The sequence below is a fragment of the Rhipicephalus sanguineus genome, chromosome 1 (assembly GCF_013339695.2).
Source record: "Rhipicephalus sanguineus isolate Rsan-2018 chromosome 1, BIME_Rsan_1.4, whole genome shotgun sequence".
Taxonomy (NCBI): Eukaryota; Metazoa; Arthropoda; class Arachnida; order Ixodida; family Ixodidae; genus Rhipicephalus; species Rhipicephalus sanguineus.
The window spans coordinates 162144846-162433203 of record NC_051176.1 but is presented as its reverse complement, the minus strand read 5'-3'; the positions used below and the strand labels follow the sequence as shown (position 1 = coordinate 162433203).

At 46.9% G+C, this 288358-nt stretch overlaps 1 long non-coding RNA gene across 1 annotated transcript; it reads left to right on the top strand.

Annotated features, from left to right (window-relative positions):
* Positions 1–63858: 63858 nt before the first annotated feature.
* On the top strand, positions 63859–259820 carry LOC119401411 (uncharacterized). Its single transcript, XR_005185429.2, has 3 exons — positions 63859–64926; positions 257887–257973; positions 259775–259820. It is a non-coding gene; the product is annotated as an uncharacterized LOC119401411 (long non-coding RNA).
* The last annotated feature ends 28538 nt before the right edge of the window (positions 259821–288358 follow it).

Sequence of the window (288358 nt, the reverse complement as noted above, 5' to 3'; positions counted from 1 at the left end):
TAAAGAACACTTCTAATAAGAAATATTACTTCACCATTTCTAGAAACGAGCACAGAACATTCTCTTTGTAGTTCGTATAGTTCGTCTTCTTAGATATGAAAAGTCTTCTTTTATGACAACACGTACCTCTTCATGCAGGTCCATCCAGCATCATTTTTATCTTACACAATTTTCTTCGCATGTTCATACGGACGAGCGCATCGTAGAAATTGTACACCTTTTAAGGCCAAAGCCTTAGATGCCTCACCAAACGCAAAAATTGTCCGCGTCGGCGTCCTCCGTCAACACGAGTGATGGAAGAAATTATCATCACGTGATATTATCACCGCATGACGTCAACATGACGTCACTGTAACGTTAGATAACGTGAAGTCATATGGTCCCGCCATCCACATGACATACTTGCTTGACCAAAAGTAGGCCAATCCCGGAGGCAGTGCAAAACAAGGTGAGGTGCCGAAAGCATACAATGCCTCCGATCTCGGAGGCACTACGAAACCACGTCAGTTGCAGAAAGCTTTCGAAGGGGTCGCGGGAGGTGCAATACATCGACTTAGAAGAAAAAAAAGCAGATAGCTTTCGCCTTCGAGTCGAGTGAGGCGGATGCATAAGGGACACTGGGTTTTTTTTTTGTTTTATTGGTATTGTTTGTTCGTGTCACTAATTCGTCAGCACATAAATAAATATCCCCCAGTCGCTGCACTTCTTCCATAGGTCGGCACTGTAAGAGAATACTCACTCACACTCACTCACCCCAATTTTTTCAGCCTTCGCACTCACTCACGTTCATATTCACGCCTGCTCACACTCATAGGCACTCACTCACGTTCATACTGATGGCTACTCACACTCATAGGCACTCACTCACGTTCATACTCACGCCCACTCACACTCATAGGCACTCACTCAGGTTCATACTCACGCCCATTCACACTCATAAGCATTCACTCACGTTCATACTCACGCCTACTCACACCCATAGGCTCTCACTCACGTTCATACTCACGCCTAGTCACACTCATAGGCTCTCACTCACGTTCATACTCACGCCCACTCACACTCATAGGCACTCACTCACGTTCATACTCACGCCTACTCACACTCATAGGCACTCACTCACCTTCATACGCCTACTCACACTCATTGGCATTCACTCACGTTCATACTCACACCTACTCACACTCATAAGCATTCACTCACGTTCATACTCACACCTACTCACACTCATAGGCACTCACTCACCTTCATACTCACGCCTACTCACACTCATAGGCATTCACTCACGTTCATACTCACACCTACTCACACTCATAAGCATTCACTCACGTTCATACTCACACCTACAAACACTCATAGGCATTCACTCACGTTCATACTCACACCTACTCACACTCATAGACACTCACTCACGTTCATACTCACGCCTACTCACACTCATAGACACTCATTCACGTTCATACTCAAGCCTGCTCACACTCATAGGCGCTCACTCACGTTCATACTCACGCCTACTCACACTCATAGGCACTCACTCACATTCATACTCACACTTACAGGCACTCACTCACGTTCATACTCACGCCTACTCACACTCATAGGCACTCACTCACGTTCATACTTACGCTTACTTACACTCATAGACACTCACTCACGCTCATACTCATGCCTACTCACACTCATAGACACTCACTCACGTTCATATTCACGCCTACTCACACCTATAGGCACTCACTCACTTTCATACTCACGCCTACTCACAGTCATACGTACTCAATCACGTTCATACTCACACCTACTCCTACTCATAGGCGCTCACTCACGTTCATACTCACGCCCACCAACACCAACTGATGGGCATACTCACGCCCATACTCGCGCCCACTCACACCCACTGAAGTTCATACTCACGCTTCCTCACACTCATAGGCACTCACTCACGTTCATGCTCACACGTCACGACCATTGGTAGTCACTCGTGTTCATACTCACGCCCGCTCACACTCATAAGTGTTCACTCACTTTCAGTAACGCCTCTCACACTCATTGGTACTCCCGCACGTTCATACTCACGTGCACTGACTATCATACCTACTCACTCACGTTCACACTCACACGTACACACACTCATAGCACTTGCTCACGCTCTTACTCACATCTACTCGTACTCACTCACATTCACACTCACGCCATCTCACACTCATAGGCACTCACTCATGTTCATACTCACACCCACTTACGTTCACACTCAAGTACTCACGTTCACACTCAAGGGTACTCACACTTATGGGCACTCGCTCACGTTTATACTCATACCTGCTCATACCCATCGGTACTCACCGACCCATTCACACTGGTAAGTACTGACTCACACCTATTCACACCGGTGCTCACGTTCATACTCACACCTACTCACAGCCATTTGTACTCACGTTCACTCATGTCTACTCACTCCCATGGGTACTCACTCACATTCATACTCACACCTATTACACTCGTATGTTGCCTTCATACTCATGCCTTCTCATATCCCTCGTCACTCACTCATACTCACACTCACACCTTTGAAATGAGTCTCCTCATGAATGAACATGCCATGCTTTCCGCTCTACTCACACTCACATGCGGCCCCTGATGTCCATATTGAAGTACACTCCCGTTCACAGATACTCGCGTTTACACGTCCAATAGCTCCCATCTTCGATCATTACCACTCCCACCTAAAGTCCCTAGAACAGGGAAAAATCTAGGGACTTTACTCACACCTACTCAACCTCGCCGGGTCTCATTCACATCTCTCTGTCACACTGGACAAAAGTTTTGCATGCATTCGCATCTAAGATGATCATCTCTCATATATTCTCGTTATATCCGAACGTGCAGATTTGTAAGTTTGTAATGGATAGTCTCAGAAACAAACCGCGGATGTTAACACTGGTTCAAGGGAAATGTGCTATGTATATGTATTATTTTTTTATTGCGATAGCAATTATATGGACAGTCTCGGCTGATTTTTGCCGTCGCCGTCGCCGCCGTCATGCACCGTATATGTATATGTCTATAAATATATATCAAAGCCACAAAGAAAAATAATTCAGAAAAACTTTCCGACGCGCGGAATTGAACGGGCGACCTCCCGCTTTTCAGCGTGCGGCGTTAGACGGTTAGGCCACGAAGAGCCCCGTCTTTCAGCCGGCTAACGGCGAGCTATTTATATACACCACTTACATCAGTATGCTTTCTGACTTACCGCGTAGATGGCGCGATGTCCGCGCGTGGCGCGCTTTAAAGATCGTGGCCCCGTTCCTGCGAACGTGGTCGCCTTCGTGCGCTTATCTCGAGGAAAGAAGGGGCCGGCTGGCGGGAGAGCGGGGGGTTGTATGTCTTGTGCTTTCCCCGCGATGTCTGCGCTGAAGTGACAGAGCGTACGAAGGTCGCTTCGACGCTGCAGCGGCCGCGTTTGCGAAAGGGGCGCGCTGTTCAAACTGAAATGAGTAACGACTAGGACAGTAAGTTCGCGCTCGGCCTGTGTGTACCTGTTCGTTCGTTTCGTGCGTCCTGCTTTATGTTTGAGCAGTGCGCTTCCAGTGTCGAGCTGTGACGTATGATAGTTCGCGCTCGTACTGTGTGCGTTCTTTTCGTGCGTCCTTTTGGCTCGAGCGACGCGCTGGCAATTTGGAGCTGATTTCCGTTCTTCGCGTTACATTCCAATTTATTGCTATCGCATTCATTGCTTTTTTTATTTGAACTTTATTCAGACAGACATTGTCTGGGATGAAGGGGCTAAAAGCAGATGCAACTCCCTGACGAAGGCCCCTCTACCCATACAATGCTCAGGGGATGTCATATGGGATGTCGGGACCGCGGAAAATTTGTTCGAATTAACCAAATGCCCAATTATCGAAAGTATCAAGGAAACAATAAACAAGTGTCTATTACATCAATGCATTCGCATTTTCTTGATGATCACTTAAATTCATGGTACATATCTGGCATAAAAGCAATGCAAATGCCGCAAATTTCTTCATTCGCAACTCCGTTCACAATGTGACCGCGGCTCAAGACAGCCGTGTCTTAACGCTAAACGTGATCTGCCCCCCTCCCTTATTACGTACCGTCACCGCCACCACGCGCACGTGAAGATAACTTCTGCGCCGGAGAAATGATCGACAAATTATCGTTCGTTCATCGTAATGTCGCAACCTTATTTTATACCAGCATGCGCACTGCGGCTGAATCTCTTCACCTTCAACAGCTTCCACTATGTTCGGGTTGCGTGACATTGCGCGTGCATTGCCCGAAGTCAAAACGAGGCTACTGAGTGCCGCATCCGCTGTGAACGAAAGTGCGGTTGCTAAATTAAGACACGATCATAGCGACCACGCAGTTCCGAAGTCGCGTGCGCGGTCTGCGCCCACAGTCGAAACGAAACTGCTCGGCAGAGCATCCGCTGCTGAATAAACCTGGCTCGCTAATGCACAATAATGAATGGCTACTACACAGTTCTGAAGCGACGCGGCGAAAACGAAACTACTGCTTGTCGACGTTTTGACCCGCAGTCGCCGCTGGCGCTATGGACGCGATCATAGATATATCACCCACGCAGTTCGCGTGCGCCGAGCAAAATCGAAGACAAAGCAAGTGGGCCGCAGCCGTCGAAGTCTTTGTCGCCAACAACGTGATTATGGCTAGATCGTGGACGGCGACCACGCCTTTATGAAGGACCGCAGCCGTTTGAGTTGTTCGCGAATGCCGTTTTTCCTCCTGTGAGTCGAACTCCGAGTCGAACCTCGGATTGCTTGGTGCGCTCCGAGGATCGTCCGAATTAACCGGGTTGCGGGCAAATATGACCGAATTAACAAGAGTTTCATACCATTAAACAATGCATAAGCTTGCGGCGACCAGCGAACACGTCCGAATTATCCGATTTTCCGAATTAACGAACAGTGAATAACGACCTTTTAGCGCATAACTTTTCATTTTCGTCGACTGACCAAACAGCAAATGTACGGGGCGCTTATTTGCTTACTCCACTTTCACTACTTATGCCAGGGGTTTAAAACTCACGTCAGCTAACGAGCCGCAGCCACGAAAATTTATTCCCGCAAGGGCCAGGACACAATGACGAAGGTAAGAGCGGGGGGCGGGTAGGAATAGCTTGTACAAAATGTCAAGCCATGCATAAGCATGCTCCGCCGCTATGTCAGGGACAATTTTCTCCCCCCCCCCCCTTCTCGCCCCTGAAGTGCGTTGTGCTTGCACGCTGCTCGACCAATATAGCATTGAATGCTTAGGTTTGTTTTGTCGGCGAACACAGTGAAAATCCAGCGCACAATCACGACGTCGAGGAAGAAGCACACAACCACAGCGCTGATCGGCCTTGTCCCACATTGTGATTTCTGTGCGCCACACCAGCGGCCGCGTTAATCCTTGGATTACGCCGCTTTTGAGACATGGCGAGTTGACGACGCAGTATGGACGTCTGCATTACGCCATAAAAATGTGTATCTAGTACATTGAATCGGTGTACTTCATATAAAGTTATTCGTATTAAGGCGAAAGTCGTATATGCCTCATCAAGCGGGAAAAGTGACCTGTAATGCCATGTGACGCTCCCTCCTAGTCCTTTTCCTTCGTCCATGTACAAGCCCTATCATTAAACACACACACACACACACACACACACACACACACACACACACACACACACACACACACACACACACACACACACACACACACACACACACACACACACACACACACACACACACACACACACACACACACACACACACACACACACACACACACACACACACACACCACACGAGATCACGGGAAATACATCATCTCATTATGCGCTCCTGTCGACCACCGCCACGGGACCGGCGAGGCTGCCATCGTCCGAGGCGGCAGAAGAAATGGCCATAGCCCTAGCAATACTCCATAGTGGCAACGAGGACACACTTGTCGTGAGTGACGCCAAGACGGTGGTGCGAAACTTTACCAAGGGATGGGTCTCCGTCGAGGCGGCGCACATGCTGAACGCCAGAGTCGTGGACTTTAAGTCCTGCGCTATCACCACCAAATCTCTCAAGTGGTTCCCCACGCATGTGGGAGAGCTTGGCAACGAACAAAGACCCGACCTCCCGTCGAACCACAACAAGCGCGCCCACCGCGTCGCGAGACCGCTAACCCGCCGCGACGCGGACGAAAGGGCCACCGCTGTGCGAGACATCGTCGATGGCGAGGCACCCAAGGTTGGAGGACATTCTTCTGCGACGATGATAACAGACCCCGAAGCCTTACAGGACTGCAAAGACATCATGTTCACGTACCACGAGATCTTCAGCCACTACAGGAAAACGCCACCCCACAAGCAGCTAGAGAGGTCTCAGGCGTCTGACCTGAGACGTCTGCAAATTGACACATTCGAATATCCCCGGCATCTGAACAGGCTGTGTCCGTCGCTCCACCCGTCCCGAGGCTGTACGTGGTGCGGGCACGAGACAGCCGACATGGCGCACATACTTTGGCAGTGCGAGTGCGGTATTCGCCGCCACTACCCGGACGAGGGAGTGTGTACCCCATGACGACTGGCTGAGCGGTGGCGAGCCGCCCTTCTCAGCCCACATCTAGTGGATCAAATCTGGGCTGTCCAGCGACCCAGGGCTATCGCCGAGGACGTCGCACGATGTTCCCCGGACGACGGCTCCTGGAGGCCTAGCCCGGGTCAGTGATTCCTCGTTGGACTCTAAATATTTTAAAGTTCATTACCTACCTACCTCATTATGCGCAAGGATCAAAAGGTCATCACAAACTCATAATTTATGAAGGAAGCCTTTTATGTCTCACGCGAAGCACGAAAGGCTGGCTCAAAAAACCTAGTGACCGCTAAAGCGCGGAACTGTGCGCTACCTTTGCCTTTGCGGCCTTCGTGTGAAAAAGAAAAAGCAAAGCGGCGCTTGTGCGATATAAATTGCAATGTAAAATAGTCGCATCCGATGGCTTTGGTATTCAAGCCGTCTTAGGAGAATGCATCAGGGGCACTGTGAATCTTTTTCCGGGTTTCTAGGATATTCACGATCCCTCGGTTCCTTCAAAGCCATCGTGCTTAGGTAGCCAAAACTTCTTTATCATATTGTCGCGACGTCAAGACAGATGCCGTAACGCACGGAATGATCGCGTCTTTTTTTTTCTACAATTTTCGCTTTTAAGTACATGTGAGAAGTCTGGGATGCGTGAGAAAGTATTATGAAAGAAATAAACTTACGGATTAGCTCGACCTCTACGGACTACGAACTGGCACAGATACAGGTTGCCCTGTGATGTCATTTTCGCCTTTTAGTTTTCGCACTTTGCGGAGTATCAACGTGAAATATTTTCCCTATAGCCAAAGTAAAATGTAGTGATTAGTGATGCCGAAAATTGCGCTCAATCTGAAGAGAAATAAAGTCAAGTAAACCGGTAAGAGACAGGCCAAGATGGATATAGTCAGGACAAAAAAAAAATTAGGATTTTTCCTGACAAATCACACGATGCTTTAGAACAAGAAGAAAATATGGACGTGGAATGATGAACAATACCTTAACCACACTGATTTACGAAACAGCAATTTGAAGGTAAATCATGAAGGCAAGCACTAAGTGAATTATCCAAAACTACAAAAAAATAATAAAGAAACGACAACGCGTCAGTATTACCAACTCCAGTGATCAAGTAGAATTAGTAGACTGTAAAAACTGGAACACCACTATGTTAGTTGGCGAAATCATTTACTGTTGCTGAGCGCTCACTTATTTTCTCTGGTAATAATATCTGGGTTTAACGCGCCAAAACCACGATATGATTATGAGGCGTGCCGCAGTGGAGGGCTCCGGAAATTTTGACCAGCTGGTGTTTAACGTGCACTGACATCGCACAGTACACGGGCATCTACCACCACGCCTCCATCGAAATGCGACCGCCGCGGCCGGGGTCGTACACGCGACCTTCGGGTCAGCAGCCGAGCACCGTCTGCTACACCACCGCGGCGGACTCTTAATTTCTCTAGTATTAGCAAAAAGGTTGCTCGTGGTGGTGTTGCACACGTCACCGGTCTCAGGAAAATTAATAGTCGAAACAGTGCTACACTTTAAGAAAAAAAAAAAGGTCAAAAGGGGGTCACGGCAACCAGGGCCGTACCCAGGAATTTTTTTCGGGGGGGGTTTGCGTGTAGAACGGCTGCCATTTTTTAAGATTTATACTGGCTTATTTTTGTGAATAAATCAAGTACATCGCTTACTTGTAATAATTCGATGGTACTTTTCAATTATTTGTACCCAAATAAAGAAATTGGTATTGGATTGGAAAAACTTTATTTACGTCCTGCAGAACGCGCTCAGCGCGTAGCGGGCGTCTCCCACGTAGGGACCGACAGAGAATACCTGGCGGCCGCCTCGTGGGCCTGCTGGACAGCCCATTGCTGGTCGGCGAGAAGCGAGCTTCTGAGGGACGTCTCCCACTTGTGTGAGGTAGAGCCGGGATGAGCGTTTCTACACTCCCAGAGCATGTGTGTGAGTGTCGCCGTGTGTCCGCACGAGGGGCACGTGTCGCTGGGGTACGCGTCGGGATAGAAAACATGAAGCTTGGCGAGGTTTGGATATGTGTGCGTTTGCAGTAAGCGTAGGGTTAGCGCCTGCGGCCTGTTAAGTTTCGGATGCGGGGGCGGAAAAATGCGGCGTCCAAGGTAAAAGTGTTTTGTGATGTCGTTATACGTAATGGGTGCGTCCCGGTTGGCTTCTAACTCGGCGAGATGAGGTTTCCCTGTGACGGCGCGGTCGGTAAGCGCGCGCGCTGCGTCGTGGGCGATCTCGTTGAGGTTGGACGGGGCGCCCGGCACCCGGCCGAGATGGGCAGGGAACCAGATGACGGTGTGATGCTTGAGAGTACTCGGATCCACGCTGCGGAGGATGCGTAACGCCTGATCGGAGACGACGCCACGTTCGAAGGCTTTCATGGCCGCTCTAGAGTCGCTGTAGATGACTTCTCGTTTGCTGTCGAGCACACTTAAGGCTATGGCTACTTGCTCAGCTACTTCGGGGTCTCGGGTGAGGATAGTGGCGGAGTTTAGGATCCGCTGCGTGGATGAAACCGCGACCGCGGCGAAGGCTCGGTTGTTGCGATAGGCAGCGGCGTCCACGAACGAGACGTCGTCCGCTTTCACGTCTATGCGCTTGAGAAAGGCGGTCGCCCGCGCAAGGCGCCTGCCTCTGTTGTAGTCGGGGTGTACATTTCGCGGAATGGGATTGATCGTGATGAGATCTCGGATTTCACGGGGAACCGGCGTCCACTCTGGGGGGTCCCCGGCCGTCGAGGAGAAGCCAAGCTCGTGCAGAATATGGCGGCCCGCCTTGGTGGTCCTGAGTCGGAGCAACTGCGCCCGTTCCTGAGCCTCGGCGATCTCTTCAAGCGTGTTGTGCACGCCGAGCTCGAGGAGTTTCTCCGTGGAAGTGCTCATAGGGAGGCCGAGGGCTCTTTTAACGACCTTTCTAGTAAGGGCGTTCAGTTTATTGCGCTCAGTACGTAGCCATCTGTGCATGGCAGCGACGTACGTGAAATGGCACAGAACAAACGCGTGTACGAGACGCATCAAGTTGTCTTCTTTCAGGCCGTGGTACCGGTTGGCCACTCTACGTACTAGCCGTATGGCGTTATCAGTCCTAGTCTTGAGCTTCTGCACCGTTTGGGTATTGGTTCCGCGGCACTCGATGATCATGCCCAGGACCCGAATGGAGTCTACCCTGGGGACTGCACGACCATCTCTGGTGTGGAGGATTGTCAACCTCAAATTCTGGTTAAAGCAAGAAATAAGTTTGGACAATAGCACCACCAAAGCCGGGGACACCGCGACCAACGGCTCCTGATGAAGTAACACAATGTAACCACGGTACAAAAACGGTATGTATGTGTTACAAGCTGCCACTCTAGCGTCGCCAGCGCGAAGTCGGCGACGGGAATGGCAGCAGGTTAGGTCGTTCCGTACGTAAGCAGAGACAGTGAAGAGATCAGAGACGTGTGTGGGGAAAAACAAAACTCTAGTGATATTGCAGCACGAGGAATCTAGTACAACACTTAATACCAACTAACAAAATACATATAAAATCAATAAATCAGCTTACAAGAGAGAAGTATTACAAACTACACAAAACTAACCAACAATAAAACTACAGATGAGAAAGTCCGAAGGTATAAGCAGGTGAAGGGATACCTGTGATGACCGGCAGCTTCGAGTCCACGACGATCGGATGCAAGAAGTCAGAGAGAGTTCTGGCACAACTGCGATGTCGGCGGTGTTGCAGCGCTGGTGTTTCCGGTAGGCTAGTGCTTGAAGCCGATCTCGGGCAGGTTGAACTTACTCGAGATTCAAGTACCGATGCCTACGTTACAGACGTTAATTTCGCGTCACAACTAGACGAATGGCTAAGTTTAGGTGGCCAGCCGATACGGAGCCACAACCACTTAAGGGATACTTCTTGATCTCCTTCTACACCATGTTGGTCAGCAACTAGACTGCTTAGCAAGGCGAAATCCTGCGCTTAAATCGACCTCCGTGTCCCCTCATTCTCGTCCTGGGGGAAAAGAGACCTCTACATGGGTCCAATCATGCACGTTTCATTGTTAGAAACTCCACCCTAAAAATATATTGACCGCGTCCCTTTTTAATTAGGAGAGGGTCCTCAACTGAGCGAGAGTGACAACCTGTTGGGGTTCTCTCATACGGCTTGTCCACAAGCAGTTTTGCCCGTGGGAATGGTCAGTTTCCTTGGTTTCAGCCGGTGCGTCTTGCAGTCTACAGCTGGTTCGGGGTGCATCGCGGCCTTTGACGACCCTGCCGACGCCGCCGTAGGTACAAAGGATCAAACATCGGCGACTAACGTTTGAAGAAGAACACCCCATTCAGTACTTCCCTGCACTAAAGACCAGTCTTTTCATGAGCGAACGGTTCCACCGGTCAGCGGGGGAGTGCGGCGCCCGTTAATTTGCCGTTACGCCGGGTCGCAAAAATGGCAGTCCGTGACAGTATGTATGCAAGCAAACAAACAAGTCGCCCGACATTCCGATCTTCTTGTTACCGTTCGCACATTCTGCTTGCTGGATAGTTTCCTCGTAATTGCGAAAGAATAGAAGGGTTGAAGCTTGGGCTAGCTGGGTTTAGCTTTTAATCGACTCTTGAAACATAGAGGGAAGTTTAAACGAGGAAGTTTTTCCTTCTCGGCAACTTGCAAAATTCTGTGAGGACTTGTTCTGGGGTCACTTGAAGTTCTCGATGGATGCTGAGCAGTGCTAGTCCGGTCAATCTGTCGTTGTTCATATGATTTCGAAGGTAGCTCTTCAGCCTTCTCAGTGTGGAAAAAGTCCGTTCCGGGGTCGACGTCGACACGGGTAAAGTCGCCAGGATAGAAAGTAGGCTGTGGATGTTCGGAAAAAAGTCGCGGTTGCACATCTCTAAGGCCTGTAAAGCACAAGCTGGGCGATTCTTTTCTTCGATCTGGCAGCATTTGTTCACCCACAGTGTGAACTCTGCTTCGATGACATTAGCGGAAGGAATGTCGCCAAGGTAAAACTGCACTGCATCATCAATATCAGAAAGGCTAGCCGATGCGCAGAATTTCGGCAGCAGCATGTTAAGGCCAACCACGACCTTCTTATGGGCATCGAACCGGTCTCTTAATTGATTTTCGAAGTCAGCCAGCAAAGGCAAATACACATTCCTCCGGTAGTACTCTTCGGGAGTAGCAGAAGGTACGTTGCTTCTTTGCATCTGACTTCCAGTGATGCGTGGTAGGGCCATCTCAACATTTGTGATCTTCAGCAAAGAGAGCGACTTCAGAAAAATCTTATTAAATTCCGTTTCCGCACTAGCCCTTTTTGTGGAAAGAACGTCTATAACATTCTTTACGTGATCGCACGCTTGAGCCAAGTCACAGTCAATTTTTTGAAGAAACTTGCAAAGTGGCAGTGTCAAAGAGAAGAGGTCGCTACAGATCTGAAGCGAAACGACAAACTCGGGCTTCGTAATGGCATTGAGCAGTTGAGAAGCTTTTGATGAAGTATCAGATGACGCGGCCTCTTCTTCCAAATATTCGAGGAATTGTACAATAGGCACGTACAGTTCAAGGAAACGCTGAAGTGCATCGTGACACTCTACCCACCTTGTTTGGCAAAAGGAGAGAACTGATTTTCTTTTTTCTTGTGTTAAATCTTCTACTTTGTCTCGCAGTTGGTTCGTCCTCTGTGGCGAAGCTCTCACAAACGTACAGGTTGAGGATACAGTTCCCAAACAGTTGCGGATGCTGGGGAGTTTGCATGCGTGAAGCAGAGCAAGGTTCAACGAGTGGGCGCTACAATGCACGTACAACGCTTTGGGCGCTGTTTGACGAATGAAGGCTTGAACACCGTTAAGGTGGCCGCTCATTGATGCCGCGCCGTCGTATCCTTGCCCGCAAAGTAGGTTCAGGTCAAAGCCATGACCTCTAAGGCTGTTCAGGATTGTGCTCGCCAGCGCCTTGCCAGTGAGATCGTACACGGGAACGAAATCTACAAAATCTTCTTTAAGTATGGGCACTCCCGACGTGTCGTGTCCAACGTACCTTACACATAGGGAAATGTGGGCGGTGCGAGATATATCAGTGGCCTCGTCAGCTAGAACTGAAAAACACGAACCTGAGTTGACGTTTTCAACTATCTTTCTTTGTATATATGATTTTACCACAGAGGGTGATCAACTCATTTTGAATTTTTGGGCTCGTGTACAGCGCATTCGCCGGAGATGTTTCCATGTGAGCTCTCAAGGCGGCATCTCCACATTTTGCTCTCATCCTAAGCAGTGCGCGGAAATTTCCATCATTTTTCAATGGCAGCACTTCAGACATATTTATCGGACCAGAGTCGTCTGTGCCGCGAAGCGGTACTTCTTGCCTGCCACAGAAAAGGATTGTTTCTATTATTGGCAGCAAGTTCTTGCGGTTTTCTTCCGCCTGCTTTTTAAGACCGTGGTCAAGTTGTGTTAAGATGTCATGCTGTGAGCGGGACCGGACTGCTAAAAAGTTCTCCGATAGCGTTGTTGACATGGCGTGATAACTGCTGGATGCGTGGCTCTTAAAGGCGTCCATGGCTTTCTTGTAATTGGTGAACTCCTTAGTTACAAAACAGCCCAAGCGCTGGTGCTCCCCTTTTCCTGCACACTCGCTTGCGAAGACTACGCAATATTTGCATAATGCTCCTTGAAGCTTCTCTGAATAAACAAGCCATGGGTAACGATCTACCCAGTGAGGTTGGAACTTCAGATTCCTTTTCCCTGTGGCTGGATAATCATAGTTAGCCGGAGGGGTCCACGGATTGAGCAGCAGCTTCTCCGTCGTCTCTGGATCATTTACATTATTGCTTTTCGAGACAAACAGTCCCAAGTCCAAAATATTCGCACTCGTCGCACAGAGGGGAGGCGAACCAGAATGTATAGGTGCCATGCCACTCACCTTCCTTGGGCATTGCCCAGTGGTAAAGGCGTCACTTTGCCCAGCGTTGACTGTAGAACAAAGGTCACTTGGAGTTGCACTGCGGCCACCATCATTTTCCGGCGGCGCATGGGTGTCCTGCTTGTGTTCGTTCTCAGGTGATTCACATAAACCGGTGCATTCTCCTGAGTCGCTACAGAAGTTCCGACGCGCTTGGCTTTCCACCAGTGCTGAGGAGGGCGAAGTTTTATCCTTCGAAGGAGGCGGTTCTTCTCCGTCCGCTTCATCGGTTCGAACTTTCTTGAAGTAAGACGCAAGACTCCTTTGCTTCGTTGTTGCAGAGTGTCTTTTCATTTTGCTGCCGCAATCCTGTGCACGCACACAGAAGTGGCCAGTGGCTCCAAAAAGACGTTTGCGACTGCTTCGACTGCCTGGCGTGAACGGCGGGCGATGTTTTCTTCCTCTCTTATCCACTTTACAGTGGCTAGAATGTAGAAGTGTGATGAACGCGCCGGCTCCCGCGTGGCGCATGTGTTTTCTGAACGCCGCTACAGCTGGTGTGCATGCAGGACCATTATTGTACTCCCGCTGCAGCAAACTGGATTAACGCTACTTAAAGACCTTTTCACAGAAGACTCCATGGGCACTCCATACTCCCCTTAATATACGTGAACCCCCCAAGAATGCACTGCCGAGACATTTGCACTCCCGTGGTACAGTCCAGAAAGCAGGTGTTGCTCCGTTCCTGTGAAAAAGTCACCTTTTCACAGACGGCTCCCTGAGCGCCTGCATAATTCTCTCTGGGCTGCGCTAATTAAATAGCCGTGACCCCCCAAAAATGCACTTTGTAGGCTGTGACGTCAGCCTCTGTACTCCCGCGCGCAGCCCAGCTTGGCGGCGTTTTTTCTCTCCTGTGAAAGTTGACCGCTGGTGCCGGATTGTGTGCCGGCTGTATCCTCGCTTTGTGTGCTTTGTAGGGAGGCGCATATACCTTGTGTGTACAGAAGAGGTAGATTTCCTTGCGTGTGGTTAAGGTTGTTCGAAGTTGCTCGGATATGCCAGTCTTTCAGTAGATGTCATCTTCGATGATTCGTTTCGGTGGCGAAGACTACAGTTTGAGAAAAGTTTACCCTGCAGCCTGCGTCCTCGGAATGCGCCGCTGAGTTTTTCCGCTTAGGGGTTTCGTTCCCTGGCAAATTTGCGCACGTCGTGTTGGTGTTGCCGTTGCTGTCGAACTGTTTACTTTCACAGAAGGAGACGCGCTTTTCGTAGAAACCCAAAGCCGACACGTGCGGTCCGCACAGACGGATAACTTCTCCAGCGGCAATGCACAAGGAAAGCATCTGGAATCAATAAAGGAGCTGCTACGGGGTGAAAGACGAAAAAGAAAAGACTCGAAGGAACGCGAGGGCGAAGTGCAAAGCTGTACAAATAGGGCAGGTGCGCGTGCGGGGGAGGGAGCGCTGAGGTGTTCTGGTAGGTTTGAAGAAAGGAAGAAGAGGGAAGCAATGCCAGGAAAGTTGCAGTGTAACTTTGGCAGCTGGGGGTCGCTGTGAAGGCGTGTAAATATTTTAGTATCACCCGAAAAGTTAAAGCATCAAAAAAATTTCGGGGGGGGTCAGAACCCCCTCAACCCCCCCCTAGTTACGGGCCTGACGGCAACCGACTCTCTTCGGTTCATATTCACGTTCATACTCACATCTACTCACACTCATGAGTACTCACTCATGTTCACACTCACGTCAACTCACACTCATCAGCACTCCCTCACGTTCATACTCACATCTACTCACACTCATGAGTACTCACTCACGTTCACACTCACGCCTACTCACCTTCATGAGTGCTCACTCACGTTCACACTCACGTCCACTCACACTCATGAGCCCTCACTCACGTTCATACTCACATCTACTCGCACTCATGAGCACTCACTCACGTTCATACTCACGACTACTCACACTCATGAGTGCTCACTCACGTTCACACTCACGTCCACTCACACTCATGAGCCCTCACTCACGTTCATACTCACATCTACTCGCACTCATGAGTACTCACTCACGTTCACACTCACGCCTACTCACCCTCATGAGTGCTCACTCACGTTCACACTCACCCCTACTCACCCTCATGAGTGCTCACTCACGTTCACACTCACGTCCATTCACACTCATGAGCACTCACTCACGTTCATACTCACGACTACTCACACTCATGAGTGATCACTCACGTTCACACTCACGTCCACTCACACTCATGAGTGCTCACTCACGTTTATACTCACGACTACTCACACTCATGAGTGCTCACTCACGTTCACACTCACGTCCACTCACACTCATGAGTGCTCACTCACGTTCACACTCACATCTACTCACACTCATGAGTACTCACTCACGTTCACACTCACGCGTACTCACCTTCATGAGTGCTCACTCACGTTCACACTCACGTCCACTCACACTCATGAGCCCTCACTCACGTTCATACTCACATCTACTCGCACTCATGAGCACTCACTCACGTTCACACTCACGCCTACTCACCTTCATGAGCCCTCACTCACGTTCATACTCACATCTACTCGCACTCATGAGTACTCACTCACGTTCACACTCACGCCTACTCACCCTCATCAGTGCTCACTCACGTTCACACTCACATCCATTCACACTCATGAGCACTCACTCACGTTCATACTCACGACTACTCACACTCATGAGCACTCACTCACGTTCATACTCACATCTACTCACACTCATGAGTACTCACTCACGTTCACACTCACGTCCACTCACACTCATCAGCACTCCCTCACGTTCATACTCACATCTACTCACACTCATGAGCACTCACTCACGTTCACACTCACGCCTACTCACCTTCATGAGTGCTCACTCACGTTCACACTCACGTCCACTCACACTCATGAGCCCTCACTCACGTTCATACTCACATCTACTCGCACTCATGAGTACTCACTCACGTTCACACTCACGCCTACTCACCCTCATGAGTGCTCACTCACGTTCACACTCACGTCCATTCACACTCATGAGTGCTCACTCACGTTCATACTCACGACTACTCACACTCATGAGTGCTCACTCACGTTCACACTCACGTCCACTCACACTCATGAGTGCTCACTCACGTTCACACTCACGACTACTCACACTCATGAGTGCTCACTCACGTTCATACTCACGACTACTCACACTCATGAGTGCTCACTCACGTTCACACTCACGTCCACTCACACTCATGAGTGCTCACTCACGTTCACACTCACGACTACTCACACTCATGAGTGCTCACTCACGTTCACACTCACGTCCACTCACACTCATGAGTACTCACTCATACTCACACTCACGTCCACTCACACTCATGAGTACTCACTCATACTCACACTCACAACGTTCAAATGAGTGTGAGTGAGTGTGAGTGAGTGCACTCATGAGTGAGTGTGCCGAGCTATGCCCACCGCCAAGTCACCGAATGGGCACAAGCCTATAGTGCCACGATGGTACACTTTACGCTGGAAAAAAGAGAGAGAGAGAGAGAGAAGCTTAGTTATCGACTTTACCGTGATGTCGGTTTTACATACCGATGTCTTGTGAGTTCTGAGAATGGCAATGAAAGCTGATTCGCTGCCGAAAGGCATCCTCTTTATCTCTCTGAAACATGTGAGCTAATTTATGCGGTTGTACGAAGAAACGTACATTTCTCTTTACACTTTTACCAAAGTGGTAGATGTTCTCTGCTATTACTTTGGCTCTTGAAGTAGTTACGTTACCAATAGCAGAAGGTGAGGTTCGCGGTTCAGCGAATATTGTCTTTAGGCCGATTTAATGAAAGCCCAGGAAAGACGCCCAAGCCAACGCCATAGGAGCATTGCTAGCTTTACAGGCGTGCCCATAGCTTTCGGTGCCCTACCAGCAATTGTTCCGCTCGAGCGTGCAATTACCAAATGTTAGTAGTCTCCGAGCACTCGGTGAACATGGCCCTCTAAGCCATAATATCGTCATATAATTCCTTACGAAGACATTGGCCAGTATAATGTACTGTATTGATTTCCTGAGGTCGATTCTGTTTATTTCTGAACATCCATCCCTCAGAACCGGTGGATGATGGTGATAACGGACCCACGACGAAGGGTTAAAAGGAAAAGAATTGGAATAGAACCATTACGTTTTCTGGGACAGGCAGACAAGATTAATGGAAAGGACGGAGACGGGCTTGAACAGGCCCTCAAGAGACTGCAACCCATCCATCTTTCCACGCCCCGCAGGTCCGGTCCTATATGCCTGAATATTCCCTCTCTATAGCTGTGAATTACTGAAGAACTCGGGGAGGAGCCGAAACGCCTCGGCTTAATATTACGTGCCTTCGAGGGAACACACCGTTACTTGCGCTTGTGAATGGAGCCGCTGCGCACTTCAGCCTATCTACCAGCATGTCACATTGCGGTATATATACTGGGCACTCGACAAGAAATGACGATCAGTTTCGCCAACCGCAGTACACGAACACGACGATGCCGCTTTAAGTCCTGTCTTAGGACTTGTTGAATCAGTTCGTACACTATTGCCTGGTAGAATTCCAACAAATGGGAAGGAAACCAGAAAGAAACAACAAATAATAAAGAGATAAAGTACACGAATGGCTCTTTTCTTGCACCGCCACGCCAGTGTTTTCCCTAATCCCGTACGGGTGGCGTAGGAGGGCGGTTTAAAATCCATGAAGTTATGTAAGGTTACCATAGGAAGTATCTTGACGAACGAAAGTGACTTAAGACAGCCCATTTTAGTGTCATTTTTTACGTCCTGAAGACCATATACGTTAGTCCTAACTATGGTTGGTTGGTTTATAGGGTTTAACGTCCCAAAGCGAACAAGGTATGCGATACACCGTAATTGAGGGCTCCGTATACAGTAAACTCTCACTTCTACGAACGTCGGTTTAACGAATATTTCAGAATAACGAACTTTTAGAAAGTCCCCAGCGATTTTCTTATGCATTCTATGCAAGACTCTTTCAGTTAAACGAATTTCAGAACAGTGAATTTTCAGTTGAATGAACTTGATCCGCGGACCCAGGCTCATTTTTAAAATCAATTCAACGAAGTTTTGTGCACTGCAGCACTGGCATAGCCGATGCGAGCCGCCACTAAATCGCCCATCCATCGGCGGCGGCGCGACACAGCTGGACGCTGACAGTGGTGCTTCATTTGAGGACTATGTGCAGTGTGACAGTGATCATGTCACTTGTGCAGAACTATCTGATTTGGAAATTGTTTCGAGTGTTCGTCCGGAACCAGAAGAAGAAGAGTGCGACGAGGAAGTCGTAACGGCTGAGGCAGGTTCAAATCCTGTAACTCTAGCCGAGGCGGTACAGTATGTTAGAAAGTTGCGAGACTTCGTGTCTCAGCAACAAGCTGTGCCAGAGGCAGTGCACAGAAACGTAGACTCTCTGGAAAGCTTTGTCTCTTCTTGCGCTTTAAGGGCACCAGTCCAAATGAAAATTACAGATTTCTTTTCAAAATAAATTGCATTTCACACTTTTGACTCTAATGTCTGCTATGCCCAATGCTGTTCCATATTCCAGTGAATATTCAGTTTAATGAACTTTCAGTTAAGTGAACTATTTCCTTGGGTCCCTTGAAGTTCACTCAATTGAGAGTTCACTGTAATTGCGACCGCTTGGGATTTTTTAACACGCACCAACATCGCACAGAACACAGGCCTCTAGGATTTCGCGTCCATCCAAATGCGACCGCTACGTCCGTGATAGAACCCGCGTGTCTTTCGGGTCAGCGGACGAGCACCGTAACTACTATGGGTCACTGCGGCGTCTGGTCTTAGATATTGTTACGGGGAGAGAGAACACAACAGCACCGTAACCACTATGAGTCACCGCGGCGTCTGGTCTTAGATATTGTTACGGGGAGAGAGAACACAACAGGACCGTAACCACTATGGGTCACCGCGGCGTCTGGTCTTAGATATTGTTACGGGGAGAGAGAACACAACAGTACCGCAACCACTATGGGTCACCGCGGCGTCTGGTCTTAGATATTGTTACGGGGACAGAGGACACAACAGCACCGTAACCACTATGGGTCACCGCGGCGTCTGGTCTTAGATATTGTTACGGGGAGAGAGAACACAACTTAATGGTCGTCAGTCTTTATGGAGGTCGGTGATACTCGAGGTGATCCACTCCCTCACCCCTCAGGTGAGGCAGTGGCCGGGAGATTGGGGGAGGGGGGTCTTTCCTGCAGTCATAGAGAATGTTGTTAAGGGTGGCTATTGCTCCACAATGCGAGCAATGCGAGTCGATCGTGTCGGGGCATATATGTGCATAAATGTATGGGCGTGGGAATGAATGTGTTTGCAGTCGGCACCTAACTACCTCCTGGTGCTTGGTCAACTTGTGGTGCGGGGGTGGTTTTAACTGCCTGAATAGGCGGTAATACCATGCAATATCATGGTATGACGTCAGGGATTCACCAGGGTACGGCGGATCAGAGGTGGGTCCCCCCACTCGCCTGACGAATCCTCGGGCATATTGGGGGGCCGCCTCGTTCTCCGAGTACCCCGCGTGAGCTGGGACCCATATCAGCTCAATGGAGCACAGTGTTTCTTCCTCATCATCTGTAAGGAGAGTGGGGAAGAGTAAACGCAGCGTTGTGGGGGACACAATACCCCGTACGAAGTCGAAAATGGAGGCCTTTGAGTCGCTTAGTATAATGGTGAATCCGGCTGCTACTGCCAGAGCTATGGCCTCTTCCTCGGCTTCTGTCGTGTTAAGGGCACGGACGGAACCAGCCGCGATTACTCGGGACGAATCTGTGTTGTTGCCGGGGAGGGTGATCACGTTTATTGCGTATGCACTGGTTACGTCTCGGAATTGGGCGGCGTCCACGTACGCCGCTTCGGGGTTGGGCGCGTACGTTCTGTGCAAGGATCGGGCCCTCGCTTTCGTTCTGCCGTCGTGGTGGTTGGCCAACGTGTTCTTTGGCAGCGGCTAAATGAGTGATCGTTCCAAGATATTGGGGGGGGGGGGGGTGATGGCAGGATCGTTGGCCGTTGGAGATACCTCGAGCCCAATTCTATCTAGGATCCAACGGCCCGTCCTGCTTCCTTGTAATCGGCGAATTTTGCGCCGTACTCGTTACAGGGAAGAAGCTATGTACTGTACTCACGGATTGAAACAGGGCAATTTAGGGCTCAGTAATGAACATGTTTTCGTTTCTACCGTCTTCAATTTGGGCCATATAGGCGGGATTTCGACTCGAACGCGTAGATCAGAGCCAGCATTATCTTTATAGACCAGATTCGTCGCGACATAACGTGGTTATCTCGAGCAGTTGTGCATACAAGTCGTTATACTAAATTATTTGATGTCGCGTACACAGGGTATACTTAAAAGGAAAGGCGTACAATGCTACCGCAGTCCAAGCGCGTTCCGCTGTGCACTTCGTTGCCGTCATTCTGTACCACTTCCGCCCGTGACTTCACCCGCCGGCGACAGAAGCACCGCCCCGATGCAATCAGTTCTCGGGGCGAGAGTGGTAAGATTTAAGTCGCGAGGTATGAACTGTATTGCTTCGTGATTGTGGCTGTCGCTGACCAAGGATTGAGCGGAACGATCCCATAGGTCACGTTAGTGACCTTTCGTATGACGCGGTAGGGGCCAACATAACGGGACATCAGTTTTTCGCAGAGACCAACACGACACGATGGTAACCACAGCATATTTGAAGTTTTAAGGCGCGAATGAGACACGGACGAAGAATAGGAACACACACACGGAGCGCCACTTCCAACATAGATTTATTTCGAAAGAGCACAGAACATATTTATACACCACGCGCGCCGTCAACGTGCCTCAGTGCGCAGTCGTATTCAAGTAGCGTAACTCTTTTGGCGATAATGAAATGGAGGCAACGCTGACGCATAGATAACCTGATTCGATTATTTTCTTAGCCTCAATAGTTTGTCGTACTGATTTATCAGGACTTCGGCCGACTACCGCGCAGGCGCTAAAGTTCGGAACGCAATGACAATCCCGGCAGTGTATCGCGAGGTGGCCCTCTCTGCCATTTCTGACGTTATTATTATGCTGTCTTAGCCTGTCATTCAGGCACTGTTCGGTCTGGCCAACGTAACTTCTACCACACGACAAGGGGATCTCGTAGACCACGCCCTTCTGACAGCTTACATACTTGTTCTTGTGGTTGATAGTGCAGGCCGGAGCTTTCCTGAGGAAAGGGTTAGTCATCTTGCAGAGCCTGGAGAGTTTTAACGGGGCAGAGAAGACCACCTTTACATCAACATGATCGGCAATCTTTTTCAAATTATGGGATACGCGGTGTACATAAGGAATCACAGCAAGTTTGACATTGCTCTGGGGCCGCTCCTCACTTACGTGGCGGTTCCGCGACTTCCTCAACATCTTCTCCGCCACAGACACCAGAATGTGCTGTGGGTAGCCTGCCTCCTCAAGATGGTCAACCTGCTTGAGGAAACTGTCAGCTGCTCTGTGTGGTCAGGATTTCTTTAAAGCATTCAGCAGCAGGAAGTCGCGGAACCGCCACGTAAGTGAGGAGCAGCCCCAGAGCAACGTCAAACTTGCTGTGATTCCTTATGTACACAGCGTATCCCATAATTTGAAAAAGATTACTGATCATGTTGATGTAAAGGTGGTCTTCTCTGCCCCGTTAAAACTCTCCAGGCTCTGCAAGATGACTAACCCTTTCCTCAGGAAAGCTCCGGCCTGCACTATCAACCACAAGAACAAGTATGTAAGCTGTCAGAAGGGCGTGGTCTACGAGATCCCCTTGTCGTGTGGTAGAAGTTACGTTGGCCAGACCGAACAGTGCCTGAATGACAGGCTAAGACAGCATAATAATAACGTCAGAAATGGCAGAGAGGGCCACCTCGCGATACACTGCCGGGATTGTCATTGCGTTCCGAACTTTAGCGCCTGCGCGGTAGTCGGCCGAAGTCCTGATAAATCAGTACGACAAATTATTGAGGCTAAGAAAATAATCGAATCAGGTGATCTATGCGTCAGCGTTGCCTCCATTTCATTATCGCCAAAAGAGTTACGCTACTTGAATACGACTGCGCATTGAGGCACGTTGACGGCGCGCGTGGTGTATAATTATGTTCTGTGCTCTTTCGAAATAAATCTATGTTGGAAGTGGCGCTCCGTGTGTGTGTTCCTATTCTTCGTCCGTGTCTTATTCGCGCCTTAAAACTTCAAATATGTTAAACCAGCGCCTCCTCTATTTTTCTGTGCCTGGGCGAAGGAGCGGAGCGCAATGGGAACTGATCGTCGGCGTTAGTGCGACTTTTAGCCGCCGGGCGCCGCCACCGTAGTAGACCAACCGTCGCGTCGTCGCTCGCGGAAACGAATGCCGTGGCTGCATTCGAAGCTGCTATATGGTTCAGTTTTCGGCTGTATTCGCGTTGTTTAAATTATAATGAAAACTTGTAAACTGGAATCATGAAGAACTTGTCGTTCTGGGCAACCAGCCAATTTTGAAGGCATGTGTCTTTCGCGGCTATTTGATCGAGACGCTCGCGCGTCATCTGCTAGCCCGATTCCAGAGAGCGCATGCCAGTTATGCGCGGAAAATCGTTTTGTCACTGTTACGTTCGCTTGACTGAGAGTCGGTTATTGACTCTCTGAAAGTCGGTTTTCGAAAGCAGCATTTGCCAACCCTATTGAAAATCGTGGGTTGGTGGATGCTGGAAATCTTGGTGGACATGGTGGAAACAATAGTGGACAAGGTGGAAAGAATAGTGGATGTGGTGGAAGCTGTGGTGGTCATAATGGCTGATGATGGCGAGAGTGGAAAAAATGGTGGCAGATGGTGGTGGTGGTGGCGAGCTTCTTTTGGTGTTAAGTGGAAAATGCTGGCTGATGGTGGCGAGAGTGGAAAAAATTGTGGCAGATGGTGGTGGTGGTGGCGAGCTTCTTTTGGTGTTAAGTGGAAACTGCTGGCTGATGGTGGCGAGCAAAACATGTTTTGGTAGATGGCTTGGTGAACAAGCCGGATGACGGTGGCAGGATGGAAACATGGTGGATGACAGTGGCATGATGGAAGTGAACGTGACATTATGTGAATTCGCTGTCAGTTCTAATGTTTTCCTCTTGAATGTGCAGAAATATATGCAGTTCAAAGAAGCCAAGACCGATCATTAAGTTTTCCAGCACTATTTTTTTTTATTCATGCGGCGCCAATAACCGCCACAAGTTTTCTGGAGCACAGCAGCCGTGAATGTTTACATTTTACGCACGTACTTATCAGGTTTACATCCGCGATGTGTTGCTTTATAGTCATGTTTGCAAGTATAGAGGTGTCGGTGTGAACAGCGACAGTAACTGTGTTACATCGCCGCGCATTCGCCGAGAAGTAAACGAGTCCTTCCAGCGGGCCCGGGAGACCAGAAAACAGCTTCCGCTTGATACCGCCACGCTTGAAACGCAACTCTGGCAATTCTTGCACACTCACTTACCTCAGCGGCACTTTAAGGTACTAGTGAAAATGCATGCAAAGCTAAAATGCACAAACTTTTACCTTCGGCCTGCGTCGAGATAACCTCCACCAAGTATGACTTCCACCATCATATTCTACCACCATGATTGCCACCAAAGGTTAGGCATAGCGTAGCGACCGAGTCCGTCTACGTGTTATCGGCGCTTCTGGGTTTCAGTATACATGATTCCGATGAGTGCGAATGACTTTACAGCACACCTGTGGCATTGGCTAACCTAAATGAAGCATTTTTTTCTTGTGTACGGTGTCCGCACAAGAAGCGATGAGCATAGATGCGACGCGCTTCCAGCAAACGCCTCCGGTCACCAACCGCCGCCGGTCGCACTCGCCGGCGCTTCTCTGACACGTATACGAGAACATAGACTTGTCAATTCGCACGCCTTACTGAGCCAATATGATGGCGTATTTTTCCCGCGCACTGCACTTGCTTTGGCCCAGCTGTTATGCAGTTGTAGCTAATGATACAGCGTCAGATCAGTGCGTTGGCACGGCTGCGCTGTACGTTGCGCGAAAAAAAAAAATAAACATCACAATACTCAATCAATTGTACGCGCGTATTTATCGAACGAGATTAGAGTCGACAGAAAGCCTCTGCACATGTCGCACTTTGGAAAAAGCGAGAAACGGCTATTAAAACTTCGCAGTAACACCCGGTTGACTATACTCGCGCTCCTCGCTCCACTTGACATATTTCTTTGGAGTTACGTTGTCAATTCTAAAAGAAAGTTAGCGCTGTTGCCATTATTGACGTGCCATTCGTTACCGGCAGCAGTTTGTTTGCGTTTAATATAATAACTACGCAAATTTTAGTAGGATGTGAAGATCGCGTCTGTCTCCAATATGAGACATACAAAGCTGAAGCCAAACGGTGTATTAGTATGTTGACTAGTCATTTTGCAAGTCGCTGAGCAAGTGTCAGCGTGGCGTAGTGGTAAAGTACTCGGCTCGGGATCCGCAGGTCGGACGTTCGACTCCCGGTGGCGGAAGTCTTTTTTTTTTTGCATACGGGTTTTTTTTTTCTTTTTTTTGTACTGGTGTTTTCTACATTGCCTTCTATACATTTATTTATGTTTTTACGGCTAGGCACGATGGTGCCGACACTGTAGAGCCGTTTTACGCTCCGTCATTCTCCAGCATCCATCATACGCCAGCATCCAGCATACACCACGTGCCACCATCTTCCAGCACCATAATCCACCATAATGGTGGATGGTGGAATCCACCATTCCTCATGGTGGATGAATTTTCAGAGCTAATACTAAAAGCTTGGGCGCTTAAAGTTCCCCGATGCGTGCTACCGTCTACTGGTGTAGCACACTATACGCAAGCCATGAGTTCATGCGCTAAATAGCATGAAATGTCACTAAGCTGCTTCCAGTGACAATGTACATAATGATTGTCGGTTGTTTCGCCGGTAGCGCATGTAGTGTCCATGGGCTCCGATTCTTCAGCTTCGGGACCTAATGTCAGCGCTGCATGCACATGGCGGCGATCGCGAGGCAGCGTTGCTACTGGTACTAGATGCATTCGTTGACCGTTCGGACGCAACACGGTCACGTTTAGGGATACTTGCCATGCTTGATTCAGTTGTTACATCGGTCTGCAAACGTGAAGGGTAGTCTGCAAAGAGTGACGCTACTGCATCCTTCGTAAGCCGCCTGTCTTATATTCTATGAAATCTTCGCGTCGTAAACGACGGATGCATATTCTAGTGTAGTTTGAAGATGTATTAGGAGACCGATTATCCCGCCTAATTACTGCAAGCCACCTGTACCGAACACCAGCGGCAGCTGGAATTTCATGGAACGACAGCCGAACATGTATTAAGGCGAAAGCTTAGGTGCCTCATCAAACGCGAAAATTGACCGTCGGTGGCGTCAGCACGAGTGATGCAAAAAATAATTACGTGATTACGTCATCATATGACGTCACAGATCATAAAATTTTGTGACATCATCGTGACGTCGTCACATTACATCTTCGCTTGGCCAAAATGGTTCGATCACGGAGGCAGTGCATCCCTCCGCTGATGTGCAGAAAGCTTGCACTGCCTCCGATCCTTGAGGCTGTAAGAAAACCACGTTAGGCGCAGAAATATCTCGGAGGGCGGCAGGGAATGTTCAGCACATTGACTGGAAGAAAAAGAAGAAGATGGCTTTCGCCTTTCAGTCGCCTTAGATGAATGCATAAGGGACCCCGTGAGATTTTTTTCTTTATCAATACAGGGAAATAAAAAAAAAGAGAATCGTGATTTGTTTCAGTTCCATTTGCAGAATGGAACACAACAGTATGACATAATAAGGCATTGGGGCAGTTGCAATAGATTGAAATGGAAAATAAAATGCGAATACTATCAAACTCGAGTGCAAGTATCGAACCGGCAGCACGGCCTGATAGTCTGTCTCCGGAATACTTACAGCGGGGATGGAAAGACACGCGAACATGCGGCATCTGCATTCTTTGCTGTTTCGCATCTATTTTCAAGTGGTTATAGCCTCGATGATTCATCAGAACACGACGTAATCCATATGACACAATAAAATACCATCTAGCATCTTTTTATTGCCACCACGGTTAGAGTGTGATGAAAACAGCGCGCCGCTATGTTCGCGTTTCTTTCCATCCCCCTGTACCTGTGAAAGCCTGCAAGAAGCACAAATGCAATTAAACTCGGATGCATACACGAATTCGCGAGCTTCGTGACACGCGCGGCCGTTCAGCGCCAGCTTCCCGTAGTCTACTTGCACAGCTCCACCACGCGGCAGCGGCGAGCGGACGCGGAGTGCGCGCTCGACGGCCCGAGGAGGGCGTCCGCCCAGGCACTGAAAAATAGAGGAGGCATTGGTTAAACCAACAAGCCCAGTCTGCCATTCTCACATAACCACAGCAAGACCAGAGACAGGGGAGAGAACTGCACCTCGCGGTTTCAGCGGTCGTAACCACATTTTTTTATTAACCCTCAAGGCCAATAAGAGATCCCTGGCGACCTGGCGGGCAATGTCAGCACGGGCAAGTGCATCACGAGCATAGGCAGTCGATGAGTCGGCGTCAGCATGCAGCATGGTGTCCATGGGTAACAGCGGATCATAGCCAAACTAGGTAAAAAAAGTAAAAAAAATCGGCAGATCCTACGCACTGTGGGAATCGATGTAATGCGAAGCAGCCAGCAAAGAGCTGCATACATCGCCTTGTTTGTCTTTGAGCCAAATGAAATCATTCATGCCATGACATCTATTCCACCATATATCGCATGTTTGCCATGCACGCATGCATGCACAATTTAGTGTACACCAAGCCAATGAAACGCATATTCTGGTATATAAATGCATGACTTGTCGTTTATGTTCATCACGCACTCGTGTCATGCCATACCAATTTTGGTATATATCACGTTAACAAAACGGCTGGAAGCGCACCATGACAGTGGCATGTAAATCATACCGTACATGACATGCATAACACGATTCGCATGTTACCACCTCTAATATACGTTCGTCATACAGTCGCGTCGTGCAATATCAATTTTGGTGTATATCAAGCCCTCGAAACGGCCGCGAATACACCATGAGCGTGGCATGTAGGTCATGACATACATGACATGCATGTCATGGTTTTCATGTTACCACCTGTTATTCATGTTCTTCATACAGTCACATCGCGCAATACCAGTTTTGGTGTATATCAAGCTATCGAAACGGCCGCGAATGCACCATGAGCGTGGCATGTAAGTCATGACATACATGGCATGCATGTCATAGTTTTCATGTTACCACCTGTTATTCATGTTCTTCATACAGTCACATCGCGCAATACCAATTTTGGTGCATATCAATCTAGCGAAACGGTCACGAGTGCGCCATGAGCATGGCATGTAAATCATGACGTACATTTCATGCATGTCATGATTATCATGTTACCACCTTTCATTTACGTTCGTCATACAGTGGCGTCGCGCAATACCAATTTTGGTGTATATCAAGCTAGCGAAACGGCCGGGAATGCACAATGAGCGCGGCATGTAAATCATGACATACATAACCTGCATGTCATGATTTCCATGTTACCACCTCTCATTTACGTTCGCATTGCAGTCGCGTCGCGCAATACCAATTTTGGTGTCTCAAGCAAGCGAAACGGCACGAGTGCGTCATGAGCATGACATGTAAATCATGTCGTGCATGTCATGCATGTCATGATTTTCATGTTACCACGTCTCATTTACCGTCGTCGTACAGTCGCTTCGCGCAATAGCAATTTTGGTGTACATCGAGCTAGCGAAGCGGCCGCGAATGCATCATGAGCGTGGCAATTAAATCATGACATACATGACGTGCATGTCATGGTTTTCATATTACCAACTGTCATTCATGTTCTTCATACAGTCACATCGCGCAATACCAATTTTGGTCTATATAAATCTACTGAAACTGCCGCTAGCGCATCATGAGCGTGGCATGTAAATCAGGTCATAAACGAATTGCATGTCATGATTTTTATGTTACCACGTCTCATTTACGTTCGTCATACAGTCGTGTCGCGTAACACCAATTTTGGTGTATATCACGGAAGCGAAACAGACGCGAATGCACCAGGAGCGTGGCATGTAAATCATGACATGCATGACATGCATGTCATGGTTTTCATCTTACCAACTGTCATTCATATTCTTCACACAGTCACATCGCGCAATTTCCATTTTGGTGTATATCAATCTACTGAAACTGCCGCTAGCGCATCATGAGCGTGGCATGTAAATCAGGTCTTACATGACTTGCATGTCATGATTTTCATGTTACCACGTCTCACTTCCGTTTATCATACAGTCGTGTCGCGTAACACCAATTTTGGTGTATATCACGCAAGCGAAACGGACGCGAATGCACCATGAACGTGGCATGTAAATCATGACATACCTGTCATGGATGTCATGGTTTTCGTGCTACCACCTGTTATTCATGTTCTTCATAAAGTCACATCGCAGAATACCAATTTTGGTGTATATGAATCTAGCGAAATGGCCGCGAGTGCGCCATGAGCGTGGCATGTAAATCATGTCATACATGACATGCATATCATGATTTTCATGTTACCACATGTCAGTTATGTTCGTCATACAGAAATGTCTCGTCATACCAGTTTTCGTATGTATGCCTTCATTTAAACGGCCGCGAGCGCCCCGAGACCATGTCATGTAAAACATGCTGCACATGACATGCGCGTCATGATTTGCATGTTAGGACCTGTCATTTTGTTCGTCATGAACTCTTGTCACGCCGTAGAAATTTTGGTATATATGAAATTAACGGAACGGCCGCAAGAGCCAAAAGGCCGTGGAATGTAAATCGTGCTGTTCATGACATGCGTGTCATGATTTTCATGGTATGACCTGTCATTTATGTTCGTGATAAGGCCATGTTATGACACACCAATTTTGGTATACATCCGATTAACGGAACGGCCAGGGAGCCCAAAGGCCGTGGAATGTAAATCATGCTGTTCATGACATGCGTGTCATGTTTTTCATGATATGACCTGTCATTTATGTTTGTAATAAGGCCATGTTATGACACACCGATTTTGGTATACATCCGATTAACGAAACGGCCAGGAGAGCACAAAGTCGTAGGCGGCTAGATAGATAGATAGATAGATAGATAGATAGATAGATAGATAGATAGATAGATAGATAGATAGATAGATAGATAGATAGATAGATAGATAGATAGATAGATAGATAGATAGATACGCTCAAAGTCGCAGAAGTTCGCTAAGAAATGCTTCGCATTTAAAAGCCAGCTGTGTCGTGACGCGAAGAGTTGCAAAGAAATGTTACAAAAGGTAGGTTGATGTCCCAACCTCCGTTGTCCTCAGAGACGTACATTGCAAGCATATCTGTCAGGGTACAGTGGAGGCGTTCGGTGAGGCCGTTCGTTTGTGGATGGTACGCTGTAGTAAACTTGTGGTAGGTCGAGCAGTAACGAAGAAGGTCGTTGACTACATTAGATAGGAAACAGCGGCCGCGGTCTGCGATTAACTTACGAGGAGCACCATGACGCCGCATGACGTCATGAATAATGAAATCGGCTACATCAGTATATAGCGCAGCTGGGGAGAAGTGCTCGTGTGATGGCATACCGTGTTGCGTAGTCGGTAGCGACGGCAATCCATCTGTTACCGATCGTCTACGAAAAATGGCTCATCCCGTATTTCAATGGGCTGAAGGCTGCCAGCAGGTAATATAGGAGGGGTCTTGCGCCTCTGACAGAGGTCATACGACGCAACGTACTGTCACACAGAATGGTACAGGCCAGGCCCAAAGAATCGCCGACGAATGCGGTCATACGTACGTGACAGCCCTAGGTGTCCGGCGGTGGGTGCATCATGAAGCTGGGCCAAAACGACAAGCAGAGATGCGCAGGAACGAGCAAAAGCTCAGCACCTCCAGGCCGGACGATGTAGCGGTGCAAGATGTCGTTGTGAAGGACGAACATCTGTAAGAAAGGGACAGGTTGTGGCGATTGCAGACCACATATAATAGGACGCAAAGATGAGTCGTGTCGTTGTTCAGCAGCTATGTTGACGAAGTCTGTAATGGAGAGAACGAGGGCTTCATGCCCACCTTCCATCGTTTCAGGGGGATGGACTGAGTTCCGAGACAAGCAGACGGCATGCCTGTGAAGTTGTCCAGACTTATAAGATACAGAAAATGTGCATTTTTGCAAGCGCAGCGCCCAGCGGCCGACACGTCTCGTGGGGTCCTTAACTGGGAAAGCCAGAAAAGCGAATGGCGGTCTGTAATAACCGAGAAGTGTCTGCCGTACAGGTTCGGTCGGAATTTCGCGATGGCGCAGATGACAGCTAAGCACTCGCGTTCTGTTAGAGAGTAATTTTGTGCATGCGGTGTATGCCCTGTTGCTGTTGTGCAAGCACTGCGCCTATGCCATGGCCACTAACCTCGGTATGAACATCCGTAGTGGCAGACTGGTCGAAGTGTGCCAGAACTGGCAGATTGGCCAGTATGGGAACGAGCGATGAGAAGGCGATTGCCTGTGGATGACGCCAGGTGAATGCGACGTCCCTTTTGAGAAGACAGGTCAGAGGACGGGCTATTTCTGCGAAATTCCCGACAAAACGACGTAAGTGGAAGCAGAGGCCAAGAAAACAGCGGACGTCTTTGACCAAGCGGGGTGTGGGGAAATCTCGATCAGCACGGACTTTGCCAGGGTCTGTTTGTACGCCCGCAGCATCTACAAGATGGCCGAGTATATGCAGATTTGGCGTTGTGAAAAGCGACATTTCGACGAGTTCAAGGTCAGCGCGTCGGAACACATAAAGCACGGTGAACAGGCGAGTAAGGTGGTTTTTCAAAAGTAGTGGGAAAAACAATAACTTCCTCCAGATGGCAAAGACAGATGATCCTTCAAGCCTCGAAGGAGAGAGTCCGCCCGTGACACCTCTGCCCGTGACACCACCTCCATCCGTGACAATATACTGCGGAGCGCACAGCAACTTTGTTGCCTGCGAATATGTGAGGCTGTGCACATTGAAATGTGATGATGAAACGGATGCATGTTTGGTTACCTGGGCGTAATAAGCGCTGAGCGCGCTTGTAATAACTTCAACGCAGTCTGATGCGTTGAATGTAGAACATGTAGACTGTTGCATGCGCAAGGCTGATTTGAAGGCAACGCTCACGTACGAAGTGGAAGACACGACGCGGTGAAGCCTGCCAGCCCAGGTTCCACACGCCGTGCAATGTAGAGTGCATTAATAACGAGCAAGGATGACTTCCTAAGCGTGAACGAGCCATTCCTGACACCGTGTTGAAGCGCGGTGTCAGGAATGGCGACAGAACACCACTACATCCTGGAATCAAGCACTAAAGAAATCATAGGTGATTAGCCTCATCATTTGATGCGCTCTTCATCCATGTCGCTCCTCGAAGCAATTCGGGAAATAGCCCAAACAAGTATACTTCACTGTCGAAAGGGTTAAACATATGAGGCCTCAAGGCGGGTTTACTAAATCCGCCAACCTATCACTGCTTGGTGATTGTGCTAGCATTTGGACAGCACAAGCGAGATGTGATCTGCATATACCGACACGCCTATTAAATAGTATATAGGTGCCTACTGGCGAATGGATGCCGTTGGTGAGCAGTGACACTTTTGCTCATACCACTTCAAGTTTCTGTACAGCACGTCCAAATGAATCCAACATATATTAAGGCCAAGAAAAGCATAGCGGACATCAACTGTTCTCTTTAATTATAGTGCAGTAATTAATATCCTTATGGAATACACCAAGTTACACACGAATGCACCGACTGGGTCCGTCTCGTCGACTTTGGCCCCGTCCGGACTCTCTCGACTCGTGAAAACGGTGCTTTGCCGACTGTGGCTTGGTGTCGCTTTCACCAAATCCTTTGCCTACCGAATCGGCATAGAAGACAGTGCTGCTTGCAACCAATGCACTGAGAAGAAACGATAGAACACGTTCTTTGTCGCTGTCCTCGCTACAGCGCGCATAGACTGCCGCTAGCGGCTGTGTTGGCCCGCTTTGACGACAGGCCCCTGTCGGAACAGTTAGTACTAGAATATCGATCGGAACAATCGTCGCAGTGGAAGTCTATGAAAGCCTTATTGAACTTTTTGCGTGGTAGTGGCCTATTGAATAGGTTATAGTGCTCCCGCTCCGCATCTTCCTTTTTTTTGTTGGTTTTCGTGCGCCTGCACTTCTCTCGCTCTTCCTTTCGTCTTTCTTTTCCATTTCATCCTTCCCCCTAGCGTAGGGTAGCAAACCGGGTGTCGTAGACCCCGCTGCCTTTGCCTCTTTTTTATCTCTCTATGAACCACAACTTTCGAACCCACAACCTTCGAACCCACAACCGACGGAAAGGCCGTTGCTACGTCCACCTTAATTCATTGCAATTTGCGCCATAATTGCTATACTACAGTTAAAGACAACAACTAATGTCCCCTAAACACACACACACACACACACACACACACACACACACACACACACACACACACACACACACACACACACACACACACACACACACACACACACACACACACACACACACACACACACACACAGAAATACGCACACACGCACACACACAGCATGTCGCGCTGTGGGAACACGGGATGCTTGTTTGGTTGGTAACAACTTTATTGATGGTCCTGCAGAGCTTTCGCCGACCGGGCTTTAGGTCTCCCACGTGGAGACGTCGAGGCCTTGCCTCACCGCCGCCTCGCGGGCCTGCTGGACAGCCCAAAGTTGGTCGCCGAGGCTGAATGCGTCCTGAATGCAACATGGAGCCCGGACAAGCACGAGATCAAGGGCTCTAGAATGAATTATCACTCAAGCACCACGAAGAAGACATCAGATACTCCAACGCGGCAAAATATACTAGTTATCGTAACAAATACGCAGAGAGCGTGGTTGATGAAGAAGGACGGGAATTTATCGCAGCATCCACACGTCCAACGGAGTCAACACGCAACGGCTGCAGCGGAATTTGCCATTTCGCTATTACAACACGTAACAAGACATCAATCACCATCAAGGAGTTCCGAGAAGCCTGCAAAACACTGGCGTATTTCGGGGTGGGGTTAGGGGTGGTCACCCCCCTCCCCCCAACATATTTTATTTCGCACGTGTGTATATACACACACAAGTACAAACGCACGCACGAGCACACACAATGTATAGTTGAACCCCCGAAAAAAAGATGTCTGGCTACGCTACTGCTGCAGTGGATACAATATAGGAAGAATTAGCCGCTCTATACTTCTGTTCTGAGGCAAGCACATCCAAGCAATACAACTCATCTGCACAATGGCGTACCAACTCGTTCGCGAGTGGGGGGGCTGGCGTTGCTCACTCTGTCCGCTGTGTATGTATATATATTAATATATATATATATATATATATATATATATATATATATATATATATATATATATATATATATATATATATATATATATATATGTATATATATATATATATATATAATATGAATATTCATGTGATTTTTTATATTCATAGAGCTGATCAGATGACTTGCTTTTCAAATCTGTTTGTTTTAAATCAAGGAAGAATCTGCACAAACAGATTGTGCAGGCTGGGCCGCCCTATACCGCGACAACACAGCAGTGTTTATTAACACTTTGGAAATATTGCTGCGAAGTTTAAAAAGTACACCCAAATTTCATCTGATCATCTGAGCATTCCATCAGCTAACTTCCCAGTCTTAGTGCTGAGGTTTCTCCGCTCAGCCGCCCTCGCTAAACGACTATGATGCTTCCGTGCTTGAGTGTGTGTGCGCTTCTTTTTCTTTTTTTAACTCTTTTTTCCTTCCCTACCTTTCTATCCCCCCTTACCCCTTCCCCAGTGCAGGGTAGCGAATCCCAAAACTTCTGGTTAACCTCCCTGCCTTTCACTTAACCTGTCTCTCTCTCTTGGCGCTGTGGATACGATGAGTATGAAGAACCTGCTATGACTCTAGTACCTTATTCTCACTTATTAAACAAAACATGTGGCTGACAAAGCAAGGTACTTCGCAGAAGTCTTCAGGATAAGCCGAGTGCCAATTTCTTTACTGTTAGAGCCCTCTAATTAAAGTCTTTCTTAAGAAGAAGACCAAGTTCAGGCGATTAATACTTAAGGAAACCATGCATTGAGCTGGTTGTGTATAGTTATAAGATTATAAATGACTGCAAATTTATATACTAGTTGTCGTTCCTTGCCCTTCTACTTTTCCCAGCTTGGGTGGAGGGTGGAGGGAAAAGCAGTGAAGTGGCTCTTTACTCCTCCCCTCCGGTTCCTACAAGTAAACAGCCTACGTAAACTGTGTAAGCTTGAATTTTCCTTGAAAAAGTGTGGGCGATTACAACGTCAAGCTACCCCGCATTGCTTCCTTCCGTATAGGTCGTTAGCTGTTAAGGGGACTGACAACCAATTTTTAGGCCACCTATTTTCTTTAGCGCAAAGGAAAGCTAACTGGTCAGAGTGTCTAACCACGACATGGTAACGTGAAAAACACCGTCAGACATTTTTAACGAGAATTTTTCTATCTGCGGCGAATATGAAGTCTTATACACAGTTGACAACACATGCTGCAAACAGTGAGCGCGAGAGCGGCTCGTGTTCAAGCGCGGCGGTTTAATGCGTCGCGGCTGGACATGGGCCACTGGCGGCCGCGAAGGCAGTGCCGCTTCTCACCGTGCAACGTCTTTTACCTCGTAGGCAGCACAGAACAAAGCGGGTATACATAATAATATACATACTCTAACTTTGAGGACCAATTATGGCGCGCATGACAGCATCAGACTACGTGCAGCAATGTGACCGGCTTCATAATCCAGCCTCAAGGCTCTTCCGCTAGGCTGCGCGACATACCGGTTTTCGTTACTTTTAAGCACGATTTAAAAATATAAATCCTATTCACAACGCGAAAAGGATGCTGGAATGTGTCACTATATTTTATGGTCATTTCTACCAGGATCTAATCACACGTTCTGCCCAGTTGTCAGTCCCTTTAATGATTGTTCGAAATTTTCTGGGTCATGCTCACAGCACAGGCCTGCTCGGGGGGGGGGGGTTAAGAAGAGAAAAATAAATACTATTAGAAACAGACACATTCCTTTGCAGGTAGGCAGCCTTCTTAGTCCAGGAACCCGTGGACGCCGATCATCTCCCTGGTGAGGTATAGATCAAGTAATGGAGCAAACTTGAAAGCTGGGCTTCTCAATGTGCTCGAGCCCACTGCTTCGTTACAAGCCGCCACGATCGCTGCAGGCTACCATGTCATAAACCAAGTGAAGCAGGCTAATCGGAGACTAAAGTGGGAATCTATTTTAGCTGTCCTGGCTAGGCACAACTAAAATACTGGACACTTCTGCACACTCATCAACTCACAGCAGGTTGAATATGGAGCAGCGGCGATGCTATTCGTTTTCAAAGAAACTGAATTTCCTGAAAAAGGAGAGCGTTTGATCGGGTTATAAAACGTTTACTTGCTCCCACCCATATTTGCGTCGCGGATTACTTAAATTTCAGGCCAGGCAGGACAAAATAAAATCATGACAGATTGCTGTAATGTTATAGAGCCCCTGCTGAGCAATAGCCTCCACTGCAATGCTCGAGCGCAAGACGCACGAGCGTGGAATAGGCAGCCCGCACCGCAGGTAGCCTACAGTGATTGGTCATGACACACAGAGGACAGTCGTCACAGCAGAATCGTAGGACAAATTTTATTACAAAATTACGTTATTGCTGCGTTCAAGAAAAACTTTGCGTGACTTGTTAGTTTCCCAGTCTGCAGCCGACAATAACCACTGCCGAAAGTGGGAGGGGGGGGGGGGGGGCTGGCGCCCCCCTTGCCTCCCTGGTAGATACGCCTATGCATCTGCACTCCGGGACATACGTCCGTTTGGGGTACCAGGCGTCGTATGCAGCAGCCCGTATAGCGGTTAGCCCCACGTGGACAATGCTATTATGATGACATGGACGGAAGAATTCCTGGCAGGTACAGTACAACGATACATTAAAGAAATCAGGTACTACGGATGAACACACAGAAGGCTGACAAAGGAAGAAGCAGTTATATGGACGAGATTATAAGGTCAGGTACGTGAAACTCTATTACACGTAATGTACAGGATACACACAAAAAACTTCAAGTACTACATAGGCACGCCCAACACTCTCTGTCACATGGCATGGAGATGCACAATCAGCCCGAAGGCATAAACTACAGCAATAATCAGAAGACCTAGGCATTACCGTGAGGACCAGCTTTGGCTGGTGTACGGGGCTGAGCTGTCGGGACAGAGCCACGGTTTTCTAAAATAAGGAGAAGACTCACCGAGGGCAACCCGCCTGGTTGCCACTATACAAGGCTTACTCATCCTTTGCACGCCTAGTACACGTTGTCTGATTCGATTCGGCCCGAAATTCCCGCGAACCCGTATTAATTCCATAGACTCATAGCTAGCCTCTAAATTAAAGTGAACGTTTGATGCATACTGTGATTGGGGGTGGCGTTCACGGACCTCTATGCATCTCACATGGTTACGCGCGGCCAACACTGCATCGTGGGACCACTGCGGCAAACTATGAATGAGCGACATTGTGTTAGTGCACGCAGTACCGTGTTCACAGATGAGCATGCACTACCGTGCTCAACAAGTTGTACGACTGACCGCCATGGTCAGAAATGCTAATTCTTCAAGATAGGAGGGAATTGTCACCGCATCACAAGATCTTGGAACCATTATTCTGACCTTCGCGATCCCTTTGACTCTGCAGAAGCCTATATTAGTTGCTTATCATATAAATGCGTCTCTTTCTGACTCCTCATTTCTTGCCTCCATTTCTCAACGTGAAGTATCGCAAACCAGAAACTTGCATCTAATTCATCTCGTCTCCTTTGCAGCATTTTGCTCTTACGAGTATTTGACGAGTATTTCAGTATGAGGTTGACTTCAACCAAGTAGTTGCCATTGCGTCAATGCGGCACTGAGTTTTCTGTTGAAATGCATCGCAGGAAGCTTTCGCAACCTTCGTGTAAACGTGTGTAGCCAGAAGGGACTTCTCGCTCAGGCAGTCGCACAGTGCTACCATTACTTTTCATGGTATGGTAATTGAAATAAGTTCATCGCTTAAGTAATTGCTTAATTAGCTTTGTCCTTTGGGCATACAAAAGCTTGCTTATATATTTAATAGCTGTTAAGGAAGGATAAAAACAGTGCAAGTAATTGGACGGGGAGCAAGACTAGCTCTATGTTGAGCAATTTTTTCCCCTTGACAATGCCACGCAAGCTTACCTCTATTTATATATACAACGCCAGCATGTCGCGCAGCGTTGGCATTGTCGTCCTGCATTAATATGCTCGGCCTATATAATGCCCCTTTTGTCAAGGATGTCCTCTAGAAATTTGATCCTCTCAACGCCGATGGCGCATTTTTTCAGAGCTAACGTTAAATCTGCGCGCTCAGCCAAGCCTAACACTGTACTGAGGCACTACTCGCATTCCTTTTTTGAGGAGGCCAAGTCTAGAATGCCGTCGGCATATTGTTATGCTCCGACGTCTCAGGAAAGTCGCTTTTAACATTATCTGAAACCCTTTCGAGACAGACACGTCTAGGGGCAGCCGTCGAAATCGATAGCGGCTGAGTGGTGTTGCAGAAGAATAAATAAGCGACGTATGCCGTTACGGGTGAATATATCCCATAAGGGTGAATCGATGCCTGAAGTCGATTATTTCTTAGCCATTCTTCAGCGGCCAGCCGTGCACGCGACCCCGCACCCAAGGTGTTGTCCGCTCAGGGTCGATTGCCAGCGCTTCAATTAAATTATATTAAATATTACTTCACATTAGGTGCATAATATAATTATGACGTCTATTTGTACGCATAGCTGGCGTCTACTAATGAGTTAAGGACAGAAGCGTGTATTTATTAACGCTTTCAGTGCGTGTAAGCAAATCGTCAGGAAGGCTTGCATTAAGCTTGCAATGTTGATCTTGATTAAAGACGCTAAAAAATGAGCATATAACACCGCATTAAAGAGGCACCGCTGTTTAAAAAAAAAAGAAGCAAATCAGCCAATAAATAATAATAAAAAAAAACTCACAGGTTCCCTTATGCATTCGTCTAAGACGACTCGAAGGCGAAAGCCATCTGCTTTTTTCTTCTCACTCAATGTACTGATGTTCCTCCGCCCCCCTGGGAAAGCTTTCTGCAACTAACGTAGTTTTGCACTGCCTCCAGGATCGGAGGCAGTGCAAGCCTACTGCACATCCCCTGGCTTTGCATTGCCCCCGTGATCGAACCACCTTTGACCAGGGTGTCGGAACGAAATGTTTTTCGTTTCGGTTTTAGTTTCATTCCACCGCAAAAAGTTCTGTTTCGTTTCTGTTCCGGAACGAAAAAAAAATGTTCCGTAACGGTTCGTAAGGTTCGTAACGGTTTTTTAACGCAAAAATTTGAAGTTAAAGTAATCATAAAAAAAAACATTGGATTTGTGATGTAGTTACTTGCCCTCCTCTTTGGAAAGTGGGACAAGGGTAAAACACGTTCTTCAGAGGGGCGGTAGTAACTCTACCACGAATTCCTACCAACTTTCACAAAGCAGTATTAATTTCAAAGTCATAGTACTTATTTATTTTCTGAAAAGAAAAATACGATTTTTTTAGTGGGCTCAGTGCTTTGTGTCAAGGGAGTGAGCACAATCTCAAAAGCAGCACGTCACTGAGTGTACTCTCTGATGCCCGAGACCGCTGTTCTGATAAAAGTATCGCCATGGCCTGCGCGGAACACGCAGTACAGTTGCAGCGAAAGCTGGAAGAGCGGACTTTGTAGAGGCCGTTGTAGATTCTCTTGGGGCAACCAATACGTACACATGCAAGGTACCCATTACGCCATAAATCATCGTAATTTTTTTCAAGTAGCGAAGTTGCCACTGTGCAATGTTTCGTCATTTTTTGGAGAAGCGTGGTACCCGCTACACATCTGTAAGGCTTTGTGCTGTGGCTGATTACGATGCGGAATTATGGCTGAGCACTTCGCAGTGGGTGGGAAGCAGTGATGCGGAATGGGAGCCTCCACACTACTCCAGTTCCATTCCGGGGAATGAGGACTTTCCTCTATTCCATTCCTTTCAATTCCTCGGAATGAAAAAACTTAGCCCATTCCCACTCCGGGAATGCCGGGCAGTTCAATTCCATTCCTGTAATTCCTAAAAGCAGGAAAGGCATCTCGATAGTTTTATCGAGTTAAGAATGAATGCCCCATAAAGCTGGTGCCATCAGATTCATTAAGAACTGCAAAAGTACGCAAAACACGTTACCAAGGTCGAGGGATAGTAGCTTGGTGACATCTTGTGCAGTACAACCACCGTACTAATTCCCACAGGGGCAGTTCTTCCGCTACCTATAGTATTTGCATGGTCAGCATGTCTTAACGAATGGTGATGTTTGAATAATGTTTAAGCTTAAATGTGTTAATGCTAAAATGACGACATAGCGTATTTTTATGCTGAAAAAAGTAGTATTCAAGAAGACTAAGCAGTTTTACCACGCGTCTGGATCGGTCGTGAATATGGAGAAAACTAAGATTTGGTTAATGGGGAACAAAGCCCTCTAGATCTGCTGGTATTAGTTGTAACAGTGCACCGCTCGGGCACCTTGTGCCTTTGCATCGAATACGAAACACTCACTGGGCCGCACTGTTCCTCAGCACTGATGGTTGTCAAGCGCGCCTCGCAAACATGGATGGGGCGAGGAGAACTTTCTGTGTTCGCCTGTGCGCAGGTATGCAGTGACTTCCTTGTCGCAAAGGTTATTTACGTGTGTCAGGTACTAAACTGCTCGTGAGATAAAGATCAGGCTGTGCATATAGTATTCGCCACTTTTGTGTGGGGATATCAATGCGAACCAACGCGCAGGGGTAGTTTGTTTGTCCCTTCAGTATATGCTGGAATAATGCATTTGTTTGTACACTAACATATGCCTCTGTTTGTAGTAGGCGGGTTGCTTATAAATGTACCGTGCTTGTAATCAGCCAAGCCATTTTAAAAATACTGCTTTATCGTTAAATTCGAGGCTGACTTACTAATGTTTGCAGTTTGAAGAACAGCACGTAGACGAAAACGTGCTCTATTTTCGGAAAAAGACGTAATTCCATTCCCATTCCATTGCGAGCAAAAGGCGCTTCCTTCCATTCCCATTCCATTCCAGGGTCGCGAAAATGTGGAATATTTTCGGAGTCATTTCACTTCTGGAGTGCCAACTCCGCAACACTGGCGGGAAGCACTGAACCACACACTTTGCGCTATTAGCATTGTGTGATGACTGGTTGTTATTTTACTCTTCTGCCACGCTATATTATATATTTAACACGAGTCCTTGCCCGACATGACGCCTGTATACAGTATTTTTGCGAAGGAGTTACAAGCACCAGCGTGGCACTGTGGTGGGATACTCGACTGCCACGCAGAGGCCGCTGGTCAAAATCCCACCGACCCTAGAAATTTGTTAGTCATTAATTTTTTTCTTATTTCACACGATAGCAGTCACAGACACCGGCGGCGGCGGACAACTGTGGCGCCCAAATCAGCTGTTGTGATCTCATAAGAGCTTTCGCCGTAACAAACTTCAGCGCCGACAAAGCCCTTTCCACTTTGGCCTGCGTGGCAGGTGCGCAAAAGTCCACTTGCGTTAATATAAACATTTCTGGTTGCCACTGTTTTCATTTTTCGCACAATTTCAACATACCTTTGCTTCGGAATTCTTGCTTGAGGTACGCGCTAATACTGTACCTTGAGATATTCTCACATTGCACGAGGTCAGTTGTTCCGGATCGCGAAGCTTTCTCGTGAACCAAAAAATGATTGAAAAAATTTCGGTTTCACTCCGGAACGAAATAGTATATAAAGTTTCGGTTACGTTTTCGTTCCGGTCAAAAATATCGGTTTTTTTTTTCGTTTTTCGTTTTCGGTTTTCGTTCCGTTCCGACACCCTGCCTTTGACCAATCGACGATGTCAGGTGATGACGTCATCAGGTGACGTCACATTATGCGACGTCATTATGACGCCACAAATTTCGGCCATCTGTGACGTCATCGCGTGATGATTCTAACCACGGAGTGATGACGTCACCTCGCGTTGCCTAGCAACCCCTGGCGCACCTGTGCATGGCTTCGCGCTCGCTTCGCTATCTCGCTATCTAGCCCTTGCGTGGCAAGGCTGGCTACTTGGCTCAAAAAGGCTGTGCGTAGCTTGCACTAGAGGCGCAAGGCTAGAGACACACCGGAACTGATCGGCACCTAGCTGGTGCTGGCTCGAAGCTGAGCACTACTGGCGACCACCCGGCAGCGCTGCGCTCGTCTCTGATGCGGGGGCACCTACCGAGACTGAAGGCTGGCTTAGAGTGATAGAGTGGGACTTGGCGAGTCTGGGCATCGCCTTGCAACACTTGGCAACACGTAGCAAAAACCAAGCAATGCCTAGCAAAGCTTGGCAATGCCTAGCAACAATTAGCATAGCCTCGCAACACTTAGCAATGCTTGGCAATGCCTAGCAGCACTTAGCATAACCTCGCAATACTTAGCAAAACTTACCATAAACTCGCAAAACTTAGCAAAACCTAGCATAACCTTGCACAACTTAGCAAAAACTTGGCAAAATCTTTAAAGGCCAGGACCAGCTAGGTGCCGATGAGCTCCGCTGTGTCTCTAGCCTTACGCCACTAGTGCAAGCTGCGCCCAGATTTTTCTGCATCACTCGTGTTTACGCCGACACCGATGGTCAATTTTCGCGTTTGATGAGGCATCTAAAGCTTTCGCTTTAAAAACGACGTTGCGAAGACGGAACGGCCTTGACGCCCTTGCTAATCACGTAAAAGCCGTGCGTGCACGCGCTTGCGCGTGCGTGCCTTTGTGTGTGTGTGTGTGTGCGTGCGTGCGTGTGTGTGTGTGTGTGTGTGTGTGTGTGTGTGGTGCGTGCGTGCGTGCGTGCGTGCGTGCGTGCGTGCGTGTGTACGGCTACTCTTCGGGCATTTGTAAGACTCAAGCTGTTGTCATTACTTGCTTGAGCTCATCTTGTTGACCGCACCTACATGGTTTTTTTTAAGTGCGTGGCACTTTAGGGGCCCGGCTTGTCGTCCACCCACTGTCTCATGTCGCATGGTCACGCAGTGTTCAACACAGGCCTAAAGCAAGGCTAACAATGCTCAAAACCAGTGCAAGATAAACTAACAAGGTCTAAAATAATATAAACTACAGAAATAACCAACAATTACTCCCAACAAGTTGCCTAAAATCTCGAAGAGCGCTTCTGAAACATCCGGCTGATACCCGCGTAGTGCGAGAGAGGGCGCCACCTCCTCGGCAAGCACGCGATTGTCAAGGGAATCGCTGGGTTGCCCGTGCTACGCACTTCCTCAGGTTTCACGGTAGTGGAACTTCAATAAAGGGACACTAAAGAGCAAAATGATTTTTTTCATATGAGTAAAGTACTGTTTCACGATACCAAAAACACCACGCTTGCTGCGAGAAGACCCTTAGTAAACGAGAAAACACGCAAAAACAAAATGTGGGGGGCGACACCACCTTGAAGTTTCCGCACCATTCGCCGTGACGTCACATGTTTTGACGGCGCCGACTAGGGACTACGTAGTTCCTAATTGGTAAAAATGAAGTACATTGTCCTCTGAGGGGGCCATAGACTTAACATACCAAGTTTGAGGTAATTTTGTTGAGCCAATGGCGCCGAAATACGATAAATACACTTTGAAATCCGTGACGTCACGCGGGGAAATTTCAGGGCGAAATTTAAAAATGAAACTTTGAACTTGATTTTCTCCTATTATTAATAAACCTATGATGGCGAAATTAACGACATTAGAGTTCTCAGAGCACAATTTATCGATCTAAACCGATTCATTGTTTCTCTTCCAATTCAGTGTCACTTTAAGCGCAGGATCTAGAACTACACGAAGACCGACACAATAACGTCATTAGCGCAGGATTTCTTCACGAGTCCATTTCTTGTGGTATAGGGAACCAGCGCTGGAGTTTCTGTGCCGCCCTGGCGGTCAAAGCGCGCACTTCTCAGCCGCTCCCGCGGACGACACGCACAAGGATGGCTACTAGCGAAGGCGGTGCGGGCACTGAACGCCGAACAAAAAAAAAAGGAGGTCGACGGTTACTGCAGCGTATATAAGTGTCATAACTACGTAGGAATGAGAGGTGATATATCTTTCTACGTATTTCCTGCGAAACCATACGAGCAAGAGCGGAGGCAATGTTAGATACAAGCTGTCAGGCGAGCGGGGTAAGTTCGGTCCTCTCTGGCGGCGTCGAGCTGGGGTCTAAAGCGAATTTCGCGTGTTTCATTGTTTTATACAACAGTGAAGACGGCCAGCTATGGGAGCACTTGAGGCACGTCAGTTGACGACGTTGCATCGGCTAAGTTATTGAGCTCGAGTGCTACCGCTGCGACGTGCTTGCAGGCACCGTCGCTGCCGGCCTTGCAGGAACAGGTGGCCCCACTTATCAGGCGCTGAGACGAGAGGCGAACACATAAAAACTGCATTAAGTAAACGTGCACAAGTTTTCGTTCGAAATGAAAACATGCAGTGCCAGCGTTGCGATCACGCACGCAAGTCAACTCGCTGTACGATTAAACCAACTGTGCGATTTACTGCGTACAGCTTCGCGCTTATTTTACACAACTACACGCGCCGTAAAGAAACAGGACAGGAACACGCGGTAATAACCGAGCTAGCACCAAATGCTCGCTTACATGAAGTGTGACATCGTAGCTGGCTTGGTGTACTTGCGAGTGGCATTTCGCTGCAACTTGAGAATCGCTGTCACGGCACGACACCGTCTCTTCCACATCGTACACGTATTTCGCCTTGCACAGCTTCGCCCCGTTTTCAAGTGCCTTTCTGCAGAAGTGGTCCTCAGGCCATGTTATTTTACTAAAACCATAGCGGAGCACAACTGGCGCCATAGCTGACGACAACTTAAACAAGCACGGGACAGCGAACCCGGGAACCACGCTAGCGGGTTTACGCAGGCGCGCTCGCCGCGGCACACTGCGAAAAAATATATAAAGCTTTGCAAATTTTCTTCAGTATTCTTTCGCTTGATGGCGCTAGCTGAATGAGCATTCGCAGAACCTTGTTAATGTTTTATTTTCTCTCTCTCAGAAGCTTGAACCGAAGCGAAACGACGCGCACAGCCGTAACATATGCGAGCTGCAACCAATGTCGTCGGATCGAGCGGCGGACTTATGCCGCGACTTCCCGCCAGGCGCACTTTTTCGGCGCGCCACCTATCCAGCGCTGGTCTCCCATACCACCAGCCTCTCTGCGGCCTTGCAAACCAGTCTAACTTTCTACACGGATGACTTGTGATCCCTAAGGAACTAGCGCTTCAACAGTTGAGCTGTTCGGGCTCTTCGTTCCGCCGGTTCGCGTGACTAGAAAACTAAGCTGCACCTAGCGCGTGCAAGGCAATAACTAGGCCGCCGCGCGCTCTCTTCGTCCTCTTCTTCATCTTAGGATTGACTATAAATAAAGACAGTTTGCTCTTGACGACGAACATTCGTGAAATGAGGATAGTTATAGTGCATTTTTTTCTGTATCGCCTAGTGATTTGGCGGATAATAAGGCCTGCGACAAGCACACCCAATGAGGTTGACAAGATGGATGTGCAATGTAGGCGTTGCTTGAATGCGTGTGCCAGTCATGTGCCAGTGCCTTCTGAAGTGTTTGAAAGAGAAGCTTAGAGCAGATAAAGAGGAGATAAAGAAACAGACAGGAACAGAGAGACAGATGACCTTGCTAAATAAGACCATGCTAGTTAGGATCAGGCTAATGAAGACCTTGCTAGTTACGACCATGCTAATTAGGGCTATGGTATTTAAGACCTTGCTAATAATCTAGGTCGGCCACAAGCTCCGCTGTTAGTCCAGCCTCGCATCACTAGTGCAAGCTGCTCACATTAAAAAAAAAAATCTTTCATTCACAGGAGGCTTGGTTGCGGACCACAAATAGCGAGGAATACAGATGGGGCAGTCGTTTGTTGTTTAGACTCATCTACACCACCTGCAGATAAAGCCCTAAGAGACAGTTAATTGTTTGCAGGTAATTCCAAACGTACACCTACTCAATATTCTTATTATACTCACCCGTGAACCGCTTCATATAGGCTTCCCAAGCAACGCTTAGCGGCGCTGCTGCTCTTGACAGGCAGCGCCATCTCTGGCAGAAAAAGAGAAACTGGGGCGTGATCAGCGAGCGCTTTCCCTTCTCGCCACCGCGTTGCCGCTCGCTTCCGTGCACGTGCAGAGCTCTCGCGGTGCACTTGCGGCGTCTCACAATGTACCGCGTGCAGTGCGGCTTCAAAAGGATCTTCAAGCTTGACTGGCACTTCCGCAAAGCGAACTTGATAAAATGAGGAAAGCTCGTCAATCACGTTAACGGTGAAGAGCAGACGATCGACGACAACCACGCCCGACTCAAAGCGAAATGCATTTCCCAAGTCGCGATTACACCGTGTAGGACGTATACCTCGAGGTAAGTCTCATTCTGTCACGTTAAAGATGAATAATGGTCCACATGCACTCCGAAATGAAGCCGTACACGCTATCGATGTTCTGCGGCGTGGACTACGAATCATATGATTGTTGTTTTGATATGGCATGCTTACAGTAGCAGCCGTGTACTTTCGTTAACAAACGTTTGCGGCGTGCGAAAAAAAGATTATACGGCCATGGCACTGCTTCCTGAGAAGGTTAGAGTCAAGTCCGCCGTGCCGCTGGAGAATCACCCGCCGATTAAGACGCGAGGCAGCTAGCTGAGCTTCAACCACTGTGAAGCAAGATGAACTGCTCGCCTCGTTTTTTCGGCTCTCGCGTCATGCTTGCAGTCTCTTTTTATGATACCGACTTGACAGGCGTATAAAACCTGTTGCGTGAACGCGGCTAGAAAATCGCACAAAGTCAGAAGGTGGTTAATTCAAGGTTGCAATTGCAAAACATGTATGAAGTGCCAGTTATATTTAGCGGCTTAAATATATATATCACCCCAATAAAGTGACAAAAACAAAGCAAACCTGCAGAACGATGTGAAAGCTTGCTGAAAATGCACAGACGTCCGTTCCGGCGTGATAAAGCAGCCTTCCCGACGCGTGAAATGCAGGCGCCGAACTTCTGACAATGTGCGGAGTTCAGTTGAATTCAACCAACCGCGCAACGCTAACGGTATAACGCGAATGTGAACGTTCAACAACGACGGGTAGGTCTCACGAGCACGGGGAATCAAAACACAAAGTTGCTTCACCTACAACCGTAACTGGACTTTAACAATGCGAGAAGACAGCGAGTAATCATTACTGTAGTCGCTGCGTGCATGCGCCCCGTTACTTACCGATTCAGGTAGTCGGAACGAACGAAAGCGATGAACTCAGACAGCCAAAATAGAAGGCGAGACAGCGCTGTCAGCTATCCACGCTTGCCGCCTTTATTTCTCGTGCGACACGCCCGGGAACCGATACAGTTTAACACGTGAATCGTGTGCCTTGTCTGCACTGTTGTGGCTGGCCACTAAACCGCAATACTTCGGACCACGCTTGCGCTTCCGCGGGGTCGCTTCTGCCATCGTGGAAATGCGCAGCTTCGCACAGCAAGCCTCTCGGTTCAACGTGCCGAGCTGACGGCCCCACAGTTACCCGCAACGAGAGAAGAACGCGAGCGCACGTGCGCTACCGCTACCGTGAAAGGGGCTGAGTCGGCCGCGCGACGGTTCAGTGTTTTCTGACAGAGCCGCAGCGCGGCTGGCGCGGCGCTGTCGTCGCGCCGCAAACTTGAGCTTGGGTTCCCTATACTCAAGCTGCTGTAAACACTGTCTTGAAGCACGAGCACACCTCTATCACATTTTATGGAGTTGCCCTCACATGCTCTCAGACAGCAATAGTCGGGGCTTGCAAATCACTACTCCTCAGCAGCGGTAGGCCACGCTCAGACAATCGTGTGCAAGTGTAGGTCAAGCACGTGGCAGAGGCAGCCGCCGGAATCTAATGACCTCTGGTATCCTGACCAGAAGTAGAACCCCCGGCGACTGACATTGCAGTTCCATTTTGATGTGGCCCTGAACAAAATTTTCCTCCTTCTCCTCTTTTGAAAAAACCGTACGAGCCAAATAGCCGTGGTGTCTCGTACCAGCGGGTTAAGTAATCGGCTGCATCTGCACGTGATGGTGGTATCACATGTGCGCTTTCTTTAAGAAATGGCTGTTCGATCGCGTTATCGGAGTGCTCGTTACCCGTGAAGCAGCAGTGGCTTGAAAGCCCCTGAAGCGTAATGAGGTGCGTCATTTTTCTGTCAAGGCATGGATGAGCTCTCGAACACCGGTGGACCATGCCGAAAGGCTGAAAGTCAGCAGCGACCTTTTCGAATACATATTAACTTTCAGGTTCTTCTCTGATGACAAGGTGAAGTGCAGCGCGAAGAGCTGGATGTTACGCAACCATCGATGTCGTCGGATGGAAAGTCTTATGGCTCTCACCTGGAAAACGACGGCTCTTGCAAAATCCTTCAGAGTGAACGACCCATCAATATAAATTTGGTTGATTTATACCTACCCTCCTGCAATAGCAGCAGACGCAGATGTTTAAAAAGAGGAGATTACAGCTTGGATCCTTTTTTTATTCTAGAATTTATGGTTTGGTATCCTCCAAACTTGTAGGCAAATAATCTTTCAAACCTTGCGAAACACTAAATATTTATATTGATGACCTCTTCACCTTTAATACTTAGAGGAGCCGCTTTCGTCGATTTCGCTTGATGCTTCTGAGATACGGCTGTCGCGACCCAGTAAATTTTTCTCTGGTGGCCTCACGATATAAATTATGACGTTCCGGTTGTGTCTGTAGGTTTTTGCTCAAATGGCACGGCCTCGTTGCGCCACGCTTCTGACATGATGCAGTCACACGTGTGACGTGAAGAGGCGGGTGTACGAGAGGAACTTCCTTGTTTATTAAGAGGCATTCATTTCCGTACAGAAGTAGGGCGAATGCGATAACGCCATTCGTTGACACTTGGCATCTGCGGTACAAGATATTCCCCAATAATAAAGTAAAATATTTACGTCTGGCAATAAATGCAATGTCTAACATCGGCTCCTGCAGTGAGTGCAATGGGCATTTCTCTAGGAGGCAGAAAAATCATTGTCATACATCTAGTTGTTTTAAAGTATTGCTCGGAGATGAACTCGGTGTATTACGTAAAAAATTATGAGGTCTTGGAATCTCTGCGACCCATTCTTGACGTATACAGGTGACTGCTTGTCTTCTTCACAGCTGTTGCTATTCGAAAGCCCGGGAAGCCAACTTGCGCTTCCATTTATCGCAGCCTCGTTACTATGGTCGCCTAGCGATGTGGTTTATGCTATCGTGATGTAGCTTTCTGCCTTCGTTTCCGCAACCGTGTGGTGACACAAAGGCATCAACGAAGCACGACCACCCGCAGGCGCTAGCGGATGCACAAACAATCCAGCTATGTTGAATCGAGACGCTTCTTTTGTTCATAACGTTCCTCTTTTCGTTTTAGTGCTTCTGACGCCTCCTGGCTGCAATGTGACCCGGATGATCGGGGACACCACATCGCTTTCCCGTTGGCAGACTCAAGAACTCTCTTTGGCTAAGTTTGGCAACCGCACAGGCGCCTTTATGTTGGCACATAGGCACGGGTCATTATCTCGATAAGCCTGGAGTTCCTAGTTCATAAGCAATGAAAAAATCCGTAAACAGGGGGTGGGTGCTCGAGCCGACGTTTCGAGAAGTGGACTTGTCTTCTTCAAGGCTGGAACAAGGCCAGCCTTGAAGAAGACAAGTCCACTTCTCGAAACGTCGGCTCGAGCAGCCACCCCATGTTTACGGATTTTTTTCATCGCAAGCTTCCATCTTCCACTTCCTGCCGTTTTTTTTTTTTATTTCGTAAGCAAGACATTTCGTAGTCGCATCATCGGCTACCTACCCTCTCTACGGTAATGCAATATGCGTGACAGGTACGTGTGATATGCGCGAGACTTCAGCTGCTCAGATTGTAGGGGCTGTCGATTGCAGACCCACATGCTTAGTACTTTCTTAAAACTGCTCATCCACATTAGTATTATATGTGCCGGGAAGCGTATATTAGACATTTGTGCAAGATAGAGGACCTAGCATCCGCTATTTACGGTGCTTGCGTACCTTGCTGTAAGCATTTATGAAAAGCTTTTGGTGTAGCGCGAAAGGAAACACGGACACGAGTACGCACAAAAGGACACCACACAGCGCTACTAGCAACAACATGTTTATTTTCAAGAACCAGACCGCTTATATACCTGCACTGCTGTAATTCCCTATGTTGTCACATAATCTCAAGAAGGTGGCACTTCGCGATAATATTAGGGTAGTCTTTTCAGTGCCCGATAAGCTCGGGAAACTGTGCGCCATGACAAATCCAGTTAGGGCAGAAAAAGTTGGTTGCACAAAAAAAGCACGCGAACAAATTTGTTGACTGCAAGAGTATTGTAATCTATCGTGTTCCGCTCTCTTGTGGAAAGCAATACGTCGGCCAATCCAGCAGATGTGTCAATGAGCGATTAAGAGAGCACCATTATAACTCGAATAGACTGGCGCCTGAGGGGTTTCTGGCACTCCACGTTCATGTATGCGGTTGCCGACCAGTGTTTCATAACACCGTCATTGTTGGTCAACATAAAGAAGAGATCACCCGTCTTATAGTTGAAGCCGAGCTTATCGATGCGCTTGGTGAGTTGTGTGTGAGCAAGCCATCGATAACATTGTCACCTAAAGAGTTGGGGTTCTTGCGCAAGCGGTGATTTACAGTTTTATCCTGTCATGATTTTGCTTAGGTGAAGTGGTTTTTTTACGTATTATCTGACTGATCCCACGTGTTCAGCTGTCTGCCTGATTTTGATGGTATATAAGCGCTGGTTCTTGAAAATAAACATGCTGTTGCTAGTAGCGCTGTGTGGTGTCCCTTTGTGCCTTCTCGTGTCCGTGTTTCACGCTACACCAAAAGCTTTTCATATGAGTAACCAAAAAGCCCACGTTACAACCCTCATCTTGCAGTAAGGACGCTCTGTCGCGATCCCATTGAAATGCCGCCATCGTAAACGCCGTCGAAGCGGCAGTTTTACAGCGAAAGCTGTTATGAGATCACAACAAGGGCTGTTTTTGGCGCCCTAGTTGTCCGCCGCGCCGCCGCCGCTGCCGCCGGTGTCCGTAACCACTATCGCTCGAAATAAGAAAAAAAAACGAAGAAAAAGTTTCTAGGATGGAACGAGGTTCGAACCAGGGTCCTCTGCGTGTGAGCCCAGCATCCTACCTCGGAGCCATGCCGGTGCTTGAAACTGCTTTGCAAAGATACCCTATATGCAGGCTTCATGTCGGGAAGGAACCACATTAACATATGTAATGTAGCGTGGTAGAAGAGTAAAATAACAACCAGGCGTCACACAAACGCGAATTCTGTAACCGGGCGTCACACAATGCAAATTGCGCAACGAGTGGGTTGTTGAGTGCTTGCAAGGCATAACAAAGGCCTCTACGATAATTCTTCATCGTCACCAGCCACAGCATCAACAAAGTGTGCACACATAATGCCTTACAGGTGTTTAGCAGGTACCACGGTTCTGACGAAAAATTGCGTAGTGGCTGCTTCCTTACTTCACAAAAATTATGATTTATAGCGTAGTGGGTTTCTCGCAAGTGCACCTCTATTGGTTGCCAAGGAAGCCCATAAGGCTCCCATGATCCATTTCCTCAGGGTCTCAATAAAGTTAATTCCCCTCTCTCTATCTCTTTCTCACGTTAGCGTATGTTATAAAGCGTGGTGGGAGAGTGAAATAACGACCGGGCGTCATACAATGCGAATTACGTAACTAGTGGGTCATTTAAAGCTTCCAGCCCATTACAAAAGGCTCAGTCATAATTTTTCATCGTCATCAGCCGTCGCATCAAGAAACTGCACATAATGCCTTACAGATGGTACCTCGCTTCTCCGCAGAATAACGAGTAATGTCGTGGTGGGTGCTTCCCAACTTCACAAAAATTATGATTTGCGGCATAGTGGTTACGTTGCTAGTGTAGTTGTATTAGTAGCCACAAGAGAGTTTATAACGGGCTCTAGAAATGCCGCTCTTCGAGCTTTCGCTGTGACTGTGCTGCGCTTTCCGCGCAGGCCTGGCGTTTTTTTTTTTTTGTCCTAAGTGGTTGGAAAGTCTATTGTAAACAGTGATTTGGTAACACTATCATATTCTTATGCGCATCTAGCAAATAGGAATGTAAACGTAAATGTGACTGCATATTGATATTCTGAATTTGATTACGGCAGGGAGAAACGATAGAATTCATGAAGCTCTTAATCGAGGTTCCTAATCATCGATACGATAATACAAACTATCACTTTTATCAGTTATTTGAGTTTTTATTTTCATTTCTTAATTTTTAGCTGTAGAACATATCAATGGCACCAGCCGAGCATCTTAAGCCATTGCACTGCAAGCATTTTAAACTGAAGGTGACAGAAACACGACGATCCTATCTGATATGTGGAGCCCACGACAAATGCGTGTCCCCTTGGTGACGTAAGCAGAGCGCCGCTCGCATCGCCCTGTATGAAGTGCTAAGAAGTATACTCCGGATACGTTATCCCCAAGTAAGTAAGAAGGCTTCCAAGTAGCTTTCAGGCCACATTTAGAAACCACATCGCCGAGGGGTCCTTACTAAAGGAACCTTTCAGAGTTCTCACGCAGCGGCCTTAGGCAGTCTCAAGGCTACTTTATTATTTAGGGGGCAATTCAGATTTATGCCTTAAGCTCTTATCAACGATCTTAGGCGTTCATCACTTTAGGTCGCTGGTTCAGAAGCAAAGAGGATAAAAAGGTAGTATTGTGGCCAGCAGTCGCGTAAACGACTACAGAAAAAACTGGGGCAGCTACGCCCTAGTGGTGTGAAGACTGAGGAAAGAGCGTAGCTCATGGCGATCCCCTTCTTTTTCCCTCCTCTTCACCCTCACTTCCCTTTCCAACCACCTTGCTATACTATACTCGCGGACAACTTTTCTTGGCAATGAAGGGAAGGCTACAAGAGCCGAACTACGCTTGTGCTACCGCTGAAGAATGTAGTCCCACAATTGCGTGCGTGTTTTCTGCGTGAGAATAAAAAACAACAACAACATTACTTTATTTTCTACGGGACGCTGTTTGAAGAGAGAGTCAGCGCGCACCAAGAAGATATTTATATTTGTTTTACTTTATGCAGTTTCATTTCGCGTTTTCGCGCCTGTGAAAACGTCGCACCTTTTACGTGCACCTCACAGTGAAAATGGCGTCTTCGTCTTCCGGTGAGCGCTCGTCACCCTCCAGCTTTTCCAACAACTCGCCGAAGGAGCTTGTGATGAATTTCACTAACAAATGGATGTCTAAGCCTCTGACGGCCAGTCGAATAATCAAACGACCGTCACAGGAGTGATGGAAGGTTCACAAAACAAAACTAAATTCGAAACGCGCGCCGAACTGGACTACTTCGCGGAGCAGTACATGTGCAGTATAGCCCCGCCCCCGTACCCTTTCTTTCATTGCCAAGAAAAGCTGCCCGCGAGTATATACTGTACAAGGCTATGCTATGCTTGACTCTTTCCCTTCACCTTTTTTCTCCCCCCCCCCCCCTTCAGGTACTTTACTATACAAGGATATTCTCTGATTTACCCTCGCCCCTACTCACCCTCACATCCCTTTCGGACCTCTTGCTGTACTATACTATACATGGATATGCTATGCTTCACTCTTTTTCCTCCTCCTCACCCTCACTTCCTTCTCCCACCAGCAACGCATTCATGAATATAGTTCCCATGAATGCAAGTACTCTGTATAGTGCCGCTTGCCCAATTCCTGTGGAGCAAACCGGCCAAATGGTTTTTCCAGTCCACGGAATTGCACCTGACGCCCGGCTTTAACAGCTCCGCTGTTAAAAATAAAAGCGTCTCGTAAGTGCACATATTAAGTCGAGTCGCGCATCGATGCAAGGTTCAGGTAGCATTTTCAAGCCCCTGAACCTGTTCTGGCTCAGAAAGTCAAGAAATCCCTGCAACCGAAATCTCTCGACCGGGCAGTTTTCACCCTGAGCCATGATAAGAAATTTGTTTGCTATATAAATAGAAATTCGTTATCTATAGATACAACGCAGTTTTCCTTTAAGTAATAATGTTCTTTTGTATTTTATGTTATATTAGTGAATAATTTATTGATTCGTTGTACTTGGTAAATGTCTCTCGGCAACGGAAAGGAACCAGAAACAATCTTGAGGCAAGAAGCAGAGAAAGGAACGAGGTTTTCCTCAGAAAAAAAAGTTCGTTTCTGTTCCTAGCTTATTCTTACCAAGTACCATGTGCGAATTCGCTCAACGAACTACCCTTATGAATCCGTAATTCAATAGAATAAAAAGCCCACTTATTTTCTGCGTATCCTGCAGATACTGCCCGGAGACTGCTAACACCCTTTACCACATGGTATGGGGGTGCCAAAATAACCCAAGTATCCCGCCCATAGACGAACAGAGCATCCATCCAAGAAAATCCGGAAGACCAGTGGGAGGCGTTGCTGACGTCACTAAACCCTGAGAACCAGCTCCGACTGGTGTACAGGGCTCGGACATCAGCCACAAGTCATGGCTCCCTGGAATAAGGAAGTGACCCACCTCTGGGCGAAGAGAACGCGCGCCTGGTCGTACAGTAAAGTTTAATTCTCTCTCTCTAACTCTTCTAATGCTGAGCCGTAAGTTACGCTGTTTACTATTTGGACCTTATGCCATTGATTTCGTGTTTTGTTTCCAGAAGAGATGCTAAGCAGGTGCTCTTTTTAATACCTATGCTGCATAGTGCAGATGACATGCAGACTGCGCGACGCCCCTGTTCAAGACAAAAATGCTCTTGCTACTCGCTCAAGTAGGAAATGCGTCCCTTCTATTGATATTGGAGACGACTGACAGACAGCGGTTGTCGAACGATTAGTACATTCTCCCCCGCGGTCGCTTCCATTTTCTGCCGGGAAGCCAATGTGCTCAAATATGAAGATGAGTAAAACAACACTGTACGGAGAAGTTCCTTCAGCGGAGCAGTCTCCGGAAATTTTGCTCTTACACGAAATATAGAAAAACTAAACCAGCACTTCGAGTAGTATTTCTGTAATGACTTTACATTGTCTAAGACAAACCTCTCTAACGCTTCAATGCCGGAATGTTTGAGCTTCCAACCATAAAGCGACGAAGGCACTGCTGAAGATGCTGTAGCCAACCAGCCTCGATGAACGACTATGACCCTCCCGTGCTTTAGTGCGTGCGCGCGCGCGCGCGCGCGTGTGTGTGTGTGTGTGTGTGTGTGTGTGTGTGTGTGTGTGTGTGTGTGTGTGTGTGTGTGTGTGTGTGTGTGTGTGTGTGTGTGTGTGTGTGTGTGTTTTCCTTCATATTTTTTGCTCTTTCTCTGATTCTTTCCTTCCTTACCTTTCTGTCCCACCTTACCCCTTCCCCAGTCTAAGGTAGCAAACCTGATAATTTCCTTCTGGTTAACCTCCCTGCCATCCACTTAACCTTTCTCCCTCCCTCCCTCTCTCTGTCTCTTGTGTTGATCAGCAAGTGACTTAGAATAGAAAATTGAGCGAGTTGGTATTGATTCATACTTAGGGCTGTGCAGCGCTCACAAAAAGGGACAAGTCTGGAGTACAAGACACGTGACTCGATTATTTCTTCTTGTTTACTTTTTTTGTGTTTTCCGGAATAAAAATTCAGTTGAGAGTCAGCGCTTGTCCCGTGTGCTTCTTCTGTCCCTCGTCCCTTTTTGTGAGCGCTGCACAGTTCTAAGTATGGATCAGCAATTTATTCGTGACGTTGTATATGTCATTGCCGTAATCTGCTAGAACACGCTAGGCAAGCGACCGGGCAGACATTTCCGGTTTTCCAAAAATGCTCTCCCTCAAGCCTATTCACGCGCTCACTGAAATAAGTGCGCGCTGAACAGCCCTCTTCCGTTTTCCTGCTGGAAATTTTTGTAGTGGTTCATTAGTCAATGATTGCGGTTCTATGTAATAGAACCTTCCCAAGGCCTGCTGAAATCTCTTTAATCTACACTCTGATCGATCGTGGTGAGCTGGAGCGCAAGCCGAGAGCTTGGTATTTATGCACTACGCATTTACTGATGCTTGACTTGCAGGATCCATGCATCAAAATGCATCGCGTCATGATATATCTTAGGCTGTCTTTGCAAGCCAGACTATAACATTATGCGACCGTTTAATGTTGACATGGGGCATTTACAAAAAATTAAAAACGCAGGCAGAACGAACAAAGAAGCACTGTTTGTTCACTCTACCTGTGTTCTTTGTCCTTTGTGTGCGTTGATCAGTGAATAATACCAAATTCCGAACAAATGCTTTGAAGTGCGTGTAGGTTCCGACACATGCCATAGTGGCTTCGATAATGAGGCTACTGATGCATTGGCGAGCGTCTACGCGAAATACCGCTCCGAACCGAGAGTCTCAGTCCTTCTTGTGCCACCTGACGCGAAACTTCTTTAGCTTTAAATCTGCGGCTTTACATGAAAACTGGCCGGAATTGCTACAACGATACGCTAGCTATCAACCTTCTATATATTTTTATCAAAGGCGCAGAAATGTTGATACAGAGGGGCCCTGAAGCTGCACCGACTGAGGAAGTGGTTTCAAAATATCGCACTTACAAACAAAATAAAGGAGACTCCCCAATATGCAAACGGACGATAACGGCGAAACCTAAAATTGCAAGTTTGTTGCACAACATGCACTGCTAGCGTCTGCCTGACCATTACTTTATCTGTACTGACCTGCACAAACCGAACAAAAAACAAACTGTGCACTACAGACGACTGTAATTAGGTTTTTCTACATCTCTACTAACAAATGGTACTCTAGTTAATGAGGAAAATCAACAACTGGGGAACTGCAGCGCACACAAAAGACGAACGACATCGCCTGCGAATGAAAAATGGGGAGCTGTTTGTTAACTTTATATGAGGCCTTCCTTTTTTGTGTGCACTGAGCTTAGCAGCGAACCGATACCAACTTCCAGAGCTTATCCAGTTTCATTGCTATTCATATAAACGCATATAAAACAGCGTTATCTGGTTCCATCAATTTTAATCAAATAAAAAAATCGTGAACTCTGGCAGTTCTGCCGAACAATTAAGGGAGTTGCTCAAGGACTGCGGACACTTTCGCGAATGCCGTGATTATACCAAACCACACTGCCTTTCGTTGCATGGAAAGAAAGATACACGAGTCAAAGCGAAACAACATGAAAAACACCCATTAATGCAATTCTTATATTGCATGCTATAAATTTTTGCTTGTTGTCTGACAGTACGTAAAGCGTAATTACCGCTTGTCGCGGAAAATTTAAGAGTTCAGCTATGCAGAGCAAATAGGGAACTGCTGCCAAAGGAAGCGTCGCTCGACACCGCCATGATTTTTCTTGCTCGTGGAACAGTGTGACAACTGAAGCAAGATAAATTGAAGCAGGAGATGCAAGCGTTGCGCGAAGACAAAGTTCCATTTCCCGGAGGATTTCTACCGAGAGCGTTTCCATCAGGTTAGAGACACGGTGCACGCTTGCCTACACACGCACGCTTTCGACCAGAACTGTGGGATCACGACGCAAACTCAGAAGTTCTTGACAAGGGCAGACGACAACCCGTAGATGTGCGAAATGTGCGGTGCCGGTCGCTTCCGGCTTCAATGTGGTAGCAGCGCGAATGGATGCAGCGATCTGATATGCCCCCCTTACTACGCCTAAAGATGTGAGAGATGGTGGGGCTAAGAAAGGCGAACTTTTGCGGGCATGTTTGCGGGTACTCCTTTCGGAGGAGGCTACGTTCTCCGAATAGCGCTGACAACCTTCTTCACACCAAAAAGTGATTTCTCGAGATTGAGGAAAGTTGATTCGTACCTGCGTTCTGCAGCGTGTTAGGCGAGACTGAAACCACAGCGCCTTATTTTGCTTTCGTGCAGAACAGGAAAGGCAAGCATCTCTAAATGTAGCAGCTGTGAGTTTGTTTAACAGATAAGAAAAAAAAGTGCGTTTGTAATTGCAGGTTGAGTAGGACTGTGATTCGTACGCGCTACCTTAAGCTTGACTAAAATGCATTGATGCGAACCTGTGATTTTCGATGATCTCCTAATTAAGATTAGCTACACATTTTGAGAAATTTATGAATACCTTTCTCACGTGTTTGTCTATATTCACGCACATACTCGTTTTGATTGTTTTGCATAAAGCTCTTGATTTTATCGGTAACATATTGTTGCTTGGTAGTTGTTTGGTGGCCGTCCTGAATGCCCTCGCTCGAGGCTAACACCATCCGCGGCCGTGTATCGCTCATCAATCAAAGAGAGTTTTCCTGAATGCTTTATAGTAATGTAAGTGGCTAGAAGTGGAAGGTAAGAAAAAACGATTTCAGGATAGGACAATTTAAATGAATAAAACAAGGTATCGCAACTTCCGGCTATTAGGGACGCCCTCATTAAGTGCTGTCCCCATGTTATGTCTGAGAGCGCTGAAAATCATGTGGAAAGGCTGCGTGATGTAGGATATTCTAATTCAGTTATTTCTATGTCTTGCGACAAGTTGCTTCAGGGAACCCAGGGAGGGCCCTCGCGAAAGAGTACTAATGAACAAGATTTTAGCCCTTTTGTCTTTATACCATAGGTTCATTCTTTTTCACATAGATTAAAGAAAGTTGCATCTAAGTTCAGAATAAAAGTTGGCTTTTCAAGTAAAAACAAGCTAAAGAGAATTTTCCACGCAATAAATAGGCGTATCAGCAACAAAGGGAGTCGAACCGGTCAACGTTTCAGTATGAAACATGGTTTCAAGTTTGTTCCTTGCATCCAGAACGTGGTATATTCGAGCCCTTTCTCATGCGGTTGTCAGCATATAGGGCAGACCGGGCGTTGCTTGAATAGTCGGTTAGGGGAACACCGCAGCTCTTTGAAAGGCTTTGCGCATTCGCACGTGTCATGCATTGTCGATATTGTGAGTGTCGCCGGCTTTTTGATAAAACAAACGGGCTCTTCAGGCACACTGAAAGGTTATCAAGAGAGATTACGGAGGCGTTTTTCATAAATAGGAAAGGAGCTCAGTGTAATCGAATTTCGGGGGTTTAACGTCCCAAAACCACGATATGACTATGAGGGACGCCGTAGTGGAGGGCTCCGGAAATTTCGACCACCAGGGGTTCTTTAACGTGAACCTAAATCTAAGTACATGGGCCTCAAACATTTTCGCCTCCATCGAAAACGCAGCCGCCACGGCCGGGATACGAGCTCAGTGTGTCAGCCAGCTATCCATCGCTTTAAAGGGACACTAAAGTGAAACAACAAATCGGTTTAAATTTATTAATTGTCTTCTGAGAACTCTAACGGCGTTTGTTTCATCATCATATGTTTCTTAATAGAGGAGAAAATCAAGGTCAAAGATTAATTTTTAAATCTCACGCCGAAATCTCCACGCGCGACATCACAAATTTCACATTCAAAATTTTCTCGTTTTGGCGACATTGGCTCAACGGAATTTCCTAAAACTTGGTATGTTAAGTCTATGGCCCCCTGAAAAGACAACGTTCTTTATTTTTACCAATTAGGAACTACGTATGACCTAGCAGTAGACGCCGTCAAAATCTATGTCTTCACGGCGTTTGGTGCGGGAATTTCGAGGTGGCGTCGCCACCCACATTTTCTTTTCGCGCGTTTTCTCGCTTACCAACCGTCTTCTCGCGTTAAGAGGGGTGTTTTCGGCATTGTGAAATTGTAATTTACTAATACGCAAAAAATTGCTTTTCACTTTAGTATCCTTTTGATGGATAACGAAGTTTCCTTGTTAGATTGTGGATAAGGATCTATTGTTTTCCTGTGCCTTGTATCCTGGTTACGCTTTACTTTTGCTGTCTGTACGTCGAATATAGTGACGATGCTTAGTTGCGCAGAGTATTTTGAGTTGATCGGCTATGACGGACCAAGGCCGGGTTGGTCACGAGGTGCTCAGTTTGTGTATTTACATTCGCATTTTTTAATATTAAGCTTCATTTAAAACACAGTGCTGTGTCGTGTGTCCACTTCTTCGCCTGGGTCAGTCACGCTGTTAACCCTGATGAAGAAAAAAAAAGCGAGGTCACCCCTGCACGAAATGCGCGTTAGATGTATATTGTTCAGGCCACAGGGAAACGTCTTGATGAGCTCTATCGAGTTGTATTACATGTATCTCACTAGCGTTCGTACACACATGGCGTCACTCGGAGTCGGCAGTCGCTCAAGAGTAGTTACAAGAACAGCAAGAACAAGCGCAACAAGTCCAAGTGCAGAACAAGCATAACAAGAACAAGAGCAACAATTATAAGAAAAACACAAGTAACAAAAACAAGCTGAGCAGCAAGAACAAGAACAGATACAAGAACAAGAATAAGCGCGAATACGAACAACAAGAACACGAGCAACAAGAACGGGAGCAAGAAGAGCAACGACGACACTTAACCGCACACACCTGATTTTAAGCAATAGTGACAAACGGAAGTGACGACGAACGACGCGTTTGCCTGTAGCGGAGGTATAGATCTGTCACCGCTGCTTGTCGCAACACCTGTTTATACATGACATAAATTTTCGCTTGTCGTCCGGAAGTTCGCGTACCACCGGCCACCTACACTCGAGCTGGAAATAGAAGTTCTACTGCGGCGGAAATACAATAAAACCACGAAAAAGGTGTCCCGAAATGTTTAAAGATTTAAAAGCGCTACCTCCTCCGCCAAATATCTCTTGATCGCTGTAGTTCACGTCTCCTCCTCGGTTTTGTCGCTGCTCGCACAACCATGTAAGATAAGCCCAACAGTGACTGCGCAAGTTGGCCTGCTTGTTTAACACGAAAGTGTTTTATGCCGGGGTACACCAAGACTTCACTGACATGATTTCCGTCACGGATGTGACACCGGTAAAATGCACACGAACAAATGACAAAGAGAAACCAGAACTAAAAGTTCCGCAGATTCGGATGACCCGGCTGTCGAACCCACGACCTCTTGGGTAGCGACGATAGGAGCCGGGCGCTCTACCCACTGCGCTACTAATGCTCATGTATGAGGTATCACAAACGCGTCCTATATCTCTCACACCTTCTCCCTTCCACAGTGACTTTGGTTGGCAGGGGGTGGTGTCGCCGTCTGGTAAGTGAAGTACTGCATCATGACACTAACGAGCGCCGACAGGGAGCGCTTCGGTAGTTTCACCTTTTGGTGCAGCGAGAGAGACGCCAGCGGGAAGCGAAACGCCTTCCCGCGTTCACGGCTCAAGCCACGAGCTCTGCCTCTCGCGTTCCATAAGCGCTGTGTGGTATACACATAGGTTACCCTATTAGGGTAGAGGCGTAGGTTACCCTATTAGAGTAACCTTCCCTAATAGGGTTACCCTATTAGGGTAACCTTCCCTAATAGGGTTACCCTATTAGGGTAGAGGCGTAGGTTACCCTATTACTTGGGAGCGCAAACCTTGGCGTTTCTATCCTCAAATGACGACGCTTTGAATGAGTGCATATCGAGTACCAATGTTATGTGCTTGTTGATGCCATCTTTGCGCGGGATTCAGCAAATGCTCTGTCCACATGTGTTAACCATAGGTCGGAAACTCACTCATGAGTCGACTCACTCAGACTCGCTCACACTCAGATCGAACCGTGAGTCTGACTCTGAGTGAGTCCGGTTGTGAAAAATTTTGGTTAGTCTGAGACCAAGTGAGTCCGGTTGTAGACAATTTTGGTGAGTCTGAGTGCGCTCCACACTTTTTGCCGACCTATGGTCCTATCTACTCAACATCAGCAATAATATCAGCTCACGTTTATACTATGGTCTACTCACGTATACTTCAATGCAGTATGCGTTCATGCGCCAGCTCAATACTTATTGATCAGAGGCGTGAGTTAAGGAGGGGCGGGGGAGGTGCCTTGACCTTACCCCCGCAAGTTCTTTCACGGGAAGTTAGTGATAAAAATATGTCGTGTGAGTCTTCTCATACAATAAAAATGTACTTACTAGATTGCAACCACTGATAACCTGATAACTAGCATTTGAAGGTACGAGATCAAAAGGCGCCAAGTAACGCACCGATTATGCGAGATATTGGTGTTAAATGCGTTGGAACCATTGGTGTTAAAGAGCGTTGGAACCATTATACGTTAACGGACTCATAAGCCGACTCACTCAGACTATCTCAGACTCAGATCGAGCCGTGAGTCTGAGTTTTAGTGAGCGCGGCAGAGCAATATGTTGGTGAGTTTGCGTCCGAGTGAGTCCGGTTGAGGAAAATTTCGGCGAGTGGTAGTCCGAGTGAGCCCTAAGGACAAAATATATTTCATCAATGAGTGTGAGTGAGCTCCGCATTTTTTGCCGACCTATGATGTCAACTATTTCAGCTACCACAAGAGTTAGGCTAAATGACGATCTTTGGCGTTAGCCTTCTTGATGGAGATGTGCCACTACAGGCATCAACGTGGGTGCATCCACGTCAAACGGTGCTATAACTGCCAAACACCGATAGACTTTGTGCAAGCTCTCGTACATCAATGTACAATGAACAATCAACTATGCTCCTGTGAAGGCACAGTTCATTTTCGTGTTATACCGATTCCTATGTCGGAGGGATGAACCATGTTTTTTCCTGTAAACACTCGGAATTTCTTCTAGGGAAGTTGGGGTGGCGATTTGAGGCAATTAGAGTTGAACAGCAATTAACACTTTTAGGCCGATCAACTAGAATCTTTTGATCAAATTAATGATCGATTAAGAGCACTGGCGAATTTGCTACGTAAGCTACAGAATAACTGGATGTCGACGAAAGAAAGAAACATCGTACTTTTTCAATGGCCACTTGATTTCATTAATGCCCATCGCTGTAGCTTAGCGGCTGCAGCGGTCGCTTCTGAGCTCGAAAACACGTATTCCAGCGCGGTGACGGCTTCCGCAGTTTGGCGGGGACGATGTGCGAAAACGTTCACGTGCTTGATTTATGGGTAAGCTAAAGAGATCCCAGGTGGTCACACATTTACCCGGAGTCCACCACTACAGCTCCTGTACGCCTCATAATCAGATTATGGTTCTGGCACGTGAGATCACAGAATATCATTTCATCTTATCAGGGACATTTTGCTTTAGCGGACCAAGCATTCCAAAGTCGCAAAGACGCAGTCGTAAGTATAGCTGCAGTCATGGTATTCACTTGCTCCGACGGCATGAAATTCGGCACGAGTGGCTTTGTTCAGGGTCCTGAAAGACGTGCACGAGGGCGATTCCATAACTGATAACACTGTAGCTCGAGCTGTGACTTCCGAACTTGTTCTGAGTATGCGAAGCGGGGTTGTCGCTTGTCGATGGCGCCGTGCTGCCGGTTTTCGTTCATGCCATCCCAACCGATTATCCGCAATTAAAACTACAATAAATTAATTGAATGCCAATCCATCAATCACGAAGGTCCAGAGGTAATGCGCTAGAATGTGATTGTACTGAGCTTCGGGCTAGCAATGTACGCTTCGGACATCACGCGCACTCGTACGAGCTCTTCGAGAACGTATCATAATTCAGCGAAAATAGTTAACATTTAGTAGAATTACACGCATGATCGTCGACAGATGAAGTCACTTTAAGTATTTCCGCGTTTGATCCGGCCCTGTAGATCTCATCGCTTCATGACGAGATGAAGCGTCCACCATCGTGACTCAGTGGCCTTAGAGTTCAGGTGTGAAGCACGTGGTCGCGAACTCGATTCTCCTGACCACTTAACCCGCTCGCCGAGAGAAGCGGAATGTAGAAACTGACATTTACGTGCCGTCAGTAGTTCATCACTACGGCAGCCCGCACAGCTCCAACGCCTCGGCAGCGTTAAGAGTCAATCCATCCATCAATACCGCAGGACGCCGAGCGCCGGGTTCGGTTTGCCAGCGCTCTCCTAAAATGTTTCTCCGGACGTTTGTATTTTCCCAGCGTTACTGCCCTATCGCAGGCTCTTCTGCGGCGGCACTTTATGGGCCCTCCGCAAGATGGCGCCACACACGGCGGCGCTTCAGTCGCAGAATCTCCGCGCCGATTGTATACCTTGCGCTCGAGCCCGCCGTCGCTCAAAAGCGAAGCGGGCGCGCTACGGGACGCAGGGTCCCAACTGAGAGCTGCAGGATCCCACGACTCCTTGCGGAAGAGGCTCGCGTCGCACCCCTCTTCGCCGTTCTCTCCCTTCCGGCCGGTCTCGCGGCTTCGGCCGCCCGTGGCAACTCCCCGTCTGAATTCTTCACAAAAGCCGACTGCGCTCGGAGGGTTCGCAACTGGTTGAGAGAAGCTTCCAGCGGGCAATCGCGTCGTCTGCTCCTGACAACTCACGGGCCGTGTTTTTTGTCGGGACACGCTCCCGGGAGCATTGACTTTTTCGTATCTGCCCGCTATCAGAAGCACAGTAACCTGTGAGTGACTGTAACTACAAAGGTCCGGGTCAGTGCAGTGAGAGGTCGAAAAGGCGCTGTCAGTGCCTAGATGCGCTGCTGCTGCTGCTGCTATACCTGAAGACGCCGAGAGATAAAGACGCGCAACTCTTCCGCTTTCGCTTTCCTTGCCTTATTTTGTTCTGGAGTCTACCCATCGTTGCAGGGAAAGGGTGACAGCGACCGTTTTTTTTTCTTCGGGGGTAGCATCCTCGGACAATTTCTCTAGTATTTTCACTTCAGAGAAAGAAAGGGGAAATTTTTTTAAAAGACCGATGAGAGGAGGGAAGCGGCATTTGGTCTGTCTTTAGTAAGTGACGTGCCCTTCGAAGAGCTGGTCGGGCCCACCTTCGCGGCCGTCCACGGAACACCAAAAAGTTGCCCCGACGCCGACCGATCGTCAGTAGAGCAATCGCGAGCAATCGCCGGCGAGCCAAAAGTTAAGAGCGAAAGTTATCCAAGCTTTTTGCAGCGGGGCGACGGTGATCGTCTGCATCGATCACAACTTTTCCAGCGTGTGGAAATCGTTAGCGTAGCCGGCTGGGACATTCGCGCCACGAGAGACTGGTGATCGGCCTGAAATCACAGAGCAGACTGGACCGAGAAATCTCGCCCGGCGTCGGCGGTGTCTCTCGGAGAAGCAGCTGAGATCGACCACATGGCGCCCTGGCGGTCATTGCACCGTGCCCTGCTTCTGTTGTTCGTTCTGTGGACTGCAGTGGGTAAGTGTAGGGCTCGGGCGAGCCTCGCTCGTAAGTCGAGGGCAGCAGCAACTGCGTAAGCGTGACATGTTCAGCATCTTAATTCATGCGAGAGTATAGTGTACATGATATAACAGTCGTCGCAAAGCATGCTGCCATTCGTTATGGGAAAGTGAGTAGCGCTAAAAAGACGAGTGCATACGTAGGAACACACGGTGCCTTGATCATTGTCATTAATTACTTTGTTGAAGTGCCTCCTCCTGGCACAGATAAGACAAACTCGGTGCTTATATCGCCAATGCGTTAAATATTGCGGCACTGCAAAGTTCAGGTTAGCGGTCTCTATTTCGTTCGCGTTATCGTGAAAAGTAGTGATTTGATTAAATTTTAGCTTGTAGAGGTCACCCAGTAAAGTTTATGTAAGTTAAACGCTTCGTATCAACGCGAATTTAATCGCATGTACCCGCGTAGTACGCCGTAATCTTGCTTTCGCTCTTCCTTTTTCTGAATGTCAGAAATATAGATGGCTGATTTATTTTCTGTCGCTCTCTTTCTGTGTACAAGCGGCTGGCGATTTTCATTTCTGTTGCACATGATGTGAAGGGAACGTACAATGTGTCAACTGCAGTTCAAGTCAGCGGCGGCTGAGCCATGTCACTGCCGTAGATCTGGACAGCGGTTGGCGGCCGTTGCGCAGCCGTTAAAACGTTCTTTTTTTCTTTCGTTGATTTGCACGTAGTTTCCCGTTGTGTGACTGGTATATGATTGTAAGTGAAACAAACGCTTCCGTATTTACGCTTATAGTTCCTCTGTGGCTGTCATAAGTACATACGCACTGTCCCAATGAAATGTTTTCTGTCACTACGGTGTTCAGTTGGGTATATGTGATGCTGGCGTGCGTGTTTTAAGAACTCAGCGACGGATGCCGTGAGCGCATGCAGAAAACCAAACTAGAGGCCGGACAGTTTTACGTGCCTACACTGCGCTCACCTGCGGCGTGCTCATGGGTTTTGTATTACGTACACAAATGTCCTGCGCTAGAAAAAAAGGCAGGAGAAAAACAAAGAGCCAACACGACGCCAAAATTCTGATTTTCTAAAATGTTGTGCGACGCTGCCTACTTGCATTTTGCGTTTTATTCGCGGTAACCCGTACGTTTGTTCCATGAGCAGCTTCTACGTGTGGTCACTTTAATGGCCCGCCCAAAAAAATTTTCTCTACGGCTGAAGTTCAGCGTAAAGCGACCTGGTCATGCTTAGCTGATAGTAAAGCATTGACTGCGCTTCAGGGATATTAAATACGAAGCTTAAAGCGCTCATCGGTGGTCTTACATAGCGTGTTGTGCCAAGAATAAAGCTAGTGGCGGCCCGTCGGCTATAAGTTTCGTGATTTCCTGGCCTAGGGTTTTCAATTTTTTATAGCGTCTGGAAACTCCTGCGTGTGCCGTGAAGGAGTATGCCTCGCTGAAGCTATTAACGCCGTCACGCGTTCTCTAAAAGGTAACTTCATTCATACGGACGTAAAATTAGGAGTTATTTTTTAAATTCATCACATATCAACGCAACAGGAAACATAGGTATTACTAATAACAGAAGAATATGTCACACTCGCACATCTGTTCTTAAGTATCAAGCCATTTGATGTAAGTTTTCTCTTTAATTGCTATGATTTTTACGAATTTTATTATCTGTGAAAAGGAGTAGCCAGCGATATGTAACAGCACCAAGATCTCCTAAACAACATATAATTAAGGGCAATGATTCTTCACTGGATGACTTTAAAAAAACGCACAAACTCCAGGGCACATGACGAATCATATGAATTTGAAAGGTAACGTTTAGCGGCTCTGAGAGACCCCTTTTGCCTTTGATGAGTCGAAATTCCAGCTTTTCGCGCTGTGAAAGTGCGTAATGCAATATCCAAGAAGGTGTGTGTCCGAAGCGCTCCGCCAGCAGCTGCTGTGCAGTACACTACGTTAAATACTTGAATACATATTTGAAGTGTACACTTGCGTGCAAAATAAGCGAAGTGGCGACGGAGCTTTAGGACGCATGGCAGCTAGCGCTGGCATCTCCGGCGAAGCTAAATACATGCAGCTCGGATTACTTATCTTTCGCAGCGATAGTGACAACACGGCACCCAGACGTGGCCGTCGCCAAGATAAGCTTATTTTTCGCGCTGTAGGCGTTCACGTTACGAAGTTTCGTGATGAAATCTGCGGGTACTTATAACCGACGATCGGTTATATATGCAATCAGCCATCGGCAGCACCATCCCACGAAGTTGGCCAAAGAAAGCCAAACGCCAAACAGCACACACATCTCTAAAGCGTGCTTGTTGCAGGAGCAGACGGGTATCTGAAAGGCCCCTTAGCGTTGTAACTGACCACCGTACCGAAACCTTCTTTTACTAGCATACCTGCCCGAAATGCAGTATTAACGGAAGATCACGCTTATGCTGTCGGTAACCCAATCGGCACGGTGAGCACAAAATGATGGCAGCGTCAACTAGGGCACTGCGCGGACTTCATTTTCCGACTCGCCGTTTGACGCCTGTGCGCCGGTCGGCCCCCGCGGCTCCTTTTCCCGGCCGCGCCTGTAGGGGGAAAAGATGTTATAAAAATATCATTGCTGCAGGTGGTGTGTCCAAAGACGTTAAAATAAACGTACTTAAAACAACAACAACAAAAAATGAGGCACTTTCGCTGGAATGTGAAGTACTGACAGCGATAACAAGGTTTGGCGTTGAAATCGAGCTCCTCGCACGGTGTTCCAACAATGCACGGAGGCGACACGGCGCGATGCAGCGCGTGGGAGAAGTGCTGCTGCGGCAAGCAGAAAGAAAGCGGTGGCAGGTATGAGGCGTGTGACACGGTTGGCGCGACGAGGAACATCGCCAACAGCGTCACCGGCGCCGCACTTTGGTGGTGCACTAGATGAGACGGGCGAAAAAATAGGAAACATTTTTGGTGTTTGTCAGCGCTAAAGTTAGCGTAACGTTTACTGCCCTTTGCGCTTTGACCAGAAAACACACCACGGCTGGGTAACCATCCGTCCAGCAGCCCAGTAGAAACGCTAATTCACTTGTGTACAACGGTCCTGCCACCAGTGGAAGTCAGAACGTTGCGCTGGCTGACGGAGAGCCGATTTCAGAACGTCGCGGCGTGAACTCCGAGGTCCGATGTAGGCACATCAATGATCGGGCCCTAGCTTTCTAGTTTTGGTTCATCCTGTGCCTGCTGTTCTGTTTGGTTGATTACCACTTTATACTGGGACTAGGCACCGGACAGGACGAGATCTCGTTTTTGGAGGTATACTGCCGTAATGTTTGTATCTGTTAGCGTCACTTGCATTTTGACTCGAAATGCTCTGGCAGCTCAGAAAGTGATATCGTTCTCAAATATTTTGATGAGAAGGTCTTTTACGCACCTCAGGGGCATTGGAAGTTTGTGTATATAGTTCCAGCAAAAGGAGTGGGGATGAAAAAAACTGACACTTTGGAGGTTCGCCCATTGTAAGGTACATTTTTCGTGACTCTTGTTCGTTAACCTTGATATGCACGACTTGGCAAAAACCCAACTTGCATAGAATAGTGCCACAAGGTGGGCTAGTTGGTTTTCGCTCATCGTTAAAGATCCGCTAAGTAGACACTACACAGAACAAGAAACGAAAGGCAAGACGTTGATCGCAAACGCCTTGTCTTCCGTTTCTTGTTCTGTGTAGTGCCTACTTAGCGGAACTTTAACTACGAACGAACTTAGTTTAATGTTTTCGACCGGTTGCATGGTTTGCAGGCCTTTCCGTACCACTGATAATGCGGCATAGTTTCTACGAAAATATGTTTAACGCAAAGAGAGAGAGAGAGAGAGCGCTTAGCCCCCCCCCCCCCCTCTTCTTTCTGTTGAGTTTTTATTTCGCCAAAAAGTACATATTTGTTGCGTATTAGTGTACTGATGGGGTTAACATAGACCAAATCTCAAATACCAAAATGCATGTCGCAGCAGCAAGAGCATCAACTAGCCCGAATCCCTTCGTGGGGGAATACAACAAATGCTCCTTTGGTGTGAAATTCTACATAACCCTGCGTTAGCTGCACTCTATGTTTTGTGGACCTTTTTTTTATGGCGGGCATGCTGTGTGTATGTATGCTTTCGTAAATTTGGAACTCTAGATTTGATTGACGTGTAAGTTTATTGCACACAAAATAGTCGTGTGAGGGCCAACATATTTCTATAATCTCGCCCTGGGAAGGAAATACAAGATTCCAAACAGGCGTTCTGCGCAGTCTTCCGATTTGAAATTTGTAAAAGCAGACGTAATATTGCCGAATTTCTGGACGGCTTGACATCTACGATCAACACCTATGTTCAGATGTTTCAAACTTATCAGAGTCGCATCTATGGGGCGAGATGCTCTTTTTCGATTCGATTCCATGTAATTTAGTGGGCGTGGCTGTAGACTACATTTAAAGTGACGTTTCCCGCTGCACTCATAATAATCCTATAATTTCAAATTTTTGGAGTATGCTTATAATTAATATGGGTCACCTCTCCAGCACAGCCACCCATGTGGAAACACTTTTTGCCTCTGACATTTTTCCTTCGCAGCCGTAGCTAGGCAGGTTGTAACTTGAGGCCAATTAACAGCACAACAGCCTTTGCAACAGAGCAAATATTACTCAATCGACGTATGAAAAAACAAACCCAGACGACCTCAACATTCGTGCAGAAGTTAGTACAATCCCTCCATAATGCCTGTATCACATGCAAGCGATTTCGCGGCAGCGATCGAGCGGCACCTAGACACGCGGATGCGGCTGCGTGTCACATGTACCGCTTTCGCCTGCCGCTGCGATGCACATTGCTACTTGCGGAAAGAGCCTGTTATTGGCGGCGAGATCGAGCAGAGCCGGCACCTAGCGGCGAGCGGACGAAACCCGCGGTGTGGATGGCTCCTTGCGTTGTCTGCTAGTACGGAAAGCCGAGCTAGTTGGTACGAATTCATAGTGCAATAGCGCAAAAACACAGGGACACAGGCAAGAGAGACGATACAGTGTCCCTGTGTTTTTGCGCTATTGCACTATGAGTTGTCTGCTAGCCACACCGTGTTCGCATGTGTGCGTACGTCATGCGCGTCCTCAGATTACAGCTTATTCCGTTGTGCTAGCACAATATCAAATGCTTGTACGTATGCCTGCACGATATACACAAGGATTCCGCCTTACGAGGCTTGTATGCACTCTAATAAGTGAATACATGCCCCTGTCGGTATGGCGCTAGGTCGAACCATCGTACCATCCATTCGCCAAAATCATTTCAACGTGGGTACCGCTTTCTCGTTCAAGCACGTCACATATAGTTCATTCGGCGTCGTCCTAAACGAAAAAAAAAGTACTAAATGTCGAGGCGTGAATGTAGAATTTTAGCGACACCATATCGTGATTTGTTGGCGATTTGGAAATCCTTGTGATACCGCAAAGCATGAACTAGCGTCTGCAGAAGATGGTTAGCGCTAAAAAAGACCTGAAGCCACGAATTTCTACAGCAGTACGCGTATTCATGCAAGCAGAAAAGCAGAGTGCACAAAGTCCTACTTCACCTAATTACGCAGAAATACAGGCTCTCTTTCTTTGTAGCCGCTAGAGCAACTAGTAAATACTTTATTGTCTCAGTCGCGCAACACAGTTTATATTGTGGTATAGGCAAAACACAATTTAAACACGTGCAAACAGAGCAAGAACAAACATCGAGCACAGTGCAAAACACGAATATGACTGAAGGCCAGTACCCCATTGATTGGCAGATTGCACTTCTCTCACAATTAAGAGGTACGTTAGGACGGTTTTCTTGCATTGGTGTGGCAATGGAGGGTGCATACATCACCATTAGGCTGCAGTCAACGCGCCTCGCCAACAATCGACTCAAACCGCCTACGGCGAAGCGCCGCTGCGTACATTTGTATACGCGCCGCCGACCGCCTATCCACACAAACGCGGCGACGGTGCTGCCACCTATAGCCCGATCTCGCTACAGTGGCTCTCGCGGCGAATACCAGCTCCTCCGGATCCGCGCCTCGACACGATCCCTGTCACGTGCTCCCCGCGTCACTGCTCGCGCGCGCACCACCATTGGGTCGACACTTCTGTGCTAGCGAATTTTTTCAACTCCTGCGCAGTGGCGCGCGCCGCTCAAGAAACAAGCTGTGGAGCTCGCACGACGGCCGCGGCGCCTCTTGTCGAGCGAAATCGCCTGGATGTGAAACAGGCTAAAGGCGGGCTCTGCTTTTAAATATATAGGAAGGCTATGGAAAATTGACAGCATCTTCATTATTCAAATATTTACTCCTTGACTGGAACATCGAACACCATAACACCATTCCGTTCGTGCTCACGGTGCAGGATGAAATGATTTTCAATTTTTCAAAGACCCAATGATATCTTCTGAAAATTGACCAGGTTCTTTAAAAATATTTTGTGAACGAATCACAGCGCCTGGTACTAAAGAGTGAGTTTGTATCTGTGAGCAACGCACTTGAGATCTTACTTGGCTCAAAAATAGACTACGACACTTTGATCAGGCTTGTGGCCCGCAAGAAAGTCAGCAGCGCTTTCGTGGCGCGTAACGCACAGGTGCTGCTTTGCCATGGGCCCAGAATGTGCCGCAGTTCTAAACACGAGCCCCGTTGAAGGTGCAAGGCCGCCTTTAGAGATCGCCTTTATGATGCGTTTGTAAACAGTGTAGTCTATGTATGTGCGTGTGGTTATCAGTGTATATGTCATAATCATCACCCAGCACCTGGAGTAGCATGTCAGGCAAATAGCCAGGCAAACATCTCCAGCTTTTCGTTAAAACATTGCTCACTCACTACAACACTTTGAATACTTGAAAAAACGGGCTTGCTCTCCGTATGCACGTGTATGTTCATCTATGGTTTTTTTGCAGTTCACACTTGCAGTCGCAAGACAAGACGGCGGCGGTGCGAACATCAGCATATATCCTTAGTCAGGATTCCACATGACGCCGTGCTTTGCGCGTTAGCTTCCTTGCTCACACGTCTGCTCCCTGAGACATCGTACGTGGAAGGCAGTGATAGGTGCGCGGCTTCTGATCATAGGACGGTGGTGGGGACAAATTAAACCCTTCGCTTGCTGCGTATACAGCTGTTTCTTGCTGGGAGCTGTAGACCACACGCTGTTTCACGAAAACAGGCATTGAACTTAGAAATCAATAAAAAGGGGGGCCGCGTAGAGTTGTCGATGATTATGGATTAGGAAGGGAGACGCTTGCACTTGACGGACACCGCGTGCGCCACCCTCTACGATGCGCTAATTTAACTTATGCCCAAACATGCTCTGCTAGTTGCTTTCCTAAAGCCCCTGTGATTAATGAGGTAACTAAATGAAACCAAGATGCAAATAAAGCAACGGAGACGTACCGGGTGCCTCATTACACGCGCCTGCTCCCGAGTTGCGAGCGTTGAGAGATCCACGGAAGGAGAGCCCTGCTTACGTTGCATAGAGGCTCAGAAACAAGGAGGATGACTCGACTAATGAAAATCAACAGCATCTTTGAAGGCGTCTGTCGTATTTCTTTTTTCGCCTGGAACTTTATTGCATCCTTTCTTATATTGGCTCACTGGAAACAAGCTCGGGCTTAGCATGGGTCTATGCAATACCGGTCTTGCCGTTTGGGCGCTTGCGGACGTCGCGCCGCTTCTTCGTCTCGTTCTGAGCAAATAAGACACTCGGGCTGCTGCAGCTTAGTGCCGCTGTAGATACACACCGCTGTTCCGAGGTAGTACCGTGCAGCATTCTGTGAGCAGAAGTAGTACCAGGCGGCCCGAACGGGTTGGTGCACACAAGAACTTGAGGTTAGTGTCACTCCCGGTGGCTGCCGCTGCCTTCTATGCTTCGCCACGTACATGACCGAGATGAACTAAAATCAAACAAAGCGAAACCTCGGTAAAGTTCTTGTCTTGAGTTCACTATATAGCTCTGCGTATAGAGTTTGAATGATGGCAGTTTGTTTACCGGAGCTATGATTTCAAACCATGGACTAAGGTTTTTTGGGCAAAATCTGAAAAAAAAAAAAATAAACGGCGCGACAGGCGACTAAATGGCTTCATATTCACAATGCTTCTCGTTCTCAAGTGCTCCTTGCGCTCAGCTGGTCGGCTTCGTTAACAATACGTCCAACTTCAGGATTGGCCGGAGTTCTCTCTTATGGATGATTCCAGCGTGATAACATTTTTTTCAATACAGCATATGTAGTTAAACGCACATTCTACACTGCACACACATTTTGTACACTGCTACTTGAGTTGAGAAGCAGTGTACAGGGAAAGTCGTTGATAAGATATAGCAAATGTTGGATGAAGGAAAATGAAGTGCGGTATATTCGCGTGTTCACGGGACTCACCACTGTTTAGCTGTATAAGATGCAGAAGCGCTCACTAATAAAGTGTCATATTCTCATCAACGTCAGTTTTGGTCGAAAACCCTTCCGCCACCTTGCGGGATCCCGCAGAATTGATTTTCAATAATATGTATAAAATGCAACTATCGCCCCTGCTGGTCCGTGGCTGAGTAGTTCTATATTTGCGGATACTTTCTGTGGCAATAAAATGAAAGCTGCCAGGGCATATATAGAGGGAGAAGTCGTAACGGAAAGACAGGGATGACAGGGATATCGATCGTGCTTAGTCCAGTTGACACCACGTTTGATTTCCTGGAATAGACAGTGGCCAACGTAGGTTACAGAAGCAATGGTTTCAAATTTGCACAACTTGGCAGAGAAAAACAGAAGAATCAGTCGCAATCAACATTCACTGGTTTACACTATCATGTCCTACTGTTGTCAATAAGGCGCTTGTTACCTCTTTTCGATTAAAACTAACGCTGATAAGAATATGACACTTTATTAGGGAGCGCTCTTGTGTGCCCTTTGCCTCCGTATATAGCGCTATATGCTACAAAGAACGGGTCTCTTCCGCCTTAGCTTACCACCACGACGCCTTCCCATCCTGCTGCGTGGCTTCACGGTATTTACGTTAATCAGAGTGGCTGTGGTGTAAAGAGAGGCTTGTTAGGCTGCTTTTTTAGGGGCGAAGCTCCTCTTAGTCTAACCTTGTCACGCGTCCGGCGTAAGGCGTAACCGGCAGTATCTCCCGAACAGTATCTCCCACTACGACCCATCACCGATCCATCACTTCACCGACCATAAAGCCGTTATAATGAAGGGGGAACGGAAGCCGTGTCTAGCTACCACTTACGATTAATAAAATTTCTTGTATAAATATATACAGTGTTTGTCACGTCTTTGATAATGTACTGGGCTATCGCTTTGATTACTGCTGGCGAAACCACTGAAAATTTCACGGTGTAACCATGATTGCTTCAGGAGCTTCGCCCAAGCTCTTCATCATTCACCCGTGGATATGCTGTGAATTTTTTCTCTCTCTCTTTCTCACACAGAAACACGCACGCACGCACGCACGCACGCACACACACACACACACACAACACACACACACACACACACACACACACACACACACACACACACACACACACACACACACACACACACACACACACACACACACACACACACACACACACACACACACGATAGAGAGAGAGAGAGAGACAGCGACAGGAGGCGATATGTTGTTTGGCTGAGCGAACTTTGTTATTTTTGCTTCACGCCGAATATATTATGAGTGGTCTGACAACTTGAGAGAAATGACAGTGCTGTCATTTCTCTCAAGAGCTGCTCAGCTTTTACAAATTGGCGTGCACCTCGCCTCTGCATATCGCGCACATCGGCCATCGGCTCTACTTGGCTACTAATAATCGCCAACACTACCAACTACCCTGCGTCACGCGAAAGCTTACTGTATATCCATAGCCGCTACTTGACACACGTTGATGCGCACTGCACAGAATTAAACGTTCACGCCAACCACAGCGCGGAGTTGAGACGGCGAGCAGCGTATGGGCGCTCTCGCCTACTGCCGTGCCCGGTGCACGCCGTGTGTCCGCTGCCGGAGCAAGGCGGTTTTTGACCTTTAGTTAAGCCGACGTTCTTACCCGCGAGGCGATGATAAGAGTGCTCCTCCGCGAGACGTTAATCTTCACCGAAAAGGCCTCCTTGGGTTCTCTGCTTGCGAAGCATCTTGTCTTGGAGGGAGCTGCGAGCACGGGTGCAGTTAGCTGCGGACTGTATATAAATATTCGTACGAATGGGGGACGCTATACACTTTCATTGCAGCTGCTGTTTATATGTACTTTTCAACCTCTTTACTGCGACAGCAGTTCAGAGCTCAAAACTGAGTTTGGTTTGCAAGTCCCATCCACCCGCCGTCACGCTGGAAAGGATGGCGACGGCCGGAACCGTCATCAAGTTCTCATCGTTTATCATGTCATCGTCGTACCAACTACAAGAACGTGATCGCCAGCTTTACTCTTTCCTGTTTGCTACTCCGGAATGTGATAGTTGTGCTGGCAACACTGTTCAAGGATGACTACGACATCCAGGGTCAAGCCGGCACTTTCGATTAGCGCTGTGAAGTTTCTGGATTGTGGCATTGAATCGCGGCGTTTCATATAACGCGAAAAGATGCTTGCTGCCAATTACCTTATATTAAATCAGTCTGAAGGATTTCAGTGACGAAACAGCGGAAATAATTACACTGTGCGTGCGAACGCCCAGCTTGTTCGGCAAGCCAGTCACATTTTCTTGGAAAAGAAAGAACGTTTCAAGCGAGCCAGCACGACTGCTTGTGCGTGGCAGGCCTCCCCTAAAGCTGAAAGCGCTTGTGCGCGGCGGGAGATTTTAAGTTGAGACAGCGGGCCTTTTAGGTCGTTTTATCACACAGTCGAAATCTGAAAATTTTCCCCTGTAGTGCGAATTTTTCATTTTTCAGAGAAAAAGACAGATATTAAACGCATGTCGCTTACATGCGAATAAAGTGCTCATTTAAAAGCCAGGTTCGCATGAGTCACGAAAGTATCATTGAAATGTGAGAGGTGAATAGTAGGCATGTGCAAATATTCGAACACTTCGAATATGCGAACGAATATTACAATATTCGAATTTGCGTCGCAACGAATTTAAATTACCCTAAATTTCGAAGTATTCGAAGCGAATAGACATAGTATATAATCCAAATGTCACCCCCTGTAAAAGTGTTTTCACTACAGTAAAGAAGTGCTATACCGTGAATACACCTTCTCAAGGGAAATCCACACTGCCGCGAAGCCACACTTCAAGACTAAATGAACAGATTACCCTCACATCAGTTAATCATTTTTGAAGTTTAAAAGCTTGCTGTACCAGCTTATATGCTCTAATTATAGTACATTTGAAAGCGTAACGTATTTTACAGGTTGTCACTTGCATTCTACCGAAAGTCCTTTGAACCAAAAAGAATGACATTTGCACATGCCTTGTATCAGTTAAAAAAAAAATATTATCCAAGTTAGTTGGGTCATGACAAATAAGCTCTTTATAATATGTAATATATACTATTCGAATTCGATTCTAAATTATTCGACCAAATCACTATTCGCTTCGAATTCGCTTCGAACCTAAACTTTACTATTCGCACAAGCCTAGTGAAAGCCCAGTGAAAAGCTAATCGGAGCAAATTGTGTTTTTCTTCAATTCATCACGTTAGGTTTCCAGAAATTAGCGATGCCTTATCTTGAGCAAATTCGTTTTGTATGAGTACAAATGCATCGCTTGAAAATGAATCTATCGCAACAGAATTCTCTTGCGGGCAGTGTCGGAGAGCAAACTCGAGGTGCGGGGCCGAGGTCGTACGTTCCAAAAATGGAGCATTCGACCTTTTTCCGGTGCGCTAGATTATAATCCACATCGTTCTCCTTTGCGCGTCGTCTGCTTTTTTCGGGAAAGGATGCGTGGCTATCTTTCCACAGTGATGACACGCATTTCAATTCGCAGCAAAAGACTTTCGATATCCCTCTTTTTTCTTCTATTGCGTGCTTGTGAGCGGCAGCGTGGCAACGGTTACAGAACTATACAGCAACGTCTCAGCGCACGGCGCAATGTGAGAACTTGTTTCACTTCAAGTATGGACCTGTACATGCCGCTTCCAGGCTCGGTGGCTGGTTTACGAGCGCAAGGCGGAGCCGCGAATAATATAAATGCAAATGAGAACTTCGTCCACTATCTCCACACCATTGTCCATGCTACAGATTTGTCTTGCTTCAACAAACCGCCTTGTACCATAGCGCATGCATAGCACTGGCTAACGCCGGCGACCTCCATTCTCTTAGTATTTGAACGTTAAATCAGGACTAAATGCCTGTATGCACGCATAGTCAGCTCTGGGTATCGCTTAGGAACACAGATACGCTATTATTGAAGCTTATGATAATAAACGGTTTCATTGTAGATATGTAACGCCCGAGTTGCTGTGGCACATGCGTTTTATTCTGACTGGCTGGACACTATCGAAGATACACGTCTCTTAGATACTATCTTGGATACTAATTTGTATCTGTGTCATGATACATTCTCAAGCAGGTGTATCAGTACCTGCTTTTAGATACGTAATACGATGTATCGTGTATCTTAAGATGCAAGCTGCACTTAAGGCCCGAGCAACTGACAGTACTTGGAAAGGAAAACGGAGCGCCGATAATTGTTATAATAATGAATGAAATATTGATTATCGGTGCTTGAATGATAGTTAGGCGGAATGTTGAAACTGCCGAAAAATCAAGCCAGGACTCATAGCACGCCCTTTTACTAAAAGCTGTATAGTTCGTACAAGTTTCGAGAAATGTGTTTTCAATACGTGTCGTGAAATGCACTGCTGTTCTACCTGTTTTTCGGACCGGGCATCATATTGCAAAGTGCAGAAACATATAACCTGGCACAGCGATTGATAGCGCTGTGTATTTGAATACTTTGATTTCACTTCACGTGCGCCCTGATTCAGACGCGGCTTAATACCCTCTAAGATGCGCCGTTCCGTCTTTAGCGCTAAAGATGAAAGCAATGTTCTTTGTGGCATATGGCAGTGCACACCGGGGGAAAGGACGACACGAAACAAGAAAGACATAAACAAGTGCTGAACTTCAACTGAGGTTTACTGTGCAAACGAAGTCGCTTAATTACGCTCTTTCGACACATGTGTTTGAGACGCATGACGAGAGCCTAATACAAAGATCAATTCCCAACACATGCGTCAAAAGCGCGTACTTAAGTGACTTCGTTTCCACAATAAGCGTCAGTTGAAGTTCAGCGCTTGTGTATCTCCTTGTTTCGTGCCGTCCTTTCACCCGGTGTGCGCTGTCATATGCTATAACGATTATCCAACTAGCTCACCAGTACATTTTAAGAATGTTTCATTGGAGTTATTCTTTTGGCGGCGGTCACTCGATCACCATTGTCCCACATCTCGCTTTGCGCCAACACGCTGTTTGAAGTCACTTTGAAAAGAACGCTATTTTCCAGATTGTGTTGTGGTGGCGGCTGCATGAAATATCTGGATAGCATGATACAGAACGACACTACTCTCATCGCCAGTAACAACTATTGCGTCAGAGCGCGCTACATGGGAGAACGAAGCCTGATTTCGCTCAAGTGTCTGCGCATTTACTTTATGACTGTTGTCACAGCCCCGCTAATGGAAGGCAATCGCCGGGCAGATTCCAACGGCTGACGTATCGGCACCCTGATACGCACCACGAAAGCACGGACAATTTAAGGGTCCTTTTAGCGCGCCAGTGAACTCCGGCTGTGTTCCAAAGACCGAGTCAGAGCCACGAGTTGATAACACAAAAACAGTATATTCTCAATCAAGGCACTACAAACATCACATAAAAGTACACACTTGGCTGGTTCGATCACAATACAACTCACATGAGTTTAACAAACAATGGGGAACAATAATCACTTGCGCTCAAATCCAAACACTTGAGGATATTCGAGAACAATCAAACTACTTTCATATTCACCGGCTTGACGAGTCCCTCCACGTAGACTAGCGCTGGCGAGTCGTTCCCTTCGGCCGTCGGTGATCACATCTCCTCTCGGCGACGTTGTCGTCGAAATTCTTCTTCACTGCTCCCACGGTCTCATCTCTCAGAACTTCTTCCTTCTTCGAAGACCGACGGGCGGTACTACAACATAACGCAACACGTCTTCTCTTGCCGACCGAACCACACTCACTTGAACACCATAACTTCTTTCTTCACAGACCGCCCTACCGTCGCGCGGGCTTTTATTGGGTTGCGCCCGGGTTCGCGAATCTTCGACGGGACTCATCCGTTCACAGCACTGTGGAAGGTTGAGGAAAGGGCGAGCGCCTTCTCGCACATTCGTCTGTGGCGGCGGACGCACCCGTGGTAGCCGCGTTGATTTCCAGATATGTCCCAATTTTGCACGGGAGCTAGGCTGTCTCGGCGGCGTCTTCTGCGGCGGGGGTGAGAGGGATGCGTTCTGGAAAAGCGAACGTTGTTGACGCCTTGTGCATAGCGGCGCGCGCCCGATCAGCGCCGTGATTTGACGCGCTTTCGAATGCGGTTTAGGCGCTCGTTCGTGACAACTGCCGACCTCTGTTGCTATTTTCCGCCGACAGTTTCTTGTCTTTTTTTTCTTTTCTTTTTCTTTGCTACACTCAAACCTCGGGACCTTCAAAGTAAATTGCCTTCCTCTGTATGGACGCTCTTTCATGGCTCCAAAACATGCAGAACATTGCGCCAGTTGCAGACGCTGCATTCGAATAGCCGTCGTCGGCAAGTTTTCTCCTTTCACAGCGCGTTCACTTAATTAAATACCCTTATATAGGTTCGAACAATACCGCTGAAAACATTGAATCATCAGAACACTTCTCGCCTTTGATTTCAGTTTTCATTGCTTTACACGAATTTATAGCCGGCTTCCTAATGATTGCGCCTATCCGGTATGCTCTTTCTACATCTTTCACAGATGTGGGGAGAGGGCACGAAGCATATACACACGGTAGCTAAGGAACTCAGTTCCAGCCTTGAAGAATACAAGTCCACTTGTCGAAACGTCGGCCCGAGCACCCACTCCCTGTTTACGGATTTTTTCATCTAACAGATGTGTAACATTTAATTCCAAGGATTTCGGGACATTACCACGTTTTCCTTTTCTTGGCACAGCCCGCAAAAAGGAAATAAGCGAAAAAAGTGACATGTGATGAACAAAACTAGTTATCAAGATTGATTCACAGTTACTTAGAGACGCACCGGAAAATTCAGGTCAAATTCCGGTAGCGTGCCACAAAATACATAGGTTTCCATGTAGGTTTTCATAAGCTCACACAACTCGGCTGTTGTCCCGAAGGTCGCGGGTTCGATCCTGGCCGCGGCGATCGCATTTCGGTGCAGGCGAAATGCTAGAGGCCCGTGTACTGCGCGATATCGGTGCGCGTTAAAGAACACCAGATGGTCTAAATTTCCGGAGCCCTCCACCACGGCGTACCTCACAATCATATCGTGGTTTTGGCACGTAAAATCTCAGATATTATTAGGCTCGCACACTCGAGGGCTCCGATGAAATCGTCTGTAAGTGGGCCAGAAAACGAAGCTCACTTAGGCTTAGATAGCTTGTACCTAAGCTAGGCGGTTAATGTTTAATTAAGACATTCTAACGCTAAGAAAGAAATACAAAAACACAGCGTCACGGGCTGTGACGTAAATTGTAAAGTTTCTGACATTCGCAAGAGATTGTGTCAACGGTCGTATTAGTTTGCCTTAGCTGCCTTCTACAAAACTGTGGCTCTTGTTGAAAGGTCTATGTACACTTTTTATTGCGAGTTTCGTACAATCTTTCTGGGGCAAAAACTGCGATAGTATTAACAGCCTAATTTTTGGCGAGAAATTATGTTTGTTACAGCGGTAGATGTTCGCTTACTCGTCTACTGCCCACCGCTTGACACCGGTGTCCACCGAAGGAATACCGAAGTGTTTCGCAAGTTCATAAAATAATTAGGGATGCGCAGTGCGAACCCAGACCTCATATATTAGCAGATACAGGTTTTATGCCTGTCAGTCATTCTGTTTTTTTTTTCTTGCTTTCAAACCCAGAAAATAAAGGAGCAGCTCACTACGATCGTTAAGCTCCATTCCTTGAAAAAGCAAGTGCTCTCTTTGGTATTTCAGATAGCAAGAAAGAGGAAAAACAAACAAGCAAAATGATGCAACTCCATGGGGTCTATATTCACGTCCGAAGTGGAGCCATTATTCATAAAGCTTCTCTTAGGTATTTGACCTAGATCTGTCAACACGGAAGCAATTATTTCTTCATCAGATTTGTTGCGTGTATGCGGGGGCCGCCCCAGCGCGGCTCACAGGAAAATATTTTGCCTCTAAGAAGTGCTGTGGGAATATAAGTTCTTTTCCAGGTATGCTAGACTAGTTCGGAAGAACATGCGCGGACCATGTTATTAGCGAATTCAGCTGACCAATGACACCGGATAAAGGGAGACATACAAATAAAGGAAAAGCAGGGAGGTCAGCCAGAATTGAAACATCCGGTTTGCTAACCTACACATGGGGGGAGGGGGGGGGGGGCGAGTGAAAGGGGAAAGAGCGCAGAGAAGAGCGGGTGCACAGAAACAAAGTGCAAAAAAAAAGAAAAAGAAAATCAAAGGTGAGGGGCGTAAGTACTTAGTCTCTCCAATAGGCCTTGGCGACTGGGGCCTGTCGTCAAGGCGGACGGACATGGCCGCTAGCGGCAGCCTGTATGAGAAATCCACATACGAGCAAGGGCTTCTATTTACTCGCTCGAATTCCCTATTATTGAAGTTTCTCACGAAATAGTTTCGTGTAAATCACTGCGTTTCGTTACAAGTTTAACGATATGTGATAGCTGTAGCGTTTGCCACAATCAATCAATCAATCAATCAATCAATCAATCAATCAATCAATCAATCAATCAATCAATCAATCAATCAATCAATCAATCAATCAATCAATCGGATAAGCTGTCACCCAGAATACCTATCACGCAGATGACTAACTCGCTGAAGTGTGCTAGTCGTGAGTGTGCCGAAAGCATGCTAACAACTGGTATACTCCTCTAGGAAACATCAAGAAATACATTTACTTTCCAATTATACATCAAAATCGTGCTCGTATTAGAAGAGACTAGAGCTGTCAAGTAATTCACGAGCAATGACATAATAACCAAAAAATAAATACAAAACAAAAGCAAGACGACGACGAAGAAGAAGCAAGATAGCTTTGGAAAAAAAGCACGAACCGCTCATCGAACCACTATCGCGTTTCCTAGCGCGTTGCCTGTCAGCTAGAAAACAGATCCGCGGGCCATTTGTTGGGCGGGGGTGTCGTTAGGCGTCTGTCGTCGTACCACCGGTGGCAGTATAGCACGAACTCTTAAGAGTTTACCTCATACTGTGGCGCAGCGAGCGTCTCTCAGGTGACCCTCAGCGTATGCAAAATTCACACGCTCTGGAATACAGCGGAGTTTTTGAGCAATATTAAGTAATTATCACGTTGGCAGGCGCGTGCTTCCTAAGAGTGCCTCGAGAGCGTCTCAAGTGACGGCAGCGGCTCCAATGCGCCGATTACTGTACTGACTCGCATAGCGGTGAGCGCTTCGTAAAGAGAGGAGTCGGTAATACGACACGCGGTCTCCACGAACGTTAAGGGCAACGGTCTCAAGCGCTCAGCAGGGTGGCCTAATGTTTCAGGAGTTGAATATCTGCAAGCAACACCAAACTCTCGCGAGTGATGAACGGACAAAGGCAGGGTTAGGTGGAACCTAGGTGGAAGAAATTAGAAGCGCGCACTTATGGCTTCTTAATTATACGGTAATGAAGAGGTGCCCCTTAGCCAAACTGTAGTTTTGCTTTACTGGTGTAAGGCGCGTCTTTATTTTTTTCCTTGTATCCCCGTCTGAAGCTCTGCCTTCCACACGGCTTGCCACGATAACAAGTAACTCTCACTTATAGTCTGCGACTTGGATTAGCATTGACTAATGTATATTCCTAGGCGTCATGGGAATGGCCAGAAGTCCAGCATGCTAAGTATGTGGATGCAAAGAGACAATTGCACACCTCTAGCGTTGTTGTCGTTGTTTCAGTGTAGAAATTAAAGTACCCCCCCCCCTTCCCACGAGAAAAATGACAGCCTTCCTCCAATAGGAAAACCAGAATTATTGGAGCTTCGTTCCAGCCGCCGCCAGCATGAACTGCTATAAGAGCGCTAGTGAGCTTTCTTTCAAAAGCTTCGGGAATTAATGAAAGACTATAGTGCGCTGAACGGTTTTCCTTTCTCTTCGTTTCTCATCTTTTCTGCCCTCATCCAATTATTCATTGCAGAGTAGACAGAGAGGAGCGGAGAGATGAGCAGGAGCGTACAAAAAATTAAAATAAAAAAAGGAAAGGTTAGAGTGGAAGTATTAGTCTGTCCAAAAGGTCACTGGCCACGCAAAAAATTCAATCCCTTGATAGATTTCCGTTGCGACGACAGGTCAGCTCGGTATTGTAATACTGTTTGTTCTGACAAGAGCCTGTCGTCAAGGCGGGCCAACACAGCCGCCAGCGGCAGCCTGTGCGCGTTGCAGAGTAGCCAACTGGGCTGCTAACCTGGTTAACTTCTCTGCATTTTCTCTCTTCTGCTATCTTTTTCTTACTCCCACATACTTGTTTCTACGAACAAAGCGTTCAAAAAACCTCGCAGTACCGTGCATGCGTTACAACACCCAGTCAGCCATAACTGATATATAAACGTTTATCGCCTTCCAGGGCATGCACAAGCGTTGCATGCACAATCGCAGCTCATCCTAGGGACACTCCCATCCACATTCGTAGCAAACATGCTGTGAGCAGCGGAGTTCCAGTTCACGCGTAAGCGGGCTACTCGCCACTAGTGGTGCTTACTCTGTGCATGATCCTTGAGCCACGTGCGTTGAATGCAACACACGCTTAAACAAAGATTTTCGGTGCTTTGGCTCTGGACAGCCTTTGGGTAACAGATTAAATTCTCAAGATATGTTGCGGAAGACATATTCACGCATCATATGAAGACGTCTGACTTCAACAATTAACGCGCGGTTCGTCACACGACGCTGTCGTTGATGGCGTGCACCCTTTAGCATTCACAGTGGAGCACACGCTGCGGTATGTAAATGTTTCAACTTTTTCGGTATTATTTCGTATCTATGACATTCACGTGAAACCTGCGCGCCCACAACGATTGAAACTCAATTACTTCTGGCAGCGTTTACTTCTAACTTGGTCTTGCTGCTGTTGCGGAACGTGTGCGAAAATCCCTCTGCAGCCGTTATTGTCGCTCAGCGCGAAACCGTCCCAAACATGGCGTACATAAAGAACAGTTCCAAACTAGTGAATCCTCTGCTCTACAGCGCTACTTCTTTGTGTTTCTGTCCAAGCCACGCGCAATTTTCAGCAGAACGAAAACAGGCGCCCCGTCGGAAAGCCTTCGCTGTTGGAGTGGAAGAGAAACATCCATGCTAAACATGCGACAGTGTATGCAAACGCTTCACCTTACCATGTGGTCATTCGCTGAGGTTTTCCCAGTCTTCTTTAGAAATTCTGTTTCAGCGCGGCACCTCTGTCCGTTAACTTGGCCCTTCCTGCTGTCCATCCTCGATGCGTATTTACGTTTGCTTGTTGACAAAGGGCTGCGCGCCACCGAAGTCCTATGAAGCGGCCGATAATGAAACAGCTGAAACGCCGTTAATTAAACATTTGCGGTGCGGTGTCTGGCCTTAGGGCATTGGCGCAATTTCTTCGATGGCATCTACTATCCGCTTGAAAAAAGTTGAGCTCAAGCGAAATTTTGTTGTGGAGTTCGCCTCTGAGCTTTTGTTAAGAAAAGCTGCAGTGCAGATATTTCTCTGGTTATTGCCCCAGCTAGAACAAGGTTCCCCCAACGTTGCACGAAACTCTTGCAATTCTGTTCAAACCCCACAACTGTACGTGACGATGACAGCACGATGACTTTCATTAGTACAGAAGTATTGGGGTAAGATGATAACACGAAGGAGACGCTACAGTGACAATGACTACGACGGCGGCCCAAAGATGGGACTTCACACTCACATCACATCACATAGAGAAATCGTAGCTGCCTTTGGGAGAAAAACGCTAGGAATTACATCTATGGTGAGAGCCGGAAGGGAACGAGTGATACGTTGTGGGACTTTCTGTAACTGGCGCACGGTGTTAGTGAGCTTGCACCGCGATACCTACAAAATCCGCACAAAAGGCCAAACTTCGAAGCTTCACAGGTGTCTGGATTCGGGCTTCTGAATGCCCCAGTGACACGAGTTCGATAATAAAAGGCGGTAAGCAATGAAGCCTTATTGTCTGCCCTCCTCTCTCCCTCACCCCCCCCCCCCCCCCACGCAGTTTGAATTTTCTTTAGTCCGGTTTTCTTCGAACTTCCTTTGTGTATAGACGCATGCGCCTTCATGATCTGTTAAGGGGATACCCATCTCGTTTTGTTTTGTTTCGGCGAGGGAAATTGCACCACGTGCCCTTTTTTTGTAACGTATTTTATGTGTACTCTTTCAATAAAACTTCAGTTGCGAGTGTGCGCTTTGTGTCGTCGGTTCCTCCCTTTTGTCCTTGTTCCCATAGTGCGCCTATTTGCTTTAAGAAATGAAGCCTTCACTTATCTCCTTTTGACGACCACTTCAGTTTGTCAAAGCTGTTGCTGACATGCGCACACGCTGCGGAGAGTGGTAAGTTCATGAGCAGTGAACTGTCCCGGCGTCATCGTTTACACGAGCAGCTTTATTGTGAAAGCTAACGCACGTTAACGGCCAAGCTCTCGAAAAGCAACGCGACATTCTATTTCAAAAGTTGCCGAGTAATCCCTCAGTGTTAAAGAGCTCGTTTCGCTTAAATTCCGGCGTTGGTTTCGGCGGGGCCGTCGTTGGTTGTGAGCGAAAAATCGGGATAGATGCAAATAAATAAATAAATAAATAAATAAATAAATAAATAAATAAATCTTGAGCGCGAGTGAGAAGCGAACCCACGCCTTCTGCGTGGCGAGCAGGTGTTCTACCGCGGAGCCACGCCAGTGCTTGAAACTGCTTCGTAAAAAAACGCTACAAGAATGTCATGTAGTGGGAGCAGTAACCTTAATGCATAGAATATTACGTGGCAGAATCGTAGAATCGCACCAGGCGTCAAAACATGTGAACTGCGCCGCGAGTGACTGGTTTAATGCTGCCCATCCACTACAACGTGTGAAGTTGCGCAGGTGCGCGTGGCACCTATCGGACGCGTAGTTGTTTATTTCGCCAATTTGCGAAAGGAAGAATTACGGCGTAGTGGGCGCCTCGCAACTGTACTTGCAGTAGGTATTCTAGGATAGTTTGAAAAGGCCACTGTTACGCGCGCAAACGTTCCTTTCCTTGCGGCACGCTTGAAGGCGATGCGCACCGGGCCCGATTAAGCTATCGCGCTGTACTCTTGAAGGCGAAGCTCTAGCAAGCTTTATCTGATGTTTATATTGCTTTCTTAGTTATTCTATCTTTTATTTCCCTCCAATGACACCGTCTCTAGTTATCTTCCCCATCTTTCATCTCCTTCCCCACTTTTTCTCTCTCTCTTGTAATCAGCTTTCAACTGACACTGCAGCTGCGACGAAGTTCGAACGTTTCCGACCATGCAACGCCCGCATATGCTTACTAAGGGTTGGGAGCGCCCATTTATAAGCGCGTCTCTTCGAGATAATCCTACAAAAAGAAAAGTTTATTTGATAAATGCCGCGAGCCCGTGTTTTAATAGGTCTCTTGCTAATGGAATCTGTCGTAAGGTGTGCGGCGCCTCGCCCCGAAGCAGCGCACGCCTACTTGTCAGTGTGCGGGAACGAACGATCGCATCGGTTAGTCACTTACTGAACACCCGTTGCGCACGAGAAGCAAGTGAGTTATGCTGAAAGATCGCGATCAATTCTCCCTCGCGTAGCCACTTAAGGCGAATTTCCCCGCATTCAAGTCCCGCCAAGTAAACAATGGCTTCGTTGGTTGATATACGCCTCGGGCGCGAACATCTCCGGCCCACTTATCCTTCCTTGCTTCCGAAATCGCGCGCCGCTTGCCGTCCTGGCCTTGTGCAAAACGTACAGCTGACGGCCTAGCGCATGCATCACCATGAATGCGCTCTTCAACAAAGCAGCACGTATACCATTGTCTGCGCGAAAGCACTACTGCTCCTCCTCTTCGGTACGCGTGTATAGCCCCTCACGTCGAGTCCGGACCCGGGCGCTTAGACAACGCTCCGAACGCACGGAGGGTGCGCGTAAGGAGATTGAGGCGCACGGGAGGGAAGACATCGTGCACGTGAGCTGCGGCAACGTATCGGCATTGTGTATGCCGCGAGAATTTCGTAGTATACTTCAAAAAAAAAAAAGGAAAAAAAGAGAGAGAAACGTCAGGCCAACTTGCGCGCCCTCGGGCGACCGCGGAACGCTGAATGCAAATGTTCGCTCGTCCTCTGCTTTCGGCACGCTTCGGCTGTTTGCCGTTCCCGCCCGCGGTTTGGCCCTTCCGCGTTTGTGGGCTGCAACGGTATTGTGCCCTTTGACTGCCGGTACCGTCCGCCTGCTTTGCGGCTGAGATAGGATGGCCAATGTGATGCCCGAGGCGGAAGAAAAAAAAAACGGAACAAACAGAAATAGGGCTAGAAAAGGATATACGAGCGCATATACATGTGAGAGTAGGACGCAGAGCGTATATATATATATATATATATATATATATATATATATATATATATATATATGACATAGCATCGGACGCTTAATCGGTTCGGTCCCCGCCGGCGGCAAGTTATCTTTTCGTACTCTTTACTTTCTTCACATTTATATTCTAATTACTAGAAATAACACCCCCTATAATTTTCCTTGCCATTATTGTCTGTTAGTTCTCATTAATATTGTGTCTAACAAAGAAAAACAGATATGTCACGCGATAATTGCGTGAGCAAAGCGGGCTTCCCCACATGGAAATGAAGACTGTGGTGAAACCAACCTTTACATGAGCAATGAGCTACTTAAGAGTCATTAAAAAATGCGTTTCAGAGTGTCGCATTAGTTTTCCCTGCGCCGTTTGTGCCACCCCTTTCCCTCATTGGCACGCGTCGATCGAATTGTTTGTCCCCAGCGCGGAACGTGCCAACGCTGGCCCGTAGGCACTGCAGGGCGTACTGTACGGATGCGAATGCCGTGTTCGTTCTCAGTTGTCGGGCTTATTCGACAATTGCCTGAGCACATTCGTTTCAATGCGCGGCTGCTGCATTGAACAGGCACATGTTTTGCACCTTTAGGATGAATAATGATTAGAGAGGATGTGCTGTGCGGCTTTATATCATTGGGCTTGTGAGAGTAAACTGTATTCGCCACACGTTTTCCGCTTCGTTATTTAAGAAGGTATCTGTGTGACGCAATTTTAATGGGCTGCGGGTAGAGCTGCCGCGGTGTGCATGTGAGAAAAAGCACGCTTGAATTCGCAACTACTTGCGGGTGAAGTACACGCTCTTGAGCATCGTGCGTCGTTTCCATGCGCGCTGAAGAATCTTAACACAGCATGTGCGCGAAAGTGACTGAAGTTCCGAAACTGGAAAAGTAGAGGCGCAGTGACTGGACGGCTGCAATAGCGAACCAATTTAACGCAATATTGCCTTAGATATGTGCCACTTTGCCACAACACTTGAAAAAAGTGACGTCATAGAGTTCTGCATGATCTTAGTCGGCGTGACAGCGATAATGTAAGAGAGTATGACCTGGAGTCCTGGAGTCACCATAGAAAAAACGTGAGTTTATTTCATGTCACATTATCAACGCCCGGGCGTTTATATACGACTGGTCTGCATCGAAGTGAGACAGCTGATGTGGGTGAGAGTCCAATTAGAGGCATCTCACTGATTCGTAGTAAAACCTGATCAAGAGGCATCGCCAGTGCTTCGTCGTGGCAGGCTTCGCACACACTACGACAGTCTTGTCGTCACGTGGACGATGATTCTCATAAACCTATTTAGATGTATGGAAACCGTTGATACATTGTCACGGTTTCCCAATTGTGCTGCTCTACAGGCTGTTGTTATTTAAGGCTGTTGTGTTGTGTTTACGCGCTGTAGTTCTTGGGCAAAATGTCGCCATAATACATAGCGAAGTTCGGACAGCAATAACTACTACTCGCCAACCAACATATAATTAGTTTTACCACGCAACAACGCGGCATTGTATGACTGGTCACTCACCTAGCGGTTATTTGGGTATTGAAGTCTTCGAGCTGCCCGCATTTGTGAAATTGCGGGGCGAAAATGGTGACACGCCAAGTGATAAACGTAAACAACTGCAACACTGGTCGTTATTTTTCAACACTGTGAAAGCAGTGAAAGCAGTGAAAGCGTTCTCATGGAAGCTCTATGGGAGCCGTCGTTCGCTGCTGTTATTAGAGGACACCAATGCGGTACTCTGAAAACTTAGTTTTTATAGTGACTATTTATCACTACTCGAAGATAATCTACAACCAGAATGCACACTAATTACTTGAACAGGTATCAATCTGAGAGCTTCTGAATTACGTGATATGTAATTTACAGGATTTAACCAGCAGGGAAAAGTGATGTTGGAGTGAGGTGCGGCAGCCATTCGTGTTCCTAGTTCAGACACCATTGAAATAGGAGTTGAGAACAGCTGTTTACAATAGACTTATTTCTACATTTTCATCGTGTGGTACTTCCATTATACAGTTCGAATAGCTCCGAGTAATTTTTTACATGTTACTTTGTTATAAAGTTTTCATTCGATGTATTTTCTTTTTAGAATATATGAAGGGCGGGGTACGCGGTTGTGGTGGCAAAATGCTAAGCTTGGCATTGGATCGGCACACAGTTTATCTTTGCCTCACGTCTGTAGTGAAAAGAATCCTGGTCAAGAGAGTTAAGTCACTGGGAATAAATTATGCCGGTAACGGTTCGCTCAGGCGGTACACGTCTTACTACCGGAGATAACGTTAACTTAAAGGCACCGACGCTTCCACATTGCCAATTTTCTGTCATCTGTCAACTTCTTTCACCCTAACCAGCCTGTATTTCGCAAACCCCACTCTTGTAACACTCAGCTCGCTTTATTGTTGCATGGTCAACATTCTAACCACGATCTCAACATCGCTACTGACGCCCTCTTCTTGGACTTCGAAAAAGCCTTCGATAAAGTATCCCATAATCTTCTCATGCATAAAGTTTCGCACCTAAATGTTCACCCCCACGCAGTTAATTGGAAACGTGAATTCTTGACCGATCGCCTTCAATTTGTTTCCACCATCTCCTTTTCCTCGTCACTATCTCCTGTTTTATCTGGAGTGCCACAAGGCTCTGTGCTTGGACCGCTACTCTTCCTCATATATATTAATGACTTGCCATTTAACGTATCATCTAATATACGCCTTTTTGCTGATGACTGTGTTTTTTGCCGACCAATAACAAATTCTATAGGCTCTCCCACTCTCCAGGATGACCTCCTCCAAATCCAGGCGTGGTGCAACCGATGGTGCATGTCCCTTAACGTCAGTAAGTGCTCCCACGTGTCCTTTCACCGCCGTCGTAACCATGTAGCACCTTCTTACTCCCTTAACAACAACACCTTAACTCAATGCAAGCCATTTAAATACCAAGGTGCACATATCTCTAGTGATCTGTCCTGGACTTATCATACTCACCAATTAACTAATTCCTGCAAACGCTTACTAGGTTATCTACGCCGTAACTTATCATCAGCATCCCCTGCAGTCAAACTACTTGCATATAAAACGTTGATCCGATCTAAACTAGAATATGCCTGTACTATTTATGACAACCATCCAGTTAATATCACTAATTCCCCAGAATCGGTCCAGAACCGCGCTGCCAGGTTCATTCTTCCTGATTTTTCTTATAGAGCCAGTGTGTCTGCCTTAAAATCACAGCTATGCCTTCCCTGAGTTTGTTCTCGCCGAAAAAATACTCGCCTAATATTATTTTTTAGATTTTTACATTCGCTGCCTCCAGGAAACCAAATCATCATTCCTGCACATCAATCCTCTCGCCACTAGCACCGAAATTCATTGTATTTGCCACGTGCCCATTCGACTACCCATCAACGTTCACTTTTTCTGCATACTGCCGGAGAATGGAACGCCCTTCCTTCAGAAATCGCCCTCGTCACCGACATTACTCATTTCAAAGCTGCCATTGAAGACCATCTTTTAAGTCGTGAAATCTAACCTGCCCCGCGAGTTCTTGTTCACCCACCCCTCAGGTAATGTCCCATGTGGGACCTTTGAGGTATTATGAATAAATAAATTTAAGTTCGATGCGGCATCCGTCAGTAGAGAGTGTTTCCCTCTGCGGTTTCCTGAAAAAAAAAAAAGTTCACCGGTTGTAATTGTGGCTGATTTTTCTTGACGTCGGCGGAGTCTCATGTTTTTATATAGGCAAAATCGGCGTGGATGCGTTCCCTCGTAAGGGATGCTAGCGCCGTGATGGCGACGGGACAGTACGGATAGCGGTTGTGTGAATCAGGCTGTAGATTATACTGCGAAGGTTAATCTAGAGACTGTAATTAAGCACGTGAAGCAACAAGTACTCGTAGAGTGGTTGTGACAACGCTTTTTACTTAAATTTCCACCACTTAACACCACGAGCAGCGATGACGACCGGACATGAATCGGGACGTACAGACAGTGCACATCACCTTTTCTAATGTCTGCTCCTTTCGCCATGTTCAATGAAAGCTAACTCACCCTTCTTCAAACTGTTCCCCTCCATGCCGTTTTTCAGCTCGCTTTCCTCGAAGGTAGATATGTCTCGCTTAAAGCTGACTGCCCATTGATATACACGGGAAACGAATGAATGATTTGGTATATTGAGCTTTGAATCGCTTCAGAATGGATTGAGTTTCAGCAGAAAGTGCAGCGCATACTTTTGTGTTTTTTAGTGTTTTTTTTTAATATAAAACTTGGAGGACGCTTGAGCTTCGCCTGCAAGAGTAGAATGCGACAGCGTAATCGGGCCCCGTGCGCATCGCCTTTTCAATTACTAGCCTAGCTTCGGTTCGCGGTGCATGCCTAGGCCGTGCCGTAAGCAAACGAATAACTGTGCGCGTAACATTGGCCGTTTCAAACTATCCTAGAATGCTTGTTGCAAGTACAGTTGATAAGTGCCCACTACGCCATGATTCTTCCTTTCGCGAATCAACGAAGGGCCCACTCGGGTATGCCTGTTCACTTGTTGATGCTTTTGCTGCTGATGATGATTAAATATGTCTGAGCGCTTTGTAATGGGTGGGCCTTTAAAACACCCACTCGTTGCGCAATTCACATATTTTGACGCCTGGCGCGATTCTACGCTTCTGCCACGCAATATTGCATGCGTTAACGAGACTCCTTCCATTGCATGGCATTCATATACAGGGTGTTTCAGCTAAAAAGCACCAAGTATTAAAAAATTAAACATAGGTGCTACGCATCTCTAATTAGTGCAGTATTGTTCTGAGCCATATAGAGCGCTTCAGAATATTTTTCCCTATCCGCCAAGCTTGGTAATTAACAAAGATTGCTTAATGAACTTTTTAAATAGTAACTCTAGAGAAAAGAATGGAAGCTTGAGCGAGTTGGTATGCGTTCATCTTTGTAGAAACAGCGCTCACTAGACGACGACGAAGTAAAACAAGGCACAGGACAGGCGCTGACTCGCAACTAAAGTTTATTAGGAAAAACACGCAATATATATAGGTGATGTGCAACAACAAAACAACAAAAAAAAAACAAAAAAAACAACAAAAGCGAATAAGACCCAAACAAGTCTCAAGCAAGTAAAAGCAAAAAAACAGGTATCATAGTCTGCAGGTGCTGCAAAGGTACGAAAATTCTGCGTCACTCAGCGAAATCGATGGCATGCTAACACACTTATCTCCTTTTCTTCTAATGTGGAAGGCCTCGATCACTTCCCTTGCTACCTGCTCTTTCTGATGCGATAAAATCATTGTGTCACTGAAGAAGGGTGCGCAGCCGCATTCGTGGCAATGAGCGGCGAGAGAAAATGGCTTTGTTTCTGTCAATGATCGTTCGTGTTCACGAAGACGAACGTTAACGCATCTTCCGCTTTGGCCAATGTAAGTTTTTCCGCATGATAATGGTATTTGGTATACTATGGCCTCCTTGCAATCTGTATAGTGATAGGTGTGGTTAATTGCACAGTTGCCAGGAACACTTTCCCTGTCGTTCCTCTGCTTATCAATGCTTTGCTGTACCTTTGCACAAATGGACACCAGCTTATGAGGAGATGAGAAAACTACGTCAACGCCATATCTTTTGGCCACGTTTTTTAAACCGTGTGCCACTCGGTGAGTGTACGGTATCACCGTGTACTTTTTTGCTCTGGCGGTCCGCTCATCATTTCCAGGCTGCGTTCCATTTGTTTTTAGGTGTTTGCGCATCTTCTCGCACGCTTGCGCAATTACGTGTTCCGGAAACCCCGCTTGCCTAAGTCTAACTACCTGTTCATCAAAGCTTAGTTGCAATCTATCCTGGCAGGACTTCTGCAATGCAGCACGGACACAAGAAAAGGCTAAACCGTGCTTTATTATTTTTGAATGATTTGATGTGAAGTTCAGAAGAGGGCTTCAGTGAACGAGGATGGTAGCGCGAACAAACATGAGTGGGTAAAAATTCTAACTGCAGGTCTAGGAACTGGAGGGCTCCGTCCTTCATCATCTCAACCGTGAAGTTCAAGCCACTGCCGTTCTCGCGGAACACCTTCAAGATATTAACTGAATATCGACAATAATCGCCAGCTTCGAAAAGCACTAAATAATCATCAACATAGCGGAAAATATGTTTTGCCATTCCATCTAAACCTTGTGCCAGCTTCCTGTCCACAAAGCTCAGAAATATTTCACACAGAATGGGCGCAACTCTAGAACCAATACAAATTCCTTTCTTTTGGATGTAGATATCTTCTTCGTGTTTAACAAATGTGGACTTCAGGTAGAATGATGCTAACTCTACACTCTTAAAAAAAAGGGTGTCTGTACTGACTACCTTTGGGTGGTAATCGCCTCGCTACACATATGATGACCTTTTGGGGTGTCAAACGACTCCCTTCGTTCTTCAGACCAACGACTCCCTTCTTCACAAGCAGAGAGTCTACGTTACTCCCAACGCAGGAGTCTACATGACTACCTTTTATTTCCCGCTAGTACCTCTAGGTAGTCAGGGTGACCCCTTTGCCATGGTAACGCTGACCCCCACTGGAGCGTTCCTTTGACTCCGTTGTCCTTAAGGACAGTGGTGTACATGACTCCCCTGGCAAGAGTCAGTGTGACCACTTCGTGGTACTCAATGAGACACTCTGCAACAAATAATGCGTTTATTTTTCTTCTTGGTCGATATTGATGAAACTTGCTGAGTTTAGGTTTACTTATGTGGCGATTTCAAATATGCAATTATCTGGAAGAAAACGCAGTTTTTACACATAAAAATTTCATGTGCCTTGATGAGCAAGCCTTTCCAAACTTGGAGTTACAAAGTAAATCGACATATCGCTATAGTTAGGGGATAAAAACTGTATGCAATAGTTTTAAAGGAGTTTACTGCGCTGTTCTGGCAAAGGAGTTTACTGCGCTGTTCTGGCATAATGTTCATGAACCCACTAGCCCACATACGAACTCGCGTTTTAAACCCATTTGAGTTAAAAGTTACGTAATATTGAACTCTCGTGAGCGAATCACCAGCTAGACATACACTTACTGGTCAATGTTCAGCATACTATGACTATTGTTAAGTGGGTTTAGGACATGCATTCTGGTTATGTTGCATACAGTTCCCATTTCATATTATTGTGATATGCTTACTTTGTAACTCGTGCAGGCCTAACATGGCACATGAAATGTTTGATATACTTAACACGACATATAATAGTAGAAAAATATTTGCATTTTCAAAATCAGCGTACAAATACACATAAACTAAACAAGTTTTATAGAGATTGATCAAGAATTTCAAAAGAACTTCAAATCAGAGCGAACACCATTAGGGTTTTTATCTGACAATCGACGAAAGTTGGTGCCGCTACCTCTTGTTACTCAACAAGGCACTTCCACCGGGTTTACTCAAACAGGAACACTGTGGTGGATGCATGACAGCCGCAACAAGTTTTTGTAGCAACTTTACAGTGCTGCATTCGATTCCTCTGGGGGAAATAAAATACTACTCGAAGTTTATATAGATGAGTCTCAGAACAATTTCCGCTCGCGTAAAACAACAAAAAATGTTGATTCTAGAAGAAAGTAAGCCATGCAACACGGAAACAGAAGAGATGCGGACAGCTCAAACGCTAGCGTTTGGTTTGTCTGTGTCTTCTCTTTCACGTCTTCATGCCTTCATCCTATAAACAAATTGAAATTTCTGCGATTCGTAAAATTATTCTTTGAATCGGTTTTAAACACTTCATGCCATTTCATACATGTTCACATTGTAATGACAACCTACTGTTTTATCAGTAAGCACCTAAACTATAGGCACAACATCCTGCGAATAATGCGTAGTCCTTAGCCACGTCACCACAATTGTTAAGCATTTTATATATATATATATATATATCTGTGTGTGTGTGTGTGTGTTTGACATTTTTGAGTGCGCAAAAGAACAGGGACGAAAAGCGACGCGGACACAGCGCTGACTTCCAACATATGCTTTATTTTCTACAGTGGTACATATATATATATAGACCAACAAAAAGCAACGCACGCAGGTGCATTGTACAGGAAGGCTTCATGTAAAACCACAAATAAGTATGCATGATAAGCAATCAAACAACCTGATACCGGATTTTTTTCTTCTTTAAGAGATCAAGCGGTCATTCCTGACTACCACTATCGTCGAGTCACCCTGTGGGCCTTGCTTAGAAAGTCTAGTTCTTTTTGGATAGGTCAATTGAAGGTGCACTAATGCACATGTCTCCCAAACTTGCAATCTTCGCCGCTTCAATTATCTCGCGTGTTGTTTGTGCCTGGCTCCTTCCTGTCGCAGTGCACTGCGAATACATGTGATCGCACCCACACTTCCTGCAGTGGAAAGCCGCATGTCCCACAGCTCCAGTTCGCACGTTATTTGCGTGCTCACGCAGCCTGTCATTGGCACACCGTCCCGTCTGCCCTATGTATTTCTTGCCACAGGACAGCAGTAACTCATAAACGATGTTGTTCTCACATTTAACAAAGCTTTCTTTGTGCTTTTTTTGGCACCTGGGTTTTTCAGAACCACTGTAGGAGGCCTTGCACAGATTATAGAGCTTGTTTGGTGCTGAAAGGACGACTCTTACGTTGGCGTTGTTTCCTATCTTTTTCAGCCTATGTGAGACATCGTGAAGGTACGGTATGACGGCGCATTTCTGCTTGACAGGCTCCGTTTCTGGTGAAGCCTGCTCCTCACCCTCGCGAGCATGTTTGACAGTCTTGAGAAGACCCTCCGCCACAGATGTGACAACATACTGAGGAAACCCTGCCTTTTTCAGGCAGTCAGCCTGCGCCTGGAAACTACACGAACACTTGTGAGGACATGAGCGGCGAAGCGCATTCATTAGGGTTAATTTTGCAATACCCCTTTTAACTAGCTTGGAGTGGCCTGAAGAAAACGGCAGAAGCGGCTTATTGGCCCTAGGCTCGTACGACCAGCAGACCTGGTCTCGCTCAAAGAACATTCGTAAGTCAAGAAAACGCAAGGCGTTGTTTTGCGGCATTTCATGCGTGACTGCGAGTGGTTGCAGGAAACGCGTGAACAGATCAAGTACGTTTGAAGAATCATTGCCAAATTCGCCTGGACTTGATTCTAGAAAGACAACGTAGTCGTCTACATATCTAAACACCTTCTTTACATTTGTACCTGTTACTAGAAACTAGAAACAGAGCTAACAGGCACAAATGTAAAGAAGGTGTTTAGATATGTAGACGACTACGTTGTCTTTCTAGAATCAAGTCCAGGCGAATTTGGCAATGATTCTTCAAACGTACTTGATCTGTTCACGCGTTTCCTGCAACCACTCGCAGTCACGCATGAAATGCCGCAAAACAACGCCTTGCGTTTTCTTGACTTACGAATGTTCTTTGAGCGAGACCAGGTCTGCTGGTCGTACGAGCCTAGGGCCAATAAGCCGCTTCTGCCGTTTTCTTCGGGCCACTCCAAGCTAGTTAAAAGGGGTATTGCAAAAATAACCCTAATGAATGCGCTTCGCCGCTCATGTCCTCACAAGTGTTCGTGTAGTTTCCAGGCGCAAGCTGACTGCCTGAAAAAGGCGGGGTTTCCTCAGTATGTCGTCACATCTGTGGCAGAGGGTCTTCTCAAGACTGTCAAACATGCTCGCGAGGGTGAGGAGCAGGCTTCACCAGAAACGGAGCCTGTCAAGCAGAAATGCGCCGTCATACCGTACCTTCACGATGTCTCACATAGGCTGAAAAAGATAGGAAACAACGCCAACGTAAGAGTCGTCCTTTCAGCACCAAACAAGCTTTATAATCTGTGCAAGGCCTCCTACAGTGGTTCTGAAAAACCCAGGTGCCAAAAAAAGCACAAAGAAAGCTTTGTTAAATGTGAGAACAACATCGTTTATGAGTTACTGCTGTCCTGTGGCAAGAAATACATAGGGCAGAGGGGACGGTGTGCCAATGACAGGCTGCGTGAGCACGCAAATAACGTGCGAACTGGAGGTGTGGGACATGTGGCTTTCCACTGCAGGAAGTGTGGGTGCGATCCCATGTATTCGCAGTGCACTGCGACAGGAAGGAGCCAGGCACAAACAACACGTGAGATAATTGAAGCGGCGAAGATTGCAAGTTTGGGAGACATGTGCATTAGTGCACCTTCAATTGACCTATCCAAAAAGAACTAGACTTTCTAAGCAAGGCCCACGGGGTGACTAGACGATAGTGGTAGTCAGCAATGACCGCTTGATCTCTTAAAGAAGAAAAAAATCCGGTATCAGGTTGTTTGATTGCTTATCATGCATACTTATTTGTGGTTTTACATGAAGCCTTCCTGTACAATGCGCCTGCGTGCGTTGCTTTTTGTTGTCTATATATATATGTACCACTGTAGAAAATAAAGCATATGTTGGAAGTCAGCGCTGTGTCTGCGTCGTTTTTCGTCCCTGTTCTTTTGCGCGCTCAAAAAGTCAAACATGAATTACCAACTTGCCGATGCCTACGCTCTCTCAATATATATATGTGTGTGTGTGTGTGTGTGTGTGTGTGTGTGTGTGTGTGTGTGTGTGTGTGTGTGTGTGTGTGTGTGTGTGTGTGTGTGTGTGTGTGTGTGTGTGTGTGTGTGTGTGTGTGTGTGTGTGTGTCATTCCATGCCAAGTGTCCCAGACGTGGCGCTCGCACATCACAGATTTTGCTGATAAAATTTGTGCTGCCACATGGAGTATTGTGGCAAAACACTTTTGGTCGAAAAAGATTTTGACAATCATGGCACCCCCTCGAAATTCGCTTCTATTTATTAAACTGCACCTAATAGAAAAATGTGTATAAAATCTATTTTTGTGTGTTGAGCTACGAAACCGCGCTTGCGCTATCACAGAGGTTCTGTTTAGTTGTCTCATTCATTATTTCCGATTTTTTTTGTGTTTCACTACCAGCTACGTAGCTTCAAAAACTACAAAAATCTTCAATGTTCGTGAATTTTTCTTGAGCTATTTGCAACTCACCCTAACCAATATTAATCATAGCCTGATTTCCAGGAAAGTGTATTTTAGTACAGAAATGTTTAGGGGTAAAATAGACTTCAAATCTTTCCGAAAAAATTGTGATATTTGAGAAAATGTACGATTTGTCACATGTTTGACCGTATTTTTCATAATGATGCGGTCAAAGTAAAAATCCTCGTCATGTGGCGTTTGATAGAAGACTTCATCGTTAAGTAACGAAGAAAGTCTAATCAAATCATTTTTTTTTGTTTTAAGGAAGTAAATAATTTTTGAATTTGGCCCTCCGATCGCACAGTGCATTTCATTTTGCTGCCACTTCGCCGCAAAGCACGTGGTCGCCCTTACAGCTGACACTCGTCACAGGCAGCGGCCAGATGCGAGATGTATGTCAGCGGCTCGTAAGTGGTCGAAAGTCTTGTCGCGCTGTCAGGGCGACGAGTAATGAATTTGCGTTACAATGAGCATTTGCTAGGCGGGCCCAATGGGAAATATGGACGCCCGAGAGCAGCATGTGGAGTCGTTGGCACAATGTCCTAGAGGGACGTCTGCACAACTAGCATACACATACTGAAAGAAATAATGCACACTGTACACACTTCTTTCTCAGGGTATACATGTTGTACAGACGGCCTCTAGCACAATGTGCCAACGACGCCATAGGCTGCTCTCGGGCGTCCATACTTCCCATTGGGCCCGCCAAGCAAGCTCACATTGTAACGCGAATTCATTACTCGTCGCCCTGACATCAACGTGACAAGACTTTCGACCACTCACGAGCCACTGACATACATCTCGCATCTGGCCGTTGCCTGTGACGAGTGTCAGCTGCAAGGGCTACCACGTGCTTTGCGGCGAAGTGGCAACAAAATGAAATGCACTGCGCGTTCGGAGGGCCAAATTCAAAAATTATTTTCTTCCTTAAAAGAAAAAAATGATTTGATAAGACTTTTTTCATTACTTAACGATGAAGTCTTTTATCAAACGCTGCATGACAAGGATTTTTACTTTGACCGCATCAGTATGAAAAATATGGTCAAACATGCAACAAATCGTACATTTTCTCTAATTTCACAATTTTTTTTCGGAAAGATCTGAAGTCTATTTTACCCCTTAACATTTCTGTACTAAAATACACTTTCCTGGAAATCAGGCTATTATTAATATTGGTTAGGGTGAGTTCCAGATAGCTCAAGAAAAATTCACGAACTTTGAAGATTTTTGTAGTTTTTGAAGCTACAAACACAAAAATTCGGAAATAATGAATGGGACAACTAAACAGAACCTCTGCGATAGCGCAAGCGCAGTTTAGAAGCTCAACAGACAAAAGTAGATTTTATACACATTTTTCTATTAGGTACAGTTTAATAAATAGAAGCGAAATTCGAGGGGGTGCCAGGACCGTCAAAAATTTTTTCGAGCAAGAATGTTTTGCCACAATACTCCATGTGGCACAGGAAAAAGGCACAAATTTTATCAGCAAAAGCTGCGATGTGCGAGCGCCACGTCTGGGACACTTGGCATGGAATGACCCTTAAATATAAGAGCTACAGAAAGATCACGAAGGTCCTGATACTGTAGGAAGGCATTTGACACACGACGTACGTTTTAGCACTATGCTAATGCTAAAACGTACGTCGTGTGTCAAGTACCTTGTATATATAAGGTATGATATATATAAACATATATATTTAGCGGTGGTATGGAGAGTTCTGTACAGAACTGAAATACAGAAACACCGTCCAGAAATACAGCGAGACACATTACTGTCAGAATGAGTGAGGTATGAAAAGCAATAGTTTCGCTAACATCGTTCATTACTGTCAAATGCGGCAATATACTAGACCTGGCATAAACATTAGCATAGCCAGCAGTCAGTTTTTATGAATAGGAATCAATGGCCAGCCATCAAGCACTTCTTTGCGACATCCATTACATATTTTATGTGGCATACAGCGCAAAACATGCAACATGTGTAGTTCTCATGTAGTACAGGATTCTCATGTAGTCATCTGAGATACAGGACCCCAATAGGTGACACAGCTTGCGTGCATGAGCTTGGCAGTGTCGTGTTCCCAGACTATGTCAGGGTCAGGTGGCATTCTGGCGAAAAGGACAGCAGGTTGCACTGATTCGAGACCACTCACAGCCAGACCTTAAGCGTGGCTATTCCGAATTCTTGGACACGTCTTGACTACCTCGAGACACGAAGTTTCCAAGGAGGCTTCCTGGTCAAATGCAGCTGTAGAGCTTCAATGTGCAGTCTTGAAGCAACCTGAAATAGTCAAGTGCACAAAAATAAACACATGATGACAGACAGATCGATCACCTTTTAATCTGACAAGGGCAGCGCTCACACACCAGATTCCATGAAGTGTCATGGCAATGAACAAAACCAGGGATACTCATTAACTTTGCTGTACTTTGAGGGTCTGTTACTCCCTTAGCCAGCTGCAACTGTTTCCGCTGCATGACCTCCGTAAAATTAGAAGGATGTTTTTTTAGAGAACGCATATTTCTTATCAAAATTGTATAATAGTCATGCTCAAGATGTTTTCGCGCACACACTCTATGTCAAGAAGGAAATAGTTTGCTGCAACTAAAATGGCAATGAAGAGATTAATTAACAAAAACTCATTAATTAACTTTTAATTCCTGACCTGGAGGTAGTTGTTTATATTAGAAAGTTGTATCGCGTGCCAATTTATGGCATACACATTTTTTTTAATCGCGAAAGTTACACGTAATTCGTGATATTCATCCTTGAATTTCAAGGACGAAATCGAAACTGATAGCGCCTGACGTGCAGGAAACGTCGCTTCTCTGTTACGTAAGCTCGGAGCTACACGTGAAAAGAAGGTGATGATAGTTTAATGAAGGTGGGCCGAAGCAGAATGTGATCAGGAAAATCTGCAAGCATTCAGAAATACACAAGTAAACAGCTTATTATTTGGGTGCGATGTGTGGTACTTATCTGTAAACATAGAAAGAAAAGGTTGATATTACTGCCGTTTCGGATGCGCGCATCTCGAAAGAAACAAATGAGCACCAAACGCCACATGCAAAGGTAAGGCGATCCGCTGACGCAAGTTAGATGACTTGCCAGTTTTCACGAAAAGGTACGACCACGACGCGCCTTCATTCAAATTTCGTCACTCCCTTGTCGCGGGCAGCTCCGGTCTGACGTAACAGAAAAACCGTGTTTTCTGTGTGCCGGACACGATCAGTTTTGATTTAGCCCTTAAATTTTCACAATAAATATCTCGAGTTACGTAAAACTTTCATGATTTCTGAAAAATGGGTATACCATAAAGCGGCACGCACTACAAATTTCTAATATAAACAACTGCCCTCAAGTCAATAAATAAAAATTAGTTAACGGGTTTTTGTTAATTAGTCCCGTCAACGCATTTTTTGTTGCGGCAGAATATTTCCGCCTCGAACTAGAGTACTACTGGAGCGTGACTGTCATAGAGTTTTTTATAAAAGATATGTACTGTCTGAAAAAAAATCACCCTGTATAGCATGGCAGCAGTATTTTAATAATAATAATAATTGTTGGGGTTTGACGTCCCAAAACCACGATAAGATTATGAGAGACGCCGTAGTGGAGGGCTTCGGAAGTTTCGACCACCTGGAGTTCTTTAACGTGCACCTAAATCTAAGCACACGGGTCTAAACCATTTTCGCCTCCATCGAAAATGCGGCCGCGGCGGCCAGGATTCGATCCCGCAACCTGCGGGTCAGCAGTAGAGCACCATAACCACTAGACTAGCAGTATTTTAACGAAGACCTGTAGGTCGCGGGATCGAGTCCCGGCCTCGGCGGCTGCATTTTCGTTGGAGGCGAAAATGTTTGAGGCCCGTGTACTTAGATTTAGCTGCACGTTAAAGAACCCCAGGTAGTCGAAATTTCCAGAGCCCTCTACTACGGCGTCTCTCAATCATATCGTGGTTTTGGGATGTTAAACGCCAAATGTTATTATTAGTTTAACGAAGAAAACGGCAAAATGTGTATACAGCTACACGAAATATGGCGAATGTACGACAAGACTAGGCTTGCCTTCACTGCCTTCTTTCTGTCGCATCATTGTGAGCGTGCCCTTCTAGTGCCTGGCTTCAGAACAGCTGCACGAAGGTGCAGCTATTCTAAAGGCCTAATGTGCCATTTTTTCTTCAGATCTATATCAACAGGCAAAGGTCTCGTTTTTCCATTTGTCTGGAAGGACAACCCACCAGCCAGCGTTGACCAGTATAGAGGGTTGGGAGCAAACTCGGGCAAACTGTGCAGCACAAACATCACCTCAAACCTCAAACAATCGAGGTGATGAGAAGCGGTCAAACAAAAAGGAACAGTGCTGAAGTGACTTATATACATATTAAAAACAACAGCTGATTATGGCACGAAATTGGGACAATTAAGGTGCATTGTAAAAGAACGTCAAATGAGGCACCCTGCTGTAAAAAGTGCTAAATATTCATTGCAGACTATGGCGAATAGAATTCAAATAGGATACAGCGAGTGTTTCGAGGTATAATGACGAAGCAATAATTGCTAGAGATTTATAAGCGAAAAGCACAATGCGATTAAGCGGTGCTACATAGTGGGAGATCACGGATTAATTTCAACTACCTGGAGTTCTTCAACGTGCACAAATCAGAGGGCATGGGAGTTTCTGTATCTCGCCCCCTTCTAAATGCAGCTGCCGGGGTCAGGAATAGAACCCGCATCCTTGGGCTTCGCAGCGTAACGCTTCCAAGTCCATTTTAAGGGATTTTTGTCCACTGCCCACAACATCACTGTAGACTGTATCTTTATGTTGAAAATAATAACGAACTGAACCACGGCTGGTATAACAAAGGCATCCAATATCCACGAAACACAGCGTTTGAGCAGTATGTTTACTGCCATTATTACTAGCCGGCGTTGTGTTTACTATTAGGTACTAGCACCACACCACATTAGACAAAGCAAGTATCACAGGAGGATGAGGTTATGCTCATATGCAGTTTGTGGAAAAAAAAAAAACTACAACTTTGAAGTGAACACACATTTACCTTTGTTGCATGATATTTTTTAGCATCATAAGATCAAGTCACCACTGTTTCAATTAAATGAAACCGTGCTACAAAAGCTATTGCATCAAAGTTTTATAGCAGTTACGCACGCACGCACGGACGCGCGCGCACGCACGCACGCGCGCACACACACACACACACACAAACAAACAAACAAGCAAGCAAACACGGCGAGAAGTTCGAATATGCAGCGAATAAATACGTATTAAACGTGTTTCAACGTCTGGGTAGCAAAGGAAAGAAACACTAAATTCTAGAGTTTCACGAGCCAAAATCATGATCTGGATATCAGGCATGTTCGGGCCGGGTGCATTAGATTGATTTTGATCAGCTGATCTTACTTACCCTTCAAATATATATCGGTGCAACGTTGCTCTACGTGTCACCACACTCGACTTGCAACCGAGATTTCAACTCGCAATTTCATGTTTTTCTGGCATGTATGGAATAAGGAAACACGATATTGGCGCGCACCACTCCGTTTTACCCGCTACTGGATAGTCCAGTGCGGTTTTCGTCGTTGCCAAGCCATTGAAACACGATAGCAAAATCCGTGCAACTGGAACATCAGAAAGACTAAGTGGCAAAGCTACGTGTGAAGCGAATAAAAGAGTTGTAGGCAGAAGCCGGCAGAACTTCACCTGAAATCTATAACGACCGTAGGAGCGTCGTCCACAGGCTTCGTCTGTCGGTGCCACTGGGATCCGTCATGCGCTGCCATCTTGCTCAGGCAAGTTCACGACGAAACGAAGCTTACTGCAGGGACTTCTCCGTCCGGAGGCTGCTTTTCCCAAACACTGAGTGACACTGCTTCAGCCAGTCACGGCAAGCGTGAGCCGACGACACGATACTACGCCACGAATGCATAGCACGGAAGGAAAGTCACGCAAAACGATCAGCCAGACACGGCAAGAGCGAGCCGACGATACGATACTACGCCACGAATGCATAGCACGAAGAAAGTCACGCAAAACAATCACTTGCAATCACGCCTGACGACACAGATTATTCTGGCAGACTAAAGAACGACCACAACGAGACGGATCACGAACAATGCCGTCTCACGACGCCAGGCCAAAATGGCTGTCTCGTATTGATGGCTTCGGCTTTGGATTAAAGTAGCCTCCACGAACGCCTAAATGGTTTCGGTTTTGTTTGGTGCTATAGAACACACATCCATGCATAGTTAAAGCTCTATTGAATAATATCAGGGTGGAGAAGGCGAAGCGTGCCCTGTGTGTGTCTGTAAGGGCTGTACGGTGGGAGGGGGCGCAGGTGAACGTGCATCCCCTGCTCTAGGGGCTAGGGAGAGTGCGGTGAGGCCGTGTGTGCGTGCCTAGCTGTGCTCAACGTTTGCTGAGCGATTTGGTGGCCCGCGCGGATTATCGTGAAGATATAGTTTAGCTGTGGCGGGCAGAAATGATGACCACGCGAGCTATAATTCTGATAGTATTGTCGCTCTTTAGGAGACGCGGTAAAGCGTCGCCTTGATAACCGGTCTGCGCGGTTATCATGCCAGCTTTGCGGCACATGTTTTTACGGCCGTCGAGTTAGATGTGTTCCCGATCGCCAGTGCGTTCAACACCATGCACGTCCATTTCACTAATAAATGTATGTTTTCTGCCATACATGCTGTCGTAGGAATCTACAAACCTCGCTTGCAAACGTGCGAAGATTCGCAAATTTGTCAGCGCTGCCATTGTTAAACGTTGTCATAACTCTGAATGTTTCGCTTGGGAGCAAGATTTTTTAAGAACCCTGTTTACTTGTAGACGTTTTCGAAGCGTCGTTTCAGCAATATCGTAACTGAAGCCATAACACAATACGTGCGTAATTCCACACTTTACGAATCCATGTTATATATTCTCAACCAAAATTTTTCGGTATACCACAAGCCAAAGCAGCGAACTGTATCTTGGTCGCAGCCAGTGAAGCTTTCTTTTTTAAAAAAACACACCCTGTATATGCAGAACCATCACTGACTCCCTTGGAGCAAGGGAGTCATCTATTTCATTCAGGAGCGTCGACCAGAGCATTGTGACTCCCCTTAGAAAAAAAGGTGGTCATCGGCTGCCACAAAGAGAGTCAAGCAGACGTGACTCCCTTTTGACTCTCTTTTTTTTAAGAGTGTAGAAAGGATTCCAGAGGAACTTGACAACTACTAAAAAAGGCGTGTTCATCGTTGAAATCACATACGCACATTTTCACACTTCTCATTAATTCATCATGCGGTATTGAGTAGAATAGGTCTTCTACGTCAACACTGACAGCCTGACATTTACCGGGGTTATTTTGCTGCAGGAGCTCTACGAGGGCAGAAGAATTGGGAATTGGAATTGGGAACAATTGGGAATTGAGGGCACTGAGAGAAAAGTTTTCACTACAAAAGTTGTAGCGCTTGTTCAGAAACATCAAATTTTATAATCTATGCTAACATAATTCCCCTGCTTAATATTTTTCCGTCCTTTCTTTAAAGCGCGCGAATTATAAAAAAATAGCACGTGACTGCCGCCTAACGAGCGGCGCTTTTAGTGCCCTCAAATGTAAGTTGAACGAATTATCGAAGGCTGCTCCACGCACGAAGGTCGATTGAGCAGGCTGCCGGTGACTGCGATGGACGCTAAATGATGGTATAGGGCATACCGTCTAAAAAAATAAAAAAGATCTACGAAAGAGCAGCCGCCACGTGCGAGTGCATCTTTTATCTCGGTCCTGCACCATGCTGTCACCCTCGCCACTTCCAATGTGTTTCTTCATTGGTGCGAAAAAAAAATGCCTACCCTACATCAAATGCTACCTACGGTCTCATGTAGCATTTGCTCTGTGGCTGCTGCTTTTTTGTTGAAGAATTTTTATTTGTTGTTGTTGATACGATATGCTCATTCTGTCGCTTAACGTCCATCGCAATCCCCGATAACCTGTTACACCGATCTTCGTGCACGAAGCAGCCTTTGATAATTTGTTCAACTTACATTTGAGGGCACTGAAAGCGCCGCGCGTTTGGCGGCAGTCATGTGGCATTTTTTAAAATTCGCGCGCTTTAAAGAAAAGCCGGAAAAAAATTAAGCAGGGGAGTTATCTTAACACAGATGGAAAAATTTGATGTTTCTGAACAAGCGCTACAACTTTTGTATTGAAAACTGTTCTCTAGAGTTATTATTTAAAAAGTTCATTAAGCAATCTTTGTTAATTGTCGAGCTTGGCGGATTGAAAAAAAATATTCTGACGTGCTCTATATGGCTCAGAACAATATTGCGCTAATTGGAGACGTGTAGCGCCTATGCTTAATGTTTTTATGACTTGGTGCTTTTTAGCTAAAACACCCTGTATATATATATATTATAAAGACGTTTATTAGCGGGCACTCGGCGACGATAAACGACTGCGACAGTCAAGGCGGGGTGCCGACTCTGAGCGCGAGGAGCGTGCTGTCCCAGAAGAGCGGAAGAGGACGACCCACTAGTAAGCGCTCGAGAGGGCGACCCATTAGAGGCTTCCAACGCTTCGCTACAATTACCCCGGGTACGAAAAGGGAGCCGCCTGGCGACCTAACTGCTTGTCACTATGAGCGGGTCATGGTAGGGTTTCAGGCGCTCCACGTTGACAATGTCGCGCCCTCGACGGCGCATGTCCGAAGATGGTTCAAGGGGTTCGATCACGTAGTTGACCGGGGACGTGCGTTCGACGACACGGTAGGGGCCGTCGTACTTCGGCAGTAGTTTTGAAGAGAGGCCAGGTGCAGTGGTAGGGACCGAGAGCCATACGAGTGCTCCAGGGAGGAACGTGGGCGCAGAAGTGGTGGTGTCACCGCGAATGCTCTTCTGCCGCTCTTGGTCATTCGTAGTAAATGTCTTGGCAAGCTCCCGACACTCCTCAGCGAGTCTTGCTGTGGCAGAAATAGGCGCACACTCAGACGGGTCCGGCTTGTAGGGAAGGATTGTGTCGATCGTGTGCGACGGGTGCCTGCCGTACAATAAGAAAAAGGGCGAGAAACCAGTAGTGCTCTGCGGGGCGGTATTATAGGCGTAGGTGACAAAAGGCAGAATGGCATCCCAATTTGTGTGATCGGCGGCGACGTACATCGAGAGCATGTCGCCGAGCGTGCGGTTAAAGCGTTCGGTGAGGCCATTCGTCTGCGGGTGGTAAGCAGTAGTTTTCCGGTGAACAACGTTGCACTCTTTGAGAATGGCTTCGACGACTTCGGACAAGAAGACACGACCTCGATCGCTGAGCAGCTCCTGGGGTGGACCGTGGCGCAGCATGAATCGGTGCAGCAGGAAGGAGGCAACATCGCGCGCTGTAGCCGCTGGGAGGGCGGCAGTTTCGGCGTATCGCGTAAGGTGGTCAACAGCGACGATGGCCCAGCGGTTACCAGCCGACGTTAGAGGAAGTGGTCCATACAAATCGATGCCAACGCGCCCAAACGGCCGGTCAGGGCAAGGTAGAGGTTGCAGACCTGCCGGCGACAGGTGCGTTGAAGTTTTGCGGCGCTGACAATCGATGCAGGAGCGGACGAACTTCTGCACGTAGCGGTACATCCCTCGCCAAAAGTACCGTTGGCGAATGCGGTGGTAGGTTTTCGATACCCCAGAGTGTGCACACTGCGGGTCAGAGTGGAACGACTCGCATATGTCAGAACGCAGACTGCGGGGTATTACGAGTAGCCACTGGCGGCCGTCGCCGTAATTGCGTCGGTGGAGGAGGTCGTCGCGAACGGCGAAATGGTGCGCTTGACGACGCAATGCGCGAGTGGATGGTGTCGCCGATGGATCACTCAGCAAGGCTATCAGTGAGGCAATCCAGTGATCCTTGCGCTGTTCAGTGGCGATGGTTTGAATGTCGATAGACGAAACGGCATTGGGAGACACTGAGCTGGAAGTATTGTCGTCAGGCAAGGGGGAGCGCGAGAGTGCGTCGGCGTCAGCATGCTGGCGTCCGTTGCGGTACAGCACGCGGATATCGTAGTCCTGTAGGCGAAGTGCCCAGCGGGCGAGGCGGCCTGAGGGATCCTTCAATGACGACAACCAGCATAGTGCATGATGGTCGGTGATGACATCAAATGGGCGACCATACAAATAAGGTCGGAATTTCGTAAGGGCCCAGATGATCGCCAGGCATTCCTTTTCAGTGACGGTGTAATTGGTCTCGGCTTTAGTAAGCGTACGACTTGCATATGCCACGACATATTCAGGGAACCCTGGTTTGCGCTGCGCAAGGACAGCGCCAAGGCCAACACCGCTAGCGTCTGTGTGTACCTCTGTAGGGGCCGCAGGGTCGTAGTGGCGTAGTATGGGAGGCGACGTCAACAAACGACGGAGCTTTGCGAAAGCGTCGTCGCACTCCGACGACCACGAATGGAGGGGCCCGTTACTTCCGAGAAGCTTCGTCAGTGGCGATATGATAGTCGCGAAATTTCGAATGAAGCGCCGAAAGTAGGAACACAGTCCTACGAAACTGCGCAGTTCTTTGACGGACGTAGGTTTGGGGAACTCAGTCACGGCCCGAAGCTTGGCGGGATCAGGAAGAATTCCGTCCTTGGACACGACGTAGCCGAGGATTGTCAGCTGCCGTGCTGCAAACCGGCACTTCTTTAGATTCAGTTGCAGACCGGCGTCGCTCAAACGCGTCAAAACATGCCGTAGGCGTTGAAGATGCGTGGAGAAGTCCGGAGCAAACACGACGACGTCGTCGAGGTAGCACAAGCACGTGTGCCATTTCAGGTTGCGCAGAACGGTATCCATCATGCGCTCAAAGGTGGCGGGCGCATTACACAGCCCAAACGGCATGACGTTAAATTCGTACAGGCCGTCGGGCGTGACAAAGGCGGTCTTCGGTCGAGCGTCATCAGCCATAGGTACTTGCCAGTACCCTGAGCGCAAATCGAGAGATGAAAAGAATTCGGCGCCTTGCAAGCTGTCAATCGCGTCGTCTATTCGCGGCAGTGGATACACGTCCTTACGAGTGATCTTGTTGAGTCGTCTGTAGTCCACACAGAACCGCACAGAACCGTCCTTCTTCGCAACAAGAACGACAGGAGACGCCCAGGGGCTGTTAGAGGGTCGAATGACATCACGTCGAAGCATGTCGTCGACTTGCTCGGTGATTACACGGCGTTCGGCAGGAGATACGCGATATGGACGCTGTCGCAGTGTAATCACCGAGCAAGTCGACGACATGCTTCGACGTGATGTCATTCGACCCTCTAACAGCCCCTGGGCGTCTCCTGTCGTTCTTGTTGCGAAGAAGGACGGTTCTGTGCGGTTCTGTGTGGACTACAGACGACTCAACACCCAGCACCTCCACCAAATTATAAAGACGTTTATTAGCGGGCACTCGGCGACGATAAACGACTGCGACAGTCAAGGCGGGGTGCCGACTCTGAGCGCGAGGAGCGTGCTGTCCCAGAAGAGCGGAAGAGGACGACCCACTAGTAAGCGCTCGAGAGGGCGACCCATTAGAGGCTTCCAACGCTTCGCTACAATATATATATATATATATATATATATATATATATATATATATATATATATATATATATATATATATATATATATATATATATATATATATATATATATATATATAGTGGGATCTATTGAAACTGCTGCGGAAGAAAACACTACATGAATATATATATATATATATATATATATATATATATATATATATATATATATATATATATATATATATTCATGTAGTGTTTTTTTCCGCAGCAGTTTCAAAAGATCCCACTATATCGGGCTACATTTGGAGTCAGTTTTCTAATGTACTGACTCGAGTTAACAAAATGTGCGTGTCTCCGGGAACAAAGAACAAAGAGTCTCTTTTTTAAAATGCACACAGGTACTCTTCCTGTGAGGACTACAGGACTTTTTGTTCCCTGGGACGTAGATTTCAGATTGTGCAAAAAGCCGGAGACTCTTGATCATTGTTTTATTGATTGTTGCGATGCAGTCTCCTTTTGGGATGTTCTGCGGCGAACACCGAAAAAAGACTTTGAAATCAACGCTGTAAACATTAAGTACCTTGATGTGACAAAGGACAGGACAATACCCTATGACCTAATCTTTCTCATTGGTCCGCATAGTCTCTGCAGAGCATGACTGATTGACAGAAATGCTGAGCCTCCGCGATCAACAAAAAAGATATTCCAGGAACAAGCGTTTCAAATACGCGGGATATATGAACGTTCTAGTGACGCTCTAGACCTGCTCTAGACAGGTTTTCGGTGTTTGATTTCTGTTTAAGTATGCCTGATTATTAATTTTTATAATATCAATCTAAGTGCAACATATTAATTCCCTGTAATAAAGAAAAAAAAAAGGAATAGCGTGGCTCTGAGGTAGGACGCCTGCTTGCCACGCAGATGGCCTGGGTTCGATTCTCACACGAACCTGATGATTTTTATTATTTATTTTATTTGCATCTTTCTCGATTTTTCGGTCACGGACAAGATGATGATTTTTCGCTCACAACGAACGACGCCGTCACCGGCACCGGCACCGGAATTTCTGCGAAACGAGCTCTTTAACGCTATCGCGTTAAAAGGAAGTCGCGAGAACTCTAAGCTGGCGACACCTTTATACAGTACACAGTTGTAGCCGAAGAGAAGACGATACCAGAATTACATACATTACCTTGTCAGGGTGTATTAAACATGAAATAATCCGTATTTTTAATCAGACTATGTGAATGAGTTTCACTTCACGAATAACAGTTTTCAAACTTCAGGTTTCAGTTTTGTACAACTTTAGAAGTTCTAAGGATCTGGTTTTATGCGCTTTTTCGCGCCTGCTTTCGAGTGGGAGAAAAATCTTTTCAAAAATTTCGTTCAACTTTCCGAGTGTTGAAATTTGTAAAAACTGAGGTAAAAATGGAAGACATCTGGGAGTTAGTCGACAAGCACCGCTTATGTCGTCTCCGGTACAGCGTATTTCCTTACCGAGGCTGCATGGGCAAACTCGATAGAAGTCGACGCCATGCTCCTTTAAGGAGAACATTTACACATTCTCGTATATTTCGGTTGGTGAGCCTCAGACGGTACCTTCTCTTCCTTTAACCACCCACGGTTGATGGCCGAGAAGTGCAGCGCCCGCTCTGGACGCCCCTCGGAGGCGAACATCCTTCTGTACGAGGGCTCATCCAGTATTCATCCACGATGCGCGAGGCGCCATATTTCTTTTCCGCACGACACCTTGAACAATTCCCCGAAACTCCTCTTCAAACACTTCGTTACTCTAGAGTCGCGTTCTTCTTTTTTTTTGTTACTCATTTAGTTTTAGTCCTAAAACTAACTTCGCGCATCGGAAGACGGCCGCAGCGGTCTCAGTTTGCGCGCGGCACGAGCTCGCGAAAATAAGAAAGAAAAAAAAACGGTAAAGACAAACCGAACACTGGCAAAAAAAAAAAAGGCAGCAAACGGGTGAGAGCAGCAATGAAGGGGCCGCTAATGGGCCCTGCGCGTCGGTCTGTCTCATTTGCAGCTTGCACACGTATGAACTATGAGGTAGAGAGAGGGAGAGATCTTCTTCGCGAGCCGTCGAGTGCGCTCGCGACACCGCGGGCGCATGAGTTCGCGTACGGGCACACGCGTGCCGTGGACACATTAAACCGATGTCGGCAGCTGATGCTGCTGTCGTTGCCCCTCATATGACGCCTGTGCGGAGCAACGCCATCCTCCAACCGCACACCACGGGCCAGTGACACAAGTGCAACGTCTTCTTTCTCTCTTGTTCCGCCACTTCTGAAAATTTGAGCGTAAGTTTTGGAGAGGTTAACGCATCGCCACGTGCAGCACCTTGTCCGCGCGCGCTCATCGTTAGCGCCTTATTTCTCATTTTGGTGACGTGCCTCTAGCGTATTCTGTAGCTGCGCTCGATTGTCCCTGCGAGGTGCTCTTGCGCGTCGACAAATTACTCTGCTTGCATGGTTGCGCTTTGCTGCGCAGTATTATCGTGTTTTTTAAATTTATTTTTACTATTTTTTCTATATAAAGTTCACCCGAAAATGTTTAGTGGTTAGACCGCGAGAGATGGTATACAAAGCGGCCACATTCGCGAACATTGCCTTTTGTCACGTTAACCATAAGCTGAAGTTTTGGCGCCATATATCAGAGAGAGGCCAGGCGGAAAAGTGCGTAAACAAGGCAATTGAGACTTCAATGCTACTTCCCACTTAGTGTAGTGAGTTTGCCCGCTAGATGTCCACCATAACAGCTCAGGGCCAATGCTGTGTACGTAATAGGGGAGAGTGCTTTGTCTCAGTCGTGACGTAATTTTTGCTTTAGAAAAAACAAACAAAAAAAAAACGTGGCCTGCAAAGGAAGTCGCATGGTACATTGGATTGATATGGTGGCGGTGTTCAAGCACGGCACGCTACACTGGCTTGCACAGGCCAGGAATCAGGCGACGAGGAGGAGTAGTGGACCAGCACGAATCACATGCGAGCCGAGCACGATTTGCTGAAATACTTCTTATCGTTTTGGAAATAGCATTCAAACATGCCAGAAGTCAACTTCACCTCTGTTTTACGTAGCAAACCTGCACGCAGCAGGGATGACGTGAGCTTTCGTTTACTTCCTATTGTTTTTGCAATAGTTAGCAACTAAATTTGTCCTGCCCGTTCGTTCCATTACACAGTTGTCAATATAACACTTTCCCACTTCAAGTGCGTACTTAACGTACCAACACGTTCACTGTACAAGAAAAAAGAGCCAAAAGTTGCCACCGTCGCCTCACTCTCATCACGCCACTATATACGGCAGCGCGCAGTGACGAGGTGAGGTGGACGCGCAGTCACTGCGTTGTAGATGCACATCTTCAGCGTGACGTATAGTTCATGCGAGGTTTGTTCCATGTGATACGCAAGCTGGGCGATTTGCGGTTCTGCACATATATATAGGAGGCAATTTACTGACGCAACATAGCTGGAGCGCGCGACGCATTAGTCCTTAGTAACGCACGCTGCAGCGCGGCAGTTATTCTCAATGTTCCTTTCGCCAAGGCTGCTTTCCGCTGTTAGCCAACGAAGTCTCAACTTTGTGGCGCGACCGTCGTCTTGCCGTCACCTTCATGGCGATGCAATCTCGTTCGCGTCGTCTGATTCAGTAGGCTGATGTTTGCAGATGGTTGACAGGTTTTAGCGCAAAGTGGGGGGGGGGGGGGGCGTAACGCGGGGAAATAGCTGCAGTCGCAATAAAATAACTGAAAAGCCTAGCAATTTCTGAAGCTTGCCGACTTTTTGATGAAAAGAAGAAGGAAAATAGGATGATGTAGCACAGGTGCAGGAAGGGCTGCTAACCAGATACCCTGCTCTCAGTTGCATTGGAAGTTATAAACAGCATCATCGGTGTTATGGACTTCTCGGGCTTCTTTTTCGGCCCTTTCAGATCCAGTAATGTTGCAGTGTGTCAAGGTAGCCACTCTACTGCTAAGTCCTCTGTTAGCCGTACAATAGTAGTTTCGTCTAACCTCTGAAAGGAATTGTTCACGTGGGCCGCGACACAGGTCCGCCAGCAGAGAAGTACCTAAATGACGGCGCTACGGATAGCGACAAGTTCAGAACCGGTAGATGTTTTGATGACGTCTTGACGTACTCACTTTGAAGTTCTTGCCGATTGATATCATTGGAATGAACTCAACCTCTGGAGCTGGTCACAGTCAAGGAGCCATCTATACGAATAGGAACATGATTGAAGTACGTGTCATGCTGTAGACCCAATGCGGCTTGCTTCAGGGTGCATGTCGGCCAGTCGGACTTCTTTCTAACTACTGGTATGCGTACTTGCGGTTGAAGAAAAAATACCACAAGGGACGTGGTTGCTGCCGGCGTGAACTGGGATGGTAGGAGGGAAAGTACAAGGTTTCAGTACTAGAAAAAGTTTCTGCGGGTGTACTTTCCGTAGGAGAAGCAAGACGCTGAGTGGAGCCGGGAAAAGTGTCGGAAATAAGCTCTAAGGAATGATTCCTGGCGATGGCGACTGTTGCAAGTGTTGAAGGGTATCGTTGAAAAAACAAGACAGGTTCTAAGCGTTTGGGCTCGCATCTTCTCAACTTTGTGGCGCGACCGTCGCCTTGCCGTCACCGTCATGGTGATGCAGTCAAGTTCACGTCGTCTGATTCAGTAGGGTGAGCTAGCACATGGTTGACAGGTTTTGAGACTCTGAGATTCGACTTCCCGATGCTTGATAGAACGGAAGTGTTATAATGCAAGAAACCCATAAAGGGCGCTCTGTGCAGCTGGAGCACAGGTACCAATGATGGTACCCACCTTTTTACAGCGATGAACTTTAAAATGTGACACTTCTAGATGACCCTCTTCCTCAGACAGGCCACATGAGGGATACAGGAGAAGTCGTGATCATTAAAAACCGACCGATGTGCTCTTTCGCATAGAATATATTGGTCATTAATGAGTATTGGATAACCCATCATTGATTTTTGTGTGAAGGCATCTAACACGCATTTTTCTGCTGAGACGGTGAATCCATCTCTCTAAAGATAGGCAGACGTCAGCGTTGCCACCTTTTATACGTGCGTACGTGCTTGCGGTCGAGTTGCTCCTGAAGTACAGATGCAAATGTAGTCTGCTTAAATTGAGAGACTGGCCGTCTGGGGTTGGAATTCCGCTGGCGCAAGCAGAGCTCGGTTGAATAAAACTGGGCTCTAAGACAGCACCTTGCAGGAGCCCACTGCTCGAGTAGCGGTTGGTAGTTGTCGCATCTTCGCTAATTCCAAAGACGCTTCTTCATGTGAAGCAACTTCGAATCCGCCGAAAAGTGCGCTTCCCCATGATTAAGGTGTCTGACAACATACGACAATGAAAACTGATACGCTGATGGATCGGTGCGGTTTAAAGGTACACTAAATGGAACACTGTAAATCAGCCCAGACTAATATATTATAATTTAAAGAACCCAAATTTTTGTTACTCTCACAGAAAGAGGTTGATCAATAGATGAAAAAAAAAATGAAGACTACAGGGCCACGCTTGCTTGTTTCGAATTTTGTGTTGAAACTTCACGCCTGGTACTCCATTGTGATTCCACTGATTTCAAGGCATCTCCTCGTATTTGGGTTGGGGCGCGGTCAAAATCATCGAAGCTTGCTACGTTCAGTATTCGACTCTTTTTGCAATATGACGTATTTAACCTTTGCCGAATGACGCCAGAGCCGATTCTTTCAATATCCACGATGTCTCAGCGAGCTGAGGCTGGAACATCCATACCACCTTTGAACCACAAGGCGCAGTGTTTCAGCCACGGTGGAAGGAAGCACTGACGTTCATGTAACAACTTTAAGCAGCTTCATCCGACTTGGTCAGTGACCGTGAACCATCTCAACAACTTCAAGCGCTTCGGCAAGTAGCGGTACTGCCGCCGGTTTCTTGTTTGTGAGTTTTTCTTTCTGACTTACGTGCCGTGTCCCCTCGATCCATAAGGTCAGCTGTTTTTGGTATTGTAGAAACGCAACATACTACACTCTTAGCAAACGACCGCTTAAAACAACGCATATAAGGCGGAAAGTAGGTCACATTTTCGACGTTTATAAATGGCTCTTTAAGCAGCCTACTTATACGGCTCTTTTATGCGGCCCCTGGCTAAGCGGCCTAAGTTTATGCGGCTCTTCCATATGCGAGGCCACCTCGTTGCCAGAAGGCCGTTTAAAAGTGACCGCTTAAAGTAACGCATACCGTCGATTTGGTTAATCGGTATTTCAGGTCAAATCTGTCCGGCTTATATACGGCTCAATACGCGGTCGAAATATATGTGGTACTTTTCGCAAATTTCTAGAAAAAAAAAAGAAATTCTTCTACACTGTAGTTGATCCTGCACTGTTCCTCTTTTTTTTTTCTTTTGTTCTTTTCAGCCTTCCAACTCATGAATATGCATTTACACATCACAAGAACACTGCACAGAGAGTCACAAACCATGTATCAACACACACACTCCACCACGGGGATTTGAACCCAGGCCAACCGCGTGACAAGCAGACACTGTAACCACTACGCCACCGCACCACACGATCTGGGTGGACTTCCGCGGCTTTATATATGCACTTCACGTTATCTTGGACGATTTTACGATCGGCTACAACGCTATAATTTTGCATATATGAGAGGCATCGTTCGCGAACCCTCGCGGGCCGTCACAGTCAGTTTGTGTGTGGAATTATGTTTCTCGTCCGACTGCTTGCGTATCCCCCACGGAGACAGAGGTGAACAATGAACGATGCGTTTCCGAGTGCATTTCCATTTGCCGGCATCATACAGCAGCCGAACGTGCCCTGATGTGCAACTAGCCGCCAAAGAAAAGTTTTCTGCGATGTTTGACGCAGTACAGGCGGTGGAAGTCAGCTGATCTCATCTCCACTCGGCGAAGTACAGTCTCCCACGTCCTTCGCCAGCATCGCGTTGATGTCGGTGCGTTTATACGGACAGTATTGTGTAGAGGTTCATCTCAGAGAATCGGATTAAAACACAATCGCTTATTCGCGCAACAGATGGGTTTGGTGTAGTGCAGCGCGTACGGAGCGACGGACCAGCTTTCAGAACAGGCGCGCTCATTTCTCTCCCGAGTATAGTATAGACGATAAAGAAACGTCGTTGTTGAGTCGAAAGAACAACGAGCCTTCGCAGAAAAAGAATGCAGTCTCCCGAGCTCGAGGCTGACGGCGCCGACGAGCGATGCCGTGGAATTGTCATGCTGGGGAGGACGGCGGGTCTGAGGTTGGTCGTTCTCGTGGTTCGTTCGTTGACAGTTGGAAGTGATGCTCCCCTTGGCTTCCACAAACGATGAAACGTAGTGCATGACTGGCGCGGAAAGAGCACGCATGAAATCGCTTGCATCACCCGTTAGAACATGTTTCCTGCCAAGCGTCGCATCAAAAGAAGCTAGCAATGCTTGAAATCGAATGAAGTCACAATATGATCCAGCTTTCAAGGATAAATCCAAGCTATTTCTTCAAAAGTCAGAAGTGGCCTGAAGGATTCAGAAGGATCATGTGAGCAATTATACTGAATAATGCAAAGATTAACTTGAAACATTCTAATATTTAATGGGCGCTGTTAAATCTAAATAACAACCCCAAATTAAATATGCACTTGTTTTGGACCTTGATGGTTCATGAACGTTAAGCTCTACACCATGCCTCAGTTGACCACATATCAGCGCCGAAGATCGATCTGGTGGAGGCCCTGTGTTGGGGAACATGGCAGGTTGAAGGTTGTTTTTGTATTCCACCCGTTGTCGACGAGTGAAAGGGATTCTTTCCTTGGCTACGAGATGTGATCAGAGCGACAAGGGCCAGTATTACTTCACTCCATGTCATCCAGTCGAGTATACTTTGAGCTTAACGACGCTTTAATGTATAAACTAGCAAAATGCTGAAAGTGGCTGAACTCGGGCAGTAATCTTGACTTCTAGAAATAAATATTCACCTGTCTTAAAAATGTGCTGTCAGTAGCATCCTGCTTGATTCGGATCATAGGACACGACATGTAAACGTATAATACTAAATAGTAGATATAGAGGAACAATTCTTATACTCAATAAGTGTCATAATTGCAAATAACAGCTGCAAATAAAAAGCATGCTTTCACAATAATAGCACACCCATAAATGTTGAGCTTTAAGTGTCCCAGTCAACCTCCCTCATGTTCGATACCAGGGGCGTAGCCAGAAATTTTTTGGGGGGCGGGGGGGGGCGTCAACCATGCTTTATGTATGTTAGTGCATGCGTTTGCATGTCTGTGTATGTATATATACGCAAGCAAAATTGAAAATTTTCGGGGGGGGGGGGAGGTTGACCCCCCCCGCCCCCCTTAGCTACGCCCCTGTTCCATACCATGTAGCTTTACGTGCACCTTTATTTAAATATCAGCTGTCATGCAACATCCTTAGCTTTGGCTAGTACAGCAGCTAATGCAAACTGTGCTTGGGATTTCAAGATTTATTGCCAGTACCAACACTAGCTATACACAAAAACATTCTGTAGTAAGTGTTGCAGCTTTCTTTCAGAATTAGCAGCTCATATAGCGCTCACATAAGCATGCAGATATACATGTCTAAATGTGCAGCTATTATTCTTTTTTACGAAGAACTGCGCGAAATAAACTGGCACAAGGAGAGACGCGCGGACAAGCGTCTTCCTTGTGCCAGTTTACTTCGCGTAGTTCTTTGTAGTCATGAATTACCAACTTGCCCAGCGATCTATTATTCGATATTATCCTTTACATGCAGCCCACTTCCATGGCAGTTACCACGGCACACCATCTGTCAGACATCGTGCCACATGAAGGGTATTCGCATAAGTACTAGATTTGTCCTTCACTAAATGTTGAGACCTGAAATGTATTTGTTCTTTTTCTGGCATCATTTCAAAACATGACCTTTACCTTGCAGTATTGAGACATATCTTTGCAGTAAGTTAGGCATTGTGTCCAAATCCATCACTGTGCCAGACTGGCACTTATTTATGTATGCATGGGTCCCTTATTTCCATTCTGTGCTCCAAGCCCTTCCCTTCAACCATTACTGTAGAACTGTGGCATTTAGGTGTTTCATCTGGCAACACTAATTGTTGTTACATTTTGTGCCATTTCTTCGAGTACCCATGCCATTATTTAGTGCATTAAGTGAATGAAGGAACATGTTATGCTGCTGCACAGCTGCACACCAAGCAGAACAATGAGATGCAGAGCCACGAGAGAAAATATAGAGAACATTGTCACGGTACAACGCAAACACAAGACAGTGAAAAATTCTACAAGAGTAGGACAGCTTGTTGACACAAAAAATGGCAGGCGCAAACATGTCTAACAAGACTGAAACTTGGGCTAGTTGGTTGTCCTTCATGATGAACCAGCAGCACAACCACACACGGACAGAGTAAAGGTACACGAAACACAGCACTCTGTTGTGTGCCTTCTTTCCTATGTCCGTGTGTGGTTGCACTGCCGGTTCATCATGAAGGACAAACATGATGTCTTCGGCAAAATCCCAAAGACCCACTGGGCATTGATGTTCATTGATGTCGCCATTGTCTTTCTCACCTGCAGAGCACACACGTCAATACATATACAATAAGATGCATCGTAAGGGTTTTTCACCTATATGCTCTGTTGTTGGAGTAATAGGGCATTGTGTGAACAAAATAATGAATGTAAAAATGAAATCACCCTAATATATATGCCATATTCCTTATTGCTCACTTCTCAACCTCCACATGTTCCACTTCAGCAACTGTGCACATAATGGCCCCCTAGAGGATCTCGGCAGTAGTTTCCCTGAAATGGTTTTGAAAGCTGCTATTGGATCAGATTAAGCTAACTGGATCTCATGAATGTATCCTTTCAAAACAAATAAGGGGGCAGTCCACTTGTTATTTTCTAGCAAGCTACCTTAGCAATTTGGCCTTGAACGTGTGCACTTTCCTTGCAGTTGTGTCCTAAACAGCAGTCAGTGGCCTATCAGTTATCAGTAAAAATTTTCTTTATGAACAGTCTTACAAGTTCAGTAATGCAGCACTGTAATAGATGTATCATTCTGACATATAGTTTATGCATTCAAAACTCTTCAGTTGCAATTCATAACCAGTTTCTTTATCAGTAATGACCACAATTGCTATGCAACTCTCGGTACCATCATCTGCGTGCATGGATTGATGCATTCTGCAATGCTTTATTCATGCATCTTATCACTGGCCCCGTGATCTCACAAGTCAGCTGTGTCCTTCTCTAGACAGTAACAGCTATAAATATTTTGCATAACTTAACTAGTTTTTTTTTCAAACAGCATGACTTAATTCTATTTGTACAGTCAGTAAGCCTGAACACACAGTGCACACTTTTGTAGTTTTACATATTTTATTTTCAATTACAAACAAAACTGTGCAACAATGTATACACCAATACAGCATTTGTAAACTAATAAGTGAATCTTACACTTTTACAGAAACAAGGAAAAAAAAGAACTGCGAAAGAGGTGATCAAATAACTGAACAGAACGATTGTTGTTTTTCCACGCTTCAAGGGTTTCAGGCCTTCTCATCTGACGAGAATTAATTGATAATGACCTAGCTTGAGTTTCAGCACGCCTATACGTAGAAAAAAACTCTACTTTCTTGCAGAGTGCAGGTCAATAAATACATGGAAAATTGCACCACATAAATGGCAGGAGCTACCTAAATGCCTTCAATTATAATTACTTTACTTAAACACAATAAGATAACACAGAATTGACTAGAGTAACAAAGAATATTGCAAGTAGGTGGGCCTTGATCGACGCCATATATGTAGCCTTGGAAACAGACGAAGGGCTTGAGGTGTGCTTCCTGCCTGTTTCTGGCACTTAATTTGCAATATACGAGTAGAATACACAGTGAAAAAAATTGTGTTCTATATCATGAGCTGTGTAGTGCACGTAGGTACTATGATTTATCACAAATGTATGACTAAACTAGATACCCTCTATATTAGTAGGCCTGAAGTTTGAGGACGCAGCTTTTCTGTACGTAGTGCCTAATAAAATTTCAAAACATGGGTATCAGCTGTGCATGAACGACAAGTGATATGCTAATATAATGCCCTAATAAATAGGACTTTTCATAGTACATGCATCAGAAATGATACGATGACTGCGTATGTTATACTCCAAGGAAACCTACAAAATGAACATTGAATATGTATATATGAACACACACATACACACACACACATACAGTTATTATTGCACATGATGTCTGCCACAGATTCCAATGCTAGTGTACCTGTTACTCAGGTATCCTCAAAAGAAAGAGCATTGAAAAGTGCATGAACATAAAACAAACTTAAATGTCTCTAAAGTTTGTGAAAATTCAGCTAGCCAGCAGCCTTATCTACCCAGCCTAACAATGTAACAAAAACACACACAAACGAAATAAAACTGCACAAAAAAGAACATTAGGCGTTGTCCTTGAGCTTGTCGAGAATCTTCAGCAGTTTACTGCTTGCCCAGCATCGTGGAAAACTCTCTTCCTTGTGCAGCAAACTTTGAATTAGTCCCAATGTTTGGGCGAAAGCAGACGGGTAGGTAACATCCTTTATGTAATGTATGGTCGAACACAAGAAAAGTGTCTTTTCAAGCGTGCAGTCATCTTTCAGGGTAACACGGTTGTCCTCAGCACAAAAAATAAGCTTTGTTGCCGAGCTCCAAACAATCATGGGCCCTGGCAACCCATGGACATCTGCAAGATACTGGAAAAAAGTAATAAAAACTAATATATGTTTTATATTCTGCACAGCACATCTTCATACAAAAAGCTAACAATTCAGAGGTAGTGGATGGATGAATGCCAGCACTAAAATATTGCAAACTTTAGATGCAAAACCGTGCATAAATTTAGATTGTTATGGGCGTGGTTTATGCCACAGTAAATAAATCAGTTTCAGCCACCCCGATACGCAGCTATAGGTCCCACTGCTTGAAATTTCGCTAATGCATTCAAAGCAGCCACAAGTACAACATCAGATCTCACAAGTGTATAAGCAAGCGTTTCTTTGTGTTTCGCACGCACGCAATGTTCATATCATATATCTGTTCCATGAAAAGGGGTAAAAACAGCAGCCAAATGAGTGTACTGAGACCATAAGTTACGGAAAGCAGAGCCTTGGCTTGCTTCAATAATTGTAGGCTGAAATGGAGGCCTGAAGGGACCTTTCAATGATGACATATCACAGGTGGCGACAGATGGCATGTCTGTTGGGCATGTCTGTTGGGCATGTCCTTTTGCACTAAACTTGAGTGCTGTAGTGTCACGCTCACAGGGAAAACCTGGAAAAATCTGGTTTCTGTTTCTGTTGGGAAATGGAAGTACCACAGGACAGTCAAAAAGGCCTGAATGGATTGCCTACATTGACTTACATGATTGCTTATGTGTGTACGCCTTTGCGCATACAGATGTACTTGAACTATCTTAAACTATTTTAAACAAAGGAATTGACTGGGCCCTATTGCAGAAAAGGAACTCTGCTACAAACAAGGTGGACGTAGCGACACAGTCCACATTGAAAAACTAAAGGCCATGTCCACACTAGGATACATAGCAGTTCCCACTCATCATGTAAGGTGGCTACGCATGTAAGGTGGCTACGCATGTAAGGTGGCTACGCATAGGCTAGTATCAATATTCTTTGCAGCACCAAGGAAACAAACTTCAATCTACATGGATGTTTTAATACTGAAATTTGACATATAATCTTTCGTTGAGTGAATGATACAAATTACATTCAAAATCAATCTCAGAGTACTTTAGCAGACTCAAAGGGCCCACTTTGTGTACACAGATGCATGCAGTGAATGGTGCTGTTGTATATAGAGTAATATCACAACTTTGCAGGTCCTTTCGGCTGTCAATGCACACGTCTGAGAGTGGTGCCACCACCTGCTTATTGAATATTGTCTTTCTTTCATTGAAATTAAAGCTCTTTTGCAGAAAAACATTATTGTATTCAAAAGTATTTTGTGTTGGGCATAATTGGGCATAAAATTACCCTGAATATCTCCTTTCAACGTGGTCTTGACAAACATGTATTTGTCGTCTGGTCAAGACATATAGCTTTTTTTTAAAATTTCCTATGCTGCGCCGAAAATTGCTGCATAATTGTGACAAAATTGTCGTTCGAAAGAAAATTCTTCAATGGAATGAGCTAGCTATAGGCTTACATTGTAATTTATCAACTCTCCACCAGAAACAAATATCTAAGTTATATCTGTTGCAGTACCTAAACGCAGATAAATAGTTACACTGTTTACGAACGTTTTACGACAGTCATGCACGTACAATACTGATTCCGTTTTTGAGCAATATATCAGAGATAGATCCGCTTCAGGTGCAAAATTGTAGATGCTGCTTGGTATTGTCCTTGATTCGCGCACCACATAATAGTGAGCAAGTGTTTCGCTTTCTGACAATTTGCGACCTTCATGTATTTCGAAGAAAAGGTCCGAGCAAGCGGCTCTACCGATGCGCCTTTCACAGATCTTTAGAGACTCGTTAGGAGCGGTGCTTTGTTTTTAACAGCACAACACAAAATTGGGAGCACCGAAATAAACTCACCCAGTCCTGCGTGGTTCACGGGGCAGTGCCCGCAGTAGGAGCACCAGGCAACTTGATGTGGCACGCCTGGTTCGCCTGGCTGGCGGCTGTACGCGAGCAATTCAATCTAATACACTCACACTCACATCGCACTCACACATGCCATCATAACTGCACGCTCTTCTCTGAATGCCTTTGACGTCGGTCGAGGTGTACATCCCACGTAGCAGGGCCTGATCGGCACTGCCGAAACGTTGAAGCACGCCAAGATGATCGCGGGACCGAATTCTCAACGAAAACAGAGACCGCGCAAGGAGCGGGCGCAAAAGAGACGGACGCCGCTCGACGCGCATGGGAGAGAGAACTGTAGGGGGAATAAGTCAGCAGCGTGAGCAGGGAGAGAACGCGATCAAAGGTGAAAACTTCCTTCGCACGTTGAGTTTGTAGGCGTCGCGGGCGTTGTTTGCGTGATAATACTGCGTATTCACGAGTAAACAGAAACAAAGGCACGTCTACAATACGAACTTGTATATACTTTAAACAAAAACGTTGCGAGGCGAACGAGGCAGCAGAGGCGACTGACGTAACTCGGCAAGGCCGCTGTATTTCCAACGCACGTGCTTCGCACGAAATAAGATACGATCGGCGAAGGTCAGGGAGGCGCTGGCTTTATCTCGAGTTCACCGGCCGCATTCGGCGCCAACACAGGAAACACTACACGACGTCAACGTGGACTTCGAGCCTTCGGCGCTGTTGATATATAAGTTTCTTTCTCGCTTCTCGCCGCGGCGCCGATCTCAATTTCCCGCATAGAACAACGGGCCCTGTATAAGCGTTGCGTCCGCTCGAGACCTTTTCGCGTCAATAAATATCGGGCCCCATATAAGCGTTGCGTCCGCTCGCGGCCGCATATAGCGGGCCCAGCACGTCACCGCAGTATTTGTCACGCTTAATGGCGGTTGAAGGGCCGCTTATATGGAGTACCTTGTGGTGGAATAAAAATGGGCCGTTTATGTGCCGGACGTTATACGGGACTTGAATAAGAGTGTAGTGGGCTACTGTTGGACTTAACTTTCTATATAGCGTTTTTTTAATGTCACGAAGCTACACTCCTGGATCTGTGGATCTGTGAGGATCTGTGAGGAAAACTGTAGTGGAGGACTTCGGACTAGTTAGCTCAAGCTGTGGTTCTTAAACGTGCACCCAAATCTCGACAGACCAGCTTTCGGGAGTCCCTCTGGAATTCCGCTGCGGGGAAAGGAAATCGAACCTGTGACTTCGTGCTTAGCCGCACAGTACTACATCCACCAGGGGCGTAGCCAAGGGGGGGGTTGGGGGGGTTCAAACCCCCCCCGAAATTTTTCAGTTTTGCTTGCGTATATATACATGCACACATACAAACGCACGCACGAACACAGATAAAGTATGGTTGAACCCCCCCCCCCCCCCCGAAAAAAATTTCTGGCTACGCCCCTGACATCCACTAAACTACAATGGCGAGCGGCATTGCAAAGAAAGTGACCAGGTTATATACGCGTTAAGGCTGCCGTACGATAACAAGGGGAGTTTCGTATAGAGAAAAGTAAAGCTTGCACAACTCGCATACATACGCTTTGCATATCCGGTAACTCGAGCCACTGCAGCGCGCTGCGCGCACTCAGCGCGAGACAAGCGACGCCAGGCATCGTCCAGCTCAACGGGCAGCAAACACAACGTCCATACCTCCTTTGGACTATACCAGGCGCGGTGTTTCAATCGCGGTGGAAAGAGGCCTGACGTTTATCTGGCAACCTCAGGCGCTCCGCCAAACGTACAGTTTGCTGCATCTTTTCGTCTGCAGGCTCGGTACCCGAAAAACACGCCTGGACGCGTGCAGCCTTTATTTTTTTTTCTAAAGCTCGCATATGCATACGAATGAACGGTGGCGTGAAAACGATTTGCCTTGTTGTGAAAACGACAGCGCCGCTGTGTCCTCGCGGAAACGGTGTGTAAATAGTGAGCGCAGGGTATGGTGCCGGCCCCGAAAGCCGCTTTTCCCGAATGGTTGGCTTTCGCGTTTATTCCTTTTCTATCGGCCTATACCGCGTGGTCGGAGGCAGTTTGTGCAGGATAAAGCGGCGATGGAAGCGCACAAGCGTGCACGATATATAGCTTGCAGCATCGCGGTCGTGTGTAGAAAGCAGCCCAAACACAACCGCGCTTCTCAACTTCTCGACGTCGCGTGACAGCTTGAAGGAGTGGCAGACTGCGAAAAAGCGTGCTTCGCGGGCTTGCTACAGGAATGAGGAAACTGGATGCGGTGTCGCCCGCGTAAAGTGAGTGCGCGACAGGGCCCGCGAGAGAGCACTAAGCGAACTATAGGCGACAGGAGGCGTCTGGACGAAGCTTTAGAAAACACAACAAGAGAATGCGTGGATAAGACGTCTCGACTCACCTCGGTCTACGTATGCGAGACCATATTGAAAACCGAACCGGCAGATAAGTAAACCAACCGAAAGCTTTTTTTTTTTAATTTTTTTGCAAGGAAACAGAAAAAAAGCCACCACGTTTAATAAAAATTTCGACACTATCCACAACGAAGACGTTCTCTCAGGAGCCTCGCAGAGTATCAGCAATGTGTAAACATTTTCAAGGAAAGCGAAATGGCGGCCAGCGTAAGCCTAATAAAAAAAAAGCGAGATACAAAGCATTTCGTTGGCTGTGATAACCAGAAACGGCAGTAACATAAAGAAAAAATTGGGGAGGGACGAAGCACATAGGGAAGGGTGTTTCAGCTCCACTAACGTGAAACCTGTGGATGGGCGAAGCATGCAGTGTGCGCCGGTGTTTCCCACAGCAAAATCACTGCTAATGGGCAATGAGAGACCGAAGAAAGGTTAGACACAGAGACCCGCAGTCCACTTTTAGTTATCGTACACGCTGCGAACCTTCATTGTTCAACTACGGACAATAGAAGTGTCTCACCGGCACTGCATTGCAGGTCAAGATCCAGTGCCTATATGTACGGGGTGGCCGGTGAACGGTTGTGCAGCGCGAGCAGTCGGTTTTTTCAATCAAGAAACCCGCTAGCAGACGCTGCCTGCGTCGGCGTTGCCTCTCGCGGGCGCTGCCTGCGTCGGCGTTGTCTCTCGCGGTCATTATGCGTTCATCGCAGAAAGAGCGTTTTCATAGTCAGCGCGCGCCGTTCGCTCTCTCTCGCCACGCGGCGAGCGCTGAGGCGGTCGCGCCCTCTCTTGCGCTCACGCAAATGGAGCAGACGACGATGCACACGCGACAGCAGACGACGATGGCACAATGCACACCGACACGCCGAGACCCTAAAGTGCTTCGCCCCTAAAAAAAGTCTCGCGGCTTTACCTTTTCCATCAGTTCACATTGCTTGAGCCAGCTGTACCCGCTTGAGTATCGTAATGTAATCGTTCAGGCTGAATAAACATTTAGAAGGGTTATGCTAGTTATTGTCTTCCTCATTTGCTATGTTGAAGAGTATCAGTGGAAAAAATGTACGCTTAGCCAGATAATTCTTTTGTTTAAACGCAAGAGAGAGAGAGAGAGAGAGGAAAGGCAGGGAGGTTATTCAGATTGCACCCGATTTTTTACCCCACACAGGGGGAAGGGAAGAATAGAGAAAGGAAGAACGAGAGAACAACTGATACGCGCGCACGCACAACAGCATACACGCAAGCGTGTGTATTGCACTACCTGTGATGTTACCGCGTGACTTGAGCGACGTCCGTTTATAGCATAGAGCAGGGGCAAACTATAAGCAACTAGCGTTGCAGTGGCTTTTCACAGCAAAAGAGAACTTTGTGACCTGACTCATTCGTTCAGTGTAGCACTCACCTGGCATTTTTGTCAGTCGCAAAAAAAAAGGAAAAATAAAAAAGGGAAACAGACAGCTCAGTGAGTATGGCTTTGGCAGAAACTCTGGAAGTCGTGGCTATGTTAGAAAAGAGCAGCAACACCAATGGCATTTTTTTCACATCTGCATTTCAGTATTATCGCAATAGCCTTTATGTTAAATGGGTTCATACACTCCCAGTCGTATATGTCAAAGCCACTTCTCTTGCATTTAAATTATTGATAACCATCCCGCGGGCTTGGTTGTTTTCGCTATTTTTGTAATGTCTGATGGAGGCCTCCATGTTTTTTCTCTTTTTTTTGTTTACCTATAGGAGTAATATACCACATTACGCGTGGTTCTCGATTGTAGATGTTTTCTCTATACTCGACGCCCACACTTAGACATGAGCAAAAATATTTAATACTGCAAAAGTCGCTCGGCTGCTCGTATCACTAAGTAGTGATACGAGCAGTAGTGTAACTTCAAGTACTTGAAGTTACAAAGTTATAGACTAAAAGGCATCATTTCGGTACGCCAATTTCGATACTGTCAATTTGCCACTATGAAGCTACTTTTCATGCCGCAGTAATCGCCGGTGATAACTATATATTCCATGAACCAAAATTTTAAATGATAGAAAAAAAACACATTACAGGCGCGTCTTTGTCAACTGACACATGTTGGTACCTTTAGAACTGGTGGCGTCATTGTCCGTTTGCTATAAAATGCAGTTCATCTCAGGGTCATAAATAAAATATTTGAAACTACCACCATCTGAGGCTGAGTTCCACCTGTCAGAACTATTGCTGTGGAAGCAAGAAATGAAGATCTGTACGTACACGCAGCAGCAAAAGTTTACGGGGCGCCATATTTGCGCAAAATCTGAGTTCCCACTTAGCCTGGGAACATAGCCTCGTTTCAGCCTCTAATAGCTTTCGCGACTTACAAAGCTATCCAGTGAATTGAAGCGCTATGTAACTTATAGAACAGATATTCACATTTACCGTGTTGCTGCCGGGCGTACATACGGCGGCGTTACGATAACCGTCATGGTTTATCACGCACTGCGGATATACCTTATAAATGACAGTTTTGATCGCTGTGCTTCTCTCCGACAGGTGGTAGTCGTGCTGCCCTCTATAGTGGCGGCAAAATCAGCTGTAACAGTTGCGAAGGATGTCTTGTCTCTTCGTTCTGTTGCGACCATATACGCCAAACGCACGACTGTCGGTCCTTCGAAAACAGCGCGAGCAGGCGTTCGCAAAAGCCGCGCTAAGCTCTCCGTAGCAAGGCGGAAATCTTGGCTCAACTCGTCTTAGGTAAGGAGGCGGCAGCTGTAGCCTATTCCAGACTGGGTAAGCTCTGTAGCTGGCGGGAACAGTAGTATTCGGGGGAAGGGAGACTAGGATTGGCGAAATCGTTCTATTTTCGCGACACCGTCGACGGAAGCTTCCATATGTTAAAGCGGCCATAACGCGGTCGTCCGGCTGTTCTCGGTTGATCGGTGTAACTGAGAATAAACGGCCACATGTTGCAACGCAAGAACAAAGCCAAACAGCGGCTGGGCTCTTCATGCTCATCTTAACTCAAAATTTCGATTTGAAATCGCTACCTCCAATCCATTCTCACCGACAGTGACCGCCATTTTGCCACGGAATGTGGAAGTACACGGGGCCACCGCTTCGTTGCCTACTTGGAAACAGTGCGACACCCCATGGGTTGTTTTACTTCGCACTCACTGACAATCATTGACTCAGCAATAGGGAAAGGTACTAGAAATTACTTCATTCCTGCGATAAAAAGAATGCAGCAAACAGCCGAGATGCACGCGAGAAAATAAAACAACGTATGGGGGGGACGGGAGGGGGGCATGACGCACTTCCAGCTTCTGCAGTCACTTCCGGTGTTTGCAGGTCACAGAAGCATGATTTTCGAAATTTTCGAAATTGCTTCCGTTGCCAGAAGGTGCCGTTTCCGACGCGCCAATAATTTTCCTTACTACATAATGTTGCCAGGCCGCTGCACCAGTTGGAACTGCGACATAAAAAAAAAAATATCCAAATACAACCGCACCGAATTCTCTTAAATTTTGCCACTTTGCTGAGAGAAGCGTACACTTGAAAATGGAACGCATCATTCAAGCTGGAAAATTTCATGCCATGGCCACTTTACGCGAACGGAGCAAAAGCGGCATAGGGAAAGCGGATCACAAGCCGCGGCGGAAACATTGATAAAGCACCTCAGTAATAGTCAGCTTTTCTTTTTTTTTTCATTCAGCCTGCCGTGTTTAGCGTGGGGATAAGCGCTCTGAAAACTTCTTGCTGTCAGGTACTTCATATACTATACTACAAGGGTTGTCGTTAAAGTGTCGTCTTCAACATAAAACTTTCTCGCAGGTCTTTTTTCCCGCTTAGGTTTAGTTTAGTGATCCCGTTATATATTGTTCTGCCAAGAAATAACAAATCCTTCTCGTCTTTCTGCATGAGTAAATAAACAACAAAACAAAACGTCCCATCTTTGACTTCGATGTCACAGCTTCTATTTCTGGCCGCGCCAGTCGCACTTCAAATGGAGCTCCAGTGTTTGTGCACGAATATTCTCGTCCAAGTAACGTGATATATGATTTTTATATGACACGCATGCACTATTGTTAAAACTTCTCGTATGTCCCGGTGCTTCGGAGCGTATTACGTGGCATGTCATTATATTTGACCGCTTTATGATTGCCACCCGGTTCACGTAGACTGACATTTCCTTCCAAGAAAAAGGAAACGTCTGCAGCGTAATGACTAATGATAGCAGCTATATATAGATTTCTTTAGGCAGCCCATACTGCCGTTCGAACGAAGTTACTTTACACTCCTAACTCTATCAACTCACGTACATACACTACCTCATATGTGCTCCAACTTTCGTTCTTTTCTGCGGCACAGCGCAGCCTACATAGTGCCATTTGAAGGTACTTGCCTTATTCAGTCGCCTTTGTTTCTCAGGCGACAGTGTTCCTTGTTTTTTTTTCTTATTAAGTGCATATATCGCTTCGTGCTTACGCGCTCGTTGTTCCCATCGGCCGTCACAATCCCTTGGGATCATTTTTCAGTTGTCACCAGACAATACTTCTCCCGGCTCCACACGCTTGAGGCAGCTCCGCGGTCGCGCTAAGCAACGCGAAAAACAAGAGAGAGAAAAGGAAAACACTGCTCAAGAAGCACGCTAATCTACAAGACTAGAAGTCCGCGCTGGACGTTATGGGCTTTGCTTCTTCAAATCAGATAGCTTTTTAGAATGTTATTTCCTGCTAGAGCGGAGAAAGCATTGAACACGAGGCATGTATATCAAAACTTTCCGATATCAACCGAAAAGTAAGATTAAGGGGGCGGGGAAGGGGCCACTTCAGGAAAGGTGGTGGAATAGAGAAGGTAAAAAACTCATCTCGATCCTTGGGAGCCTCAGCTGCAGCGCCCGTGCGAGATATGCGAGCGAAAGGGCAACGTAGAACAAAAGCAAATGACATACAGTGACAAGAAGTTATTATGTTTCTCCCCGCGGGTGTAATATGTATCGTGTGCGGAGCTCGCGCGGCACTTCGCATATACTTGACGTTCTTTCTGTATGCGCGTCTTATCCTCGGCGGTACAATTCGTTTGCGCTTCAATTCTCTTCGGCCCCGTGCGGCGACAATCTCGAATGCTGCCGCGCCGCAGCCCGCCAGGGAGGGGCTCGGCTAAATGAAGTTTCGGCGCACACCCCCCCCCCTCACCCGTGCGCGTGCCTTTACCGCCCCGCGCTTTGGCGTCTCGACTCGCGCTGTAGCCAGGACTCGATAGGCGCTGCTAACAAGGCAGCATCGCATATTATGCGGTACGGGAGCTCACACGCGGCAACTGGAGGTACGAAATAACCGAACAAAAACCAGCGCCATCGCGCAGGAATGACACGCGCGCATTCCGTAGCGCATTGAGTGAGCTCGCGGTAAACGAGTATAGTATCGCCAAGCCGTACCCGTGTGATTCTCAGGAAATGGACGAAAGTGAGAGAGTGCGAAAATAACGCACGCGCGTTGGACGTTATCGGGCATGGAAACAGACCAGCTGCACGACAATTGAGCCAACAACTTCCGTTCCGCCCCGCCACGGTGGTCTAGTGGTTATGGCGCTCGACTGCTGACCCGAAGGTCGCGGGATCGAATCCCGGCCGCGGCGGCTGCATTTTCAATGGAGGCGAAAATGTTTGAGGCCCGTGTACTTAGATTTAGGTGCACGTTAAAGAACCCCAGGTGGTCGAAATTTCCGGAGCCCTCCACTACGGCGTCTCTCATAATCATATCGTGGTTTTGGGACGTTAAACCCCAGATATTATTATTATTATTACAACTTCCGTTCCGTCATGGAGGAATAAAGACAGTATGAGGGCTGACCCATCGTCCTTTCTAGAACTGTCTGCTATCGGCCATATTCCTCATGGAACCATGTGCAGGGAGAGGGACAGCTGGAATAGCTTTTAAGTGCGAAGCACTTTAGGGGCTCGGGCTGTTGTATGCTGTCGTATGCTCTCGTCGCTTGGCGTAACGCAGGCAAAACCACGTATAAAATAGTAAAAAAGAGGAAGCAAGCGAGAAATAGAAAGGGAGAGAAAGAAACGAAAAAAAAGGAAGAAAAATGAAAAGAAAGGGAGGGGAAAAAGACAGAAAAACTGGAGAGAAATTAAGAAAGGGAGGAGGAAAGAAAGAGAGAACCGAAGAGAAACAAAGAAGGTTGCCCAGCTCCGCACTTCCTTCAGGCTTGGCACCACTATAGTGCAAAGCTGCCTTTTAGAGCATATTTTGGTGAAAAAGGAAAATATCGCTATTGGAAGAAAAAAATCTGGAGGAGCCCGACAATAAAAAAATAAAAAGAAATGAAAGATGGGCGCAGTTTGCACTAGTGCTGCAAGGCTGGAACCAACAGCGGAGCGAGTGTTCGGACTCCCGAAGAAAAAGCTGCCCTCCCAAGCCCGTGTCCTTGTCCCGCTTAATCGACATGGGTTCGGCGGGAATATTTCACGTGACTAGTATTACGGGATTTATTTGGTGGGAACATGTAACGTGACCAGTGTTACGTTATTATGACGGGAACATGCCACGTGACTAGTGTTACGGGATTTTACGCCACGTGGTTAGTTCTACGTGATATTGGCGGGAACATGTCACGTAACTAGTGTTACGTGATTTTACGTCACGTTCCACTCCTGTTCCATTTTCCTTCTTTCTATCTTTGTCTCTCTTTCTATGTTTCTTTCTTTCGCTCTCCTTTTCTTCTTCTGTCATGATCTCTGTTTTGTCTATTTCTTTTTGTGAGCGCGCGCTGGGCGCACGTGTTGGAGGAGAGAAGCAGAAGATGAAGAAGAGGACGAAGAGAGAGCGCGCCGGCATTATGATGATATTTTTCGCGAACGCTATACGGGGGTAAGCCGAACATAAACAGCTCGGCTGTTAAAATAAAATGTCACTTTGGGTGGCGAATTCGGAATTGGACGCTCCGCCACAAATATCACTTTTGGCAAAGTAGAATACAAACATGCAGCATCTTAACTAAATAAAGGATTTAAATGTAGCGTGCGAAAATCAGGGATGCAGTCTGGAGGGTGCGCACTGGGTGCGGCTATTTCTGAATTTCTGAATAAGCCAGGCATACTAACCATCTCAAGAGGATAGAATCCTGATAAGTGCTACTCATAACATCAACGCACGCACGCAATCAAGCAAGCATTTACGCCCGCTAGCACAGACGGGCGCACGCCTGCAACAAAGAAGCAGAAAGAATAAAAGTAAATTTGCGGGAAACGTATCGCCAGTTGACATCTCGGGGCAGGGGCACTCCACGGGCATCTTTTCTCGCCGTGCTCGCCCGAAAGTCGGCTTCTCCTGCGAAGCCGGCGGCCAACCTCGCCAGATCTCGACCGTTCAGGGTTCTCGACTTGATGTGCCGTGAAGCTCCCCACTCCTGCCGCCTTTATGGCATCGCTGCCGAAAGAAACTCCCAGTGCAAGAAATAAAGACGCGTCGGCCGGCACTCGTACTAAAAGCTTCGAGCGCCCTGTTGGGCCGCTGCTGCATAGATATACCGATACCCGTCGGAGTCGAAAGCATTTCGCCTTCGTTTGGGGGGTAGTATCTTTTATTTAAGTGGTAGGGATGAGGTGCTAGAAACGAGGGCATTGTAGGCGAAGAAAGGGGGAGGACTTGGTTTTCGCCTGCTGGTTGCTCTCGCGGGACGGTCAGCGAAGAAAATAAAGCGGGAGAACCGAAGAAGACCTTGACGGACAAAAAGAACTCCAAAAAGAAGAAGCGAGCTAACACGTTTCCTTCGGCCTCCTGCCCTCTCCCCAGAAGGGTAAGCGGCGCCACCATATATATATCTTTTTCACCCGCGGTTCTCTTTCCTGTGCTGCACGTTTCCGATCTGGCAGTAATAATAAAAGCTGCCCTCGTGGACGAGAACGGAGGCGGAAGAGCGAATAGTGCGCACGGGGGAAAGTTTGGGAAATGGCCCCTAGCAGGGCCTGCCGCGCTGCCATTTCACTTCCACTGCTCCAGCGCTGGTCGGAGGCCGCGGAAGTTGCGCGGAAACAATTTTATACTTCCTTCCGGAGGAGCCTGCCCGTCGGCGTCCGCAGTGCATCGGTTGTCTCTTCAGCCACCGTATACCTGACCATCGCATGGCCGTCGAGGTACACCCCCTCAGTCCTTCTGCTTCGCGGGTCGCCGCGCTCGAGTCGATGGGAGGGTTATAAAACCGCACTTTTTACCACCGCATTAGGGGCGGCGCGGTTCGGGTCGTGGAGGCGACAGCGAAGGAGAAAAAAAAAAAAAGCAGGGAGGGGGGCGGGGGCCATGGAGGAATGCGTGTAGAACGCGAAGAAATAAAGAAAAATCTGCAGGGCCACTCACCAACAGCTAGGGAGCAGCTTTTGTACCGTGTTCCGGTGCCTTCATAAATCTTTTCCTTCATTTCTTGTCTTCCTGGTCTGAGAGCGTGGCGAGTAGCCGATGAAGACAAGACGAGGCCTAGCACTAAAAGGTGGCGCTGTCCAATCGGATAGCGAGGCTCGGCCTCTTAGCCAGCAGATGAGCCTGTCCAGGCGTGTTTCCTTTTAACGAAGACGTACCGCCCGAGCGTGCAGACGCCGTAGTCCGTTATTTTCAGCAACGGCGAAAGTGCTGCCTCGATGCGCACGTGTTTGACACGCGCGCCACCTTGTAGCAACGTGACATGCGGGTCCGTGACTTCTCCGTACTGGCGCTGACCACCGGATTGGTGGCGCCAGCGTCGCGTGCGTAGCCATCACTATGCCCTTTCATGAGGTAGCCGTTATTGTGGTCACAGATGCAGAGGAGAATGCCCGCTCGAAACGATCTCACTGAATACTGTACAAAAATTGACACAGAATCGTTGGATCGGAATCGTTGGACTTAAATTCAGGCGATGTGTTGAGCCCGTCAAATGTGATCTGTGAAGAAACTTTTTTAAGTGTGTAGTCTAATTAAGTGCTTTGTTACAAATGACTGAGTCTTTCCAACAGGGTATCATTCAGGAACTAATTGGTATTCAAGATTGAAACATGACAGGAATAAAGCGTGCATATGCGCAGGGAAGAAATATAAGGAAACATGTGGGGTGCGACAGCGCATTAGTGAATGAAAACCGTTGCTGGAGGGTCATGCTAGAAAATTTGCATACTTGCAGTAATGTCTCTCTATTCACAACAATAGCTGTTGAAGATACAGTTTGAGCTAGTTGGTATTAAAGTACGAGCGTTGTGACACACCTGCTTGATTTTGCGCCGTCCGTCCGTGTCTACAAAAAACCCGTGGCGGCACCTAGTGAACAATGGTGTATTTAGAAGCATTAAAGTGGAACCCCTGGCGCCCTCTATGGAATGGTAGAAGAAGCTAATGCATTAGAAAAAACACGCCAGGGGAATTAACAAAGAAATGACTGAATAAAACAAAAATTTTGAGGATGAAGATGCGGTGACTGACCAAGTCAAGGTGAAAACACTCAGACGTTTTGGGACCCGTACGGGTTCCTTGATCACAATCACACTTTCGGCACCCGTACGAGTCCCGAAACGTCTCGGTGTTTTCACCTTGGCTTGGTCAGTGACCACACCTTCCTCCTCATCATGGTACCAGTCCAGACGAACTTTCATCGAACTCTTGACTAAAATAAGCTTTATTGGTGGGGCTGAATTTGAATCCGGGCTCCCACGCTCCTAAAGCGAGTGTCTTAACCACTGGGCTAGACATGTTTTTCTTTCATGCTATTACGGACGCTCTTGTTCTCTATGTGTACACATTAACTGTGTTACACACCCATGCTTGCGCAAAATGAACATAAGTGAACCATATGAGTGCGTTGTATCCGCAGGGCAAAACAAATCTGCAAAGAGAACACTTTCCAATCCACGAAGGCTTCGTTATCTGTCGTGGTGGTGGAATAAAATCCCTCTGCAAGACAGCATGTACAGCCGACACGTAGAATCATATGTCGACATGCACACATGAACAATCGACATGCACGCATCAAGAAAGTTCAAGCTCGGCGAAAATGTCATTCCAAACGTGCGCTGCAGTGGTCGTGCGATGCCCCTTTTTAAGAGCCCCTAAACAACCTCTGAAAATAGAAAGAACGAGCGCGTTATTCTCTTCCATGGTGTTTCTTGTCTTTTCGGCGCAGTGCGTGACTCCAGCAGTCTGTACACGTGATGTCATGAGGAAATAAGCTCTCAATTGGTCCATATACGAGGGATATCAGTTGTGAATTGTCTCCTGCCTTGCTCTGCCATGCAGCCGCACGCCCGTTCTGCCTTGTCTGACTTCACTATCGTGCGCGATCAAGTGGTTTCATTTCGTTTTGTGCGTTTTCGACTGCGCAAGCGGAGATAACAGGGTATAGCCCAAACGCCCGAAATCTTGATAGTCTCAACGTTTAGTGCTGACATTGACCACGTGTTTTACGAAGAAATAAGTGACGAGAAGGCGCCTGTAGGAGGGGTAGTGAGGCGAGAAAAAAAAAAAAACCACTCTTTCGTCTTTGAACTCGGAGGCATAGGCGGAGAGTACGGGGGGGGATGGGGGGCTTGGGCCCCCCCAGGACTGCCTCATGGGGGGGGGGGGGGGCTGAGCCCCCCCTGGCGCCGGCCCAGGGTATTTTTTAAGAGCTTGGCTTAGGTCCCCGGGTCGTCCTGTCTGGCAGCTACTTCACAGGAGGCTGTTTATGCCCGCTTATTTTTCATTTCAGCCATTTAAAGTTCGGCACATGGGCCAGTGACAAGTCAAACATTCAATGGAAAAATGCCCCTCAAACGGATTTTTACGTGCAGAATATGTTGTGCTGATGAACAACTGAAGCGACGACTTAAGCTACGACAAATTAAAAAATTCACCGGCGATTACGATACTGCCTAATTCGCTGAGCGCAGCCTCGTGTTCGGGCAACGCCAGCTTTGTTTGAAGTTTTGACTATCCGCAGTTGTAGCAATGTAACATTCGTTACATATTGCCACAGAAACTGCCAGCGCTCGAGTGCTACGCACACTATATACTCTGTGCATTGCAGCTGTCACGAACCAAGTGAAACGCCCACAGCCCCGTTACGACAAGCGAAGCCAGCCGCAGTGCACGTGCCAGCCCTGCATGCGCACGAGCTCCGACCGAGGGGCCAGCGCGCGCGACAGAGGAAGAAAGCGAGGTATTTAGTGATATCGACAAACTCCGCGGTCGCTCTCTTTCGTCGTCGTTCGCGCTATCGGTTACGCCGCCGACGCCAACGGCGATGCCGCTCAACGCAGGAACGGACGCTTAAGAGCTGCGCTCTAATTGTCTTGAACCCCGTAGTGAATGGTTTTGAGAACACAAAAATGATACTGAGAATACAAAGCAATCCCGACACAGTCAGTCAGTGAACGCTTTCGCACAAGCTTACTCGCCAATAAAAAAAAACGTATAATTTTTTCGTTGCCTACATATTGGTACCCTTCGACATGCCTGCTTATAAAAGTGCCGAGAAAAAGATTGTACGCAGTTTCGATTTATCAGTAAAGGGTTTTACTGAGTTCGGCCACCAATGAGCAACTCCATTACTCGTCCAGATTCATAACCGCAGCTTCGCACAAGGTGTAGTGGTAGTAAATGGTATTTGCTACCATCTCAGAATAACTTTCGGTCATCTTGAATTGAACTCACTGGCATATAATTAAAGCTTCCCGTCATAGCGTTAGCCTACTGTCTCCTGTGTGGCGCATGTTTTAACAAAGTAAAGTCTAACCCCACGCATTGCGTGAATCGATTTTACGCGACGCAGTCAACGACGCGACCTTTCTCGCTTCGAGCCAAGAGTTGGTGGATCGATGTCTTTGTGTAAATTGAAAAATAAATCTAGGGTCTTCCACTTACAGATCTTCATTATGATATCGCGGGCACCTAAGAGACTATTAAGTTACATTAAATTCTTTAATTTGGAAGTTGGACTCCTCTATCTATCTACCTATATATATATATATATATATATATATATATATATATATATATATATATATATATATATATATATTATATATATATATTTATAGGGAGAGTGAGAGAGAAATGTGGAAGAGCAAGTCGGGCCCCCGCCCCCTCCGGTAAAATGAAAACTCTCCGCCTATGCTCGGAGTGGCCCTTTAAAGGACCGCTCAACCATGCTGACGAATGCTAGAAAGAAGATGCCGAGGCCGCTCGAGAACAGCGTTCTAGCGAACGCCGTTACGTACAATGAAAGTCTACTCTTACGCATCCTTTAGACCTTTAGACAACTCCCAAAGGAGATTCTGCGCCCGTCAGCACCTCTGGTCATGCACCTTCACAGGGTGGAATGGTCTCGACTTTTTAGTTTTTTTTTATGTCTGGATATATTTGTGTCAACGTCACTGTATCATGACCGTTATCGCAAACACTGGGCATACAAAACTTTTCGACCGTAAGAACCGCCACGGGACTACGGTTTTTGTTCAAACTATTTACTGCGTATTATTATTCGGCTAGTCGTGCTGAAAATTCTGCCCGTCCATGGCTAAAAAAACAAAACAAAATAGGATGCGCCGATCCCGGATATGGTGAAATGCCGAGCCGACCCGCAATGGAGGTGAAGCAGGCTTCGCATATAGTGCAACTTCGCAACGAAATTGGTCGCGAATAGTCGCAAATGGTTGCTTTGGTCCAAAAGCGACTGCATTTGCTCAGTCACCTGTTGCTTTATTTTTCATCGCAAGCTTGTAAACCAATCAGATGCGCAGGAACTGGACGTGTTTTACAGGGCGATGGCTGTATAGACGTGAAGGGCACCAGCCGCGAGGCATTGCGGTGTGGCGACGGATAGTTGGCACTAATCGGCAAGAACATCGCAAGTCCTTAAGGCTCGTTCACAATGGCGACTAGCACCGGTCGCGCGACCGCAAACGGTCGCAAATGGCCGCTTTGGTCACAAAGCAACTGCTCCGGCGAAGTCACTCGCTGCTCGATTTTTCAGTCGCGCGACTACAGTCGCAATCCTCGGAACCAATCACATGCGCAGGAACAGGACGTCAGCTTATTTTACGGGGTAATGGCAGTGCGAGACGTATGCAAGCAGATGTGAATCCAGTGTGTCGACTGGTATAAGACGCACGCAGGTGCGAACATCGGTCACCTTGAGTCGTTTTTTGGCCGCCAGCCGCAAATGGTCGCGCGACCGGTGCCAGTCGCAGGTGTGAATGAGCCTTTGGTCGCTAGTCGTTTGATGCTGATGCGCTCATGAACTTTGAACAGCAAATTCAGGCTTATTTGGTTTAACGCTATACTCAAGGAAGGCACCACTAAGAGCCAGTATCTAAGGGTTTGGGCAACTGCACTTGGAACGTGATTATTTAGGCACAGTTGGTGACATCGACGCGATACTGTTTAAATGTAAAAACATCCGTATAAAGCTGCAAAGTTTATCGCCGATGACGGTACTTATTACGCCCACATAGATTATATTTTCTTGTTTTTAGCATAATGTTTCAGTTCACCCTAAGGCGTAAATCGTTATCAATACTGCGAGGGTCTGGAACCTGTGTCACAATATGTGACGACCCAGGAAGCGCCATTGTACGAGATAAGTGCCATAAATGTAGCCCACTTGGTGCATTAATTGCATGACTGGGCATAAGGTGCACAAATCTATGCTTTCAACGATAGAAAGGAATGGGTTCGACGGTCCCATTTTTTGTTATGCAAAACTAGGTGAAGCCATCAGATAATGAACCCACGGAAAGCAAAGAGGGTGTCATTTGTAGTAATTATAAAATAAAGGGAAAATTATTTAAAGTGGACGAAAAAAAACTTGCCTGCGGCGGCGAGTTATTCACGAAGTCTCGTTGAGTCCTCTAAATCTGGACAAAAATTTATAAGCACGTCAGTGGCGTAATCCAGAGTATTATTATTATTATTATTATTATTATTATTATTATTATTATTATTATTATTATTATTATTATTATTATTATTATATTATTATTATTATTGTTGTTTTACAAAATGTTGAATTGAATCTCGTCAGACAGTTTTGGAGGGAGTGACCAGAGCGTAAAGTGAACGCTTCTAAACAGCCATGTTGACGGGAAACCTTTTGCCTTTTTGTTTTATTATTTTTTTATCGGCGGACCCAAAAGCCCTAAACGCAACTCTCTACAAGCAAGCGAAACAGTAGCAAGCTGCTGCCGAAGCAGAACAGTTGAGAGTGGGGCGTACAGTAAGCAGGCTGTACAGGAAACGACACCACACGCCCCTTGCACATACTCATCGCGACGCACGATGTGCGTCAGCGTTTCCTTTCTTCGTCGTCTTGCTCTCTCCTAAACCTCTGCTGCAACGTTAATTAGCTTGCGAATTAGCGTGGAGCGCACGCGTGCTCCCAAAGCGCTCAGAGCCGAGCTCCAAGACCAAGGAAATGCTGTGCCTGCGCGCGCGTACGTGCCTGTACACTCGCGGGTGCGTTCGGGGCGCATCTTATACTGTAGTTGCCAAGTTGTCGAGCCTCGCTCGCGTTGCTGGGTGGAATGCCCGGCGCGTAGCTCCGCCGACGACCCTGTCTGAAATTACAGGCGGAGCTTGGCCTTTTTGAATGCACACCTAATTTGCCAGAACACGGCGTCCACGCTTAGGACTATATGCGATGCAAGATGCGTGGCAGCGGCGTATCGCGAGACAGCACGCAGGAGAAGCCGATACCAAAGTCAACCTATATGGGTGGTTCAAAAGAAAAAGAAAATGGCAGTCAGCGCGACTTCGCGCACCACAGCCCGAAAGAAGTCGCGAGCGCGTGACCTATGCTGACGTGCGTGGCATGCTTCGGCAGGTGCCGTGAATCTTTGAAGAGCCGCCGAGTTATTGAGCCACTCTTCCACGTCGACTTTAATATGAACAGGCCGCGTGAAAGACGACGAAGCGAGAAAACACCGAGTTTATGAAGCGTAGTCTATTCAGAAAGTGTTGGCGGCAACGACGGTAATGAATATGGGATTTCGCTGAGATGTGCACGTTTTTTCCCCCTCACCTCGTGCGCCATGAGCACCCACGTTGCGCCGCTTACGCGCACTGCTCCTTTTTCTTTGCTCGCCCGATGAAGAAGCTGTCGAATCGACATACCTGCCTCTGCTACTTGCAGGATAACGCTACGTAGATGAGCCCGGAGGGCGCTCGTTCGAAACAAACGCGATTAGTTGTAATATTGCATACGTGCTGACACTTCTATATGGATGGGGAACTACATCGATAACTTGACTATCCTCAGTTTCTATTCTTTATTGATACAATCGTTCATATATATCGAGAGTAATGCGCTAATTTTAGAACCTTTGCTATACTGGCAGTTTTGCACTTCTGTTTTCATGTAATATCTGACCATCAGTAATGCTCAATGTAGGAATTTTGGCAGAAATTTTTCGATGAATCAATACTTTGGTCTCCGTTTCCATTCTAGGAGGAGGAGGAGGAGGAGGATAAACTTTGATAATAATATCTGGAGTTTAACGTCCCAAAACCACAACGTGATTATGAGAGACGCCGTAGTGGACGGCTCCGGAAATTTCGACCACCTGGGGTTCTTTAACGTGCACCTAAGTCTTGGTGCACGGGCCTTAAACATTTTCGCCTCCATCGAAAATGTAGCCGCCGCGGCCGGGATTCGATCCCGCGAGCTTCAGGTCAGCCTCGCTCCGCCACTAGACCACCGTGGCGGGCGAGGATACAACTTTATTATATACATCCGGCGGCCTCGGCGGGGCCTGTCCCATGCCTAGGCGTAAGCCAGGAGCCCTTGGACCCTGGGGGCGTTCTCGGACCATCGGATTGCCCAGAGCTGTTCCTCTGGAGCACGGTCTCCCACTGCTAATCATTAGTAATTCTAGATATTTAGGTTAAAGCCATATTTTGAAAACGTAGTGCTCTTATCACGTCGTTCATTGCCTGACTGTCAACTGACTGTGGACCTGTCAGCTAAGAACACTTCGCGAGAAAGATTACTACTGTATACTGATGCATATTGGCTGCTATATTGGGTTGCGACAAGGCTATAGATCACATTTCTTTGTTCTTTTAACTTAACGTACAAGAAGAATCGATCTACATCACGTAAGCGCGATTTGAAGACCGGCCATTATCTGCCCAGAAAGTATCGGGTCCAGTACGGAAATTACCTTCGTGGGCGTGCAATGTTCCGAAAAACATTTTTTTAAAACCAACTTGCCAGTTCGATCACCTTTGAGCACGCGTTTTCCTTGCCGTCGATGTGTTCAGTGAACGTTATATCTCTCTCTTTCACAGTTACCCGTTCTGCCACATAATTTAACAGCCGAGTGATTTTACGACTAACATTCGTGCCCTGCTTTCTCAGTATTGTCCCTCTCGTGACTACAGAAGCGGAGGCGCTTCATAAATGTTAGCTCACTCTTCATTGAGTATAAACCTGGGATACATCTGAGACATTAATGCGGTGTCGGAATACTTCGCGAGCGCCTAGATGAAACATTCATGTACTGCGCTAAGCAAAAGGCGGTGCGAACGAGTATGGTACCGTGGATTACGCTGAATGAAGTTTCACGGGCTTGCTTAGCTTAGAATCCGCGAAACCGGACGTAATAAAGAGCATAGAGTCAACCATGTGCAGACACCAGCAAAGCAAAATGTTTACGTCCGTGAAAGAAATGCCAGGAGTGGCTGGATTTCGTCTTAGCCGCCCTGGTTGGTCGCGGTGTGGGAGGTTTAGAAGTTTTCTTATTTTGAGAACCGTGCAGACTGAAAAAGAAAGAAAACTACTAAGGTGTATAAACTCAATGATATCAAGTGTTCCGAGGCCTAAGTTAAGCTCATTCCTGAGCGTTTCGGATGGCAAGATTGCAGCAGCCAGTTATGTTAAACATTGTCTTTCAACGGTAACCAGAGCGCAATTCTCCTTCACACATAAGGCCAAATCCTGTCTTTATCCCTTCAAGAAACTCTTCTTTTTCTTCATTCGACGAACAAAAGTTACTGTAATCGCAGGCTGAAAAATATCAGGGCTTTTAATCGCAGGCAAAATGATTTCGCGCGAAAGCTTTGTAAGAGCAGATTCTAGGCAATCGTGATGTCGAACGTACCATTAATGAAGGGAGCAGGTCAATAGTAAAACGACCTTTATGCGAACGAAAAGCTTTGTGAGTTAATCCCTAAATTCTCTAAAAGAAAATGAACTAGAATCTTCTTTTTTTTTTTTGAAAAAGAGATTTGAAAGGCCTTATGCAACGACCTAGAAACTCATGTTATTGTTGAAGCCTAAGGGAACCGTCATTCATTTGCACGAATGCCATAAACGGAACGTTATGGCTTAAGGACGAATGCGAGAAAAAAATCGCGACGTCGTTGCTTCTGAGGAAGCATTTTTTTTTTCCAAACCACGACTATGGTATGACGACAACGGCATTTGTAAGTTCAGGTTACAAGAGATTGCTATCGCGCTCGTGTTTCAGAAACTTTTGTGCAATTTCCTTGTGGCCCACATTAAGTAGCTTATTTTAGCTGTAGAGTGCGGAATTCGTATTCTACAGGCGGAAACGCTATAGACCTTACCAGTACTTGCACATACTGCATGCAATTTGTGGGGACCATAACCGAAACTCACGGGCATCTTCCAGCCGTATTCCAACTGATCATTAAAAAAAAAAAAAAAAACACGCCTCAAAACTAGAGTTGTGCGAATAGCGAAATTTTGGGTGCGAAGCGAATTTGAATATTAAAAGTTTGAGTGCGAATCGAATCGAATATTTCTCGAATATTTTTCGAAGCGAAGTTACAGAAAGAAAGTTGCATTTGATCCCTAAGCATATTCTTATGAGATAGCAACATGAAAGCGTTTCTTTCTTTTTTTTTTTTTGGCTGGCTGGTAAAGCGCTGGAGGAGTTGTGTTCTCTAGTTGTCTTATCAAAAATGAGGCAATGCAGAGGCCGAATTGTATTTATTTACATGATTTGGTGCAACCAATGGGGTGGCGACAACACTTTACATGCGAAAGCAAAGAACGCTATTTCCTCAACCTCTCCTCCCCCTTCAACTTCCATGGAGGCCCAACTGATGTGGCGGACAAGGGCGCGCTCCCTTCGAGTACGGAGATCCTAATCGGCCCCAGAGACGTCAGTCAGTGTATAAGAACATCTGAAATTTCGGACGCTGAAAATCTTCGGCGTCCGATTTTTCGAACTTTCTGCCCAATTTTCAGGTCCGTAACGGTACTACTTAAAGCCCCACCTCTGCCGCATCTATCATGTCGTAGGTTCGAACTAGCGCTTTCGTGAGTCGATCCGTCTGCGGCCGTAGTAGAGTCCTAAATGTAGTTTTGCCACAATGCTAAAGTGTAATGGGGTGCAGCATATAAAGAAATCTGAAGAGGCCACTGTCACGGCGCAGTGCGGCCGGTGCGGCGATGTCTTTACAGATAAGCACCGGAAATGCACGGACACGTGATGGCGGCAGGCGGCAAATGCTCCAGCACGTCTTAACTATTTTGTGACAGCGCCTATAGAACGTGGGTCACCGGTGACACGAACGCGCCGAGCGACAGTTTAAAGATACGGGCGCTCCTAGCAACTAATTTAACCATCTAGCACATGATGTAAGCACTAATGTTTCGTGTCCTGGGTAGTTATTTTTTTTCCCGAGCAGCGGCAATTTTTAACGGCTACTCAAAGATAGCGGTTCGCTCGGTTCGTTCGCGAAAATGCCAGACGACACGGAAGCGAGACCCCCTCGGAAATGTTCCTTGCATACGATTCTGTTGCGTCTGCAAGCAATTTTTCTGCTGTTTCTGGCACAGGTGATTCTGAGGATGATGTCAAATCATGGAAATGTAGTTCGGATGACAAAAGATCATAGAACGGGCCCGTATCGTAGTCAGGTGTTGATCGGTGCGTTACGCTTTCTGGCACATCAATTTTCTTACTCCGATTGAAATGTCGTGAGGGTGTTGGCACTATTATATCTTCTATTTGTAGTGTCTCCACAGTATATGGTGAAGATTTGGTGACATCACCTTCAGCCAGCAGAGAGTGAGGCTCAGCCCAAGAAGGGTACCCGGCCGTGTCCTCAGAGTAGTGTTGCGCAGTGAAGCGATACGTGTCACAAGGAAAATCGGCGTTTTGGTCATATTCTCACAGCGAAAGTAATAAACAAGATTTGTGTTAACAAAAATTAGTATGCGTGGTTGCAAAACCTGTAGAAGCAGTCTTATGCCGAGGATGATGGTTCTTGGGAAAGAGTCGCGGACGCACAGATGGCGAATTTCATATTCCTGCAGCCCTATATGGACATCGTCGAACTTCCACGACTATACGTCCCCAAAACAAGCACATTCAGAACAAGTCCTACCGATTGACGAAGCGGAGAAAATACAAAAAGTGCTATGAGATCAAGAAACTTCACGACCGGACAAATGCCACTTGAAACGCCTGTTTTACGTAGTGGCATCCGAACTTAGAGATTTCATTTTTTTTACATCTTAGAGCTGTCAGAGATGGTTCCATCTATTTCTATAGCGGCATACACTGAAATGTGAAGACTTTTTTGAAGCTTATTAGTTTAGAATATTTTTATTGAGTACGGTGAAGCCATACGTTAGGATGTTTTCGTGCCGTGTTCAGTCCTACCGTTTGGTATCTGAATTTCTTAAAATACATATGGATCAATAGAAAATTTATTCCTCTTTTTAATTACATTTATTGCATTACTTTGTCTGGGAAATTTGTACAGGGAAAAAATATAACCGTGCAATCTGATGGAACAATGCAGTCTTCACTGGGCAGACAAAAAAAAAAGGTAACTCATATGCTTTTTGAACTAGATCATTCAAACTTTCCTCTAATATAGAAAACTGTTGAGCAAACATTTTGTATATTTCATATTATTTTTAGTTTTCTTTTTATTTCATGTTGGGAGCACAACAGTAAAAATGTTCTATGCGATGTTCAATAAATCTTGTTTTTCATAAATATTCTTGCATATGTTATGCACTAATATTATTTTTTAAATAAATACCATTAAAAATACGATCATTTAGTTCTATATTGATGTATAATATTACACTGTAACTATCATATTACTTGTAATAAAAAATAGTTACTAAAGTGCACAAAATGTGACCAATTTTCCAACGTTCACCAAAGAGTTAATCGCTGACGACCCTTCTGATAAGCATCTTCAGCCAACTGCTCAGTAGTGCATGTGGTGGCCTAGCGTAGTGGCATGCGTATAACACAAACGCGCCGCGCCGCCGACCATGCTGCCTCTTTGTGCGAGACCGCTAAGTGCGCCGCACAGACGCGTTGCCTTCACAAACGTAAGCAGCTCGCCATCGCCGGGCCCGTGTGCGGTTAGAAACGGAGTGGGCATCGCGAACACTTTCATGACAAATGCGTGCGTACCGTACAGCTAACGCCTTGGCAGTAACTAATTATAATATCTGGGGTTTAACATCCCAAAACGAAGATATGATTATGAGAGACGCCGTAGTGGAGGGCTCCGGAAATTTCGACCACCTGGGGTTCTTTAACGCGCACCTAAATCTAAGTACACGGGCCTCAAACATTTTCGCCTCCATCGAAAATGCAGCCGCCACGGCCAGGATTCGATCCCGCGACCTTAGGGTCAGCAGTCGAGCGCCATAACCATTAGACCACCGTGGCGGGGTTGGCAGTGACGGCGTCAGCTTTGTTGGCCATGTGCTGCACACAAGTAAGAACGATCGGCTTCACGCGGCAGCAAATGCTGCGTGTAGCCGGAGCTTCGGCGATATATGTGCGCACCGTTTACGTGCGCACACGCATCGGGGAAAGCCGGACGAGTCGTCTGCGCTCTTCCGCCACAATCTTTGTGTTCAGCGTCATCGTTTCTAAATGTTCCATGCGAGAGAGCCGTAATCTACTCTGCGCTTGGCTGGTATCAGCGGAGCTCATTACGAGACACAAATTTGCAATTGGCGGTTGGCACGTGTTAAGCGGAGTTAGCGGCAGGTACCGAATCTATTCACGAGAGCCTGGGCGTGCACCCAAATTCCTTATAAATGTGCTGTGAGACATTAAAGCTACTTCGGACGTGGCTGTGGCGATTTGACCGCTTGAGCGGAAGGAAAAAGCATGAATTCGTTTTTTCAACTACCCAATTTTTCGGACGACTTCGCGGTCACTAGGGAGTCCGAAAAATCGGACGATTACTGTATTTATCTTCCGGAAGTTCAATTACTACGAATAGTGAAATTCCGGTGCGAATCGAATCAAATAGCAAACACTACTCGAAAAATATTCGAAGTTCGAATATTCGCACACCCGTATTGAAAACGTCTGATGAAGAGAAAGAAAGAAAGAAAGAAAGAAAGAAAGAAAGAAGGAAGGAAGAAATGAAGAAAGCAAGAAAGAAAGAAAGAAAGAAAGAAAGAAAGAAAGAAAGAAAGAAAGAAAGAAAGAAAGAAAGAAAGAAAGAAAGAAAGAAAGAAAGAAAGAAAGAAAGAAAGCTGTGGCTGATTGCAACTTTTGGAGTTTGTGGTCTTGAGAGCACATTTGCAATAGCCTCCACTTTTTTCATTGCCCGGGATACTGACATGGGAAGGTATCTGTTAGGAGCCGTAAAACGAAGTAAGCAAGACAGATTTTAGAAGGTTCCTTTAGGTTAAAAACAGCGCAGGGCAAAAGAGCGCATGCCAACCATGCAAGCGGTCTTGTGAACCATTCTTGTTAAGCGTGGTGAGCAGCGGGTAAAACCACCCGTGTCCAAATACGCACACCGGTACTTTATAACAGTTGAACAGGCGCATTGGCAGTTGCGTTTCAAGAAAGCCTCCAGAGTGCGCGGTCGGCGGTCCAAGGGGCTCAAACACAAGTAAGAAAGTGTCTTGGTGTGGGCAAAGATTCTTTTCAGCCAGCTTTTTTGTTGGGGGGGGGGGGGGGGGGGGGGGATGGTTTCTGGGAATATCTTTTGTAGCTGAACCGAGCAATTTCATCGGTGGTCGTTGCCGACAAAGCCGATGCGACCTGGTGGTACCAAAAGCTGATCTCATGCCTTTACCAAGCTATTCATGGAGACATGTTCGCTTAAGCTGGTTTTGGCATAAGAAACCTTGAATGTAAGCGTGACGATATACAGTCACGATCAAATTCAAGGTGTTCCATGTCATATCGATGTGTATGTGTCATATACACATCGATGTGTCATATCGATGTGTATATTGCCCCCTAGGCTGCTATGACTAATGCCTTGCAGGCGAAAGAGAGCGCTTAATGATATTTGAAGACTTTTGTATTGGCCGCGAGATTGAGCGGAGTCTCCGCCTGGCGGCTACTGGCTGAAGCGCGCCTAGTGTGGATGGCTTCATGCGTCGTCTGCTAGCCGCGTTGTGTTTGCATGTGCGCGTACGTCATGCAGGGCCTCAAAAGGCGGTTTGTTCCGCTGCGTTGGTGCAACTTTAACCGCTCGTACGTATGCCTAACACGATGTAAAGAAGCATATGACCTTGATCGGCTGTATATGTACTGTGATAAGATCAGTGAGTGCACTTGTCGAGAGTGCTGTGTGTGGTCGTCGTACCGTCCGTTCACGAGAGTCATATCAGTGTAGGTGCCGCTCTGTGGTCCAAGCGCATTGCAAAGTGCACTTGGCGTTGTCCTAAAGATGAGAAGTATTAAATCTCATGTGAATATAGCCTTTTAACGGCTCGGTGGTTAAAAAAAAGGCTCTCGTGCACTTTCGCGTTGTGGTTAGGTGTATAACTTCAGGACTGTCGTTTATAGGTTACGCGACGAGCTTTAGTTGTGTACGGTCCTGGTCCCACTGCAGAGAAATATTTCTGTCAAGTCACGTCTGACACTTCGGTACTTAAATTGTCCCCTAAACAGAACAGAAAATGGAATGACACGGAAATCGCAAAACTGAGTTGCCTTGCCCAGTCATAACTTGTGGCGAAAAGATATACAAAGACACCAGTGTACTTGCGAAGTAGCTTATGCCTGTCAAACTTGCGCTTTGGCAAGTTCAGTGTCGGAAGTGCGTCAGGCCTCAATCTCTTCCGCGAAAACCCTTAAAAAAAAGAGAGCGAGCGAGAAAAATATATTCGTCAAGATCAGCAGTGGCGATAAATTCGCTCGCGCATTTTCATCGCTTACGTGGCGAGTGAGGGCTCACAAAACGATACTCTTTACTATGCACCAGATCATGCATACACATTTGCCGCGTTTCGGTGCACGTACTTGCCCTGCGGAACACTCAGAACTGTTCTCGCGGCCGTGTAAACACAATGGAACATGCGCGAACTACAAAAGGGATCGGGGACTCTCGTTTAAACAGACTCATGGCCAAACGCGAACAAACTTTGCATTCACAGCACAGACGGTACATGAATGACAAAGAATAAATTCCACGAATTAATTTTCTTCTTTCTCGATTGATTCTCGCTTAATTTTCCTGCGGAAGTGTAGGAAAATCAAAGCACAGGGAAGCTTCCCCGAGCGTTCGCTTACTGCGACCGTCTTCACGTTCGTAGTGCACAGCAGCAACAAGAATATAAATGCACACATTAGCGAAGTTATCGCTGAATACTCACCATTCTTTCTCGTCTGCGAATGCGAATGCACCGTCGTCGAAGCGCTTGCTGCACACCATCGCGTACTTGGAAGGCGTCTTGCCGTTACGAAGCCTAACGAGCCACAGTCGGCGACGTTCCGCGTCGGTGGGATAGAAATGGAAGCTTATCCCTGGCTCTGTGCATTATGTGCGGCATTGTGGCACCGAACAAAACCTCACCATCGATAACGAAGAGTTTTCTGCAGGTACGGAACACAAAATCACGATGTGAAAACAGAAGCCCCGTGTACTTCTACACACACCACACGAAACCAGTATTCACACTAGCGGGGTGACGGTGCTGCCACCTATAGGTCGATCTCGCCGCGAATAGCGATAGTTGTGCAGTTGAGATGGCGAGGAAAGAAAAAAACCAGGAGCCCTTCCCCAATTGGGGACATGGGGACAACCGAAGCTTGGCATGGGCGTGCTTGACGTACTGCTTTCTTTCTTTCTTTCTTTCTTTCTTTCTTTCTTTCTTTCTTTCTTTCTTTCTTTCTTTCTTTCTTTCTTTCTTTCTTTCTTTCTTTCTTTCTTTCTTTCTTTCTTTCTTTCTTTCTTTCTTTCTTTCTTTCTTTCTTTCTTTCTTTCTTTCTTCAATTATTAATAGGTAGCGGCCGTCCCTGGGACGCTGTTTTCGGGCTGAATCGGCATGGCGTCTTTCCTGTTCTTTCCAGCGTTCGTTAGTCTGTAGAACGGCCCAACGAAAGGACCATCACGCGATCATGGAAACGCGGGTTAGGAATTCAATTTTCTCGAAGTGGGAATTTTCCTGAAATGTGCAATTCTTGATATCGACCTTAAGCTGTTCCAGCAGATCGCTTTTAGTCCACCAACACGAAATATTTCAACGAAGCGCCCATAACAAGTGTACTGCTTCCCAATTGTTTTTTTTTTTTTTGCATCGTCGGTAGAACGCATTCGTATGCTTCAGTTCTATTCACATTGGCAAAGCATGGACGCGTGTCCTAGTGTTCAAGTGTTCAAGGCACTCGTTTTCGGAACGGAGAGACCAGGGTTCAAACCCCAGACCAGGAAAGAAAATTTTAGTTTTATTTATTTGGTGCGCTACAGCTGTGGGTGAGGGGGACTTTTTGGAACACCACCATCACCAGCTACACAGGTCAGTCAATACAAGCTTCGCTTGAAAAATGCGAAGACAGTAAAATAAGAGAAACAGCGTGCTCACACTAACACATACAGACGGATGAAATGTGCTAACACAAAAGTTATTTATATAGTCTCATTGACGCCTGCATCGGAAGTTTATGTTATAAGCCCGTTAGTTATGCAAAGTTGATATTCGGGACATTGCCATGGTTCAAGAACGTATAGCAGCTGAAGCCACATGTGACGTGACATGTTCAAAGCGTCCTTGAAAACGGCCCTTGATGTGGTCAAGTGAATAAAGATGCACGATGGCTCGTTTGCTCAGCAACGTCAGATTATTTCGGCACTGCTAAGATAAGTGCCCTGTTTAATTTCTTTCCAGCTTTTCTTAAGAGTGCACGAAATAAAAAATAAAGTATTATACTTGGCGCAAGATAGCCGAAGCACCCTGCATACGTACTCAGCAGTTAACGTTCAGCACGTTCTTTGACCGCCAGATATGGCTGGATTATTAACCTTAGGGCGTCTCGCTGGAGAGCTGCGGAATTAAAGGGTGCTATGCACGATGTCACGCATTTCAGCGGCCAACTTTTTTTGGCCCAGTGTTCTGATGGAAATGACGATACACGGAATCACACGATCCCCAGACTAGCTCCTGGAATGTCATTACGGGTGTGTCGTTTGCTCTACTACCGCTTATTGCCGTCATCACCTAATGGTTACGCGGCTAGCGTAGCACGTGAATACCTTCCAGCCCTTTTTGGCAACAAGACTGTCGAGCTGCGAGGCATTCGGCGTCGTTTGCCTAATGTTCCGAGTTCAAGAGATGGGGTTTGCTTTGGAATGCTCGTGGATGCTTTTTGCTTCTGGATGATCACTGCTCTAACACAATCTCCTCCTAGCGGCAAAGTTAAGCTAATCTTTTTTTTCATTTGAGTCACCAGCACCGGACTTCGGAGATTTTATCGTAACTACTCTATGCTGACTACGCTATAGTATGAGGAACTATTGTGGACTGCCAATAGAGAAATGGACAAAAAAAGTGAATGAAAAGAAAAAAACAGAACTTGAACGGTGCAGACGTGGGTCCATTGCACCGCATGTGTTGTCTCGTTTACGACGTGTGATCGCAATCACCGATTTATCGCTGTTTTTATTTTGTCGTTCGCTGAGGCGCCGCTTGCAGCACCGGCACAGTTATGAAGGTTGTTATCTCTCCAACAGCGTGACGAACCCTGAAGCACACTGTCGAGCTTACGCCAAGACCACCAATTGTTGTGGAATGCAAACCTTAAGCGGGATCCGAGACCTCGCTATATGGTCGCAGAAGGACAGCTCCACCGCATGGTAGCTGTGAGCGCCATTCGCTTCGTTGAAATTGACATAGACGGGATCAGCGAGTTAATAATAATAATTGTTGAATGTTTAACGTCCCAAAACCACGATATGATTATGAGAGACGCTGTAGTGGAGGGCTCCGGAAATTTCGACCACCTGGGGTTCTTTAACGTGAACCTTAATCTACATATACGGGCCTCGAGCATTTTCGCTTTCGTCGAAAATGCGGCCGCCGCGGCCGGGATCAACGAGTTGACGTGCATCGTAGGCACCTGTTTTCAGCCGATGAATGGTCACGCTACGCTGCATGTACGAAGGGCGAGAGAAAGAGAGGAGTAGAAAAGTTACATATATTTTGCCCTGGTTTCTACCCTTGCATGTGGGGAGGAAAAATGAGAAAGCAGGCAATAGTTCATACCGAACACGCCGTACGCTACAACGTGAACAGCATGTCTTTAGCCGTGTGCACAAGTTTGTGGCGTGCTGGTGGTGTCGGAGAGCTCATGCTTGAGCAAGAAGCGCAAGAATGAAATCATGGCACAAGAAGGAAGACAGTAGCGGCTCAAGACTCCCCACCTCACGCGTGCGGTGGTTTCCTACGCCGTCCGCTTGGGAGCGCCCAAATTGGGTAAAGTACGAGGTGCAGCGCGTTTGCTGGCCACAGCTGCCTTCGATGATCGGTTATGTTTGCTCAACCGCGGCTTTGGAGCCAAAACGCGGCCCCTGTTTGTCGAACAATATTGGAGTTGGGGTGAGAGCCGGAATAATGGGAGAAGAAGTGGCAGTGAGAGAGAAATAAATTGAGAGAAAGCGCTAGTACATACAACAGCAGCAGCAGCAGCCGCTACGACAACAACAACAGCCTCTTCAACCGCGGCGAAATCTAGGGAGCTCCAACAAAGGCGGCGCAAGTGGATGTCAGGAGAACCGGAAAGGGTGACCCTCTTTCCCCCTTTAAAGTCCGCGGAACGGAGGCGTATATGAAAACAATTCTGTTTCGGTTTTCAATCTCCGCGCCGCTAACACATTTTGCCGGCTCGTCGCCGAGACTCAAATAGAGCCGTCGTAACAGATTGAAGGCCGGAATCCCGCGCGATGAAAAAAAAAGAAAGAAAAGAAAGAAAAAGCGGAAAAAGTCGCGCTAGCGTTGCAGTGGTGGCACATGCTGTCGGTCCGCTATTTGATTTGGCTGGGTGCCGCGGCGCTGTGTCCCCCCCCCCTTTCCTCCTCCACCCGCCCCCTTTTTCCTTTTCGTGCCAGAGGCTGCTAGCATTCCCTGGCTTTCTCTGCACCGCGCTCTTATGTGATTTCATTCTTTAAGAATACATAAACAAATAAGTAAATTGAAGACTACACTGCGACGCCTAGACGCGACCATCCTCTCGACGGGAGCGCGTCGAGATGTGGCCATTTTGTAAAACGAGTCGTTGCTGGTTGAGAAGACCACGGCAGGGACGATGAGTTTAATCCGTCTGTATTTCGAAAGCAGAGATTGGAATTCAATGATCCTGCTACGTCAAGCGACCAGCTATTGTTTGCAAGCTTAGTAAAGCGTTGTAGTGTAAAGCGGACAAAATAATGGGCTAATAGTGAGCTAAACACTTACATGAATAATAGTTTCATGTTTATTTCCGACTGAAAGTTCAAAGGAAAAAAAAAAGAGAGGAGTCATTCCAATCTTCAAAGGTGGATGACCAGCGAAGCTGTTTAGCGCACGACACAGAGGTGGCACAGAATTTTCAACGAAGGTGCGAACTCATCTGTTGTCTGGATTGGCATTGGGCAGCGTCGGCATGGCGTGTTCTTCGTTCTAGCGTTCGTCAGCTTCTTGAGCGGCCCCTTAGAAAGGCGGATCGCGCGACCACCGAAACGCATGTTTAGCATCAAATTTTCGCAAAGTCGAAATTTTCCTGATGTGCACGATTCTCCATGTCGGCTTTAAATCTTGTCCTGCAGAGGGCTTTTATACCACTACCACGGAAGTCGACGAAGCTTTCATAAAAAAGTGGTCTTTTTGTTCCACATTTGGTTTGCACTGAAGGTACAACACATTCATATGGTTCATATACGTTCGCTTTCGACAAGGGTGGGTGTGTAGCCCAGTGGTTAAGACACTCGCCTTCGGTGCGTGGAGTCCAGGGGTTCAAATACAGCCCCGCCGGGAGAATTTATTTTGTTTTATTCGTTTTATTTACGGGAGTTTCCTGTCAGCGGAACGCGAATAAATCCCACTAACGATTCATTCATACAGCTTCGCTGCAGAGATAGCTGCAGTCTTCACTTTTTAAATGCCATGCATTTCTTAGCGAACCTCTGGCACTTTGAGCGTTTCTATCTACGTATCTATCTATCTATCTATCTAGCCGCCTACGTCTGGCTGCTCTCATGATCGCCTCCTTAACTTGGTGTAGACCAAAATTTGCATGGGAGGGTAAGAGGATTTGACGAATATGATTGCGGGTCATGACATGAATAACGTTAAAATCCTGTCGCGTACGTCGTCAAACCCTTTCCTCCAGACACGTGTGGCACATGCCCGTTTACCACGGGCCGCGGTGTACGGGTATGCGCCACAGGTGACTGACAGTTTATATCTACCCAGGAACGGCGAGAACAGACATTGGTAACTACTTAAATGCTACAGCGTTAAGAAAAACCAACATCGGCAACGTTGACTCAAAGAATGGAAAGAATGAAAATTAGGATCCCAGCAGGAATCGAACCCAAGCATTCTGCGTGGCAATCAGGTATTCTACCACTGAGCTACGGCAAATGTATAAACTGGTTTGGAAAAACAGCCTACGCAGACGTAATATCGGTGCAACGTCAATTGTAGTTGTGGTGCGGGCTATCTAATTTTACAAGAAAGCAATAAACACTGCATGATGCTTCTGCGATGTGTACTCCTACGATACAGGCGTCATATCAGATTAACGTCTGTAGCTCCAGCGTGGGTTCCGCTTTTATAGCAGTCTCATAAACATTACGTTTGTATTCCTATAATTCAGCAAGCGATATTGAAGCAGTGCTCAACCCCGGAAGATTACATTAACGAAAGTTACATATGATATCTACATCACCGCACCGTACAGTGCACTTCGTCCACCTGAACGACGCAGTGTCCTCTTCATTTCTTACGAGGCTGGGCGATGGCCTCATGCTGACCGAGGATGATTCCACATTGATTGACAGCCGCTTTGCAGACTAGGCTACGTAGGGCACATTAGAGCTGTGCACGGGCCGCATTTCCGAGTCCGAGCCCGGCCCGGGCCCACTGACTTTGTCGAAGGCCCGCCCGAGCCCGACGGCAAAGGGCTGCGAGCCCGCCCGGCCCGGCCCGACGTAAGAAAACACAATCCCGGGCCCGGCCCTGCCCGGCTCGGCCCGGCCCGGCTTTTTGAAGGTTCGTTGCGAAAAGAAAACATCGTTTTCCGGTAATTTGGCATTTTATTGAGCATATCAAATATGATGAAACGACACACGACGAACAGTCTCTATTACACAGATTACAAAATACAAGTAGACGGCCTCATGCCAGCAACAATGGAGTTCGCTCGCCAAAGCCGTCACGTGTACGGGGTATGCCCATGCTAGCGTCAGCTTGCACGAAGGCGATCTACGTCGGATCGCTCGTCGCTGTCGCGTGCATTTTCACTCATATGGGATTTGGCCGTAAATCTAACGCGAACAGTCGCGTGGCGCCGTCACCAGCTCAGGTGGTGTTGCTTATCTGTTTGTCGGAGTGCAACAGAGGCAGTGCTTTACCTGCTGCCCTTTTGTTTAATGTAGCGAATGGAAAGGAAAAGCGGTAAAGGGCGGTTGCGGAAAAGGCGCTGTATGCGTGCTGGAAAACAATTCCCTCTCATTCTCTATATTTCGGGCTTGAGTCGGGCTTTGCGCCGGGCCCGAGCCCGGCCCGATAAAACTCCAAGTAGCCCGAGCCCGGCCCGGGCCCGAGGTGAAAACACGTCGGCTCGCCCGAGCCCGGCCCGCGGGCCGGGTCGGGCTCGGGCTTTCGGGCTACCCGGAGCCCGTGCACACCTCTAGGGCACATACGCCCAGGTAGTCTACGAATACTACAAACACAATCCACTGATGTTGGTATACGTAGCACAATCCAGGCCTACCATCCTTGACGGCCTATACCTCACCAACGCGAAGGGTGACTTCAGGTTCCGAGATGTCGCCGGCTCTATCGACAGACAATTTGTCGACGACGTGACCGAGGCATCCATGATTTCCTACAGCTGTACTATACCTCATACTTCACTACACATGAACCCCTCGTCTCCTCGATCACGATCGGAATCGATAACAAGTCATGACCAGCTGCTGGTTCTCACTGATCACGGTGATGATGCCCTTGTTCAAGAATTGTCAAGAACTTCTTGCACACATGCACACGGGTTCGTGAAACGTGCGTGCGTTCTCGGGACACGTATAAGCACTACATATCAGCTTACCGCTTCTGGTGTTGGTAATACCCACGTTGCCATTGGCAGCGTTAACCAACCGTAAACACCTGGATATATAACACATATGCGGCTCTTCAACATATATATGTGTGCGTATAAAATTTATACAAATCTTTAGCGTCATTTTGTAACGTGTCGCTCAGTAAAAAAAATCACAGCATATCCACGGAGTGAATGATGATGAGTGGGCAAAGCTGCGGAGGTTCATCGGTAAACCGTGAATCTCCCGTGAATTCTGCCCAGTACATCATCACCGACGTGAGATCGGGCGCGTTTATACTAAAGGTTCGATGAGTTATGACGACTTGCAGCTCACTTTAATTTTACATGTACGCTGTGAATTTTCATTGTTTAGAAAACCATTGCTTTAGAAAACATCTGGCGTCTTTCGTTAAGCAGCTGGCGTCTTTTCGTTTTGCTTTAGAAACATCTGGCGTTCTTTCGTTTTGCTTTTACAAAACATCTGGCGTCTTTCGTTGGTTTATTTCATCAATCAACGGCGTTTTGAACAAAATTTTTATTGTTTAATCACGCACAGGAGAAATCTCACCAGGCACTACCTTGGAGGTAAACAATGGCTGCTAATGGGAATGAGAGACAGAAGAAGTCGGCTTTTAGCTAACACTTACACTTCTACTTCTACTAACGTTTCCTACTGGAACATGCCAATGGCTGCTAATGCGGAATGAGAGACAGAATTCGGCTTTTAGTTAACGCGCACGCTGCGAATTTTTTATTGTTCAACAACGCACAGGAAAAATCTCCCACCGGCACCACCTTGGAGGTCAAAGCGTAAGACTGATTACGCACTACGACTACTACGACTACGACTACGAGGGACGAACGGGTGCCGCCTTAAGGAGCTTCGCCCCTAAAAGTTACGCCACAGTCACCTACCCGCCGCATGCTTCGCATAACATCGACTCCCACGGTACGTGGTATCTGCCGAATTTTTTTCTTCATTTGCCGATGCAGACGCGCACCCTGCACTGTTGACTATAATTGCGAGAACAACGATAATTTCTCGCAATGACGCGTTCTACGTTTCTGTGCTATGAGCCATCAGCGAGTGGACTGTAACTGTGCAGTTTTCAATTGTCATCCCTGAAGTTGTTTATGCGAAAAAATGTACAGAGCACAAAGAATCATCGTTATACAAACAGGCCGTGGTAGGAACTTAATTGCGCGAGCAACGCATTCATATAACAGGACACGAACTCAAAAGCATTGTGGCCGTGTTGACCAAAACGCACTTAAATTTAGAAAAGGCAAGGTGAAGACGTTATGTATTCTCGTACTGGCGTACTGTTAAGCAAATACAAGTAGCCATGTTAGGGCCAAAAAAAAAAAAAAAAGATTATAACAAGAAGAGCGAAGGGTGAAGTGGAAGTGTCATAAATTACTCTCCAAAGAAGAGAACAATATAGGCTCATGGCTATCTAGGCCCGTGAATGAATTGGAGCAAGCCCAGGGGGAGACCTCCGTGGAATGTCTTCTCCTCTTTTTTTATTTTTTCGTCCAGAGTTTCCTTTTTTTCTCGTATGTCTGGCCCAGGCTTGTAGACAAAAAAAAAAGTCATTTATTCTCATAGACACCACGGCTTCCCTTATTTGTCTCTTTCTTTCACTTTCGCCTTCGAGCCCACTTTTTCTACACCACTCATAGGCGTTGAATGCCCGGAGTCACTCGTTCGCAAGCGCTGTTTGCCATTGGCCGCCAGCGCTACCTAATATTATGTTCAATATCCTGACTGGCTGGCACTTGGTCTTACGAATAGCTCTAGGGTGAGAGTTAGTTCCCGCTCTCTCTTACTTTCTTTGTTTTTTGTCGCCATGAGCCCTGCGTTTCGTTTCCCCCCCCCCCCTTTTTTTTCTTAGGTGATATCTATGGAGGCGTTAATGCTCATATGTTTTTACCTCGGTTGTGGTCGGTATGCATGTATAGTTTGATGGAAAGAAAAATGAACGCTCGGCTCTTTGTCCACGTACAGTGACGTCGACGCGTGACAGTCGTTATCATCAGGGGCCGAATGCACAAACCTATTTGTTCGTCAGAGCTGTTTACTACAGGTTGGGCATCACCTACTAACACGAGCGACGTCACGATTGACCGCCCCTTGAACTTTCGAACGAGTGTAACGTGAAAGATTTATTTTTCCGAACACGTTTTCGGGATCTCGGGTTCAGGAGCATTTCAGTAGAGAAAAATAGACCCTGAATCTTCCGAAATTTTTTGTAAACGATTCCGCGAGCAGCTGTCAGAACTGCATTCCTGTCCATTGAGAACAATTTCTATGCGTTTTTGTCCCTAATATATTTTTTTTTTTTGCATTCTAGTATGTGTGCGTTTAATAAGCAGCGACTCTCTGCTCACTGTATAAATGACAGAAGGAGAAAACCGTTGTTCTTGCTTTCATTGATTTGGTCAGTATGTTCAAGTTGTCAGACCCGACCTACTTTTGAACGATTTCTCTAGCGTCAGCTGTTCAACACAGGTGCCGAGAGCCAATAAATGAATATATGTAATAGCCTGTTTGCTGTCGGGGTGACCTGTGAAGTGACGAAAAAGAAAATTAAATAAGATTGTAACCATTTCACCTTTTCCTGAACGTGGCCAAGTAGCGCGGACAAAAAAAAATTGAAGCAGCTTCACTGACTTACAGTCGCGAGAACTGGTTAAACAACGGAGCTAGTGGCATCATATTGATATTTCATTATACGTTTAGTGGACCGAAAGTGAGTAGTGGGGCTTGTCCAATTTCTGTGGCACATACCCGCTAGGAGCTGCGTTACGCTCCGCAGAGATTAACCTCGAGCTTAAACAGCTGCGCTGTTTAAAAAAAAAAGGGCAGATCCCACGCATTGTGGGAATCAATTTCATGCGAAGCAAACAGCGAGTAGCAGCCTACGCCGGATTTTTTTTTTTTGTTTACGCCAAGCGTTACGAGGTGGATAGATGTTTTTTTTGTGTGTGAATTGAGTAATTGCGCACAATCGTGTGCGCTTATCAGGAAGGGCAGGTACACTGGTCTGAAGGTAACTCATGATCCGACGTAACACCGGCAGTCACATAAGAGCAGAGACGTCGCTTTTATCGCCACGAAGTGCACGATACGGTGTGATGATGTTCGTGTGATAAGTAGCGGCCGTAAGCGTATTCTCGCAATGCTTGACGATACCTTGCGGTGTCATTGCTGTACACATGTAATGTTTATCACACAATATAAAAGAGGAGAGTCAACACTGCAACCAAAATTGACTTTGTGCTGACGTTACGTTTGCAGGTGTAGACTTTTTCCAAAGCAGCATGGTTCTGTGGTAGAATACTCTACTGACATGAAGAATGATTTGGTTCGATTCCAGCTTCAGCCGTGATTTTATTTATTCTTTGCTTCTATAGAGATATTTCACCCACTGACAACGTCACCGACGCCGCCACAGCATTTTCTGCGACACGGGCTCCTTCACGCTGCCGCGCTAAGACTTCCAGTCTTGCTGGCGCGTACCCGCACACCACGGGCACCGATATGCGGGCATGTTTCACACGTGACTGGTGGAAAGGATTTCATGACATACGGGACATGGAAGTTGTGTTATCCATGTCATGACCCTCCAGTCTTGTTAGTCATATAATCATGTCCTCCTATGCCATTTTTGGTGTACACCAAGTTAAGGAGACGACCAGGAGAACCCCCAGACGTGGGCGGCTGGATGGATAGAGAGATATATGGATAGATAGAAACGGTCAATGTAGCTTTGGTTCGCTGAGGAATGCTTCGCATTTAAAAAAAAAATGTGCAATACCATTCGCTGCTGAGCCCACTAGTTTTTCTGTTGGATGGCGACACATGTAATGCTTCCGCTTTCCCGTTTTATGTGGCTTGAATTTGGACTGATGCTCGCGAACTCTTTGTGAGCAGTTCACGCTCCCGAATTTTCCCCTATGCATGGAACTTTTGATTTCTGCAATCCAAGCCATTTTATCTTTACGAGAACTGTATGACGGCTTATAGAGGTATACCTCGTAATCCTCAGCGTTGGGTATACTTGGGGTTGTCGCAACGAGACACATGCATGCGTCAGTCAGCCATCATTGTCATTGACAGAAAAAGAGTTTGATTATCTACTTGGCACATGTACTGTAAAGTGATGCCTATGTTAGTAACTAGATTAGCGTTTTCTGCTGTTTGACACGCTGTTTCGCACACGTTGTCGTTTTTTCGTTTTTTTCGTTGCTTTTTTTTTGTTGTTTTCTTCGATGTTCTTTCCAAATAAATTTTTCAGTTGCGAGTCAGCGCTCGTCCTGTGTGCTTGTTTATTCTTCGTCTACGTCTTTTTGCGCTGCTTCTATAATGCATACGTACCACTTAGCCCAACTTTCTATCCTGCTACCTTTCATATACACTGTGGTTGTCCGTATACGTGCCGACTGTCGAGGCCGGTAATGCAAATGTTACCTCTTATATGTGCCATATACAAAGCCCCTTGAAGCGCTTCACATGATATTATACAAGCCAGTGTCACTTATGGATGCAACGAGACCTGGAACTTCATTGCTGACGCTGGTGGACCCTTTGTTCTTGTTGCCTGGGGAAGGGCTTACGTCTGTAAGCTAAAAAGAAGAGCTTCACTTTCTACACACTTGATCACTGAGATCCACCTGGTGAACGTTAAACACGGGTGCGTACCTGCGCAATCTGTTTACTCTAACGTTGAGTGTTTATGAGGTCGTCGATTGTTCGGAGGATTTCAAAGGGATTTATATGTCAGCGCGTCAATGTAGTCATCGCACACAATACGTTTGTAGAAGGGAACTTATGAAAAAATCTTTGCTCTTGAGACGTGGGCGTGGCCAGTGGTTACAACGGCCTCCCATTAAGGGGTATTCAGACGGGGGAGAAATTCTCGGGGGGTAAGGGCGGAGCCTAGTGACGTCAGCTCGCGAGGAGAAGTCTCCACAAATGCCCCCCACTCACACGGACGAGGCAAACGGAGGGGGAGACCAGTGTTACTAGACTACTCTGGTGGCTTGCACCACCCGTTTGACGAGCTGCTGACGACGAGCTGCAGACGACCATCCAGCTGCAGACTGGACACCCACTGCCGCTCTCTGCAGGAGCAAGTGCAACAATGTGGCCAAACAAGAGCCCGAAATTCCGCCACATCCCCCGCCGCAGGGGGATCGTTTGTCCTTTGGGGGAAAACGTCCCCGTCTCCTCCGAGGAGGCGCGGGGGGGTCACGCCCACTCGCTAATCCGTGACGTCGCGGTCACGTGATACGCAACCCCCCCGTCTCCCCCGAGCATTCCTCCCCCGTCTGAATACCCCTTTAGGGGGTCCTGTCAGTAACTCCTCATGATCCAATAAAGTTCGTTGTCTGTCTGTCTGTCTGTCTGTCTGTCTGTCTGTCTGTCTGTCTGTCTGTCTGTCTGTCTGTCTGTCTGTCTGTCTTGAGATAATTTTTTTCCATAAGTGCTAGCGCCTTTCGTGTCTGTGCGCGTATACAAATGCGCCACACCAGCCACGGTGGTCTAGTGGTTACGGTGCTCGACTGTTGCCCCGAAGGTCCCGGGATCGAATCCCGGCCTCCGCGGCAGCATTTCGGTGGAAGCGAAATGCGGCTAGGAAATCTGCTAATTTTAGCCTACACCCGCACGCCTGTACATTCCAGAACCGAATTCTCAAGGCTATTCCATCGTAAGATATATTTGCCGTAGACTGAGTACCTTCGCTAAAAAAAGTTATCAAAGGAGCGCCTATAACTTATAGAATTTGTTAGTGGTCGCACCACTGGCCGGATATAACTTATTCCTACTAACTGCTCTGCGATTCCGGCCACAGATAGAACACACACGCACGCACGTCTTGTCGCAAGTACCAGCTCCGCAACCAATCACCTCCTCATTGATCATTTTCCTCCTTTTTTGCTTTATCGGACATTCTTCGTCAATCGCACTATAACATGGTGACAGCCGCTATTAAGCGGTAGACTATTTTCATAATTTTTGTTTGTTATAAGATGTCCATTTATCTCGGCACATGCTAACAATTTTTGGTACCATTGTCTTTTAATTACGTCAGGAAGATCTCAGGGATCACGCGCGTCTTTCGTTTCACGCAAATTGTTAGGTTACGAGTGGGTGTCTAAGTAAACACATTTATTTTGTCATTCTGTGAACTTCATTTTTTTCCATGCAGCTTTCATGGTTTCCTAATTTCCTCTGGGTACCATGCAGCTTTCTTTATTTATTTCTTGAGTCAGTATGCCCCCTCTGACATCACGTGCAGTAGAAGTAGAACGACGGAGCAGTTCAGAAAACGAAAATCACAATTTCCTAAGAATTACTTAGTGTTATGACATGAAACGCCACAAAATCGCGCGCAATCTCGTAGTGGGAGTTTTAACACTGAAAGGGGTCATGAACCACTTTTCCAAGTAATGATCTAATGGCCTCAGTATCGGAGTGTACTGCCTCCCGAATCGATTGCCGCAAAAATTTCTCGAATCCGTCAAGAATCAGCGGAGTTACGGGGGTTTGGCGCACGCTCCCAGCGCTTTCTCTCTTTTCTCGTGCCGGCGAGCGCACTGGAAGCTAGACAGGGAGGGATGGCATGGGGGAAAGAAGTTACGCCAGCGCGCGTCATGAAACGCGATCGCTCTCCCGCTGTGATTCGCTTGCGCGAGTGCGGCTACCGTGTACTGAGGAGTGCGGCGCCGGCAAGTGGTGGCACCCTGCGGCAAGAAGCGCTTCTGATCCGAACGCCGCTCTCGATTTACGTCGGCTATCGGCCAATAAGCATGCTATGTCTCTTGCTACGTACAGCGGACAGACGCCCCGCCCACCGACGAGAGTGAGAACCGGCCTCTGTTTGAAAAGAGGGTGCCTGGGGAAACGGCAACTTCGCGCTCCGCTTGTGGCCATTACGCGGCGCGCACGACTGTAATATTTGGCAGAGCAGTTCATAGCCGTGTCAGCTTTCCGCAGGATGTGTTTTTTCAATCAGCCCAAGGGGTGCTTCATGACCCCTTGAACGTTGTTACTTCAGGCTTCTTTCTTTTCCAAACAATGCACTGGTTGCTGTGATCCTGGTTGCACCGGCGCGGAGGCCTGCAATGAGTAACCAATGCGCTTGTTTCATTCAGTACCAGGCCTTTCATACACAGCGCAAGCTCTCCCAGCTCAACTCCGCTGGTCGTTTGTTACTGTCGGTATAGTCCCTTGGAGTCACAAAGAACACGTCACGGCCAGATGTGACCCCCGAATCTTGGCTAAGCCGCGCTCGGCGTTCAATTGTTGACCCCTGCAGCACCCGGCTTTGCCTCTGCGGCCAAGTCAAATAAAAATAATGTCAACGAAGACCGAAAGCAATAGCAGCCGCTTCCGCTCTGCGGCAGTCGGGTGGTTTGGTGATGCACTCTTTCATTTCACTTGCAAGGGAGATTAGACTCACAGAGGTCAAAGAGGCTCACTGCTGCTGCTGCTGTTGGGGTCAACTTGAATACAGAAATGCCGACTTATCGGCTAGCGAAATGTGCAAGCGGATGGGTAAAGGGCCGTCCTTGCCACCGTTAGCCATACGGTACGTATACATGTACAGAAACGGCGTGCTGGTGACGGTTGGGTAAGCCAGCATTTCATGCGCCACACTCTTCCCAACCTGGTAACAGGTTTTTAAACCTCGGCAGCATAAAATACCAGCATTCTGTAAACTAACACGTGACAACGTCACTAAAAAGGACAATATCTATGTATCCTATATCCCTTGCATCCTGCATAATAGTAGCAATATCTATGCATCCTATATAATAGTATAGCACATAATAGTGTTCTACTATTATGCACGCGGTACGATGGAACCGTCCCTCTGTATCTTAAAAAGTGGTTGATGATATTTATGCCCTCTTATAATGTCACCTGAATCAATTCAACATTAGTCCCAGGCGTCGAGATGAACACACCATCTGTATATAGTGAGAATCTTAACTGAGATAGCACTCTTCTAGCTAAAGCAGACATGACGCAGTTTAAAAGAAAAGGGCTTTAGCAAATCGTGAGTGCCTCGGGAAAGCACGCTTTACCGAGACGCTACCTGCTTGACATCGTGTTCAGCACTCTTTCGCTCACCCGTGTGGACGAAGCCCTTGAGAATGGGACCCACCTTGTCAACTTCGGTCGTTTGTTCGTCCACTTTCCGGCACAGCGTGAGCACGTCCTGTATGTGGAGACAATATTGTCACATGACAAATATTCAGAAATGCATCGCCAAGACCTGCCGAACATTCCGAGTTCTAGCATACTTAGCAGAGCATCTACGCGACAGACGGTGTTAAATGCCCTATTGATGTCTAAGAATACTGCGAGTGTCAAGTTATCAAAGGCGCGTTCATGTTCCACACAAGTTACTATTTCTAGTATAGAATCCATTGTGCGTCTCTGTTTTCTAAAACCTGTTAAGTAGATGGACAATACAGATATCTTTCATTATACCACCACTGAAGTCATGCGTCAATCATCTCCTCCATTACATTGCATAAACTTGTCAAGTTAACTGGATGGAAAGAATCAAGGCACAAGAGTGTCTTACCCGGTTTTAGAGTAGGAGTGATTCGAGTGACTTCCTGTCCCGCCCAGCAGCAGACTTTTGACGAAATGACGAAATTGCACATTGCAACTCGCTTAATGTGAATGCAAGTTCTAGTTGAGAATGTTTTGCCCAATAGCAAGCATTAATTTTCTGCTTAGCTAACGCAACATAATTTTTAAATGCAGCACAGCTTGATGAACTGCTAGGTCTGCATATAACTTCACCAAATTCATCTGCAACCACTATCTCTCGTGTGTCCAGGGCTAGAGCGAGATCACGAAAAGGGAAACTATGGGTTACAGAGCTATTAAAGGCTCGAATTACTCGCCAAATCCTCTTAACAGCCAGGCTGTTTTTAGTCGACCCTTCGCCGTCCACCAGTGTTCGCTCAGCGCTGGCTGCGACGTATTGATGCTGTCCCCCGTATTCTTAAACGCACCTTCACTCGAGGCTCGACTTGTGTATCTAGCCGAAGGAGTGGTGAGGGTGATGCTCGGTGGTGGGGGACAGCCAGTGAGTGGCGCGCCTGTAGTGGCGACGGTGATGCTCGGAGGAAAGCGCCTCAGAACGCAGCTGTCTGCTAGGACTAGGCTCAGAGAGGGAGTATAAAGGCGGATGTCGGTTCTTTGTGGCATTCGCTCTTCCAGGATAGCCAAGACTACTCGCACTCCCCATCCCATAGCTACCCCACCGCATAGGTTGCCAAATAAAGAGAAATGATACAACGAAGAAAAACTTAGAAAATACTTGCAAATTCATAGAAAGGCAATAGCCTGACGAGGGGGAAGGGGGGGAGGTGAACGAGCTTCGCTGTTTCGACGGCTTTCACAGAGTGGAGCTGGCTGTATTTTTTTTTCTTTGCATTATGTATGTGCCACTTGCTGACTACAGAACTTAATGTGAGGGGACATTATTAAAGCGATGCTAATGCTTGTCGGTGGGCTAGTTGTAACGAAAAAACAGCGAAAGAAGACAAGGACGGAAGGGGCACACACACAGTGCTCGTGTATGTGCCCCTTCCGTCCCCGTCTTCTTGCGCCGTTTTTTCGTTACAATTAACGCGATAGCGTTAAAGAGCTCATTTTGCAGCAATTCCGGTGTCGGTGTCGGCGTCGGTCGTGTGAGTGAAAAATCGGCGTTGTCCATGAGCGAAAAAGGGGTTATATATGCGAATAAATAAATCAAATACTAAAAAACCTTTGGCTCGAGTGGGAATCGAACGCAGGCCTTTTGCATGGTAAGAGCGCGTACTAACACAGAGTCATGCCAGTGCTTGAAAATGTTTCAGAAGAAAACCGTACACGAATGTAATGTAGTGCGAGGGGTCTCCTTAACGCATGTAATGTTGCGTGACAGGAGCGTAGAATCGCAGCATGCAGGCGTCAAAACGGGAATAGCACAACGAGTGAGGGGTTTAGAGGCCCAGCCATTAAAAAGATCTTAGGCATGACTAATCATCAGCAACAGCATCAACAAAGTGTGCAGCGGCACAGGTGCGCATCCACGTGACTCTTTGCACTATACTGCCTCAATGATGTACTCAACTCGGCCATCAGTTTCTCCTTTTGAACTTGCAGCAGGCGTTTTATAATAGTTTGAAGCGGCCGATGTTACGTGCACAGACGGTCCTTTCGTTGCGGCACGATGGAGGCGTCCACCGAGAAACGAATCCAGGCTAGCGATTAAGAAGGCGATGCGTACGGGGCCCTGTTACGCTATCGCGCTCTATACTCTTGAATGCGAAGCTCAAGCGTCCTCCAAGTCTTTCTTTGTTAATTTTTTATACTTGATATTGTAGAGTCACGGTGTTATTGAAACTGTCTATTGTATGTGCTGCGCATTTGTTATGTTCTGGTGCTACTCGGAGAACGCTGTTTTATATGTCATTTTTAGACCCTGTACGTTCTATGCTCGAACACTTCAAGAGCTAAGGAGTAGCCGGCGCCTTATTTGTGCGCCAGCATCTCCTTATATCATGTAGGTAAAGAAATATGTGTGGTAGTTCCACTAGACCTTGGTAAATTTTTTAATGAATTCACGTAACTTGTTAGATCGTATATCAAGTTTATCCGCTTCAAATACTCTGACACAATTTACAGTAATGTGATGTCTCTTTTTGTCTGTGATGTCTCTTTCAGTAATCAAACAGCACCCTCATTGAGCAGCAGTCAAGAAAGCAAATTCCACACGAAAGCCAAGAAAGTTATTTAGCACGGAATTTACTTCTTTAGCTGCTGCTCAATGCGGCTGCTATTTGATCACGGTAACGGTCACTGTGCATGAACCACTGGTATTTATGCGATGTACTTGCTTTGCTAGTTCTGGTTTAAAAATCTGGTAAATGAGATTGCTCTGTTGTTCACGCGTCGTGTCCGTTTCGGAGCATTGTACTTACGGCGCATGATCTTCAGATTTGTTTTTTTTTATAAAGGTGTGTGAAGCAATAAAATAATCTCAACTGAGAGTAGCGCTGTCTGCTGTCGTTGTTCTTGCGTCAACCCGCCACGGCGGTCTAGTGGTTAAGGGGCTCGACTGCTGACCCGCAGGTCGCGGATTGAATACCGGCCGCAGCGACCATATTTTCGATGGAGGCGAAAATGCTGGAGGCCCGTGTACTCAGATTTAGATGCACGTTAAAGAACCCCAGGTGGTCTAAACATCTAGAGCCCTCCACTGCGGCGACCCTAATAATCATATCGTGGTTTTGGGACGTTAAACCCAATCAATTATAATTATATCCTTCTTGTGTCATTTTATTGCGCTAGAAGTTACTATGGATAAGCACCAACTATCCCGTCAACGCATTTTGTTAAACCGTACCTTTATAGTGTTGGCCAACTCTGCAGCTATGTGTTGTCAGAATGAAAAAATTATGTTTAAGTCATATTCACATTAGTAACGTGCTAAGGGACACGTCTGTATAACTACTGCGTGCCTCGAATAAGCCTTGGTAGCAGCGTATTAAGATTTGCTAGGGCGCCAGTGCATATTTTGTGTTACTTTACTGCCGCAGCTGTTGAAACTTGGAAATTGGACTTCTTTTGTACTCATATCCCTTTTTATTCCACTTCCGTTACATCGCCGTTGTGATGTCGTCAACGTTGTGACTGTGCCGTAGTCTAGCCGCCTCCTAGGTTAAAGAGAAACCATATCACTGCACTTTCATCCCATACCACTGCTGCAGATGCGTATAGTTGGGAGCCCCGGACACCTAACCACCAAACTGTCACGCACAGTTCTCCGGTTGTAACTTCACGCAGGGCTATGGGGTGTTTGCTGGAGTCTGCAGAATAGTTATTGTCGGTGAACATGATTTCAGAATTGGACGAATTTATTCGATGAAGCCCGCTTGTAATTGTTACTTTTCACGCAGTGACATGACCGTCGAGTATACAAACAAAATACACTTAAATGTCCCTCGTTCTGAAGCTGGGCCCGTAGCCAGTCCTTTCGCAGTTGTACGACAAAAATTTGGCAAAGCAGGAGGCAGACTAGCAACGCAGCCGACGATGCGCCTCAGCAAACATATTTGCACGCACGCCCACGCGGCACTATTCGTGTGCGAGCGAGTGTTTCGTCGGTCCCTCGCGTGTGCCTTTGCTATGGTATACAGAGCCAGTAGACGCCTGTAGGCGTCACCTGGCTCGAACACCGCCACGCACGCCCCTGCTAACCCCGATCAAAGCAACTATAGTGCCGCAAACTTTGGGGTGCAGCGCTCGTTTGGCCGGTCCTCTTTGTTTCCACTTCCGAAACAGCGCACCTGCGATCCTTTTCCCCGGACAGCCCTCGATGTAGAGGGCGCGCCTACGGCGGCAACACGACCCTCGGCGAGTCGGTAGATGCTGTGGCGTGGCACCAATGTCGCGGCCGAGATGGGCGTTATTGAATGAGGCAGCCGGTCGGCACACAATTGCTGCCGCGCAGCAGCGGGCCGCTGTTGTAGCACATCGGTCGCCGCCAGCGGCTCGGTACTCTAATTACCTGCGCATGCCCCGCCTCGCCTCTCCGAAAGCTGGTCTAGTTCACGCACGCTACTTAACTCAGCCCACACAACTCACTGCTCGCCATGTACGGTCACCGCGGAAGTGCAGCCTATATAAGGTCACGGAGTTGTTACTCTTGGAGCGTTACTCTACATGACAGTGCCAAAGTTTGCCATTGCACTGCTTTCTATAGGTTTACCTATGCCGGAGGGAACTAGGAGGGGCCATATGTGCTATATAAATAGGATTAGTTTTGCGCGTATATATTAGGTTGTATACACATAAAAGGTGCGTTCAGAAGTGTTGCGGTTTCACCAAGCAGTGCCACCCTTCCTATACTCAAAGCATCGCAATATACTCGTATAAATAAGCACTCGGACAAGTTTCCGTAATATGGAAGCCACGAAAAACCGACAGTCTCCACAAATCATTCGTAGCCCCGATTCGGTGACTCCCGTATACCCGGGCGCCCGCTCGCACGACCTATCAAACCCAGTTCAAACCATCGGTAAACGTTCAGTCGGTCGTATATATACGACCGACTGAACTTTTATATAAGGTAATGCTCAAGATTTTTTCTTCCCTGTGCAGAACGCAACTGTGCAGGTTCTAATGAGAGTTCACAGTGAGAGAGGAGAGCAAAAAACCGTTGTAAAGACAGGGAGGTCAGCCAGTTCTCAGACCGGCTGGTTTAAGTCCACAATGACGTTGATTGTGAGGAATATTGGATAAATAGCCACCTTGTGCCCTACAAGTGGGCAAGCTGATCCCCTGAAGTTGTAGTTTTGAGTTATTCGCGATTTGATGGAATTAGAAGCTATCCAAATTGTCAGGCGCATCAGTCTCCAATGCCTCCAGAGAGGCACTCCTCATCGTCGCCATTTCGTACTCTGCGAAAGGGGCTGTGTATTCGCTTCCCTTATCTTGCGGCAAGCGCAACGTCGACCAGGCTAGCCGGTGTCTGAACGAGCGGTTTAAAGAGCATGAGTATATACAGCGTAGCAACTCGACAGTCTCCGAGTGCCTCGGCATTCATCGCCGGAATTGCGCCTGCGTGTCTTATCTTCAAGGTTGCGGGGTTAAGAAACTTCACCGGGGCCAGCTCACAGCTGAAATTCTTGAGCCCTCAGAAAGTGCCACTTCGGGTTCCGCGTGCATCAGGAAGCATTCAATCGCTCTGCTAATAAAGAAGATCGGTTTTCTTAAACAGTGATTTCGTTTGAGCATTGAGCGTGCGGTGTACTGTTCCATTTTTGTGTACCTTTCCTCTTATTTCCCTATCCGTTTCCCGTTTTTCTAATCGTTGGCGGCGCAAATATACTGTGGGTTGTTGCAGTGAACAAACTTCAGTTGTAAGTCAGGCTCTATCTCCTTCCTCTACTGGTCCTTCGTTTTCTTTTCTTCACAGTTGTAGGCATATTGCACCAATATGCCCAAGCTTGTACGTTAACAACGCTTCTTTCTATAGCCTATAGGCTAGAAAGAAACGCTATGTATAGGTTCTTTGGTGATGCCTCATGGATGACATAAGCGCAACCCCATAGCGCGCAATTACACACACACACACACACACACACACACACACACACACACACACACACACACACACACACACACACACACACACACACACACACACACACACACACACACGCACACACACACACACACACTCACACACACACACACGCACACACGCACACACACGCACACACACACACACACACACACACGCGCACACACACGCACACGCACACACACACACACACACACACACACACACACACACACACACACACACACACACACACACACACACACACACACACACACACACACACACACACACACACACACACACACACACACACGCGCGCGCGCGCGCGCGCGCGCGCGCGCGCTTGGATGGATCTCAGTCTCGAACGCGCCTGGCTCCACTGAATAACTTTTCAAACTCGGCTTGCGAATCCTTGACAGCTGTTTTAACTTCCATAAGGCTGCATTTTGTTAGTGATGTGGAGCTGGTGTCTCGGGCTCAGGGCTGGGCAAAGATACTTTGAAATTGTATCGCGATACGATACAAGACACTCGGGCAAGAAATATTTGAGATACAGATACAAGATATTAGCGGAATAATTGTATCCGATACGATATTGCCCAATAGTATCTTAAGATAAATGCGCCTATACATGCTACTCTGTATAGGCGAAGGAGACTGAAGACAGAAATATGCTAGAAGCAGGAGGGCAGGAAAACTTCGATACATTTGCAAATTTGGTATTATAGGTCTATATAATGAAGCAGCAAAAGCTTGTGTACAAATGTGCTTACTTGAAAATTTCATAACTACGACCAACTTTGTTTAATTTTAACGAAATACCTGTTCGCATCACAAGATTTCTGTCTTTCTTGCTCAAGGTGTATCAGTTTCATCCTGTAATTGATGGGTGTCGGTGCTCTACTTGGCGACCAGACCAGCTAGCGGGTTGCCATCTACTTGCAAGAACGTTATTTAGATGCCTCCGCACGATGGCGCAAATACCGCTGTGCAGTCTTACCTTGCCCGCAAGCGTAGTACCGTTTTCGTAATACCGCATCAACCGACAGGTGTAGAGCAGCAACATCGTCAGTAGCATATTGTTTGTGACGCATCGTGTGAATACGATGAACTGCATAGTCAGCGATCGCAATTCATTGAGGACATAAAACTGCAATAATTTTTAATATTTCACTTATCTGCTGGCGTAAAGCGTTCGTTAGCAACATATTCACTAACGTACAATATTTTACAATTTCTTCCACGAGAGAACTTGAGCCGCCCGGAAACGTCTCATACGTATTGTAGTGGCAGAAAGCGCCGCAGGATATCTCTGCTATCCAAACAATTGCCACTTCTAGCTCTGCTTACCTGCAGATTTGTAAAAATAATAATACTTTACGGTGACCAAAAAAAGGAATAACGACTATCTATGTCAAATAGCAAGGCGGTTCCGTAATCAACGATCAAAGTGAATACAGGGTGTCTCACGTAAGTAGAACAACATATTAAAAAAAAAAAACAAGTGGTAAACCGCCGCTGAATGAAACCAAAGGTATATGCTTTACCGTCATGTGGCGCTCGTTATGGTAATTTTATATCGAGGTTACTGGCTAATTAAATGAGGTCAATTATGCGACATCTCTCATATTCTCTTTAGGGCCAACTGCGTTTCGACACATTGTAGAGCGTATAATTTTTAGAGCATATAATTTTTAAAGGCATCATAACGTACCTAGAGACTAACAACCTACTCTACTCTCGGCAACACGGATTTAGATCTGGCTTGTCAACAGTCACACAGCTAGCCGAGATGACCGACGATATTGCAAATGTACTCAACACAACAGGACAAATAGATGCCGTTTTTGTGGACTTTGCAAAAGCGTTTGATGTTGTTCCCCACCATGATCTCATTTTAAAAATGCAAGCTATCGGTATTGAACATAACGTTATTACATGGGTAGAGTCATACCTAAAAAATCGTAAACAATTCGTTTCTGTGAACAACAACATCTCGAGCAGGCTAGACGTTCTGTCAGGCGTACCACAAGGATCCGTCTTAGCGCCAATTTTATTTCTCATCTATATTAATGACATTTCTTTTTGCATCGACCCATCCATTCAAATGAGGCTTTTCGCCGATGGCTGCGTCGTGTATACGACGGTAAGTCAAACTGAGGTCCAGGTTAAACTTAATCACTCGCTACAAAAAATTCAGGCATGGTGTTCTCAATGGGGAATGACACTAAACGCAAAAAAAAAAAACTGTAGCCATAAGTTTTACAAATAAGAAAAAGCCTCTTGACTTTCCATATAGATTAGCAAATTTGGAAATCGCCAAAAGTAATGAGGTAAAATACTTGAGAGTTATATTAACATCCAACCTAAGTTGGGAACCGCATATAGCGGGTATTTGTTCAAAAGCGCAAAGAAAGCTGTCATTTCTCAAGAGAAGACTACAGAACGTTCCACCTGAGGTTAAGCTAACCGCGTATAAAACACTCATTAGGCCCGCACTAGAGTATGCCGACATCATTTGGAGTCCACATCACAAATTTCTCATAAACAAAATTGAGCGAGTCCAAAATGTAGCAGTCCGATTTGTGTTTTCAAGTTATTCCAGGCATACCAGTGTTACCGCTCTGCCTAAAAAAGCCGAATTGTCTTGTCTTGACCAACGTAGAATAATTTCCAGACTGAAATTTTTGTATAATTTGTATCATGAGCATTATAAAATATCCAGAACAGAACACCTTCTTGAACCCCACAGATACTCCTCAAGAACTAACCACAACAAGACAATACGGCTGCCTAAAAGTCACAACAACATTCATCAAAACTCTGTTTTTCCATCATCAATAGCACACTGGAATAGTCTACCATCATCTGCGGTGAACTGTGAAACGGTAGAATCTTTTGCTCGGGAAATCGGCGATATCTTTTCTTCTATTTAGTATGTTACATTTTTGAATTGTGCTCGCATGTTATCTAAGAAGTGTATCTTTGAAACTGTTGTCCAGCATTGAACTACTATCTGGAATGTATTCGTCACTTTCGACACAATTGTAACCATTTTATGTACTACCACTCCTGCTTGGACCGAGAAGGTCTGCAGTATACTGAAATAGATAAATAAACAAATAAATAAATAAATAAATAAATAAATAAATAAATAAATAAATAAATAAATAAATAAATAAATAAATAAATAAATAAATTTAAAAACGACCGATCCAATTTTTTTGGCAGCGTACATGCTGCGTGGTGAATATTTTCGGGCTTTTCAAGAAAGCCCGCGTAATATGAAATAAAACCACGTTCGCAGTCAGTTTAAAAAATTAAGAATAAAGCAGAGAACATATTTTTGCAACAGGTTGCAAAAGACATATTACAATAAACAGACGGGTGAAAACTACGCAGAGGACTAGGTAATGTATGGGCTGCAAACGGAGGGCAGCAAAGCGAGCACTCGTGCTAACAATCAAATTATCATTCAAATAACTTCTCGAGTAATTCAGCTGGAAGAACAAAGACACAATACGTCACAATACTTCCTGTTACGTAAATTCTTGTTCTATTGCATCTAACATCGGCACCGATAGTGCGACGGTTGTTAGAATCTCCTTCGCATGTGAGTTCATCTCATCGTATGTAAGTCAAGCTTACATCCAAAAGATCTTTCAAACCGCTGATGTGTGAAAGCCGCAAGACGCAAAGCAGCCCCGTTCTTATTTACATTTTTGAGGCTTTGCAACGAAACACCACTCAAGATAAACTTCGATAGCGGTAGTATAGCGGCATCAGGATTTATGCGAAAGGCTCCGCACGCATTGGAGCACGCAGCACAGTGTAGTGGCTACGAACAAGTGTCACGCCATCAACGCAACTAAAAAGAAAGAAAACGCCGAGAAAACAAAAGGTGGGCTGCGCGTAGACGTCGCGCGTTTTTTTTTTGTCCAGATGGCTTGAGCGCCATCACGTGACTCTGCTCCACTAATAAGGACGCGTAAACCTCATCGCCTGTGCTCGCTGGAGCACTCTGGCGGAAATATACAAGAATGTCACTGTCGTTAGTTTTATTCAGGCGGTTTAGAGGCAGCAATATCAGCTTGAGAACCGGAATTCGGATCGACGTTTATTGTTTCGCATGGTGGCGTTTCTATACAAGTATCTTGTTTCTTAAGATACACGATACATTATTGAATGTATCGGAAATACAGATACAGATACTCGCTTTGCGAGACGTATCGCGATACAGATACAAGATACCTAAAGAGTATCTAAGATAGTATCTAAGATGCATGTATCTTCGATACTGCCCAGCACTGCCCGGGCTGGCCTGCGCGCCATATCAAGAGGGTGATCGAACCGCCACTGCAACTTACCGATAGCACGCTTTCGTATTCGTATATTCAACCGAGCAGACAGGCCGCTTTACCAGAGTGTCTGCATCGAAAGTATGTTTTCCGTTGGAAAGGTGTTGTTGTTATAAATAGAGCCCGTCCTGTCTATTTGTTCTTGTGTTACGGTGTTTTTGGCGCCTAAGTTTACTACGTATAACAAAGATGTACTAACTAGTCCTAGGGCAAGTACTACTTGCGCCGTTTTGAAATGTCTGTTCATCAGCATACAACCCCCACCCCGTCCCCCATCAGTCCTCCCAATATAGGTGTTGTGTTGCTTTTGTGAAGAGGTTTCATCTGTATTAATGCATGTAATCACTCATACGATTGACTCATATGGTCATTGACTCATTGATTGTCCGCCATTACATTTGCAATTATCACATGCAGGAGCTTAGCAGATATGCAATTAGATTGAACACGTGGCTTGCACAGCTCATGTTGTGGTAAGCACAGGCGTGCGCACTAGGGTGGCAGGGGGCGGCCAGCCCCCCGCCCTCCGCCCCTTAATCATCTAAAAGGGGCGCCACTTCTGCCCCATTCATTTACTAAGGCGGACCTGCGACGTCATTCTTTAATGCGCAGGGTTATGGCTAAGCATGTTCATTGGCGGCAATGGCGGCCAAGGACCCCCTGATGTTACATTCAAAGAACTGTTTACTCCCCACTCTTATCCCGGCAAGACGTAGAACAATGGCAGGCCTTTGTAAGAAGCACATCATCGCTTCATTTTCACCTTTGCATCCATTGTGGAGATCGTTCTTTTTTTCGGGTTCGGTTAACGGGGGGGGGGGGTGCTCCAGTGAAACTTGGCCCACTCTAGTGAAGGACTCTCTAGTGAAGGAGCGCGGAATTCCGTAGCTGACGACGGTCGCGTCTTGCGTATTGCGATGTCTCTTTCTTTTTTTTCTTAAGATGATGGTGCCGGCTGTGGCAGCCTTTCACATTGAAGCTCTACTGTAACGCGAACGCGTTGTAATATGCTCGAGGAGGATAGTTGTGTATTGGAGAATCCTTTCGGAACGCAGCAGGCGTTAAAGCGACTTAGTCGTCCATTACGCCGTGCACGACGCACGCGAGAGCTCTGCAGAACGCTGCGGCTTACCGCTTCAGTCGAAACGGATGTTCCGAATGGACTCGACCGGTGTAGCAGTCCGCACTCTTTTTTAATGTGAGCAGCAACGTATGCAAACTTTACTATTTACACGAGACCGTAGAGCAGAGGAACCGCCCGAGAGCTCAGAAAAATTCGGAGCTGCGCATAATATGCCCCTGTGCTTGCACATCTGTCATAGGCATTGGCTTTCTTTGGAACGTATTCCTGCACGCCTTGCTTCAGTCGTCGCGGAACTCTATGACCGCGCTTCTCGTTTAGGGCACGCCGTTCAGTCTGAGAAATGTTCGAAGTGGCTGGCGGTGCCTGAGAAGAAAAGTCGCGGTTTTCAAGGAGCACGGTTATGAGCGAAAAAGCCCTTTTCTTTCCGGCTCGTAAAATATACCGCTCCGCGGGTATAAAGGCCGACCCGGCGGCGGTGTTCGCTAGCTCGAATTATTATTCCGCGGGGAAAATGAGCTCAACTTGATCGAGCGGTTTAATCTCGGCGGGCTCCCTCGTAGCAGACCGTACGTGAGTGTTCAAGCTTGTTAGTGGTCCGCAGCGCCGTGTGGCGTATTTTTCAAAGTTACCAAAACGGCGACTAGTTCAGTTCTTCTCGGTGTTTCGGTACTATCTTATTTCTCGTGTTCGAGTGACGTGACGCGTGTAATGCGAGTAATTGCTCCACGTCCACAGAAGAGATCATGGTGTATGGCGATCATTGAAAATAACTCCCTTCTTTGAAAGCTCTTTTTATTTTTGTCCACTTTCTGAATCTTCGAGGCCACAAACAAGCTGCAAGTGGAATCAATAATATCCGGGGTTTAACGTCCCGAAACCACGATATCATTATGAGGGACGCCGTGGTGGAGGGCTCCAGAAATTTCGACCACCTGATCGAGGTTCCTTAACGTGCACCTATATCTAAGTACACGGGCCTCAAACATTTTTCGCCTCCATCGAAAATGCAGCCGCCGCGGCCGGGATTCGATCCCGCGACCTTTGAGTCAGCAGTCGAGCACCATAACCACTACAGACCACCGTGGCGGTCTTGCAAGTGGAATCGTTATATTTCAGTGTAGTGAGCGACGAGGCTTGAAAAATAAGTTTCGTTAATTCTTTTAAGCGGGCATCGCTTAGAGACCAGACATCACCATTATCATAACCTTCTTTTACCGTCCACTACTACTGATAGTGCACGCGCCTATGTGTTGTAGGCATTCCGTGCCCCTTGTCAGCAGTTAGCGTGGTGGCATTTCTATCAATAATGTTCTTGTCCTTTAAAACGCCAAACCGCTGCAAAGAACCAAGAACGTCTTCTAGGAACAAATATAGATCATATATGTACGCGAGATACATGGAACCTACAGCGACGCTGTTGATTCGCCAGTGTCTATTTGGCCCTGGAGATCTGTAGATTGGAGAACCACAATCCAAATTGAAGTTCCAAGTTCACAATTGAGCTCATTGCTTCGTTGATTTAATTAGACTTTGTTTATCGCGGTGTTTACAGCTATCGTGCACTGGCCAGGGGAGAGGGGGGCAGTGCACGATAGCTTAATTAATGATTAATTAAATAATTAATTAATAATTATTTAATCAGTCAATCACTCTATCAATCAATTACATATTTGTTTACTCCTGTGCCACCGAGAGCCCCACGTTTTTACAATAACTCACTCGCTCAAATATAGTCCATAACACACATAAAGTGGTCGCGGGATCGAATCCCGGCCGCGGTGGTCGCCTTTAGATGGAGGCGAAATGCTTGAGGCCCGCGTACTTAGATTTAGATGCCCGTAAAGAACCCAAGGTGGTCGAAATTTCCGGAGCCCTAAACTCGTCTCTCATAATAAGCGCCAGTCCTTTGTCTGTCCACCTTTTTGTGCTCGTCAATTTTTAGCGCTTATTCTTTCAGTGCTCTCATATTCATATCGTGGTTTTGGGACGCTAAACCCCAACAATTATATTAACACATATAAAGAAGCACTCGTGATTTTATGAGGAAAGAACCAAGAAAGAACATCGCGTAATACTATTGCATGACGTAGTGCTACGCAACCATCAATAAGCCTGCGTGTAAACAAGAGTAAAATTGGCGCATAAATTACTTGCGCCTGCCTTGTCCTGCCAGTGAATGTCAGTGCCGCAGACTTCATAGGGGAAAGGAATAAAATTTCACTTAGTGAATTCAGTGAGGCACTTTTTTTTTTGTCGTTGTTGGCCGTTGCGGCCCATCCACTGAAAGTAAGGCCAACGAAAATAGCAGAGCCGCGAAATCGTTCCTCAGGGAGAAACTTGTGCAAACAAAGCCGGTGTCGAAAGGCCGGAAGCGCCCCAGGCACACTCGCAGCAGCACGTTTCACACCCAACGCTCCAGCGTAGCGTAAACACGAGAAAAGCTCTGTAGCTGCGTTAACCCTCTGCAATGGAGAGAGGGTGAGAGAGAAATAGCCGAGGAACACAGGGCGGAGAGGGAAAAAAGGAACGGCAATAAGGACTTGTCAAGAAAAGTTACATAAAGAATAAGACCTCGTCTTGTTTTCTGTTCGGGTGCGCTTTAGTTTTAGAAGGTGGTGTTACCACGCCGCCGGCGTCTGGCCAACACCATCGCGTTCATTCGTTTCACAGACACCGCATGGAGGCGCAGCATAAGCGTAGTGTGCAAGTGCTAGTGGTGTGTACAGGTCACCCTCGGCTGCCAACCTTCTCTCCGTCGCACTCGCGCGCCTGCGCGTTTGGGGACCGTATATGCGCGCATGGAGGCTCGGACGCTTGGAAGAGCTGGAGCTGAATCAACACGTGATGCCGCGGGGCGAAGGAAAACAAGGCTGCCCGATTTTGGGTATATATTATCTGTATTTTTTTTATTCTGGTGTTTGTTCTGAGCGATGATATACCCTTTCTCGCGGCGCTGCTGGTCGTTCTTTTCCTTAAACGCGGAGACAAATGGTAACGAAAAAAAAAAGGGTCGCGTTTCCGGTAGTAGAGTGAGCTGGGGCAACAAGCCAGCGCCCCTTTTAGACCGCTGTCCACATGGTTGTTGCTAACCGAAGCAAAGGGGCGCCTGGAAGTTTATGAGCCCAAATGTAGCCGAGAGTTTGACTGACCTATACACGTAAATTATAATACCGGGACGTTGGAGACGTACACAAGAACAGGAACGCAACGCCGGTGGCGGTATACTTAAACGTTCTGCGCAACTAAAAAAAAAAAAGCATCGAAGCTCCTCTTGTCCTTAAATACCATTTTGTACCTGTACTTAGCCATTGGGTCAAAAGGCGTCGCCTTCAGCCAGTTATTCAAGAACTGCAAGAGCTGTGTGAGGCCGGAATCACACTTTGTTCAAATCACCTCGTCTTGGCATCGGCGTACGTCATGACACAGCGTTTTTCCTCTGGCTGTCCTTCAAAGGTGGGATTCGGCGATATTACAATCTCTCTAAAACATTACCAGTGCGTTATCTTAGGGAAGAATGCGGTGATGATTTGCTGTCTCAAACGTGGTGGTTGCCATGACGGTGACGCAATTGGGGGCGTTTTGCGGCAACGTGATTCCGGCGTAACGCAACGTTGCTAAAGCATTCTCATCGAATGTGATGATACGCTATGATGTGTGGTGTTTTGTGGTCCAAGGACCAATGATGGCCGAAGAGCACGTCACAGTTTAACCCCTATGGACACTTTTGTTACGGTCTACGTCAATGGGTACTTAGTAAGGACAATATGGATATGCAGCCGACCGATGATAGACCGGACTATTCATCGCTCCTAGGGGGCAGCCATGTTTGCTCGGGGACAGCGGGTTAGGTGGAACGAATGACTACGATAGCGTGCCCGGCCTCTCCTTATCGCATGCTTGCCGCCAGTGCACACTCGCCATCAGCTTTCATGTGACCAAACCTGCAGTGCCTGTGTAGGCCGCAGAGACAGGCGCTAACTGTGGTCAAGATTATAAATGTTTGCTCTTAACACGGGTGCGAGTGCAAACGAATCTAGTATATAACAGCGTACTGCCAACGCCGTATATATGCAGTACTTCTGGGGCACGTGACTTGCAAAGCAATCGGAAAACTCGGGAACGGAGGCAAATCAGTCTGTTCACGGCAAAGTGATCTGACTATGGGCGCTCACTGGCATATTTGCGGCTGCCGACATCGATTAATCCCTGCAACAACGCCCCCAGATCTCTAGTCGCTAGGGAAACAAAAAGGAAATCGTGCTGCTCACCTGTGACGTGCTTCTTTTCCTTTTCGGGACTAAGTAAACGGAGACGCGGCTATCTCACGCACTGCTGCAACGCCTTCCTCGACAAACGAAGAAAATTAAGGAAAGGAGCACAAAGACAAAAAACAAAGTTCCGCTTCCAGTCGATCCTGTGAAAATGGATGTAGAGCGAAGCTATTACGCAAGCACCGCCACTATACAATTGACGTTAGACAAGCGCCACCGCCGCAAATGATGTTAGACAACGATCATCGCAGCTGTCATTGTAATACTTCTATCTACGGTCTGTTCCGCGTGGTTGGTTGCTGTCGGTTGTTACAGCACGTTTGTCCGCGTTTGTCCGCTTTTGTGATGTTTGCATTAAGATCGCCCACTATAACAAACGGTATGTCTTTCTCTTGTTTAATCCTCGCAAAATGTGTTCTCACAAAAATTTCGATGTCCGTTTTGCCGTTCCTGCGTTTATGTGGACTGCAAAATTAATATGCCATTTCGTGGGGTTCTTATGCCCATACCACAGTATGGTGCATGACATCACACGTAATGAAGGGTTTATTATTATTATTATTATTATTATTATTATTATTATTATTATTATTATTATTATTATTATTATTATTATTATTATTATTATTATTATTGGGGGCGCAGTGACGTCAACCAATACGCCAACTTCACCAGCTACCGTTCGCGCTCAGTCTGGATGTCCACTGTCGCATTTTTTCTTTAACTTGGAAGGGCTCGTCTCTCATGATGATGATAGTTTTTATGCGAGGGCGCCGCCAAAAATCCCCTGCCAACTAGAAACTAACGGTTTCGCTGTAAAACCATGTTCAATTGCCAAATTCCACTTCGAGGTGCTCATTTACTCAACGGCGCTGTATCAAGTAGAGACAAACATTACTTTTTTTTTGTGCCTCAATCAAGACGTACCTTTAACAAGCGTATTGAAGCAAACAGTTATGCGGCGTTTAGACATGATGATGACAATGACGACCTTCGCTTGCACGATATGCCGGCCATTACGCCGCCCAGGCTCCTACTTTCAAGAAAGTTTAGGAATATTCGGCAGTCGTTTGAAAGCACAGAGCAGACGGGTGAACAAGACGACGCGCGCATTCGACTTACGTGTGCGGCTACGTATGCGGTTGCCTGGAGGTACTAACCTCAACTAATGCAGAGTCGGAGACTGGGAGAGGCTTTTCGATGAACAAGATTATCTACGCAGTGGACTGTGTTTTGCGGTGGTTTTGGAAATTGAGAGCTCGAACACAGCGGTCGCAAGCTGCGTAGGTGACAGAGGTGACAGAGACAGGGGCGTAGCCAGGGGGGGGGGGGGGGGAGTTGAACCCCCCCCCCCCGAAATTTATCGATTTCGCTTGCCTATATATACACGCACACATACAAACACACGCACAAACATACATAAAGTATGGTTGAACCCCCCCCCCCCCCCCCCCCCCCCGAAAAAAATTTCTGGCTACGCCCCTGGACAGAGATAATATACAATGCGAGTTGGTCATCTTTATTAAGACGAAAAAAGTAAGCTCAGGTATCAATATATCGATGAACTTTAGTTCATCATAACAGCGCCACACATCGTCGTTAAGACCATACATGGATATTAAATAGGCTTAATATTGTCACTGAAAACAAAGTAATGCAACATGGTCTTGCAGCACAATATTTAGCAGTCTCGGTTGGGTAATCGTCATCATTTTCATAAAAATCCGCGATAGTTATTTTTTTAAACGTCCCTAAAATGTTTCAATTTTCGCTAATTTTGCAATTGCGGCATTTTTGGGATATTATAACGAAATAAATATGCAATGTTGTTGCATAATTTTTACTTAATTAGCGTAATAGCTTTTGTAGACTTCCGAGAAATATTTTCAGCTTCAGCGTCTTAGCCGAAGTTGCGAAAAAAGGCCCCCGAATTTGAGGTCAGCCAGAGGCACTTGCTCAAAAATCAAAGTTTATAATTTTTTTCTCAAAAATGTACTGCGAGTGACATAAGTTTAACTTTCCGTGGGCCGATAGTACAACTAGTGTAGACTTACGAAAAATTTATTTTAATGGCCACAATGCGTAAACATTTTAGTGATAGGACTCCAAAATTATGAAATCTGAAAGTTGCAAAAGTGTTTTTTTTTTCTACCTGTAGGTAAACATGAATTTATTTCTAATAATCCGTGTTAATTTTCGCAAAACGAAGGTTCATTCCTTGCTATCTAGACGTTTTCCCAGCTAATACAAAAATTTAGTGCAAAACAAGAAATAGTCGGGACCTTCCTTGGTCTGTCCTTATCTGAAAACCACCCACTTAGTGAAAGGCTTTCCAAAACTTGGGAGGAAAATGCGATGCCCAACGAAAGGGGCGATAGCTTCGCTGTCCTAAGTTTGGAATTTTGGAATTTTTGGAACTGGTTGGAATTTTTTTTTTGTTTGATAGTCGCATGATTAGAAATTTAAGGTGGTTATCTAATGTAATGCAGAGGAAGGACACATAAGTGGAGGTAGGGAATGTAATGCCCGTGGATGCTTATGGCCGGAGGGCAAGGTATCTGCGATATTTACCTATAGAAATAGCGTTACACCAATAATTAATTTCATAAAGGTCGTTGTTTAGTTTCAAAGTTAGCGAAGACAATGATTTATCTGAGAGATGATGTATGAAATGCACGAGGCGCAGACAGCGAGAACCACGCAGAAGCCAGGCAGTGGCTTAGAAGAATCCAGTACAGAAGTAGCAGGAGCTAGCATGCGTTCTCGTTGTCGCGACAGCTGAAATACCTAACCGATGGCAGGTAACCTTCAAGAGTGACTCAGCAACTCGCAGCTCCCCGTGTACATATCTTTCATGAATAATCTCTGCGAGACAAGTCATGTTGGATAGTTGTTATTCCCTCCTTTAAAGTGCATACTGTGGCACGTTTGCGTGCACTGCCGTGTAGCTCCTATTCTCGACCATATTCTGGCCGTACATATATGAAGTGGCAATATATATTGGGAACATGCATATTTACGTTGCGAGGACGAGGCGCCCTTTGAGCAGGTGATGTCGAAAAACAGCGATTTTGTCAAGTACCTGATAAGTTCCTTCAGAACCTTCCCGTTGGACCTCTCCAGTTTTTCAAGTGCTGCTTAGCTCACTTTCAACTATTACGCAAATCTAGTTCCTGGCGGCTTCCGAAGGCTTTCGAGAGTACTGTATAATCACGCGGTCACGAACCACGCGGCTGTTGGCGTAGGTGTACACCACACCCGTTCTATCGGCGACGAGATCCAACTTCTGGCTGCTATTAGCACTAATGCTCTCGGGGGCAGCGCACTAAAACGCCGTGCACCTCCTCCTCGCATGGCAGGGTCTGGCGCAGCGGTGCGAAATCTGTGCCCGGCGCCGCCGCAGCAAACGCTCCAATTATACGACAGGGAACCGCAATTGCGCGGCATCACCACGTTGTATATGTGGCCCGGACTCCCTTCTCACCTATTAAGGGACGGCGCGGTACACTGCGCTGTGATGGGACGTTATGGCGTGCCTCCGACGCCGCTCGGGGTACGACAAGAAGAGAGAGAGATGCCGCGAAGGGACGTAATAAGCGTCGATTGAGTGTAAGGACAGAGCTATAAAAGAAAAACCTTGCTGGAGGAGGGAAGGAAGACAGTAAGGCAAGTTCTCTACGTGTACCGTACTCCCTGTGCGGTTTGGTGGGCACCTGAAGAATAAGAAGACGAAGAAAAAAAATACAAAGAAAAAAGAAGCTCTCCATGACTGAAAGCAAGCGCTTTTATTTGGCGGTCGGCTTTATCACGGAGTAATGAACACGCCTACTGCTTCTGAGTGAAATCTGTCTGGTACGCCTCGACAGAAGCGGTGCTTCTGACCAGCAGAGTAATGGCAGCCGCGAGTAGGCGGAGAAGAAACCCGCCAAATAACGCCGCGACCGTGAAAGATGACGGCAGCATAACTCCCCAAAAGAATGATGGCTGGCATTTGGAAGCTGTGGTCACGAATTCCCACATCGATGTTCGGCTGTGTTCGGTGGCGCCGAGGATTTCGGCGTCACAGACAATCCACCGACGTGAACGATTCAATCCTAACAGCCGAATGAAAGGCGTAAAAAAAGGACAAGAAAAAAAAAACATACGAGAACCACGAGTGAAATGAAAATGCCTCCGCACTTTATTACGTCCTGACTTTGGCGGCGTACATTGAGTGCGCCAGTTCCAGGCGCTGGCACGTATTTTCTTTTTCTTTTGAAAGCGCCTGCATTGTTCGACAAGTTACGACGTTTGCACCGTGATTTCTCTTTGTTTCATTTACACATGAACATGTTCTGCACATGAACGCATGAACAAGCACATTTACAAATGAACAATGTAGTGCGTGCATAAATATATGCATTACACGAGATGAATTGTTACCTGTGCATAAGGGTAGGTGTTGAATCAAAATGAGAGTGAAGGTAATTGTCCGCACTGCATTTAGTTTTGTATAGCGTTTATTTACTCAATTTATGATAGCCTCGCTCCACGTTGGTTTCAACACAGGTAGGCGTGCGTGCGTGCGTGTGTGTGTGTGCGTGTGTGTGTGTGCGTGTGTGTGTGCGCGCGCGTGTATGAGTGCGCGCGCGCGAGCGCGCAGAATAGCGATTGTCGCTTTAAAATCCCAGGAAAATATCCAGATGTTAGGCTGATACTCAGTTTTGTCTTAATCCACTCTTACGAATTTCTCAATTTCACAGATGTTTTGTTTTGTTTTTTACTACGAACATATTTCTCTATAGCTGACTGAAATATAGTGCTCATCTGCCCATAGGCGTATTTACCGGAGGGGGGAAGGAGGCAATTGTGGCCTTACCAACAGAAGGTGTGGGGGAGGGGGAGCGTTCTGTGTTACTGTTGGTATCACACTGGAAAAACAACTCACGCGAGGTTTTCTGTCAACACGAGTCACGTAATTATATATGGATTTTTATAATGCGTTATACGCTTCAGCACTGAAAATTTATCTTCCTTTCCCCACCACGATGAGTCGTATGTTCTCTGCAGTGTGAGCCACCTATGCAATGCTTTCGCGCCTTGCGTGATAGAATTTCGAAGGAGGCTACCGATGAGCAGGAGCTCTATAACGTTAAGATATCCCGTGCTGTTTTTATTCCTTGGGCCTGACATCAAATTTACATAACCGGCGACGTAAGCCCTAGCGGGAACCAGCAGCTTTTCACGAAGGGGCAAATCAAACGTCTTTGCTGTTTACAGAAAATCTCTTTTTCTTTATTCTAAAACGAGTAGCATTGCCTGCTCTATCTTCTGGGCTGCTGTGAGTTAAGTGCGCAGTAATAAGGGTAGAGGGTTCTAGTTGGGCTATGCTCGCAGAGCTAAAGCGGAACACCGGGGGATGAACATTCAGCCTCAGTCTCCGATTAATTTGCTTCGCCTCGCTTATCATGTGGTGGCTTGTATGGATCGCGAAGGCTTGCAACAATGCGTCAAAAAAGAAAATGGCCGCGTATCTGCGTGCTTCGCTGCAAATGTCGTCTAAAGACGATAGAAGAGGCGCTGCGTGAGATATGGACGCCATCTGGCAATACGTCGGGAAACATGAGTGCTGTGTTTCGGCTGCTGGTCGCGGCGCAGCAGCAGGCGAAGACCGGCGGTGACCAACGGGACCGGCAGGGACGGCAGCCAGCCCGAACACGTGGTTTGGCGCGAAGCGCTGAAGCAGAAGAAACGTCGGCACTCAACGAGTACTCTCCACACACTCTTTTATTTACACGTCGCCTGGGTAAAACAGGAATGCCAGAGCGGCGCCCCATGGCATTCGTACAGTGCAATACAGAACCGAAACCGAAACACAACAATGAGCTCGTGCAGAGGGCACGGAGGAAGACAAGTTTCAGCGCAGTCGCATTTTCAGCGCAGCTTAAGAAACTAGGGTCTTTAGAATTACGTATGTATGCATTTTCTATTAAAGGAACACATCACATAATACTTACCTAGTGATGTTGCGCCTCAGATATGCGTAACGTTTGCTTTTTGATCGACAATGTACACAAGTATGAACCTAGTCAGCCGTTCAAGTTGGCTGGCCCTTGGGCAAGTGGTTCAACTTTGGCCGAGTGGCTGAATCGAGTGACGTACCGTCAAACAGAAAGACAGACAGAAAGACAGACCAAAATTTCTTCGTTTAAGTATCCCAAGACAGACTATCGTCTTTAAAAAAAGAAAAGCACATCCCGCGCAAGTACTGTAGGAGCTTGTGCCTGGTAAGCCCATGCAACCTGATCGACCGGGCGAGTGAGATGGACAGGGTCCACGGCTTCCTGGACTAAGAAGACTTTTGCTTGTACCTAATAAATCTTTATTTCTCTCTATCTGCGCAAATGATAAATTTTGCAGATAGATGTCGTATATACCCACAAACGGCTATAGACAACGTTATGCTGAAAATATTTATTATAAGCGAATAAACCCATTCTCGCCAGCTACTACGAGCACCGTTAGCACAATGATCGGCGAGGAGCCGTCTTCTATTCACTTCTGAACGACATATCTTCCGGCTCTTACGAGAAAAGGTTTAGGTATTGTCCGTCGAATTAATGCGTTGCTTAGCGCATATACTTCTTATACTGACATTGTGAGTTTTTGCGGTCTTGTGACGTCACGTGACAGGCAGACGATCTTAGCACAGACAGAAACTTTCTGACCAAGAACAAATGACTAGAGGTGCGAAAGATGCAGTATCGGAAATAATTTATTAATTGTATTATGTTCCATCTAACCGTGCATTAAAAGCCATTACGCGATGGGGCGTTATCGTGGCTTTAGTTGCATCGCGTTGCGCAACGACGCTGCGGACATCACCCAGAACATCTTGACCAATCCTAAACAGCTAATGGCGGATACGGAATCGAAACAAAGCAGAAGAGTGTAACGTTGTATCCGCCCAGCTGTCGTCAAACAAGTTTGAGCTTGCGCCGCTTGCACAGGTGGGTTTAATGGGAGGGACAAAGGACTTATGTCCCCACCCCCTTTCCCCGCTGTTGAAAAAAGAGAGATTAAAGTATGACCCCAAGCATATGTAGGTGTATATTCGTAGGCCTTCCGCATCTTATTCATCCTGCTCAATGTGGTTTCTGTAAAAAAAATCAACTGAGTTTATTCTTCTTACGCAGAAGAATTATATTAAAAATCTTCGGAAGTCAGAAAACCTGCTCGGTCAATTTGTAAGACTTCTCGAAAGCCTTAAGTTGTCAACCAGAACGATTTGCTCAGAAATTTGGACGCCGTAAATACGATTAGTATAAAGGGGGGCCGCGGCGGTGGCCCGGTGGCTACGGCGCTCGGCTGCTGACCCGAAAGACGCGGGTACGATCTGGCCGCGGCGATCACATTCCAATGGAGGCGAAATTCTAGAGGCCCGTGTACTGTGCGATGTCAGCGATGGTTGAAGATGCCCAGGGGGTCGACATTATCCGGAGCCATCCTCTATGGTGTCTCTCATAGACGCTAAACCCCAAAAAACAACCAATCAGCTCAAGGAACGGAAGTACACGCGAAGAAATCACGAGGCTTTACTTACGTTTTGGCCACAGAACAGGCCTTCATCGGAGAGTGCACATGTGCAACGGCGGCGGGATGGCTCGTGAGGGGCCAGCATACAACGTTTGCGTCGCGCTGCGCGCGCCTTCTTGTTCGCCTGCCCGCGCTGCGCTAGGATTACCATGTGTTTCATATATTCCGAAAGAAGGCAACAGGGCGGGGTAATTGCCGGCATGACTTGCAAGACAAGATACGCCTGGAACCAGCAACATTCTCTTCCACTTCCTGCAGTAGATAAGGTAGCAGTGACGTATAACACCACTTTCGCTGACTTAAGAACGAGTTGATAAAACACGTATGCAAACAGTGCAAGTGATATGTCAAAGAAAAGGCGGCAACGGGAGGTGTACGTGTGCGCACTTAGAGCAGAAAAAGAGCGGCGCGGGACGTGTGACACCGGCACAATCAGTTATCAATAACATGTGACATAAACAAAAGCGCGTGTAGCATGCCACCACCAGAAATAGTAAAGGGACAACCACCATCGTCATTTTCGCTGGGAACTCTCCTTTCAACGAGCCAACGGGCCAGCCACCCCAACTACCGAACAACGTCCAACGGACATGGCCCCGGCAGTGTGGTCACCGGCTTCCGTTACCGAGTCTTCAACCAGTACACCACTAAAGGAAGCAGACTCGGTCTCCACAACGACAAATGGGCAACGAAACCCCAGCGGTTATACTGCGACCTAGACCACAACCAGCAACTCAAAGCACCGTGCGGACCAATTGCCGACAGACTAGACATTAAAAAAACAACCCTACGAACTTACGAGGGGAACCTTGTGGCGGAGAGTACCTATAGCACCTTCTTGAAGTTTTTGTTAACAGCGAAGCCGTTTAAGCTTTCGGTAACTCGTGCTCCGTCGTGAAAAACTGCTCAGGTGGGTATGCGCCGCAAGATTTGGGCAAGCCCCACTATCGAATACAACAGGTGCGAGTGTCAAACGAGAACGAACATGTGAAAGAGAGAGAGAGAAAGAAAGAGATAGAAAATAGAGAGAGAGAGCGAAAGAAAGCAATAGAAAGAAAAAGGAAAAGAAAAATAGAGCGAAATAAAGGGAATAACGACATAAGAAGATGAGAAAGGCAGAAAACCACAGAGAGAGAGAGAGAGAGAGAGAGAGAGAGAGAGAAAGCGGTAGAAAGAGATCTGCGCCGCAAGGTGCCGCAGCGATCCGAGCTGCTCACAAGAAGACCGCCTGCTATTTCAATGAACTCGTTCAATTAATTTTCATTAATATTCTTGGCAGTTCACTGGCCCTTATCTTCAGTAAACTTATGCTTCGATATCGCATGTATCCAATACAAAACTCTTAACTTGAACCAGAAAAATCGATTTCGTACCATTTTTATTTTTTTTTTCAAGACTCTTTCTCAATATTCGGAAATCCAGACGTAAGTGCGCGACCGGAATTGCTTACACGGGTCACTCGGTGCTCGTGCCAATAAAAAACCAGAACAAAAAAATGCCCTGTAGAATCAGGCGTGCAGCAGCGAACATGCCATCAGACTTTATGCAATAGGTTTCCAAAGCAACGTCGAGCGGCGCCACTGCTCTTATCGCAAGTGGGGTCATCCACGGGCACAACACTGCCGCCCCCGCTTCCGCGCACGCGCAGAGCTCTCGGACTGCATCTGTGGTGCGTCACAATCTAACTGTTGCTGACTAGCAGTGCTCTGCGCCGAATGAGGAGCGCATGCGCGCACGTGTCCTTGCCACCGCCGCTGGCAAATCCGGCGACAAACCGCCTTCGCGGGCACCGTTTGGCCCCCAGTAACGAATAGCTCAGCCGCGCGAGCGTCGCGCCCTAACTTTAGCTTGGGTTCCCTATGACTTAGTTTTATACAACAAGCACCGAGTATAGGGCCCGTATTCTCAAAAGGCGATAATCGCAAAAGTATCGCCTTTGATGCGCGCTGATTGGCTATTGAGCAAACCGGAAAAGATAGGGCGCCGTCTGGTAATTCCGCCGACGTCAATTTTGCGTCATGGTGCTCGACGGTGCTCTCGACATATTTGCAATAAACGAAGGCACCGTTAACCGTCGGTTCGTGGTGAAGTCTAGCATTTCAGTGACGTAGGCGGTAGCTTCTAGTATTCAATCCTCGGTGGATATACGCAGCATTTTTTACGCTGAAGCTTTCATCGAGCATTACCTTGGGGTGTTATCAGCACTCGTTCTTTGCCAGCGCGTGTTTTTTCGTGGTTTGAACGTCCCAGGAGCATGAACCATGCGTTTCTCGCGTGGCTTATCGCGAGCCGGCAACATGTTGAGATCTTGAGACGATGTCGCTGCGGCGCCACGCTACAGCTGAACTCACCGAGTGCGCCGTGTTAAACTCTCAACGAAAATACGTTTCACGCAAAGTTGCATTCTTTAAATATTATACTGTGCATTAAATAATCGAACGAAAAAACGTTGAAAGCACTTTCAACACGTGTTATATTCCAAGTAGCCACAGCCAAGCCGGCCAAGCCTGGCTACTGCGTAGAAGCAGCAGCACACGCTCGAAAACGCCGCACTCGGGTTGTTCTGCGCTCACTCCTGTGTTGTGAGACATTCGTAATACCGACGGCCAGTTGCAACAATGACGTCACAGGCAAGTGTTTTTTTACTTACTGAACGCATGAAATTCTACGTCACCAAACGCGATACTATCGCCTTTTGCGATCGTTTGAGAATACGGGCCCTGTATAATGAAGGAGGAACCGACGCAGAAAGTAAAAGTACAGAAACTTGTTTCGAGCAGAGAAAGCGGGAAAAAAAAAGATGTGACCGCATACCGCGTTTTGAGTAAAACAGACGTTCTCTCCGAGTGGTAGCGCTGTTCAGTGTGATCGCAGGAGATTTGAACGACGCGGTATTTTGTTAGTAGTTCCGCGCCGCCCTAAAACGCCACATGTCCCGCCATGAACGAGTAGTGAGGTAACGATCAGTAATGAATTTATCGAGTTTTACACAGGGTAGAGCGTAGAGCACATCGCGACGGCTGTTTTCACTGTCTTTGGCATTGTTAGCAATCTTCCTTTGCCAATAGTTTTGTTACTTGCGATATTAGATAAGGCGTCAGTATAGTTCGGGACGATATTAGAACACTGACGAATGAAATACCACAGTTCTTTTCCGAAAAACACGATGGGAAGAGACGGTATAAGATATGCCGGAGATCAGAGTAAATGTTTCTTTGAGAATAATAATAATAATAGCAAAAAAAAAAAGAACGCGCACATTTTATACGCTCAAGAAGCTGCAGGTGCTATGAAGCCTCACTGGGCCCTCTTTCTGTGATTCACAGGAAAGAGAGAAAAAGGAGGAGGCATGCAAGTAAATGCAGGTATATATAAATAAACCAGATTTTGCCCTGTTTACTGCCATTCATACGGGAGGGAAAATGAAAGAGAGAGAGAGAAACATTATTTTCAACCGCACGAACTAAGCACCTCTAGAAGCATAGCTATGCAGTCGGGCAGTGAAGACTTGTTTGGTTGTTTTATTATATATCAGCTTGTTTGATCATATATGAACAGACCGTCGATAATCTCCTCTACCCCATAAACTTGTTCCCATTTCCGGAAACACCATCCTCTACAGTTTGCCTTGATTAGATTGGACAATCGGTCTTGAAAGCAAACGTCTTGAGGGCCTGGTCTTGCAGCTTTTCATAGGAACAAGTTTTTGGCTGCACGGAGTATCGTATTTATAGCGTATACCTTTGTCATGTGGTCTGGCCTTACCCGGCCAAAGAAGTAAATGTGCTGATTATCTCAAAAAAGATCATTCTAATGCTTTTTGAAAGATGTCGCAGACATCTTTAGCGTGTCGAGAGGACCGTAATGTCAGCAGCGCAATTGAGCTGGAATGTTCGTGTAAGAGATGCAAAACATGCGAAAAGCAAACCTCAAAGCATATAAACGTGCAATGCGAGTTTATGTTGGTGGTATGCATGGTTACGTTTGTTTACCCGTCTGCAAAAGTGCAGAATGTGGGTCTTCTCCGACTCTTTTTTTTTTCAGTAAGCTTTCGGTCGTTTGAGGGACTGTGCAGGTCTGTGCACGTTCTTATAGTCTCTACCGCGCATACGTAGACACGTTTGCGGAAATGCTTGCATTCTCAGCTTGTCTTCAGTGCATTTGAGCGCTTTTCTTGCTTGATATTTTTACGCACGGAGATGAGGACTGTAGTCGATGCAACGTAAAGGGACAACCGTCTTCTGGAAGTTTACACGATTAAAGTAACAAAAGAAAGCAAGGAAACAAACAAAAATAAGGCAAGCTTGATTTTTTGTTCGCTCGTGCATAGCGACAGAAAAGCTTGACTTGGTGGCTACCACGCAAGGAGGTTATAATAAAACTGCTGGAGTGGTGAATCCCTATGCAAGGCTATGGGAGCGAGTGAAACCGGCGAAACCGGCCGGCGGCCATCTTGCGAGGGGCAAGACAGAAAGCTGAGAACGCGCTTCTGTGTACACATTTATCACGTTACCGCCGAATTCACTGGACCTATTCCCTTCTCATTTATAAAGTGAACTTCGCTTACGATAAGGGAAGCCCGTGAGGCCTGTCTGGCCGGCTCTTATTCGTCTTGTATTCCATCAAAGTCTGTAGTGCTTTCTAAGTAACTTGCTTCGTGCTCTGCTTACAGCAGTGGGGAAGAAGACTCTTGCACTAATAGTTTGGGGTTTCTGGGGCAATGATTACCTTCTTTTTTTGAGATCTGTACAGAATTCTGATATCCGCTCCATTCACGCTCACAGAAATGCGTGTACATCTCACCGGAAAAAGTGAACACAATTTCGTTGTTTCTTTCTTTTTTATTGACCTCGCGCAGGGAGAGGAACGTGGTGCTTACTTCATGTACAACTTCACCGTTCTTTGAAATTTACCATTCCTGTTAACAAAGGACGAACCATGTCCTTGACGTCTACACGGTTCGTTTCTTTAGCAATGTGATGGATTCTGACCTTGGCATACAATTTGGCAATTACCTTAAAGAGTTTCTATCCTAATCGTCTGGCCAGTCTTGTCAAAACAATCGGCCTCGAAGTGGACAAAGCACAGGCGATCACCGCCTTTGGGAGACCAACCATTGCACCCAACCGCTCGCCCCCACGCTTCACGAAGGGCGCCGTCCTTGGGAAACCTGTGGGCATTCAAATACTGTCTTCACGCCATGACAAAAGCAAAATACTCCTAATACACTGTGATTTGGTCCTCAACTGGCGCCACGCGGGAACACTGCCCCATATGGCGACACGTTTCCCGCGGGCGTACGATGGCACTAGTTTTCATATAACGTGATTCCTTGCTTCTGCTTGACACGATGGTTCACAAATATGCAACGCGGGAACCCACCATCGTTGACGAAGACGCACGCAGCTGTGTTCAGACGCCAAGCGACCGCGGCGCGCGCACGCTTTCTGCCCTTTGCAATATGGCGGCTCTGGCTTCACTGAATGATCGCCTCCTCTACTCCAGGAGCTTTATTATAACCTCCTTGCTGCCACGCCGTCTCTTCATCACTATAATGTTGTTGAAAAGTTTTTTAGCGAGCTGATGCTACAGTTTTCGCACTACTACCCCCAGGCGACTGCTCTCGCGCTCTTGGCGACGACCCTGATTCGCGCCGAGAAAATCGGAGCGCAATAAACGATTTACACGTCAGCGTCGACGGAGAAAACAAAGTGATCCTTTTAATCCGGAAGCGGGTCTTTCAGATAGGGAAGAAAAGGAAGAAGTAACGCCGACAGCACACGAGCCTTGCTCGGCATTTATCGGGTCCGGTTTAATCGGCGTTGCAATTCCGGTCACGCAAGCGATACGAAACGTGCCTGATTCTGGTCACGTCAGCGTCATTGGAAAGCTGCTGCTTCGCGTGTTCGCTGTGCGAGCGGTGTCGCGTGCCATACGCGGCCATTAGCAGCCGGCTCTGATACGCCTTTTAGCATAAACATTTGCACTAACGGAACAGATGATGCGCGTGTATTGAGACAGAAGACGATGCTGTCGGACTTTTTGTTCCGGTTCAGCGACTCACCCCGCAGTTTGCGCGTCAGCTCGCGTGGCAAGGACATGCAAACAATTCTTTTTTTTTTTCGAGCAGTGTCAATTTAATGATTCGTCCCATGGGCTCTGTAGGGGCTCGTCTCGTCGATTTATGTTTATCATTTCGTTGTTGTATAGATTTGATTCATCTCATTCCTCTGGTTTTTGCATGCGAACGAAAAGCGAGCACTAACGCCCCCTTAAAAACTGGCCGCGGCCCGGCTTCCCTAGTAGAACTTGCCTAACGGCCGCTCGCTCGTATCGTTTATACTCCACGAAGGATCGAAGCCGCAGATCCTATGCCCCAGCTGTTGCGAAGTGGGGCGCGGATATACTTGCAGTTATCGGCCGGCTCTTATGTAAGCTTTAGCTGCTTCTAGTCGCTCCTATATCCGGTCGTATTATGGTTGCAACACTCGCGCAGCTCTCGTGCGGTGGATTAGACCGCGCCGCAGACCCTCGATCGCGCCATGAGTTCAACGCAAAGAGAGAGAGAGAGAGTTTTTCAGAAGCTGCCGTAGCTGCCGATATTTACCCGCTTCGCCATAAGCTTCAGGCCGTCAAGAGAGCTTTACTGCCCGCGTCCTTGGCCGCCCTGCTGCAGGTCGAGTTCCAGTCAGTGCTTACATCACAGCGTTGAACCGAGCCCGACGCTATCGCGGACATCGTATACGATGGGATGTGAGACGGTGCACATTTTTTTCGCTTCTAGTTTTCCAGGCGCTGCAATGGCGAAAGCTTGGCAATTGATAAGGAAGCATCTTACTGGTACCGTGGATGGCATGGTGACTGACATCCACTTAATTTCACTTCGTTGTATCTCGTTTTTGTACTGTCAGGGCCGAACTACTAGAGAAGTGGGAGTTACAAGCGAGACTTAGATCTGGGTGAGTTGGTACATGCTTGGCGTAGGAAGCACAGTGCAAAAAGACGAGGACGATGGAGAACAGCGCTCGTCCAGTGTCCCCTTCCTCCTCGTCTTTTTGCGCTGTGTTTCGTTTGCCAAGGGAGTTACAAAAACGCACAATTACATAAAAACAGCCAAGGGTACATATATTACAAGTTGATGATTAACTAAACAGCGTTATTACATAAAAAATATCAGATTTAACGCACTGGAATTGGTTATGAGACGACGGGAGCTGGGAGGTATAACTCGCGGTTACACGTCCTTGAACACTGATGGTTCCAGCGAAGTGAAACTCACGGTGGGTGCAAAGAAAAAAAAAATGAAAGGCGGTCACTTAGGCTCGAGTTAAAGTGATCAAATTTATGAAAAGAACGCAGGGGTGAGACTTTGTGGCGCAGAAATAGGTTCGACGGGTTAATATCCTGCGAATAAGCTTTACATAAGCTGTGGTATGTAAGATGAAAACTTGAATAACCCTCAGTACATGCTATATATTCCTTTTTCTTAGAGTAACCTGCTACATGGCACTTCTCATATGCATGAAAGATTGCAGAAGAGCATCACATGAACGCAGGAAGCCCTGTTTGTTGCAGGTATACGGAATAAAATAATCAGCGAATTTGTTGTCCGAATAGATGGGGCCTGTGTGCACGCGTGACATCGTGCATCTTAATTTAATTAGTAAGCGAATATTTACTCTAGCTTATACGGCCTAATAAACTTTGCGTAATTATCAAATATTCTGGTGTCGCTATTGATGCTTCGCCGTATGGGCGAAGCTGCGACTTCTTTTTATCAGAAGCCGGCTTGATCTATAGGAGTGAGCCGAAAGGAAAGGACCCAGCCTTTGTTTTATTTGTTTATTTTTTCTTTTACGTAGATGTATAGATAGAATTCCTAGTTTCGCGACATTCTGTTTAGACAGAAACCAGCTTTATTGGGGATTTTCTTATTAGAATGACTGACAGCCTTATTATGACACATGTTTTTTTGGGGGGGACGTTGAACCCCGACCATTATTATTATTGAGACACATGCAGCTGTGAAGAGATAATGACATAACTTATCAGTGTGTGCCCGCGCTTTGTGCTGGTATGGGCACAGCGCTCGATATACAGGCCGTACACTGTCAAAGGAAAAAAAAAAAGTTGCAGGCTTGTGCTTCCTGAGGAATTCCACGCAAAATGGCGTAGAAAATGGCGTTACTCAAGTTTCTCAGGTCCGCGAACCTTCGTGAGAGTCGTTAAGAACGCCGCCATCTACTACTGTGCAGCGAATTCGATTTACCTTGTTTGTGGTGCTCCGTTCCCGTTCACACGCCTTCTCTCTTTCCCAGTTCATCCCCGTATCCCATATATGCAACACGTACGACATGATAGCGAACCAGAACTATGGGGTTAGACTCCGTACCTCTGTGTGCATCATTTCTTCCTATTCTCTCTCGCTCTCTCTTGTCTGAAACCCACCCAGTTAATAATCCAGTACGTCGATATCAAACATTCGTTTTCTGAGCATGACAGTGGCGCTTTCCTCTTTATTTTTAACTTGTGAAATTTATTTAACATTTATATCCAGGGATATCTCATATTTTGTTTTTGAACGTAAATACCTTTAACTTCTCGAATACATACTTAAGTTATGTTATCTCCTTTCTTTTTAAAAGTTTTACTTCTGTGCTACATACTATTAATGCATTATTCCCACGTTGGGTCAAATGCGTATCTCCTGACGTCAACAACTTTATCCCTTCTATTCCGTGACCGGCAACCGAGGCGCAGTATAGGATAGCGCGTAGATAGAAGATACATAGCAAACTGCGAGTGTTTGTCCCACGGATTAGGGACATAATTAGTTTCTTATTCCGCTCAACATGGCTCAGCTAGCATTGTACGCTAACACAGCTAGCGCTGCCATCAAAAGCAATAGCGCCGGGTTACTGCAGGGTTATGCGGTGGCTTCTCCTATCTCGGCTGATTAGCTCAACCCCAAAAGGTTCTCAGACGGGATCAGCTACTTTCGGTTAGCGAGTCACTGTCACAAAAAAAAAAAAAAAACGTTTGTGCGCCCCGCCGAGTCGTATGTTGTTTCGTTGCCTCTCGCTGCATGACTATGCTGTTTGTTTTCGCCACCGGAGAAAGGCATCAGTACACAATGTGCTGAATGACTATTACCTTGTCAAAAAGAGCGCACACGTGGAGGAGTATAAGAGATGACCTATCTTATACCTTCGTTATCAAGTTTACTTTATTGCGTTGCTTGGTGCTGATGCTTCAGTACCGATAGACTAGATGAAAAGTGACACTAAATAAAAAATTCCTACTTTTTGTGAAGGAAGAACAGCGAAGCTAGGGAAGTGTTTTGACGGCGAGGTGTCGCGCGTGCGTTTGGCTTCACTTGCCCGATCGTCGTCGGTGACATTGGCTCGACGGCGACGCTCGCACACGGCCTTCTGGGCGCGCCGACGTTCCTCGTACTGCCACTGCTCCTCTTTGGAACGTACGACAGACGTCCGACCCATGGCGACTCCAAAGAGGGACGGAGCACGTCGCTAGCGCGATCTCTTACGTCACGATACAACGGACAAACGCGATTGGTTGACGAGACGTATTGGAGAAATACTATGACGTCTTATTAAAGACGGCTACGCCAATCGCAGAACCCGTACTAGCGCGGATGCACTAACGTGGCTGCCAGTGTGAGCTAGGTCATTTAATGAAGACGCAAAACCAAAGGTCCTGCGAAAAGCGCGGTGTAATGCACGCTTTTTACAATTCCAAGTTATAGAAAACGCCGCCAACCCGGCGTTTCATAAGACGCCGCGGCGCGACTTGTCTGCCTGAATTAGGGTGCGTCGAAGTCAATGCCGCCTCCTCCGGGAGCAGGGTGGTGACACCTTTTGTCCAGGTGAGTGCCATATTGGGTCGAAATAGTTGACGTGGAAGCCACCTCTTCCTAAGGTGACGTGCAAACATGATAGACACGCGCGTGAAACTGCAGATATAAAACGAACATTATGTTCCAGGCGTGTGACATAGCGCGCGTCTGCGTGCTCCGACACATGGCGGTTCTGTCGGAGTTACTGCCACCCTAAAACTTGCTTACGAGAGTATACTCCTCGATCCTAGCACTTGACAGCTTTGCTGTAAAAAGAAAGTCGTCTTAACATGCGACAGCCAATAGCCAAGATGAACGTATACGTTTGAACAATGTGCAGACCAAATGCAAAATTGATAATCGGTGACTATGGCTGCCGCGGTGGTAGCGGTTACTGTGCTCTGCTGCTGACCCGAAGACCGCTGGTTCGATCCCGGCCGCGGAAGGCGCATTTCGATGGAGGCGAAATGCTAGAGACCCGTGTTTTTAGATTTATGTGCCCGTTAACCCCGAGTGGTCGAAATTTCCGGGGCCCTCCAATACGGCGCGCCTCATAATTATATCGCGGTTTTGGCACGTAAAACCCCAGAAATTATTATTATAGTCGTTGACAGTTTGTTTTGAAGATCTGCGGCCCAGGAAGGCCGCAGGTCCATATGAATATGGATACCACTCGCCGTAATCTTGCCAATAAAGTAAAACCTGATTTGTAGAGCGGGTAGACAGCTAAGACGTACAGGCATCTCGAAACCAGCGCGGAACCATTGCTCACTTTTTAAAAGCAATGTCGTGACACACAGATTATAAAAGCTCGCGTAACACGCGAACACTTTCGGAGTCGTTTAATCCGCAGCGTCGAATCAAAATACGAACAGCTGCTGTAATTTACGGAGAGCACGCACGGAGGACGAATACACAGAGAAGAACTCAGTGTCTTCGTTTTCCGTGCGCGCTCCCTGTAAAGTATGAATCCATTCCATACCTACTGCCCTGTTTTCTGCTTTGTTGTCAGATGCTGTAAATATTTCTGCAAGCTATAAGGCACATGCGGCTTTTTTGAATGGCATAAAAAGCATATATATAATTCAGCACTCGAGATGCCCATTAGTTTATGCGACGATGCAGTTTGTAAACCGAGACCACGCGACAGCTGTATGATTATGCCAATCTGTCGCTGAGCATTCTGTCTTCTTTGCGTCTTTATTGGCTAAATTATGCGCAGAAGCGGCATCTATGATCGCTTGCTACATAGTTTGTAGTACTATAGGTGAACCGTCCTCTAACCAATATTCGTCTACGCGTATTTGGCGGCGAAGAGCTTGCAGAGTAATAAAGGGACAAAAAAAAAAAAAACTAGACACAGAATTATCTATGTGAGTTGTCTAAGCGACGCGTAAGCGCAGAGTTCATTGTCGCGTAGATGTCGAAGCAGATTTCGTTTAACTGTTGACTCATTTAACCGTTTACTCGTTTAACTGTTCCCCAAGAATACGGTAATCCGTAGGGGTGTCGTTGAGCTCTTCGCCGGCGGTGTTGTATAGCAGTGCTTCTTATTTCCCATGAGACGCCTTTTCCCCATTTGGGGAAGTCTTAGATGGCACTCCACCCGCTGCGCTTGAGGGTATGTTGGATAAACTGTTCGGTGGAAACCTAACGGCTCTCTCGATAGCTTCAGTGTGTTTTTTACGTTGGTTTAGGTTGTAATTCCTTAGGCGGGCGGCTGTCGTCGAGTGCAAACTCAATGAAGCCCGCCCACCCGCGATTTGGTGTGCATATTTGGATCCATGTGACCCGATTGGTTCCTTCAACGAGGACTTGTAACTGGTCCTTTTGTTTGCTATTTGTCGGGGCGTCGGGACGCTTCCGAAAGGCCCGGAAGAGAGTCGCTCCAGCAACACGAAGAGAGCAGGCCGCAGCGAGTGCTGCTCCGATATGTCATACACCTATGTAATGTAATGTAAAAGTGCCAAAATGTCTAATCCGGGTAACGGAAATCAAATAAATCAAATTTGGAAAACGTCTATGGATTTGCTGTCTGCTCGTTTCATCTCTCCGGCGCCAATCAAGTAGAGATGAATATTTCTACGCTACAACATTGTAGGAAACGCTATAGCTGCAGCCTTACCCTGGAACGTTGTTGTCGGCGCGACGTCTCATCTTTCTAGTGTACACCCGCCCACAAAAGTTTACCGAACGTGGGCTCCACTAAAAATGCGAATGTCTGCTCTGTTAAGTGCACGGCGCTTCAAACCTAGCGGGTTGGTGTATATGTCGCAGGCACCACCGCAGTCTGGAACGTTCATTTGGAGGCTATATATGTTCTCATACAAAGCGGGAATATAGCCTTTTCGGAAAATTCGCGTTCCGAAAACTTTTGGGTGCGGTGGTACGTCAGCGTCTGGAATGACCCCGTGGAAGGCGCATCGCGCTGCCACCGAAACGCGTGTTTGGCATTAAATGTTTACAATTTCCGAAGTTTCCTCATGCGTACAATCCTTCATGTCGGCTATACATCTTGTCCTAGAGCATTTGTTGTCTGTTCATTTCATGTCCTCGTTCTTCAATGGTGCTTAAATAACGTTATCATGAATCGTTACCAACAACCCCAAACCAGTACCCTCACCAGTACTCATTTTTCTTTCGTTTTTTACCGCCGGTAGAACGTATTCTTATATTGTTCAGATGCATCTACATTCTCCAAGCGTGGGTGTTCAGCCCGGTGGGTTTCGGCGCGTGGGGCTCTACTTTTGAGACCCAGTACCGCCAAGAATTTTTATTTGTTTTACACGTTCATTTCTTTATATAAGCCATTCGTCTTACATTACAGAGAGACGGACAGACACAGTTTTCTCGTTGAGTAGGCTTAGAAACGCTTACGCATTTAAAAGTGATGCTTCGTGCACTGCAGGAGTGGTTATCGAAGGCGGTGTATATATTGTCGATTTTCTTTTTTTTTGTGCTGTGTTCATGCTCACATGACATCGTCATCGACTGGGACTTCTTGTCTCAGCATCGGGCCACCATCGACAGCGCCCGAGACGAAGTGGCGCTTTTCCCGCTCTCCGATACGGTGCTGCCAGACCCTCGTGCAAGTAAAGCCGCCAAGCTCACTGTTGAATCCGACACGGACATACCGCCCGAAATGTCTGTCCTTGTGGCCGTATCTTGTTCTGCCGCGCCAGACACCACCGTATACTCTTTACGCCGTCGCCTACTTTTCTACGTCGCAAGGCTCATCTACCTCTTCCGTTTGTCGTCCTTGCCACTGCATCCGGATTATCAGCTATGCTTGTCAGCAATTCGTTTAAGCACCCTGTAAGCTTATTGCTCGAAGAATCACTAGGTCGTGTTCGGCCACCTGACCCGCTTCGCATTCTTGAGACTTCCGACGACAAGCCCTGTAATCAGGTCGACGCCCTTACTCCTCGCCTGCAGTGTACATCATCCTCATCAGTGTCATCACCGTCGTCAGTCGTTCTTAAAGCTGCCATGGAATGGATGCTCGATCTATTAACTTTGTTTCCTAGCGCCCCCTGCAAAAAAAAAAAAAAGTGTCGTTTGCATCCATAACAATGTGCTGTAACTCATGATCCTCATTTTCCTACAATTCCGTGATTTTTTTTTTCGTCAAAGCACCGTACCAATGGGACGAGTGTCATCAATATGAAACTTGTAAACCTTACGTGTTTCGTTAGCGCTTTTAAATTTAAAAAAAGTACACTTGCACGTGCTTCCTGTGGTGGGTGGTCCGAGAACGAAATATGGTTTGTTTCGCAAGGCCCTCGTGCTATTATTGAAAGAGATATTCCAGAGTAAAGAGCAATATTAATCATAGCGTTGTGGGAAATACAGCTCACCGCGTGCTGGTCGGGCCGCGTCAAAGGAAGCTTAAGCTTCGTTCTTTCGACGCGCTGTTTGACCGTGTAACGAGATATTCGCCAAAAGGTATTTACATATGCGAGCTTTGCTCGCGAAGCGAATTTCGAGCCATGAAAAATACATCACATTCAGCGCTTCTTTGTTTCGGCACCTCGTCATGCATTATTTTTTCCATGAACAACTACCGTGAGATTTTTTTCCGCTTAAGAAAAAAAAAACGAAACAAAAATGTTCACCACAGTGTAAGGCGGTTCGTATGTGTGTGTGCGTTATTTTCGGGCTTTCGAAGCATTGGGCCGTAACTGTATATCTAATTTTTCTTCAAACTTCTCATAGCGGCGCCTATAGCTTTTCTGTCTGCATGCAAGTAAAGGGGAAAAGGGGATCGTCACCCTCCAGGCATAAAAAAATATGACTGGTCTTATGGCTCGCATCAACATACACTCAACGTAGAGAATTTATAATGGGCTTCGCCTAATGCGCATAATAAAAAACCTGCAGCGCTTAGTGGGGCCTCGTTGAGAATTACCTCTTGAAAATTGATCTCGTACTCGCGTTTTAAATGATTATTCAAATGAAGTTCGCTTCGCAGCGAACTTGGCCTTGGCATACATGCAGATATAGGTATACTTCACTGTCTGCCATATTGTGGATCATAAAAAAAACTAACAAAAACAAAACATGCCTGGCTGTCCGTAATTCGTTCGTAGGAGTTTCATCGGAGGATAATATAGGGGGATGATCGATGGAGATGAAGGCTCCTTTTCTCCTGTTTTAGGCGCCATTGGACACTTTGCATAATCGTAACGTGCCATTTACAAGAATGACAATGTTGCCCGATCGTCGCGCATGGTACCGAAAAAGACACACTTCGCAATTTGCATTTGTTTCGGATAGCGTGGAGGAGGTAGCGAAAATTGTACTCTCCGGATGAGCGAGCATGGACATAGTGTGCCCCCCCCCCCCCCCCACAGACACACACACCTTGGTGTGTGTGTGTGCGTGCGTGCGTGTGTGTCCGTCTGTCTTCAGGCGGCCTTCACTGACACTTGTAGGGCTTAAATAGGTTTAAATGCCGTATGCAATGTAGTGAATATTATGGGGTCATCGGTAGTAATTAAGGCAAAATATTTAATTGCCTCATCAGACGCTGGTCATGAAAAGCACGGCGCGCCGCACAGAAACACACGCGACCGCGCAAGCGTAGCCTCAAAGAGAAGGGTTCGAGCAAGAATGGAAAACCAGGCATTCTGCGTGGCAGGCATGTGTTCTACCACAGATCCACGCTATAGTGCTTGAAACTGCTTTGGAAGAACACCCTGCACAGGCTTGATGTCGTGCGAGGAGTCACGCTAACCGACGTAATGTGGCGTAGAAGAAGCGTAGGATCGCACCACACGATGTGAACTGCGTAACCAGTTGTGGTGTAAAGCTTCCCACCCATCACCCGCCATTCATTCGAGGGTTCACCCGCCATTCATTATCATCATCAGCCACAACATCAACAGAGTCTGCAGCTACGTACGCGCGCGTATTGCCTTACAGACGCATAACATCTGCAAAGCTTCGCTAACGTCTGCAAAACTTTGAAAAATGCATGCAATGACAAAAGTGCTCGCATGAGACGTTCAAAGGGTCGATTTAATGCAAAACACACGCATTTGCAAGCTGCGCCTCATTTATCTTACATGAGTGCAGCCAGGCTTTCTCCTTCTTGCCTTACGAAAGTGTAGTATACCTGTGGAACTTATTTTTTTACCAAAATAAAAAAAATAAATGAAGGAGTTGTCAACATTTATGGGTGACGGCTACCCCTGTGCACTTGGGCGTTAGGATGAAAAAAAAAGATAATAATAAAAACTTGAGGCACCTTCGCACTTGTGGGGCCAAGCCTGAAGGAAGAGCGGAGCAGGGCGGCCTTCCTTGTTTCTCTTTATTTCTCTTTCTTTCTTTCTGTCTTTCTCTCTGCTTTTTGTATCTCTTTTTTGCCTCTTTTTCTTTCTATTTATTTCTTTCTGTGTCTATTTCTCTCCCTCTCTTTCTTGCTTTTCATATCTTTTTCTATCTTTCTTCCCTTTCTTCTCTCTCTGTTTCTCGCTTCCTCTTTCCATCTCTTTCTGTCTATCTCTCTCTCTTTCTTTCTGTGACATGCTTACTCTCTACCCGCCTTCTTTCCCTTCTTCGCACCCTCACAGCTCTCGTCCTTACCCTCACTTCCCTTTGCCACCCCCTTGTTAAACTATGCTATACAAGGCTATGTTGTGCTCTGCTAGCGTGCATGGATAGCCGAGTGGATACGATGCTGGCTTTCGGATCGTGGGTACGCGTGTTCGAATCCCGCCCCCCCAAGAAATTTTTTTCGGCAAGAATTTCTCTTTCTTTCTGTCGATTTCTTTGTCTATCTATTTCTCTTTCTGTATTCGTTCTCACCCATCAGAGTTATCAGAATCGTGCACCGGACAAATCGGCGTACGTGTTCTGTGAGCGAAGCAGAAGATAAAGAAAAGGACGAGGAGGAAGAAGAGGACAAAGAGAGTGCGTGCCGGTTCACGATGCTGATAGTTTTTGTTCAGAGATTAAGGACTGACGCTCGGCTTAAACAGCTACGCTGTGAAAAATGCCTAATTTCTCCGCGTACACGAATACTATAACTGTCAGTACCTAGCAGACCGTGGTAGTGTTCATTACTATGTGTACTGTGGCGGCAACATTGCCGCCACAGTAAACTTGCGTTTTCGCGCGTGAAACCTCAAAGTTTAAAGCGTTAGACAAGTATCCTACGGCGCGTCGCTTCATCGGCTTTATGCATTTGGGTACTAAATTAACAAGCATTATGTCACGCTACTCGAAATCCTGTTCGATGACCACTAGTACTCGCTGTCACAATTATGGCGGGACGAAGAGCGCCGACAGCGGGCGGCGAATGTTTCGTGCTGTTTCTAGCCACGTCTCTGAAACTTAACAAAGAGTGCTTAACAGCGCAAACGACCGGAGGGGATAGAAGAGACGAGACAGAGCGCTCGTCTCGTCTCTTCTATCCCCTCCGGTCGTTTGCGCTGTTATGCACTCTTTGTCATGTTATACCAACACGCCCAATCCTACTGTCTCTGAAACGTAATATTACGCGGCCTCCAACACTAGGCGATAGGGAAGAGACCGCATAAAGTCGCTAGGTTTCTCAATTAACCATTAGCGTTTGCACCCGCTGCATATCAGCTACAAAATATTGTTAACACGCTCAGCCGCGAGGACGGCCATTATTGGGTCCGGACGCGTAGCCACGGCCGGGCTGGGGGATGAGATACGGGCCCTCCACCTCAAACGCGCTCTTCATCAGGTGACTTCCAACATTGGGTACGTTGGAAGGTGGTGCGCACCAAGCCACCGACTTTATCGTTCCAGCCGATCGCGATTTTCCTCGCGCATACAGTATGCGTTACGCTATCTTATCGCAATTTGACTTTATACGGAAAATTACGTCGGCGAACGGCAGCAATTCGCCTGGCGCGTCCGTACAATTGCAATCTAAATGAAATTTTTTTTAAAAATCGGCATGTGCAGGAGACGCGCCATTTCACATATGGCACTTACAACAGTTATGCAACAGTTCACCGCCGTCGAGAACTCTGGTGTAATCCTAATAATGTAATTATGGGGTTCTTACGTGCCAAAACCACGATGTAATTAGGATGCACGCTCTAGTGGGGGACTACGGATTAATTTCGACAGTACTGGTCTCATTACCGAGCACGTAAATCTATGTGCACGGTTCTTCTTGCATTCTGCCCCCATCGAAATGCGGCTGCCGTAGACGGGGATTGAATCGGTGTCCTCGAGCTTAGTAGCGCAACACCTTATACGCTAAGCTACCACTGCGGATTCAGGTATAATCCTGCACATTATGGGGGTGGTGCTAGCCTTGATAACTCTATGTGCCTTGTTTTCGGAAGCTGACAAAACAGATAAGCCCGGGCCGAAGCCCGCTCTCAATGGGCGTTGATGTTTTCCTAAAGTGTTCGCATTATCCAAATCGCCGCGACGTATAAAGACACGAAATGCGCCGCTTTGCAAATCCTCGAGAAAAAAACTCAAGCAGATAATTAAATACGCTGGAAGAGAACAGGCCTCAGCAAGAAAAAAAAAGTAGGAAGCACCACTTCAAGCTCATAAACACAGAGACACAATATATTTTCACTGCAGGAGCAGGAAGCGGAGGCGACGACGAGGAAACCGGGAGCGGCGACAGGGCGCAAAGTTTTGGTTTGGCTGCACCGATTTTCGTTGGACGAAAGAAGATGAAGAAGGAAAGAAAAATAAATGAGCTGACCCTGTTTCTTTTTTTTATGTTAGGAAGGGGGGAGAGAGCTGCGTGTAACTTCTGAGCTACACTTAAGCGGTCTTGCACTCAAGGCGCAGCAGCAGCGCGATGTTGCAGACAGAGCAGCGCGGAGACTCGACTGCGCCCCTCGACTCGAGTGGCGAGGTTTCCGCACCGTTTTGCCGTCGTCATTTCTTCCACCTCGAGATGTTAAGGAGGCACTGCGTCCTCTCTCCCTTTGGCGGATTCCTTTTTCACACTGCCGCCACTGCAGAACACTTTCATTTCGTTGAGTCGGACCTCGTCGGCGCCGTCACGTCGTTCTCGCTTTTTCTTCTCCTTTGGCGCCTTTCATTTACCAACGTTGCTTCGTGGGGCGGGCAGAGGTGCTCAAGGGAAGAGAATAGCTCCCGGGGGAGAATATGGCGCCCTATAGCCGACCTGGTCTCTCAATACACTGCCCCCATGAGCATTTGTCGCGGGCAGGAAAGCCCGCTCGGGTTGTTTTCGCCGAGCGCACGCCGCAGCACAGCTGGGTGAGTCGAGGATAGGCGGAGGAGAGGAGACGCTGGCCCTCTTCTCATCGGCGTTTGCAACTTAGTCGTTTTTGCTCCGGTTGTCGGCTCAGAACTCTTGATTGGCAGAGAAGGCGAAAAAAAAAAGGAACATAACAAGCAATCCTTAAAGGAAAAAGAAAATACGACCAACTTATAGCAACGACCGGAAGTGCCCGCCTACACGTGAGACCCGCACGGTGTGGGTTTCATAACATCGGCGTCCTACCCGCTGTAGGTTTAGCGCCTCCGTTCGACACAGCGAGGTGAAAGTGAGAATGGAAGTTTGTTGCTGCCCCTGTGGCACACAGACGGAAGCAGGGGCATATGGGGCCGAGTGTGCCCTATCGCGATCACGTCAGCATTCGGCGCAACCACGAGCAGCTACAGGCTTCCTGGAGCCACACAGCACACTTCCGCCCCTTTTCTCGAGTGAGAGAGTTCTGTATCTAAGCCTATAGTATTGGTGTTGAGAACTGAGGTTCAGAGGCACCTACCTGATATTCCGGAAAGTGCCGCAATTTTCTGTATATACTTCACGAATGGCGATATGTATGGCTTGAGCTGAACGGACTAGACGCGCAGCGATCCATTAAGATTATGCTGGGATTGGCTCAAATAGGACAGAATATCGAGCAAAGAGGATTACGTGTGTGCGTTCTGTGTCTTCGGGCACAACAATTATGTGTACTTCATCAGTAATTCGCGGATGACCGATCAAGACCGCGGACATCAAGTTGCGTGGTTGGCATCGATCTGGCCGGCACTGACAACGAATGTGTGGCACCGACTCGCAATTTCAAGCTGACAGGCATCGACGTGTTGCTCAGCTGATGAACGACAGCGCACTACACTAGTGAAGTGACGTTTGTTGTCGGTGCGCGCATTGTAACAAATAAAGGAAAACACAAGGAAATGTACACCGCATATAACTTGCAAAAATGAGAATAAGAGCAGGAATGAACACGCAATATTTTAACATTAATTACTTAATTAACTAACTAACGCAGAGTGGAAGCCATCCAATGCTACGAATTTAAATTTGATTGTTAACCAATAATAATCTCGCTTAACCGTATATGGACCGAGCCACCAAGTCCTAGAATTCATAATCTGTATGGAATTTCCAGAGAATACTTCGAAGGGGTAACGAATGAAACGATCACGCGAATGGCGTATCTTCGTAGAGAGAAAGCAGAAAGGCAGAGAGGTTAACCGGACTTCAGTATCCAGTTTGCTACCCTGCACTCTAGGGTGGGCAAATAGGGTATGGAAAGGAGAGAGAGAGCGAGCGAGAATGAAACTTTATTTTAGGACCTAGCACGCGTTCTCTTCGCCCAGAAGTGGGTGACTTCCTTATTCCAGGTAGCCATGGCTTGCAGGTATACTGTCGAAAGAGAAGCCCACCTGCCCCGTTCTGTCCCCCACGAAATCAAGGATAACATACATGTGGATAAAATACCTAGGAACATGCACCCGAAACACGACAAGAGAATTTGCGGAGAGATAAAAAATTAAATAAGAAAAGGGACCCACTAACGCACACGCACACGCACACGCACACGCACACACGCACACACACACGCACGCACGCACGCACGCGCGCGCGCGCGCGAATGTTCAGAAATGCTGGTAGAATGCCAGAAGCCGAAAAGCGCCTGCACGGCCTTTTTCAGCGACGTGAAGTCCGGTCGATGGCGCTGAATTTTTTTCTTCCGACAGAGGTCGGTCGTCGAACTTGCTGAGCGTGTTGCAAAGCGATTGTCGCTTTGTACTGTACTGCGGGCAGTCGCACAGAATATGTGGAATTGTTTCTTCAGAGCCGTAATGTTCACAGGCTGCGGTTTCAGCCATCCCTGTGCGGAACGCATTGGTAAATGCGACGCTCAAGCATAATCTACACGAAAGACTAGCGTCACCTCGGCGAAGTCTTGATGAAACTCGAAGGCTTTAAGTTGGATCAAGGTAGTGTAATCGTGCATGCGTGAAATGCGGCTCGTTCCTTAGCGACGTGGTGCGTTTCCGAGCGAGCACGCGGAGCATCCGGGCAGCGTCGGTCCTAGAAAGTGGTATCAATAGTTGGTGGTAATTTGTATGGGCTGAACGGGCAGCTTGGTCGGCCGTTCATTGTCGATAATCTCGCAGTCGCTTCGTCACTGCGAGATTATCGCAATTTTATCGCATCAGATCATATTGCGATATGTTATCTGATGCCCCGTCTCAGTTAGGTGGTGTAACGCCTCTGCAACCTCAAATACCAGCTGTTTGTGTGAACCGCGGCGTAAAACTGACAACAGAGGCTGCAATAACTTGTACATATTGCATCGCACGAGGGGCACTCCCGACGCGCAGCAACGGTCTATCTACAGTACTAAGTCCACCGCATGATTATTTCAGAACATATTCGTAAGGTCTGATAGGCGATACTGTTTGTTTGCGAGAGAAGACGCTTGTATTACGGGCGTTGTCCGAAAAAATCGAAGTGGTAATTTCAATAGTGGCATATCGTTTTGAAATCAGGAGCGTAACACAGTTATGTTCAGGTTAAGACGCAACATTTATTTTGTAATTCTTTAAGCACTCTGTTATCGACGCTTTAATGGTACACTTTCGGCAATACCTCTTCACTGCTACTAACAAAAACGCAAGTACGCGAGTTTTAACTGTATCCTTATGCTGGCCACCATCCTATAGTGCATGATTGTAGCACAGCCGTCGAAGCCATTGTGGTCCCTGAATTCACCTCTAATATGCACGTCTTTCTATTCCAAGCATAAAGAAAGGGCGAAAGCGTCATCAGTGGCGTTGACACTGGCGACAGTGTGGATATCGAGCACAGCGCACAGTGACTACTTGGGTAGGAAAATTGTAGCGCAAGACAACGCAAGGACCGACAAAGAACACGGGACTGGCGCTTTGTCTGTCCTTGTGTTGTTTTGCGCTACAATTTTCCTACAGAAGTCATGAACCAACTAGCCCTGTTATGATCGGCCTGCCTGGCTTGGCGCCGCTTTGACGCATGAGACGTTGCGGCTGGGACTACCCTGATTTCTTCCGGGTCGGTGGTTCCAGAGATGCACCGGGTGCGGCTACAGCACGAGGGTCGTTCGTCTAATTGTCTCAGGTTGTCTGCGCCCCTCGTAGAACCCTTTGGGCACGCCTGACCGACTGACAGTTTAGGAAGAGTTGTTGGCCGTCGAGGCGGCTTGCTTTGTCGTCAAGGTGCCCCGGACAAAGGACCCAGCGTCTGGGAACCGTCTGCGGATGCATTTCCCACGTTCTCCGTGGCGCCTTGTTGCCGCTGTTTCCACCACGTGGCCTGCCTGGGGCCGCATACCCATCATTGCAACAGACTACGAAATTGACTTCCACGTAAGACTCAAACGTCTTCGTGCTGTGCCGTGTGTGCGCGGTGGGCAAGTGTTTTTCCCTCGCCATGGGACGGACTGGACGTGCCTCTTTCTCCTTTCGTGGGTTAGGAAGGAGGCGGCGTTTCACCTTCCCCTTTTGGGGGCGGAGGTGAAGATGGAAATTTTCATTGGACTATCCTGGCCTCCATTGTTTTTTCCTACAGGGAACCCTGGGAAGGCCAGGACATAAAATGCGAGCGCCGATGCGCTCCCGACGAGCTCTCACAAGTTCTCTCAAGCTCTCACGAGCTCCGAGAGCTTCCATGATGCTAACCCCATCATGTAGCAACACGCTACCTGTAAATAAACGTTACTGTTAACAGCTCCGGGCTCCTCTCCTCGACATCTCCCCGGGACTCTGGCTGGCTCCGGTCATCTGGGCAGAACCCCGATCACATCAACTGGTGGCAGCGGTGGGATGCTGCTGACAACTGGAACACTTCAACTGGTTAGCAGCAACGGGATGACCCATGCTTGACTCGGGCCTCAACGATATGGTGAGTGCTTGACTTTCTTTGAGTTTTGCCAGGTTTTAGCTTTTGAAGTTTTCTAAATCTGTGTGTAATCTTCTGTGCGTATAGGCTTCGTTGTACCGCTACCATACGTCACAGCTATTCACCATTTTAGCTTTCATGTTCTAAAACTGGCAGTGTTTTACCGTGCGTCTAGGCTTCGCTTGTTCGCTACCTAACGTCACGGCGGGTAGAAAGTCCTCACTCGTGAAGACCATGGAGTTGGTAAAGAAGCTAGAGAGACCAGACCTCTTACTACTGTGTGAAGAGCTGGGAATTAAGGTTGGGGAGAAGAGAGAGAGTCACAGCTGATTAAGGCTATTCAGGAAGGCGGGGCGGAGGATGATGAAATTGAGGAGTGCTGGGAGGAAGTTGAGAAGAACAAAAGATGGCTGAATAAGACAGGATAAATGAGAAAAGGCGATTGGCTTTAGCACTTTATCAGGCATCAAGTAACCCGAATAACGAGATAGCACCCTCAGATAAGAAAAAGAAAGGCAGTCCTGCTAAGTCCACGTCTACAGTGAGCCACTCAGAAGATCGAAAGAAAGAAAAGGCGTTTAAGGCTAGGAAGCCGGTTGTATGCCACCGTTGCAAAGAGCTAGGTCACATCGCAATCGGCTGCCGCAAGCCTAGGAATGTTCTCTGTTTTCGGGACAGCAGCGACAATGATCTGGAACATTGAAAACCCCCCATTCAGGAATTAGTTAAGGAAAACGTACCGCGGGACTATGCCGCAACGTTGATAGTGTACATCAGTACTCTTTGACAAAGAGGTGACCACAGGGGAAACTCCCGTGTGCATGGCAAGTAGTTGAAAATGAAAGTGTGTGTTTGCCATTAGCCCGCGTTGAGAGTTGAGGGAACCGTTCAGACTGCTCGCCACGAAAACTTTGGTGTCCCAAAACCTGCCCGAGCATTATCCCTCTCAGAATGACGTGGATATGCTTTCGAAAGGCCTTTGTTTTGGTGACGAATCGGCGGCAGCTATGACGGATCCGATGGCCTGTGAGTCTGCTCATGAGGTTCCGGAAGCAGGAAGCGCTAATGAAGCAAACTGTAAAAGTTCAGATGATGAGGCGCTTAGCTTACCACGAGAGGAAGAGGCGCTCAACATAGCGCGAGGTGATGAAGCGCTTAGATTAGCGCGAGGTGATGACTCTCATCAAGGAGAGACATCTGATGGCGAGGCGGCTGGTTAGCAAGTGTCGATTGTAGCGTTGTTTCTGAAGTGCAGACAGCTAGAAATAACGCCGAGGATAGCCAGTTTGAGCCGCCTGGAGTTTTGAGCAATGTACTTCCGAGTATTATTGCCGAGTCGGTGAGCGTTCCGTGCCGCCCCGAAAGAAAAAGGCGCAGCGAAAACTTCGGGGAAAGGGGAAAGGTCCAAGTTGCCTCGAGCGGAGGCTGGAAACCCCGAAAAGGTTCTCTAAAAGCCAAAAATTGCGGGTCTCGCACAAATCGAGATTAAGCATAAAGCGTGTCGCGAGGGCCAGGAAAAAGAGACGTCGCAGTGGTCGCCTGGTTTCATCATCTTTTTGGAAGGCTAAACGGTGGAGCAAAGCGAGGTGGTGCGTACGCGACTGTAACGACAAAGGTCCTCCCCCCAAGTTTGCGAGAGGGTGACCGCTGCTCTGGGAGACCCACAATGAGAAGCTTAAGCGTCCGGGTGCCTCTTTGTCGGAGTTCGTGGCCCGCGGAACAAAGGTCACCGCCACTGTGTGCTTCGGACAGGTTGGCTTTTTGTCCCTCCGTCGCGATCTGGCCCATCGAAACTGTGGTATGCGCGTCCCCCCAGAGCACGTCTGAAAGGGTGCCGCATTAAATTACGCAGTGTCACGAAGGATACTAAGAATTTGTCTTGTATCCAGTTTTATTATTCTTTTGTTTAGCTGTCTAACGTTTGCATGTCTGCCGATGAGCAAGGACGGTGTCGATTTTTGAAAGTTTTATTTTCCTCCTCATCTTAACTGCTGACACTGAGACATTTGCTAAACTGCTTGTTTGCTTACATTTGCAAAAGCTAGCACCCGAGTAGAGGGTTTTGCGCTGATTTTAACAGAGAAGTAGGCTGAAGGTAAAAGCCTCTGTTTAAACCTTCTGTTCTTGCAGTGAAGTGTAGGTTTTGTTTCTCTGTTTGTTTTATGTTTTACGCGCGAGTTTATGTTACCAGAGAAGTAGGCTGAAGGTAAAAGCCTCTGTTTCAACCTTATGTTTTTGCAGTGTAGTGTAGGTTTTTGCTTTTGTTGATTTTATTTTATCCGCATAATGTTCGGACAGTGTAAGGCTACCAAGAATTTCTCTTGTATCCAGTTTTGAATTGTTTTGCTTTTAATGTTCGCGTGTCTGCAGATGAGCAAGGAATATGTCGGTTTTTGTAACTTTTATTTTCTTCCTCATGATAACTGCAGACATTAAGATACTTGTTGAACTGAGTGTTTGCTTACATTTAGCGAAACCTAACACCCGAATAGAGGGTTTCGCGCAAGTTGATTTTTAACAGAGAAGTAGGTTGAGGGTAAAAGCCTCTGTATAAACCTTGTGTAAATTGCAGCACAATTGTTAGTATGCGCATCAGTGTAGTGTAGGTTTTTTGTTTCTCTGTTTGTTTTATTTTCATACGCGCAAGTTTGATTTTGAGTTTTACTTATACTGTGAGAGGCGTAATTCATTAACTACCTCCTTTCGTTTTGTTTCGCCCGTAGCACCTGCGTGCCTTGAACGCTGTGAATCTCTCTGGGAAATGATACAAAACGTTAGGCTGTTGATTTGCTTCGCACATAGTAGGTCTGAGTTTCTTATGGCTTCGTTATCTGATTCTTGATTTTCACGAGTGAGCTCACCAATTATAAATTTCTAGGGAGTTTTACCAAAACTGTAACCTGGCATTTCTCGAGGTCAGTTGAGTGCCCTATGTTTGTTGTGCCTCGGGTCTTGCGTGGTTCGTTTCTGGCGTTTGCTGGCCATGGCTCAGGTCCAGAGATTGGTGCAACCTGCGTCAACGTCTACAAGGGAGCAGATCTACGGTCTCTGCGGAGTGCTTTGGTGCTGCAACCCCTTCGAGACCTCCTGTGACGGTGGACGGGCTGTTATGATCGGCCTGCCTGGCTTGGCGCCGCTTTGACGCATGAGACGTTGCGGCTGGGACTACCCTGATTTCTTCCGGGTCGGTGGTTCCAGAGATGCACCGGGTGCGGCTACAGCACGAGGGTCGTTCGTCTAATTGTCTCAGGTTGTCTGCGCCCCTCGTAGAACCCTTTGGGCACGCCTGACCGACTGACAGTTTTAGGAAGAGTTGTTGGCCGTCGAGGCGGCTTGCCTTTGTCGTCAAGGTGCCCCGGACAAAGGACCCAGCGTCTGGGAACCGTCTGCGGATGCATTTCCCACGTTCTCCGTGGCGCCTTGTTGCCGCTGTTTCCACCACGTGGCCTGCCTGGGGCCGCATACCCATCATTGCAACAGACTACGAAATTGACTTCCACGTAAGACTCAAACGTCTTCGTGCTGTGCCGTGTGTGCGCGGTGGGCAAGTGTTTTTCCCCTCGCCATGGGACGACTGGACGTGCCTCTTCTCCTTTCGTGGGTTAGGAAGGAGGCGGCGTTTCACCTTCCCCTTGGGGGGCGGAGGTGAAGATGGAAATTTTCATTGGACTATCCTGGCCTCCATTGTTTTTTCCTACAGGGAACCCTGGGAAGGCCAGGACATAAAATGCGAGCGCCGATGCGCTCCCGACGAGCTCTCACAAGTTCTCTCAAGCTCTCACAGAGCTCCGAGAGCTTCCATGATGCTAACCCCATCATGTAGCAACACGCTACCTGTAAATAAACGTTACTGTTCACAGCTCCGGCTCCTCTCCTCGACATCTCCCCGGGACTCTGGCTGGCTCCGGTCATCTGGGCAGAACCCCGATCACATCAGCCCCAAAAAACGTTCGCTAAACCACTTAGGTGTTTACAACGATGAATTCATAGTTCTGACCTTTATTTGCAGTTGCAGCGTATGTCGCATCTAAGTTTATTGAAATCAAATTCAAGGCATGAAATAACAAAGAAGACGGCATGCAAGCTTTCAGCCTTGCGTGCGGCACTTAAACCAATAATTCGGAAAAACAGCTCAACAGTGTGCTCAACGCAGCCTTTTAGCGAGAGCTCACTATTAGTACGTTAGGACGTGGATATAAAGAAAGATGCGGCGCACGCGAGAGTAATTTACCATTGGGCAGTCGCGTAAGAACGTGCCATATTTTCACAACGGCCGCCGAACGAGTGCGATGTCACAGAGAACGAGCGAGTAGATGCAGGGCCCTCAATTGACCCAAGACAGCTTTCACTGCGTTGTTATTCCGACCTCAAAAACAGTCGCAGTGGGAAGACTTACACGTGAACGGGATCATCAGGAATAATTTTGGTGGCTATCACCAAGTAGAACTGCGCCTCACACAGCTTATCACAGGGTCGCGCAACTCTGGTACCGCTACGGCAGGTATTTGTACTGCTGCGGTTGGTTAACACTCGTTAGCCTACGCAACACAAAAACACAAGCTTCGACGCAAATTTCTTTCACGTTTATCTATTTCTTCTATTTATTTATATAGTTATACAGATTATAGAAGATTATTTTTTGTCTCGAGTATAACTCAATCTTTGAAACCGAAAGCTGCTCCTTTTCTTCATGCCAAATGAGTTGATGCTGACTAACGTAGCCCTAAAATTCGGCCACTAGAGCAATCGCAAAAGTGCGCTATGTAAACTCAATTTTCTACAAATTGTGACGCACAAATGTTGTAATATTAGTTCCAGTACTTCTGCCGTGTCATTTCTGATGTTGCTATGGCACTTGCGACGAACATAAAACGTCAAACGTTCGTCCTATAGAGCGAGAAGGATGCCGGGACAGCAAAAACTTTCTCTAAAATGAGATATGAGTATCGCGGTCACGCCCGTGGCCTGGCTTGCTGTGAGACGTCTTTCTTTCTTTCTTTCTTTCTTTCTTTCTTTCTTTCTTTCTTTCTTTCTTTCTTTCTTTCTTGCTTGCTTGCTTGCTTTCTCATATTCAAATTTGCAGACTTTCGTTGCTTATGAGCTTACCTGCGACTTTTCATTCCTCTCAACAAACTTATTTTATTGGAATACTCTTGCCTTTTTTTCCTGTTTCAGTCTACACCGTTCCTTAGATCATTAGGGCATTGCTGACAATTGCGTAAACGTTCGAGCTGTTGCAATCATCTTCGAATGACCAAGAAAGGAGTGAATTATGCGCGCGTATTTAAATAAATATTGTGGAAGACGTTCATTTTTTTGTGTGTTCTCTACTAGCATTTTTTTCCCGTTCTGAACAACGGCCCAACCGGGGGGGGGGGGGGGGGGAAGAGCGTTTTTTGCGTGGCCTAACTGTCGACGCCAGCTTTTCTTTTCTTTTTACTTTACCACTAGTAATCTGTCGAAAAGTGCGGTGATTATTCCGCTGTTGCGTCACCAAAACCTTTTTCGCGGCAGAACTGCAGGGAAGTACGGTTAAAAGTTAACGCTTCGCATGTTTCTTAGCGCCAGCCCAATTTAATAGGAAGGATTCGCGGGAATATGGAAACATTTAGTGTAATTTATTATTATATCGCTATTTTAAGTCAACTCTGCATCTTTCACTGGACCTGGTATTGGGCGTCTCGTATTAGCTTCAACCGTTTGAGCTCAGTTTAACGCAAGTGATGAGCTCTCAACAGATGTACCTGTATTTTTCATCTCGCGTTATCCACGCGCGATTGAGCACTTTTGATGACGTGCGACTTCTTATGTTAAAAAGCAAACTACTAATCCAATCCTGACTTATCTAATATCTCGCACGGCTCTGTTCTGAATTGAAAAACATGACATATTATATCTCTGTGTGGTTAAGCAGCGCTATGTGCCAGTCACGATTATCTTGGGCCGCATGATTGTGGTGCAACGCGTGCATAAACACGATATGCTATTTAAGTTCGACTGCGTCAGTAAAGCTACGTACTTCTCAGTCTACGTGTCGCTGTTTAAATGACATTTGAGTGTCTATTTGAGTGTCGGCGTCTATTTTTCATACCTTCATCTGCAGTGCACGTGATCCACGGTGCATGGAATCGGCCACCCAATGATTACAATGATGATGCTGATGATGATAATGATATTAGTATTATTAACTTGTCTGATGGTTGGTTTAGTAGGCGGTCCTCCCTAGCCCGTAATTGCGGTGCTCGGACCATTAGGCCGTTGACGTTTTTATTCCCCGCATTTCCTGTTTTGACAAGTACAACACAAAGAAGGAAATACCTATGTCGTGTATAGCGGGAGAAAACTTTATTGAAAGTGTCATTTACGTACGAGGGGCTTACAAAGCTCCACTTGAACGGGTGGGCATGTTTGACAATTCGGTCGCACTCAAGGAACATTGAGGAGGGTATTCTCTCAGAGTCCGCTAATTGGCGCCTATCCGCCGGCTCTTGAGCTCTGTCTAATGAGCGCGCGCTTAAATGGACAGTCCACTTAGTGGACTCTTATAGAATATCCCCCCTCCCCATCTGCAAGCAGAGTGAACGGTTACAAGCATGATTTAATTAGACCACGGACGCATGCCTAAACAGGCGGAATAGAGCCTTGCTAATTTGTAGCGTGGATTCGCTTGGATACACTTGACACGTTAGTTGCGTCACTTGGTAACAACGTCACTTGGTACAAACAGTGAACCCTACGTGTATTCTGCAGCTGACGATGACGGTATACATTGCGGGACGCTTTCACCGCCCGAATTCGCTGTGTATCTCATCCCAATTTGGTGCTATGGCGCGTTTCAATAAAGTCGAGCACGCCGCATCTCGCCAGTCCGCAAGTTTTAATACCCAAAAAACGCACCAACCAACCAAAAAAAAAAAAAAAAAAACTTCGGCTTGCTCTTGAGGTCCACCGTGGTGGATGACGTATGTGCTTTCGTCGCCGAATTCTTCCGGGCGTCTTGTTCCGTTATGTTACTTTGAAAATTAATCTTTGAATGTTACTTTGAATCTTTGAATGTTACTTTGAAAATTAAATAAAATTAAGCGATTACGTGCTTCTCACAACGGCCTGCCTTTGGTAGTCGTCTTTCCCGAGGTGAAGGTGGGAAGTAAACAGTTCATGGAATGCGATTTAGATGCACGTTAAAGAACCCCAGGTGGTCGAAATTTCCAGAACCCTCCACTACGGCGTCTCTCATAATCATATTGCCACGTGGTCGTGACGTCGACGAAGACAACAGTCAGCACGTCCGAGATGAAACTGTTTATTTGGCCGAAGTTGTGGCCGAGAAACTGAAAGTCAAACTACAGCAATACGCTGATAGCGGCGAACAGAGCGCCGACCGTCGATCAACTGACAAGCGGTCAAGCGTGTCGGCATTTATACAGTCGCTATCCAACTTTCCAGCGATATCGCTGGTGGCGGCGTTATCTCTCGACAAAGCTGGAACATTCGCGTGCGGCGTGCAATCTCAACAAAACGATCTACAATGATCGGGAAGCTTCGCGAACAATGTGGCGAGGTTTGCGCTGAGCGTTGCTGACAGTCTTGGGGCGTGCAGCTTCCATGAAACATAGGACGCGCGGCAATTCCCCCTCTGAAAAAGCATCGTCCCGATGCTTAAAGACAGAACATGATTACATGCAATACTAAAGAATATAATAAAGAAAGCAAACATTAGAGTCCTCTGGTGCGTTAACGTGCATAGTACGGTTTAAGGCGCACCAAATGCACGACTTCGGGTCGAGCTCGGCGCCTCTGAGAGTTCGTGATGCCGTCGGGGACAACCTCGATCGTAGTCGAGTGCGCCGAGACGTCGAAGTACCCTGTACGGTCCGAAGTATCGTCGCAGAAGCTTCTCGCTCAGTCCGCGTCGTCGTATTGGTGTCCAGACCCAGACACGGTCGCCGGGCTGGTACTCCATGAAGCGTCGTCGAAGATTGTAGCGACGGCTGTCGGTGTTCTGCTGGGTCTTGATGCGCAGGCGGGCGAGCTGTCGAGCTTCTTCGGCACGTTGTAAGTAAGCGGCGGCGTCGAGATTTTCTTCGTCGGTGACGTTCGGTAGCACGGCGTCGAGCGTCGTCGCCGGGCTCCTTCCGTAGACCAACTTATACGGCGTCATCTGCGTTGTTTCTTGGACGGCCGTGTTGTAAGCGAAGGTCACGTACGGAAGAACGGCGTCCCACGTCTTGTGCTCAACGTCGACGTACATGGCCAGCATGTCGGCGATGGTCTCATTTAGACGTTCGGTGAGGCCATTGGTCTGCGGGTGGTAGGCGGTGGTGCGACGGTGGCTCGTCTCGCTGTATTTGAAGATCGCCTGAGTGAGGTCCGCAGTAAAGGCGGTACCTCTGTCTGTGATGAGGACCTCTGGGGCGCCATGACGCAATACGATGTTCTCTACGAAGCACTTGGCTACCTCTGCCTCACTGCCTTTGGGCAAGGCCTTTGTCTCGGCGTAGCGGGTGAGGTAGCCAGTTACTACGACGATCCACTTGTTACCTGAAGTTGACGTCGGGAACGGCCCCAGTAGGTCCATCCCGATCAGCTGGAACGGCCGGTGAGGTGGTTCGATTGGCTGCAGAAGTCCCGCTGGCCTAGTTGGCGGTGTCTTCCGTCGCTGGCAATCTCGGCAAGTCTTAACGTAGTGGGTGACGTCGGCAGCAAGGCGTGGCCAGTAGTATTTTTCCTGTATTCTGGCGAGTGTGCGGGAAACACCGCGGTGTCCAGCCGTCGGGTCGTCGTGTAGGGCCTGGAGGACTTCTGGTCGCAGTGATGAGGGCACGACAAGAAGGTAGTCGGCTCGAAGTGGCGAGAAGTTCTTCTTGAGGAGAACGTCGTTCCGCAAGAAAAACGACGGCAGTCCTCGCTTGAATACCTTCGGAACGTCGGCGGTCTTGCACTCAAGGTACTCCATAAGGCCCCCAAGTTCCGCGTCGGCTCGTTGCCTTTCGGCGAAGTCATCGGCACTTATAGTTCCGAGGAAGCAGTCATCGTCGTCGTCTTGCGGCGGCGCGTCGACGGGGGCACGAGACAGGCAGTCGGCGTCAGAGTGTTTTCGTCAGGACTTGTACACGAAGGTAATGTCGAATTCTTGCAGTCGTAGGCTCCACCGTGCGAGGTGGCCTGAAGGGTCCTTCAAGTTAGCTAGCCAACACATGGCGTGGTGGTCGCTCACAACTTTGAAGGGCCGGCCGTAGAGGTAGGGGCGAAACTTCGATGCAGCCCAGATGAAGGCCAGGCACTCCTTTTCTGTTGTGGAATAGTTGATTTTTGCCTTTGATAGCGACCGGCTAGCATAACTGATGACCCTTTCCAGCCCGTCAGTCTTCTGCACGAGGACGGCGCCGAGTGGTGTGGATTTCCGTATCGGCGTCTTCGTCGAAATGTGCTAGTATCGGAGGCATCTGAAGGCGTCGTTTAAGTTCTTGAAATGCTTCGATTTGCGCCGTTTCCCACTTGAATGACACGTCGGTCTTCGTGAGGTGCGTTAGTGGCTCGGCTATTCGTGAAAATTCCTTGACGAAGCGTCTGTAGTAGGCGCACAAGCCGAGAAAACGGCGTACGGCCTTCTTATCGGTGGGTGGCGGGAAGGCAGCGATGGCAGCTGTTTTGCGCTTGTCCGGGTGAACACCATCTTTGCAGGTCACGTGACCCAAAAACAAGAGCTCCTCGTACGCGAAGCGGCACTTTTCAGGCTCCAGGGTGAGTCCGAAGGTCCTGACTGCTTGAAGTACAGCTTCAAGGCGCCGAAGGGGTTCGTCGAAGTTTGAGGAAAACAACGACGTCGTCCAAGTACACGAGGCACGTCTGCCACTTATAGCCGGCCAGTACTGTATCCATAACGCGTTGAAATGTCGCAGGTGCCGAGCAAAGACCAAAGGGCATGACCTTGAACTCGAACAGGCCGTCTGGTGTTATAAAGGCAGTCTTTTCTCGGTCTCTCTCGTCGACTTCGATTAGCCAGTAACCGGTCTTCAGGTCCATCGACGAAAAGTACTTTGCGTTGTGTAATCGATCCACGGCGTCGTCTATCCGGGGAAGGGGATACACGTCCTTCTTCGTCACTTTGTTCAGGCGACGATAATCGACGCAAAAACGTAGAGTTCCATCCTTGTTCTTCACTAGCACCACGGGGGATGCCCACGGACTCTTCGACGGCTGGATGATGTCGTCGCGCAGCATTTCGTCGACCTGTTTCTTAACGGCCTCGCGTTCTCGCTTCGAAACTCGGTACGGGCTCTGACGGATTGGTCGGGCACCTTCTTCTGTTATGATGCGATGTTTCGCGACTGGGGTCTGTCGAATTCTTGACGACGACGAAAAGCAGTCCTTGAATTGCAGGAGCAGGGCTTGAAGCTGGTCTTGCTTGTGCTTCGGGAGGCTCGGGTTGACGTCGAAATCTGTTTGGGGATCTCGATCCTTCGAAGCAGGTTCGGTAGCATCGAAGAAGGCGAAAGCATTGCTGGCGTCCACGAATTCATCGATGTAGGCAACCGTCGTACCCATGTTGAGGTGCCTATATTCGTGGCTGAAGTTTGTCAGCACTACCTTTCCTTTGCCATCGCGCAGCTCGGCTATGCCTCTTGCGACGCAAATCTGACGGTTCAGAAGCAGGTGCTGATCGCCCTCGACGACGCCTTCCAGGTCTTCTGATTTCTGAGTGCCGACAGAAATGATGACGCTAGAGCGAGGGGGAATGGTGACCTGGTCTTCCAGCACATTCAAGGCGTGTTTCCCTGGCGGCGTGTACGGCGGTAGTGCTTTTTCTGTGGATAGTGTTATCGACTTGGATCTCAGATCGATGACTGCACCATGAAGGCTTAAGAAGTCCATACCGAGAATGACCTCTCTCGAGCAACGCTGCAGGACTAGGAAGTTCGCGGGATAAATCCGGTTGTTAATGGTGAGTCTCGCTGTGCAGATTCCCTCCGGTGTTACTAGATGACCTTCAGCTGTCCGGATTTCGGGGCCTTCCCAGGCTGTCCTAACTTTCTTCAGCTTCGCGGCGAACGGTCCACTGATGACAGAATAGTCAGCTCCGGTGTCGACGAGAGCTGTGATGCTGTGGCCGTCGATAAGGACGTCGAGGTCGCTAGTTCGTCGTCTTGCACTGCAGTTAGGTCGTGGCGTCGGGTCACGGCTACGTCGGTTTGTTCCGCTGCTTCCCCGTTGCGTTGTCAGGTCCACTTCGGTCCGCGAGGCTTCGTCGTCAGGGCTCTGTCTGGTTCGCGTCGGGTCTTCAAAGTTTCGTCGTGGCGTCGTCGTCGTCCGCGGAGGATCTTCGATGTTTCGTCGTACAGCAACCGCACCTCCATCGGTTGCTGCCCTTAGTTTTCCGGATACGGGCTAGGCGACCGGCCCCGGAATGGGCCAGTGTACTGGCGGCGTTGGGAAGAGGCGTAGCGGCCTGGCGACGGCGATCGGGAAGGTCCTCGGGGGGTCCACTGCGCTCCTGCCAGATAGTCGGCGATGTCACGTGGTCGTTCACCCTGCTGTGGACGCGGCGCGTCGATGGCGAACCCGCGCAGTCCCATCCGTCGATACTGGCAGCGGCGGTAGGGGTGGCCGGCTTCTCCGCAGTGGTAGCAGAGTGGACGATGGTCGGGGGCGCGCCAAACGTCGGTCTTCCTCGGCGTGTATCGCTGGCCGGTCGGCGGGCGGTATGGCGTCGGTGGTGGCGGCGGTGGTGCTTGGCGGCGGAACTGCTGGGGCGGCGCGGCGTCTTCACGCGGGCGAGGAGGGAGGTCGTTGCGTCGGGCTGCAGCAGCATAACTCATTGCTTGAAGCTGCGGCGGTGCCGGCTGAGGAACACCCAGTGACTCTTTGATTTCCTCGCGGACAATGTCTGCGATCGAATCCACTTGAGGCTGCGGCGAAGGTAGCAGCTTGCGCAACTCCTCCCGCACGATCTCTCGGATGGTTTCGCGCAAGTCGTCGGTGGCTAGTGACTGCACTTCGGAATAGGTTGCAGACAGCGGAGAGCGGTTGTACTGTTTCGTCCGCACGTCCAGTGTCTTTTCAATAGTCGTAGCCTCGGTGAGGAATTCGGCGACCGTCGGCGGGTTGCGGACAAGTTCCGCGAAAAGTTCTTGTTTGACAGCCCGCATGAGCAGGCGAACTTTTTTGTCTTCCGCCATCGCAGCGTCGGCCTGGCGGAAAAGTCGAGTCATCTCTTCCGTGAAGATGGTGACGTTTTTGTTTGGCAGCTGCACCCGGGTCTCCAGCAAAGAAGCGGCTCTTTCCCTGCGGACGACGCTTGTGAACGTGTGCAGGAATGCGCTGCGGAAAAGATCCCAGGTCTGCAGTGAGGACTCCCGATTCTCAAACCAGGTTCTGGCCGCGTCTTCGAGGTAGAAGTAGACGTAGAAGTAGTCGAGTAGTTCGAGGTAGAAGTAGTCTTCATTGGTCCAGTTGTTAAAGGCGGCGACACGGTCGTATGTTTCAAGCCAGGTTTCCGGGTCTTCAAACCGCACCTTCAAGGTTTTTCAATTGACATCACTGACCTGTTTTACAGTTTACCTCATGAGGGTTTACTAGGCGGCGTTCAAAGCGCTATGGACGATGTCGGCGACGTAGCGTTTCAAAATGCTTCCGGCGTTTCGAGCGGCCACTTTCTTGAGCTGCTCCAGTTTTATCTCAGATCTACCTCCATAGAATGGGAGGACAAATGCTTTTTGCAGAAAAAAGGCATCTGCATAGGTTCGTGTACAGCACCCGTCCTGAGCGATCTGTTTTTAGCTCGACTTGACAAGGCACTCGCTACTGATCTGACGTCCACGAAGGTGGTAAAAGCTTTTAGATTCGTTGATGATTTTTTGTTTCTTTTAGAATGTGACCCGGCAGTTTTTAATCAGGAAGCAGAAAACGTTCTTTCTGTTGCTAGAAGTTGCTTGAAGCCCTTACTAATCACCCATGAACTTCCTAGCCAAAATAGCATTCGTTTCCTAGATGTCAGGCTCTTCTTTGAAGGAAGCCACGTATGCTGGGGCGATGAGCCCCGGGCCAATAAACCCGGTCTACCCTTCAGGTCGGCCCACTCGAAATTAGTCAAAAGAGCTGTCGCGAACCTCTGCATGAAAAATGCTTTGGAAAAGTCTTGCCCCCCCCCCCCCCCTATTGGACCAATGCCCTTGAACCAGCAGATAACACGGCTCTTAGAAGCAGGGTATCCGAAGCTCTTAATCGTGTCGGTAGCGGAAAAGCTCCTGAGGAATCTCAGGGCGTCTAGCACGTGCGACCTACCCACTTCCCGAGAGGATGGACAAGAAAGGAAGAAGTTCGCGGTTATTCCGTATGTCTACCAGGTTTCCCACAACATTAAAAAGATCGCCCAAAGAGAGATGTTAAAGTAGTGTTTTCCGCTCCGCAGAAACTTGCCAAGGTGTGCAAGATGACAAACCCAAATCGTAAAGATAAGAAAACCTGCAGTAAGAACCATAAAACTGAATATTTGAAATGCAATGAAGGCCTCGTCTATGAAATTCCTTTCACATGCAGCCGTTCTTACGTAGGACAAACGGGCCGTTGTATAAACGACAGGCTTCGTGAGCACGCCAACAATGTAAAAAACAAAACGGGGGGATGGCTTGCAATTCATTGCAATAGTTGTGGCTGTATTCCGGAATTTCACAAGTGCAACATAATCGCAAATAGCAACAACGAAATGTCGCGTCTGATTATCGAGGCTCACAAGATCTCGGGCTTAAAAGAAAAATGCGTCAGCCAAGCGTCCATCTCACTTTCCGACAAGGAAATCGCGTATCTCTGTGGCACAACACGTGTATATTGATTGGACCGTGTTGTTGGTATGTACTTGCTGTCATGCGCATTGAGTTTTGCCAGGTATATAAGGTCACGTCGCTCTGCTAATAGAATTTGTTGACAGTGTGCGCTCCGTGTGTGTCTTTTTGTGTTCCCGTCTACGTCTTTCCGCGCAACAGTTTACGAGTATGACAAACCAACAAGCCCAAGTCGACACCCTTCTCAACTTCAAACGACGATCCGCGGAAGGTTGGCGGTTCCTTGGGCTGCCGAAGAAGGATCGGCGCAGGCTGCACGGGGTCGTTCATCGTCGCTGCGGTCGATCTTGGGATCTGCGGCTGTCTGTCTTTTTCGGGAAGGAGCCCGTGCTCTGGCTGCAGTCCCTTCTGCCTGCGGCTTGTTCGACGATCCGGGTTCTCCTTGCCGTCGTCCTCGTCGCGGCTTGGGCTTGGGTCAGCACCCCGCGGTGGCGTCCGGATCATGTACCCCACACCTCCACCAGATGTCACGTGGTCGTGACGTCGACGAATAGAACAGTCAGCACGTCCGAGATGAAACTGTTTATTTGGCCGAACTTGTGGCCGAGAAACTGAAAGTCAAACTACAGCAACACGCTGATAGCGGCGAACAGAGCGTCGACCGTCGATCAACTGACAAGCGGTCAAGCGTGTCGGCTTTTATACAGGCGCTATCGAACTTTCCAGTGATATCGCTGGTGGCGGCGTTATCTCTTGACAAAGCTGGAACATTCGCGTGCGGCGCGCAATCTTAACAAAACGATCTACAATGATCGGGAAGCTTCGCGAACAATGTGGCGCGGTTTGCGCTGAGCGTTGCTGACAGTCTTGGGGGGTGTAGCTTCAACTCATGAAACATAAGACGCGCGTCAATATCGTGGTTTTGGGACGTTAAACCCCAGACATTATTATTATTATAGTTCATGGAATGCAACATCAGGAGTCGTCGGCCGCCATTATCGCCAAAAACCTGCGTGGCCATAACCCTGCACCCTAAAATAATGACGTTAGAGGCCCTGCTCAGTAAACGCATGGGGAAGATTTAGCACCCCCCTTCGATTAATAGAGGTGCCCCCCCCCCTCTCCCCGTGCGCATAAGGTGAACTTGACGGATTATTGTCATACAAGAAATCTGAGATTGCAGTATCAGACAAAAACCTGAAACCAGACGGTTGTCAAAGACGCAGGGAAGCAAGTTTGGACGAATCGATGCACTGCACCATATTGCATACGTGGATGAAGCGCTGTACCTGCGGAGCACGCTAATTCTTCTCCCTTAGGCCAACGAGGCATATCAAATATAGTGTGGCTTGAAAGACACGAACGAGCAGACAGATGCAGTACACAGAAAATGTTCGCTGCCTCTGACAAATGCACGAGCGAACAAGACAGGACATGCTGAAGGGCACTAACACGTAGTTCACGTAAAGGTTATACCAGTTTATTGTATGTGATACGATTCAATTACCGGTTTTTAGCTGTAATATAAAATCAGCGAACTTAAGTAGGCCACATATTTGGGATCGCGCGATTGGCATGGATCCTGAGGCTGACACTTTACTAAAAATGTGTTTATTTGAAATATTTGTTGTCAATCCGAGTAATACCTTTTTGAGCCCATTATCTAGCTATATACTAGGGAAACATTGTTTTGATGAGAAATTCGTGACTCGAATGTCAGCTATGGATGATGAAATGAAGGCATGTTTCCAACGATCGATGACCACTCAGGAAATAAAAACAACAGTTGAACACTTCCCAAATGGGAAAGTACCACGGACTAATGGATTACGTAATGCCTTTTAAAAGGTTGTCACAGCGGATACAGTGGTAAGAATGGTGGCTGAGGAGAACGAAAAAAATACAGTATTTAAATATAGCTACTTCTTTCTGTTTCACTGTGTAACATAATGTTCTAAACCGTCGAACCGGAAAAAAGGCTGTATATTGCGTGCTTCTGTCAAACAAACGCCCCAAATACAGGTAATTTTTTTTGTAGATATAGCCTCCAGTTCTTTTAAACACTGTCCTTGGAATATTAAGTACTTAGTGCGTTCATATCAAAGTCATCTTTTCGACGGTGATTCAAACAACAAGAAAATACACATTGCTCGTTCAAGGGAAGTAATATTTTTTTCAGCGAAGTAATAATAACCTTTATATCATTGTTGTTGAAATTTTCTATGAGCGCAGCATCACGAAAATGCGGCGTAACGATCTCAGTGGCATCCTGTCACCCGATTATCATGTAACGTTCATTGAATGACATAATGCAGCGCTAAAAACACACACACCACAAAGTAAGGAACACAAACCGACGGGACAGTGTGGTGTGTGTGTTTTTAGCGCTGCATTATGTCATTCAGCAAGCACCAACTCGCCCAACAACACGTTCTTCTAACGTTCATTGAAATGCCGAGGCCCCAGACGGACCGTTTCGAAGCGTGCGTAGATTTAATTTCATTAAAATATCATGCTGCCTGGCAATTCTACAGTTGAAAAAAATTACATCAGTAAACGCCAGTGAAACCATCCGTCAAAACACAATTCCATAATTTAAACGCTGACGCTCTTCCCGTTAAAATATTATTCCAGGAAACAGCGTTATTGTGCCGTGGACCACATACAGATTAAAACAAAATAACACACACACACACACACACACGCGCGCGCGCGCACACACACACACACACACACACACACACACACACACACACACACACACACACACACACACACACACGCACACACACACACACACACGCACACGCACACGCACACACACACACACACACGCACACACACGCACACACACACACACACACACACGCACACACACACGCACACGCACACACACACACACACACTCTATTGAGAGCAAGAAATACAAACAAAAATAAAGATGAATAAAAGAGCGTGGATTATGGTTGTCGTCGATTATCTTCCGCATTAAATGTTGAACATAGTTCCGATTCAGGTTTGGATATTGCAGTTCGGGCTTACAGAGGCACGAGGCGACTTGTTATCGCCGTTCATGCCTCCATAACTTTCCGTCTCATTGTGGTAATTACTTTCCGAGGCGCGTGCGAAGTATGCAATGGCACCGAAGCAATGGCCGGAGAAAAACGAGAAAGGATGTTTCTGACGCCCACCTCTACCACACGTGCTCGGAATTACGGATGCCGCGCCGAATATTACTCTGGGTAATCTGATTTCAATTGGGCGCGCATGCGCGTCGCATAACTCAATCGTGCAAACGGGATCAAAGCAGCGAGCTGAATTAGTCTATCTGTTTATCCGTTCGCGCTTCATGTGGGAAAAGGAAGAAAAAAAAAGAATACTGCTTTTTATGGTGGTTCTACTGTGAAAGAGGCAAAAACGATCGCGGAAGTTCGTTATTTACGCGTAAGGCTCTGCTGCTGACAGAATAGGCCTCGCGAGACTTACGCAACGCATACCAGAAGAAACGAATCTGGTTATGTGGGGAAAACTTCGGAGCGCCTCTGAAAAACAGAAAAGAAACTAATGTTCTTCATTACATTTCGTTTTAACAGCCTGAGTGATACTCGTGGCACAAGCGAATCAAGCAATATGACCATATAGATAGATATAATTATTTCTTTTACAAGTGCACAAATATATTAACTAAATTTTGGTGTCATTGTGACATATTCCTCGTTTCCCTAGGATGAAGTCACGGGTATTGTGTCAAGGGTTATTCAATACGGCGGAAAAATAAATCGTTTTTAACAGCAAACTACTGCGCTACCGAGCACCAGGTGTTTGTCACGAATTCCGGGTAGTTGCGGGTGATGGATTCAGACAGGACTCTTAACGGCAAACACATTTAATGAGCACACGCACGGCACTCTATAGGATACACAAAGAATATACCAAACAAATACCAAAAGAGACTGTAAATTCTAACTAGAGCTACACACAAAACACACTACAAACTAAACTGTCCCAAAAGAAAAAAGTCAGGTGGCTCTATAGCGCTCTAGCCTTGTGCTGCTCATGCCTCGGGCCAACCTTACTTGGTACCGTTGACGCGTTTCCCGTCAAAGTCCGGGATCGGTCGCGTCGTGTCCTAGTCGGTGATCTCGACCTCGACGACCATTGCCGTCCTTGCCGCTGCCGAATCGTCGTCCGTCGTCGTCAACGCATGACGTCGTCGCTGACGTGGCGGAGGCCTCCGAGATTAGGCCTAGCGGCGGTCACTGATGCCCGGTGCTAAGAGCCGACGTGGCCCACCGGGGACTGTCTTCGGCGGCTTGCTTCGAAGGGGGCTTGCGCCAGGAACGTCGGTGATGGCTGCGCGCGGTTGCTGCATCCCGAGCAGCCTCACTCGAACCGGGTCGAGGTCTCCGGCCACCTCTCATGATGTCCGCGTCACAGGCTGCCGAGTCGCACTCCTGCCGCTCCCGTCGCCAGTGTGCTTGCTGGCGAGACAACCTTCTCCTGGCAAGTCCACGTAGACAATGCCAGCGCGTCGTTCCTTGCGTCCCGATCACAGCTCGGGTCACGCGCCTCCGGCTTCTCCACGCTATGGTGAGCGCGCTCGCGCCGTTTCGAAAGTTTCATCGTCTTCTTTCTTGCGAAGGGCTCTTTCTTACTCATGACAGTGTTCTTTTATGTATTTTTTTTTCGTTGCTGTGATTTATACGTTTCCTATTATCTGTGAAAGGGAGTATATCCGGCGCTACACAAAAGCGCTAATATTTCCTAAACGACATCTAATAAAAAAAGAACAATGAACTGAAAGGAAGTGAGAGATACCCAAAATATGTCATGAAATGTTGGTGAAAACGAAAAGGCCGTGAAATGTATCGGGACAATCGATCACGCTGTTCGATGTTTAAGCAGGACTAAGAATATCGAATTGCCACAGTAAGTCACAACAACGGTATGTCGCGCTATCTTGAGAGACGCCTCGGTACTGTACGGCAGAGGCATTGGAATTACTGTGCGCAGTGAGTTGCTAAAAGAGGACGTCTATGACAGTATACTCTGTAGGGCCACTGTTAGCATTACAGTTGTGCTTGGAAATTTTTCTGGTACTACACTACTACACAGCACTAGTGTCTTCTAATCGAAAAAGGAATCATCTATTGGTGTTTCCCAAGGAGATTTACAACATGTCGTACAAACAATAGGTTATTGGAAAGCGGACGTAAGGATCGTGTGGGTCAGATAGAAAATTAAAAAAAGTGAACGTTAGTTTAAAAACAATTGTAACCATCATACCCCCCCTCTTTATATATATATATATATATATATATATATATATATAATATATATATATATATATATATATATATATATATTATATATATAGTTGATATGTGAAAGCATGGGAAAGTGAGCTATGCAACCAAGGAAGCATCAGAAACAATCAAAATCGCAGTATGATTGTCAGCGTACAAAGCGAAAGTCTTTCTGGCCAGGGCGCAAAGGGCGGACACCCATAACGCTGCAGATAGCCCATACTTCTCCATTGACGCGTCGTAATTAACGAGTTTACCAAGTGAGTACACTGTGGAGACGTTCTTCGTTAATGCGACAAAAGTGATGTGGTGTTTGCTACGTCTAAGGTAGACGACGGAGGAGCGTGTCAAACGGGTGGTCAATCTTCCGATTCGGCGAAAAACGTATAAAATGATGCATTTCGCACAGGAGCGAATACCTTGCGTATTCATCGAACTATGCGTTCTGGGGAAATTCGCTGCTCAGGGTGCAAAAAACGTTCGTGGATTGTGAAGAAGGCAGCACCTTTGTCCAGAGTTGTTACTTGTTTTTAGGAAGCGGAGACAGATAAAAAGAAAGGAAGCATCAGGTACCAACCAACCCAACTTGGCATTCTATAGTACAGAACGTTGCTGCATGCGTAACTGCGCAGAGACAGTGGCACAATAGTAAAAAAGAAAAAGCACGCCAGAACCACGATATTCTCACGAGGAAGGTTTTGGTGGGGGGACTTCTGATTAATTATGATCACTTGGAGTTTTTTTTTTTTCTTTTTTGACGTGTACCTAAATCTACCGAAATAGAGCACCAAGTCGGGCTAGTTGGTTTAAATTCACAATGAGGACTAAAACTGCGATGTCCTGTCTTCCTCGTCTTTGTCTTTGTGTTTTTAGCGCAGTTTTAGTCATCATTATGAACCTAAATCTAAGTCCGTGATCTAACTACACAAGCATGTTTGCATTTCGCCCCCATAGATATCGAAAAAAAAAAGATATAGAAGTTAGGGAAAGCATATCCATCAGAAGCTTCGCGAGGAAAATTGTTGAGTTATTGCCAGTCGAGCAGAGCAATTCAAGATAACGCTTTAGGTTGTCTGGCTTGATTTCTAAGGCTTGGATTGGTGAGAATAAACTTGGAAGGTTAGCGCTGGTCTGCTGTTTTTCTTCTTGTGCCGCCTTTTGCTTGTGCAGTTTGTAGCAGTTCAAGTAAGAACTGCTACAAACTCGCCCACATTTCAGTTCTTATAACACTGTGTTCCACGTGCCTGGATGGAGCGGCAGTCTCAAGGTGTGCTTTTCATTTTTTATACTTAGTTAGTTTAGGGAACTTAACGGAAACTCCTTCAATCCCTGGATGCGGTTGTGCGAAAACATTTGAATCAAAGAGGTAGCAAGAGAGGATAGAGAGAAAATCAAACAACGTTTTTCCAGCTTTTACCAAATCAAAATGAAGATGTACTGGGCATGTGGAAGATTGTTTTCGTGCGCCATTATCTTTTCTTCTAGTTGGGAAAGGCAGCTGAAACTAAACAAATAGCAGCCAGGCGTACCTCTCTAAACCATTGAAAGTCCCTCCACTCAACGCTGAGCCCCGACTCGATGTATGGGTGTTATCAGCATCCCCTTTTATAACGGGCGGCGACCTGTGTGCCACCAAGCTCGAAAACAACTCTTTTATTATCTTTTAAATCGGCCTAATGCGTGTTCCAACTCATATAAATAGCTCTTCGTTGAGCGGACGCTATGGCACGCCGACCGTGACACTCAGCCGGAGCATACGCCACACTTGTCAGACCGATTATAGAATATGCTAACATGATCTCGTACCCGGTCACAAATAGTGGCATGAACACGCTGGGAAACGTGCAGCGGAAAGCGATTAGATGGATTTTTAACCGTTTTCGACGGCTTGACTCCCCGACAGAATATCAATGCCGTGCAGGATTAGCCACACTCCAAAGTCGTATTACACTTCATCACCTGAAGTTTTTAAGTATGCTACTGCACAACTGATTTAAGATAGACCATACAGGATACGTTGAAACTAAGAAAACAAGGCAGACATGTCACGCGCGTGATCTCACACTTCAAACATATTCGTGCAACAACAATGCATTTTAATATTCTATCTTTCCTAGATGCATACGAGAATGGAATGCTCTCGTCCGACTTATATGCGAATAACATAGATGACTTTCTGTAATTGGTACAAAAAGCGTTTTTTACGTACACATAAGCTTTTAACATATTGCGTTTTGCTGTTTTTCATGGCGTATGATTCTTATTTTTTCCATTGGCGCGCTTGTCAGTATTTGCATTAAAATTTAATGTTGTACGTATTCTCTAATATAGAAAGTTCTTATGTCGAAATTGCACCAACTATTACTTTTGCACTATAGCCGCAGTACATTTTATGTGCCGTCTCTTCCTTCTTATTCATTTGTATTCTTTACTAACTTTGCTTCTGCCAATAATCATTGTTGTTGCCCTTATGAGTATATACTTCCTTTTTAATGCTTCACTCCTGTAACGACCCTGCCAAAGGGTTGACATATAATGAATACATAAAAGAAAAGAAAAATAAAGCCTAATAAAATCACCGCCCAACTTCCTGCGCCTTTCGGCGCAGTAACCTTAGTTTTCATGCTATTTTTCTTTCCTCCCAAGTTTTCCGCACCAATCCTCCATCTGTCTTTTACTTATTTCTATCGTGGACCTGTTTATCTTTCCAGTGCTGTCCATAAAACGCAAGGCTTCATGTAGGGTGGTGTCCAAACATACACCCGGATGCATATATTCACATTCAATTAAAACACGCTATGTCTCTACCTTAGCTTTCCCACTGCAAATGCATTCGTCGTTTTCTTTACTGACTCTCGCTTTATAACAGCGCGTTCTAAGGGAACCCGACCTCGCTTCAAACAGTAAAGCGCTTACCTTTGACTTATCATAAAATGTTTCCTCTTTATTCCATCTTTCCCTTTTATTCCGAGCCGGTTTTTTTTTCCATCGCTGATATCCAATAAATTTTATCCGCCCTTTTGACTTTTCGCTGCGCTCTTCGTCGCCATGTCGCTCCTGCTGCCAGCCGTATACTTGCTGGTGAGCGTCCTAGCTCATTTTCTGCACTGTGAGCCAAAGCTCTTCCTACGCAAATGCCGGAACTCTGTGCTTGATTATTGCAACATTTCTCTTTCAATTTGCTGCCGTGGCGTTTTAGATGCGAAGCATCTTATGGCGGAGTTCAAACCGGTGGTGGTGGTGGGGGTGTGCGGCGTGACCACCCTTACTCCCCAAGGGCAAACACTCTCCACACACCTCCTCTCCACACCTCCTCTCCACTCCCCTCCGCTTCTCCCCTTCCCCTCTCCATTCTACCTCTCCCTTCCCCCTCTCTGCTCCCACTCCCCCTCTCCACTCCCCCTCTGAAAAGCGGGCTCGACATGCCGAAACGCTGCTTCGCATTGTCTCATGGTCCCCTTTAGCGGGAGGTGGTGTGTTTTTCGTGTACCTCCGTGTATCTGTCACCCTCGTTCGCCCATACTACGAGATACTTGTACTCTCTTATATTTCCTGGCCCTGTGCTGATACCGCATGACCACTGGTATCGCTGAATGCCACCAATCCACACTCTACCGCGAAGCTGCCTTAGCCGACCCTGTGCCGGCGATGGCGGCGTTGGCGTTCGCTAGTCACATGAATAAAGAAACAAAAAAATTCCGGCAGAGCCCACGCATTGTGCGAATCGGTTTCATGCGAAGCAGTAAGCGAAAAGCTGACTATTCTGCATTTCTGGCCTTTGAGCCTAGCTTTACGAGGTGGATGGACATGTTTGTGTAAATGAAGTAGTTGTGTCCATATCGTGGGCTTACCAGGCACGTTCACTACACTATGGTCCGAGGTAACATCACCACTCACGATAGCGGCCATACGTCAGTATTATCGAAACCAAGTGCACTTTACGGTGCGACGATGTGGATATTACGTACCTTCCGTTAGCGTATTCCTTCCTCTCGGGTCGTGCAGCGCTTGTAAATACCTTGCTGAGTCATAAGAGTGCATATGTAATGTTCGTTACATTGCTATAAAAGTGGATAGCCAGCAGGGCAACCAAAATTAACGCTGCCATGACATAACGCCCGGCATAACGCCCGGCATTCCAAAGCAGTTTCAAAGCCCGGCTTGGTTCTGTGGTAGAACACCTGACTGCCACGCGGAATGCCTGGGTTCGATTCCGGCTCGAATCCCGAATTTGATACTTTGCGTCCGTTGAGATTTTTCATTGACCGACAACGCTGCCTACGCCGAGATCGGATTTTTTAGGCTCCTTAACGCTCACGCGTGACAAATTCCAATGTCTGTTCTCACCGTTCCTAGGTTGCGAATCACCTGTGGCGCATACCCCCAAACAGCCCATTATATGCATGCGGGATGTGCCACACGTGACTGGGAGAAAGGGTTTCGTGATGTTATTCATATTATGACCTGCCACTCATGTTCGTCAAGAAGTTATGCCCTCCTAGAGAATTTTGGTATATGCCAAGTTAAAGAGGCTACCACGAGAGCACCCAGACGCAGGCGGCTGATAGATAGATAATAAGGGTCAAAGTGGCTTTGGTTCGCTGAGAAATGCTTCGCATTTAATAAAACAAGATAAATTTTTTACAGCGAAAGCTGTTATGAGATCATTTCACCGGCCGTTTTTGGCGCCGTAGTTGTCCGCCGCCGCCGCCGGTGTCCGTAACCACTATCGCTCGAAATAAGAAAAAAAAAAACGAAATAAGAAAAAAATTCCAGGATGGAACGAGGTTCGAACCTGGGCCCTCTGCGTCGGAGCCCAGTATTCAACCTCTGAGCCATGCCGGTGCTTGAAACTGCTTTGCAAAAAGGTCCTATACAGGCTCATGTCGGGAAGGAACCACATTAGCATATGTAATATAGCGTGGTAGAAGAGTAAAATAAGCACCAAGCGTCGCACAACGCGAATTCTGTAACCAGGCGTCACACAATGCGAATTGCGCAACGAGTAGGTTGTTGAATGCTTCCAACCCAATACAAATGGCTCTGCCATAATTCTTCATCGTCATCAGGCACAGCATCAACAAAGTGCGCATAATGCCCTTACATGCGTTTAGCAGGTACCAACGCTCTCCGTAGAATGACGAAAAATGGCACAGTGCCTGCTGCCCTACTTCTCAAAAATTACAATGATTTATAGCGTAGTGGGTTCCTCGCAAGTGCACTTGTATTGGTTGCCAATGAAGCCCATAAGCGCATGATCCATTTCCTCGGGGTCTCAGTAAAGTTCTTCGCCCCCCCCCCCCTCCCCCGTCTCTCTCCCACGTCAACGTATGTTATACAGCATCACGGGAGAAGGAAATAGCGACCGGGCGTCACCCAATGCAAATTACATGCAATTACAATTACCGTTTAAAGATTCCAACCCATTACAAAGGGATGAGCCATAATTCGTCATCGTCATCAGTCGTCGCCTCAACAAAGTGCACATAATGCCTTACAGACGTGTAGCTGGTGCCTCGCTTCTCCGCAGAATGACGAATAATGGCTTAGTAGGTGCTTCCCAACTTCACAAAAATTGTGATTTATGGCGTAGTGGGTACCTTTCTAGTGTACTTGTATTGTAGCCCCAAGAGAGCTTAACGGGCTCTAGAAACGCCGCTCTTCCAGCTTTCGCTGTGACTGTGCTGCGGTTTCAGCGCAGGCCTGGCGTTTTTTGACAACGCGAGGTTTGAACACGGGCCCTCGTGGTCCGAAGGAAAGTTTCGTAGCAACTGGACTATGCACCCACGCTTGCAGAACATGAACTTATGGGAAACATATGATTTATTTGTACAGACGATTGTAACGCAACTTTCAGTTGAAAATACCGGTAAAGCAATTTGCACTTTCTTTAGAGACTTGCATTAATTGTCATAAACCAAGGCAAGGCACCTGGGCGCGTAAGGTGGCCATATAGATAACAGGGAGCACATACTTGGCAGGACTCCGGCTGCGGCGGCGGCAAATCACGTGACGCGAGGCATTCGCTCAAATGTCAATGCCTCTGCCGACAGGTCACGTGATCTCGCTTTGACCTATGAGGTGCATTTCAAATCGAGTGGCGGAATTATACTATGTGATCTCGCTAGAGACCACATGACGGGAGGCGTTCGCTGAAACGCCAATGCCAGAACCGTCAGGTCACGTGATCTCGCTCGGACCAGTGAGGTGTAAGCGCGCGCATTTCAAATCAAGCGGCGGATTTACGACGCCCCGTGACCTCTCTAGCCAATTACACACACTCGCACGCTTACAGCTTCGCTGTCCGAGGGTTATCATGGCGTAGAACTGGCTGAATTTTTGTTATACTAAATCCTAGTCCTAGGGCTTCACCTTCCCGAACGCACATGTCAGCCAGACGCTGTATATATCACCTCGCCATTCACTGCATCTTAAGATGAGGCATTCACTGCGTCTGGACATGCACTCTGTCGCCCAGGATTATGCCGCTTCTCTGGCATAATCGGCAGTCTAAAATGCTTGCCATATTAGACTGCCGCCATATTAGACTCTCCCAAATGGAAAAATCGGTGGATTCCCGGCGGCACTCGGAATCGAACCCGGTGCCTTCCGCATGAGAGGCGCGGACGCCTTAACCCCTTGACCACCGCTGCGGTCTCCCTTTTGTTTGATGCGAAGCGCTGCGTTGTTACGTACGCATTGCCGTCACAGACGCAATGTAGGCAGTACTAAAACTCGCTCATATATTAAAATGCTTATGTTATCCAGTGTAGAGTGACAAAAACAGCCCATTGGAGAACCAGACGAAAAAAATGAGATCAAATGGTGTGCGTTTGATGTTTTTATTTGTTGCTTCGCTAGCTGATGGCACGTGTTTATTCAATGCATGACAACAGCCTTTGCTTTGGCCCATTTTTGTGGTTTAAGTATTATGTGAATAAAACCATCTACTTAAGTGTCCGTAATGAGATTGTCATACTATACGGAGTAAGGTCACTCATTAATTCAATAAATCATTGAGATCTGCGGCCTACCAAGTGCGATGAATACGGTTGCTTTCCGCCTGGTTGAGTGGCACGCGCACATTTTTGGGTTGAGTGGCGCGCGCACATTTTTGGGAAGTAAATGCGGATCTGTACTTCGATCGCAGCTGGGATAGGAACACGCTCAGCGTACTGACGCATACGTCCCATACGTGGGAGAGCGCGCATCATCCTGCAATACCGATGCGCACTATTTACTTTTAATGACAGAGCGCAGTGTCTGTTTACTTTCTATCGTGATTTCTGTTGGATATCAAAGAAATCACGTTGAAAAACGTGGAATTATGGCGTGTAGAGAGAGAGAGAGAGTCTCTGGGAAAGGTGGGGAAGTTGACCAGACGCACGTTCAGTCTGCTAACCTTGCAGTAGGGGAACGGATAAAAGGATGAAAGTACAGATAAAGGAAGAAAGAGAGAGAAGGGACAGAGCACCAAGTGCGTGCACACTTGAGATGCACGTCAAGTCTACAAGCAGTCGCATAGATCCGTCGATTTTAAGTACATTAGCAATGCTTTTGTTGTTTTGCTTGCCATCGACGCACACGGCCTTCAACCAAGAACCTTGGTTTCTCAAAATGACCTCGACTCCAGCAGGATCAATGCTGTCCCGAATGGGTGAAGCCGGACGTCATAACGAGCGTGTAACATTCCATCAAGCACACTGATTTTCGTCACTTCGTAACGTTCTGACAAGTAACAACAGTTTCAGTCGGTCACGGAACAAGATAGTCAAAACAAGCAAGTGACGCAAAAGCAGTACATCTGACAGTCAGCTTAACGAGGTCGCATTATGATGCAGAAAACAAATGTTTCACAGGTTTCAACAAGGCAGAACCAGAACGAAGTCCAATAAACGATCGAGTGATAGTCGCTTGTACGCCGAGAAGAAGAGCTAAGCGAGAGATAGGGAGACAGACGTGGGCAGGAAAGCAGTGAGCCGCAGCGCTACAAACAGGGTGCTTTGTGACTGTGAACATAATTGAAGCGAACGAGCGGCGGGGGAGGGGGTTAAGAAAAAAGGACAGCTGCATTGGCCAAAAATAGCGCCGGCAAAAAGGGAACGCTGTACGTACCTTCTCTATCAAATTACGCAGTTTATCGAGTTTCGGCGCAAGAAGAGGAGAGGGCGGTAAGAGGATGGTGGAGAGTGAACAGCGAGAAACCGCAAAAGCCTTGGCGGTAGTCCGCGCGACCCTGTCAGGCATCCGCGCGTGTACGTGCCTGAAGACGACGCGTGGCACTCGGATCTCGCGAGCCTCGTGTCGGGCGCTGCATCGATAGACACGAGCGCTGACCCGGTGGTGCATTACTTTGCGCGCCGTTGTTTGCCAGTCTCGTTCGTTTCTTCCGGGCGATGTCACCGACTGACATGGAGAAAGACCGGCGGGCGACGACAGGCAACGGTATATCGGCAGCGACGGCTCGCCGCTCTTCGACCAGTCTCACGCGAGGCGCAAGTATAGGAAAGTGACTGAGGAAGCTCGGCGTGTGCAAGCAGGGATGTTGCCGAGCGAAATGCTGCCTTCGTAAGACATGCTACTCTTATGTGTCGGGGGCAGATTCGGTATAGTAGACTTGCCGATATGTGTCGTAATCGGAAGAACACGGGGCCAGCATTTAGTGCTTGTTTTTATTATCACCATGAGCGTGTATCCGCGTAGAGAGATAAGGTACTGCCGATCCAATCAGCGGAATCACACGATGCCTTATGGCGCTGCTCTAATTTGTTGCGCAATGTTCATGAAGACCACTTCATAAAAACACACATCAAGAACAAAAAAATTAAGGTAGCTTCCCACTAGTGGTGCCAAGCATGAAGGAACGGCGGAGCTGGACGGCCTTCTCTGTTTCTCTTTATTTTTCTCTCTCTTTCTTCCTCTGTTCCTTTCTCATTATCTCATCTGTCTGTTTTTTTCTTTTTCATTTCTGGTTATTTATATATTTTTCTTTATGTCTCTATGTATTTCACGCTCTTTGTATCTTTCTTTCTCTTTTGTCTTTCTTCCCTTTCTTTATTTCCCTCTTTCTCTTTCTTTCTATGCCTCATTCTCTCCCCTCCTCCTCACCCTCACTTCCCTTCCCACCCCCTTTCTATTCTATATTATACTATACGTGGCTGTGCTATGCTCTGCTAACGTGCCTGGATAGCCGAGTGGTTAGGACGCTTGCCTTCGGATCGCGGGTACGTGGGTTCGAATCTCGCCAAGAAATGTTTTAGGGGCGAAGCTCCTCTTAGTCTAACCTTGTCACGTCTCCGTTGTCCGGCGTAACCACCTTTGCAAACTGCCCACTCCTTCGTCTTTGCAAACATCCCACTACGATCCATCACCGATCCATTACTTGACCGACCATAAAGCCGTTATAATGAAGGGGGAACGGAAGCTACCACTTACGATTTCTTGTATAAATTTCTTGTATAAATATATACAGTGTTTGTCGCATCTTCGATGATATACTGGGCTATCGCTTTGATTACTGCTGGGCGAAACCACTGAAGATTTCACGGTGTAACCATGATTGCTTCAGGAGCTTCGCCCAAGCTCTTCATCATTCACCCGTGGATATGCTGTGAATTTTTTTCGCCAAGAATTTCTCTCTATCTCTCTCGCTCTCTCTGTAATCGTTCTCTCGCCCATCAGAGTTATCGCACCCCACGCCGGACAAATCGGCGCACGTGTTTTGGGAGCGAAGAAGTTGAAGAAGACGAATAGTAAGAGCAGGAAGAAGAGAGCGCGTGCCGGTCCCTGATGATGATAGTTTTCTGTCTACGGTTAACGATGCAACACGCCAAGTTTAAAGGGGCCCTGCAACAATTTTCCAACTAATCATCGAATGGCTTTATTAAAGTAATTTATTCCCCTGCAAATCGACTGCCGCAAAAAGTTTTTAGAACCCGTCAAGTACTAGTGGAGTTACAGGGGTTTGTGCACGCTTTAAACGCTTTCGCTCTCCTTTCGAACCAGCGAGTGCGCCGAAACCTACGCAGGGGGGCCATGGCAAGCGGGCAAGAAAAGAAGCTGCGTCCGTTCGACAACGCGCGTCATGACCTTGCCCAGTTTCTTTCTTTTTTTTTCTTCTTCGAACGTGCGGCTTACTTTCAGTGTGATCGCGAGCGAGCGCGCGGGCACGTCGCGGCATTCCGCGGCGGCCGCGGTAACTATGCAGCTCACGATGCTCAACTCAGCCAATGGCCGTGGACTTTGTGTTTAAGCCGCAGTAATTTGTGTTTACGGACGCCATTTTTCTGAGAAAAGAGAGCGAGCGATTTCTAGCTGACTTTGCGAATTAATTGCAAATTCCAGGCCGCGTGCTGCGCTATAATGTATGGCTAACATGTTATCAGGAACCTCGGCTACCGATCGGCAGCAATTCCTGACCATACTCAGAAAGTGTTGCAGGGCACATTTACTAGCACATTTAATGCCAGCTCCGCTGTTTACTCAGATTGCGCAGGCGTGGAACTGGCTTTAATTTTTTTTTTTGTAAATTGTAACAAAAATGAATTTCTTACCAAAACGAGGTTGTGACGCCACGACGAAACACAGTTACGCTAGATCGAGAAATTTAAAAATTTATGTTCATTCACGCTTGTGTCAGTAAGGCGTGTCAGCAATTGTGTAATTGTCAGGCTTGCCTTTCTACGGTATATTACGTTTTCCACGGGCAGCTTCTGTATTTTTCCCTCCCGTTTCCTTCGACGTTCTGGTGAGCGTCAGGATGCCGGTGACTGGTTGTGGTTATTGGGGAAAAAGCTGGAGACCGCATTTTGACGTGCTTTGAAGCACGGTCATCGCTAGCGTTTGGATCACTGGCTTACCTGCAGTTGAGTCGGCGAACGAAATGTGATGCTGTGTCGTCGAAGCGGATGCTGGTAGATATGCTTGACGGTAAAAGAGGCCACCACAGCCTCAAGCTTCCTTCTTGATTTTCTTACCTGCCTTAAGCCCATGGGATGATGATGCAGAATTAAACTGAAACTCAAAAAAAAAAATTATGGCAGCTTCTGGTACCAAGCCTGAAGGAACAGCGGAACTGGGCGGCCGTCCTTGTCTTTTTTTTATCTTTCTCTATTCCTCTCTTTCTTTTTCTGTTTTTTCGATCTTTTTTGTCTTTTTCTCTTTCTTTCTTTATCTATTTATTTCTCTATCTTTCTCACTATTTGTATCACAGTTACCCATCAGAGTTATCAGAATTGGGCGCCGGACAAATCGGCGCACGTGTTCTGTGAACGAAGCAGAAGATGAAGAGGACGAAGAGAGCGCGTGCCGGTTCATGATGATGATAATTTTCTGGGGACGGATTACAACCAACGACAGGCATAAACAGCTCCGCTGTTAAGTGTCTAAGCAACATAAGGGACGGTGCTGCTTGCAAACAATGCGCAACATTTGAGTGCTCGGGGGTGCATCCGGGGGAACCGCCACCCGAGTTCATCAAACGTCTGTTGCGTTCTACGTTTCCTCACGTGGAGTGGCCGTACGAAGCGTGGGTGTTTAGATGTGAAGGGTCGTCCAGTTACGCAGAGATAGAAGGGCTCTCCTCTTATATATATAGATAGTAGAACCTGTGTTACGAACGTGTGTTTGTTACAGCGTTGTCTCTGCAGTGAGTCAGATGCAGTGCTGCCTTGAAAATTTTCAACTTAGGGGGGCGTAGTTCGTTGTCTCTAAAAATTACAGCATATCCACGGGTGAATGATGAAGAGCTTGGGCGAAGCTCCTGAAACAATCATGGTTACACCGTGAAATGTTCAGTGGTTTCGCCCAGCAGTAATCAAAGCGATACGACGCTTTGGCACCCTGCACGCCATCTAGCGTGCAGGGTGCCGCTGCTTTTCTTTTTCTTTTTTTTTGGCACACATATTGCACACATCTCTATGGGACAGCGCCATCTAGTATATCGTCACCCAACTGCAGTTTGCATGCATCTCTATGGGACAGCGCCATCTGTTGAATGATACGGGAGACGCGACGGCGGGACACGCCGCATGGAGCGACGACCGACCAGGTGATGCTATAAGGAGCTTCGCCCCTAAAAGAATAGCGGTGCTAGTGCGCGTTCACAGTCAAGAGAAAATGATGAAACGCGTGGAGCCAGCCTTACATCTTCGGAGTTCGTGTCGACCACCTCGGTAACTTCCTTTTTTACATAGTCAGGCTAACTTATAGCCATACACAGTGTGGTTCAGTGCTGCTCAAAGCGAGCGACTAGCCCACCCCTGTTTTCGGGGCGCCATGTTTGTCGGCTTCGCCCGAAGTGATACATAATGCAATCAAGAGCTTGTTCGGCATAATATACACGCAGATCTGCGTGCATTGAAAGGATACGTTATGCTGGTAATCGCCATTGTTTTTCCAAGTGGGAGTGGCCTGAGGTCTCACTAGGTTGCGGGGCACTGGTAGAACGTGTGCAGGCTAATACCGCGTGCGATATTTTCACGACGCTTGCCCGACTGCATGTGAGATTAAACAAAGGTCCTCATAAAACGTGGCCGCTTCCGCAAACACATACGCGCATTTCTATATATGCTGCGTGGTACGCTACCGGGCGTGCTATCTCGAACCCCAGCAACTGTCGTCCTTATACACCGGAGTGTGTCACTCCCGCGCTCTCAAACCGCATGGGTGGTTGAAGCAGTATAAAAGACAGTGCCCTGTCCGAAGTGCCGGAAGGCTCTCAGACAATAAGGTATATGTACCTATACTGAGCACTTCAATCGTGCGTGTACAGTGACTTCCCTGAGGCGTACCGTTTCGGTTTCTGTGTCGAGGATGCTACAAGGGAGCCCTTTAGTTCATTCATTGTCATGCACTTGTCGTGACTTCAACCAAATGCACGAGGAGCCTAACTGGCATGGACAAGATCTCTGCACACTCGTGACTTAGAGGTGTGGCTCTGGCAGTTCACCGAGGAAAGCTAAAGAAATGAACGGAGGAAGATTCACGGATGAAATAGAGGGCTTCTGCATAGACGGCGTTTCATACGACCCAGACAGACACCTACAATGCGCAAAAATCTACATCATGCAGCACACACTCAGCGGAAGTGCTCCCGCTGCACTTCAGCTGAGGGGGTGGTACAGCGGTCACAAACGTCATTTGTTCTCGACGTGAAAGTCAACATGTGCCTGTAACGCAGCCAATGTTGTCACGTGCGCTTTTCTTTTCTTTTTGTTTTATTGCGATAGCAATTATATGGACAGTCTCGGCTGAATTTTGCCGTCGCCGTCGCCGCCGTCATGCACCGTATATGTATAAGTATGTATATATATATATATATAAAAGCCCCAAAGAAAAATGATTCAGAAAAATGCTTCCGAAGCGCGGAATCGAACCAGGGACCTCTTGCTCCGCAGCGAGTGGCGCTATCCACTACGCCACGAAACGCAGATCCCCCACGTAGCTAACGGCGAGCGTTATATACACACCCTTTACCGCTGGACGGACTCGGAGACGGCAGGCGATAATAAGCGTTTCTTCATTACCAGCGAGATGGCGCTAGGAGCCCGACGGGCGCATTTAAAAGTCGTCGGCGAGCTCGCTCGCTTCTTCTTATATTTGCGCATGGGAGAACCTTGCCCTTCCGCTGTGTGCTCGCGCGGTTTTCGCGTGGTGAGGGTAGGAGGAACGTTTCAAGCTTTCACCGTGATGTCCGCGCTCATGTTACGGCGTGTACGAATGTCACTCGAGCTCAGGGACGCCGCTAAACGAACAAACAGAAGATGAGCGCGAACTATCAAGTGTCACAGCTCGACACTTGAAGCACGCTAGTTTCCTTCGCTGCTTCGGCCGCCTTTGCAACAGGAGCGCTGTTCAAACTGAGAGTATCCATTGGCGAGCCTCACTTAGTATAGCATTAATTTCTTGCTATCGCATTCATTGCTTCGCCCTTGCGGCGAAACTGTGACTGTTTTTTAATTGCATGACAGCATCACCCTCAGCACATTAGGCTGCCTTTTGCACAGGCGCTGCTGACAACTGTTTGCGTGACCCGCTTCGAAAAAGCGGCTCGTAATGCGGAGATTTCGGTAAGCCGGCTTCTTGCCAAATCTCCGGAAGCTGACGGCTCGCGCACCAGTGGCACGCTGCGGTTCGGGGTGTTTCGGAAAGCTTTGTAGCACGGCACACATTAATAGAATTTTTTTTTGCTTTTGGCGGCCAGGCATGGCCTGCCCGTCCCGACGTGGGAGCTGCCCGCGGCGGCTCCTTCCCCATAAGGGGGCTTTCCGAGTCGCCGTTCAGAACCAGATTAAAGTTCATTGTCTGTCTGTCTGTCTCCTCAGCGCGTCATATTGCTCGAATAAGGGGAGCCCTCTTTAAAGAACTGATTGTGCCAAGTAAATGGTTAGATAAATTCTGTAACAGTGCAGGTTAAAAGACGCAACACGTGAGCACGAAAGTGGAATAAGCTTTTCTCTTATTTTGTGCGAACGAATAGAAACTACACTTTCCTGCATAGAAACAGAAAGAGAAAGAAATGGTCCACTCTCCGATGTACACAGTATGCGTTAACTGCTGGTAACGTCTTTGTGCGGGTTTCCTTGCGGGTTTCCGCAGAACTGATTTGCAATACTTTATGTACGTTCGTGCGTGCGTTTGTATGTGCGCGTGTATATATACGCAAGCAAAACTGAAAAATTTCGGGGAGGGGGGGGAGGTTGAACCCTCCCCCCCCCTGGCTACGCCCCTGCGGCCTACGGTAATGTAATTAGCGTCCACGAAACGTAGCGATATGAGGTTTTGCTGAAGACACCTTAATTACAATCTGTAGCGGTCATTCTGCGACCCTCATTGCTCAGCTTTTGTTACCAATTGCGTGGTTCGTTCGCTTACGTGGACGTTGGTGAGATTTTTTCGATGTTTAGTACTTTATTCCCGCAAACGTTGATAGTTAACGTTATGCGAAACCAAGTGCTAATCGCAGGCATGCTCGAACAGATGTTGCAAAGGTGTACTTTTACGGAAACTGTTACCGACTTCTTCCCTTCTTTGTAAACCAAAGTTCTTTACTCTTCGGCCGCTCTAGCAGGACAGAAACCACAAGAAAAACGTAGTACCAACCTCACTCAGTGGGTACCCAAGTTCCAGCTTGTTCATTTCATCTCTTTATCCACGCGGGGCTGCTTCTGTTGCCGATTTCATCACTTACTGCTATTATCCCGCTTGTCTATTCCGCATAGACCAAGAATAGGCACACACCCAATGGCCCAAGTTTGTCATGCGATTATGGTTAGACTACAGTACACCAAAATGGTGTCAGGATCCTATAAGAACGTTAAAGAAAAACGTTTCTAATTGGCCTTTGCGAGCACTCTCTACCTTTCTATAGATTGACTAGGCCGTAGAGCCTCAATCACCCAACAAATCCAAGGCGAACTAAATATAGTTCACGGCAGTGCGTGATTTCGCCATGCGCGGTACTCACGGTTGTCTCCTCCCCAAAACGTTGTTTCCAGCGACATTCATCGTCCATCGACTTCTCATCACTGTAAACCTCCATGTACACCGGCATATCTATCCTGAATGGGAAGCGTACAAGAGGTATCTACGTCTCCGGAAAGTGAAAATTCCGTAAAGGGGACCATTTATATAGGCAAAGCAGAAGGTGTACAGAAACGAAGGGGGAAAGAAGGCATTTTTTTTTTCGGCAGACAGCCTAACTGTTCCCCTCAATCCGGGCATTTCGGCTATAATACCAGACAATATTTCCGGCCAAATTTTCCTGGCTCTTCCACATTCCGTGTTAACAGCGATGAATACGAAGGACCTTGACGAGAGCAGAGGTCGCAAGATCGATACTATGAAAGCGTGATTAACGCTGCCGCAATTATTAAAGGAAAGTATATGATAGCAGACGATTCATTTGTATACGCAGAGTTGTGTAGGCGGCGTCTTTTTGCCGATGCTGTACGGTGCTGTGCTAGACACGCAACATAGAGGTTGCGTGTCTAGCACGCAACATCTACATTGCAAAACCACCCTTTTCGCTTCTCGTTCGTCCGCGATGCAGAGGTAAAACTGAGAAGGAAGACCTTTCCTATATTGATTACCTCAGCATAATGACGGGCCACTATCTGCGCGCTCATTTCCTAGCTAATTTGTGCCGTCGCTTTCTCTTACGTTCGCTAACTGCTAATGCCTTCTTTTGTCGGTTCAGGTTCAAAAGGCGCGCGTTCTCTTTTCTTTCACTGTTTCAGGAAGGAAAGCGCCGCTCGCTTTCCTTTCTTTGCGCGTGTCTATCACCACTTCGCTCTGTGAATTCAGAATTATTTGCACGCGCTTCGCCGCAAGAAACTCTTTGGGCGGGAAACTTACGGATGTTATATATGCAAGTATTGGAAATTGAAATTATTTACCGTGTGTGCGGACGGCGGGAAGCATCGCTGACTGAATTGGCACGGTCGTTGAGCCAGTTTTACGAGTTTCGCGTACTCAATGCAAGCTGTATAATCATTTCACGTTTTACATGAAATTCCGAGCACTCTGTAGCAAATAATCGTGAATGTCGCAAGAAGATTGACAGTGCACGTACCGTGCACAATGACGTGCAAAATACAGTCGCGCACACTCACGCTGGAGTTTCCGCAGGCCTTTTTCGGATGCGGCGTAACACTTTATTCTCGCGAAAACTGGTTGCGGATATTTATGAAAGAGGTGTTCCGGGTTCTCCTAGAATCCACCCGCGATGTTATTGACGAAGCATCATAACACGATCACTGCAAGCAAACACGAAAAGTTCAAGTTTCATCTGCAGGCGTTGTTTCTGCAAAATCTCCCAACGCAGCTAGCTGCAGCTCCCTTCAGTTTGGCAGCACTTTCTGAACCAGTTCGCGAGAGTGCTTTAACAAAGTCTGGGAATGGCCGTTGTGACTCCGTTAGTGCTCACCTGGTCGACTCCCATTTATTGTCCAGCTTTTTTTACAAAGTGTCCATATATATATATATATATATATATATATATATATATATATATATATAAATATATATATATATATATATATATATATATATATATATAAATATATATATATATATATATAAAAATATATATATATATATATATATATATATATATATATATATATATATATATATATATATATATATATAGCGCAGAAACGAACCCCGGACAAGACGACAGGACGAGCGCTACGCGATGACCAACCAACACGCCCAAATCCTATCCCTTCTGAGATCATAGTTATACGGCCGGAGGTGGGTTATTAGGGCAACGAAAATTGACCGTCGGCATCGGCGGCGTCAGCACGAGTGATGCAAAAAATCGTCGTCACGTTATGACGACACTATATGCGGTCATCATGACTTCACAGATCACCAAAATTTGTGACGTCATAGTGACGTCATCATGTCGTTACATGCGTGACGTCGCGTGATGACGTCGCCACGTGACGCGTCGCTTGGTCAAAGGTGGGCCGATCACGGAGGCAGTGCAAAACCAAGTGAGGTGCCAAAAGCTTGCAATGCCTCCGATCCTGGAGACAGTGCAAAACCGCGTTAGGTTCAGAAAGGATTCGGAGGGGGGCGCGGGAAGATCAATACATCGACTGAGAAGAAAAAGAAGTAGATGGCTTTCACCTTCGGGTCGTCTTAGGCGGATGCATAAAGGGCCCTGGGAATTTTTTTTTATGGACCGACTAGCCCAGTACCCTACCCTATACACTAAACCGCTATGGTCCGCATTTTAGATGGAGGTGAAAATGCTTGAGGCCCGTGTACTACTTACATTTAGGTGCACGTTAAAGAACCACAAGTGGTCGAAATTTCCGGAGCCCTCCACTACGGCGTCCCTCATAATCATATAGTGCTCTTGGGACGTTAAACTCCAGATATTATTATTATTATTATTATTAAACCATTATGGTCTACGACGTGACGTCGTATTTTTTGCCTGCTTACGGGACAGACAGCGTGTTTTTTTAGACAATGCAGACTTTTTATAAAAGTCCTATGGCAGTTAGGAGTCTGTGTCCTTGCACAGTAACTGTACGTCGAGGTGGAAATACTTTGCTGCCGCTAGTGACATTGTAATAACTAAGTGACGAAAACTCGTTTATTGAATTTTTAGCTGTTTACTTAGGGGCATTTGTTTAAATGGGAAAGTTGTAGGCCACCTAAATTTGTGGGATATCTATTTTTTATAAATCAGATAAGTTGCACGTAACTTGAGATATCCATTATCCCGTTATCGAATTTTAATGGCGACCGGGCCTGGCACGCGGGAAGCGCGGCCGCTCTGTTACGTCAGACCAGTATTTCCCGTGAGAAGGAAGTGACGAAATTTTCATGAAGGCGCTTTGTGGCAGTATCTCGTTTTGGAAAGCGGCCAGTCTCCTCACTTGCAGCAGCGGATCGCCTCGTACCTTTGCGTGTGGTGTTTGGAGCATACTCGCTTCCTTCGCGCTTTACGCAAGAAAGACGCAATATCCACCTTTTCTTTCTCTGTACAGCATAAAACTCTGCGGCATAAACTCTGTGTACAGCATAAAGTGAAAGAGCGTGGCTTTTTTTTTTCTCCGCTACTAAAGTCAACCTTTTTCGAGCTTAGAAACATTAATATAGAAGTACAACCTAATGTGCCTTTTGGAGGCGAAATGATTAAGGCCCTGGTGCTGTGCGATATCAGTGCACGTTCAGAGCTCTCGAGGTGGTCGAAATTATCCGGCGCCGTCGACTACAATGCCCGTCATAACCAGAGTTGATTTGGGATGTTAAACACCAGAAACCAACCTTTCTTTGGTGCACGTTTAAATCTTCGCAATTTGTGTCCTTGACTCTCAGTGACACAACAAAAAGACACCTTGCACATGCTCCCGCGTGTGACACCCGGGAAAACGCGCACTTTCTTTTCACAAAAGTTTCGACGACATTTGTTCGTTTTTTTTTTTTATTGCTACAAGTGACCCAGGCTTCGAGCGGCGTATCGCTTCCACCATCCCGGAGCCGCCCAAGCACGTCATGCAGCGACAACGGCTACAGATACATATACGAGCACCGAGCCGAAGAAAACGGAGAGAAACCGCTTAACTGCCAGCGCCGGGCGCTCATTAGGCCGCGGGCTCGCTGAGGCGATCTGGGACCAGCTGGCGACCGGGCTGGGAAGGAAGAGCGAGAGAGCATCGCACCCTTTGCTCGGGACCGTGCACGTACGTCGCGTTGTTGTTGCCCGGGTTGGCGCAAGCGCGCGCATGCACGTCATCAAGTACCGACTCGCGTGCATAGTTAACGGGGAGGCGCGACAGAGAGCGGCGATCGATGCATGCGAAGCCGACTGGCCGTGAGAACCCGCGTCCCGGTAACTGAGAACCCGAGTGCGGCAGGAGATCAACAGGTCGCGCCGAGCGCCGGCGCGCTCCTGCTTTTCCGTTCAAGCGTAACGTGACGCTGATGTATTACGCAGACTGCGGTGGCTGCCCTTCCATAAAACGAGTTCGAGGTCAGCCTACACCACGGTGCGCCTTGCAGTGTGCCACGGGCATCGCCACCAGACGTATGCGAGTACGTCCCCGCCACTGGTGTTTTAAAGACACCAGTGGCGTCCGTGCGAAAGAAACATTGACTCGGATATAAATGTTGCTGCGTGCTTCGTTTCCGCGGCGAAAGAGCGGCGACTAGCGCTGGACGCGAGGACGCCTGTACCGTATGTGCGTATCGCAATGCCAAAGCCGGCGAGAATGGGCGAAAGTCGTTTGTTTTATCCGACGTAACACGCGAGGGGCTTAGGGGAATAAGTTTTGGACACCGTCATGAAGCACCGAGCTATGATTCGCGAACGCTGCAAACTTGTACTTAGTGATACATCACGCAAACCGAGTGCCTCTAAAGATATTACTAGTCACAGGCTGATTTTCAACACTTTTTTTTTTATTGCGATAGCAATTATATGTACACTTCCGGCTAATTTTTGCCGTTATGTCTCGGATATGTATATGTATGTATATATATAAAGGCACAAAGAAAAATAAACCCGAAGAAAAAATTCCGAAGCACCCTACCGGGGATTCAAACCATCGACCCCATCGCTCCCCAGCCCGTTGTATTAGACAGCTCAACCATGCTCCATGCATTCGCCAGCGAAATAACGGCAAGCTATTTATATACACCATTTACCGCTGGTGGTAAGCAAATCTCAGAGGAGCTTGAGCGTGTTTTCTATCATGCAACGCTCCTAATTTTCTTTCAGTTTGAAAACTGCCCTTGAGACGCGCATGGTAAAGTGGCCCTTTTCTGTACCCACTCGTGACGTGGAAGGAAAAAAAAAAACAGAAAGAACACCGGGCACAACTTACATCAGACGCCGGCCCCCGTATGGCAGGAGACGCAGGGGGTCATTCCGCGCACCGCAGTTTAAAAGAAAAAGAAATATCTAAGAGCATCTGATTCTCATTGTCAACACTTGCAGCGCGTTGCTCAAGCAGAAAGACGTAACAACTGCGACAGTTGTTAGTTCACGCTTGCCCTGTGCATGCCTGTGCGTTCTTTTCGGGTGTCCTTCTTTGTGCTTCAGCGGCACGCTGCAAGTATCGAGCTGCTTCTCGTTCTTCGTGTGACATTCCAATTTCTTGCTATCGCATTCATTGCTTCGCCCTTGCGGCGAAACTGTGACTTTTTTAATACCGAGACGAGTGGCGCTCTTTGCAGAAGACGGAGGTTAACCAGATATTAGCGTCGGGTTTTCTACCCTGCCCTGGTGTGAGGAAATGGGCAGTGGAAAGAGAGAGAAGAGGAAGATGAAAACACGCACGCACCCACACAAACATGATTCCAAGCGTACGTGGTAATCGAAATATATATATATATATATATATATATATATATATATATATATATATATATATATATATATATATAAAATCAAGCACGTAGGCAAAATTGTTCAATAAGGGACTGACGTTTCGGCCGCGGGACCGGCCTTCGTCGGAGTGATGCGAACATGCGACGGTACCGCAATATAAAATGCGCAGTCGCATGTTCGCATCACTCCGACGAAGGCCGGTCCCGCGGCCGAAACGTCAGTCCTTTATTGAACAATTTTTCCTACGTGCTTGATTTTTTTGAACTTTTACTTCCGGGTCCTTTGTTAGCACTTTATTGTTTATATATATATATATATATATATATATATATATATATATATATATATATATATATATATGGCTCTGAAATAAAGACAGGAGCAGAGAAGGGGGATTAGGGGAGGATGAAAAGGATCGCATGTTGGCCCACCCATATTATGACACTCTGACACAACGCCAAAACAATACTGTACTGCGATTCCTCTCCGCTTCCCGAAACCTCTACATAAGACAAACGAACGGAATGTAAGCGCACAAAGAAAGTACAGGATTCTCGAACAGCACTACTTGATCCCTTTTTCTCGCCTGGAGATCAAAGCGTTCTGGTTCTCCAGGACAGATTGATTGGATTTGTGGTTTTGCAAGCTACCGCCGAAACAAGGACTGCGAGAGCCGAGTTAATGATTGAAACGAAGATAAGTCGGTCAGCGAGCCCCTCACAGGGTTCGTGTGATTGGACAAGGAAGGTGTAACATTCGCCGTAGAAATTCTTCGAAAATTGTAACAGGCACACCCACCTGCCCGTGAGAAGTGTATATTGTACCGTAGGTATAGATAGGAATGAAGTCGTCGTTTCACCCAAACTGCGATGTTGGAGGCCAGAAGTTTGAGTAGCGCTCTATCGCGTGGTATGGTAGTGTGGGGGCCTCCGCTGCTGTACTGTGAGCGCTTGCGAGTACCTTGAAGGCTGCTTTACTCAGCAGATCAGGCTCCGCTCTTCTAGCTTTGAAACAACGTGAGACGGCAAGTTCGTCGATAAGTCAAATTCAATTATATTCTAGAAACTTCGTTTACTTTTGTTCAGAGACAAGACGCCTGCGCGAGATATTGATGACTGCAATAAATGTCTTCGCTTTGTATATGGCCCGCTATCATGTTTCTAGATCGTTTACTTAAAACATGAAGACGAGGTTATACCTTTCAATTGACGCTTCTTTCTTTCTTCGCAGTCGGCCCGTCTATGGACAAAAGTGAACCAAGCTTCTAGATTAGAACCGAGTGTGATAGAACAGTAATTTATGAGCAAGGGTCGCCAGGAAAAAAAATTTGAGGACTCATTCCACTCTTCGAAGGTGGATGACCAGCGAAGCCGTTTAGCACGCGACACAGCGGAGGGCAGTTTGGTGTACAGGATCTGGTTGTTAACGTGCCGATCACCGCTTAAGCCATTGTGTAGACTCCAGGGGCGTAGCCAGAAATTTCTTTTTTTTTGGGGGGGGGGGGGGGGGAGGGGTTCAACTATACCTTAAGCATGTTCGTGCGTGCGTTCGTATGTGTGCGTGTATATATACGCAAGCAAAACTGAAAAATTTCGGTCGGGGGGAGGGGGGGAGGTTGAACCCCCTCCCCTTCCCCACCCTCTTGGCTGCGCCTCTGGTAGACTCTACTGCGGCGCATCGACGACGACACCGCCATCGAGGTTATGAGTAGGCTTTACTGCAATAGTGTGGGAAAGCCAAGTTACAAAGACCAATAACTAACGCTCCCAAACACAAATGCATTTCTGGGAATAAGCTTTTCAAAGGACAATATAAGCCATCTTATATCAAAATGTGAAGTCCCTAGGACCTATTTATTAGCCATCTTATATCAAAATGTGAAGTCCCTAGGACCTATTTATTATTTCATGAATTGTTTGCTGTATCCCTGAGGTGCCTGCTGGCGCCGGTGATATTCCGTAGCTATTCCTTTCGTCTTTACTCGTAGGCACGTTGCTCTTCTAGAGTCCCGACCACGGTAGCAGAAAATTCAAGTCATTCATTTGGTTCAGATATAATGGCACGACCGCTACATCAAAAAAAGAGGTGCAGCCTGTTGCGTGGCGCCAAAACGGCGTCTCTGGCCTAGTTCTCCGTGCATTCACTGTGGCGCCACTGCTCGGGGACAGCTCGTGATGGAGTAGCGCTTCCAAAGCGGCGTTGGTACTCGCGACACTGACTCTAATCAGGCAGCAAAATAATGCGCTTTCTAGTTGCACATTACAGGTGGAATACTTAAGTCATCATTATGGAAGCGCCAATTACGCCACAGGCGTGAGCAGGTTACCACGGGTGTGACAACCACATTCTGGCACAAACCGGCGTCCGCCTTGTGTCCCCGAACAGTGGCGTCTTCACCAAAAACAGCGGCCGCAATCGTCAAATTAGCCAAGATGCGCTCACACCATTGACGGCGACGTGACGCAGCTGGCTGTACTTTTTTTTTATGTTGCGGCCATGCTAGGGGTGAAGACGTTTGCTTTTAGAGCGTCGGGGTCCAGGTTCAAGCCCCAGCACTGCTAACAATTTTTTTCCTCTCTGTTGCATTAGTTTGTTCCGCCGCTCCATTGATGGGCGCCAAGGGTTCCATTTTAGTGCTTCAAAATGCTTCAATACACATTAGTTCTTGCACTGCTCCCTAGAGGGCACTAGTGGATCTTCAAGAGGACGTCACTGAATTCCGGATCCTAACCATACATACCTTCTCTGTAAATGTGCGCAAGCTGTATCAAATTATCTATAGTACGCTGAGGTTGTGCACCTTTGCATTTAAAATAAACTTGATTCTTCCTTTTTCCCATCGACGACGGACAAGTTATTAAGTAACAAAGAATGATTTCGGCGCGCTAAAGTCGATTCAGTGTTCCTGTATTAATTGTACGTTCTTATACTGAGTGTAGCAGTATAAAAATGCGAGGTGATAATACCAATCGGAAAACAACGCTGTCCCTTTGTTTTAAACACTGTATACACACGCTTCGTATGTGTAGACACGCGTACGTTGCACCAAATGAAGGTGTTTCTATAAAAAATAAAATCCGTCAGCACTGCACAATGGCACCAAGGTCTCGCGGATTGTTGCACACAAGCAACATTGACACCTATTCAGCTCTTTTGAACCATGTGGTGTTCTTTAACGTGCATTTAATCTAAGTACACGGGCCTCTAGCATTCCGCCTCCATCGAAATGCGCCCGCTGCGATCGCCGTTCGACCCCGCGACCTTCTGTACAGCAGTCGAACACCATAACTTATTCGCACCTAAAACGAAATACATAGGGCGCTGCGAAGTTGAGCTATAGATGGCAGCGGTAAGAAGGTCCATGTATCAATGTGCGGATTGTTGTTGCTAGAAATAGTGCGTTTCCTAGATTGCGATGTGAAAACGCAGTGTTTTGTCGAAGGTGAGACTGTCCTTGCTTGCTACCGATTAGCTCGTTTTCGCTGTCGCGAATGACAAAGTAGACGGCGAAATAAATGTTGTTGCAGCGTTCGCGTAAGCGTCTGGCGTGAATTCGGACGCACAAGAAATCCCAGTGCGGCAGCGAAGTGTTTTTGTTGAGCCTGTGCTCTCCGATGGTCAATCCTCCTGCACTGCTGACTTTTAAGCGAAGTGCAAACACGTATCAGCCGTTCTCATCTACGGCTAGGTAAGTTTTGCTGCGCTGTCACGGGCCGTGTCAATCGGCAAGGCAGAAAAACCGTTCGGCAGTGTTTTGAAGGTAGGTGCGCCAACGCACTCGGTAGTTGCCGGTGGGTATCGTTTATTGAATGCTGATTGCCTAGAGCATCACGGCGACGTCAGCATTTTGCAGCGACATTGTCAGCCGGTTACTTCGTCGCGTCCTAGTATAAATGTGCTCAAATGCAAAGAATGAGGCGGTGATGGTACACCGAGCGAAATAAGGTTTCAGGTACGAGAAGAGGCCGAGGGAAACGATGACTACTACCTGCTGAAGAAATGATCGTAGAAAACTTGTTCACCATTTGTGCACTGCGCAGAGCCTTGTTGATTTGTCTGTTTGTGCGTGGCTGTGTCAGCTGATCCGCATACGTGAGCGGAATTGTGGTACCCGTAAATTCTTCTGCTTACCTGCTGCTACAGCAGTGTATATCGTTATAGGTAGCTGTAAGTTGGCCCTATCCTAGCTCCCTGAACCCTACGATGAGACATCAGGCAGGCTATACCAACGTTACTAAATTAGGTTGGGCTGTACCAGTACCCAAAAATCAAGGAAACCGAGCACGCAAAATCTAAAGAACAAGGCTCAAAGCTACTATATACATATCTAGCAAGAATCTCAGGCCTGCCTTGACGCCACGCAGCAAGCACGCTGAAATCAACACTACCAAGATTTCGATTTTACCTGCCGCTGTGGTCTAGTGGTTACGGTGCTTGGATGCTGACCCGAAAGATGCGGGGTCGATCCCAGTTGTGGCGGTCGCGTTGCGATGGGGGTGAAATGCTAGATGCGCGTGTACTGTGCAATTTCAAACCCCAGTTGGTCGAGATTATCCGATGCCCTCCACAACGGCGTCTCTCACAGCTTGTATCGCTTCGTGACGTTCCCATAAACGATTCCGATTCATTCCAGCCGTGTTATCCTTACGATTCGTTGATGTTGTTCGAAGAGTGCAACAAATTTTTAGCACAGTGCCGCATTACTTGTCCCTGAAGTGCCGAGAACAAACAACCATCGTCGTAGTAACATTGCGGGTGCGGAGGTTGGGTATTTACTCCGTTCTTCACCGTTCATTCAGAAAATGGAAGCTTGTGAAGGTACATTATCCCATTATCCTAGCCACGTGCACAGCGAAACGCAGATAAACTGTTTTGGACTGCGTTTCTTTTTGCTTTCCTGACGGTGAATCCATCCGCCAGAACCCCTACCGCACGTGCGAAAGTGAATGTCGTCTGCTACATGGACCTCAATAGCCTGTTTCGCGCTCTCTCCGCTAGGTGGCGTATTGGCTCAAATTATTCGCGAATAGACTACCGCCGTGGGTGCACAGGAAAGAAGAATCCAGGGTGGTCGAAGTCTATACAAAACATTCTATATACTACGATGTCTAATATGACCGCCGGCTGCTGACTCTTTCATAAATATAACTAACCTTTCTTTCAACTTGCTGGATCTGCTTCATTGTCGCTCCTTATTAAATTTTACTCATTTCGAAATAAAAATAAATCTCGCTCTTCATGCTCGATGGCAAGTTGTTTTTTAGGGTGTGATATCGACTTGACATTGTCGCGAAAACGATGGGAAATGTCGCACAATCGATACGCATACTCAACGACATAGGCCCGCCCTTTACAGCTTCAAAATTATTCCGATACCCTAAATTATATGATCAAATATGAATAGGTTCACAAGTGTCCCTCCCTTGAAGTAGTACCTTCATTTCACTTCTTGCACGAAAAGCTTCAGTAAAACGGAAATTTTCGACCCGCTGAAGATTCGATAGATGCGTTTGCAATACGCAAGTCAGAACCGCAAAGCGTTGGCGAAGCGTTTTCTAACAAGCGGAGACGGCTTGCTCTTTGAAATAAAAAGAAAAGAAAGAATGTGAACGTCAAGACTCAGTGCGTTCGCGCAGATGTTTGCTTGAGCGTAAGGTGATAAAAATGTTTTTTGTTGTAAGCGATGTAGAGAAAAGAACGCACGCAGTGGCTAGTAAAGCAAAAGACAGCCTTTTTTTACGAGGCTGGATGCGGATGCTTAAACACGCCAGGAAAGCAGGCGAAAGTACTTTTCTTTTTCACCGTCTGTGGGGAATATCCTTTTCACATATCTTTTGTCGTTGTTTGAGTCCGGCTTATAGTCAGCATTAGAAACTCTGTGTATGCTCAAAGGGAGAAGAAGTTTCTTTAATCCCAAGGCTTGTATAGAGAGACAGTCACGTTTGTTCGCTTAGTTAACCATAGAAACAGTACATACAGCGCCGTCTAATTATGGACAGAAATAAAATATACAACCGATCAAAAACAGAGGCGCAGTAGCCTCTTTGTTTGTAAAGCGTGTAGTAACATTTTGAATATTGTGCCACTTTTATTACCCTTAATCTAATTTCACAGACTTAAACGGGCTGTTTGTAGTGTTTTTATCTATGCGGTCTACTCGGTGGACTCTTTCTTGAAAAAATTGGCGTGACTCCTTGCGCGTGACAATATTTGTATCTTCTAAATTGTATAATTCTATCATAAACCGTGTTTTAACTAATGAACGCCCAAAATGAACTCTATAATAGCCCTTCAATATTTATTATGCTAATGGTATGTGATATACAAATCAATATATGTAAGGCCGAACTATTAACTTGTGAACATATTTATTGATAACTATGTAATAATTAGGAAGAGAGATCAGACTGGACGTGACGATGTGAATCCTTATGAGCCCTATGAACAACGATGCCATATTTGGAGTTGGGGGTTAACCCCTCAAGCTGTGCTTCAGGGACGTCGTTCTATACTATTTTTTATAACCAGTTAGCAATTCTTGGTCATGTGCCTCGGTCGAACCAAACGCATGTTCTTACATTCTTGAATCGAAAGACAGCCAACATAATAGAGCGCCATTAACACTGATCACTGCGGCAGACTAGTACATATATACACTGAAGTCTCCAGTGAGTCAGCCTTACGTTTGGTCACGCAAAATAAACACTGAATACCAAGGAAAATTACCGACTCTTCATTGGTACCCCTTTTTTTCTGGGATCCACTCATTACCGCAGCGGTGGTGAAGTGGTGGATAGTCCACCTACTGTACGGCAGTTTTTGGGTTCGATTTCCAGTGCAACTAGGTACCCACCGGTTTTTCTAATGCAGAAAAAGACACCCCGACCTGGCGATCGGTATGCGGGTATTCATCTCAACAAGGTTGCCTCTAACTTTCTTTCTCAATCTTAAAGCACTATCACAATTCGGAATAGTAAATTTCGTTTTTCTGTTCAAAATTGGAATAGGTGGACAATGTAGGAGCAGCTGTTTCCCACGCATTGTTGTGGCGTTTAGTTCGAGCAAATCATTTGCAGGTCTACGCACGTCCTTGTCAATCTCCTTACCTTCGTTACGCTCGTCACGTGAAGACTGCAGCAGCGTGAACATGCTCAGCAGTTTTATACTTCTTAGTTCGTTAGTGAGTGATCAATTCTTTATTGATACCTTTCTATATTGCTCGTTGACAACTGTTCGCGCTTCTCAGGGCTCACTTTTTTTTTGTTTTCGTGCTCTTTGCAGACGCCTACCACATTCGGGCGTTCGGAAGCAAAGGCGAGTCCAGGAAAAGCTCCCGACGACACACGGAATCCTGGTACATGCCTAGAGGTACGAACCGTGTGGCAGCTTCTATCTTTGTTTCGTGCATTGTGCGAATGTGTACACGTACAAATATTTAACGGAGATCTCTTATCTAATAGGGCGATATTACAACGATACAGCCCAGACAAGCCGTCGAAAAACACGGGAACGTTTGTCAACGCGCTTTATTTCAATGCACCTTCGTCTATTACGTTGGCAACGGTGCTCAGCAAGATGTAATACATTTTATATTCTAACACACCAGTCACACGTACAAAAGATTTTTCTTGCAGTTGTCAGGTTTAAAACTTTAAGCGTCCTGGGGACGCCCTTTGTTTTGCTTAGTGCATGGGACAATGGGACTCGCCAGTCGTACGCATGACTGGAACACTGCGATGAACGTTGCCTCGAAATGTTGAAGACACTTATATCACCACGGAAGCTGTTTGTTTAGCTGTCATACATTTAGATACAATGATGACAAGCTTTACTCCTGATTACGCCTCGGTAACGACGAGAAATGTTACATCTGTTTAAAACATCGTCAGTGAATGGAACTTCTTCGCGGAAAAAACGCAAGAACAAGAAACTCACTATGGTTGAGTACTTTCGCGCATTCCAAGCAGCTTAAAAGTTAAACGATGACTTATACCTCACCGCTTTAATAATACAATCATTGCAAGAATATGGCCCTGTTAGTTTTTTTCTTTGTTGTTTTCTCTGAAATCTTCGCACATAGTTAAAGGGACACTAAAGGCAAATATTAAAAGGCAAATAACAATCTACGTCAGAATGAAAGCTCAATGTATGACGACGTCTAAAACGGCAATATTATCAACAGCAGTGCCCTACTTACCGAGAAATTAAGCTAAACATATCCCACGATGAGAGCCACGAGCGGGACATTTTGGAAATGATTCCGCTAACGTGAAAGAGTCTGACTACAACGAATCACTTGTAATCAATCTAGCTGCAATAAAAAAAGAACCTTCCGTGCATCAAGAGACGTAATACAATGCTGCTTGTTCGTTTCTGTTTGATTAATGGAAAAAAGAACCTCTTTGGCGTTGCCATGGGAAACGGCGAGCGTGGTTCAAAGGTTTAGTTTTCGCCGTATTGCGCTTGGCCCGGCGCCCTGCCTCGCTCACGCGGTCACGTCTCAGTGGTAGTTTCGGTATCGCGTACTGCCGCGTGTGTTTTGCGCGCTCGTGAAAGTCGCTCTGACAGAAAGTTCGACAAAATGCCGCATGCATGTGATGTTGCCGGATGCCCGAATGGTGCACGCCGCCAGTGCACGCCGCCGCGCAGTAAAGGCGGGCAACGTTGGGCACGGCAACAGTTACGTGAGGAAGACCGCTTTCAGGCGGGTGATTTGAAGTGCGCTAACGCGATGCGGGCCATTAAAATGTGATTTTATTTCAAAATAAGCACTTCCTGGGCACAAAAGTAGCACTACAAGGTTTCTGGACCACTATTTCAACAATCAACGTCGACTTAATATTTGCCTTTAGTGTGCCTTTAACGCCCACAGGTACCTCAATGTCCAATGAGCACATAGTGCTTTTTGAATATGCAACTATTAACAAGAACAGTGCGCAGTAGAAAAATATGATTTTTCAAATTATTTGTTCTTTCCTTGTGATTGACTTTTTCATATGTAATGGGGGATTTCTTTATTTCCGACATAATCAGGGATTCGTTTTTCGCTGTAGAAGGAGTCACCCGTAGAGTTGGCAATAATAAAAAAAAACAATTTTTGGATAATTAACACCAAATTGTCTCGGTTAGAAATTCAAGTAATATGACATCCTCTTGTTCTTACATACAGATGCGCCTACAGACTTTGAGGAAGAGACGACTGACGGTAAGTGCGAAATGCTCGTGTTTATTTGCCTGTAGAACCCTACTCAACCACAACGTGATAATAACAGAACAAAAATGTAGGCGTTGTTTTTGACTGCGAACATGAAAAATAAAGTAAAATGCCGCATTCATTTCATAGATATAACCTTTAGAAAAGTGATGTCTTGTTCATTTTTTCATACTTTCATTAGAAAAAAGTAATAATGCGCCGTTATAAACATGGTAGTGCGCCGCAACGTAAACTGTGGCGTTTATTTTTCTAAAAGAGCCAAGTGCACTTTAACTGAAACTGGGAAAAACGCACTTTTTTGCTACTAACAATATGGTCGGGCCTGCTCCAACAATTTTTTGCCGGTGTGTTGCTGTCACCTAAATACCTCAAATCAATGCGGCTAAAATCTATATAGGCCACTGTCGTCGGTACTCATGAGTTAAATTTGTATTTGGCTCTTACAGATTGGAACATTTCGTTTGGGCTTGAATTAAATCGTAAAATCAGTCTAAAACGATTCGAATGTATGGTATAGCAATATCTTGAGGTAAAATTAACATAATCCTTGTGCTTCCGTTGGTGCCGTCCTTTGTCGCATAGGCGTAATGGCAATGACTAGACTTGAAGAGCGAGTGGTCCTTCTTGGCAAAAGGCGCACTATTCTGGAGTGTCGGCAGCATTTTCTTGTTCTTGGCATCTTGCTTGCTTGCTTGAACCTCTTCTACTGGCTCTTACCCACAAAGGGGGATTGGCCATGAAACCGGCGGTAAACATTACATGGATGGATGGATGAACAACTTTATTTAGAATTTAGACAAAAGTAATTGAATTAATCGGACTACAAGCGAGTATTGAAAATAAAATAAGAATCTTTGGGTTATGTGCCAATAGAATGAGAAAAGAACCTTAATATCGAAAATAATCAATTAGAGAAAAGAATTATAAAATACCAAATAGCAATAGGAAATAACTTAATAAGGAACTCTTCTTGTGTCTCGAAGAAATTCGCAGACAGCTATGCAAACGTTCCTGTTGCTGTGGCCCAGAGAGGACGCCCCAAGGGAAATAATATTTGCAGAATCTAGAGGAATGTTCAAATTTCTCAATAAATATTCGAAATGTTTTTTTCCTGTGACTGGAGAAACGACGGCAATGTATTAAAAAGTGATCAATGTTTTCAGGCTCTTGACATAAAAAGCAAAGAGGGGACGGAACCAGACCAGCCCTGTGTAAATAAAAATTTAGAGGAGGAATACGGCATCGAAGTTTAGTAAGGGCCACCTCCAATTTACGAGAGGGACACCATTTATTGTTCCAAGGAAAAGAAAGGTGACCATATTCTTGCTGTGGTAATCTTGCTTTCATGGAATCTATTGAAGGCCTTGAAAAGTGCTCCAGCTCTTCTTCTTCTTCTGAGCTCGTTTTATGCCCTACCGTTTTGGATCACTTCTTCCTCGAATAGATCGAATAGATCGGAGCCGGATATCTTCATTTCATATGTATTTTATTTCAAATATACCGTGTTGGAACGAAAGAAGGACAGGGTACTGCAGCGCTAAACTTGAAAAGAAACACTAAGAGGCAAAAAGAAGTAGAAAAGTCGGCCTGTTACTCTTTATATGCTCTTCTTGCCCTACAACATCATGTCCTTCAGTAAGCGCCAAGAGAAAAACTAACTGCACGGAACGTCAATACGATAAAACACGTAGTGGGTGATAGGCCACGTAGTGGGTGCATCGCAACTTCGAAACAGTTTCCGGTTCAAAGCATGCTACCCATTACATAAGGCACACACCTTAGTGCGCGCATTCTGTAAAACACTCGTAGTCTTCGAAGTGCACACTAGGGGCAGGATATCGCTATCGCGTTCAACTCTTAAACGGGGGTTTGGCGCACGCTCCCAGCGCTTTCTCTCTTTTCTCGTGCCGGCGAGCGCACTGGAAGCTAGACAGGGAGGGATGGCATGGGGAAAGAAGTTACGCCAGCGCGCGTCATGAAACGCGATCGCTCTCCCGCTGTGATTCGCTTGCGCGAGTGCGGCTACCGTGTACTGAGGAGTGCGGCGCCGGCAAGGGCGGCACCCCGCGGCAAGAAGCGCATCTGATCCGAACGCCGCTCTCGATTTACGTCGGCTATCGGCCAATAAGCATGCTATGTCTCTTGCGACGTACAGCGGACAGACGCCCCGCCACCGACGAGAGTGAGAACCGGCCTCTGTTTGAAAAGAGGGTGGCCTGGGGAAACGGCAACTTCGCGCTCGCTTGTGGCCATTACGCGGCGCGCACGACGTGTAATATTTGGCAGAGCAGTTCATAGCCGTGTCAGCTTTCCGCAGGATGTGTTTTTTTCAATCAGCCCAAGGGGTGCTTCATGACCCCTTTAAAGGCGAAGCTTAAGCGGCCCCCAATTTTGTTACTCATGGCGGTACTCAGCCTATTATCCCGCCAAGCTGTAGTGCTCCAGCGTTTATTGGTTATTTTCTTTGCAACGACGTCAAATAATGCCAATAAGCGTCAAACGCGAAAATTTTCACTCACTGATCCGTGATCATCATGTTAACGGAATTCGACAAGGAGATATATAAGTTCAGCGGCAGCATATAGAAAAATATCAAGAACAATTGGCTAGAAGAAAAAGAAGAAAAACCACCCACGCGCCTCGTGCCTCGAGGCGCGCGAGCAGCGCTTTTACTCTCTCTACAGCGATCGCGTAAATCAACAAATAATAAACGGCGTGCGCGTGATTCCGTTTACGGACGTCTAAGGGAGCGAAAGCCACACAAAAGCGAGCGAAACAATGGCTCTGCACACACACACACACACACACACACACACACACACACACACACACACACACACACACATATATATATATATATATATATATATATATATATATATATATATATATATATATATATATATATATATATATATATATATATATATATATATATATATATATATATATAAGCAGATTATGTAAACAGCGGGTTAGTTAGCAAAAGTGACGTCAGTGGTGGTTTATTAGTGAACGTTGGACGTCGATGTAAATTTCACGGTCAAATTGCAACCCCGGACAGCTTTCGCCTTCGAGTCGTGTAGGCGAATACATAAGAAACCCTGTGGGTTATTTATTTATTTATTTATTTATTTATTTATTATGTCGATACCAGCGCCGAAACGGTTAACGGTGATGGTGATAATATTAAACTGAAGGCAGGAAGGTAGACGAGAAACATGTGCGGTTGGCTACTTCACGCTTGGGGAAGAAAGAGGGCAATATAAAGATGAGAAAGAGGGGAGGAAAGGGAAGAAGGAAGTGAGCAATAAATGCACAAGCTCGTACGTGTGGGTTGCACTATACGTGTGGGTTGTACGTGTGCGTTTGCACAGGCCCATCGTCCTCAAAAAGCACAAAAGCGCTTTCACTCTTGTGGGCCGACGACGATGGGGCCGGTGCTCCAGCAACATCTGCGCGGAGAGCGGCCTACTGTCCAGCAGTCGCGGCGCGTCAGAAAGTGATTATCTTTCAGAGGCAAATCGAGTGAAGTGGCATAGCAAACGGTCTACGTTTTCTTCGGTGCGCAGACCTCACATGCCGCACTGTCTGTCACTCCAGTTCACGGGAGCTCCGACCTCCAGCCGGTCTTCGTGTCGTGTACGCATTCACGAAAGCATACACAACATTAAAGTGAGAGTTCCTTAGCTGAGTATAACCTTTTTTTTTTTTCAGGATTCATTCATCATACTTAACATGTAAAAAAATGTGCATGGAACTAATAAATTGCTTTCTCAAGATGGCGACTACTGCTGCGGGCACTTGTGTTGCCATGCGATCCGGCCCTTCATAGAAACGCGTAGTGATGGCGTGCGCTGCGTGACGTGGAATGAACTCGTTCCACGCTGTCCGATATCAATCACCTGCGCCGGTCGTAGCGCTCACTTTTGAGATCAAGGATATCTATAGCAACAACACAACACAGACACGCTTGCCCTACTGCGGCACCCTTTAATCTTCTGTAGCCGTAAAGTATACGCTCGGGGTTTACTGGCTACTTCTACTCACACGGTATGGCTACTCGCACCGTGTTTTTTCAGTGACACATGGTCATTTTTGAACCTACTTAAAAACACTATGTTTCGCATAAGAACGGATCAAAAATTACCGTAAAGGTAGAAAGTGCGCTGTAAAGGTAAAAAGAGCGTAAATTAGCGCTGTGTTTTTAAGATGAATCCGTACCAACGAGCTCGCATCCAAACTCTTCTAATAAAAGGTGCGATGTAAAATTGCGCCAATAAATAAAAAATGAAGCCGATATTTCTCTTTACTGATTGGTAATTGAATTTTTCGAAAATAGTCGCTCATGTAACAGAGTTTGTGTTGAAATGTACGTCCACTTTTAGTAATAAATTGTCTTTAGCCATTTTCGCAAGTTTGGTGTTTCCCAATTAAATTGCGCAATGACTGCCGCAGACTTAACGTCGAGGACATCAAAATTAACTAAGACCTAATCCCACCGTCACCTCCCCTCGCGGCGAGAGCAGAAGTTTTTTGACGCAATAGCGCGATAGCACAGATGTTTTGACGCGAGTGTGGCGTGAGGACGCGCTGCACTCAAAGGACTATAAAAACAAACGTGGCTCGGCCGATCGCTCCGTCAGTATGCTTGTTGCTATGCTGTCGTGTTGACTCTCTGCTGTGTTAATTGAATGAAATGTGTCACCCAAATAAACTTAGGTTCTATAAACCCATTAGTCAGCCATGTAGTTGCTGGTATTATAATTCCAATGCTTCTGACTTCGCTTATTTCAGTTAAGAAAGTTTAGATCGGCCGGGATTTTTATTATTGCAACCGAGAAATGAATATGACCGTTATTTCTACTGCTCCAACATTTGTCCTATTCAAGTTATTGAAACACTACAGTGCATGTTTATAGAGCAGTTTGTATAAAATGCTTGAGAACACTATGCCGCGCAAAAATGTTTAGTTTAGTCATTATCGGAAGCACACATATGTTGTAAATTGCTCGTGGTGTCGTCTGCTTGCCATCAGCGCGTACACGTGCGTGTGTTCCGTGGCTGTGCATGACGCACGCATAGTGAGCTTCCAGCTCTTTTTGACGTTAATTGCATTTCCTGACCTTCTTCTACCGTGCTGCGCTGTAATACAGTGTTTGTATTCAATTCGCTCTGTGTATCAGGTCGTTCTGCTGCGTTGTCCATAGACATCTAGATTTTGTTGTTGCTTTGATATCGCGGACGACACCTGATGCGATTCTAGAGGAGCTAACTGTTCGCTCAGGGTGTTAACTGGTGTACTGCTCTAACATAATGTGCTCAAAGTGTGGCGTAGGTAACTGAGCATTCAATAGTCCGGTGCGATGCAAGCGGAATCTGCCCACTAAACATGAGAAAATTGGGAAACGAAAAAGTGTGTTGAGCGTGTTCGATCTAACGCTTGCCTGAATTTTTTATTTTTAACACGAAAGTGTTTTATGCCGGGGTCCACCAAGATTTCAGTGACGCATTTCCGTCACGGAAATGACGTCAAAAAAATTTACACGATCACATGAAAAAAAGTACCATCAACAGGCATCGAACCCACGACCGCTCGGTCCGCAACAACACATGCCGGGCACGCTATCCACTGCGCCACGGTCACAGACTCTATAGAGGCTTTACAAACGCACCTTTTATATCTACCACTCTCCCGGTCGGCGGGGTGGTGTTGGCCTCTGGGAGCGGTAAAGCAATTCGTGATTACTGTGGCCTCCACGACTAGCACCTGCAACGCGTTACACGTCCGTCCCATTCTGCGCGTTTTCAAGAGAAGTTTAATTTTGTCAAGGCCTTAACACACCGCGAGGTGGCCATCTTAGCGCAAGCGTCGTAAAAGCGTCGGTTTCGCTCATAGCATCACGCTAATCCAAACCAAAAATAGCTCTGCGACGCGCGCCTGCCTCACCTGGCTGTAACACCACGTTTCCCGCTCACGCGCTCGCCCCGACAAAAAACGCGGCCGGGCTACCGGGGCCGCACGACGCGCTTTGCGTTTCCCTCTAGTCTGGCCGTGGTGTTCAATCATTTTCACATGCCGCGGGATGGCGACCAAGTTCTGCGTCCAATATGCGACGCTCTTCTGGCTATCACTCCTCGTTCTCTGATTACGCTTTCACCGTTAACTACAGCTACCACAAGGGTTTATTTAATCATTTAACATGGACGTTAGTCGTCGGGATGGAGATGTACCACCAATCATCAAAGTGGGTACATCCACATTAAACGGTGCTATAGCTGCCAGACATCAATTTACATTGTACAAACTCTCTTATATCAATGTACAGTAAAGATTCAGTTACTTCTGTAAGGGCACGCTTTACTTTCGTGTTATTCCGATTCCTATGACGGAGGGATCAACCATCTTTTTCTTGCATCTCTCACTTACAATAGTGCGCTTGTTTGTTTAAAAAAACATAAATAAATGATGTACGAAAAAAAGTGCATTAACACGCCGAATGTTGCCAATACGAAAAGGTTGATCACACCCTACATCGAAGGGCTTTTGTTTACATTTCAATGTGTACCGCCGAGCCGCCCTTGCAAGCTTTGGAACGTCTGGTAAAAGGGTAGGCAAAATCAGGACAAGCAGGTAAAATTATCTAACCTTGTAGCGCTGACCAACTCAAGATAATTAAACGTGATTGCTTCGTCTACGATACAGCTCACCCACGCGTGTTAGTCTGCTCGACGCAACCCGAGCCCTCTTTATATGCTCTTGCCCTGGGTGGTGGGCGTATTCTCGAGCGAGCCTCTTCCATCGATGAGAATAGACGCTATAGCACGTAACAAAAACAGGTAGCTTTGATTAAAGCACCGCCTTCAACAGAACTTGTCCTGTAAGCGCTTCACACGTATATTCGAAGCTAAGAAAACTGAGAAGTTCGGATGTGCTTGCGCTCGACCGAGCTGGAGCGCTAAATACACAGGGCTGAGATGGGGAGGAACAACGACAAAATAAAATGGGCTGACAGGTTTTCCTGCATCCTAGAACGAAATTTTACGCAGACAAAATGATGTTCGATGAGTAGGCTTCAGTCGTCTGAAATTTCATTGAATAGAAATATTGTAATCGCGCTAACCTAAGTAAACATAGAGCTCCCGTACTGAAATATGCTATTATGGCTTATTTCATGAATATAGTCGAACACATGCTTGCTGAACGGTAGTTCATTTAATCAGGTTAATGGCGCGGTGTTTGGGGAGGGGGGGGGTCTGAAGCTAGGAGCGGTGCTTTTGATTTCCGGCTCTGCTATGTTCTATGTGACAAAAGTCCTAGTTAACATGTACAAAACTTTCTGTAAATACTTCTTATATAGAGCCTCGCAATATCATCAGTGTAAAGCGTCTGCTGCGTTTCGTCTCTCATTGCAAGAGGCGGCGGCAGCTGGTGACGACGACAGTTTTATCTCACGGAACCTGAATATGTCGCTACGAGGGAGAAGGAGATCCATCAACATTAGGTATATCATTTGTGACGTGAAGGTGTCCGCGTTATAATGCTCTAGCATTTTGCTCTAGCAAATACTCTAGAATCATTCCAATGTAACATCCGCTTATCTCAACTCCACTGAGGTAGCACTTGCCATGTTTTCAAATTTCGATCAAGACGCTCTGCTCCAGCCCGCCTATATGCTTACAATGCGCGTCATAAGCTTACCGATTGGCTCCACAAACGTTAGCTATATATGTTACTGTTGCCTTCAACTACATCATGTGGTAGATGTACCAATGAACCAGTGTGTAATTGAGGAAAGTTATAGCTCTAAACGGTGAGTTTTATAACGGACCCTGAACAACCCCTGCGTTTGGCAAGAAAACACATTGCGCGAATAGAGAACGGAGCTGTGAACATCTCAGCCAAATGTTGTAGTCGTGAGCGGGGCATGGAGTCCAGAAGCGGAGTTCAGAGTTGATCCCTTTCGAAATATTCACTTTTCGAAAAGGGGACTCCCCTTGCCCATAGACCGGTCGCTAGCGGCAATTCCCTGACGACATCGGCCAGGTTCACAGAGAGAGCTGCCATTGGCTGATGGTCGATGTGAAGCAGGCAGGGTGTGTCGCTCAGGGCGCTCCTTCGTACTGTTTGTACATCAACTGACGCAGCTCACTAAACAGGCTGTAGATCGACTTTTTCAGGCTCATTCCCACCGGCGACTCTCAGAGGTCGGACGACCAAGTTGGTGGCCAGTCTTCTAGCGCGTTAAAGTCTCAAGGCCACCAGTCGCAAATGGTCGCTTTTGGTCGAAAAACGACCTCGCTGGTCGATCTTACAGTCGAGCGGCAGCAAAAACGAGCAGCGAGCGACTGATCCGAAGCAGTAGCTTTTCGAGCATTTGCGACTGGCTGTACCCTTTGAGACTTAAAGGGGCCCTGCAACACCTTTCTTAGTTATATTGGAATAGTCTCATTATTGACGTATGACTCTTCACCAGTCATATGCCGCAAAAATTTTTCGAATCCGTCAAGTCTAAGTGGTGTTACCAAATTATAGAGATCACGTTCCGCAGCTTTCTCCCTCAACTCAGCGCCGCGAGCGCGCGGAAAACTAGGCAGCGAGTCGAGGGAGGCAGCGCAGAGGAGCGAGGCTCCGCCCAAGAGCGCCGGCGGAGTTTTTTTCTTCATTTTTTTCTCTCTGACGTCTGGGCGCAACCACGTGGTCTGTGCCGCCACTTCCGGTCGGCTTGCGTCGTTCTCGTCGAGCGGAGCCGATATCGCGCGTGCTTGAAAACTGCGCGTCGGTTTGGTAATGTTGGGTGTGCACCTCGAACGCCGTAGTGTTTTCATCGCTCTGCCAACCATGGAAGCAAACCTGCGCGCTCGTTTGGAACGAATGACAGCTGAGATCGGTTTCGGCCCATACTCCGATACACCGCCTCGTAAGACGGCACTGGCAGACGACCCCGAATCGCCGCCATTACCGGACGCCAGCATTGTTATCGGAGACACGCTGCGCCCGTGCCTCGGTCGGTCGTGAGAACGTGCCGACGATGCAGTTCTCAGCTGACGAGGCAACACTCGAACGGCTGCCACTCTCAACGGCAACCGGCGATGGTCAAAAGCACAGAAATATTCACGTTTTCGGCACTGCGCATGGCGAAGAAAACGGAACCACGCAACTACGAGCAGACGAGCTGTCGGTGAGACCGGAAGTGCTAATATTAATGTTTGTTCGGTGTTTTTAACGCGATAACAGAATATAAACATACATATTATCTACTTATTGAACTCACATTAACAACGAAAGTAATAATGAGGGTGTTATCGTGATTATAACATCAGCCAATGGTGGAACTGCCGACAATCGCGTCATATTTTACGGACTAATACATCATTTGTCGAGAGAAGAAAGAGCGATTTTCAGCTGACTTTGAGAATTTATTGTAAATTCCAGGCCGTGCGCATCGCTGTAATATTTGGCTCGCGTGTTCTCGGGAGCCTCGACTACCGATCGGCAGCGCTTTTTGAGCATGTTCGAAAAGTGTTGCAGGGCCCCTTTAAGTGCGCTAGTACACTGGTGCCAAAATTCGTAGCGCGACATGTGAGAGTCGCCTACACGAACAAGCCTTTGAGTGGGGAGGTTTGCACGTGTTGTGCTTTCACTTTAAATTTTACGTTGAAGCCATGGATCGACCGCACGGAGGTCACTTCGCTCGCTGCAGCGGCTGTGTTTGCGAAAGAAGTGAGCTGCTAGCTAGAAGAGCCAAAGTAGAGGCCAGTTAGTTGTGCATAGTCGACACATTCAGCGCGCTGCTCAAACACAAAGAAGGATGCGCGAAAAGAACACAGGACGAGCGCGAAATAAAGACTGTCACAGTTGCTAGTTCGCGCTCATCCTCTGTATACCTGTCTGTTCTTTTCGTGCGTCCTATATTTTGTTTGATCAGCGCGCTGTAAGTGTCTAGCTGCTAGCCCTTCTTCTTATGACATTCCAATTTGTTGCTGCGGCATTCATTGCTTCGTCCTTGCAGCGAAACTGTTTTTTTTTAGATTTCGAAAAAAAGAAAAGTGGTGATTTAGGGCCCTCGAAACAACCCGAGCGTACTAACTTTGTCGAGCAGTTCCTCCCTAAGGGCTTCCGTATGCACGTGCCTTTGATTGTGGCTGGTTGAATAGACATCGATCAGCTATTGACAAAGAGCGGTACCGAAAATACAGCCCTCTGCAAGCGCCACTCGTAAAAAAGCGAACCACGAAGCACCTTCTCTCTTGATCGAAAAACAATACGCCATGCAATCTTTGAGAAAGCAGAAAAACCAGGGCATCATTTGTACAATTAACGAGCCGGTAATGAAAGGAAACGCTCTGGAAAACCTTGAAATTTTTTCGGCTAATGATACCTGATGGCTATGCTTCGGACAGAGATCGGAACAACTGAGGGAGAATCTCGCAGAAAAGAAGACATCGGGTGCAGCTGTTGCACTAATGAATTCTGGAGCTTCGCGAGAGCGAATTGAATCAACCGCCTTCTAGGGCGTAACCTGGGGGCTCATGTAGTGGATGCTCCTCACCGCTACTGCAAGATGATGGGATATTTTTCTGGAAAAAAAAAGCACTAGAGATATGTCTTGTCGTATTAGTTAATGTGATTAGCCGTCGCAGGTGTCGGTAACTGAAGTCTGACTGGATGTGTAGTTAATAGTATTGCATCAAAAACATCGTTTCCAGAACTCGGCGCTAGACAAAGCTCAGCGTAAGACAATACCTTGCAAACTTAGAATGGCAGAGAGCTGAGCTAGTTGCTAGGTATTCATTCTAAAAAGACAGAGCGTGCAAACATGGACACAAGAAAAAAGTCAGGACACCACAAACGCCAACTAACAACTGAAGAGACGCACAACGCGGAAGGCACGAAAACTTATCTGCGCACGCAGATGCAATAGGCGAACCTATCAATCCGGCACGCGTGGGGGTCTACGTGAAAGATAACTGTTAAGGCATTTGATTTCATCTTTATGCAAGTTAATCGACGGTTGGCTCACGCATGCGCTACCACTATTCTCGATATGCCATACCTCAATCATCAGGAGCGTTTCTTCACTTCTATGCCGGTACGACACCGCGCATTCATCGAATTTTGGCGAGCACTTACGCTCTTGACATTGTAAAGATATATTAGACGGTGAGGCTCCGGTTAGCGATCTTTCATGTTCCAATAATCTCTGCTTAATTCAGCGGCCCGTCTGTCCTACGTAAAAGCGGTCGCAGCTGAAAGGGACCATATAGACCGCACTTGGTACGGCAATCAGTGAATTTGTTGCTGTGTTTTACGAAAGAAATATCGGTCCGCTTCTTGTCTTTTATTCGCTCATTCTTCTTCTGCACAGCGGCACATATCTTGCCTGGGATATTGGCAGCCGTGAAAACAACATTAACGCCGTATCTATTTAGTAGATATGACGTTATGTATCTAAGTAAGGTTGACAAATACCTGGAGAGCCTCAGGTGAATGTGCCATTACCTCAGGAACCGAACAATTCCAAGCAAATAGAAAAAAATTAAAGCTTAGAAAAGAATTGCCTCAGCGTGAGGTAATAAATCTTGCATTGATTTCCTTGGTGCTTAGGATAATTACGTGTGTTGAGAGTACTGCTCTCGATCCTCAAAATCGTTTCTACATTTTTCATCCAAGCATTCTGAGGTTGTGAAAAATGGAATAGCCATGTCGTGCCTTAAGTCCCCTTAGCATCAAATCGTGTGTGCACAAAATGAGTGCCAGCTTTAACGCGCAGTTTGCGCGTTCATTAGAAGTAAGTTGTTATCGCGCTGCAGTAGCCTCTGTCTTCGAGCGCATTAAAGAGTCCATCATTTCTTGAAGTCCAAATATGGTTGCAGAAGGCAATAACAACAAAAAAGCCTTAGGTATTCCCGGCCTACACTACATGCGAATTAATACAATGGCCTGCGTGTAGGGTAGGCAGGTAATTATAATATTCAAACGATAATCGAGCATAAACGAAGTATCACCATCCTACATTTCGCTGCATCGTTGCAATTGTAAGTGCGCGCCAAAATTCGATGAATGCACCATTTGATACAAGAACGCAAAAACGCGCCTAGCAGTTGAAACTCGGCATACCAAGTGCCTGTTTGAGCCCGAATTCTATTACTTTGCATAAAGGAGAAATTCATGCCTAAACATTTATCTCGCGCGTGGAACCTCACGTGTGCTAGAATAGCGGATGGCGCTGCCATTCCTGGGCATGCGCAGATACATTTTGTGCCTACCTCTCTTTCCGCCACAATACGACCTTTCAGATGATAGTCGTAGTTTGTGTTGTGCCGTTGTCTTGTGTCCGCGTTTGCACAGCCGTACTTTCTTCTACGATAAATCCCTGCCAACTAGCTAAGGTTTCTACTGTCTAAGCACAAGCTTGACGTCGTTTGAGCGAAAGAAATGAGTCCGAGATGCATCTGTTTTTTTTTGTATCGCATGTAACGTCCGACTTCTGTAACAGTAGATTATTCTTTCATACCAGCCTACTGAACAGCAGGAATCGTACGTAGGAGCGAAAGGATCAGGAAGAGATGACAAAACAAAGAGGCAATGAGGTATAAATAATGCAAAACAAAAAAAAGAACAGAAAGCGCCAGAAAATATTGGGAAAAATTCCCAAAGCAAGGAAAACGCAAGCCAAGAAAAGAAAAGAAATTGTCAAAGCAATATAACGAAGGATCCACATTTTTGCGGTGCTATTCGACGATGTGGCTGCCTGTCGGTAGGTCAGCGGCGTGGGCTGTCAGCAGGTACATCCTATCTGCGTGCGTCTTTTTCGCAAAGGGCCTTGCACCAAGCGGCCAACCGTCTCGGGCGGCCGCAAAGCGCGCGTGCTTCAGAGCATGCTGCTTATCTGACGCCGTGCAGCGGGACCAAGCGGCTGCCACCACCGCGGTGCGCAGGCAGATGGTTTACGCCACCGCGGACCGTTATCTCGCGACCACTGTAGCGTTGATCGACTTCCCACGCCACCACTTACCACTGCGGCGCTGCGAATCTTCTCACCACTCCCCGAGGCTTATCTGGTGGGCGAGCTTTCGGCACTGCCTGCCGTCTGTCGTGTTTGTCTCCCTTTCGTCCTTTCACTTCCCGTTCTCTCTGTTCATTGCTTTGCCCAAGCCAGCGGTACCTCAGCGGTTGATCTTCGCTGATCCTTTCTCGCGCTCTGGGGAGTTGCGAGCGTCGAGCTGGCCGCAAGTTTTGTAACAGTCTTGGTGATCAGTTTCGTCGACGCAGAGGGAAAAGAGCCAGCCCGCCCTCGTTGTCGCGGCCGGGATAGTCGGCGGGCTCAAGGCGGCGACCATCTGTCGCTGGCGATCAAATCACGTTGCGAAAGCGAAGTTGCAGCCTCTCAGTGCGATCAGGTGCTTTTCCCTGGCGGAGTACTCTCTGCCTGAACTTTATTTGTACCTTTGGTCACATATCTGTGCTATCTTGAACCAATTTTCTGCGGTAATCGAGCAGGATGGCTCTTCTGAAAGAAAAATATAAAATCACGCTGGGTGTACAGCAACTATATGGTGACCCGTATTGATATATGTGCCTGCTTAATCGAGTTGTGCCGCTTTAATTTTCGGTGTCAAGACGCCGATCTCCTTGAAAAGCTTATTGTTTATATACCACTAGTTCTTACGCATCTGACGCATCGTAAATGACGTGAAGAACATGCAAAAAGAGGAAAAGTGCACCAAAGAGATCACCTTATTGGAGAGAGACTTGCTCTCACTTTTTATGCGTAATGATCACGTACTTAGTTGGGGAAATGCACATACAGATTAAGTTAAATTGTATCGTTTATCGTCTAGAAACTACAGACGCGGTCCCGTGGAATTCTGTGGAGGAGGGCCCCGGATTAATTCTGGCCACCTGGGGTTCCTTAACTTGCTCCCACAGCACCTGCTCATACCGGTTCCTTGGAATTGCAACACCTCGCTTTATTTAGGCGCTTCATCTACACATTCTGTGCCGACAACTGATTGCGGTGTTTTGATGTACGAATTAAAAACAATAGTTCAATGAAACAGTGATGGTGCGTATTGTACTCCAAATTCTCGGCGCTGAGGTTACTTACGCCAAGCACTAGTCAGGACGTAGCTGGGAACTACTGTTTTCGACGGATAATACGCCACACTAATGAACATTGCGAGAAATGCGTCAGGCATCACTCACGCTACGTGTTTGGGGCAAGGCTGGCGATGTAGGCACGCTGGGGCATCTTGAATGGCGGTGGTTGAGCGCTGGTTAAGACGAGGACAAAAGAAAAGCACACCGGACACAAAAGTGCTACTGACAGCGATGATGTTGACCGAGCCGAACAAAAGTACCTTCGGGAAACACCGATCACGTCAATCACCTTACAGTCGAAATACAAAGTAACTCTTCAGAGCACTCCAAAGACTACAGATAATAGCAATCTGTTACTGCTTGCTCGGAAAATGCAATCCTTTCTGAGAAGAGGCTAAGGAAGAAACTTGTCTGCTTGTATCAGCGAAATTTCCTTAACTTTGTCTGACGAAAAACGGACGCTCTTCATTGCTACATTGTACTTCGGTTGCAAAGTGATTAGCGTGACCATTGACGTTGTTTTCAGAAAGTACACCTGCTTGGCCACTCAAGATATTAAACGTCGCTACTGTTAGTAACACCTTTGTGTCCAGTGTGCCTTTCTTTTGCCCTCGTCTTCACAGGCGCTCAACCATTGGGTTTGAGGCGCTTGACTAAGAAGTGAAATACTTGGCCCTCGTTATCGCTCCCTGTTCGTTGTCATGCTTTTGGTAACTCGTGCGCATCAAATTCCTGCTTACAAAACGCCGGCCTCTCATCGCTGTGATCATTCGGATTCAAAAACTGTTAGCGGGTTGCACGTGACGCTGTATTTCGTAATTCTCTTTAAACGTGGGGCACGGAACTTTTGCTATACCGACAACCTCTGACAGAACACACTCTGAACACAACAACGTGATTACGTCAGGGAATTGGGAAGTCCACCGTAGACACAACCGTGCACGCATCCATTCGGGGAGTCTTAATGTCCTGACTCCCCTCTTGCAGTTTGTGCGCGCAGCACCAACGTGTACGACTCGTGAGAAACTCAGGAATTCCTTCCGCTCAATTTTTACTGTGTCATCAGAACGCTCACACGGGTATGAATGTAATAATATCTGGGGTTTAACGTCCCAAAACCACGATATGATTATGAGAGACGCCGTAGTGGAGGGCTCCGGAAATTTCGACCACCTGTTCTTTTTCCTGTGCAGCCATCGAAAATGCAGCCGCCGCGACGGGTATGAATGAAGTGGTTAATATTATTGATTGTAAGCATCCGCGCAATCATCATCATCAGTCACCATATCAAAGGCGGACCTCCCCTTTGAAAAAAAAAAAAAAAACATGCATCCGCGGCAGGACAGAACGAATATTATGCAAGCGCTGTTTTGTTACTACATATCGAAATTGCGCGATACCTCTTAAGTATTCGTTAAAGTAGTGCCAGACATTTTGCACGTGTATACCCGTGGACGAACTCCTGCATCTTGACGCCGTTGTTAGTTAATAAATTTTACTTCGGCACTTAACTCGACAGCATGCTAACAACTAAAAGAACTCGGCTCCTTCCCCACCCCCTCTCTTCCACTCCTTCTGAAATGAGACACAAAAATGCAGAATACAGCGGGGTAAAATCCTCATGAGACAACTGAAGCAAGCTTATTTTCTTCAGGCAAGGGAAGAGAGCTTATGAGATGGACGGGTTTTTTCTAAGTACCGGCATTAACGCAACATAAATTCCGATGCCTCAGCGTCCAGGCACGGTGCATTGTCGCATACAACTCAAGAAGCTGATGACGGATATGAAAGTTACGAGCTTTTCAGCTGTAAGTAAATAGTACGACTCGCAATCATTGCGGCGCTACACTTTGACTTATACAACATAATCCATGCATGCTTCTTAGGGCTTCTTTGACTATGGTGCAAGTGTTAGTATCTAGTGTGTGCGCTTTCATGTTATCGTTGCTTGAAATTCAAGGCTGACATTGCAAAATTAGGTAGTTGCTGCTTTTACCCACCTCTGACGACCTTTTACAATTGTTTCACAAGTAACTTTTCAGCATTCACTATGTTTGAAGAGCTTTGTTTGAAGTTTCTAACCTGTAATTCAATACTACTTGGTTCATTACAACAGAGTTACGTTAACCGAGCTTTGGCCAACAAGTTCTACAGTGTAGAAATTTCGTCAGAATTCCGTGAAACGCTGTTTTGTGCGTGACATCAACGACCAGTGCATCCGAGAATTTGCTCTAAAGTTTACAGATAACCCAACCATTGGTTGGAAGTGAAGAGTCATAATCCCCTATACTGCGCGTCCGCGTTAATGACGTGCTCCTCGCAACTGTGGTTCTATTTCTACCACGAATGCTGATACCGCCACGGCTCTCCTTCCTTCGGACAATGAATGCGTGGGACACACTTTTATTGCGCAACACCAACCTCATAGATGGTGTTGCGTAGCATAAGCTGCATCAACATCATATTTGCTAATAAAGGAGGATGGCCGCTTACCTTCCTTAACGTGCCTGTCTATAAAACTTACTTTTGAAAGATTAACGCGCGCATGAACTTTATGAAACAACGATCTGTGATGTCACGCTGAGTTGTTATCGATTTTGTGTAGTGTTATGCTTTTAAACGTCTATGCGTGCGTGATATCAATGTGATTTGACTGGTATATATCCATGCACGTTTCTAAATGAATTTAGTTTGAAGTTAGCGCTCGTCCTGCCTAGTTCTTCTTTTGTCTTCGTTCATTGCGCGCTAGTTGCTTTATCCATGCGTTACACGCGCTCTCAATTAAGCGAAAGCGAGTGTTTCCAAACTATCGATTTTGAAGTCCTGTTACGAAGTGCAGGCGGGCACGTGTGCTTAGCGAAATCGCCGCCGGATGGTTGCCTGTCGAAAGCTGCTGCCGGCGCTGTCGGTGATTCTTCACGCCCGAATCCACAAACTTGTAACGACTATTCATACGTGTTAATTTACTGTTTCCGGATCTCTTGTGTAGCGCGTACTCTTTATAAAGCTTCGTGTAGCTGGTAATTGCACCTAAGCTAATCTAATGGGTACTGCCAGTTTAAACGTGGTATCTCACAGTCTCTGTTCAGAGTGAGTTAAAAGCAAAAGTTTGTTTGCTTAGCCTTCCAAAAACGATATCTGTTATCCTGAAATGTTAAACCACTCGCGTTATTTGCGGAGCGCGCTGAATGCCTAATACTCAGGGCTGATTCCATTGCAATTAGCTAATCTTTTTATATAGTGCGAAAGCGTGTCAAGTTAGCGTCAACCGCGTCTGCTCGTGGTTTACGTTGAAAGGTGACCTGATTGTATATAAGCCGCACGTGTACGAAGTCGAATGATGAAGGGCTTTATCTGCACGCCACTTTATACACGACTTTGCTCGCAAGGAAAAACAATAAATCACATTAGTTATTCTAGCTGCCAAAATGTACCCATCCCATCAGGTTAAAATACCGCGAGCATAAAACCGCCGTTGCCATTATGGGCTCACCCATCTGTTGTTTCTGTACCCTCAGCTGCCTCGGTCCCTTCACCTAGCTGGCACTTCGGAAGCAATGGAAGGACACCTGGCGACATTTCTATCGTGTGGATGCGCGCAACGGCGTTGCAACAACAATCTCGACATTTTTTTTCACTGCTTCTCAGACGAAACGTTAAAAGAGAGCTTCTCAAGCAAACGATCTACGCAGGAAAGGCCCGTAGTTTCGGAATGCGCCTTCATGGATCCCGGATAGAGTGGTTCACGGCGCGGCCGCTACGCGGTATTTTTTTTTCTGAATGTAGGAAATTAAAAATATCTATACACCATCTTGTTGGCGCCCCCATTTGGCGATCACAGTGCCACCTATTGCTCAGCTGTCGGGATAGTGGGACCGCGCTGAAGCCTGCTCGTCAAGCGTTACTGTTGACGAGGAAATGCAAGTTTTACCCGTTTACTAGAAGATCTCGGCAAGCTCTTCGTGATTATTAAAGCTCTGATCATGTTGCGGCGAAGTTGTGAGCTTCAAAGTGGCCACGATATCAAACGTTGACGCAGCTCAAGGTGTTACAGCATACTGTGCAGGTGTTATGTGCTCTGTGTTATCGTATCGCACGTCGACTTTATATTAAAATGTTACGATGACGTGAATGACAAAAATTCCTCTGAAACATCTACATAATTACTCTATCAATAAAATAAAAGTTTGCAGGCCCGAAGCAAACATTGTAGACACTTTAGTTCTGACATACCAGGAGGCAGTGCGAGTACTATAGAAGCGATGCAATGGTGTTGCTTACGCTCAATAGGATTGCCAGCATACAGCGAGCACCCGTCGAATACTGTGCACGAATGGTCCTATGACATGCTATTTCACATTCAGCGAAAGGTGGGAGTGTTTCACGGACGCTATATTTGATCTGAAATACTACTACTGGATCGTTTTTTTTCTGGCTGCGTGCTTCTCCTTATGGCTGACGTGTCTGCAGTGAAGTGCCCTTTTCAAAAGACGCTTAAAAGTTTTGTGCTACTCGCCGCTACTCTGCCTGTGCCTGTGCAATCGGATTTACCGGATCTCTGCATTACTGAACCAAGTGGTAATGTATGACGTTAAAAGGAACACGAATAAGGGACTTAGTTTTGCGAGTGGCATTAATCTGCGGTGGATTTCATGTAGTTAGGATTCCATTGTCGGGTAATAAAAATTAGTGCGGTCTCTTCATTTTCTGTTACTGTAACTTTGCCGCGTATTTTCAGTGGTTTTTGTTCCAGTCGTCTTCGACCGCCTGCAGACTTGACCTGCAGGTGTACGCGTGATTAGGGCACTCTCTCGGTTTTACACTTTGTCTCTCCTTTCGCTCCTTTATCCCTCTGCCCCAGTGCAGGGTAGCAAACCGGACGTGCGTTCGGTTGCCCTCCCTGCCTTTCACTGCTTCTCTCTCTCTCTTGTTTGGACAGTTTTACTTGATTTGCAATAAAGTACTGAAGCGTCAAATCTTCATATTGTACAAGGAGAAACGCACTTAATTTATGCGTAGGATCCACGCTCCTGGTTGGCTTACTACTTCCCGTATTAGGGAATACCCATGATATGACAATATATGCCAAGAAGTAGTGAATGCATATCATAGTGCAGCATACATAAGGTGTGGTGTAGTGTAGGGCTGAACACAATGTACTGCTTACACAGAGCGTTTTTTAGACAATACAGGTATTTTAAAAATAAAAATCCTATGACAGTCAGGCTCCTGTCGTTTATGCGCACGAACTCTACGTCAATACAAAAATACTTCGCCGCAGCTAAAATGACTGAGTGACTAATATACGAAAACTTGTTAATTAACTTTTAAATTATTGACATTAGGGCAGTTGTTTATAATAAAAAGTTGTAGTCCGTGAGAATTTACGGCCAAGCCATTTTTTTTTAGAAATCAAGAGTTGCACGTAATTTGAGACGTTTATCATCTGTCGCTATTGAAATTGACCGTGCAGGGCGCGCAGGAAACGCGTCCACTCCTTTACGTCAGACCGGAACTTCTTGTGACAGTTATCGTTAGTTATGTCAAGGCTGACACTCGCCACTAGATTATTGACATTGAACTCTGGTTTGTAGATTATCACTGATGATTTGAACGCCGCGTGGGACTAAAGCTCCAATGTCATTTTTTTTCCATGTCGTCGCCGATGGGCATAGGTCGGCAAAAAATGTGGAGCTCACTCAGACTCACTCACGAAACATATCTTACCCTCAGGGCTCACTCGGACTCAGACTCACCAAACATTTCCTCATCCGGACTCACTCGGACTCAGACTCACTATAATTTTTCTCAACCGGACTCACTCGGACTCAGACTCACCAAAACTTTATTCACTCGAACTCACTCAGACTCAGACTCACGGCTCGATCTGAGTCTGAGTGAGTCGACTCATGAGTCTGTTAGCATTTAATTATCCTTTTTCTACCATAATGTCAATGCTCTTTAACGCCAATATCTCGCATAAACGGTGCGCTACTTAGCACCGTTTGATCTCGTACCTTCATATACGAGTTATCTGAGTTTGCAGCTCAATAAGGACCTTTTTATTGAAAGTCATGGCTCACGCGAGATATTTTTATCAGTAACTTCCCGTGGAAAAGTTTGCGGGGGGAGGTCAAGGCACCTCCCCCCCTCTCCCTCCTCAACTCACGCCTCTGATCAATAAATATTGAGCTGATGTATGAACGGTAGCGAGTTTAAGTATGCGGGAGTTTACGGGAGTATAAACGTGAGCTGACATAGGGCTGATAGTAATGCTAAAGTTGAGTAGATAGGACCATAGGTCGGCAACAAAAGTTGGAGCTCACTCAGACTCACTCATGCAATATATTTTGCCCTTAGGGCTCACTCGGACTCAGACTCACCAAAATTTTCCTCAACCGGAATCACTCGGACTCAGACTCACCAAAACTTTTGCCAACAGAACTCACTCGGACTCAGACTCACAAAAACTTTACTCACCCGGACTCACTCAGACTCAGACTCACGTCTCGATATGAGTCTGAGTGAGTCTGAGTGAGTCGACTCATGAGTGAGTTTGCCGACCTATGCCGATGGGATCCCGATTATTCTCGTGTCATAGAGAGCTTCCTAATGTGAATGCACCTTTGGACTGCTTATTAACCGGAATGTTTTTTTTACGGATACGACAAATTATATCGTTCAGCTTGCGGGTGGTAGTAACTGCAAGAGAGAAGCAAAAATTCGCCCAGCATAGTAAGCACGGAATGCAGGAAAAACTTGAGCTCAGGAACTTCCGTAAGAGATTCGATTGAACACCGCCGTACTTCATTTTGTCTCACCGCGGTCATTTCAGGAAGCCTGCAAGTGTGTCGTCAGTAATTGAAAACTGGATCACTGTGGCTACGCTTTTACTCTGCTGATGAAATAGTTTAAAGCTGTAGCATCATCTGTGCTTGAGAAAATTTCCGCCAATGAAGCTTCACTGTTCGTCTTTAAAAAAAGTCATTGCCGTTACATTCTCATTTTATTGAGATTTGGCGCTTATTAAGCTCAACGCTGTGGACGAAGGTGGCTGCTCGAGACAAGACTTGCTGCCGCATTGGGGGGGGAGGGGGGGGGGACTTATTTCGATTACAGACGCGGCGGATGCGCACCTCGACACCATTGTGCCTTTTGCGCGATCTCGTAAAAAAAAAAAAAAAAAAACGCTCGCGATTAGAATTCTGGCTTGTGTGTTGCGAAAACTTTCTTCGCTCCCAATCGATCAGTGAAATTTCGCATGCTTCCAGAAAGCGAATACGACGCTTAAATGCTGTAAGCGTAAATGAACATTGGAGCGTCAAAGTATTTCTCCTCCGGCGCTACTTATTGCATGGTTTCAGGGTGAGCAGAATTGCTTTAGCTTTAGCCGCGCGCTATTCCGTTTTCTGTATTTGCAATACCTTTCTCCCCCAGTTTGCTTTCTTTCTTTTCTTTTTACGTTACGCTGACAACTCGTTGACGACTTTTCTTTTCAGTATCGAAAAAAAAAGATGTAGCGAGATTTGTCCAACCCGTGTTAACACGGAGGAACGATCGATTATCAAGCCACGCGAGGACAGGAAAGGATAGAGGACAAAACATAAAAACAAGATCGTCTCTCTGCATAACGTCGTTTATGCTTGCCCGCCGTCTTAATGTTCGATTTGCGCGATCATTTCGCCGCTGTTTCTTTCTTGTTCGTTTTTTTTTTCGCTAGACTACGATAACAGAGTCCGGTACGAAAAACAAAAATAAATGTTCGGAGGTGAATTCAGCAGCTGTGAAAATAAAAATTACGCTGTGAAAAAACAGCCTCTTCAGCGAGAGAACGAGGGTGAAAAGGAGGAAAATAGGCTAAACGACATCCAAAGACCACCGGAGAGGCAAAGAAAAATTATATATAAAATAAGTCAATGAAGCGATAAGCTCTGCCTTGACAAATGCGCTATGATGTTTGATTACAGGAGTCGTTACAGAGCTGTTCTCTGCTAACGTCATTATACGCATATAAAAACGAAGACGAACGGATCAAGGAGTACGGTAATAAAGAAGGCTCAGTCAATACAGCAGCACCGCGTGAAAGCTAGAAGAAGGGAACTGTGCGCAGCAATACAAAAGCAGCTACTCAAGGGAAAATCACTCTGACGGGGTTCTGGAGAGTGTGAGTCGCGTGAAAAGCAGGATCTCACTGCGAGGCCATTAGGAAATAGGCAGGCCGCCGGCGTCATTTATTACTGCACCCGCCGCCGTGTCAGTGAGCACGCACTCGATTCCCTCTCGCTGTGTGATGGTAATTAGAAGAAATTTGCGGGATTATCCGAGTACGGAAACACAAGGTGCGAATGCGAAAGGCAACGAGAAACGCATAGGCGTTGTCATTTTTAATAATTGCCCCCTAATTACCAGAAGATAAGGTGCGGTGGTGTGAAGTGGCGATAGCAATATTCAGCGAAGAATCCCTCACCTCCGCTCTGCACAAGTACCCTTCCTTTTGCTTTGCTTTATCAACGGGACGAAAATATCGACACCGCTCGTTTGAAATTTGTTTGCACGCCTCCGGCGCAATGAAATTCAACAAAATTTTATCGACGGCGCAACGCGAATAACACGTCCAGTCGTGCGGAATCAGCTAACTGAGCAACCGCAGTAGTAGTTGAGAGGCACTGGGCGATGATAATGTAATGATTGCATACTCTAGTTTGTTTGTTCTCTCATCTTTACTAGGACGACCGGCGCTCTGCTTACGTTACCACCGGTTAATTGTGACTCTTTCTCAAAAATTTTCAAAGGAATTTTTCGAGCAATTTTTCGAGATGGTACTGTCCAATAGTGTGGAAACGCCAAAGAGCCACAATGATAGTAAAATCTATACTCGCGGACAGCTTTTCCTGGCAGTGAAGGGAAAGCTACGGGGGCGGAGCATCTGCACATGTACTGCTACGCGAAGTAGTCCGGTTTGGCGCGCGTCTCGTGACGCCGTGGAAAGTGATGGGTGCACGCAATCAGCGTTGCATTTCGACGCAAACGCTGCTTAGCGTCTAAGGTACGGGTAAAAGGCGCGACTTTTTCACGCATGCAAAAACGCAAAGTGGCAACGTATAAAGTAAAATAAATACAAATATCTCGCTTGTGTGCGCTGCGTTCCCTCTCAAAGAGCTATATGTAGAAAATGAAGGAGTATTTTATTTATCTCACGCAGAAAATACGGGCGCAGTTGTGGGACTACATTCATTAGCGGTAGGATAAGTGCACTGTGGCTCTGTAGCTTTCGCTTCATTGCCAAGAAAAGTTTCAAAAATTTTCAAAGAAATAACAATCGCAGAGCTTTGTGGTAGCCAGACTGATGTACAACGTATTGCAAGCCATGTTGGTATAGCAGACAATGAAAAAGCCTATAAACTGGCAGCTGAGGCACACACTTTAATATCAGTGACACCTGTTGCCTTCTCGGCATCAGGTGTTACCATCCTCTTTTGTCATCTGCAAAGACTTTGAGCAGGTCGACATAATTTAATGACCGCGCAACGTCGTCATTAACTTAATAACAACCAACATCGCTGTTATGGTAGTACAATTAGACTCTTGGCTCATTCAGAAAAATATCGAACGTTCCCTCTTCCCACGGGAAAGCGTATCGGTCCGCACTACTCGCTATCTCGTCGTGCCGTCTTTCGGAGCATCAGCCCCGTTTTGCATTTTCCAGCTCGCAGACGCGACCACTGACGAAGCAGCAGCGGCTCTACAGCAAAACTCAGGCAAACGAATATCGTATTACAGGGTTAAAGTTACAGCGCAAAAAGCGTCAGGACGTTCAGAATAACACGCACACGGCGCTTTGCGTGCGTCTTCTTCTGCACGTGCTGTCGCTTTTTCCGCTGCACCTTTGAGCATGTATAACCAACAAGACCAACTATCCGCACTTTTTATATACGTGCCTTAGGCCCTTTGGTAAAGGAAGCAGAAGAGAGTCTTGCTTCAATGTGCCAACGAGTCGCGGGGGCTTCGTTCTATTCCGTTTGTCTTTTTTCCTTTTCCCCGTTCGCCTTTTGAACGACCCGTCTACCGTCCTCTTTCAGCTGCCCGTGGTGTACGCAGCCACGAATGCTTTCTGCGGTGCAATTAGGTTTCCTTTTTCTGTTCCTTCTAGATTCGAAAACGCGCAAAGGATGGCTGCAAGTGGTAGGCAGGGAGGCTTGCGCACGGAGGGGAAAAGTCGCGCGAATGATTAAAGTGGTGTTCGCCGCGAAAGCTTCAATTTCGACTTTTCCGCTCCCGCGGACGACGCTCATTGTTTCGCTTGTTTCTTCCGGGCTCGTCGACCGACTCTTTTTCTTCCGAGGGCGGCTGTCATAAGGGCTGCTTTTTTCCGCCATACCAACGTCCCTGAAAACACGGCGGCACACTAGAAAAGCAAATAAAAAAAAGAGACAAATAAGCTCACGGCAAGGAGGGGTGAGGGCGAGAACAGCCGTTGTACGAAGCCAGAAAAAAAAATATAACCGCAGCAGGAAGGAAACGTACGCACGCACACAACACCGAGATCAAAATGACACGAACATCGTCTTCGACATTACGGCGACGTTATTTCTATAACGTATTTCTTTGTATTTCTAGTGAACCTTTTGCCCTTGCAGAAAGCTACCAGTTAGGGACCTTGTTTTTTTTCCTGCTCGGGAAATTGTTTCTAATGGTGCGCAGTTCTCTGCAACCCGAAAACCTGCTAGCGTCTCCGCGCACATGATAAATGAACCCAGAGTGAAAGACAAATGCAAAAGAAAAAGGTGTGTGTGTGTGTGTGTGTGTGTGTGTGTGTGTGTGTGTGTGTGTGTGTGTGTGTGTGTGTGTGTGTGTGTGTGTGTGTGTGTGTGTGTGTGTGTGTGTGTGTGTGTGTGTGTGTGTGTGTGTGTGTGTGTGTGTGTGTGTGTGGAGGGGGAGAGGAAGGAAGCGTGGTAAATCCAGAAGACTAGGAGGGCAACTGGATTTACCAGACTGAAAGCGCTGCAATGATTCAGCTGGCTTGCGCTTTCTTGCCAATTTTGTCGTGCGGTTCCCAGCAGTGTCAGCAAAGAATCCGGTCGGCAATATTGAAGGTGATGAAGAAAAATAAACCTCACGCTCGCCGCTCCTTCATTACAGGATTTCGCTTATTGTGATTGGTCTACGAGTTCTTTTTCGTTTGCCACCGCATTACGGGACATCTCTATCTGTCCAACATGACTGTAGGTTTTTTTAGTGAACTTCAATGTTTCTGCCCTATGAGGCACCGGCATTCCTGCGTATTGTTCAAATCACTTTCTTTTTGTTTGGCTTCAGAGGCAGATGCTACCTTTCCTGCAAAACTAGTACCAGTTATAAATGTATATCTGTACGTGGCTACAGTTGCACTGGTCAGTCAAGCGCCAGGTGGCCTAATAACTTCTGCTCCTCGGCGCTGTAAGGGGGAAAAAAAAGGATATGAGGGTGATGGTGACGACGTGCGTTGTTTGGTTCCTTTCCACAGTGTTATGTTAACATGACGAAGGGCAGTGGAAGTACGTCGAAATTGAGGTGCATTGGAAAGGGAACGTCCCATTTATATAATTCGCTTGCCCACCGCTGAGCTCTTTGTTCTTAACCGGTTATTTTGGGCAGAACACACAGACAGGCAGCGGCAGTTTCTGATTTCCTGCGTGACCTACGATGGACTTCTCAATTCTTGGCTGCCCCACGATTGGGAAGGGCAAGGTTAATGACTTGCCCTTTTACATGGTCCTGCGCTTTTGGTGAACATACACGCTTATTTGTTTGGTTTCATCACAAAACCCCGGTAGACGACAACTGGTAGGCGTAACGGGAAACAGGAAGACGAAATTATGGAGGAGACGCAACGCTGCGTCTTATCTTGCATGCACACAGCCAACATTTTCTAGGTAAAAGGAAGGCTGTCGTGCTTATCATACACAGATAAGGACAGCTAAGAAGCGATAAATGGCACGGTCATGACTGCTTTACATATACAGAGCATTCTCTATGTGAAATTTTAATAGTGGGTTGGCTTTACTGCCCAACAGCGAAATTTACTGACTTTTGCGCAGCTTAAAGGTTCAAGGAAAGCGAGAGAAAGGAAAAATCAGAAAGAAATGATCGGGGGTTATTTGGTTTGTTACTCTGAGCGCGGAGGAAAATGAGTGCTTGCAATGAAAATTAGCGCATCGCATTTCGCACGTGCGGACGATTGCTTGTCTTTCTACTCTGCTGTTATAATCGTAGGTGCCTTAAGGGTGTTATGCCTGTGCCTGAGTGCATGCAAGAAAGAAGGGATTTGAGGAGAGGGTACAGAGAAAGACAAGTATAGAAACGGGAATGGGCGCACAAAATTGACGCGGCAGACTCGGCTGTCACAACCGACCTCGAAATCCTGTAGACCGCAGGAGACAAAATAGTATGGTCTGGCTGCCATTGCCGTACACGTCCGTTGTGACCATTAAGCAACTATCTTTTTTTCCCTCTGACACTCTAACGGGTTATGCAGTACCTGCCTCTCCGTATACTATATTGTGGTCATATGCAATGAAGATTTGAAATTGTTTCTTCACAAGCGCAAGTGTCACATGTAGGACTGTCGGACCAATAAATTATGATCGATTGGCACTTGGTCAACGGGGCACCAAGCCACCGCCGGTACAATAGAGGTTCCTTGCTCTTTGGTAATCCCGACGGTGAGCAGATCTCCAAGTCGGGAGCCAAAGAACGTAGGTGAATAAGGCCAGTGTACTATGGCATGTTATGTATGGAAGTATGTAGTTGCTGCGTCTGCTCTTGCAAATGGAATCGACACATTTCTGTCAATTTCGTGCGCAGAACGGATGGATTGGCCAACGCGATCGTCCCTTAAGTGGCTGCCGTCACAATGCACTGTGCCGACAGCGACTCAGACGGTATATCCCTTCTCGGTTCTGCTGCTCAGTGGTATATATGTCTCATCTCTGACTGAAGATGTTCATCACTGCTAATTTCTGTTCATTGGACTGCTGCCTCTCTATCGATTTTCTACTCATTCTATTCATTGTAGTGCTGCCTTCAAGTTGCGCAAGAATGGTCCCGCGATGAGTGGCTCCTAAGAATAAATTTGTGTGCCGCTCAATGTGCAGAAATATCCGCTCCTGTTCAACTCACCCGAAAGAGATCTTGATATTGATTTCAACAGACTTTGCTGGAATGACAACTTTTGCTGTCGAAACTAGCATATCTGACAGAGTCATCATTATAAACATAGGTACTTGTGGTGTGTTTAGGATGTGGTTTTCTTTCTTCGTGTCCTGGGTTGCCTCGGCCGGGCTGCGCTTTTTAACAAGTACAAGCGAACTCATGGGGTATGTTGCTGTCAACTTCATTTAGCAATTGTTAAAACAAGAAACGCTACAACGCTCCGACTTTTCTTCGGAAGCGAGGAATAATGAAATGTACAGCCGCCCAATTTTTAAACTGAACGCGCGAGCATCGACCGCCGCGAGTCGATAAGCCCCGTATAACGGAGCACAGCAGTGAAATGAGCGAGAAAATGCGCATGCGCGCAGTGAGCACTCAGGTGCAGCTTTCGTCTGGCGGGCCGTTATGCGAAACGGACCCAACCCCACCTGCTTTTTCTCCTGTTTTTGGCTTGCAGTGGCAGATATCTTTTTTGCCTCAGGAAAGTGCTGCGTGAACCACAGGAAAAAGGAAAACAAATGCTGATACGCACGTAGTATAATCGGCGGTTGTATATCGCATCACATTCAACTCAAGCGCGACCACTTGACCCTGTCTTGATAACTTGATGGCAGCGTTCAGAAAAGAAAAAGAAAGCCGGGCGTAGCTTGCACTAGTGGCGCAAGGCTTAAGGCACAGCGGAGCTGGTCGGCTCCTAGCTGGTCGTGGCCATACGAAGTGATGCCAAGTTATACGAAGCAATGCCAAGTGATGCCGAGTTCCACTCGAGTCCAGCACAGTCGCTTCTCGCCGTTTCCGCCGTACAACGTCGTGGACTACGTTAAACGAGTCGAGTCGATTCCCGATAAGCGGCTTCCTCATCGGCAGTGCGAACCGTCTTCTGTCTTCCCATGTCTTCGTTTGGCGCCGCCGCCCCGCGCCTCCTTTATACAGAACGAAGGAGCGCATGCGTGATTGGCCGTGACGTCACGTCTGACGCGACCGAGCGGTTGCGCGCAGTGTCCAGGCAGACGGGCTGGACATGGGCTAGCGAAGCAGGCGCACAGCTGTGCAACCGGTTGCTAGACAACGCGTCGTCGCGGCACGGAGTTTCATTTTTTTCGCGTTGGATAGATTTCGGCCGGGTTAAACAGCTCCGCTTTTAAAAAGGAGGACGATAACGGTACTTAAAAGAAGCGGGGTTGGTGTACGGTTTCCAGAACAGCCTAGCAGAAAAAAAGCTGCACAGGTCTGCTCATTGCGCG